Genomic DNA, 240,250 nt, shown 5'->3' with positions numbered 1-240,250 from the left:
CTCAGACCCAAAATGGATGCGCTGCAATTTTCATTTTGGCACACGTCCATTTTCGGCAAAAATTTTTAAAAGGCATTTTTTTACAGGTGTGCTGAAAAATGATTCTGCGCGCACCCACTACCACAGGCCATTTTTCAGCACAGCTTTGTAAAAGGGTCCCTTAAATAGGTGTCTTAACAGACTTGTAGATTCACTATAATCTTTGTTTTAGTTCTTATACTGAGTACACAGTGATACTGTGTTGTTGTTGTTATATTAAACTTTATATATTTTGGATCAACAATTGTTGCCTATTCTGATATTTGCTAATGTTTTATAACACCCATATTTGAAAAATTGTCAAGATTATAATCTAAATGTGTTTATATTTTGAATAAAAATATATAAAAAAAATAGGCCACATAAATAGCAGGCCTACCTTTAACCGCTAAAAAATTAACTGGTTAGCACTGAATATTGGCTTACCTGGTTAACTTTTTAGTGGTTAAATAAACCCTGGATATTCAGTGCCGGTTGCTGGAAACGGCCCAGCATTGAATAGCCCAGGTTTAACGCCAGTGGCAGAAAGCAAAAGCGCTGACTATTGAGCCCATAGACTTCACTGAGCTCTGGACTTTCTCATCTACCTCTTTGAATACTGTTATAGCCTTATCCTTGGTTCATATACATGGCCTGCTGTCCAGAGGATTGGGCTGGCTAGAGTCAAGTTCAGAAAAATAAAGCCAGCCTCTCCGAAGAGGAGCTGCTGTTTTTCTATGCACCAAACAATTTCCTGTGCCTCCCCTTGCTTCCCTTTCCTCTTCCCTCCTTTGCCTCTCCTCCTCCCAGCACCACATCAGTGAAGAGAGACATAAAAGATAAAAGATGAAAATGGAAGAAAGGAAGAGAGAAAGAGATGGGAGGATGACCAAGAAGAGGAGAGTGGAAGAGAGTCTGAGGGCAAATTAATAGCCCAGACAACAAAGGTAGCAAAAAATAATTTGTTTTCCGTTGTTACAGACCAGGATATAAGAGTAAAGAAATATATAACGCTTCTGTATTTTGAACATAAAGTACAAGAGGAAATGTCTTTCATTCTCTTTTTCCAACATTACACTGCTCACAGAGTCTAGCTTTTCAAAGTTATCATATGACTCATTTATTTTTTTCATGTCTCTGTTTCTAATTTGTGGTCCATTATCCTGGATCACATGACAGTCAGTCTGTATGTTGAGATATTGTGCTAGTATGTACTTTTTGTGTAGGGATCCAGTTCAGTACAGCTTATTTTGTTTTTCTAGTTGGAGGTGTTTTAGTGTTCTAGGGACCAGTGCTGTTAGCATAGGAGCCGGCTCTGGCACCCCCGATTTTGTGAAAATTCCTTGTGTGTGTGTCCAGGAAGGGGTTGTTTCCATTGGACTTAGCACCCTCAATAATTTTGAAAAGTTGGCTCTTATGGCTATTAGCAGTGTTGCCTTTTCATAGGCTCTCGTCTCTGGCTTGCTGCAGGGGAAAGTGTCTTGAGCGGTCACTCCATTCACTCCTCCCCCTCAAACTCCCAGTCTGCCTTGCATCTAAATACCGACTTCTTTTTTTCTGTTAAAAAAAAAACACTGGCTGGACAACTGACTCTGAATATCAACATGCTGGGTTATGTGCCTTACTACCTCCTGGATGTAACACTGCAAGTGCCATCCCATGATATTCAGCAACCCTTTAAAGTGATCTAGACTGCTACTTGGTGGCTTGTTGCTGGAGGTGACTCATCTAAGGCACAAGGGAAAGGTGAGCTGTCTTAAAGAGCCTCGTTGGGGGATGTATGAAGGGCCTGAGGTGGGTTTTGTATGATTGGTTATTAAGTCTTAATGAGGGTTATTTCATAAGGTTTTTTTTGCAGGTAAACTGTTTTACCCTCAGAAAATGACTTTTATAACATTACTAACAGGAAATTAATAAAGGCTAAACCCCCCGCACCAGTGTTATGTGCAAATAAAAAACAGAGGGATATAAAACCAACAAATTATGCAATGCAATGAACAAGCTAGGTAAAAACAACTTTAATCCAAATCAAATGCTAAAAATATAAAATATGTACTGCTTGTCACATAAAAAGCAACAACTTAAAAAAAACATAGGGTACATAATCGAAAATATCCCTACACAGTTCAATAGCCCAACATGTTTGTGTCAAGCCTGCCTCAGGGGACTTAATTTCAGGCCTCTTTTTAAACATTAGACTCATTCTGGCCAATATTCAAAGCATTTTAAGTGGGCAGGGACCACCTAACCCCTGATACTTAGCGACACTAAAGCAGGCAGTGCCGCTGAATATCGGCTCTGACTGGCTCCAGAAAAAGTGGGTGGGTCAAGGGCGTTACAGGGGCAGCATTGGGAAGGAGAGGGAGTTATGTGGGTGCCGGACATATTCAGTGTCTGTGCCCACACATGGCCCAGCACTGAATATCTGGGGCTAATTTAATTGGCCATGGTCAGCGTTTAAAATAACACTAACCGCTGTCGGATGAAGGGGAATTATGCCTATTGGTATATTTAAGGAGGGTCTTTTCTCCTTTTGTGGATTTGTTTTCTCTCTCTTCTTTCCATTCCTTTCTGTCGAGCTTTTCACCAAATCATATTTCCTTTTGTGGCCTCTCCTACTGTGTCAATTTTATGGAGACAGTACATGCAAATCGTTTCTTGCATGCTCATTGTGGATATCCTGAAACTCTGACTGGCTGGAGTATATTGAGGACTGGGTTGAGAACCCTGTATTAGAGGGTTTTGTTAGGTTTTGAGGTCAATTTTATTTTTCAGATCCCTGCTGTTAAAAGGAAGCTCTAATTTTTTTTTTCATTGTGTATTGTTAATGAATCTTTTAGGACTGGATGACTTCTTACCTCTTTTTGGTACTCTGTTGGACTCTGATTTACCAAGAAACCTTCATTGTGATGTTTCTGTGTGTGTGTTTTATCAGGTAGAGAATAACTTGGGGACAGAGCCTTCGGGGACAGGGGTAGAGCCCACAAGGACGGGGACAAACTTTGTCCCTGTGTCATTCTCTACATTGAAGGCTGTTAATAAATTGGACAGTTATTTATGTTTGAGTGATTCAAACGACAATGTTTTCATTTTTTGGAAAAACAAGCAAAAGTGCTGACCACAACTGGCAAAATTTGCACTGGGGATCCTGTGAATTCTTGCTACCAGCACATGTTCTGAGAAAGCGAATGCTACATACCTGTAGAAGGTATTCTCCGAGGACAGCAGGCTGATTGTTCTCACTGATGGGTTGACGTCCTCGGCAGCCCCCTCCATCGGAAAGTTTACTAGCAAAGGCCTTTGCTAGTCCTCGCGCGCCCATGCGCACCGCGCATGCGCGGCCGTCTTCCCGCCCGAAACCGGCTCGAGCCGGCCAGTCCAATATGTAGCAAGACAATACACTTCAAGGGAAGACTCAACTCCAAAGGGGAGGCGGGCGGGTTTGTGAGAACAATCAGCCTGCTGTCCTCGGAGAATACCTTCTACAGGTATGTAGCATTCGCTTTCTCCGAGGACAAGCAGGCTGCTTGTTCTCACTGATGGGGTATCCCTAGCCCCCAGGCTCACTCAAAACAACAACCATGGTCAATTGGGCCTCGCAACGGCGAGGACATTAATGAGATTGACCTAAAAAATTTACCAACTAACTGAGAGTGCAGCCTGGAACAGAACAAACAGGGCCCTCGGGGGGTGGAGTTGGATCCTAAAGCCCAAACAGGTTCTGAAGAACTGACTGCCCGAACCGACTGTCGCGTCGGGTGTCCTGCTGCAGGCAGTAATGAGATGTGAATGTGTGGACAGATGACCACGTCGCAGCTTTGCAAATTTCTTCAATGGAGGCTGACTTCAAGTGGGCTACCGACGCAGCCATGGCTCTAACATTATGAGCCGTGACATGACCCTCAAGAGCCAGCCCCGCCTGGGCGTAAGTGAAGGAAATGCAATCTGCTAGCCAATTGGATATGGTGCGTTTCCCTACAACCACTCCCCTCCTATTGGGGTCAAAAGAAACAAACAATTGGGCGGACTGTCTGGTGGGCTGTGTCCGCTCCAGGTAGAAGGCCAATGCTCTCTTGCAGTCCAATGTGTGCAGCTGACGTTCAGCAGGGCAGGAATGAGGACGGGGAAAAAATGTTGGCAAGACAATTGACTGGTTCAGATGGAACTCCGACACAACCTTTGGCAGGAACTTAGGGTGAGTGCGGAGGACTACTCTGTTATGATGAAATTTGGTGTACGGGGCCTGGGCTACCAGGGCCTGAAGCTCACTGACTCTACGAGCTGAAGTAACTGCCACCAAGAAAATGACCTTCCAGGTCAAGTACTTCAGATGGCAGGAATTCAGTGGCTCAAAAGGAGGTTTCATCAGCTGGGTGAGAACGACATTGAGATCCCATGACACTTTAGGAGGCTTGACAGGGGGCTTTGACAAAAGCAAACCTCTCATGAAGCGAACAACTAAAGGCTGTCCTGAGATCAGCTTACCTTCCACACGGTAATGGTATGCACTGATTGCACTAAGGTGAACCCTTACAGAGTTGGTCTTGAGACCAGACTCAGACAAGTGCAGAAGGTATTCAAGCAGGGTCTGTGTAGGACAAGAGCGAGGATCTAGGGCCTTGCTGTCACACCAGACGGCAAACCTCCTCCAATGGAAGAAGTAACTTCTCTTAGTGGAGTCTTTCCTGGAAGCAAGCAAGATGCGGGAGACACCCTCTGACAGACCCAAAGAGGCCAAAGTCTACGCCCTCAACATCCAGGCCGTGAGAGCCAGAGACTGGAGGTTGGGATGCAGAAGCGCCCCCTCGTCCTGTGTGATGAGGGTCGGAAAACACTCCAATCTCCACGGTTCTTCGGAGGATAACTCCAGAAGAAGGGGGAACCAGATCTGACGCGGCCAAAAAGGAGCAATCAGAATCATGGTGCCTCGGTCTTGCTTGAGTTTCAACAAAGTCTTCCCCACCAGAGGGATGGGAGGATAAGCATACAGCAGGCCCCCTCCCCCCAATCCAGAAGGAAGGCATCCGATGCTAGTCTGCCGGAGGCCTGAAGCCTAGAACAGAACTGAGGGACTTTGTGGTTGGCTCGAGATGCGAAGAGATCTACCAAGGGGGTGCCCCACACCTGGAAGATCTGCTGCACTACACGGGAATTGAGCGACCACTCGTGAGGTTGCATAATCCTGCTCAGCCTGTCGGCCAGACTGTTGTTTACGCCTGCCAGATATGTGGCTTGGAGCACCATGCCTTGACGGCGAGCCCAGAGCCACATGCTGACGGCTTCCTGACACAGGGGGCGAGATCCGGTGCCCCCTGCTTGTTGACATAGTACATGGTAACCTGGTTGTCTGTCTGAATTTGGATAATTTGGTGGGACAGCCGATCTCTGAAAGCCTTCAGAGCGTTCCAGATCGCTCGCAACTCCAGAAGATTGATCTGTAGATCGCGTTCCTGGAGGGACCAGCTTCCTTGGGTGTGAAGCCCATCGACATGAGCTCCCCATCCCAGGAGAGACGCATCCGTGGTCAGCACTTTTTGTGGCTGAGGAATTTGGAAGGGACGTCCCAGAGTCAAATTGGAGCAAATCGTCCACCAATACAGGGATTTGAGAAAACTCGTGGACAGGTGGATCACGTCCTCTAGACCCCCAGCGGCCCTGATACCACTGGGAGGCTAGGGTCCATTGAGCAGATCTCATGTGAAGGCGGGCCATGGGAGTCACATGAACTGTGGAGGCCATGTGGCCCAGCAATCTCAACATCTGCCGAGCTGTGATCTGCTGGGACGCACGCACCCGCGAGACGAGGGACAACAAGTTGTTGGCTCTCGCCTCTGGGAGATAGGCGCGAGCCGTCCGAGAATCCAGCAGGGCTCCTATCCATCCGTCGCTTCCTCGGGGCCGAGACCGAAGAGGGTCGATCCCGGGGGGGCTGTACCGCAGGAGCCCTCAGGGTAGGAGGAGACCCACCCGAAGGCTCACCGCCACCAGCAGGGGAATGGACAGCCCTCACCTGCACTCCTGACGATGCACCTCCGTCCGACGACATCAGCAGACGAAGTCTCGGTACCACCGACGTCGATACAGTCGCCCGATGCCTCGGCGCCGATGCAGAGGTCCGATGCCTCGATGCAGTCGATGGAGCGGCAGCCAAGGAAGATGGTCCGGACGCTGACGACGTCGATGCACTCGATGCCTCCGGTGCCGATGCCGACGAAGAGCCCGAGAACAAAACGTTCCACTGGGCTAATCTCGCTACCTGAGTCCGCCTTTGTAACAGGGAACACAGACTGCAGTTCTGAGGGCGGTGCTGGGCCCCTAGACACTGAAGACACGCAGAGTGCCTATCAGTGAGCGAGATTACCCGGGCGCACTGGGTGCACTTCTTGAAGCCGCTGGAAGGCTTCGATGTCATGGGCGGAAAAATCACGCCGGCGAAATCAAAAAGCCGAAATGGCGAAAATTGAAGCACCAAAATTTAGAGGGAGAAAAATCTCGACCGAGGCCAAAAGAGGCCTACCCCGACAACGAAAGAAAACTTACGGGGCAAAAACTGAGAAATACGGGAAGGGCAGAAACCCGAAAGGGTCTTCCGGAACACTACCGGAGCGCTTCCCGAACTTTTTCAAGGAAAAAAAAGGACAAAAACACGTCGAAAAGGACGCACGAGGTCGACTCTCTGGGGCACGAACGGCGTAACACGACCGTACCGAGTGCGGACGAAAGAAGACTGGCCGGCTCGAGCCGGTTTCGGGCGGGAAGACGGCCGCGCGAGGACTAGCAAAGGCCTTTGCTAGTAAACTTTCCGATGGAGGGGGCTGCCGAGGACGTCAACCCATCAGTGAGAACAAGCAGCCTGCTTGTCCTCGGAGAACAGATATTTTTATTGCAGGAAGGACTTTGGAAGACAGGAAAGCTAGATTGAATCCTGAGATTGTTTATGGCTTATTATTCATCCACAGATTTAAAAAATCATAAAAGTGTTTCCCCTGGCATATTTCTCCCCTGCTAAGGCATACAGAGTGGGTTGTATTTTGTACCCTTGGACTTCTTAACAGGGTGGATTATGGTTCCTTCAGGGAGTAGAAGTCGGTTATTCTTGAGGTTGGAAGGGTAGAGGGTGGTGGTGGTGGGAGATTATTTTAGTTGCTCATTGTTGTTATTTTGTATTTGTGGTTTATAAACAACAGCTGCACAGAATATTGTTTCTTTTTATACCTCTCTCTATGCAGACTAGCATCCTTCTGGCTTTGGCCACCATCTTGCTACACTGTTTTGCCTCTTTGAGATCCTCAGACACTGTCACCCCAACCCAAGGTCCTTCCTCCATTCTTCGAATTTGTCAATCAAGATTTAATTTTTTTTATTGTTTATTAGCTTTTGGATAGTTTTGTAATTCTTTTATGTTGTAATATAGAGTATGTTCTGTAGTTCAGTGAACCAGGCTCCTACTTTAATGCATTTTGGATTTTATTTTTTAGACAGCAGAATGTGAAAATGTACAAGGATATGAAAACTTTCACAAGGTACTTATATATATGTGAATACATGAATAAATAATGAACCATCACATCAAAATTTGCCAAACCCAAGTCTTTGCCTATATTTACAGTAGACATTTCATACTATAATGCCTTGTTATACAGGTTTATTTTAGTTAAGGGACACTGTAAAACACTTGCAGCACTAAAAGTTCTGTTTCAAGTAAACCTTTAGCATACCGTTGACTAACAAATGAAACATTGAATACATACATCTCCTGCTAATTGTGATATGGTGATAATTTTGTAAAAATCAAAAACATCAGTATAAGAAACAATTGCACTTGAAAACATTTGAAAAATTAAAAATAAAAAAGTACACTAACAAAAAAAAATCCCACAGGTTTTTTTTTTACACTGGTTTATAGCTTTTATTTTTTTATTTTTTTTACATAACTATTTAAGCATAGAGGTTGATCACACACAGCCTTTACTGCAAAAAATAGATTTTTATGCTTGTTACAGAAGGAAAGTGTATTTCTACTCAAGTCTTCATTCAGTTTTCAAATCAATTTTAATGACCCAAATAAATGTATCAGCTACACTTATGTTCTTTTTACAGAATTCTAATGATTTGTTGATCCAAAAATGATATAATAAAACTAGAGCAAAGAAACACTTTATTGGTATTAGTGCAAATATCACATTTTAGAGCACTTATTTTGCATGAAATGGTAAACAGTGGAGTTTGAATACTTGTTACGGATTATTCCAGACATATATATTCTCAGGATACCCACAACAGATTTCTCAGCCTTGTGGCAGATGTAGTTTTGAGTCAAAGCAACAGTAACAGGACTGTATTAAATTATAGCTGTGCCACTTACCCACTGGCACCCCCCCACCCCATCCACCTGCTTCAATGCCACCAAAGAGAGGAGATGGTGGGCTGAAAGCAGTTTTTGTGCCCATCTATATTTATACCCTGTGCAGCTGCATTGGTTGCATAGCCCTTGGTACGGTGCTGAGCAGTGATAAGTAAGGTATATGCATGTAATCAAACTGTGAATCCAATAAAACGTGGTTCTGTCTTTTAATAAACCATGAATTCAGTCTTTAAATAGAGAAATAGAGTACTATGTTAACTTGCCAAAGTTAAAATTACTCCAAACTTACCAACAAAATGACTACTTAGACAATATGACCCTTATTTTAGAAGCATCCCCATATTTAAATACTACAATTTACATGTGTAGATTGACATACACATATAAATGCTATTTTAAAAAGGATTTTTTTGCATGTGCAAATGCTCACCATGTTGACTTTGTCAGGAAGCATGGCAGGGACGGGGAGAGGTTTGGGCAGGCCTAACATATCGACATGGATTCCACATCTTGTAAGATGTGGAATCCATGTTGATAGAGGAACCCACGTTGATATGTTAGGCCCACCCAAATCACTTCACATTGACTCTAATCCTGTAGCATCAGTTGCCCCCCCCCCCAATCACCCCTGCCAGCCTTCCGATCTCCCCACCTCACAAAGGCATCGGATTTCCTCCCCAAAATGTACCTTGGATAGCTGATTCCCTCCAGGTACATGTCCCAGAAAGATAATTCCCCCATCTGAGTCTCGAGCCCTCCCCCCAGCATTATCAGGGTCTCTGGTGTTGAGCAGGAGCAGTTCCTACTTGCTCCTACTCTTAGCCCTAGGTTCCAAAATGCCTGTGGTGACCCGTAATGATAGTGATAAATCTTACTGGATTACTATTAGGAGTCAGGTTGCCAAATCAGAGCAGAGGGGTCTTTCTTTGGGAGGGCTTGTTCTTGGTTTTGGGGGGAGGATTCAGATAGAGGATTGTCTATCTGGGAGATGGGGGTGCACCTTGAGGGGATTGAATGCTTTGGTTGGTGGAGGAATTGGATGTATTGGAGTAGGCCCAATTGTTAGGGATGTTGGGGAGAGAATCAGATGCCTTTGAGGGATGGGAGGATCAGAAGACTGGCAGGGGTGATGGAGGGGGGGGGGGGGGCAAGAAGTGCTTCAAGATTGGAGTCAATGTGGAGAGTGTGAGCATTTTAAAAAGCTGCTCCCACCCACATCTTGGGAGGTGTGTTACATGTTTGTTGTCCCAGCATGCAGCTTTTTAAAATCACTGCTTCTGCTGGATGTGGGAAGCCATCAACGTGCAGTCCTGCCACTATTCTACAAGAGGCTCTATGTTTGGAATATTCTATTGTAAAAATACTGTAGGAATTCTCCATGTCTCTGCCTGGATGTCTGAATTCCCCTCTCCACGTCCTATCTAAAATCTGCCTTTACATATTGTGTAGTAGTTCACTGAAATATGCATTTATTTTCACCTTTTCTTTACACCCAATAAGTCTTATATCATGGCTTTCTTTTGGTCCTTCAAAATGTGTGGACTATAGTGTGATTGTACATGTTAAGTTTATTACTAATTTACTATTTGGTTTATCTATATTGTAATTTTAGTTTGCACAATCCAATGTCAAATGTATAAATACATTTAAGTTTCAGAACACAGGACCTTTGGGATTTCTCAGGCTCTTTTCCTTAAGCTTATTCTCCATGGGGAAGGGAGGGGATGGAGTGTGATGGCTGCACTATCAAGTGCAGATATAATTCAGCTGGTTCAAAATGATAAAGACCTCCGTTGTAGCTAGATGTGTTTTCCTTGCAGAAGGTCCCATCTCAGAGATATGAGAAATTAAAATATAATCATTAAAGTCACTCAAAGTGCTTATTGGCATACGAAGCAAACATAGAAATTCTTTATTTTATTTTTTTAATATGAAACTTGTCATAAAAGCAGATGCAAGCTCACGTAACACCCACCCACCCACCCACACAGTGCAAAACAAACTTACTTGAAAAATACAATCGCATAATTACAGTACTGTGATTACAGTGGGCTAGATTTACTAATGTGAGTTAATGCATTAAGGCATGTTATTTATTTTAATGGCATTATTGGCATTTATTTAATGCATGTTATTAGTAAATAAAGCCCCATGGACGATAATGGGATCTCTGTTAAATAACATGCATCAAAGTGCATTAATACAGGTTAGAAAATCTAATATTCTATTTTAACAGAAACAACAGCAGTGGTGCATGATTGCTTGTAGGGTGTGTTTTATTCAAGGCTCAATCAATAATAATATCATCCCTAATTTACCCTTCCGTTTTTATAGACCAGGGATGCAGGAGTTCCGGCCTCAGTGCTGCGGATATGAATATGCATGAAGAAGATTTGTATACAATGGAGGTAGTAAGCATGCAAATCTCATTCATATATTTTCATAATAGATATCCTGAAAACCTGACCTTTTTGTGGCTCTTGAGGCCTGAACTCTTGCATCCCTGCTATTGACTGTTATAATAACACAGGGCTACTAAAGTTTTCTGTAGTGCATTTGCAAATGTTCACAACAAGAACATATTTTATTCTGAGAGATGAGTGGCAGTGCTGTTTCTTTCTGTCTTTCTTTTGTTAGCTAAGAATTGATTTGCCTTCAATTCCAAAACATTACAGACACATGCCAACAAGTTAAAAATGGCAGTGAAAGACCATCAAAGTCCAACAGAAGCCTAACAGGGGAAAACAGTTTTAATTCATTTACTATGCAAAAGAATTCAACCTTTACTTTTTTTTTGCCCACATTTAAAGAAAAAGTAATAAAACTATTGTACAATTCTCAGCTTTACAGATGTGAAAGAGAAAAAAAGGATGGATACATGAAGCGGGAACACTTTTTGTTAAAATAAGAGCATATTTTGAGGCCCTTTTACTAAGTGGCGGTAACTAATACGTGCTTTACTGCACACTGAAAGGCACTACCGTAGTTTTGGAGTTGGTGCACGCTACTCATGAGCATGGGGGCAGAGAGTAGGCATGCCCTGTGCTAATCGGGTAGCATGGGTAAATTACCACACACTGCCTGATTAGCATGGGGATAGCACGGGAGCCCTTACCACCTAGTAAATAGCTGGTACTAATGGCCACGTGCGAATTGGGACTATTAATAGAATGTGGCTATTAATAGAAAAAAAAAAGAAATTGCAGCCATTGTATAGCCATGCTAAAAGTGGCTTCAGCGCACAGGAAAACCACACACTGAAAAGAGCGCAGGCCACTTTTCAGCACTGATTAGTAAAAGGACCCTGTGATGGAGTGAGTGGCGTAGGGGCAGGCATCCCTGGAAACACTCCCTCACTGAGGTTGCAGGTTAGCCATGGCAGATGGCGCTAAACCTGCTGGATCAGAGGCTGAACTTCAGAGCCAAGGTAGTATAGAGAGGTTAGGCTTCTTGGTCAGGAGGTCGGGGCTTCACAGTGAGCCAGACATAAAAGCCCTCTAGCAGGGCAGAATAGGGAGGCCCTTATACCGAGGCCTGGGAGGAGAGACGCCACCCTGGAGTGTGGGTCTCCACAGCTTGTATATAAGGTACCTGAACCTGATACAAGGTAGGCTAAGCTTGACTTTAAGCTTCATAAGGATCCTGTTCTTGAAGTCTGGATGGAGGCAGACTTGTGTGGTAAAACCTGGCAAGTAGATGTGTATGTACTGTGGATTTAAAGTTGGGAATCATAAGCCTGTGTAAAGTTGCCTCTGAAGTAAAGAGACTGTATTCTTATTCACTTGGGATAATAGGCCTCAGTAATTGTTTAATAAAGGAGTTTTGTTTCACTTTCCCCTTTGGCTGTACCTTTATGAAGGCTTCTTGCCCTAACTTGGTTCACGCAATCATTGGCCCCTTTATCTGTAGCACACCTATGTTTTCCTCTCTATGATCTTTTTGTTAAATTTATTAAATTACTTGTTATAGATTTGGAGCAAAACTGACAGCATTGTTCAAAGAAGAATAAGGTGTAGAGGCCTGACCCAGTGGCAGCGCAATGAACTATCATACATAAGGCCTCCAGTTCTTATCATTGGGTGGACTGGAGATGCTGCAGATGTGGCATTCAGAGCATCTTGAGGAGAGAGGAAGTCATGACTTTTGCTTAAGAGCCTACATATCCGTGGGTGCTCTCACTATATTGTGATGGGTAGCGGATTCTCTAACCAGAAATATAATTTTAAACAAGTGAAACCTCACGAGTCCAGGGTGCCTACAGAGATGGTCTCCCCTTTAATGGACTAATCACCATGGGTTTCACAGAAGCCTCTGAACCCAACCACAGAGTAAAAAACTCCAAAATGAAGAAAAAAACCCTGTAGCAAAAAAAACCCAGAGGGATAGAGAGAGTCCCCTATCCAAAACTTATTTCTCCAGTTTTTTTGCTACAGAGTTTTTTCTCCATTTTGGAGTTTTTTTTTACTCAGTAGTTGGTTTCGGAGGCTTCTATGAAACCCATGATGATGAGCCCATTAAAGGGGCGACCATCTCTGTAGACACCGTGGATTCGTGAGGTTTCACTTGTTTAAAATTATATTTCTGGTTAGAGAGTCCGCTACCCATCACAGTGGAATTGTGGCCAGTGGAGTGGCCTAGTGGTTAGGGTGGTGGACTTTGGTCCTGGGGAACTGAGGAACTGAGTTCAATTCCCACTTCAGGCACAAGCAGCTCCTTGTGACTCTGGGCAGGTCACTTAACCCTCCATTGCCCCAGGTACAAATAAGTACCTGTATACAATATGTAAGCCGCATTGAGCCTGCCGTGAGTGGGAAAGCGCAGGGTACAAATGTAACAAAAAAATATATAGTGAGAGCATCCATGGATGTGTAGTTTCTATTATTTTGCTGCTCTTGGCTCCAGATTTAATATTTTGCTTAAGAGTGACATGTGGGAGGCAATTTTATGAAGGGGTTTTCTGACTATAACAATGTTTTTACGCACACACACAATGGCTTTTATAAAATTACCTAGATATATATGCATATAAGTATGCAATCCAAGATGGCTTGTATTATATGCACGCCACATGTAGGTGTTCCTGGGGTACAGTTATGATGTACAAGCATGTTTTATAAAATATACGAGTAGTGGCCTAGAGTACATGCACACACTTACCCCTCCGAAGCTGTGTGTGCTGGCATTTGTGTTTTGTTGGGTCTAGATCTAGATGCCTATTTTATAAAGGCTTATAAGTGTCTATGTTGCCTTTTTGACCTTCTTGCATAGCTATCGTGTTATCTAATCAGGCCCACAGTGGCCAGATTCAGGCTCCACAGTTACAGGTTTCCAGAAGGCCCATGTCCATCACTATAGTGACCAGATTAGATATTTGGCTCTGGGGAAAAAGCTGTAAAATAAGGGGGAAATCCCTGGGAACTGCAAATAAAAGCTTTTGGCACCTGATCCCATATACAAAGAAGCAGGAGCAAACAGCTAGAACAAGAGCAGAGGGGTAGGATGAGTGATGAGTAATCCAAATATAAGGTTGTATAAAATTGTTAAGGTTTGGCCTGGCTGAGCTCCACTCCCATTCCTAGACTTTTCATATGGCGTAAGCTCTGAGCCTCAGTAGACCTACGTTTGCATGGAAAGCAAGAAAGCAAAGGCTATCTTAAGGTTAACTTCCAGTGGTCTGGGTCCCTCTGTGAGAAAAAGTAAAAGATCGTGGGCATGTCAGATCATACTATCACACTTATTCAATATGCTGCTTTAAAAATTCTCTTCCTTATGCTCTCGACTATTAGCTATAGAAAATAACCAATATATTGCTTGTTTCTTTTCTTAACAACCAGAAACTTCTTGTGTGCTGGTATCATTCACAAAGAATACAACCTGATGTTTATAAAAGAGCATATCATAATGTAACCTACCTTTTCCTTTCCATTGCTGCCTTGAGAAACTGGAACCTAGATGTTTAAACACCCAATTCACACATACAGCTGCTCAATCTCATTCTTCCCAAAGGAAGAATCCATGGATGGAACCTTTACAGATGCATATGAACTGGAACTGTGCTGCTCTCTTACTTAGTCCAATTAATCCAAAAACAGCAGCATTCTCAAGACAGGCATTTGTTTCAAGTTCGTTACATGTAAATAGCGTGAGATATTGAGCAGTCCAAAAGATTGTACCAGTGAAACATGAAATGAAATCTGTGAAGCAAACTGAGCATTTCGGTTAACACAAAGGTTTGTCCTCTTGGTCCTGCTGGGCATGCAGCAATTGTTTTGGTCAGTGTATCTGCCTGGAGTTAAGAAAAAAAAAGTGTAATGTAATATATAAATAAAAATGGGCAGGGTGACATAAGACCATTTAGAATAATGATATTTTTACTTAATAATTTGTGGGCAGTCACTCCAGGCTTTTGCTTTCCTTTTGGCTAAGGCTAGCCAGGCAGGCTCTGTTGACATAGGCGTAGTGTCAGGAGTGGAGAATCGCTTGGTGATCTCATTTGCCAGTGGAGTTGAAGAAATGCAATCCGAAATTTCCACTGTTTTTTTTTTCATTATAAGAACAAAAGAAACAAAAAATATCCATTACTTTTCTAATACAAATATCCATGCAACCAATAATACAGGAAATTTATATATATATATATATATATAGTTAAGTAATCTAATTACCCATGCAAATTCCATCATGGGTTTTGCAACAACTGTGAAAGCAAAAGTACCTGGGTGCTATTGCTTTCATTATTGACCCTGAAAATTACAATAAAAGCACAGCAGAGATGGCCAAAGAACTGCACTTATTGCTAAGATATAGTAGAAAAGCAGTTTAATGAAAAGTATGACCTGGTCCGTCCATGTATCAGAAATCCGCCTCCATCAGGTCCAAAATCTTTTAATCCAGTATCACTCATAAATGTACATTGAAAGTAAATGGCTTCTATAACCTTTAATACTGTTTGCTTTCAGTGTACATTTATGAGTTTTTATTCTCTGAATAAACTGCTTTTCTACTATGTCTTGGCAGTGTGTACATTTCTTTGACCATCTCCACTGTGCTTTTTTTTTTTTTTGTATTTGTTTTACGGAGTCACTTCCTTCTCTTTTTTTGGTGTGGCAAAGAATTGTGCTTACCTTCTCGGTGGGTTATACTGCTTGTAATTCTGATTCTAGAAAACTATGCATCTGTTATGACCCCACCTCCATAATGTGAGCAAATTGACCCACGCTGTAGAAAAACATGGGTAATTGTGCTGAGTGCAGGAAATAAAGCCCATATTTGTGTGGGTCAAACCCTACTTTACCTGTGTTTATATGTTATTAATTTGGTTCAAAGATGATAACTGGTTTTCCAAGAGAAGCTCTCTTTTTGCTGGCTAGTCCATAGCTCTCTGGGTCCTTGTTTGTCCCTTGCATCAAGAAAACTATTGTTTGTTCTTGTGATCTTGGGTATTTCCCCAGGTACAAACTTAAATTGTAAGCCTTTTGGGGACAGGTGACTACCTACTGTATCTCAATATAACTTGTCTTGAAACTACTAGATCAGAGTAAATCACCTTCCCCTTCACACTACCCTTTTCCAGTCCTACAGAATCTTACCAACCCTCCATGAGTGCTCAACAATAATCACTAGTTTCTATGTGATAAGTTCTACCAGTTTTTTTAAGTACCCTAAGATGTAGCTCATGTTCGTTAGTGAATTTGATATACTGTCTTTCGTAATCAAGCATCAAGGCAAAGTATAGCATTTCTATCAGGGTCTGCCAATTTGAAACCATCTAATGTAACATATAGTAACATAGTAGATGATGGCAGAAAAAGACCTGCATGGTCCATCCAGTCAATGTGTGAAAATAATGTTGAAGCTGCATGGTGGAATTTCCTTGTGAATGCGTATTTTGGCCCAGAACCTTGTGTGACTTTTTTTGAAAGTAAGATGAATTGACCTTGGTACCCTGAGGATTTAACACATGATCTCTTGCTCATTCATATTTGTTTATCCCTCTACTCAACCTTTTCCTTTGCTTTTCTTTGGGTGGAGAAGTTTTATTTGTTTTCCTTTGATTAGCTGGTTGGACTTTCCCCTATTCTTCACACTAAGGACTTAATGTGTTTGCTTGATTTTTCTTAACTGATCCATCTATATAAAGTGTCCAAAAATGCACCTGTTTTATGCTTGTTTCATAAAGGCATCATAGGTGTTTATGTGACATCTGCCCCAAAGGGAAACTATGTGTATGACTTCTCTTTGAAAATTAGTAAAAGATATTTATGTGGGTTCAAAATTACCTGCACCACATCAGACACCAAGAAAGTATACCTGGACAGATTGCCTATACACGTTACATCTTACAAACTCTAGAGGGAAACTCTCTTTGGTATGATGCAAATTCTGTGACAAGCGTTAGCAGCAAAATTGAGAGATTAAGATCATACTCCACATGCCCTGTCTTTGGAATGAGGTTCATTACTGTCACGGTATACAGAAAACTAACCCATTTGGAGATATTGTCCCTGAGACAAACCAAGTTGCCAACAGAGTATCCCTGAAATACTCCTCAATAAATAGCATTACAACAAAGCAGAAGAAATGAGTGAAAATCCACCTCTATGCACAGGGAAGGAATCAATAGAATATGCAAAGCGGGAGAAAAAGCTCTTTAAAGAAAAACAAGTGGCAAATGCACAAATGCAGTGGTAAATATAAATATTATTCGGGAACTGGACATATGAGTGGTTAAGGACAGGAGAACTGAAACCTAAGGATGAGAGATTGATGGTTGCTGCTCAGAACAGTGGATGATGGACAAGATGGTTCACGGCAAGCACAGAAAAAACTGATACAACAGACATTTGTAGGTTCTGTATAAAAAGAGCTGGAAATGGTTACTTATCTTGTAGTTGGTTGTGAAGTGCTGATTGTGGAAAGGCACAAGAAAGAGGCATATGTCATTCTTTGGAAACTTCGTAAAGCTTACAAAGCATTGGGATCACAACCCCGCCTAAGAGGGTTTTCAGTGACTGGTTTCATTAGTCGTTTCGGCGGTGTGGCGTGAAGCCCTGCCGAACTGTGACATCACTTGCCTGGTGACTCTCCCGCAGCGGGAGCATTTGAACAGATTCACCTTGAGGCTGTTTCTGTCACTCACCTTGCCAACCCTACCTGAGAGGAATGCTGTTTGTGTCCACCTAGCCAAGCTTTTTTCTGTGACTGGTTTCATCAGCAGTTTTGGCGGTGTGGTACGAATCCCCGCCCAACTGTGACATCACTTGCCAGGCAACTCTCCCTCAGTGGGAGTATTTGAACAGATTCAACTTGAGGTGCTCTACCTCTGGCGTGCTTCTGAAGGGGCACGCCTAAGGGAAGTTTCCTGCACCTTAGTGGGCACTTTGTGGGTAAATAAGGGGATATTCATGTTTAATTTGTCGTATGAGTTTACTATGCTCAGCCAGATAGGTTAAAATGTTTGTTTACTGTTGTTTTATTTTGTGGAGTATTTGAGGGGGGGGGTGAGGGAGGGTGTTTGTTAGAGACAAGGGGATACTTCCTTAGGCTTGACTATGCCTAGTATTCAGTCTTCTTGGGGCTATTGCCCATGTAAGAGTCATGGTAGATACGATAGGGGTGTGCATCCATTATTTTTGATTTTTTTTTTACAGTCTTATAGACAGATTGAAGCTAAATTAGGTTATAGGCCAAGGCATGGGAGGAATTATTGCCCTGTTAGACAAGATTGGGTGTTAGTTCAGGTTCCTATGGTGGTTGCTCCTGAGCATGACAATGATTTAACAACGGTTCCTGTATACTATGTGAATACATGCTTAGTGTCTAATTAATTTGACATTATTAGGGATGTGATAAAGGAGAAAGATTTGGGGATGGCTTTTATTACAGAAACGTGGCTGGAGAAGGAGTATGTTGTAGTTCAGAATTTTTTTGTCACCACAGGGTTATGTTCTTTATCCAGGATGGGAAAGTAGAGAGGGGGCATTGCTATAGTAAATAAAAATGTTTTGGAATTAGAAATGGTTGGTTCTCTTCTACTCTCTGGGTTGGAATGTATGTTTGTTCATATGGAATTTTTATCATCTTTAACAAATGTTGGATTTATTTTGGTTTATAAATCATCAGGTGTATGGTCGGTGGTGCTGGAAGAATTTTGTTTTGCGAGCATAATTGAAGGTGGGTTATTTGGTGCTTTTAGGTGATTTTAATCTTCATTTTGAATTGAGCTCTAATAGTGACATTATATTTGTAGGCAATTCTTTTGTGATTTGGGGCTTTATGTGATAAATCAAGGGGGAAATCATATAGTAGGACATATGCTAGATATAATTGTATCCCCTAGTTTTGAGTCGGGTAAATTGTTAGTAGGAGACTGGGTCTACCAAAGGGTTCCATGATCAGACCATAAGTTGCAAGAGTTTAACATCTATCGCATGACCATATTTGTACCAGTCTCAAAAAAGGAGAAATGTATTCCAGCAAGAGGATGCATTGATGCCCATTTATGGAGGGGTGTAGATTCCCAACTATCTTCTTTATCTTTGGAGGAATGTTCACCAACATTAAAATTTCAGACTTAGGATAATACTGTTTGGAGTGTATTAGAATATTAGATGCAATGCTCCTGTTAAGTTAAAGTGGACAAGAGAAGATTGAGAACCCTGTTTTTCCACAAAATTTAGCTATGTTGAAATGTAAATGTAGGCAATTAAAAAGATGGTTAAAATCTCAGGAGGAAGAGGAATATCTAACTTGGAAAGCCCGTCTTTATTCTTATAAAGGACAGATAAAGTTAGCTGAATTAACATTTTATTCAGAATATATCTGTAGAAGTGTGGATTCTAGTAGGGAACTTTTTCAATTGGTTTATTGTCTTACTCAAGCTCCATTTGAGTAGTTTTGTTAATACCCTTTCAGCTCAGGGCTTTGCAGGGTTTTTTTTTAAATCTTAAAATAAAAAAGATTTTGTCTTCTATCTCACAAGTGGATTTAGTGCTTGCTGTTTCTCCTTTTAATGTTGAAGTATCCTTGAGTGATGCGCCTGTTGATTGCGTATGGACTTCTTTTAGATTAGTGGATAAGGAGTATGTTAAACCATGGCAAATAGATTTGCTAAAGGATACTGTATTTTGGGTCCTTGTGCAGCTCATCTTTTGAGATTGCTGCCTGATGTATATTACTGGCTTACAGATTTAATTCTTTGCTTGCAGATGGTGATTATTTAGAGCAGGGGTGTAGCCAGACACCCAATTTTGGGTGGGCCTGGGCCCAAGATGGGTGGGCAGAAGAACCCCACCCAGTCCTACAGGTGATTTGGTCTCTCCTTCTATCGCTTGCATGCCATATGGTCTCAAACATCTCCCCTCTCCTGCATACCTTTTAAATAGCAGATTTTCACTGGCAGTGAGAAGCAACTAATACACACTGCTTGTGTTGGCCCTACAGCCTTCCCACTGCTGCAACGTCCTGTTTCTGCATAGGCGGGAATACATCAGAGGGAAGGCAATGGGGCCGGTGTGAGCAGTATGTACCAGTCGCTGCTTGCTGCAGGTGAAGATCTGCTATTTACAAGGTATGCAAGAGGGACAGTTGTTGGGAGTTTTCAGCTAGTGGGGCTTCGGAATCCCTGCCAACCACATTATAGATGTGCTGCTACTGGGTGGGCCTGAGTCCAAAGTGGGTGGGCCTAGGCCAACCCTTGGCTACGCCACTGATTTAGAGGATATTTATTTATTTATTTATTTAGTGCATTTATATCCCACATTTTCCCACCTAATTGCAGGCTCAATGTGGCTTACAATGTTCCGTCATGTCATTCGCCAATCCGAAGTAAAAAATATTGGTATTAAACCTTTGTTGAAAGGGGATAATTTGGACCCTAAGGATTGCAGTAACTATCATCCAATAGCAAATATTCCTATGCTGAGTAAAGTGATTGAAGCTATTGTTATATCTCAACTTCAGGAATATCTGGACCATTTTGACTTACTAGATCCATGCCAGTCGGGCTTTCGCCCACTATATAGTACAGATACAGTAATTTTGGTTTTAATGTTCACTCTTTTGAGGTTATCTTGATAGGCAGGTTGAAGTCATGAGGTGTTATTGTATAAATTAGAAGGATTTGAAGTGGGTGGGAGTGTATTAAAATGGTTCCAAGGCCATACTTCAGGGATCTTCTTTGTACCCTATTCTTTTTAATGTGTACATGAGTGAATTCGGTCTATTGTTAAGGAGGCAAAATAATGAATATTTTCATATGCAGATGATCTTTCCAGTACTGACAGATATTAACATAGTGAAGATTAAGATGAATGATGGTTTTCTGGAAATATGTGACTGGATGTCTTAGTATTAAAGATTAATCCAGATAAAACAAATGTTTTTAAGGCATCTTTTAATATAGCAATTAAGGTACAAGATATTGGACATCAGAAGGATAATTCTCTTGAGGTTGTACGGCTTCAAAATGCTGATATATTTAAGAAGTCAGAAATCAATTTTCTGGGTGTGTGGTTCGATACTAACTTGACTATGGAAGCACATTACCCATCTGGTTCAAAAGGTTATGTATAAGTTGAAATTTTTATGTAGGCTAAGATATTTTTTTGAAAGATGTGAGAACAACTGCCTGATCACCTGAAAATAAGAACTCCTGATTATTGTAATATTTGTTTATTAGAGATTTCTGCGAAGCAATTGCATAGATTGCAAGTACTGTAGAATGTGTTTGCTAAACTGCTAGTTGATATGATCATGCAAAACTGTGTTATGGGATTTGCCCTGGCTGCCTATTCGGGCCAGAATTAAACTCAAACGTTTTGCTTTTCAAAATCTTATATGGTTTGTACCCTGCATTTTTGACCAGATTGGCGAGTGTATATAAACCATCTAGATGTTTAAAATCTGCTAGCAAATTGTTGCTGGCATTACCTTCATTGGTGGTTTGTTGTTGAAGCCATACTAAAAAGAAAAAAAAAGTACTTTTTCAGGTGCTGCCCCAGAGTCCTGTAATAGCTTTCCTTCTGCTATTAGAAATATTGCTCATTATATGAGTTTAGAAGAGCTATTCTGTAAGGGAAATAATTTCTTATTAGAAATAATCCTTTTATTTGAGTTTTTAAAAGAGCCATTATGAATTGGTCATATCTTATGTTTTTGATAAGTTATTTTGTTTTAAAGATATTTTATATTTGTGACAATGTTAATGATATATAATGAATTACTCTGTACCATAGGTTGCTGTTTTGTATTGTAAATCTGTAACCTACTTTGAACTTTTAGGTTAAGTGAGATAGAAATGCTGCTATTAAATTAAGGGAACTGTAGAGAATGAAGCGGCTATGATAATCTGGACATCCCCATTCTGACCGATAAAAAGCTGGCTGCAAGGAAACCTGGACTTGGTAGTAAAAGAGAAAAATACCAGAATAGCACTGATCAGTGAGATGTCACTCCCAAGTAAGCACGATAAGAATCGTGGCACGAGAGAAATCCTCAAGGCTGAGACCAAAAAAATATGGCAGAAATAAACAGAAATATTTTCCATTGTATTGGGAGCCACAGGCTTGATTAAAAAGAATTTCCAAGAACACCTGTATAGTTTGCCTATACATGTTAGATCTTATGAAAACCAGAGAAAAGCTCTTTTTGTCATAATGCAAGTACTATGGCGAGCATCAGCAGCAAAATTGAGAGACTTGGAATCATACTGAATATACTGTGCCTTAAGAGTGAGTTCATTCTTGTCGCAGTATATGCAAAACTAACCCATTTGGACAAACCAAGGTGACACCTCTTTGGGTGAGCATAGTTCAGGACCATAATGCTGCCTTATGGTCAGAATTGAAGTATGACACAGGGATGGGGACCCATGGTAAATCCATGGTAAAAAAATAATTACCACATTTTACCATGTGTGTGGGAGCAAAACTGTGTACAGCCCTACAAGAGTGGTAAAACGCCTTGCTCCTGCGGTTTAAAAAATGTGATTACCATGGGTCTGATATCTCCTCCTTCCTGCCCTGCTGCATCTTCTTGCTACATACCTGTTGGCAAAGAAGATCCCCCCCCCCCAGGCCTGCTCTGGGCCTTTCTGCCTTACAATGTTATAGCGGAAGGCGGGAACTAGCAGAGGAAGGAAGGCCTCTGAGCAGCCCTGTAGGGGATGAGCTTTGCAGTGAAAATAAAATATCAGACCCACACAGGCACTGTCGGCAGGGTTGGGGTTAAGCCGCAGAATTGGGCGGCTTTTCGGGAACGGCTGCGGGGAATTTTCGAATCGCGTGGGTTGCGGGGATTTGGGCGGGTTTTCGATCGGCCGCGGTGTGGGATTGGGTGGGTTTTCGCGGCCGCTGATTGGCCGGTTTTCCCGCTGCCGGGGCTTCTATTGGTCCAATTTGGTCCAATAGAAGCTTTTCCGGGGCTTCTATTGGTCCAATTTGGTCCAATAGAAGCCTTTCAGGGGCGGGGTTGACGTCATGGGTGACGGGGGCGGGGCTAGTGATGCGGGAGGCGTGGTTAGTGACATGGGAGGCGGGGTTAGTGACGCAGGGGGCGGGGTTCGGTGACGCGGGGGGCGGGGGTTGGCTGCGGGTGGTTTTTGCATTTGTATCCCACATTTTCCCACCTATTTGCAGGCTCAATGTGGCTTACAGAGTTCTGTTATGGCATTGTCATTTCAGGATATCATATACATTTATTGATGAGAGCAGGTTAAGTAAAGGGAGAAGAAAGATTTAAGAGAATAGTAAAGAGGGTAGTGTAGGTTTTGTTTTGGTAATAAAATGGAAAATAGCCTTGTAAGTCATATACTCAATTCAAGCAATAAGGCTGCAATATAAAAGCAAATATTGTCATATTTAAAGGAACTAACAATCAGAATATCAAGAAAAGATGAACCAGTGTCAAAAAGATACAATTACAATGACAACAAAAGTTTTAGAGTGTGTGTGTATATATATATATATATATATATATATATGGAGATCCCACACAGGTAACTATCCAGGAAAAAAACGTTTATTGGCACCAGTATGGACCCAACACGATGAGACAAACCCGCCTGCCTCAGGGGTCATAGAAACACTAGTAGCTATTAGATATTGGTACAAACATATAATCCTGGAGCAAATAGCATATAAAACAATGCCCGACACAGGCTGTGTTTTGCCCAGCTGGGCTGCGTTGGGCTTCTTTTGCTGGGTCCTGAGGAGTGGGAGGGGGGGGGAAGAATTCTCTTCAACAAAACCCTGTTTCAGTGGATATTCACTTTAGGCTGTCCATGTCTCCCTCTTCTCTTTCTTCATCCACACTCACCTCTAGGCCTAGGGAAGGAAGACGTGAAGTCTCGGCATACACTTTTATTGAATGCTTCTAGTTGCTGTGACCTGGCTGAGGTGGAGTGGGCATTGGACACATGGGTGAGTGTGGATGAAGAAAGAAGAGTGAGACATGGACAGTCTAAAGTGAATATCCACTGAAACAGGGTTTTGTTGAAGAGAATTCTTCTCACCCCCACCCTTCGGGACCCAGTAAAAGACAAGAAGCCCCTGACGCAGCCTTGCTGGGCAAAACATGGCCTGTGTCGGGCATTGTTTTATATGTGAATTGATTAATAAAGTTTGTATACATCAATCACTGATCTGCTCTTTTTTTCCTTCCTTCTTGGATTTTGTGGATTGTCTGCCCTGTTTTTTTTTTTTTTTTTTTTTTTTGCGAGGTCCACCAGACCTCCAGCCTCCCCCCCCCCCCCCCCCCCCCGTCGCTCACTGGGTGGGAGAGGGTTTGGCCAGCGGCCACTTGACATTTTCTGGGGGTTTGGGGGGGCTGGAGACCCACCGGATCTCCAGGCCTCCCTGAACCTGGGGGGGGGGGGGGGGTGGGATCGTCGGGGGGACCGGAGGTCCGCTGGACCTCCAGCCCGGCATTTGCCTTGGGGAGGAATGGGCTCACCATTCCTCCCCAAGGATCGGCAAACCCTAACGCCAGCTTGGAGCTGGCGTAGGGTTTGCCGTGGCCAGCGACCCAAATTTTGGCGCGCTGGCCACTGATCATTGGGGAGGAATACCTAATGCCCTGTTTAGCATGCACTTGCATGCTACAGTAGCAAACACCAGCGCTAGTATGGCGGTAACAGCCACTAGCGCCGGCGTTTGCTTTTGATCATCTGGGCATAAGTTTACACTTAAAACATCTTTTCAGCAAATTAACCATTTGGATACAAATTGAACTGTTTTGATTTTGAATAAATTGTTTGTTACCAGAGAATATGAAGCTTGGATAAACTGCCTGCTGACGCATTTAAGTAAAGTTTGTATTTGTTTCATAAAACCTGGCGTGGAGGATTTCTTCGCAGTGTGAGTAAAGCTTATTTGTTTCCAGACTGATCAAGAAAATAGAGGCAAAAGAGGGGCTTTAAACCCCGGATCAAGCCCGGCCTCGGCCTGTGCCCAGCTCAGTAAGAAATAAAACTTTTGTAGTGACCCTGGGTCAGGTGCTGACCCAAAAAGCTAGCTGGTGTCTGGCCTAGTGGTTAGGGTGGTGGACTTTGGTGCTGGGGAACTAAGGAACTGAGTTCAATTCCCACTTCAGGCAAAGGCAGCTAGCTCCTTGTGACTCTGGGCAAAGTCACTTAACTCTCCATTGCCCCAGGTACAAATAAGTACCTGTATACAATATGTAAGCCGCATTGAGCCTGCCATGAGTGGGAAAGCACGGGGTACAAATGTAACAAAAAAAAAACTGTGCAGTGAAACCAGAGCTATAATTGTCAAGGAATTGAGGGCCAGGTGCTTCTCTGGGAAACTGCCATGTATTTGAGATTTTGTAACACTTGATCCTGGCCTGTGTTTTCAGTAAACAGTTGAAACACAAAAAGCAACCAACTTGATTTTTTTTCTCCTTTTCCCTGCTTTCTACCCCAGCCAAAGCTTGAACAGCTCTTAATGGATGTTACAGAAAGCAACAGGATAACAGCCTCCAGAAATTTGTATATATCGGTGATGGCGAACCTATGGCACGCGTGCCAGAGAGGGCACGCAGAGCCCTCTCCCTTGACACGCGCGCCGTCGCTGGTCCGCCCACGCTCCCTCCCTCCGAACACCAGTTTGCCGCCTCCCGCCCTCCCTCCAACCCAACAAGCATCAGGCCCCTCATAGGCGGGACCAGAGCTTGAGAGACAGAAAGGAAGGCCGAAGGCGCGCCGATTGAAGAACACGCGCTTCACTGCCGCTGCACGCTGCCTTAACCCCGAGGACGGTACGCTTTTTAAATTTCACAGGAGGGGGTTCCTGGTGCTGGGAGGGAGGGAGGGAGGGAGGACGGGCGGGCGTGCGTCCTGATGCTTGTTGGGTTGGAGGGAGGGCGGGAGGCAGGCCTGGTGCTGGCTGGGTGGGTGGGTGGGAGGCTGGGTGCTGCTGGGTGGGAGGGAGGCCTGATGTTGGGTGCTGGGTGGGAGGGAGGGAGGCCTGGTGCTGGGTGCTGGGAGGGAGGGCAGGGGGGAGAGGAGGGTGGCTGGACATGGGTGGCTGGAGGGGAGGGCAGGGAAAGAGGAGGGTGGCTGGAAGGGAGGGCAGGGGGGAGAGGAGGGTGGCTGGACATGGGTGGCTGGAGGGAAGAGGAGGGTGGCTGGACATGGGTGGCTGGAGGGGAGAGGAGGGTTGCTGGACATGGATGGAGGGCAAGAAATGAAGAAGAAAGGAGGAAAGTAAAGAAATAAATGGAAAGGAAGCCCTGGAAATGGAGTTAAGTGAACAGATAGCAGCAGAATCAGAGACTGGACCAATATGGATAGAAAAACAAAATCACCAGACAACAAAGATAGAAAAAAAATCATTTTATTTTCATTTTAGTGTTTGCAATATGTCCAATTTGAGAATTTACATCTGCTGTCTTATTTTGCACTGGGTATACTGTTATTGTTTTCCTCCTATACTAGTATAATATTTTCAATGATGTCTGTTTATATGCGCCATGGCTGGTGTAGGGGGTGTGGCTATCATAGGGGTGGAGTCATATGTGGTAACCCCGCCCATAATGAGTACCGGCACTTTGCAATAAATAATTTGATTTTGGGTTGCTGTTTGGGCACTCGGTCTCTGAAAGATTCGCCATCACTGGTATATATGTTCCCTGAGTGTGGCTGCTAAGTACCACCCACAGTGACAATATAAACACACTGACTGCTGTTTGTGTTCATGAATAGGTCTAATGCTGTGAGCATGAATAGTGATATCTGGGTGCATGTGTGTAGCATGGGTCCCATGCCAATCTACCGCCTGAGGAGAGGAATGAGATGCCACCCCCTGCCACAATCTGATATCTCCCCCCTTCCTTCCCCAACCTCTTCCTTGAAATTACATTTTCTTGTTTTTTTAAAAGGTGGAGGTGGCAGCAGTGATTCCCATAGGCTGCCTTGCTACCGGTCCTGGCCCCTTCTCTCTACTGCTGAGAAAACAGGAAGTTACATCAGAAAGGTGGGCTGCAGTAGAGAGAAGGGGCCAGGACTGGCGGCAGGGCAGCCTATGGAAATCATTGCTGCCACTGTCACCTTTTAAAAACAAGAAAAGGTAAGTTTGAGGAAAGGGGTTGAGGAAGGAAAGGCGGGGGGGTGATGCCACCTCAGAAGAGTGCCCCTGCCTCAGGTGGCCTAATTGTGGGGCTGCTACTGGTCCCTATAGTGTGCATGAGTTAATGTGGGAATATGCATATTCCATTTCACTTGGTATACCGCCTTTCTTCATGACAAAACAAAGTTTACAATATAAATACATAGAAAAGAACTTTTCATTTTTCAAATAATATCTTTAGATAATGTTGTGTTTGATATTGAACAGTAAAGTAACAAAGCTTAAGATAGAATAATATACTAGTCAAAGCGAATGCAGAGGCTGTCCATGTGTCTATGCACCACTGAAGGCCTGAGTACAAGTGAGTCTTCAGGGCCACCTTGAATTTAGGAAGTGATGATTCAAGTTTGAATGGAGGGTGGCAAAAAGTTCCATAGAGTAGATGCTAGAAAGAAAAAGGCTGAGTGTCTGTTGGTGTCTAGACCAGCCAGAGATGGAGGTGATATGAAAAGTCGAAGTGCATTGGATGAACGGAGAAGATGGGGAGATGAGTCATGTGGAATAAATGATGCCCAATAGGGAAGGCAACCTGTTTAACTAACTTGTATTTTAAACTAAATTTAAAACCTACTAGAGAGCCAATAGTGTTGACAGAGAAGCAGAGTATCATGGTCAATGGATTACTGTATTTTGAACTAACTGGAGGTGTTTGAAAAGACCCAATGAAAAGCCAGCATATACCATGTTGCAGTAATCCTGTCTTGAAGTGATATGTGCATGTAGCAACATGATTAGTATATAAATGCTGGCGGTGGGAAGGGGGAAGAGGAGAAGCTGTATTTGGTTAGGGCAGATTAAAATACTTGTCAGGTAGGCATATACGGTCAGAGCTCCTTGTCCACAGAGATCATGGTGCTGTCCCTAAAAGTAACAAAAAACAATTGCAAAATGGACTTCTGTTCCACTAGTTTCTAGCACGAAAAGAGTGGTGTAGGACAAGCTCCCATGGTTTCCATACAATAAAAAAAAAAGAAAGAAAAGAAAAATTACCTTTTTCCTCTCAGAGGAAATTACAGGAGCTATATGGGCAAAAGGGCAACTGCCTAAACTTAGCCCTGCTGTCAGGTGGAGTAAATATAGTGGGGTAGAGGCCCTGAGGAGGTGAATACAATACACATTTTTAGGTGGGGGGGGGGGGGGGCTGGAGGTAGACTGTAAGACCATAGGCAGCAGAATGGGGAGGTCCACTGTGGCCCAACCAATATTTTACCAAATACAGCATCTGCAAATAGAGAACCTGGGGGCAGGGCTCAAGATTGCTGTGTTTAGTACTCCAGCCCAAAAGGTGTTCCACTGTCCATGTGTAAGTGTGTAAGGCACTCATGAAGAGCACAGGCTGGTTCCTGTTTGCTGCAAATACAGTATCTTTTTTACATCCTTTCCAAATAACTTTGATTCAAAACATACTGAATAGCCGTTGAATATCTCCTTTCACAAAGGTTGACACTAGTGTAAACCTGACATTAGTCTGCTGTTTGCCTAGTGGCCATTCACACCTCAGGCAGTGATCAATGTCCTAAGTTTAGAGCAGGGGCATCCACTGTGCAGTGCACCTGACCCTTGGGATGGCTCGTTGGGAATGTTTAGCAAAATAAAATTTGAAGCATTGCTAGTTGCTGCATATGACGTCAAAATTTCAGAAAAGATTCACAGATTTTGATGAGTATAAACAATGCTACAACAGGCTAAAATGTTCATGTGGCCCATACACACCCGGATTTCTAATCATGTGGCCTGCTGATGAAAAAAATCTAGATACCCTAGTTTAGAGAATCTCTTATCTTGGTTATTCTACTCCAGAACATAGTAGATGACGGCAGAAAAGACCTGCACGGTCCATCCAGTCTGCCCAACAAGATAAATTCATATGTGCTACTTTTTGTGTATACCTTACCTTGATTTGTATCTGTAATTTTCAGGGCACAGACCGTATAAGTCTGCCCAGCACTATCCCCGCCTCCCAACCACCAGCCCCACCTCCCACCACCGGCTCTGCCACCCAATCTCCGCTAAGCTTCTGAGGATCCATTCCCTCGGAACAGGATTCCTTTGTTTATCCCATGAATGTTTGAATTCCGTTACCGTTTTCCTCTCCACCACCTCACGTGGGAGAGCATTCCAAGCATCCACCACTCTCTCCGTGAAAAAATACTTCCTGACATTTTTCTTGAGTCTGCCCCCCTTCAATCTCATATCATGCTCTCTAGTTCTACCGCCTTCCCATCTATGGAAAAGGTTCGTTTGCGGATTAATACCTTTCAGGTATTTGAACGTCTGTATCATATCACCCCTGTTTCTCCTTTCCTCCAGGGTATACATGTTCAGGTCCACAAGTCTCTTCTCATACGTCTTGTAACACAAATCCCATACCATTCTCGTAGCTTTTCTTTGCACCGCTTCAATTCTTTTTACATCCTTAGCAAGATACGGCCTCCAAAACTGAACACAATACTCCAGGTAGGGCCTCACCAACGACTTATACAGGGGCATTAAAACCTCTTTTCTTCTGCTGGTCACTCCCCTCTCTATACAGCCTAGCAACCTTCTACTTACAGCCACCGCCTTGTCACACTGTTTCGTCGCCTTCAGATCCTCAGCTACTATCACCCCAAGATCCCTCTCCCCGTCGGTACCTATCAGACTCTCACCGCCTAACACATACACAGAAGCAATTCACACTGCTGCTATACCAACAGCACAGGAGTAACAGAATGCCATTTTGTTTGAGGAGACCTAAGCTCCGTCCCCCAACCCCACCCACAGCTCCGCTCCCAACTCCAGCATCTACCCTTCCTTCCCTACCATCCCATTTTCTCCCCATTGTGTCCAGCATCTCTCTCATTCCCTATCTCTTAAACGTCCCCTCTCTCATGGTGTCTAGCACCTCTCTCTTTCCCTCCCTCCCACCCCCATAATCACCAGCATCTCTCTCTCCCTTCCACCCCCATAGTCTCCAGCATCTCTCTCTCCATCCCCCTTCAGTATCTCCCCCCCCCCCCCCATGGTCTCCAGCATCTCTCTTCTTCCTCCCACCTCCCCCTCCCTCACAAGGTGTTTATTTTCATATCTCCCTCTCCTGTGGCAGCAATACTACAATCAGCAAATAGAATAGGCATCACTGCTGGCTGGTGCTCAAGACCTTCTGGCTCCCCACCCCTGAACTGTTTTAGAGGAGGCAGAAGCTGGTAGGCCTGGGAGAATGTACAGATGCTGAAGGCCCTGTACTGATTGGCCATGATGCCTCTGCTTTTGTGCTAATTGTAGTGTCACCATCCCATGGGAGGGAGGTAAGGAAATAAACACCTTGCGGGGGAGAGAGGGAAGGAATATATTTTTTTGGGGGGGGGGGGGGTGCCATGGCACCTGTTGCTCCCCCCCATTCTGACACATATGCAACACATTTGACTCAAGAAAGTTTGGAGACCTATACGTAAAACCAATGAATCCAGATATCTTCAGCTGTTTATATATACTTTCAATACTTTGAGAGTCATTCTATATACATAATTAGCCTAGGTTTGAGAAAAGATGAATATATGGAAGCACCTGTAACAGATGTAGGAAGAGTGTTGGATTTCTTCAGCTGCTCTCTGCGTTCCAGCCATGACACGACCGTTTCAATTTTCTTGTCCTCCTTCAGAGCTACAGGTTTCTGTGGTGTACTAGCTGTGCAAGTCAGATTGCTGCTTCTATTATCAGAATGATTGGCAACCCCAACCTAGGATCAAAGAGTTTCAGAAGTAATTAGTTAAAGGTGGCTCATTATAAAGTGTCATTTCATTCTGTAACACTCTGAACAAGTATTTATTCAGTAATACACAAAGAATGAATTTTTACTGTATGCACTTCACTTGGGCCTTGAAATATGCATAAACAGAAATGACATAGGGTGAAACCAGAAATTTTATCTTAAAAAATGTCAAAGAATTTATTATCTGCCTGACTGATAGAAGGTTGTAAGCAACATGATCACATCACACCATTTCTGCAAAAACTTCACTGGCTACCAGTACAAGACAGGGCTAAATTTAAAACTCTGTGTCTGATCGTCAAGATCCTGTATTTGAAGAACAAGATCTTGCTCTACCTACCTCCAAGGTCACTAAGGTCCTCCCAAGGAGTATCCTTAACCACATTCTCTTGCAAGGACATCACACAATGTGACACCTGCCAATGAGCCTTCTCTAGAGTAGCCCCTACACTCCGGGATGCACTCTACACTTGTCTGACTACAAAGGACTTACACTAGCCCCAATTGATTCAGAATACCACAGCGTGACTGACAGAAAGTTGTAAAAAAATAGGATCACATCACACCATTTCTACAAAAGCTTCACTGGCTACCAGTTATAATACAGGGCTAAACTAAAACTCTGGTTCACGGTCCGTAAAGGAAATGGGCCAGAGTACTGGAAGAACAGGATCTCTCTCTATGTACCTCCAAGCCTGATGAAGGTCCTCCCAAGGAATATCCCTGACTGCAACCTCTCCAAAGGAAATCACAGAATGACCAGACAGGCTGACCAGTATCAAACTGGACAAACAAGCCCATGGATGGCTTCCTACAGGAAAAGTCCATAGACCATTATTAAAATGGACTTAGGGAAAATCCACTGCTTATTTCTAGGATAAACAGCATAAAATGTATTGTACTCTTCTGGGGTCTTGCCAGGTACTTGTAACCTGGATTGGCCACTGTTGGAAACAGGACGCTGGGCTTGATGGACTTTCGGTCTGTCCCAGTATGGCAATACTTATGTATTTATGTAAAGAATTGTGCTAAACAATGTAAATCTAGACCCTGATACTACATACTAAGGACCCAATGTGCATGGCCAAAAAATATTTGGTTCATGTTTGTTTTAACACATTGGGATCAATATTCAGCCTTTGGCAATAAGTGACCTGTAAGCTGCTCAGAGCCAAGGTCTGAGTTAACCCTGGATATTCAATCACAGGTGATGTCCGGCCTCCAGCAGTGAATAGCTGGGATAGCTCATGATATTTAGACCAATGCACAGTTAGTCTTTCAGGTGTCCTAACTCTATCTGCTCACTTAGCCTATAACACTACTAACAGGTTTGAATGATTTATGTTTGCATTGTGTACTTGATCTATAGGAATGTTGTAAGAATATGGTACCAATTGTGATTGTACTGCATGATCTTTTCTATTTTTATTATGGAGTTCCTTTCTTATTTTCATAAGATTTTAGTAAGTATAAACTGCCTTGATTTGCATGCAAGGCAGGTGATATATGAAATCAATAAATGATAACCAGTTACATGCTGGATCATCCCAACCTAACCAGTTAGTGCTTTGGCGGTCAGAGGGGATATTCAGAAGCACTATCCTGCCTAGTTAAACACTTGAATATCAACTTCATTTTTCCCAGTTTTGACTATTACTTTGGGGTTTTTTTTCATACTTTCATTTTCTGAGTATGCATCGTCCCCCTCAGTCTATAAACTTACGTGCCCAAATGTAGAATTAGCATGCAAATTTGTGCACACAATTTATAGAATAAGGTCAGTTGAATGCACAACTTAATTTAATAATTGTGTGCTCATTGGAATTAGCCAATTATTGTCTTTAATTGGTGCTAACTGGCTCCAATTAGCAGTTGTGCGCATCTGCCCTTAGTTGCTATTCTATAAGCTATCCGAGGGATTCTACATAGCACAACTTAAGTTGCGCATGCAGATCAAGTTGTATTCTGGATTTGCATGTGCAACTTAATTAGTAGAGAAGCCAATCAGTATCTAATTGCTAATTAACTAGCCATTATTAACACTAATTGGCATTAGAATTTACTTGCAGAACTGTAAATGTATTCTATAATATAATGCGTGTAAAGGGGGAGTGATCATGGATGGGTTGTGGGCGTTTCTAAAATCTGTGTGCATGGTTATAGAATACATCCGGTCCATGTGTAATTTAGGTGTGAACATTTGCACCAAGTTTTACTTGACGTAACTGCATGCAACTAAATTTAGTCGCAAGGATGGGCGATTGGCATATACTATAAACCGCTTGGAAATTTAGGCGTATTTCATTTTGGCACTGATTATTTTAGGCGTGATATACAGAATCTAGTCCTTGTGTTCAACTTCTAGGCAGGCATGGACATGGAATGGGCATGTGCGGGTCGGGGTGTGCCAAGGAGTCAGGCGCACAGGTTATAGCGGTGTTTTTCAACCGGTGTGCCGTTGGGAGTTGAGGATCATTTGCCTTTTAAAAGTTTTCTTGTCTCTAGCGGTTGGTGGCAGCGACTAGCGATTTATACAGCCAGGGCTGCCGAGCAGGGGTGTAGCCAGACCTCGCTGACAGCGGGGGCCACAGCCCGAGGTGGGGGGGCACTGTTTAGCCGCCACCGCTGCCACGATCCCCTTGAAACCCCCTTCCCGCCATCGCCGCCCGCCCCGCCGCCGCATTGGACACCCCCTGCCGATGATCCCCTTGAACCCTTCTCCTGCCACCAACCCTCCCCCGCCGTCGCCGCCCGCCCCGCCGCCGATACCTTGTTTGCTGGCCGGGCCAGCAGAAGAGAGTCTTTTCAGTGCCGGAGTAGCGCCTTCGTTCAAGGAACTTCCTGGTTATGATCAGCTATTTCTGATGCCCAGGGAATTTTGTCCCCCCTGCCTCCTCCTCTCAGCGGCTATGTATACAGCCTGTTCATGCCAACCCCAGAGCCTTCTCTCTGATGTAACTTCCTGCTTCCACATAGGCTCTGGGATTGGCATGAGCAGTCTGAATGAATTGCTGCTCACTGCTACCACTAAACGCTAGAGACAAGAAAACCTTTAAAAGGTACATGGGGGGCAAGAGAAACAAGGAGAGATGCCTGTTTTCCAGCTGGAGAGATGACAGGAGGGAGAGATGCTGGACTATTTGTGAGGGGGGGGGGGGGAAGGTAAAATACTGTTCTACGTGTGGGGAAGAGGAGAAAGTAAATGCTGGACTATTTGTATGTGGGGGGGGGGGAGGAGAAAGTAAATGCTGGACTATTTGTGTGTGTGTGTGGGGGGGGGGGGGAAGAAGGTAAATCCTGGACTATTTGTGTGTGGGGGACGGGGTGGAGAAGGTAAAATGCTGGACTATGGGTGGTGGTGGGGGAGAAGGTAAAATGCTAGACCATGTGTGCCTTTACAATGTTTGCACCGTGTAAGTGTGTCATGAGACAAAACAGGTTGAAAATCTCTGGGTGATAGAATACTAGGAGTTATGCACCTAACTGCCAACAGTTAACTGCCCTTATAGAATTCATACTTAGAACACATCATCCCAGTGCCTACATTTTTTTGGCTCTCTTTCTTGAATCTACCCCTGTATGTGCACAAGAAATTTTTTTTTCTCATCAATATATATTATATAATTGTCCACAATTGGGAGATCCAAGATCAGGAAAACAATCTCAAAGAAAATAAGAAAAACTCAAAATGGTTAATCTTACAATTCACATTTTCTGATGGAGGAAGGTTAATCGGTAATTGCAGCTGGTATAGTGGTAACTAAAGGAAGTTGCTGCAGAGAGTTCTTCATCTGTTCTTTCAACTCCACAAACTCTTGTAATTTCTTAGGTTCAACAAATAAGTAATAAGGAAATAAAACACTTACAAGGGAATCACACTAGGAAGGTCCTACCTAGGGCAATAATTCCTGGCTTAAAAGCCAAGAATTCACGCCTCCTAGTCTGCGATTCCCTTGATATGTCAGGGAATGTATTCATCTTTGAACCCAAAAAACTATCAGCCATGTGTCGGAAATACAATTTCAAAACATTGTTCCTATCTAAATCAAAGGCGAAAGTCACTAATAATATCTCTATCTGTAATTTCTGAATTTTCCAAAATGTCAGTTAAGTTCACATCTCTTTTCTCTGATAAAGAAAATTTTAAGGGAAATATAAATCACTTTAGACGCCAGAGGGTGGCTATCAAAAGGTATTTGCAAAATATCAGAGATATACTTCTTCAACAGTTCAGGAGCTGATATATAGGATGTTATAGGGAAGTGCACAAGAACTTTTATCAGAAGTGCAAATCAATTATACATGCACTAATTCATAGGTATACAAGCAATTAATGTGCTCTTAAAAGTTTTAGGCACCCAAATAAATCAAATGCATGCTCCCAAAGAGCTACTGGGTCTTCCTAGGTGAAACAATGGTTTCCATGCCTCTGCTTTCATTCAGATAATTAATTTTATAAATAGTGAAATAGAAAATTAGTATACACATTTTTCAATATTCCTAATTAAATGACATTTTTACTTTACATACAACTGAACACAACTGTAGTTAGCAACGTCACATAAATATCGGCATTTGTAATTGGTGTCGGTGATTGTAAAAAACATTCTTTTTCCTGAATCTATCAGTAATTACATTTATGTTTTCTTTTGCTAGTTTTTCAGCCTGCTTTGCTTCTCGGGCTTGCTTCCTCTCCTCCCTGGTTGCCTGCTGCTCCCGAAAGCCTTTCTGCTTTTGTAGTGCTAATGTAATCCACAGAGGTTGAGCTGACTCCACTTTTTCCATCAGCCGGGATCCATCTAAAGAATGCCTGCTTTGGAGAACTGGTTTTTCTAAAAGAGAAAAGAAAGAAATCAATTTCAGGTGAATACAGTACAATGCTTTTTTTGTGGGTGGGAAAAGCTCCTAATTCAAAAGGCATGTAGAAACCAGTATTCATACCGGTCCATGAGAACACTGGATTCTAAAATGTTTCCATAGGAGTTGCAGTCAGAATACCTAACCTTTTGTGGAGTGAGTGAATGTAAGATGTATTTAAGTTTTATATTTGTAAGATCATTGTTTCAGGATCCTTTCAGGTCCCCTCACTACTCTAGTACACTCCTAGTTTCAGGATTATACCAATTTAATATAAAACCCCTAGTGGTGGAGAAAAGGATTACTACAAATAAATCATTTGATAGAAATGTTACGTTTTCTGGTAGGGTTCCCAAATAAAATCCATGCAATCAAGGGATTTGTCAAGAAAAGTTTTTAGATATTTTATTACATAGTAATAAATGGAAATACTTAGATATGTTTCTTTAAGTTGGTACCAATTGTTAATGTTTATAAGTACATAAGCATTGCCATGCTGGGACAGACCAAGGGTCCATCGAGCCCAGCATCCTGTCACTGACAGTGGCCAAAAGAACAAGCAATTTGTCCCGCCCATCCTAGAAATACTCTATTCCCTTGTCCATTCAATAACATTCTATGGCTTTTTCCCCAAGGAAGCTGTCCAACCCTTTTTTGAAGTCCGCTAAGTTAACCACCTTAACCACCTTTTCCAGCAGTGAATTCCAGAGTTTAATTACGCGTTGAGTGATAAAACATTTCCTCCGATTTGTTTTAAATTTACCACACTGCAGCTTCATCGCATGCCCCCTTGTCCTAGTATTTTTGGAAAGCGTAAACAGACGCTCCACATCGACCCGTTCCATTCCACTCATTATCTTATAGACCTCTATCATATCTCCCCTCAGCCGCCTTTTCTCCAAGCTGAAGAGCCCCAGCCTCTTCAGCCTAACCTGATAGGGAAGCCGTCCCATCCCCTGTATCATCTTTGTTGCCCTTCTCTGCACCTTTTCCAATTCTACTATGTCTTTTTTGAGGAGTGACGACCAGAATTGAACACAATACACCATGGAGCGATACAACAGCAGAATAATATCCTTATTTTATTTTACATCCCTTTCCTAATGATACCCAACATTCTATTTGCTTTCCTAGCAGCAGCAGCACATTGAGCAGAAGTTTTCAACGTATCACCAACGACGACACCTAGATCCCTTTCTCGGTCCGTGACTCCCAATGCTGAACCTTGCATGACGTATTGATTGTATTAAAGAAAATGATACAAGGTGTTAAATAATTTGCAATAAATAAAAGCAATTCAAGTTTACAATTCAAGTTACCACAATTTCAATTTAACTTCTGTAATAACTAGGGCTGTACATTTAACACTTTTAACGCAATTAATGCATTAAAATCTTTAATGAGTTAATAATTTTAATCACGTCAAGCTGCTTGCTCCTGGTTCCACTACCTATCTTTTTCTCTTTCCTCCTCTCCCAGACTCTTCCTCCCTCTAGCATATTTATCTCTCTTACCCCCTTCCTCCCCGATGCTCCTGCAGCTTGTTCTCTCCTACCCCTGGCAGCCTTTTTTCTCCGACCACCCATTCTCTGGCATCTCATTCCCCTCCCCCACCACACGTGGCCCTCCGAACTTGCCTTGTACACATGGTGGCATTAAGCACACGTTGCTCCACTCCTCAGTAACCGAAGTCCTCCCTCTCTAGCTTCCCGCCTCCTCTGATGAAACTTCCTGTTTCCTGCTGCAGGAGTCAAATGCAAGAGAGAGAGGGGGGCGTGTCCAAGATGGCGGCGTAATCGGATGTTTTGTGAAACGCTCCTGAGAAGCTGGAGGCAAAAATTGAATTCTTCTTACTAAAATGCCACATTCTAAACGAAAAGGAATGCTGAGATTGGTGCCCCCGCCCTCCTCAACTTCCACGCTGACCCAGCCAAACATAGAGCGTTTCCTCACCGCGTCCTCGACGAAATCGAGGGAAACGGATCCCATAGCGGAGAAGACTGGAGAAGGGGAATTCCCGCTGGGAGAAGAAGTTTCCCTCTCACCACCATCAGTGTTGATACCTCCTTGTCCACTGTCGATAGCTGAGCTAGGGGCGAACCATCAAACCGCCGGAAGTGCAGCGAGAGGACTGCCAAGCGAGGGACTAACTCTGCAAAAAACGCCGTGCTCCGAGACAGAGCCTCATGAGAAATTATCGGAGGTTAACCTGGAGAAGATGTGGATGATGTTAAATATAATGGACGCAACATTACAAAAAACATCAGGTGAAGTAGCAACTTTAATCTTAAATTTGAGGAATTCAAGTTAACAGTTGATTCGGTAAAACAAGATTTGGTCTCTAAAGTTACAAATCTGCAACAAGAAGTTGAATCATTGCAAACATCTAGAGACACTGTAGTTAAAGATAATACAGACATGCGTCGAAAGATTGAACATTTGGAAAATTTTAATCGACGTTTGAATTTGCGCTTCTTAAACTTCCCTAAACTTCCTGGAGGCAGTGCAGTGGAACTGTTTAGAAGATACTTGAATGAAAGCTTGAAGTTTCCTTTAGAAGCAATTCCTCCTATAAATAAGTTATATTATATACCAAGTATCAGAAAGGAAGAAGGAGGGATAGGAGCAACAGCAAAAGCAAACCAAGATTTGACCAATATTTCAGATCTATTGGAACAATCTTTAGACGAAACAGCTGAAAGGCCTACACTTATTGTTTCTTTTGTATTCGAACAGGACCTTAATGCAGTCAAGAGACTTTATTTCAAACATGCTAAAACCCTCTTTGGTGGTCAGAAAGTGTGGATATTCCCTGATGTTACAAATCAAACCCAACTAAAAAGGAAATTATTCTTAGCCATGAGGAAAGAACTGTGGAGATAGGGGGTTCCTTCTTTTTAGCGTATCCATGTAAATGCATAGTAAAATTGGGTGAAACAAAATATATATTTTATTCACCGGAACAGCTTAAATCTTTTCTGGATTTGAAACAACTGTAAAATAACATCATTTAAAGTTAATTGAGGAATCACCGCATTACTAACTATTAATTGTTTTTCCTTTGTAACCTTCTCTATTCATTACGCCCCCCCCCCCCTTTATTGGGGTCTAAGGAAGCAAAAAAATTGAGCTTAAGGCTGCGTGGTTTCAGCCAAACCCCATATAAACTAGAGGCCCCTAGAGTGTGTTTTAGATTTCTGTTTGAATTTCTGTGTGGATTGTTTTGTTTTTGTTTTTTGTTACATTTGTACCCCGCGCTTTCCCACTCATGGCAGTCTCAATGCGGCTTACATGGGGCAATGGAGGGTTAAGTGACTTGCCCAGAGTCACAAGGAGCTGTGGTTGTTTGCTTAAGGCTGAGCCTTTGGGTCTAGTTTGTGTCTAGTGTGAAGCCTCACATGAATTTGAAGTTAGAGTCTTATGTGAAGTACATGTGAAATTCAGAGGTTTTGCCCACTGCTCTGCCTGACTGCTGAAGTAAGGAGTAAAGTGAACCCAGGATCTTATGCCACAAGTTAAAGGGTAGGGGGGAGGGGGAAAGGGGAGAGAAATATTAACCAGGAGCTTAACTACAGGATAGTGGGGAAAGAGTCTGTGTAGACAAGGGTTCCAAAGAGTAGAGACTGTGAAGTTCAATCAGAAGGGAAGCCACTGACCCAAAGAACTGATATGTAGAGACATCTATGGTTCTGCTCTAGGTGGATAGCAGAGACCTCGTGGGTCTACTAAAATATTTTACTTTGACTCATGAATGCCCCCATAGTTTCTAGAAGAAATGAAGGGATGTCCTGACCAGGGAGATAATAGTACGAGGAGACCCTAGTCCTGTTTGACATTGTTTGGCTCTAATATCCTGGCCACTGCATCAAGTTCTGCAGACCTGCCAAGTCTCCCACATTGAGTGGGAGACTCCTGCTTTGGCGGGTCATATCCCGCACTACCGCCAAAGTGGGAAAGTCTCCCACTGATAGGGGCGGTCCTGTGAGGCACTGAGTCTGCCGCACTCCTCTGGCATCTTTCCCTTCTCACTGCGACAACTCCCCAAATTTCAGTGGGGATAACTGTTGTTGTAATCTGCCTTGGGAAGCCTGGTGTTAAAGATGGAATATACTGACATTAAATGGAAGTAAAATTAAACTGTCCTTTTATTGGGGCACATGGAATCACATCTGCATCTGTTTTGTAGAAGTTTACATTTAGATTCACAAACTGATTATTCTGTTTTGAACATGTTTCAGGATAAGTAGTTTTAAAATAAAAATAAATATTTTGTTTCATGCAGATCTCTTATGTTTAAACATAACTAAAGGGGTTTTGGACACAGGTCCGAGGCTTTTGGGAGGAGCGACTGGGGCTTAGGATTTCAGGGACAGTTGAACAATTGCTTTTAGATATCCCGGGGTCCTTTAGAGGGCTGAATAAATTTGAAACAATATTGCTTAGAAAGATGAGTTTACTGGCCAGGAAATGTATATTACAGTACTGGACAATTAAAGATCCTCCAGCATATTGGCACTGGAGAAACCAATTGCACCAGCTGGCTTCTTGGGAGGCTAGAGAATCTCGGCTCTCAAAGAACAAGAGAGTCACGTTCTTGGCTGTTTGGGGTCCTTATTTGCGAAGTCTAAGCCATAGAGGTCGTAGTTTACTCTTAAATGAAGGATAATTCCATGGATTATACTGAATAGATCTCCAGGTCTGGGGGAGGGAGGGAGGGAGGGGGGAAGAAGAGGGGGGTTGGGGGGAGGGTGGGGGTTGGATAAGTTTAATCTGATGAGAGTAATATTAAACAGGTTGTATTTAAAAAAGCAAAAATGATACATGTTTATTGACTAATGATTGTATAATTAGTTTGAAGATTGATGAATGTTAAATGCAGAACCTTGTATGGCACCGTTTATGTTCTTGCAATTTCAATAAAAAAACGTTTAAATATAAAACATAACTAAAGGGGCTAACGCACTCCATTGGTTTTTTTTATCTTTTGTTTTTGTGATGACTTATACTGTACCAAAATTGAAAATTCTTATCTCTATGTGGTTGATAATAAACCAGTGCCACAATTTTGGAGTGGGCTTAAGCTCAAAGTGAGGGGGCCAAGGCTCCCTTGCGTTATGTCCCTGAGGGACTAGATGCTAGAATATTTTCTGGAATGGCAGTGGGACTGAGGTGTTTCAGGGGGCAGAGCTATGAAGTAGAGTGGGCAGAGCCAAGGAAGAATGGGGCATGGCTGGGGGGGGGGGGGGGGGGATGTACTTAAAATCTCCCTCTCAAAAATCAGGACCCCTTAGCAGCTCTGGCTCTATGAAGAGAAGGACTTTGGCTAGCCCAGCCATAGTATCAGGAGGATAGTAAGAAGTGACAGATTTGTTAAGGCTTTTGCTGGAAGGTGTAAGCTGGAATGGGGAACCAGCACACCACTGCTTCTAAGGAGAAGAGAGGACTTGTGCAGCTAGAGGAAAACTGAAGTGCATCAGAGGACACTAGTCCTGAGAAAACAGCAGAGGTCTATGAGAGAATAGCCAAATAATGAAAATAAATGACAGCAGTGATCATATCAAAATTTAAGCCAGCTCTGGAGATGTACAGGAGACAGGAGGAAAAAGGAATCCCTTAGCATTTGGGGAGTCCTGAAAGAGAACAAAGTGAATGCATTTGCTGTTATTTGTTTGCTTTATGTCTGATGATCTGATATTATTTGTGTGAATGTTGTCCTTTTTGCTTAAAGACTATCTTTGAGCAAACATTTGGTTCAGACCTCATTTATCACCTGGACTGAGTAGAGTGCCTTTGGAGAATGGAGAATGTGGACTGTTTTGCCAACAGTCCCCCAGTGATACTGATCCCAACCAGGACCCACCAACCAAAATGTATATATTATAAGTAAAGTAACCCTTCTAGGACTGATCTGGGCGAGAAGGGACTGCAGACACAAAAGGTGAATGGGATCACAGACACTGATGAAAGAAATGTATGGTGTATGACTACACAGCGTTTACCTAATGCTGCGCAATCTCAGGACAGAAATAGTATTGGCTGGATTCCATAAATTGTGCTAAAAAATGGATGCCAGAAAAGATCAGCATTGAGTATGCTTCTACAAAGAGCATGCACCCTTTATAGAATCATGCTTAGCGTTTATTTCTGCACCATAACTTTGGGTGCCAGACTTATGCCTGCTGAAACCTGATGTAAACGCTGGTGCCCAATTAGGCGCACTGATTCATCATTATTCAGTAACAACGTGTGAAACCTTTTGGAGCACCCCTGACATGCCCATGCCCCTCACATAGCAAACAACAGCAGAGGAGATCAAAGGAAGACCTCATATCAAAAATGTTCAAGGAAACTATATTTAAATCTTCTTAACGGCTCGACACGGCTTGTGTTTCGGCCCAAATGGCCTGCATCAGGAGTCTAGAAGATCTACACATAAATGGTATATGGCCTCAATAGTCTCTTATATGGACCAAGTGGACCTAAAATTGCTCAGATAATTTACAAATATAACTTATCTTCAGATAAGAAAGCAAAGGTCCCAGCATGCAGAACTTAGAAATGCATCTTGGAGCACCGCGTCTGTGTTCATGAGCTCCAAGACACATTTCTAAATTCTGCATGATGGGACCTTTGCTTTCTTATCTGAAGATGTTATATTTGTGAATTATCTATTTTACTCCACTTTATTCGAACTGCTGTGACCCCTAAGGAAGGCTGTGTGCCGAAACACGGCCCATATAGGGTCTTTATATCAGTATATTTGGCAAATAAACTCTTGGATACTCTTACTCCTTGTTTGACTCAGTCATTTGGAACTCTCCTCACTGTCACCCTTGTTGGCGCTGCATGACTGTTTGTGAAATTTGTGAGGACCCCCTTTTTTCTTGCTTGAATAGATTTTAAACTCTGTTGAGCAGAGACTGGCTCATACATGTTTTATGTTCAGCACTGCACATGTCTAGTAGTGCTATAGAAATGATAGTTATATACATTTACTATATTTACTTATCACTTGAGGAACTATGGAGAGAGACAGCATCCTGGGCCTCCACAGCCTCCATAAAGTAAAGACTTTTTGTTATTCCCTTCTGCCTTTGCACATGAGATTCCTGGCCACCATTCCCACCCTGATATTCAAAATCGGGTTCCTTGGTGTTTACAAATGGGAAGAGTGTTCTTGATGTTGTAGTGGGTGATCTTCTGGATGGTGTGGTTTAGTATAAGCTGTAAGGTGGATTCAAAAGTGAAGGACCTAAAGTTTAGGAAAATTAACTCTGCTAATATGAGGAAGTACCTCAAAGATTCATTAGTCTGATGGGAAATCAAGAGAAAGTAGAAGAGCAGTGGGCAAACCTGATATATTGTGCAAGCAATGAACTCTTTGTTAGAAAAGTAAATAAAGGCAAGAAGAAAAAGAGGCCAATATGGTTTTCTAAAGAATTAGCTAAGAAAGCAAGGGGGGGAAAAGGTTTAGCCATCATAAACTACACGAGTTTGCAGAAACAATGATATAAGAAACAATATCTGGAAAAGCTAAGAGAACCTGGAAAAGTAGTTAGGAAAACAAAGAAGCAAATAGAAAAAATATAGCTAATACAGTAAAACAGGGAAACAAGACTTTTTCCTAGATATATTAGTTTGCAGAGGAAGCGCAAAAGTGGTATTATCAGACTCAAAAATGAAGGGGAGGCTGGTAAGGGAAAGGTGGAATTGCTTAGGAAATATTTGTGCTTGATATTCACTGAGGAATGGCCAGGAGTAGGTTGGCAGCAAATGAACACAAACAGAAATGGTACTGAGGTAGATTTCCAGTCAAATTCAGAAGACTGTTTTCATGAGGAGCTAACTAAAATAAAAATAGACAAAGCAATGGGACCAGATGAGACATATTTGACAGTATTGAGGGAACTCTGACCCTTTCAGTGCCTCTTAGAGTCAGGAGTGATTCTGGAGGGCTTCACAAAACTGGAAGTATAGAAGAGGCTGGGATCAGTTTGTTTGACCATGGTAGTGAGTAAATTAATGGTATAGTGCAATTTCTGGAATCCAATGGAATACAGGATCCAAGGAGCATGGATTTACTAGAAATAGGTCTTGTCAGACAAATCTGATCAATTTTTCTGACTACTTGACCACAGAGTTAGAACAGGAGAGAGCTCTAGATGTGGTGAACTTGAATTTCAGCTTGGCCTCTGACACAGTTCCACATAGGTAACTTATAAATAAACACTGCACCCTTGGTATGGGCCCAAAAGTGACTGAGTGGGAGATGACAAAGGGTAGACAGATTTTATTTTATTATTTATTGCATTGGATGTATCACAATTGGTCTAAGAGCGGTTTATGCCATTCCACTTAAACAGATGGAAATATACAAAATATTAACACTAGCTGTTTATGTTTAGGCCCCATCCTTGGAATGTTTCCTTCTAAAAGGATATATTTTGGCTGCCCATTGATATCCAATCTATAGATATGTTTTTTTCTGGCCACAGATTAAAAATTAAAACATTTTGAATATGGACTTTGTTGTTTGTTTTTTAGTATAATCTCTTAGGCTTCTGCGGCTGGCGTTGTGATTGTTGCAATTGTCTTGATCTTGCCGCATCTGAGTAAGTAGAACTGACGTTTCAGCCATCATGCTGTGGCTTTCTTTGGAGGTTTTATTACATAGTCCATTAGTAAGTGGAAAGCATGATGGGAGTGCAGGAACATATTACTGCAAGCTCTGGGATGTTTGTGACTTTGCAGCTACCTGGAAAGCAGAATAAGAAAAGTCTTACCATATACTGGAGAGCAAACTAATGCACCTAAACAATGTCCAGTGTGAGTGAATAAAACCCTATATTGATTATATAAATAGTTGGGTGAACAGATCCTAGACGACCATGCAATAAGTGAAATTTTATTGCATGTAACTTCTTCCTAATCACAGAGCTCAGTTTTCTTGACTGTTTCATAAACCAAAGCAAACTATACAGCTAAAGTGAGACACTGAGGTTTGCCACTTATAATTTAGTATCTTGTAAATTGATTTTTTAAACTAGATGCTGTAATTGTCAACCTTTCTGGATTAGGAGACATCTAGACTTAGACTAGTGCTATTTTTGATCCCATGTGACTGTCCATTTGTATTGGCTTCAGTTCTTATTATCCCATTTTCAGTCTGCATCTTATAACCCACTTGGTAATCTAGTCCTTATTTTGTTGCTTTTATTTTCTATTTTAGCCACACAAGAAATCAGTACAGTGCTCTAGTTCCATAACAGCCCTGTATTGGATGCATGTGGAAGCTAGAAAAGATCATGATTAAGGGGGCAATTCTATAACTGGGTGTTCCATTTAGATGTCCCAATGCTGTATGGTGAGAGCCTATTCTATAACAATATCTGGGTGCCTAAATTCCATTGTAGAATTTAGGCATCAAATTAGTGTGATCCAGCATCCGTGCACCTTGCATTTAGGCACCAGCAGTTATGCCAGCCATAGAGCTAAGGACATGAAAAGACTTGAAGCAATTCAGAGAAAAGCAAAGAGAATGGTATGAGATTTGTGCCACAAGATATATGAGAAGAGACTTGAAGTCCTGAAGATGTATACCTTGAAGGAAAGGAGAGACAGGGGTGATATGATACAGACATTCCCATAGTTGAAAGGTATTAATCTACAAACAATCCTGGAGCCTACTCAGGAATAATGTCAGGAAGTACTTTTTCATGGAGAGGGTGGTAGATACCTGGAATGCCTCCTGCGGGAGGTGGTGGAGATGAAAATGGTAACAGAACTGAAAAATGCATAGGATAAACACAAAGGAATCCTGTATGGAAAGAGAATGGAACTAAACAACCTTAGCTGTGCTTAGATTGCAATTCTAGTATTTGGGAAACAAAGCCATTGCCAGGCAGACTTCTACAGTCTCTCTTGATATTCAAAAGCATTTAACCAGGCAGGACTGGCACCTGGCCAGTTAAATGTCCCATAACCGGCTATCTACAAATTTTCAGTACACAAGGCTGGCCATGATCCGTTGAAAATTTGCAGTTAGCAGCTAGCGACTTATACCGCACGATATAACCGGCTATCTGCCGATTTTCAGCATGAGTTTGGCAGCCATATTTGGCCATATCAATACCTGGAATATCTCTGGCTGGTTCAAACTTAACTAGCTAGTGCTGAATATCAGCTTGGCTGGTTAAGTTGAACCGGCCAAAAATAAACCAGATATTCAATGCTAGTCACCGGAAATGGCCTGGCATTGAATATTCAGGATCAGCGCCGACCACGGGGGTTAGCCAGGCTAATGCCTGTGATTTGATATTGGGCCTTCTGTGCCGTGATCATGGCTGGATGGATTGGAGTAGAACTTGACAGCTTCAGTAGTTTGGGAACAAGGCCAATGCTGGGCAGACTTCTTTGGTCTGTGCCATGAAAATGGGAAGACAAATCAAGTTTAAGTATGCATATGTGGTATCACATTATACATTATGCTATGAGTTTATCTCATTGAGCAGATTGGATGGACTGTACAGCTCTTTATCTGCCGTCATCTACTATGCCACTATCCTGCTTATTTTCGAAGGAGAAGGCTGGCCATCTTCCGACACAAATCGGGAGATGGCTGGCCATCTCCTAAACCCGGCCAAATCGGTATAATCGAAAGCTGCTTTCTGTCACAGGGCTGGCCAAAGTTTAAGGGGGGCATTTTGGCAGGGTACGGAAGGCGGGACAGGGCATGGTTAAGAGATGGCCGGCTTCGGCCGATAATGGAAAAAAGGCCGGCTCTGACGAGGACTTGGCCGGCTTCACTTGGTCCATTTATTTTTAGGACCAAGCCTCAAAAAAGTGTCCCAACTGACCAGATGACCACCGGAGGGAATTGGGGATCACCTCCCCTTACTCCCCCAGTGGTCACCAACCCCCTCCCCCCCCCCAAAAAAAAAATATTTTTTAAACATTTTTGTGCCAGCCTCTATGCCAGCCTCAAATGTCATACCCAGCTCCATCACAGCACTATGCAGGTCCCTGGAGCAGTTTTTAATGGTTACTGCAGTGCACTTCAGGCAGGCAGACCCAGGCCCATCCCCCCCCCCCTACCTGTTACACTTGTGGTGGTAAACGAGCCATCCAAAACCCACCACAAACCCACTATACCCACATGTAGGTGCCCCCCTTTACCCTTTAAGGCTTATGGTAGTGTTGTACAGTTGTGGGTAGTGAGTTTTTGGGGGGCTCAGCACCCAAGGTAAGAGAGCTGTGCACCTGGGAGCAATTTGTGAAGTCCACTGCAGCACCCCCTAGGGTGCCCGGTTGGTGTCCTGGCATTTGAGGGGGACCACTGCACTATAAGTGCTGGCTCCTCCCATGACCAAATGCATTGGATTTGGCCGGGTTTGAGATGGACGCCATTAGTTTCCATTATCGGCAAAAAAACAATGGCGGCGATCTCTAACGCCGGCCCAAATGTTGAGATTTGGCTGGCCCCAACCGCATTATCGAAACGAAAGATGGCTGGCCATCTTGTTTCGATAATATGGTCATGTGTGGCGCTTTCCGGGGCCGGCCTTAGAGATGGCCGCCCATATAGATGGCCGGCCCCGTTCGATTATGCCCCTCCACGTAAATACAGCAGGGATGCATGTAACTTACAATATTCTGTAAATTATGCATTTAATATCCTGCCTATGTAAACATCCCCTTGCATTTACATACTATGGCACTTATGCATGCCCTTACAGCACAGCGTGAAAGGGCACCAGTGCATCTAAATGCAGGCAGCAGTTTATAGAATTGCCTTTTAAGTGGCTACTTTGCTAATGCTTTAAAGACATCCCATTCGTCAGCCCTGAATGTACTGCAATGAAATAAAAGCAGACCATGCAATGCACCCAAAATTTAGTGTCGCAATAGATAACTGCTATCAAAACTGGATCATATAGTTCCACCAAATTAACCAGCTATTGTGGCCACTTTGGGATATTAAACTCCCCCCCCCCCCCAAAAATTACCACAACATCTGGTTATTTAGGTGGAACTTTAATTCAGGTTTCATTGCAAAAACAGATCAACATTCAAAGTACCTGACAACTACAAAAGCCTTTAGGCCTGCTTCGTGCGACATGCTTATTGTGACTGTAGGAACCTGTGATGTACCTTTTCTTATCAGCTCAGGTTTTCTATCGGATTTTTCTCTCCACGGAATGTTGAGGGATGGGAAAAAGGATTTCTTTTCTTTTATTTCTTCCTCTTCAGTCCTGACATTCTGGGGAGGTGGGGAGACGGAACTCACAGCATTGTCCTCTCTTTTCCTTTCTATCTCTGTATCAGTGCTTGCAACTTTGTGGGCTGCCACGTCGGCCAAATTTGATCTGTTGTGCCTAGCATGAGGAGAGGATGGTGGGGTGTGGCTGGGGGGTTTTGGAGCAACTACCGGTTTGGGCAGAAACTGTGGTTTTGATGCAGTCTTTTCATCGCTAATGGAAGAAAGACTACTGCTAGTAGGTGACGGAAAGGATGCAATAGTGGAATGAGAGCTACCACACACATTACTTGAAGAGATTTTAAAAAAGATGTTTGGCAGTTCTTTGTCTGTAGATGCCAGCTGCTTTCCAGACACATAACTAGGTTCCCTTTCACAGTCTGCGGTAATCCAAGAGCTAGGTACCCCGTCAAAACTGTCCCCAGCGCTATACCTTTTCTTTTTCTTTTGTTCACTCTGCTGATCAGAGTGAAAACGTAAGGAGTAGTTTGTCCTTCTTAACTTTATTCCAAAGGGAGGCATTTTCTCCTCTACATTTTGCACTGCCTTTTCTGGTTGCCTCACAGCAGCAGTCAGTTGAGTTTCAGATTTAGTTGGAGATTCGGACTGGAGCGATGCTTTGCATGGAGATTGAGGGAGGCTGGGAACAAGGAATGAAGGAAGATCTTTGGCAAACTTACAGCCTTCTGTACTATCCATTATCTTAACCTGCTTTGCAACTGTACTTGTGGACACCATAGATGTGTCTTCTGTACCTCCTAAAGTAGTATTGACAGTCACATCCTCAGTATGGCTGTCACATAGCGTTGTCTTGTCATCAGTACTGTCTTGTTCTGTTTGTTTGACTGTATCTGTGTGATCCTTATTGTCATTAGCTTTGACTGTTTCTGAAAATTTCTGCCATGCAGGTGTTATAGAGAATTTTGCACTTGCTGACAGGGTTTTCCTTAAGTTACTGTGGGAATTCCCTTTCCCTTTAGGTGTCCAATCATCACTGTATCTACTAAGACCCTTCTGGTCGTCTTCAAGGATTTTTCCATTTTCTGCATTTTTGAGGATCCTAGACCTAATAGAAACCAATTCATCCAATGTGGACTGAGTTTCCAGTGTTTCAGATGTTAACTTTGTCTTACTGGTGCGAGATACGCTTTCATGGGTCACTTTAGATACATTTTCCATGGTTGATATGTCCATTGTTTTCCTTTCTTCTGTCAACCCAAGTATAGATTTGCAAGCCATATCTTTAATCTGGTTCAGGTTTACTGCAGGACCACAAAGCTGAGCACCAGTGACCAAAATAGCTGTGTGAGGAACACATAAGGCAGATGGGAGAGCATGAGAAATCTTATTGGATTTAGTGGGTTCATTTACTTCTGAGGAAAGCAATAATTCTTTGACAGGTGTAACTGGGCTTAGATTCACTTTTTCAAATATAATTTGCTTTTCTCCTGATGACACTTTAAATGTGTATGATTTTGGCATTGTTTGCCTTTGGTCCAGCTCTTGCCACCTCATTTCTTCACCCATTTTTTCTTTTTCTTCCTGTTGTCTGAATACTTCCGATTGCTGCTGTTGCCATTGCATTTCCAGAAGTTTCTGTTCTTCTATGTTCTTTTGTTTCTGTTCTTCGATTTGTTGTCTCTGTGCCTCTTGTTTTCTCTTCTCTTCCTCCTGATGCTGTTGCTTTTCAATCTCAAGGCGCTTTTGTTCTTCCAGCTCGTGTTGTTTCTCTTCTTCCTTTTGTCTACGTTCTTCCATTTCATGTTGCATTTGTTCTTCTTTTCTCCTCTTCTCTTCAAACTGAATTCGTTTTTCTTCTTCTAATTCATGTTGTCTCTGTTCTTCTTGTTTCCTGTACTCCTCCAACTCTCGAAGTCTCTGTTCTTCCTGTCGCCTGCACTCTTCCAACTCTCGACATCTCTGTTCCTCCTGTTTCAGCCTCTCTTCTTCTTGTCGCTTCTGCTCTTCTATCTTGAAACGTTTTTCTTCTTCTATGAGCTGCTGCCTTTTTTCTTCCTCCAAGCGCCTTCTCTCTTGTTCTTTTCTTTGTTCCTCAAGCTCCTTACATCTTTGATTTTCTAGTCTATTTTTTTCTTCAGCTTCTGCCTGTTGTTTTTTCTCCTCATTGTCACAAAGTCTTTCATATTCTTCTGTCCTTCTTGTCTCTTCTTCTATATCAATCTTTTTTTGCCTTTTCATGTCATGATTTTGGTCTGCTGAAATATGTTCATTCTTTTCTTGTCCTGTCTCCTTGTATGGTAGGGTTTCTGTGTGGTTTTCTTCAGACTCCATATCTGTTACATTTTGTAGATCCTGAGGGAGTGAAACAAAAACACACCTTACAATCTTTATAACATGATCTGAACATGGCAATATTTACAAGGCTTTTACTAAATGGGTCAATGTGCAAACTTGCTGGCAAGTATATTTAAAAAAAATTCAGTTGGGCATTAAAAAAAATACATACATTCAGCACCGCTATTCAGATAGGTGGCAGCACTGAAAATATATGGAGAGTGTTTGCCGCTAGCAGCTATATGTATGGAGTGGCATTTTTAAAGCATGTACAAAGTGGAACTGAGACATCTTGGTAAGGTTCATCTCAAGTTATGCTAGTATTTTAGAACAGTATCTGTCGATGTAAAGCCTGTTCTAAAATATATCCAAGAATAGACTTGTATACATTGGTTACATGCAGCCAGAGCATCCATTTCACAAGCATCAACCTCTAAAATATCAACAAAAAAACAGTGCAACATAAATGTGTAAGTGCTGGTAGTTCAGAATCTATCTATCTATCTATCTATCTATCTATCTATCTATCTATCTATCTATCTATCTATCTATCTATCTATCTATCTATCATCACAGGCACGTGTATATATTAGCCATTTTACGAAGATACACATCTATGTTGCTGAAGCTCTCACAGACCTATGTATGCTTTACCAATATCATTTTTGGAAGGCAGCAAGAAACACTAGGGGAGTAAGGGGGCTACCATCCCGTATCCCTCCAGTGGAGCACTGCACAAAGGAAGCACTTTTCTGAAACCTACAGTAGATGTCCTGGGAAGCAGGGGTAAATCCCTCTCACAAGGCAACAGAAGGTTGCATCAGAGGGGGTTGGAACACAGAGGGAAGGAACCAGGGCAGATTACAGGTAGCAGTGATAAATCACTGCCACTGCTGGTGACCTCTAGTAGTAAAGTAACAGTAGGATGTACATGGTGAGGTGGGGGGGGGGGGGGGGGGGAGAAGATGAGAGAAAGAGAGGGCGGCCCTGGGCTCTTTTACAGGCTTGCTCAGTGGTAGTTACATCTCTTCTAACAATGTTGTTCTCATTGGTCATAAGTTGGGAGCTTATGACCCCAGTGGAGGAGTAGCCTAGTGGTTAGTGCAGTGGACTTTGATTCTGGGGAGCTGGGTTCAATTCCCACTGCAGCTCCTTGTGATTCTGGGCACTTGACCCTCCATTGCCCCAGGTACAAATAAGTACCTATATATACTACATAAACCACTTTGAATGTAGTTGCAAAAAAAACAATACAAAAAAGGTGGTATATCAAGTCCCATTCCCTTTCCCTTTCCCTATATATAACTCATGAATGAAGAAACTGAGAATTAGCTATGGAATATGTTTGATATATATGGATAGCATTTGTTTGAAAATATCCTACCTCATAGATTTACTACTACTACTACTTATCATTTCTAAAGCGCTACTAGACGTACGCAGCGCTGTACACTTGAACATGAAGAGACAGTCCCTGCTCGACAAAGCTTACAATCTAATTAGGACAGGATAAACAAGAGATAAGGGAATATTAAAGTGAGGATGATAAAATAAGAGTTCTGAACAAGTGAATACGGGTTTGGAGTTAAAAGCTGCATCAAAAAGGATGGCTTTTAGCTTAGATTTGAAGACGGTCAGAGATGGAGCTTGACATACCGGCTCAGGAAGTCTATTCCAGGCATATGGTGCAGCAAGATAAAAGCAATGGAGTCTGGAGTTAGCAGTGGAGGAGAAGGGTGCAGATAAGAGAGATTTACCCAGTGAACGGAGTTCACCGAGGAAGATTTGGGAGTGATACCGGTGCTGGAAATGGTATTCGAAGCTGACGAGTCGGAGCAACTTAATGAATTCTCTGTAAACCTGGAGGATGTAAAGGGGCAGTTCTACAAACTGAAGAGTAGCAAATCTCCTAGACCGGATGGTATTTATCCCAGAGTACTGATAGAACTAAAAAATGAGCTTGCAGAGCTATTGTTAGAAATATGTAATTTATCTTTAAAATCGAGTGTGGTACCGGAAGACTGGAGGGTGGCCAATGTAACACAGATTTTTTAAAAAGGTTCCAGAGGAGATCCGGGAAATTATAGACCGGTGAGTCTGACGTCGGTGCCAGGCAAAATGGTAGAGACTATTATTAAGAACAAAATTACAGAGCATATTCAAAAGCATGGATTAATGAGACAAAGTCAACATGGATTTAAGGAAGGGAAATCTTGCCTCACCAATCTACATTTCTTTGAAGGGGTGAACAAACGTGGATAAAGGTGGGCCGGTTGATATTGTGTATCTGGATTTTCAGAAGGCGTTTGACAAAGTACCTCATGAAAGACTCCAGAGGAAATTGGAGAGTCATGGGATAGGAGGTAGTGTTCTATTGTGGATTAAAAACTGGTTAAAAGATAGAAAACAGAAAGTAGGTTTAAATGGTCAGTATTCTCAATGGAGACGGGTGGTTAGTGGGGTTCCCCAGGGCTCTGTGCTGGGATCGCTGCTTTTTAACATATTTATAAATGACCTAGAGATGGGAGTAACTAGTGAGGTAATTAAATTTGCTGATGACACTAGTGAGCTTATTTTCGAAAGAGATTGTCGGCCATCTTCCAACAGAAATTGGGAGATGGCCGGCAATCACCTGATCCCGGCCAAATCGGTATAATCGAAAGCCGATTTTAGCCGTCCCCAACTTTTCATTGCGGAGCCAGCCAACCTTCAAGGGAGGGTACAGAAGGCGGGATGGGGGTGTGGGGGTGTGGTTACGAGATAGCCGGCTTCACCCCATACTGGAAAAAAGATGGCTGGCTCAGATGAGCATTTCGCCAGCTGCACTTAGTCCATTTATTTTTAGGTCCAAGTCACAAAAAAGTGCCCCAATTGACCAGATGACCACCGGAGGGAAATGAGGATGACCTCCCCTTACTCCCCCAGTGGTCACCAACCCGCTCCCACCCAAAATAAATTTTAAAAAAAAAAGTTTTTTTGCCAGCCAAATGTCATACCCAGCTCCCTTACAGCAGTATGCAGGTCCCTGGAGCAGTATTTAGTGGGTGCAGTGTACTTCAGGCAGGTGTACCCAGGCCCATCCCCCCCTACCTGTTCCACTTGTGGTGGCTAATGTTGAGCCCTCCAAAAAAAACCAAAACTCACTGTACCCACATGTAGGTGCCCCCCTTCACCCCTTAGGGCTATGGTAATGGTGTAGAGTTGTGGGGAGTGGGGTTTGGTGGGGATTTGGGGGGCTCAGTACCCAAGGTAAGGGAGCTATGCACCTGGGAGCTATTTGTGAAGTCCACTGCAGTGCCCCCTAGGGTGCCCGGTTGGTGTCCTGGCATGTGAGGGGGCCAGTGCACTACAAATGCTGGCTCCTCCCATGACCAAATGCCTTGCATTTCGCCGGGTTTGAGATGGCTGGGCCCGGTTTCCATTATGGCTGAAAAACAAAATACGGTTGGCTCCGCCCCCTTGCGGAGCCGACCCCGAAGATGGCTGGCGCCGTTCGATTATGCCCCTCAAAGTTATTCAAAGTTGTTAAATCACGGGAGGATTGTGAAGAATTACAAGAGGACCTTACGAGACTGGGCGTCTAAATGGCTGATGACATTTAATGTGAGCAAGTGCAAAGTGATGCATGTGGGAAAGAGGAACCCGAATTATAGTTACGTCCTGCAAGGTTCCACCTTAGGAGTCACAGACCAAGAAAGGGATCTAGATGTTGTCGTTGATGATACGTTGAAACATTCTGCTCAGTGTGCTGCTGCTGCTAAGAAAGCAAATAGAATGTTAGGTATTATTAGGAAAAGAATAGAAAACAAAAATGAGGATGTTATAATGCCTTTGTATCGCTCCATGGTGCAACCGCACCTCGAATATTGTGTTCATTTCTGGTTGCCGCATCTCGAAAATGATAAAGGAGATGGGACGACTTCCCTATGAAGGAAGGCTAAAGCGGCTAGGGCTCTTCAGCTTGGAGAAAAGACGGCTTAGGGGAGATATGACAGAGGTCTATAAAATAATGAGTGGAGTTGAACAGGTAGATGTGAAGCGTCTCTTCACGCTTTCCAAAAATACTAGGACTAGAGGGCATGCGATGAAGCTACAATGTAGTAAATTTAAAATGAATCGGAGAAAATGTTTCTTCACTCAACGTGTAATTAAACTCTGGAATTCGTTGCCAGAGAATGTGGTAAAGGCGGTTAGCTTGGCGGAGTTTAAAAAAGGTTTGGACGGTTTCCTAAAGGAAAAGTCCATAGACCATTGGTGGGAGGCGGGGCTGGTGGTTGGGAGGCGGGGATAGTGCTGAGCAGACTTACACGGTCTGTGCCAGAGCCGGTGATGGGAGGCGGGACTGGTGGTTTGGAGGCGGGGATAGTGGTGGGCAGACTTATACAGTCTGTGCCAGAGCCGGTGGTGGGAGGCGGGGCTGGTGGTTGGGAGGCGGGGATAGTGCTGGGCAGACTTATACGGTCTATGCCCTGAAGAGGACAGGTACAAATCAAAGTAGGGTATACACAAAAAGTAGCACATATGAGTTTATCTTGTTGGGCAGACTGGATGGACCATGCAGGTCTTTTTCTGCCGTCATCTACTATGTTACTATGTTATTAAATGGACTTGGGGAAACTCCACTATTTCTGGGATAAGCAGTATAAAATGTTTTGTACTTTTTTGGGATCTTGCCAGGTATTGTTTTTATCCCCCCTCTGTTAGACCTCTTTCTGACTCCGTCACACGGGGGACTAAAGGTACTTAGTTCATATATCAGGTTCTGTATAGTTTCTCTAACCTCCATTGTCACCCAATCATAAGGGGGTGGCATTAGGAGCCGTAATTGAAAACTAATTCCCATAACTACTGCTTTCTGTCCAAAACTGAGTATCACTTGTATGTGATCTACCTTGTAGGCTAAATGTTAGGTAAAGAGAAGATAGAATCAATAAAAATAGAGACAGAGATAGGTTTAGATAGATAGGTACATTTTATTTCTTACCCAAACACAAGTCTTCCAGTTGATACAAATACAGACATCAGATTCTGGGTTTATCTGCACAGCGCCCTGCCGTCTGAGAGAAGCGTTGGGGAGGAGACCAAAACTAAGGCAAAATCTCCCCTCTTTTATACACAAACCTCTCCATAGAAGTGAATGGTGAGAAACCTTGCTCCTAATCTTTCTCACTTTCTGAGATCATACTTTCCCACGCGGTCTTATCAGCATGTTTTGGGAAGCGTTGAGATAACAGTTTCACATCTCCCTGTTGCAATACTTTTCACACCATCTTAAGAACTCTGTATGACCTCTGTATCATTTTATACAAAATTAATAAGCTCCATTTTATTCATCTGATCCATCATTCTTTCATTACAGGTGCTGTATTTGATTTAAAAAGTTGTACCAGTTTGTGTCAGGACTCATTGTTCAGACCTGCTTTTTGCAGATTCTCAAATATTAAATCATTTACTTGTTGTTTGGCCTAGTCAGTACTTTTTCAGTTGTTTTAGGCTGCATAGCTTTGGCCATCACTATTCCAGTGGTAGCCTTAAAGCCAGGCCATATATTAACAGTATTTGTGATCTGGATTGGCCACTGTTGGAAACAGGATGCTGGGCTTGATGGACCTTTGGTCTTTCCCAGTATGGCAATACTTATGTACTTATAAAGTGCATCAGAGAGTCCACACAGGAGAGAAACCATTTGCATGTATAGAGTGTGGTAAAAGCTTTGGTCAGAAGGCAAACCTCACAATGCACCAGAGAATACACACAGGAGTAAAACCACATACATGTTCTGAGTGTGGTAAAAGCATTAGTTGGAAAGAAAACCTCACACGGCATCAGAGAATCCACACAGGGATGAAACCATTTACATGCACTGAGGAAGTAAAAGCTTCAGTTGCATTGGGATAGATAATTAGGAAATGTACACTCTTGCTATGAAGTATGGAAAAATAGCACTCTGGTATTTAGATATATGTAATGAGACCTCCTTTTTAACTATAGATCCGAATTCAAAGCCCAAATCTAATGATAAACAACAGACACAAGGCTCAGATTTTATTTAAAAAAATAGAAAGCTTGGCATCAGGTAGAATAGAGGAAAAGTGACATCCCAGGAAAGCAATAGAACATCCTTGGGAGCACTGCAGTGGACTTTATAAAATGCTCCCAGGTACACATCTCACTATTGCTCCCTTACCTTGGCTGCTGAGCCCCCCCCAAAAAAAAACCCACTACCCCCAACAGTACATCACTACCATAGCCCTTACAGGGGAAGAGAGCACCATTATGTAGGTACAGTGGGTTTCTGGTGTGTTTTGGAGGGCTCACAGTTTCCTCCACAAGTGTAATAGGTAGGGGGAGGTAAAAGCCTGGGTCCACCTGTCTGCAGTGCACTGCACCACTACTAGATTACTCCAGGGACCTGCATGCTATTCTAATGGACCTGAGTATAATATCTGAGGCTGGCAAGTAATATTTTTAATCACATTTTTGGGGGGTGGGAGGGAGTTAGTGACCACTGGGAGGGGGGGGGTAAGAGGAGGTGATCCCTAAAGGGCTTTGATCCTGGGGTAGTGGGTTCAATTCCCACTGCAGCTATTTGTTGTAAAAACAGGTCTAGCTCAAAACGTCAAAGTTTCAGTCCTGTTTTTGTTTTGTTCCATTTTGGCTGAAAAACGTCTAAGTCTTAGGAACGCCCAAGTCCCGCCTTGAACACGCCCCTGGCACACCCCATTGAGATTTAGACGCACTTCTGACGGACTTCAGAGGAAAAACATCTAAAAAGAGGTTTTGAAAATACCAAGTTGGACGTTTTTGTGAGAAAAATGTCCAAATGCAGACTTATGTCACTTTTTGGACATATTTCTCTTTTGAAAATTAGCCTGATAGTAACCTATGGAACTTTGTAAGTCCTGCTTTGAAAATGAGTCCCATGGTCATCATCTTACCCGGTATTTAGAAATGAGACAAAATGGACAACTTTATAACAGGTAATTCTTACTGAGATCAACAGCTATGCTTATAGATGCAGAAATATTTAGATAATTCCTCACATAGAGGCCCTTTTAATAAGCAGCAGTAAAAAGTGGCTTTACTGTGCTCTTACCAGTGGCATAGCTATGGGGGGGTCATGGGGGCCTGCCCCCCCCCAATTGGCTCTGAGCCCTCTGGTTTGGCTGGCAGGGGTCCCCAACCCCTGCCAGCTGAAGCATTTGTCCAGCGCTAGTCTCCACCGCATTGTCTGCCCTGCTCTTCCCCCTCATGTCGCGTGTATTCTCATTTTAGTGTCTCCTGAGGTTGCCAAGGAAGCGAAACATGGATTCATGTTGAGACTAAGACCCAAGCTGAGTTCAGCAGTGTTACTGGTCAGCAATTGAATCACTCATTCTTATCATTGGGGTGTTTCCTAGTCTGGTGATTTAATTACATCAACAGCATATAAGACTGTGCATTCTGTAATATGTTTGGGATATCTTTTGGAGGAATTGAGATATAACATCTACACTGTGATTTTTGGAGGAATTGGATGATCATATCTACACAGCATCAATTGTATTTTGCTCACAAAGTGGGGAGGATCAAGAAGGATCACAGCATAAATTAAGAGGGACGATGTCTCAATTGATGATATTATTGATTGTCAGCAAGTGTTGCTAGTTTTATCACTGGGATAGTTCACAGAAGTTGGCGGATTCAAGAGACTATGATTGCAGGTAAGTACATTCTTTAAATTAATTAATTCATTGGACTGCAATGGAATATGGTGGATGATGAAGAATCACTTGCCGATATCAATGTTGATGATCTCAGTTTGATGAATGGTTTTTTTAAGAATTAGTTTGTTAATTTAATAAGGGGTATGATTTTAATTTTCTATAAGTGACCTTTTGATTAATACCAATGAATATGTATGAGATAGATTTGCATATCAAGGAGGCAATGTATGCAAATTGATGCCATGAATATTCATTGTGGACATCCGGAAAATCTGACTGGGTGAATATTCATGGCATCAATTTGTATACACTGCCTCCTTGATATGCAAATCTATCTCATACATATACATTTTTATTTAGAGCTGTTTCTGTTTACTGTCATATTTTTGGAAAATCACATTTCAGACTCCAGTACTAAACTCTATTTCTCATAACAAGAATAAATACGGGGGACGAAATTCAGCCTTCGGCAATCAGCATTTATGAAGATGCTGGTTGCCGCTTCAGTGGGTGGTTAGTGGCAATATTCAAATCGCTAACCGATAGTTAACTAGTCAGTGCAGTACAGCCTTTGTCCTTATTTTAGCTAGCCAGCTATCTGGTCAGCGATTTTAATATCTCTATTAACGGGATATCTTCCAGCTCCTCCCAGGCTCCACCCATGGACTTCCCAGCACTGTCTGGATAGTGCCGAGGTGGTCGGTGAGAATATTCATTGGCACTGTGCCATTAGCATTGGTGAATATCCCACTCAGCATATACCTGGTTAGAGGTTAAGGGGCATATTATATAAGTAGCACCTAAAAATCAGCACCAAAAATTTTACGCACTTAGGGGCCCTTTTACTAAGACACATAGGTGTGTACGTGCATCCTAGGCGCGTCAGTTTTGAACTACCACCTGGCTACCGCGTGGCCCAGGTGGTAATTTCATTTTCTATGCACGCCCATTACCCGCGCCGGAAATTTCTGTCACACAGCGCTAACTGGGTGGTATTCAGCATTGTACGCGCGCTGACGATCACCGCCTGGTTAACGCGTGAGACGTTACTGCTAGGTTAATGGGTGGTGGTAGTCTCAGGTCCAAAATGGATGCATGGCAATTTTTAATTTGCTGCATGTCCATTTTCGGCTAAAAAAAACCAAAGGTCTTTTTTGTAGGTGCACTGAAAAACGCATGCGTCCAATACACGTGTCTACACCAGTGCAGGCCACTTTTCGGTGCAGCTTAGTAAAAGGACCCCTTACCATAATTCTATAAAGAGTATGCATCCTTTATAGAACCACATTTAGGCCTGCTGTGAGCAGTTAGGTGTAATTTGGCCATATTCTATATCAACATGCATAACCTTTGGGAACACCCCTATCCACGCCCCTAAATATGTTTGTGCATTAGGATTTACACACACATCTTTAAGAATACGATATATGCGTAAATCCTAAGTTATTGCCAATTAGTGCTGATAATTGGTAGTTATCACCTAATTGTCAGCGCTGATTGGCTTGTTAATTAAGTTACGCACATTAAATTGGGTGCATGCCCAGCTTAACGTGTGTAACTCGTAGCACCATATATAAAATCTGGCCTTATCTGCTTTTGAATATCGGCAAGACAACATTCTTGTTATCATGCAGAATGTAGAAATACTATAATTTTGTTAACATATTAGATACAATTTCGCTTGAGGAGCATAGTGCATTATGGAAGTACTATGGTTAAACTTTTAAGTGTCAGATCTAATCAGTGACCTGACAAAAGTCTAATATTAAAAAGAATAAAGTTAAATACCTTTGTAGATCGTCTGTGTTTCTTTGACAACCTCTGGTGTCGTGGCTTGACTAGGAGCTTATGTTTAGCAGCGCTGTTGTCTAAGCGAGCTCCTGCCTGAGGAACATCATCGAGATTAATAGATTCAATAGTGCCAGAAGAAGCCAGAGATCGCTTTGCATGAGATGATCTAAAAGGAGTGACCTACAGATAAAAAAAGAAAATGCACACATTAGAGACATTGAGCGCCAGCATTTAAAGATGAACATTATTGGTACTTTTATGTTAAAAAGATTAGAATAGCAAAGCATATCTTGTGTGCAAATTTTAAATAGATTATTCAAATTCTGTTTATTTCTTTATTTGCTGTTAGCATTATAGCAGAGTACAATAAAACATTGCAAAATGTAATGTGAATTATGGTAGCTTATAAATAGAGGTATTCAGTGATCGTATTTGATGATCTTAAGGTGGCCAAACAGGTCGAAAAGGTGATGGCAAAAGCAAGAAGGATGCTTGGGTGTATAGAGACATGAATGGCCAATAGGAAAAAGGAGGTTATGATGCCCCTGTATAAAGCTCTGGTGAGACCTCATTTAGAATATTTTGTACAATTCTGGAGACCACACCTTCAAAACGATATAAACATGGTGCAACCTCACCTTGAGTACTGCATTCAATTATGGTCGCAGTATCTCAAAAAAGATGTGGAGGGGCATAATCTAACGCGAACGCCTATCTCCATGGGTGTCTATCTCCGAAAACGGGTACGTGAAGAGGAGGGACAGACCGTATTTTTTAAAAAAAATGGACGTCTTTGTTTTGTTTCGAAAATATGGTTTGTACGGACCAAATACCATGGATTTGTTCGTTTCTGAGCTGGGCGGTTTTTTGTTGTTTTTTTTTTTGCGATAATGGAAACTAAAACCGGCCAGCTCAAAAACGTCCTAATCCGAGCCATTTGGTCGTGGGAGGGGCCAGGATTCGTAGTACACTGGCCCCCCTGACATGCCAGAACACCAACTGGGCACCCTAGAGGTCAGTGCGGTGGACTTTCGAAACAGCTCCCACATGCATAGATCCCTTACCACGGGTGCTGAGCCTCCAACCCCCTCCCCCAAAACCCACTACCCACAAATGTACAACACTACCATAGCTCTTAGGGGTGAAGGGGGCAACTACATGTGGGTACAGTGGGTTTTGGAGGCCTCCCATTTACCAGCACAAGTGTTACAGGTAGGGGGGATGGGCCTGGGTCCGCCTGCCTGAAGTGCACTGCGGTACCCACTAAAAGTGCTCCAGACCTCTAGGACTTATTGCTGCTGTAGAACCTTGGTACACCAGTTGACACCTGAAGACTAATGTCTCCGAAAACGTCCTGTATTCGAATAAGCACGTTTACTCACAGTTAACTGCAGATCTGATGATGTGCCCCACTGGCAAAGAGTCTCCCTGGTACTGAGATTAGCAGTAGGTCAGAGCTGGCAGAATGCTGTACAATCCCCACTTTCAGTAACGTGGGTAACAAATGAAAGAGAGCTAAAACTGGCTTACAAAAATGGCCACTACCTCATGGACTACCAGAAACAAAACAGGGCACAAGCACCATGGGAGTAGAGCCTACCAACTACCAACATCGTGAGCATTTAGCACAAGCTAGTGGAATCACGGAGCCCAATATCCTACACCCACCACAATGGATTGCTGATGTGACTCTGCAGTGTGCATAACAGAAAAGGTGTCACACTCACCCGAGAACCACATCAGAACCAGGGAAAGGCTGTCAGAGGATAGAACACATTCTGCTGTCATGGAGGTGGGTACGGCATTTGAGGATGGCATACAGGCTGGGAATAAAGTTTGTAAAATGGGTTTTTTTTTTGTGGGAAGGGGTTAGTGACCACTGGGGAAGTCAGGGGAGGTGATCCCTGATTTCCTCCAGTGGTCATCTGGTCAGTTGGGGCACTTTTTTGGGACTTGGACCTGAAAAAAAAGGGTCCAAATAAAGCGGACCAAATTCTCGTCCAAAACGCCCTTCTTGTTTCGATTATCAGCTAAAGACGCCCATCCCTCCTCGGCCGATAACCATGCCCCAGTCCCGCCTTCACCACGCCTCCGACACGCCCCCGTCTACTTTGTTCGTTCCTGCGACGGAGTGCAGTTGAAGACAACCAAAATCGGCTTTCGATTATACCGATTTGTTCGCCCACGGGAGATAGACGCCTATCTCCCGATTTGGGTCGAAATATGTTTTTTTTTTTATACCCCGCACTTTCCCACTCATGGCAGGCTCAATGCGGCTTTCTCTTTCGAAAATAAGCTGGATAGTAAATTAGAAAAGGTTCAAAGAAAAGCGAACAAAATGATAAAGGGGAAGGGGATGGAAGCACAGGAGACAGCTCTGTGGGTGCTGTGGGGTGCTTGAGGGGTCCTTTTACAAAGGCATGCTGAAAAGAGGCTTGCGGTAGTGTAGGCGCAGGTTTTGGACGCGCGCAGAATCATTTTTCAGTGTGCCTGTAAAAAAGGCCTTTTTTTTTGTCCCGAAAATGAACGTGCGGCAAAATCAAAATTGCCACGTGTCCATTTTGGGTCTCTGACCTTACCACCAGCCATAGACCTAGTGGTAAAGAATTTGGATGGTAAGAACTTACGCGTGTCAGATGCCACTTGGCACATGTGCGAAAATATTATTTTTCAGACGCACATCCGAAAATATTATTTTTCAGATATGCTTAGCGGACGCACACCAAAAATGAAATTACCTTAAAAGCCATGCAGTAGTCGGGTGGTAAGTCCATTTGGCGTGTGTTGGGCGCACATAGGCACCTACGTGGCTTAGTAAAAGGGGCCCTGAGCACCCTCAATATTGAGAAAATTCCTTGTATGTGTTCACTGCTGTAGCTTATATAGGTGCACATCTTAAAGCAGGAAATGGAAATCACTCTCTTGATGTCACAATAGTGAATCCACAAACAGGCAATTTGTTGCTGATCCTCGAAGCCAATTCAAACTGGCTGCTGAGAGTTGAAGTGACCTCGTGAGACTTCAACTCTCGGTGGCCATTTTGACGGCGCAAAGGATCAGCAACAGGAAGAATGCATGCAGGGCAGCGTTCTGGGCAGGAAAGAGGCTGCTCTTTCCTGCCCCGAAGAGGTCACTAGACCACCAGGGCAGTAGTAAGGGGAGGGGGTGACGGGGAGGGGGGGCGATGGGGCATGTGACGGGGGGAGGGGAAAATGTGACAGGGGGTGGGGCAAGGGTGTGACGGGGTGTGAAAGGGGGCAGGTGGGGTGTGTGGTGGGGGCGGTGCATGTGTCCTCCTTTTTTGGGGGACAAAATATGGTAACCCTAGTTAAGCACTATTAACAGCTCTTAACAAGCAGCAACTAGCACTAATTGGCAAAAATTAGAATTTACTCACATACATTGCTAAGCATACTCTGTAATGTGCTGCGCCTAAATTCTAATGTGCACATGTAAAAAGGGGCATGTTTAGGGGTATGGAAATGGGCGTTTTCTGGGCATTCCAAAATCTACACACATTGTTATAAAATATGGGCCAGTGCGCATACATCTACATGCAGGGATTTACACTAGCTTTTCATTGGCATAAATGGACGCACGTAGATTCAGTCGCATGAACTATGCTTAAGCGATTTACAAGTGGTATTTAGAATATGCTTAGGCGTAATTGACTAGTGTGTGTTCATTTTTGGTGCCATATATATGTGCGCCTAAATTCTAAAGTGCACATGCAAAAAGGGGCATGCTTAGGCGGAAGAGGTCACTAGACCACCAGGGCACTAGTAAGTAAGGGGAGGGGAGGCTAGCAATCTGCCCGTTTGTCCGGATTTCTGGACAAACGGGCAGGCTGGCCAGCCTGCCCATTTGTCCAGAAATCCAAACGGGCAGATTGGCAAAACTCGTCCGGTTGCCCGGACATGCCCTCAAAAAGAGGACATGTCCCGGTAAATCTGGACATATGGTAACCCTATGCTTAACAGGTCATTAAAACAATTAATCTACATGCATAGTTATAAAATACACTTAGCACGTAACTCTAGGTGCGCAATTTAGAATCCAGGGGTAAGTGTTCCTATATTAACTCAGCGTTAGCCAGTTAGTGCATGTTGAGAACATTTCCACACACATTCTCTGCTCATGACACACCCCCCTAAAAAATATTTTTTTTTAAATAGTAATGTGCGCTAGGAGCCCTTTTACTAATGTGAGGTGGACCTACTGCTCAGTTAAAGGGCATTACTGCGGGATGCACTGAGGTGTCCCATGGTAGTTTGGCCAGCAGTGTACGCTACTCCCGCACATTACCGCATGCTACTTGATTACTGCAGGAGTAGAGCAGGAGCCCTTACCGCCTGCTAAATAGGTGGTGGTAGGGGCTCCTGGCAGTAATGGCCACACGCTAATGGGGAAATTAGTGCATAGCCATTAAAAAAAACCCCAACCGTGGCCATTTTTCAGCCACACTAGAAAGAGGCTGGAGTGTGCGGCAACGCCAGCCACTTTCTAGCATGGCTTGATAAAAGGACCCCTTAACGCGCTAACAGGTAAAATACCACAAAATGTTTTAACGTGTTTTGTCATAGCTTGTTTTTCATGCGTTAGGCACACGTCAGAGCTCAATGCCCTTTAGTAAAAGGGCCCCAGAGACAGCAGAATTTAATTCTGTCAATATGCATTATTTATTTACTTATTTATTTTAAATGTTTATATATTGCTCCCCCAATTACATTCAATTGGATTACAATTTTAAAACATATATTAGAAGTTAAAGCAAATTAAAATACAATACAATTTGACAAATTTGATCACTCAACAGAGGCCCTAAACCCTAGTACTATTAGCATTAGAAGTTTTACATTTGCAATGCCATGAGATGACTTTCTGAGGACCTTCAAATTTCATGCTACTGGGAGTCTACTTGACTTCGCCAAAGAAGGAAAGAGAAGCCGACTCACAGAAAAAGAAATCCAGAGAGCCAAAAGAAACAAATTTTACACAGAAAAATATTCCAACATTCATTGTATAAAACTAATAAAATAATTAGGGGCTCGTGGAAAGTTCTCAGGCTTCTCAATCTCTTGTGTTGCGCAACTGCTAATCTCAGTTGCAAATTACCATCCCACCACGCAATATGTCGAAAATTATGAGAATATTCTGCTCATTACCGAAGCATTCAAGACCACTACAGGACATACTGAGAAATTAGTGCAAGGATAGATGAGACATAAGTATATTATTTGAATTTCATTACCTTTTCCTCTGCTTCTCTTCCCATCGCAGAATGAGTCAAGAAGTCTGAAGAATCCCTGGGCTGGAAAACAAATAGAAATTTCCAGGTTTGAAGAATACAAAAAAAAACCAAAGCAAGAGGGATATTATCTTTACATAAATCCCCCACCTTTTTAGCATAAAAGGATTCCCCTTGGCAAAATAATACTTGCTTCTATCAGAAGGGCACTGGCATGATTACACCAGTGGATTATCATATCAGTGACTCTGAGTTAGTGTGTCCCAGAAATTAGTAGCATTAGTCATTTTCACTTCCCTATCCTACTAATAATTATTCCTATAGCGCTACTAGATGTACACAGCACTGTACACATTATCCCCCAGATTCGGGTTGTATTCTGTATTGTGCGCACAACTTAATTATTTTAACAAGTTAATCAGCGCTGATAATTGCCAATTAACAAGTAATTATTGACACTAAATGGCTTGAATTAGAATTTACACGCAGAACTTGCTAAGCGTATTCTATACAGTGATGCGCGTAAATTCTGATGTGTGCTGCTGAAAAGGGGCATGGCCATGGGCGTGCAATGGACAGATTGTGTGGGCATTTCTATAAATTATGCACACTGTTATAGAATACACCTGCTCTGTGCTGTTAAATGTATACATTTTTGATCTTGTTTCATGGTAGTTCTATTATTAGGTTTTAATTTACTGTTTTCAAGTTTACCTCATTTATTGTACATATGTTTATTCTTGATTATTTTACTATTGTTATGCTGTTAACAAAATTATAAGTTTTATGTTAAACTGTACCTGCTGTACACCGCCTTGGGTGAATCTCTTCATAAAGGTGATTAAAAAATCCCAATAAATAACTTAGTCGCCGGCAAATTCCCACGACTAGATTTAGTCGCGTAGATGGGCCCTAGGCGTATTCTATAAACTGTGCCTAACTTTAGGTGTAGTTTATAGAATACACCTAGGTGTATTTTTTTCGGTGCTGATTTTTAAGGCACCATATATAAAATCTAACCCTATATGCAGATATTTTCTTTGTCCCTAGTTGAGCTCACAATCTAAGTTTTTGCACCTGAGGCAATGGAGAGTTAAGTGACTTGTTCAAGGTCACAAGAAGCTGCAGTGGGAACTGAACCCAATTTTCCAGGATTTCAGTCCACTGCACTAACCATTAGGCTACTCTTCACATTCCCCTGAAGACCTCACTTTCCCATTGTTTTTTCAGCTTCCTGATAGTAGCCCAGCTATTCTTACTGATCCAGGCTTCAGGTGACTGAACAAAAGATTTGCTCTTCCTTTTGATAGATGTTATGCACTTCACAGTAATTGAATTATGAGAAATGTATGATAGACAGTAGCTATGGTTGAAACAATTACTGCTTGCAAGTTTCAAACTTTTGTTAAATCAGCACCTTTGTGTGCATGTACCTTGTGTCACATAGTGGGGCATAATCAAACAGGGCGCCCAAGTTTTCCTGAGGACGTCCTCGCAGGATGTCCTGGCGAAGGGGCGGGGAAACCCGTATTATCGAAACAAGATGGGTGGCCATCTTTCATTTCGATAATACGGTCGGGGACGCCCAAATCTCAACATTTAGGTCGACCTTAGAGATGGTCGTCCCCGGTTTTCGGCAATAATGGAAACCGAGGACACCCATCTCAGAAATGACCAAATCCAAGCCATTTGGTCGTGAGAGGAGCCAGCATTTGTAGTGCACTGGTCCCCCTGACATGCCAGGACACCAACCGGGCACCCTAGGGACTTCACAAATTGCTCCTAGGTGCATAGCTCCCTTCCTTGAATCAAGCAGATGAATCCATTACGAGTGGGTTGTGTCCATCAACCAGCAGAGGGAGATAGAGAGCACTGAAAAACCATAGTGCCTCATGGCCAGCTAGCGCCATCTGCCTCTTCAGTATTCTCTATCTCCCCAGCAGGGTGGACGCAGCTTATTCAAGCTCCTTCAGAAATCTGCCTGTTGCTGTTGCTGTAGCAGGGGTGTTGTGGCTGATGGTGCCCACTTTAAAGGCACATAGGTATGCCCTTTCCCTGCCTTACCCGGCCCCCGATGTGGATGTAGACACATAGGCAAGCCCTGTCTCTGTCTTTGCCCATGATGGATGGAGGCACATAGGTTCGCCCTTTCACTGCCTTTCCCACGCTACTGATCCTCCAGAGTGGAAAACGTTGCCTCTTGCGCTGTTGCCTCTAACTTTCCTCACAGCGTCAACAACAACAACAACAAAAAAAAGTCGCTTCGCACTGTAGCGCTGCGATCCAATAAAAGAGGCTTTCCTTCAGTTTGTGCAGCAGATCGGAGCTCTGTCGACTCGATCCGGAGAGGTAAGAGCATTTTGAAGCTCCTCCGGGGTGGGCCCGTGTTCGGGGCGATTTTGGCGCGAATCCGCCATTTTGAATTTCCCGCCGTTTTCGGCGATGGCTGCGGAGGTTGTTAAGCCCTGTTCCCGTTGTGGCAAGCGCAGATCAGCAGCAGGGCTCTGTAAATCGTGCTCTTCTGACGTCAGAGCCGGCCCGAGCATGGCGAGCGAAGTTTCTTCCCGCTCCATGGAGCTGGCAGTGGGCGCCATTTTGGAACAGCATGGCGCAACCCCCGCTGAGGCGGAGGGATTTGAGCCTGGAGGGGAGCCTTGTATGGAGGCTAATTTGAGAGCCATTACCCCCGGACTGTAACTGGGAGGCCAGGGTGAGCCATTCTCCCCTGAATTTGTTTTACTGCTGCATAAAGCATTTATGTTAAAAAGAGCTCTCCTGCAGGGGTCTCAAATGGCCGGGCTGCCTGTGTCCCCTCCAGTGGAGCCCGGCCTGGAATTGCTGTCAGGTGCGTTTTCCCCTGACAGATGGCCGCAGGATAAGCACAGAAGGGTGGATTCCCCTTCAGAGTGTGGCGCACCCCCTTCCCCCCCCCCCCCCCCCCCCCCCCCCCCCCCGTGGTCGGGATGTGAGGAGTCTGAAGGGTCTGGCAGGCCCTCGTGGTCGGGAGAGCCAGAGGAAGGTGCAAGATTGCCACTGGATCCGAATGATCCTTCCGCGGTGAGGAAAATATGAGCTGCCAGCGCTTATTTCTAATGCATTGTAGGCCCTCTCTATTGAAGATCCTGCGAGTGCTGAGTCTCCTCTGCTAATCTGAGGATGACAAGTACTAAGAAGCCTGCTCAAGCCTTTCCTTTGCATGACTCCATCCAAAAGCTTATTTCGGCTCAATGGGCTGACCCCGAGGGGCCTTTGAAAGTTGCCAGGGCTATGGGGCAATTATACCCTCTAAGTGAGGAGCATTTGGCGCGCTTGGCTGTACCTAAAGTGGATGCCCTAGTCACTGCTGTGACAAAGAGAACTACCCTCCCAGTTGAAGGAGGAGTTGCCCTGAAGGACATGCAGGACCGATGCCTTGAATCAGCTATAAAGCGGTCCTTTGAGATTTCAGGCCTATCCTTACGGGCGGGCGTCTGTATGCAGCTGTTATGCTGCCCGAGTCTGCCTCGCTTGGTTACAACAGGCAGTGGAACAGCCCGGAGATGGAGTGGAGCCCCTTTCGGAGGTGGCACCGCGGATGGAGTCGACTTTCTTTTTTGGCTGACGCCCTTTATGATCTGGTCAGAGCTTCGGCTAAGCAGATGGCTGTAGCGGTGGCGGCTCACCGTCTTCTGTGGCTACGGCATTGGGCAGCTGACATGGCCTCTAAGCAAAGGTTGGTGAAGTTGCCCTTTCAAAGCCTTCTCCTGTTTGGTGAGGAGTTGGAGAAAATTGTGAAAGGCCTGGGGGATGCCAAACCCCAGTGCTTACCCGAGGATAGGCCGTGGCCTTCTTCCAAGGGTCAGGTGGTTCCCTCCTCTTACAGACCTCGCTTCCATGAAGCTAGAAGGTACCGCCCGGGGCGTTCTGCTGGGTTCACTTTGCGTGCCTGTTTTCAGCAGAGGAACTCTTTCGCTCGGACAAACGTTCCGCAGCAGCTGGCTCAAGGCCTGGAGTTCAAGGGCAACCCTCTCGATGATGGTGCGCCAGCCCCCTCCTCAATTCCTGTGATAGGAGGACGACTTTCCCTCTTTCTCGAGGAGTGGGCCAAGATTTCCTCAGATCAGTGGGTCTTGGACCTGATCAGAGATGGCTACAGAATAGAATTCAATGCCCCGATAAGAGACGTGTTTGTGGAGTCCCTATGCGGTTCTGCTGCCAAACGGGCAGCGGTAGAGGAGACCTTACAAGGCTTGATTCACCTAGGGGCGGTATGCCCGGTGCCTCCCGCCGAACTCAGCTCTGGCCGTTACTCTATTTACTTTGTGGTACCGCGAAAAGGAGGGTCTTTTCGGCCAATCCTAGACTTAAAAGAAGTCAACAAGTCTCTGAGAGTGCAGCATTTTCACATGGAAACCCTGTGCTCCATCATTGCGGCGGTACAGCCAGGAGAGTTAATCACGTCTCTGGACCTGAAAGAAGCTTACTTGCAAATACCAATTTGGCCCCCGCACCAGAGGTTTCTGCGTTTTGTGATGATGGGAAAACATTTCCAGTTTCGGGCCTTGCCTTTTGGCCTCGCCACAGCTCCCCGAACCTTTTCAAAGGTAATGGTGGTAGTAGCTGCCTTTCTCAGGCAAGAGGGTATCCGGGTTCACCCGTACCTAGACGACTGGCTCATCAGAGCGGACTCTGCAGAAGAGAGTCATCATGTTACAGCCAGAGTGGTCTCAGTACTGCAATCTCTGGGCTGGGTCGTCAATTTAGCCAAAAGTCACCTGACCCCCTCTCAATCTCTAGAATATTTGGGGGTCCGGTTCGACACAGCCTCGGGGTATGTCTTTCTACCCGAGCAAAGGCGGTGCAAGCTTCAGAACCAGGTCCGTCTGCTCCTGAGGATGCCTCGCCCGCGAGCTTGGGATATAGTCCAGCTACTGGAGTCGATGACAGCCACTTTCGAAGTGGTGCCATGGGCGAGAGCGCACTTGAGACCTCTGCTGTGTTCCCTGCTTCAACGATGGTCTCCCATATCTCAGGATTATCAATGCAGACTCACATGGCTCCCTGCGACCCGGCTCAGTATGGAGTGGTGGCTTTCAGACAGCATGCTGCGGTGAGGAATGCCGCTAGTGCTCCCCAATTGGTGCCTGGTGGTGACAGATGCCAGCCTGAAGCGCTGGGGTGCATATTGCCAGGGAAGGCATGCCCAGGATCTCTGGATACCCGAGGAGTCGGAGTGGTCCATCAATCGCTTGGAGTTGAAAGCGATTTTTTAGGCGCTTCTGGCCTTTCAGTTGACCCTGGAAGGATTGGCTGTCAGAGTTCTGTTGGACAACACGACAGCAGTGGCCTACATAAATCAACAAGGAGGCACTCAGTGCATTGCACTAGCCGCGCAGGCCATGCAGATTTGCCACTGGGCCGAGCTACATCTGCAGTTTCTGTCAGCAGCTCATATTGCAGGTCAGAACAACGTGCAAGCTGATTATCTGAGCAGGAATCAAATCGACCCAGCGGAGTGGGAACTTGCAGACGAAGTATTCCTGCAGATATGTGCCAAATGGGGGATGCACGTAGCGGATCTTATGGCCTCAAGCGCAAATGCCAAAGTCCCGTGCTTTTACAGCAGACGGAGAAATCCTCGCTCGGCGGGGTTGAATGCCTTGGCTCAACCCTAGCCTCAGGGCCTCCTGTATGTGTTCCCTCCATGGCCCTTGATAAGGCGAGTACTCCTGTGGATTCGGCTACACCAAAGAGAAGTGGTTCTCATTGCCCCGGATTGGCCCAGGAGGCCATGGTATGCAGACCTCCGGCGGATGCTGGTGGAGGCTCCCCTGCCATTACCTCTGGTACCGAATCTGTTGTCACAGGGACCGGTGACCATGGAGGACGCCTGCTGCTTTGGTCTTACGGCATGGCTATTGAGAGGGCACAATTGAGAGACAAAGGTTATTCCAGTAAAGTCATTTCCACTCTCCTTCAGGCCCACAAGCGTTCCACTTCCGTGGCTTATGCCAGGATTTGGCGCCAATTTGAGGCTTGGTGTGCTTCTAAAGCGATCACACCCATGCGGGCTTCTGTCTCGCCGATACTTGACTTTTTGCAGGTTGGTTTACAAAAAGGCTTGGCCTATAATTCCCTGCGTGTTCAAGTGGCAGCCTTTGCATGTTTTCGAGGGAAGGTCGCTGGCCTCTCTCTGGCTGCTTGCCCGGATGTTGCACAGTTTCTCAGAGGGGTGCTTTTGCTCCGTCCTCCCGTGCGGGCTCCCTGTCCGGCCTGGAACCTGGGGTTAGTTTTAAAGGCCTTCGAGCCACTTAGGCGAGCTTCGGAGAAGGATGTGACCTTAAAAACGGTCTTTTTGGTGGCCATTACATCAGCGAGACGGGTATCTGAGCTCCAGGTGCTGTCCTGTCGAGACCCATTTCTGCAATTCTCACAGTCCGGAGTTATGGTACGTACGGTGCCTTCCTTCATGCCTAAGGTGGTTTCAGCGTTTCACCTAAACCAGCCTATTTTCCTGCCTTCCTTTTCTAAAGAGGAATTTCCAGAATCATTTGGGCAGTTGCACCTTCTGGATGTGCGAAGGGCTCTGTTGCAATATCTGCGCATGTCAAATGCCTTCAGGACCTCTGACCATTTTTTGTTCTATTGTCAGGTCCGCACAGAGGGTCTCCAGCGTCTAAGGTCACTATAGCCCGTTGGCTCAAAGAAGCTATTTTTCAGCATATTTGCTGTCTGGCCGGCCTCCGCCTGAAGCCTTTAAGGCACATTCCACAAGAGCGATTTCCTCTTCCTGGGCTGAAACTGGAGCATTCTCTCTTTGAGAGATATGCAGTGCAGCGACATGGGCTACTGAGCTCTCTTTTGCCCGACATTACAGGCTGGATGTGGCTGCCAGGAGAGACGCGCATTTTGGAGCACAAGTGCTGGCGCGTGGTGTGGCTTGTTCCCACCCTATCTAGGGATTGCTTTGATACATCCCACTCGTAATGGATTCATCTGCTTGATGACAAGGAAGGGAAAATTAGGTTCTTACCTTGGTAATTTTCTTTCCTTTAGTCATAGCAGATGAATCCATGAGCCCTCCCTCAGTGGTTCATTATGTGATTGATGTTCATTTTATGTTCAGTTTTTCCTGTAGATATGTTCCCTCATTGGGAGAAGTTGGAAAACAGTCTTCAGGATTTCTGTTCTGTTACAGGAGGTTGAGTTTGTCCCTCCTTTGAATTACTGCTCCTGTTCTTGGGCGTTCATCCGCTGTGAGGAAAGTTCATGTTATTATGCTTTGCAGTGTAACACTGCTTTGGAAGCTTCAAATACTGAAGAGACAGATGGAGCTAGCTGGCCATGAGTCACTATGGTTTTTCAGTGCTCTCTATCTCCCCCTGCTGGTTGATGGACACAACCCACTCGTAATGGATTCATCTGCTATGACTACAGGAAAGAAAATTACCAAGGTAAGAACCTAATTTTCCCTTACCTCCGGTACTGAGCCCCCCAACCCCCACTCCCCACAACTGTACACCACTACCATAGCCCTAAGGGGTGAAGGGGGGCACCTACATGTGGGTACAGTGGGTTTCTGTGGGTTTTGAAGGGCTCACATTTACCACCACAAGTGTAACAGGTAGGGGGGATGGGTCTGGGTCCACCTGGCTGAAGTGCACTGCACCCACTAAAACTGTTGCAGGGACCTGCATATTGCTGTCAGGGAGCTGGGTATGACATTTGAGGCTGGCAAAAAATATATATTTTTTTAGGGTAGGAGGGGGTTAGTGACCACTGGGGGAGTAAGGGGAGGTCATCCCCGATTCCCTCCGGTGGTCATCTGGTCAGTTCGGGCACCTTTTTGAGGCTTGGTCATAAGAAAAAATGGACCAAGTAAAGTTGGCCAAGTGCTCGTCAGGGACACCCTTTTTTTTCCATTATTGGCCGAGGATGCCCATGTGTTAAGCACGCCCCAGTCCCGCCTTCGCTATGCTTCCGACATGCCCCCAGGAACTTTGGTTGTCCCCGCAACGGAAAGCAGTTGAGGGCGCCCAAAATCGGTTTTCGATTATGCCGATGTGGGCGACTCTGGGAGAAGGACGCCCATCTCCCAATTTGTGTCGAAAGATGGGTGCCCTTCTCTTTCGAAAATAAGACTGATAAGAAAAATAACGACTGTTGGGCATCAGCTGCTCTCATACTTTTGATTTTGGTATCTTTTAAAGTAGAGTGGAGAGTTCTGGTAGCCACATTGGTCTTAGAGAAAGCGGGAGACTTTGTCAATTGTGATAACTGATCATTACAGTTTATGGATGTTTTACGCATTTTGTTGGTATGAAACATTTCCAAATAGAGGTTTATCAAACTTGTACTCACCTTACTATCATTCTGCAACGCTGTGTCCAACTGATTCAAGACCTCCATAGGGCTACAAGATAATTCCTCTTTTTCTAAAGCACCCTCGGTATCCTGCACCTTCTTAGCAGAAATGGTTGTTGGTGGCTGCCCAAACTTTATATTTTTAGCCAGCTGTTGCTGAAAAATGATGGAGACATATGAAGCACGAAAGAAAACAGCATGGTGCTACTTTTACTGGTTGAATTTATGCCACAACCATTTTTACAGTTTGAGAAGCATGTGACAGTCTTCAAAACAATTTTACTTTTGAATACATGCAAAAGTCAGAGGTGAACATTAATACGAAAGCAAACAGATTCAGGGCTTTATTCAAAAATAATTTCCCCCTCCAATTCTGTACCTATGGAAAACATCTTCAGTGCTTAGAATCCTAAATTAACTCTATGGGGTGTTTTTATTAAAGGATATTAAGCCCCTTAACACTCAGTTAATACATGCTAACAGGCTACCTCAAAACATGTTAAAATGTTTTGTGGTAATTTCCCTGTTTGTGTGCATTAACCAGTATGTTGTCTATTTTGTGAAATATTTTTGGAAGACAGCATAGCATGGGTGTACAGTGGGCGTTCCTGCGTTATCCAGCTAGTATGCTTACATTAGCATGATAACCATAACCAGAAGTGTGACCATGTAAGCACTTAGCACCTCCTAAATAGGAGGAAGTATGTGCTCACATATGAATCCATTGCTGATACAGTGCAACTACACATTAAAGCAGTACCTGCAATTGAAACAAAGGAAAAAAGTCCTACAAATATGCCGTCTTCTATCTGGGCTTAGCACATGGGAAAGTCCTGCATTAAGCCTGATTGCACTGCAGTTTAATACCTTTCTTTACTCTCTCAGAAATTTCAGATGAATTGTAAAATTGAAATCTCAGACTGAGGGCGAGATGCACTAAACTTAACGAGCCCTTAACGAGCAAGTAGTAAACCCAGACATGCACTAAATACTTTTTTCCGACGACGGTAGCAGCTAACGAAAACGGAATGCAGATGAGCAAATTGTGTAGAAATCCCTATTGTGATGAGATGCACTAACCTTTTCCGATTGCCTTAACGCTGGAAAACGGTGGAAAATCTAACCAGAGGTCTGTACCTCTCGGTCTGCGCGGGATTGGAAAACTTCATAAAATGTTTTTAAAAATCGGGGGGGGGGGGGGGCAAAAACGGCCAAGTGCTCGTCATGGACGGCCATTATGGGAGTGCTCCACCCGAAAAACAACCCAAGTGCTCGTCAGGAGCATCCTATATATATATATATATATATATATATATATATATATATAAAGAAATCAAACAGGCTCCGATGCTGCAGGCTCTTTTTTGGACCCCAGAATATTAAAAACGTCTTTTTTGGCTGTGCTTCACTCAGCTGAGAGACCTGGAAGTCTCTGCGCCAATCACAGTGCGTCTAGCTCAGCTGAACGTGTTGTGATTGGCTCAGGGACTTCCAGGTCTCAGCTGAGTGAAGCACTGCCAAAAAAGACGTTTTTTATTATTAAGGGGGCCAAAAATAGATGTTTTTTTTGGATGGGCGCCCATTTTGGCCGCCTTCCCCCCCCCCCCCCCCTTGCAATAATAAAAACGTCTTTTTTGGCAGTGCCTCACTAAGCTGAGAGACCAGGAAGTCTCTGAGCCAATCACAGCGCATCTAGCTCGGCTGAACGCGTTGTGATTGGCTCAGGGACTTCCAGGTCTCAGTTGAGTGAAGCACTGCCAAAAAAGCCGTTTTTATTATTAAGGGGGCCAAAAATAGATGGTTTTTTTGGATGGGCGCCCATTTTGGCCGCCTTCCCCCTTTCCAATAATAAAAACGTCTTTTTTTGGCAGTGCTTCACTCAGCTGAGACCTGGAAGTCCCTGAGCCAATCACAACGCGTTCAGCTGAGCTAGACGTGCTGTGATTGGCTCAGAGACTTCCAGGTCTCTCAGCTGAGTGAAGCACTGCCAAAAAAGACGTTTGAGCTGCGAAGAAGTTGCAGGAGATGTTTCTTTTTTTTTCTTTGCAGCTCGTCCTGGCAGGCAGTCAGTCTGAGCACCTGCCTGGGGGGAGCTAACCATGCTTCTGGGACTTTTGAAAGGCTTTGAAACAGATCAGAGTTTTTTTTGTTGTTGTTTTTTGAGTGAAGGATGTCCATTAAGGATGTCCTTGGCATGCGCAGAGCAGCCAGCATAACGCTTGGTTGCTCTGCGCATGCTCGACCGGCCAACTGGCCAAGCGTTTACCGATAGAATAGAGAATGCAAGTGAGCTACAACGAGCAGCTCATTTGCATTCCCTTTCCTTAATGTATGCCTGTTCCTTACCGATTCGCTAAGGCAATCGTTAAAGGAAGGGCTTTAACGATTTTTTAGTGCATCTTCCACTAAGAGGTCACTAAGAGTGAAGGAGTAGGCCTAATGGTTAGTGCAGTGGACGCTGATCCTGGGGAACTGGGTCTGATTCCCACTGCGGATCCTTGTGACTCTGGGCAAGTCGCTTAACCCTCCATTGTCCCAGGTACAAATAAGTACCTGCATATACTATCAGGCTTATTTTCAAAACAGAAGGGCGCCCATCTTTCAACACAAATCGGGAGATGGGCGTCCTCTCAGGGTCGCCCAAATCGACATAATCAAAAGCCGATTTTGGGCATCCCCAACTGCTTCCTGTCGTGGGGACAATCAAAGTTCCCAGGGGCATGTCGGAGGCGTAGCAAAGGCGGGACTGAGACGTGCCTAATAGATGGGTGTCCTCGAGCAATAATGGAAAAAAGAAGGGCGTCCCTGACAAGCACTTGGCCAACTTTACTTGGTCCATTTTTCTTATGACCAAAGCCTCAAAAAGGTGCTCGAACTGACCAGATGACCACTGGAGGGAATCGGGGATGACCTCCCCTGACTCCCCCAATGGTCACTAACCCCCTCCCACCCTAAAAAAAACAACTTTAAAAACTTTTTTTGCCAGCCTGAAATGTTGTACTCAGGTCCATCGCAGCAGTATGCTCTGTGTGTGTCTCAGCGGAGGCATAGCGAAGGCGTGGACGTCCTTCTTTCAAACATTTTGGACGTCCTGAACTGCCCCCCCCCCCACAGGGATGGCCAAATTTCAAAGGAGTGGAGTGGAGGAGTGGCATAGTGGTTTGAGCACTGGTCTTGCAATCCAGAGATGGCCAGTTCAAATCCCACTGCTGCTACTTGTGATCCAAAATCCAAATAAAGGGGGTGTCAGAGGCATAACAAAGGCATGGACATCCTTCTCACAGAAACATCCAGGCATGGACATCCTTCTCACAGAAACAGCCACATTTTGGAAGTCCTCAACTGCCATCGCAGAAACGGACGCATAGTGAAGGCTTGGACGTCCTTGACCCATAATGGAGAAAAAATAAAAAAGACGTCCCTGATGAGCACTTGGACATCTTCACCTGGACTTGTGTTTTTTTAAGGTTGTAGACGGCTATTATACATGCAGCTTGTCTGCGTATATGAAGCCATCTTTGGCATGTGCAGAGCAGCCACGCATAACGCTTGGCTGCTCTGCACTGGCTTCCCCTCCTTAGGAAGGAAATCGTGTGCAAATGAGCTAACAGCGAGCAGCTCATTTGCATGCGATTTCCTTCATGCATGCCCGTTCCTTTCCGAATCGCTAAGGAATCGGTAAGGGAAGGGCTTTTTCCGTTCAGTTAGTGCATCAGTTAGTCCACTGCAGTGCCCCCTAGGGTGCCCGGTTGGTGTCCTGGCATGTCAGGGGGACCAGTGCACTACGAATGCTGGCTCCTCCCATGACCAAATGGCTTGGATTTGGTCGTTTCTGAGATGGGCGTCTTCGGTTTCCATTATCGCTGAAAACCGGGAACAACCATCTCTAAGGACGACCATCTCTAAGGTCGACCTAAATGTTGAGATTTGGGCGTCCACGACCGTATTATCAAAACGAAAGATGGACACCCATCTTGTTTCGATAATATGGGTTTCCCCGCCCCTTCGCAAGGACGTCCTGCGAGGACATCCTCAGGAAAACTTGGGCGCCCAGTTCGATTATGCCCCTCCACGTAAACGACCTTGAATGTAGTTGCGAAAAACATAGAAACATTCCCTTCCCCCTTCCATATCAGGAAAATCAATATAAGTCTACACTGAAAAATCCACTGAGCAGGTGAGATAAATGGTTAAGTTTCACTATTTATGTTTACAGAAAGGATGGGAAAGCTTCACAGTAGAGACAATGGAGACAAGGACTGTAAATGAATTCATGAAAGGATGACACAAACATAGTGGATTTCTGTTTGAAAGTTGGGGGCTGTAAAGGTAAGGAGAATGTGCATTTGGGCAGACTGAATGGGTCGTGCGGCCTTTATCTGCCATCATGTTCTCTGTTTGCAAAATACACGATTCTGACCTGTCTTTAATTAGCAGGCAGTGTTCTAAATCCAACCAATATACATTTACTCAATGTAAAATTTACGCACAATCAGAAAAAGAGGCGCATAAATGGGCATTACGTTCCTAAAGCTAAGATGCGTTGCTATAGAATAACGGGGATACACACCTAATGTAGATGCATACATTTGCATCACATTTCAGTCGGTGCAAATGACCACAGCTTAAGTTAAGCGCGAATCCTGGGCGTAAGCGCTATTCTATAAACTGCGCCTAACTTTAAGTACAGCCTATAGAACAGAATCAATTAAGTTGTGCATGGTCAAATTGTGTACATGATTTAATTAACAAGCTAATCAGCACTGATTGGTACTTAACAACCAATTAGTGTCACTAATTGACTTTTAATTAGAATTTACGCGCACAACTTTCTAGGCATATTCTATAATGCGGTGCGTGTAAATTCTAATGTGCACAGTCAAAAAGGGGGCATGGGCATGGAATGGGCAGGCTGGGCGTTTAAAAAAAAAAAAAAAAAATATGCGCGCTATGATAGAATACACCCGATCTGCACCTAACTTAGGCACAGGTACTTAGGTCTGGTTTTAGGCAGCCTAAATGGGTGCACATAAATTTTAGGAGCAAGAATGGCACATGAGCGTATTTTATAAACTATGCCTAACTTTAGGCGTAGTTTATAGAATCACTAGCCGTTGAGCCCGTAAAAACGGGCTAGTAAAGGAAGGGGGGGGTTTGAAAGGCCCCCCCCCCGGATAGGTCGCCGCCGCCCCCAACCCCCGGAGTCCCCTCTGCCACCCCTCCACCCGGGCCGGGTACCTGGCTTCACTATTCAAACCGCCAGAACACAGCACACAGCTCATTTGAGCTGCCATCGGCCTTCCTTCTTCTCTGCGTGTGTTCCGCCCTCGTGTGACGTAACGTCGGTGAGGGCGGGACACAGGCAGGTAAGGAAGGCCAACGGCAGCTCAGATGAGCTGTGTGCTGCGTTCCGGCGGTTTGAATAGTGAAGCCAGGTACTCGGGCTGGGTGGAGGGTGGGTGACGACGGCGACTCCGGGTGGGTGGGGGGAGCGGTAGCGGCAACCCTGGGGGGGGGGGAGCGATGGCGACGGCAGTTCCCTCACTCGCAGGTGCACAGGTTCCCTCTCTGTCATGCCCCCGTCATCACATATTGACGCGGGGGCGGGACAGAGGGTCTCTACTGCGCATTTGTGAGTGAGTACGCCTCTTGCCATTTATATGTTGTTTGTTAACTGCATGGTTTTACGACGCCAATATTTAAGGCGCCATATATAGAATTTCCCCCTATGTAAATTACATGCGCCATTGCAGGACAGCACTTAGGCACCACACTATGTACACCTAAGTAAATAAGGGCTACTATTCTATACATTTATACACACTTCCCTGGATTCTCTATGGTTCCAAATTTAGGCATTGAAATTTGTCGATCAAAGATGCATGTGCTAAATTAATTAGTTAATAGGTCATTAACTAGCAATAAACTGATGTCAACAATCAGTTATTGCAGTTAATTGACAGTACTTAGATTTTGTGCACAACTCTTCCTATGTTCTATTCTATAACCCTGCATGTCTAAATCCCACAGCATGCAACTCAAAAGGGGGCGGGTTAGGGGTGTTCTAAAAAATGGTGCTCAGAAATATTGAATACCACCATTCCTGTGACTAAATGCCAAGAATTGGTTTCACCTGGCATAAATACTGGTGCCCAAATTTGGGCGTGGGAATGGGCTCTAAGCGCTGTTCTATACAGAGTGCTTGACCCAGAGTGCTCTTTATAGAACAAAGCTCTGCACCGATTTTTTACGGCATCCAAATTTGGGCACAATTTACTGAATCTGCCTCACTAGGGCACATAGGTAAAGACAGGCACCTATCCATCGATATTCAGTGCTATTTAACCGAGCAGGAATGGCTCCTAGATGGTTAAATAGCACTTACAGAGCTATCCATGAATATTCAGCAGGAGGGAGCTGCCGCGGGGCTGTGGTTCCACCGGTTCCCTGATCCCTCTAATGTTACTTCCTGTTCTAGGGCAGGGAACTGGCAGAGCCGACAGCCGCATGGCTGCACCCAGCACCTCCAGGACGTAACAGCAATGCACCCGGGGGGGTTGGAGGTGATGTGCCGGGGGGAGGTGAGGCAATGCAATGCGCCGAGGGGAGGCAGGCAATGCGATGCGCTGAGGGGGCAGGCAATGTGATATGCCCCGGGGGGGGGGGGGGGGGGGGTGTACAGTGATGATCTGCCCCAGGTGGCGGCCGACTAAAGAACACTACTGATTCCCGGTCAGTGCTTAGGGCTAGATTTTATAAATGGTGCATGAAAATTCCGCATGGAAAAAAATACGCCTAGGTTTATTCTCTAAACTACACCTAAATGTTATAGAATAGACTTAAATTTCTGTGTGGTATATAGAATTATGCTGAGCGCCTCTCCATGTGGCCAAATTTAGTCAAGGTCATTTATGCCACGTTTTACTTGGTGCATATCCCAGTGTCTAAATTAGGCACAGAGCAGGCGTATTCTATAACAACGCACAAAGATTTTAGAAATGCCCATGCCCCACTCATGGCCACGCCCCCTTTTTAACTATGCGACTTTGCATTTACGTGCACCACATTATAGAATACGCTTAGCGAGTTCTGCGTGTAAATCTTACTGAAAATTAGTGCTGGTTATGTGCGTTGTTATAGAATTCACTTTGATTTCCACACGGACAGTAAGGCGTGATATGTAGAATCTGGCAGTTAGTGGTGCAATATAACCGGCTATCTACAAATATTCAGTGCATCACCGGCTAAATTTGACAGCCAAATCCGACCACCCAAATAGTAGGCCTATCTTTGGCTGCTAGAAACATAACTGGACAGTGCTGAATATTGGCTTGGCTGGTTAAACCAGCCAAAAAAAACTGGATATTTAATGCCAGTCACCGGAAACAGCCCAGCATTGAATATCTAGTTATACTGCTGACCGCGGGAGTTAGCCAGGCTGAATCCCACGATCTGAATATCGGCCCCCTAGTTTACTGAATTGCCCTTCACACATTTTTTCTCATGCACATATAATAGAAAAAAAAACCTTCAGTACATTTGACCTATAAGGAACTACTTAGTACTACCAGATGCATGCAGTAGACTGGCCACTGTTGGAAACAGGATGCTGGGCTAGATGCGGCCCAACTCCTATTTTTACAGGTCATTTATCAATAGGGTGCCTAACATCAAAAGTACACAAATACTTTTAAGTCTGCGTTTAAAAAAAGAAACATTTTGAAAATTGGTTTGCTAGTTGGTTGACAGCTCACACACAAGCTTATGCACTTTAAAACGAGTGTGATTTATGCCACATGCCTACAACATGTACTTTTTTTTTGTACTAGCATGTTTGTTTATTTTTATTGATTATTTTTCCTCACTTATAGCCTGCCTATAATCTGGGCAGGTCACAGTAATTAAAACATTCATAAACAGAATAAAACTGTAATCTCCCTTGAACTATTTTGGTTACAAATAACTTGCATTAAATTAAAGATTGTAGAAGAATTTTAGCAGAGCATAAGGGGCACAAGTTTTTTTAGGAAGACAGAAAACAAAAATAAGAACAGTTTATTGGACTGTGGTTATAATGAAGGGTTTTATTTATCTAATTTGTAACACACAGGCAACATACACTTGCTACTGAAAAGCAGAGAAAAAGAAAAAAAAGCTAAACAAGTATTCTAATTAGGCAAATCATCATCAATCTCTTTATTAGACCACAAAAAAGGGGAAAAAGACCTAAAAATTACAATGGGGGGAAAAAAAAGGAAGAAACAATAAACAAGGTATAAGCCATAACATGCGTGGAGAGGCATTTTCGATTTGACATCTTTGGATGTCTTGCATTAAACGTCCCACATCTGAATAGCAAATGTAACATTTTCAAAAAAGCAAAACTTCTTTGGTTTTTTTTTTCATAAATACTGTTTGTAACAAGGTTTTGTGGTCTGTGTGTTTATCTTTTCAGGCCATTTTTGAAAAAAAAAAAAAATGCACAATTGAAAAATGTAGAAAATCAAGCCATTGGGATGTAGGAGGGGCCAGCATTTTTATAAGACTGGCCCCCAGACATCCCAGGTACACATTTCACTGTTGCTTCCCTATCTTGTCTGCTGAGCCCTCCAAAACCCACCCAAAACCCACTACCCCAAAGATTGTAAGCTCCTTGAGCAGGGACTGTCCCTCTATGTCAAATTGTACAGCGCTGCGTAACCCTAGTAGTGCTTTAGAAATGTTAAGTAGTAGTAGTAGTAGTAGTACACCACTATAATTGCCCTTATGGGTGAAGGGGGCACCTATATGTGGGTATAGTCGGTTTCTGGTGAGTTTTGGAGGGCTCACCATTTCCACCACAAGTGTACAGGTAGGGGGAGGTATGGGCCTGGTGAAATTCACGTGGTGGCTAAAGCTTATTGCTTCCTATTAGAGTCTAAGCGTTTTTACATTTTAGTGTAGGTTCCTCATCCCAGAAGGCCCTGCAAGCTCTACTATTACCCGCAGGGCCGGTCTTAGGCAGAGGCGACCAAGGCGACCGCATAGAGCCTCGCGCCTAAGGGGGCCCCGCGGAGCGCCTCAACTCTGCCTCACTCGAGCCTCCGCTCTGACCTCCGCCGCTGCTCGCCTTAGTCGCCTGAGGTGATCCCCCATTCCCGCGGCTCGGCCACTCCGCTCCCGCCACCACCGGCGCGGCACCCACCCCCGGCTTGGGCCCGCTGAGCCCACCGTCATCTCCTGAGTCCCTGGACCCCGGCGACTAACTGAGCGATGCCAGCAAGCCAGCCCAGGCAGCAACGGCCCCACCCGACGGCGATGACAGAAAGTTGCAGCGCGATGGCTCACCTCCAGGCTCCAGCTTCCCGCTCTATGTCCCGCCTTCCGATGTATTTCCTGTTTCCGGACGCGAGGGCGGGAGTCACTGAGCGGGAAAAGCTGGAGCCTGGTCGGAGGTGGTGAGGACGTGAGGTGAGCCATCGTTGCTGACGCCAACAGTTGTGCACTTATGCCAAATCGAAATTGGATTCCATGCAGGCAGGAGATCAGGAGAAGTGTCTCTCTCATCTAACGACACTTGCGGACGGTGCAAGGTTTGGAAATGTCTGCCTCCCTGAGAGGGATTTGGCCCAACAACATTAGTTGCTAGAGAAGCTGAGCAAGTAAGATCTTCTGGCTTGGAAGAGGCTGTTTCTAACATATCTGGGTTATTTTCACATAGATCTGCAGATATTTCTCCTGATAAAAATTTGGATGGCAATAGCAGATTTAGCTAAAACACTGCTTCCAGTAATTAATGATATGACACCTCGAATTAATCATTTGGAAGCTAGACTGCAATCACAGGAAGAAAAGATTACTAAGCTAAAATCTGAGAATGGAAATCAAGAAGTAGCAAAATCTGATATAAAATAGGTACAATCAGTTCAAACTATTTAGTAACTGATGTGGCTACTTGCCTCTGGTTTGATGGGTTACAGAGTAATAGGGGAATTTGAAAGTACTGGATCTTTTCTTAATATTTTTCTTTTATTCTCCTTTGTTATGAGAATTGGAACTACTAATTGTAGTGGACTTGAACTGAATAATTTTTTGGGGAGCGGGGGTTTCATGATAGCATTGTGCGTCCGTTTTTTGTACAAGTTTAGCTTCATTTGTCTTTATTTGAAATTTAATAAATAAAAAAATGTTCTAAAATGGAATAAGCTTATCAATGGGGTGGAGCTAGGGTGGGGTGGAGCTAGGGCGGGGCTAGGGTAGGCAGGGCTAGGATGGGGCCCCACCAAATTGGTCTGCATAGGGCCCCGCACTTGCTAAGACCGGCCCTGATTACCCGTGGCCGAATACCTCAAGCCTGCAGTTCACCTCTGAGCTCGGAGACAATTAAACTAACCTCGCCTTCAAAGTCCTAGACCATGGAAGGGAAAGAAAACTAAAAGGATTTTAAGACCCAGTAACCAGACAGATGGTAAGTACAAGTTACCAGTTGTTTATTTAAACCCAATTTGGGGTATGGAAAAATTGATGTTCTTAACACATTAGGTTCTTTTGTAACATAAAAATACATTTATACATAAACTAATAGCATAATTTTTCTTACAGGTGCAGCAGTAGAACAACAACAGTGAAACCAACAGACAAGTATTAACCAAAGTATCTTATTTGTTCTCTCTCAATCTATAAATTTCCTTTATATTGTGTGTCTCAAGAATCAATTATTTTGAATTACTTTGTCTTTTAGGTGTGAACACCCAGATTCAGTCTCTACAACAGGTGAATCAGATTAAACTGTGACCTTTCAGTGTCCTTTTTCATAGGAGTGAAGACTTATCTTTGGCCCTTCTTGGAGCTTCTTTGTTCTTCCCCCTTGTATGTTGGAGCTACTACTACTACTACTACTACTACTACTTAACATTTCTAGAGCGCTACCAGGGTTACGCAGCGCTGTACAAATTAACAATTAAGGACGGTCCCTGCTCGGAAGAGCTTACAATCTAAGGGATCTTCTCTTTCAGTACAGGAACCTACTGCCTCACCCTTTAAATGAAATCAACAAAAAAAACCTTCCTTCCTGACTAACAGCAGGAACAGCACTAGCTGGGATTCAGGGATAACTGTGGCTTGCTAACTAACAAAATAAAGAATAATTGTATAACCTTAAATAGTTTCTCTGTTCTTGTACTGAGTTCCCTAACTAAGGAAGGGCACTCTTCATTGGATCTTGCAGTCACACTGCTCTCAGCATCTTTGTCTCTCCAAATTCATGCAATCTTCCACTCTAGTGCACCAGCATGTGAACACACATACTGCAAGCCCAACCTTAAGCTTGGAGACCAGTTTTCCTAGTGGCTTAACTGGGATACTTGCACAAATTTGTTTTACACAATCATGGTCTCTCTACCAGTCTTAACTTGCAAAACTTTTAAACAGCACACAAACAAACAAAAATCAGTTTTAGTTCTTTTTTTTCACTGTTCAAATCAGGGGCGTATGTGTGTGGGGCCACAGGGGCCTGGGCCCCCGCAGATTTTGCCCTGGACCCCCCTACCGCCGTCAACCCTCCCCCGCTGCATGGCTTACCTTTGCTGGCGGGGGACCCCAATCCCCGCCAGCCGAGGTCCGCTTCCACCTGCCCCCCTGCCTTTAAAAATATTTCTTCAGCTGGCGGGGGACCGCAACCCCCGCCAGCCGACCCGAGGTCTTTAAAGTTCTTCATCCTCCGTGGTCGTGCTGCTGTTGAATCCAGTTCGGAGTCTGACGTTGCAGCAGCAAGTACAACGTGCTGTGACGTCGGACTCCAAACTGGATTCAACAGCAGCACGGCCACGGAGGACGAAGAAGAATTTTAAAGACCTCGGGTCGGCTGGCGGGGGTTGGGGTCTCCCGCCAGCTGAAGAAATATTTTTAAAGGCAGCGGCAGGTGGAAGCGGACCTCGGCTGGCGGGGGTTGGGGTCCCCCGCCAGCAAAGGTAAGCAACGGCAGCGGGGGAGGTTTGGCGGCGTGAGGGGGTGGAAAGAGTCATTAGTGGCGGGGGGTCTGGCAATGGCGGGGGGGGTGGTCGGGGGGGCTAAAATATGCCCCATCCCTCTGGCTCTGGCCCCCCCCTACCGCCGGAGTCCAGATACGCCCCTGGTTCAACTTCAAATCCAACACTTTTCTCCTCTAGCTCACTTCAACTGCACTCAGAGCTCAAACACTTGCAGAGAAATTCCCTTTCATATACTTAAACAGCACACAGAAAAATCAGTTTTAGAACTTTCTTTCTCTGCTCAAATCCAACACTTTTCACTTTCAACTCTCTTCACCTGTATTCAGGAATTTAAAGCTCACAGAAAAACTTATTCACACACTTTTTCTGCCTAGAAATCCTGTCATGTACTCAGAGCTCTCCCAAACACACCTTTCAGCCCTTCCCCCCACTTCCTGCCAAGCTGTTGCCAAGGGACACTGGGTCTCTGAATCACCAGCTGACCTCTGCTGGCCAATAAGTTGTCAGAACACAGAGTGTTTGCCTCATGGACTCTAATTAACATTTTTTCACAATCTCTCCATTTTTGAAAATAACTTTCCATAGGAAATAATAGAAAAGCTATACTTTCAGACAAAACCCCATAAAATTTCTATACAATCAGATCAAAACATCCCACAATCATTGGTGCCATCAAACCACACAAACAGTGCACCTTTCACATGTTTAAACACACATCTAAATACATAAACAGACTTTTATCTAACACTCAGAGCATTGGGGCAAGTCGCAGACAGCACAGCTCCATGCAGGAAGTCCAGAACTGCTTCTGGAGTCACAGCACTGACCACCAACAATCTCTGGGAACCCAGGTAAAAATAAAAAAATAAATATAACCCACCGAGTTACATTAGGAAGCAGTAGGCATTAGACACCACGTGAATTTCACAAAGGCTAGCTAAGCATCATCTCATATCCAGCAAAAGACTCCTGAAGAAGGCCTTTTTAGGCTGAAACATGGCTCGTGTCGAGTCTTGGATGTCATAGTAATGTCAACTGTTTTTTTGGACATCGTCTACTGCTCCTTCTTTTGTTACCCTCGCTGTGATTGACTTGCTTGTATGACCGCAAGGGTTTCTGTCTGCTGAAATAAACCCATGCCATCCTGTTTAAACTTCTCAACAGCTTGTGATAACAAGTCAGCCTTACCAGCCAAACCCAAGGCTTTGCTAACCATAACATCTGCTCAGCTAAACTTCTGATCTGATAATCTGTGTTTCCTAACTAACTGCTTAGGGGCTATTTCTAATTGATATCTGTAATCTATCAAACATATAAATGAGACGTGACCGACTCACCTGCAAATGCGCAGTAGAGTCCGAACGTTCAGAGCAACAGTCTAGAGGTGCGGCGACTCCGCCCCGAACACCTGGCGAGTTCCACTCCCCCTCCCTCTGAAGTTTAGACGTCATCCAAATGCGGGGCAACTCCGCGAGGATGGTGCGAGGGGAGGAGCCATGGCGGCGCTGACGACTGACTGACGTTTCACCCCAAGAGGCTTGGCCCCGGACGCCCACGTGACTCGCCTTCCTCGCCTTTGATTTGCGGAGCCCTAAGGGGAGGAGCCGTGGCGGCAGTGACGACTGACGTTTCACCCCAAGAGGCGTGGCCCCAGACGCGGAAATCGAGTGCCGGCGGTTTGGGGAGAAGGACATGGGGGGGAGCAGGGTTGCTGGACATGGGGGGAGGGCAGAGGAGAAAGTAGGCTTGCTGGACATGGGGGGAGGGTAGGGGAGAGATCAGGGTTACTGGACATGGGGTGGAAGCCGGGGGGGAGGGGGGAGAGCAGAGTTGTTGGGGGTGGGGTGGGCCATAGGAAAACCAAAAACTAGCCCGTTGTTACGGGCTTAACGGCTAGTGTAACAGATTTTAAAACTGCTTATTGGCTATTTGTATTTGATAGTTGATCATCTGAGAACTGGATTTAACAAGTGCTTTAAAATCGGTATTAGTTCCTTTTTTTCTGTTTCCATTGTGTGTGGAGCCCCTCCCCTCCCCCACCTGCTTTTTGTTGTAAGTCATTTGTAATGCAGAGGTGTGGCTTCTCTCCACAAGGTTTTGTCTCTGCACAGAAACTGGAAGGATTTGGGAGCTCACAGATAAGACTATTTTCTGAGTACCCCTACCTTAAAGCTGTGGCTCTGGGCATTTCAATGCTGTACTAGAGAAAGCCCACCCACCCCAAGACTGACGCTTCCTAAATAGCTTTCCCAAATATACTATGTATCACAAATTAACTCCACCCTAATTACAACCCCATCATAGTACACCTGTTCATACCCATTTCAATCAATCAGGATGACTTTTATTCTCTGTAATAATTGTGGTGCTTTAGTTTCAAGGCCAAGCATCTGGAGACTTAAAGCTTGTCCTGTCTTCAGCTCGCTAGTTTAAAACAGGACCTCAGCAAAGTAAAGCAGGAATTGAATGCACTTAAAGCAACTTCTAGCACTGCACAAAATCATACTGCACAGAATCATACCAAATTCTCACCACTGCCTCAAAGGATAAAACCACCTAAGAATAGATGGTTCACAGTAGGCTCAGGCAGGCTTCGTTATGTGACACAGAAGCATCCGCCCTCACAAGTGTTGCCCCTACAGAATTCTTTTGCTCCATTACAGCACTGTGATGTTCCTGAAAATAGAACTGAGGTGGAAGAAAAAGAAAAAGCAATGAAGGTGGAACAAAAAGATATGAAGGTACCCAAAGAGAAAAGACACCCCCAAATCACTAAAATTGAAACACATACTAGGAAATGTAGATGGAAAGCGATGACCACAAATGCTCGCAGTCTAAGCAATAAAGTTCATGACCTTCAAGCCCTGATGTTGGAGGCAGACTTGGACATAGTTGCAGTCACGGAGACATGGCTCAATGGTATGCAAACATACCAGGCTATAATCTTTTTAGGAAGGATAGAGATGTTCGTAAAGGTGGAGGAGTAGCTCTGTATGTGAGAAATTATATCACAGCAACTGAAATGACAGGGAACGGGGGAAAGGAAGAAGCAATATGGATCTTCTTAAAAAGAGAGGCTAGAACCTCTGTCCACGTGGGTGTTGCCTACAGACCCCCGACACAATTGGAGGAACTAGATAAAGATCTGATCGCAGATATTCAAAAGTTGGGGAAGAAGAGAGAGGTGCTGTTGCTGGGAGATTTCAATCTGCCGGATGTAGATTGGAAGTTTCCGTCTGCGGAATCGGAAAGAACTAGAGAGATCGTGGATGCTTTTCAAAGTGCTCTGCTCAGACAAATGGTGACAGAACCCACGAGGGAGAGAGCGACGCTGGATCTGGTACTCACAAATGGGGATAGTGTGTCAAATGTCTGAGTGGGTGCCCACCTGGGCAACAGTGTCACATTTACAAAGCTGGACACTGGGTTTGTGAGCCCTTGGGCCACTGCCGAGGAGCGGCAGTGGCAGGCAAAACCACCCCACGCTAGAGACAGGGCAGATCTCTGACAAACAGTTAGGCTTCACCTGCACCTGGCCACTTTCCACCAAGAGTTGAGCTCAAGGCTTCAGGTGGCTGGCAGGACTTACTGGACAGGGCAGGACTGGCTAACAGCTAGGCAGCGCAGGGAAAGGATAGGCTAAAGGACAGGACTGAAAGCTGCGAGCAGCCACTGAAACAGGGAACAAACACAGCTAGACAGGAGACTGAACTGAAAGCTGCAAGCAGCCACTGAAGCCTCTTGGCTGGAGCTGGAACTTGGCTCGGACTCTGCATCTCGGCTGGAGCTGGAACTCAGCTTGGACTCTGCAGCTTGGCTAGGATTGGAACTCAGCATGGACTCAGCAGCTTGGCTGGCACTGGAACTCAGCATGGACTCAGCAGCTTGGCTGGAACAGGAACTCAGCATGGACTCAGCAACTTGGCTGGAACTGGAACTCCTCATGGACTCAGCAACTAGACTGGAACGGGAACTCAGCGTGGACTCAGCAACTTGACTGGAACTGGAACTCGGCGTGGACTCAGCAACTTGGCTGGAACCGTAGCTCGGCATGGACTCAGCAGCTTGGCTGGAACGGGAACTCAGCGTGGATTCCGCAGCTTGGCTGGAACTGGAACTCAGCGTGGACTCCGCAGCTTGGCTGGAACTGGAACTCAGCGTGGACTCCGCAGCTTGGCTGGAACTGGAACTCTGCGTGGACTCCGCAGCTTGGCTGGAACTGGAACTCTGCGTGGACTCAGAAGCTTGGCTGGAACCATAGCTCGGCATGGACTCAGCAGCTTGGCTGGAACTGGAACTCAGCGTGGACTCCGCAGCTTGGCTGGAACTGGAACTCTGCGTGGACTCAGAAGCTTGGCTGGAACCATAGCTCGGCATGGACTCAGCAGCTTGGCTGGAACTGTGAACAAGAGCTGAACCGGGACCCGGACTGGAATCAGGAACTGAACCGAGACTGGCCTTCAGAAGGCTCCACTGAAACTGCATATAAGCCTTGTACTCGGGACTTCCACAGCGCCTTCTTTCGGCATCAGCTTCTGGAGTATCCCGCAGGGCTGGATCCGAGAGAAGTTTGTAGCGGTAGTATGCCAACATGATAGAAGAATCAATCGCCAAAACTGGGTTTGCAGAAAACCCAAACCCACAGGCCCCCTTTCTCTCAGCTGCAGCTTCAGGAGTATTCCTCAAGGCTGGATCAAGAAAAAGTTTATCACGGTAATCTCGGAGCGTCATCAGTTCATCAAGAGCAGAAACTGGGTCCAGACCGAAATCCAACCTGGAACTAGACTCTGGACCTGGGCTTAGACCCGGATTACCAACAAAGGAAAAAGTCTTAGGCTGGAAACCCAGCTGGAAGGGTGATCTTGCCGAGCTCATGGCCTTTGCATTCTGTCACATTTACAAAGCTGGGTATAACAAAAGAGAGGGAACAAAGTACAAACTAAAGTCCAAACAAAAAAACAGCACCACGGGCCTTTAAAATGGAACAAAGTTCTTTAATGAATGAGCCTTGACCCGACACGGGCCGTGTTTCGGTGACTAGCACCTGCGTCAGGGGTCACAGTGATGACGTGGAAAACTTGGGGAATAACTCGAATATTTTCATCTACAATATTCCTTACCCCACGTCTCATGTAGTAAAAGCTACAAAGCACCAAGGCACTTTCACTTTCTGTATCAAAATGGATGAAAAAAGGAGCGGCAGTGGCAGACAAAACCACCCCACGCTAGAGACAGGGCAGATCTCTGACAAACAAACAGTTAGGCTTCACCTGCACCTGGCCACTTTCCACCAAGAGTTGAGCTCAAGGCTTCAGGTGGCCGGCAGGACTTACTGGACAGGGCAGGACTGGCTAACAGCTAGGCAGCACAGGGACAGCAAGGCAGGGAAAGGATAGGCTAAAGGACAGGACTGAAAGCTGTGAGCAGCCACTGAAGCAGGGAACAAACACAGATAAACCCAAAACTAGGCAAGACATACAAACAAGACATGAGACTGGGAAACAAGCAATACAGGAAACAAGCAATACTCTAAAGTAAACATAGACTAACTAGAACAGGCAAGACTTCAGGCAAGAACTAGAGCAAGGAAACAAACTCAGGCTGAAGTTCAAAAGCACCAACATACCAGGGCCTTAGATGCAATGGAAAGGCAAAGCAGCAAGGTTTCAGAATGGCTAATAAGCCCAGCAGCACCTGGAGCTCAGCTGCAACCATCACCAGGAAACTACGGGTGCTGTGTAGGTTCAATCCAAGCAAGCAAGTCTGGCAGCCCGGATGATCCAGACCGGACTGGGCTGAAATCTGGAACGGGTGACGGTCCACAGCAGCCACCGGTTCTGGCCACCAAAGGGCGAGGTGAGCACAGACGTAACAAGCAGTGACCATCAAACGGTTTGGTTTGATATGACGGCTGAAGTGGAGGGTGGCCACTCAAAACTCAAAGTCCTGGATTTCAAGCATGCTGACTTTAGTAAAATGGGGGAATACCTGAGGAAGGAGCTGATGGGTTGGGAGGACGTATGAGAAGTGGAAGGGCAGTGGTCCAGGCTGAAAGAAACTATAAATAGGGCCACAAACCTTTATGTAAGGAGAGTAAATAAAAGCAAGAGAAAAAGGAAACCGATATGGTTCTCCAACCAAGTGGCTGAGAAAATAAAGGCTAAAGAGTTGGCGTTCCAGAAATACAGAAAAACTCAAGAAGAGGAACACGGAGAGGAATACCAGATGAAACTGAAGGAAGCCAAGAGAGAGAGACATCTGGTGAAAACGGAAGAACAAATGGCTAGAAAGGTAAGGAGGGGTGACAAAAATTTCTTCAGGTATATTAGTGAAAGGAAAATGACTAAAAAGGGAATTGTGAGACTGAAAGATGCTGCAAACCGCTATGTAGATAATGATGAAGAAAAGGCAAATTTGCTAAATAAATTTGTTCTGTTTTCATAGAAGAAAATCCTGGAGAAGGACCGCGATTGACTGGCAAAAGTGCATATGAGAGTGGAGTGGATATAGCACCGTTCATGGAAGAGAGTGTGTATGAACAACTAGGAAACCTAAAGTGGACAAAGCCATGGGACTGGACGGGATCCACCCCAGGATATTGAGGGAGCTCAGACCTACTGCTAATCTCAGTACCAGTGAGACTCGTTGCCAGTGGGGCACAACCTCTGATCTGCAGTTAACTGTGAGTAAAGGTGCTTATTCAAATAAAGGACGTTTTGAGCGAGATTAGTCTTCAGGTGTGAACTGCTGTGCCAAGGTTATACAGCAGCAACAAGTCCTGTCCCTGGAGCACTTTTAGTGGGTACTGCAGTGCACTTCAGGCAGGCAGACCCAGGCCCATCCTCCCCCCCCCCACACCCGTAACACTTGTGGTGGTAAATGGGAGGCCTCTAAAACCCACTGTACCCACATGTAGTTGCCCCTTCACCCCTAAGAACTATGGTAGTGTTTTTTTTTTGTTGTTACATTTGTACACCGCGCCTTCCCACTCATGGCAGGCTCAATGCGGCTTACATGGGGCAATGGAGGGTTAAGTGACTTGCCCAGAGTCACAAGGAGCTGCCTGTGCCGGGAATCGAACTCAGTTCCTCAGTTCTGTACATTTGTCCCTCCCACGACCAAATGGCTTGGATTAGGACGTTTCTGAGCTAAAAAAAAAAACGCCCATCTCAGGACCAAATCCATGGCATTTGGTCCGTCCAAACCGTATTTTTGGAACGAAAGATGGACGCCCATCTTTTTCGAAAATACGGTCTGTCCAGCCTCTTCACATATCCGTTTTTGGACATAGACGCCCATAGACATGGGCGTTCGCGTTCGATTATGCCCCTCTATGTAACATGCAGCTTCGTCAGTGCCTTCCAGCTTGCCTCTAGAATCACCACTGTGATTTCAAGCGGCAAAACCGCATCCCCTAAAATCTCACTCATGGCTACTGCACCTAAATTTACGTGTGCATATTTCAATTAAATCTAATTAGTGCTAATATCGTTTATCATTTATTTATTTACTATACCATCACTTATTGTACAGCAAGTCAGAAAGGTTTACAAGTCCAAAAATTGTACAATAATTGGTTAACCACTAATTTGCTCGTTATTCAATTAAAGTGCACATGCAAATTAGGTGTGTGCCTAAATCTGCATGCACAATTTTTAGCGACTTTGGGGTTAAATGTGCACTAAGCTAGAATTCTATAATGGCTGTTCTGTATAGAATTTATGCTTAGTGTGGATCACCCTGCTGCCTAATTGTGAGTCAGGCTGCAACCCAAAATTAAACTCAGAAAGCTGGTTTCTTGATTTGAAGCTCTGCGTTCTAGCTTCCTTAAATTTCTTAGCTGTTTTTTACTCAAAATAACTTTTCATGCTTTAATAATGTAATCTAATTGAACAACTGGGTAAAAATGGAGCCTTGTTTTTAGAATGTACTTTACACAGACACGCTGTTTGTGAAAAGCCATGAAACTGCTGTGAGTGTTGAAATAAAATGGTGCCTATGAATGGAAGCATTGTTGAAACGGTTCTATAGCATAAAATGAACATTATTCAAATTTATGAACATTGCCATACAGTGGAATGCTCCAGGAATGTACTGTGAACCATTGTTTGCATCTAAGGCTTTCATTTATTGTGCTTTGGCTCCCAGGAAAACCAACTGTATTGCTTCAGAGGCCATACATGCCATTCAAATATTGCTCCCAAGCTTTAGTGATTTATTTAGTCACACTTACATTTATTTAAGGGTAAAGAAGATTTAAATTGCTAACATTTTTAAAAATAACATTTTATTTTCTGCACAGCAGGCATCCTGTCTGGATACTACTTGTATTATTACATGTACTGTTCCAAGTGTTAAAAAGTCTGTCATTCATTACCTTTTTTCTTCACTACCTATATAAATGCTTAGTTAATTATTCAGGGTTAAATATCTGTTTTTGGTGCTAGAAAAGTTGTGTTCTTTTTTAGGCATGAAAAAGGTGTCTATTTCCTCTCCATCACAAGGGATTATTGTATTGGCTAAGGGATAGAAGTATCCAAGTAGTATTAGTGCTGAGGGTTTGTTTTCTTTTTCTATTTTGTTCCTTTTGGATGCTCTGCTTTTACCTTAGAACATAAGAATAGCCATACTGGATCAGACCAATGAACCATCTAGCCCAGTATCCTGCTTCCAGCGGTGGCCAATCCAGGTCACAAGTACCTGGCAGAAACCCAATTAGTAGCAACATTCTATGCTACCAATCCCGGGGCAAGCAGTGGCTTCCCCCATGTCCATCCGCATTTACTTATTTGATTGTGGAGTAATGTGGAAGGGGGGCTAGTTTTAAATACCCCTCCCCCCCCTTTGGATTTGTTTCTTTGTTTAACTTAATTTCCTTTTCCTATCTCCTTCCAGTATTGCTCTAGCAAGTGAATACTTGTGTGTTTGTACTGCAAATTATCAATGTGTATATGTATGTATGTATATATACCTGTATATATGTGTGTGTGTGTATATATATATATATATATATATAGTCACTCACTTTTTATTGACCAATTCCTTGAGTTATTCCATGATTCCTGGTAATTCTGATATGTAATGGTTGACATAATAAAAATGATCAAAGTCAAATAAACTGTGTAAAATATATGTATATTATCTCAGGTTTATACTACCAAACATTGGGATGTACAATGTTTTTTGTTTCAGAGTTGGGACAAACAAATGTTTACCAGTTACACCTCTCGAGAATGCTACATAAAGTTGGGACATACCTAGCCAGTCAGGTTTTCATGATCTCCGCAAGAAGTGCATGGGTTGGATTTGCATACCAAGGAGGCAGTGCATGCAGATCTATTTCATGCATATTCATTGTGGATATCCTGAAAACCTGACTTGGCTGGGTGTGTCCTGAGGACTGGGCTGAGAAACAGTGCCCTAGGTTAATGCATGACATCCTAAGTGACAGTTCTTGAGTGTTATTTGATGAAGAATCAAAGAGAGAGAGAGTCTAAGGGCCAGTTTACTAAGCCGTACTGTAGGTGCACAAACCTTATAGCATGTGCTAATTTTTAGCGCACGCTAATGCTAGAGACACCCAAAGGAATATAATGGGTATCTCTATCATTAGCGCCCTCAGTTAGGTTTAGTAAACTGGGCCCTAAGTTCGAAGCCTCTAGCTCAGACAGAATGGGACATCTTGGGCTAGAAACTAATCTAGGACTTTTTTCTGGACAAAATGTCTTCTGCCATGTTGGTTTCATCAAAAAGCACAAATTATTATTGCTATCTATCTATATCTATATAGATATATCTTTTAAGCTACCATGGGGCTTGTGAAATAAGTATTTTTAAATAAAAATTTAATGTACCTATAAAGAGTTTTTGGGCACATTAAATGTTGACTACACTAGTCTGACCACAATAGAGATATGGATAGTAATCACCAAATTTTACTATGCATGCTAACTTGATTTGAAACCCCTATTGCTAGTCAGCACAAAGTGAGCAGCCCAGTGATCAGTAAAGATTTCCTCTCTCCCATTACAGTGTTCAGCCCTACTATACCTTTCCATCCCACCCTTCTACCTATAGCAAGAATAAATCCCTATGAAAAGCATCCGTCGTCTCTCTCAAGTCACAAGAGGTCTCTCCCTGATTGTCAAAATTCTTCCTTCCCCACACAGACCACCCTACAATCAAAAGCACATATTTATTTATTTTAACAATTGATATATTGCCTATAAACTGGGTGGTTTACACAAGAACATACATTATATAAACAAAACTTTAAAAAACAATCACATTACACATATCACAAACAAACTAAACTACATGTACTGCTCCTCATTAATAGACTAAGCACAGATTGCTCCTACATAAAAGCTTCCTCAAACAAACTATACAGTGCAGCCTCATTTTAGACAGAATGTAGAAATCAGCGGACAACGCTGTTTAACTGAGACACTGTCAACTTTCCTCAACCATACGGACCTTGAAGTAGCATTGCTCATTTGAGCTGGAGCGAAACACTGGCCAACGTGGGTCTGGGGATTGTTTAGAGTTGAAAATATGACTTCAGGATAGACTTCATTCGAGCTAAGTATTTAATCCTGGAGTGTTTGAGTCAAGTACTCTTTTGATTATAAAGTAATTGGACAAGATGTTTTGACAAAATGTGAGCAATTGATGCATTCACTCTGCAGCCCCTCACTACCTCTCCACCCTCATCTCTCCCTACACTCCTTTCCTAGAACTCCATTCACTAGGCAAATCTCTCCTAGTTGCACCCTTCTCCTCCATTGCTAACTCCAGACTGCGCTCCTTCTATCTCGCCGCACCTTATGCGGGGTTGGCAGACTGCAAACCGCAGGTGGTGTGGAGGCGGAGATTGATGTGGACACCCAGCTGAGAGTAGTCAGGATACCAGCAGAAGTCAGGGCAGGCGGTAAGCGAAGAGTAGTCAATATACCAGCAGAAGTCAGGGCAGGCAGAGAGTAGTCAGGATACCAGCAGAAGTCAGAACCAGGTAGCAATCAGAAGAAACATCAGAAGCACTGCCACTACTCAGAAAACCAAATAGAAGCCGAAGCAAGGAAGGACTGGTGGCAGGACTTTAAATAGTGCAGGAATTAGGCTCAAGCATGTGCAGCTGTCACAAGATGGCTGCCCCCATCAGAGGAGGATATAGTAAATGCTGGACAAGGAGGGAGAAAGACACAGAGTCAATACTGGACAGGGAGAGGGTAGGGTCATTGGAACGCAAAGAGGCAATGCTAGAAAAAGAAGAAATGGGGACACAGGGCACTATGGAATAGGGGGAGAGATAGGGGCTCTACTGAAATGGAGGGGGATAGGGACACAGAGGGGCACTACAGGAATGGGGGGGAAGGAGATAGGGACACAGAGATGGCACTACTGGAAAGGAGGGAGTAGGTAAGGACACAGAGAAGGCACTACTGGAAAGGGGAGGAGATAGGGACACTACTGAAAGGGGGAGGAGGAGATAGGGACACAGAGGGACACCACTGGAAGGGGGATATGGGGACAATGGTGAAAAAGGGATGAGATGGGGACAAAGAGGTAATGCTAGAAAAGGGGGAAGATGGTAACAGGGGTAATGCTGGGAAGATGGGGACACAGGACAATGTTACAAAAAGTGAGAGATGGGGACACCAGGACGGCAGGTGTCGTAATCTATTAAGTTACTGTGTTACAGATCTTTCACTGTTTACAGGAGTTTGGCTGAGAAGGAAACCCACTGACTTTCAACACATGCATTTTCAAAATCTGAAAAATGTCCTTGATCATTTCTCACACTTTAGGTTAAACAAGTGCCTGGAACAACCACCCTATTCTCTTCCCCCTGCAGTGAACTGGAAAATATTGACAGGACCCTTGTGTGTATGTGCGTGTGTTGGGGGGCATAGCCTTTAGAGCACCCCCCCCCCCCCCCATTTCTCTTCCTCCTGCAATCCCTTGGATAATACTGGTGAGACCCTTCTGTGTGTGTGGGGGGGGGGGGGGGGGGGGGAGGGGTAGTCTTTAAAGATCCACCTACTGAATGCAACTTGGAAGTGTAACTTCTTCCTCTCCTCAACTGCTTTCCATTGTAAGAATCATATAACAATGAGTAAGACCTGTAGGTTTTAAACACAGGGCCCCAGAATCCGGCACCGCTGTGTCTGACAACAAAACACACATCACAGAGCACTAGTTACATTAAGGCCACCATTTCTGATCTATTGATAACTTCCTGTTCAAGAAGGACCTCTCCAGGCTCTAAGAAACTGGGCAGGGGGAGTAACAATAAGCAGCTGGAGGGGCTGGGAGGGAGTGAGGTTAAGGTGATACACAGCCTATTGGTTTGTTCCTGATTAGTGCTTTAAAAAAAAAAAAAAAACAGCAAACAAGTTGTATCCAGCTCCTGCTTCATTTTAAATATCCTCAAACACAGCTACAGCTTCCCTTGTGCACAAGTCCTCTGCTCTGTTGGCTGAACTTCACTGCTGAACATGTGGGGCACAGAGTTTGTGCCACAGTTTGAGGTCTGGAAGGATTACCTAGGACTGGCAGCCTTGGTAAAAGAAATGCATGACAGTGACTGGAAAGAAGTGACCCCACTACCTGCAACAGCAGCTTCTGGGAAAAGGGATACCAAAAAGCCTGTGAGTACAAGACTCAGCTCCATATGCAACTTCTGCAAGCATAACGGGGAATCCAAGTCTGTCTACAGCGCACATGCTCTGAAGGATGAGGTGGGAAATGTGAGGTGCCCCGTCCTCCAACAATATGTGTGCCCACAATGTGGTGTCACAGGGGAAAATGCACACACAAAGCGCTTCTGCCCCTTAACCAAAAAGGGCTACTGCTCTGTGTACAGTTTCACTGCCAGGAACGCAACTGGGAAGAAATCTCATAGGCTCTCAAAAAGCCTTCCTGAAGGAATGAGAGCAAATCCCCAGCCCCTACCAAAGAAACACCCAGAGGAGTTATGGAAAAACATAATGAGTGCATCGAAGAGAAATGCAGTCCCACAGCCAGGGCACTTCTACTGTAATGCACTGAGGATCCCCTCCCCACCACCACAAGGAAAATGCCGCTATCCCTGAACTGAGAAGCTCTGACTGGAAATACAGATGCACTATGGCCCCCATCGTCTGCAGTACAATGTTCCTCCATACCTGCAGTACAATGTGCCATGGCTCCATGTCTCCACTAAAATGTGCCACGGTTCCTCCATGCCTTTAGTACCACCTGGCTACTCCATGACTGCAGTACAATGTCCTCTATGCCTGCAATCCAATGTGCCATGCCTTCTCCATGCCTACAACAGAATGTGCCATGGCTCCTTCATGCCTGCAGTTTTGTACAATGATTGGATACTGGGTTGAATGGGACTCTAAGAAAATGAATGATCTTTGATTTCCGAGTGTTAGGCCTTGTTCTGTCGTGTTATTGCTTTTACTGGCTTGCTCTTGCCCACAGCCACTGCACTTGTTAAAAGCCACATTGGGCACTTTGAGTTTTGTGTGTGTGTGTATCTGAAACCAGACTTATTGCTGTTGTATGCTTTTTAGAAATCACTTGGTTATCCTATTGGTTTGTTTGTTTGTTTGTTTTTTTGGTCACTATATAAATTTTGTTTTGTTAAGGATTAGAGTGTTTGGTGATTTTTATTTTTCAAATTGCATTTATGTGGCAGCCCTAATGAGAAAAGTGCTGGGTAGATCCAACTCATGCCTAACTATCAGCTTCTCTGCTCACTATGAGCCAAAGGGTTACAGGTAAACTACTACTATGACTATAAATCATTTCTATAGCGCTACCAGTCATACGCAGCGCTTCACAATTGAACATGAAGAAAAGACAGTCCCTGCTCAAAAAGAGCTTACAATCTAAATCAGGACAGACAGACAGACAGGACAAAGAAGGGATAAGGGTAGGACAGATAGATAGGACACATAGGGAAAAGGGAATATTGAAGAGAGGAAGACAAGATAAGGTTACGAGCAGGTGACGAGTTAGGAATTAAAAGCAGCATCAAACAGGTAGGCCTTTAGCCCGGATTTGAAGGCGGCCAGGGATGGAGCTTGACGTAATGGCTCAGTAAAGTTCTTAACAGTGAATGTGACTGCATAGTGAGCTGAAAGGGAGGACAAGAAAGTCTGTGCTGACCCCAACTCAGACTCTAATGCTCAGATGCACTAAACTTAACGAGCCATTAACGTGGGTTTTAAACTGGTTCTAGCCAGTTTAACGTGCAAGTAGTAAACCAGGACATGCACAAAAGGGCATTGTCTGATCACGGTAGCAGCTAACGAAAATGGAATGCAGATGAGCAAATTAGTATTATAATGTGTCTAAATTGTATTACAATGAGATGCATTACCGTTTCCCGATCCCCTCACTGTGGAAAACCTAACGGGAGGTCTGCATCTCTCGTTGGGACTGCTGTGAGGGAATCGAAGGGGAAAAAAATGTCCAAGTGCTCATCAGGGATGTCCTTCTAAAGTGCCTAACATGGACGTCCTTCACTAAAATAAAAAAGGACATCCCTGACGAGCACTTGGACGTTTCCCCCCCAGATATTTTTTATGATGGGTGTCCTTCTTGGACATGTTTTCCTTACCTGCCTGAACTGACCACAACCACAGTTCTCTCAACAGCCCCTCCAAGGTTGTTTTCAGCTTGCGCCCCCCCCCCCCCCCCCCCCAAGATCGTGACGTGCGAGGACGGCCAAATCAAAACTTTTTGGACGGCCCTCCCTCCAGGTCTCTCTCAGCCAATCACAGCGCGTTTAGCTGATACCGGATACTTAAGCTCCGATGTGTCTCTTTCCTGCTTCTCATTCTCTCTCCCCCTCCCCGCAGGCTCTGGAACAGCGTGTGTGTGTGTGTCGCTGCCTCCCTCTTGGGCTATCCAAAAGCCCTGCCTCTCTGTATATGCATGTGTTGTAGCTGTCTCGCTACTCGGCCAAAGGGATTCCCGGGAAGTTGTTTTAGTGAAGGATGTCCATAAAGGACGTCCTTGGCATGCGCAGAGCAGCCAGCATAACGCTTGGCTGCTCTGCGCATGCTCGACTGGCCGACTGGCTTCTGAGGGAATAGAGAATGCAAGTGAGCTACAATGAGCAGCTCATTTGCATTCCATTTCCTTGATGCATGGCCGTTGCCTACCGATTCGCTATAGAATCGGTAAGGGAAGGCCTCTTCTGAGGACCTTAGTGCATCTGGCCCTAAGAGGATGGGGAATCTGTGGTGACCCTGAGTCAGTGAATATACCCTGCAATGGAGGGGGGGGGGATGTCAGATAGGGAGATGGGGGAAGAGTTTGAGGCATTTGTGCAGATAACCAGGGAAGCCCTGTTCAAATCCTGCAGCACCTAATGCTTATGATCATGCTCAAATCACTTAACCCAACATTGCCTCAGGTACAAACTCAGGGGCCCTCCCCCCATTTACTAGAGCTTAGCAAGAAATAACAGGCATTAGCATACACTAAGTATCACGTGACCCACGGGTATAAAATAGGACACAGTATTTAGCGCATGCTAAGCCCCAGTAAAAAGGCTCCTTAGATCGTTAGATCTCCAAGGACAGGGAAATACCTAGTGTACCAGTATCTGAAATAAACTCTGAGCTACTACTGAAAATGGCCTGAGCCAAATCCAAAAGAACAAAATAAATTATTTTAGTGCTTAACCCAAGTCAGCATGTGAGCTACAGGGGGGTCTGTGCTTAGGTGCTTTACACTAACCACACTTACATTCATCTTGCTTTCTCCATCTGATTTTTAAGCTCTTCCTAAGGAGACATTAGGGTTTAAAATGCCTGACATGTTCATTCACCTAACTAAGTTGTGGGATCTGATTGGTGCTTGCCCTAGACATTATAAATAATGGCGAACGTTAGGCAGTGATTAGATCAGCGCTGAGCCCCCATTGTATAAAAGACATCTGACCTGCATAGCGCGCAGGTCATGCCTAACTTTGGACGTCAGACATACGCCTGATAGGCACAGGTATAAAGTTAGTGCAGATCAGCACTTTTCCGTAACTTGGTGCCTAACTTTTGGGAACGTCCATAATCCACCTATGCCCCTCCCACAGCCATGTCCCCTTTTTAGCTGCACACGGGAAGAGTTAGACGCAAAGTTATGGAAACGTGTGCAGGGGAGATCTGCACACAAATTCAATTTAGCACCAATGATCACCAATGCAGTGGCCAATTTCCTCGTTAAGCTGTGTACGACTCTTGGATCTTTGTACAAATTCCAGCGCCTAATGTTCTACAACCTATGTAGAATCCAGGGGTAAGTGATTTTGTGACACTAGCACCGATATGGACTGACCGGATCCATCTAGCAGGGTTTAACCCAGTGGCGTAGCTAGGAGGCAAAGGGGGAGCTGTTTAGAAAAAATGGCGCCTATGCGCCTCAACCCAATAAATATTATTTTTCTCCTCCCTCCCGAGTCTTTAATCTTTTCCTATCTCTTCTGCCCGCGCTCTCCCGTCCGCGAGGTCACTTTTACTTTCCGAAGCGTTCTCCCTCCGGCACCGGCGATTCACAGTCAGCCTTCTGCCAGCGTCGGGGCCTCTTCTCAGGCGCGTCCCACTTCTGCAGAAAACAGGAAGTTGCTTAGAGTAGGCGGGAGACGCCTGAGGAGAGGCCCCAATTCTGGCAGAAGGCTGACTGTGAATCGATTCGCCGGTGCAGGAGGGACAAGGCTTCAGGGAAGTAAAACGTGAGCATGCAGATGGGAGAGAAGGGCAGAAGAGAGGGTGAAGCCAATTTGGGTAATCTATTCCCCCCCCCCCCCCCCCCGCGCAGCTGTTGTTGCCGTTCAGTTCAAAACAAGCAAACATGATCTGCTGCATACATGTTGTCGTTCTTTATTGTAATCTGCCTTGGGAAGCCTCATGTTAGTTATAAAGATGATAGAATATACTGAAATTAAATGGAAGTAGAAATAAACTCTCCTTTCATTGGGGCACATGGAATCACATCTTCATCTGTGTTGTAGACGTTTACCTTTTAGATACACAAATGGATTGTTCTGCTTTGAACATGTTTCAGGGGCAAGCGGTTTTATAAGTCGAAATTAAATATTTTGTTTCATGCAGATCTCTTTTGTTTAAACATAAATGGGCTATAAGCCCCTAATGCAGTCCATTTGTTTTCTTATATTTTGTTCTTATGATGACATACTGTGCCAAAACTGAAAACTCTTATCTCTGGTCATTAATAAAAGGAACACTGTCCACCCTAAAAAAGTTGTTTTGTGGCTGTACATGAGGAATTGTGATATTGAATAAATAAGCGTATTTTTGTGTCCCTAGTCATGCATCCTACGTTTATATAATCCTTTCAAGAAATCCAGTTAATTCTTTAACATTAGTGGAACATAGCCACAGAGGCATGGTCTGGTTGCATTTTTAATATGGTAATACTAGGGCCCAGCTAAGGAACAAGTTATTTTGAGTTAGCCTTCACTGGACCAAACTTGCTTTCCTTGTGCCATCACTATCCAGCAGGATAGGCTGTGTCTTGAAACGTGGAGGATAAAGGATTTCTTTTTTTACATTTATATCACACATTATCCCAAGCAAAGTCGGATTCAGTGTGGCTTACATATAACACACGCTAGAGTGTCCGTATAACCAGCCCCTCCAAATTACACACTGATTACGATTTATAACAAATTAGTACTCTTCCTATGAAAAGTTATTGTTATTATACTTTTTCTGTGTACATCTGTATACTGCACAAATTGACATGTTTGAAAATATAAGTGAGGTTAAATACAAATGCTACCAATAATAAAGAGTGACAACGTGGATGAAGCAACTCATAGGTTTGCTTTCTTTTTTTTGAGAGTACGGCAATGACAGCTGCGCGTGGAAGGGGAAACTGAGACTGGCCTAATTGGTTTTAACATTTTGACATCACTTGGTCTCCTCCTGTCTATTAAAACCTCCTTGGAGCTGCCAGAGGATGGACTGTGGGAGCAGGCCAGGGAGATATGTGGCCCAAAGGAGGGTGGGGGTCGCTGAAGGAGACGGGGAAGAAGGTTAACATGTTGAGAGAGAAGGATATAGTAAATGCTGGACAAGGAGGGAGAAAGACACAGAGTCAATACTGGACAGGGAGAGGGTAGGGTCATTGGAACGCAAAGAGGCAATGCTAGAAAAAGAAGAAATGGGGACACAGGGCACTATGGAAAAGGGGGAGAGATAGGGGCTCTACTGAAATGGAGGGGATAGGGACACAGAGGGGCACTACAGGAAAGTGGGGGAGGAGATAGGGACACAAAGAGGGCACTACTGGAAAGGGGAGGAAGAGATAGGGACACAGAGATGGCACTACTGGAAAGGGGAAGAGATAGGGACACTACTGAAAGGGGGAGGAGGAGATAGGGACACAGAGGGACACCACTGGAAGGGGGATATGGGGACAATGGTGAAAAGGGGTGAGATGGGGACAAAGAGGTAATGCTAGAAAAGGGGGAAGATGGTAACAGGGGTAATGCTGGGAAGATGGGGACACAGGACGAATGTTACAAAAAGTGAGAGATGGGGACACCAGGACGGCAGGTGTCGTAATCTATTATGTTACTGTGTTACAGATCTTTCACTGTTTACAGGAGTTTGGCTGAGAAGGAAACCCACTGACTTTCAACACATGCATTTTCAAAATCTGAAAAATGTCCTTGATCATTTCTCACACTTTGGGTTAAACAAGTGCCTGGAACAACCACCCTATTCTCTTCCCCCTGCAGTGAACTGGAAAATATTGACAGGACCCTTGTGTGTATGTGCGTGTGTTGGGGGGCATAGCCTTTAGAGCACCCCCCCCCCCCATTTCTCTTCCTCCTGCAATCCCTTGGATAATACTGGTGAGACCCTTCTGTGTGTGTGGGGGGGGGGGGGGGGGGGAGGAGTAGTCTATAAAGATCCACCTACTGAATGCAACTTGGAAGTGTAACTTCTTCCTCTCCTCAACTGCTTTCCATTGTAAGAATCATATAACAATGAGTAAGACCTGTAGGTTTTAAACACAGGGCCCCAGAATCCGGCACCGCTGTGTCTGACAACAAAGAACACATCACAGAGCACTAGTTACATTAAGGCCACCATTTCTGATCTATTGATAACTTCCTGTTCAAGAAGGACCTCTCCAGGCTCTAAGAAACTGGGCAGTGGGAGTAACAATAAGCAGCTGCAGGGGCTGGGAGGGAGTGAGGTTAAAGTGATACACAGCCTATTGGTTTGTTCCTGACTAGTGCTTAAAAAAAAAAAAAAACAGCAAACAAGTTGTATCCAGCCCCTGCTTCATTTTAAATATCCTCAAACACAGCTACAGCTTCCCTTGTGCACAAGTCCTCTGTCTGCTCTGTTGGCTGAACTTCACTGCTGAACATGTGGGGCACAGAGTTTGTGCCACAGTTTGAGGTCTGGAAGGATTACCTAGGACTGGCAGCCTTGGTAAAAGAAATGCATGACAGTGACTGGAAAGAAGTGACCCCACTACCTGCAACAGCAGCTTCTGGGAAAAGGAATACCAAAAAGCCTGTGAGTACAAGACTCAGCTCCATATGCAACTTCTGCAAGCATAACGGGGAACCCAAATCTGTCTACAGCGCACATGCTCTGAAGGATGAGGTGGGAAATGTGAGGTGCCCCGTCCTCCAACAATATGTGTGCCCACAATGTGGTGTCACAGGGGAAAATGCACACACAAAGCGCTTCTGCCCCTTAACCAAAAAGGGCTACTGCTCTGTGTACAGTTTCACTGCCAGGAACGCAACTGGGAAGAAATCTCATAGGCTCTCAAAAAGCCTTCCTGAAGGAATGAGAGCAAATCCCCAGCCCCTACGAAAGAAACGTCCAGAGAAGTTATGGAAAAACATAATCAGTGCATCGAAGAGAAATGCAATCCCACAGCCAGGGCACTTCTACTGTAATGCACTGAGGATCTTCTCCCCACCACCACAAGGAAAATGCCGCTATCCCTGAACTGAGAAGCTCTGACTGGAAATACAGATGCACTATGGCCCCCATCGTCTGCAGTACAATGTCCTCTATGCCTGCAATATGTGCCATGGCTCCTCGATACCTGCAATACAATGTACCATGGTTCCTCACCTGCAATACAATGTGCCATGCCTTCTCCATGCCTACAACAGAATGTGCCATGGCTCCTTCATGCCTGCAGTTTTGTGCAATGACTGGATACTGGGTTGAATGGGACTCTAAGAAAATGAATGATCTTTGATTTCCGAGTGTTAGGCCTTGTTCTGTCATGTTATTGCTTTTACTGGCTTGCTCTTGCCCACAGCCACTGCACTTGTTAAAAGCCACATTGGGCACTTTGAGTTTTGTGTGTTTGTGTATCTGAAACCAGACTTATTGCTGTTGTTTGCTTTTTAGAAATCACTTGGTTATTCTATTGGTTTGTTTGTTTGTTTTTTAGTCACTATATAAATTTTGTTTTGTTAAGGATTAGAGTGTTTGGTGACTTTTTTTTTCCAAATTGCATTTATGTGGCAGCCCTAATGAGAAAAGTGCTGGGTAGATCCAGCTCATGCCTAACTATCAGCTTCTCTGCTCACTATGAGCCAAAGGGTTACAGGTAAACTACTACTATGACTATAAATCATTTCTATAGTGCTACCAGTCGTACGCAGCGCTTCACAATTGAACATGAAGAAAATACAGTCCCCGCTCAAAAAGAGCTTACAATCTAAATCAGGACAGACAGACAGACAGGACAAATAAGGGATAAGGGTAGGACAGACAGATAAGACACATAGGGAAAAGGGACTATTGAAGAGAGGAAGACAAGATAAGGTTACGAGCAGGTGATGAGTTAGGAATTAAAAGCAGCATCAAACAGGTAGGCCTTTAGCCCGGATTTGAAGGCGGCCAGGGATGGAGCTTGACGTAATGGCTCAGTAAAGTTCTTAATAGTGAATGTGACTGCATAGTGAGCTGAAAGGGAGGACAAGAAAGTCTGTGCTGACAGCAACTCAGACTCTAATGCTCAGATGCACTAAACTTAACGAGCCATTAACGTGGGTTTTAAACTGGTTCTAGCCAGTTTAACGTGCAAGTAGTAAACCAGGACATGCACAAAAGGGCACTGTCTGATCACGGTAGCAGCTAACGAAAACGGAATGCAGATGAGCAAATTAGTATTATAATGTGTCTAAACTGTATTACAATGAGATGCACTACCGTTTCCCGATCCCCTCACTGTGGAAAACCTAACGGGAGGTCTGCACCTCTCGTTGGGGCTGCTGTGAGGGAATCGAAGGGAAAAAAAATGTCCAAGTGCTCATCAGGGATGTCCTTCTAAAGTGCCTAACATGGGCGTCCTTCACTAAAATAAAAAAGGACGTCCCTGACGAGCACTTGGACGTTTCCCCCCCAGATTTTTTTTTGTGATGGGTGTCCTTCTTGGACGTGTTTTCCTTACCTGCCTGAACTGACCACAACCACAGTTCTCTCAACAGCCCCTCCAAGGTTGTTTTCAGCTTGCGCCCCCCCCCCCCCCCCCAAGATCGTGACGTGCGAGGACGGGCAAATCAAAACTTTTTGGACGTCCCTCCCTGCAGGTCTCTCTCAGCCAATCACAGCGCGTTTAGCTGATACTGGATACGTAAGCTCCGATGTGTCTCTTTCCTGCTTCTCATTCTCTCTCCCCCTCCCCGCAGGCTCTGGAACAGCGTGTGTGTGTGTCACTGCCTCCCTCTTGGGCTATCCAAAAGCCCTGCCTCTCTGTATATGCATGTGTTGTAGCTGTCTCGCTACTTGGCCAAAGGGATTCCCGGGAAGTTGTTTTAGTGAAGGACATCCATAAAGGACGTCCTTGGCGTGCGCAGAGCAGCCAGCATAATGCTTGGCTGCTCTGGGCATGCTCGACTGGCCGACTGGCTTCTGAGGGAATAGAGAATGCAAGTGAGCTACAAGGAGCAGCTCATTTGCATTCCATTTCCTTGATGCATGGCCGTTGCCTACCGATTCGCTATAGAATCGGTAAGGGAAGGGCTCTTCTGAGGGCCTTAGTGCATCTGGCCCTAAGAGGATGGGGAATCTGTGGTGACCCTGAGTCAGTGAATATACACTGCAATGGAGGGGGGGGGGGATGTCAGATAGGGAGATGGGGGGAGGGGTGGAGGCATTTGTGCAGATAACCAGGGAAGCCCTGTTCAAATCCTGCAGCACCTAATTTTTATTTATTTATTTATTTATTACATTTGTACCCCGCACTTTCCCACACATAGCAAGTTCAATGCGGCTTACATAATAAATAGAATTACAAGTTTTGAATAAGAATATTACAAGTTGTAGTAAACAAAGCATAGTGGGGTTTTAAGGATATGTAAATTGAGTGATTTACGAAAGTTTGGTAGGTCGTGCGTTGTTTTCAAGGTGTTTGGTAATGCTTATGATCATGCTCAAATCACTTAACCCAACATTGCCTCAGGTACAAACTCAGGGGCCCTCCGCCCTTTTACTAGAGCTTAGCAAGAAATAACAGGCATTAGCATACACTAAGTATCACGTGACCCACGGGTATAAAATGGGACACACAGCATTTAGCACATGCTAAGCCCCAGTAAAAAGGCTCCTTAGATCTCCAAGGACAGGGAAATACCTAGTGTACCAGTATCTGAAATTAACTCTGAGCTACTACTGAAATGGCCTGAGCCAAATCCAAAAGAACAAAATAAATTATTTTAGTGCTTAACCCAAGTCAGCGTGTGAGCTACAGGGGGATCTGTGCTTAGGTGCTTTACACTAACCACACTTACATTCATCTTGCTTTCTCCATCTGATTTTTAAGCTCTTCCTAAGGAGAAATTAGGGTTTAAAATGCCTGACATGTTCATTCACCTAACTAAGTTGTGGGATCTGATTGGTGCTTGCCCTAGACATTATAAATAATGGCAAACGTTAGGCAGTGATTAGATCAGCACTGAGCCCCCATTGTATAAAAGACATCTGACCTGCATAGCGCGCAGGTCATGCCTAACTTTGGACGTCAGACATACGCCTGATGGGGACAGGTATAAAGTTAGTGCAGATCAGCACTTTTCCATAACTTGGTGCCTAACTTTTGGGAACGCCCATAATCCACCTATGCCCCTCCCACAGCCATGTCCCCTTTTTAGTTGCACGCGGGAAAGTTAGACGCAAAGTTATGGAAACGTGTGCAGGGGAGATCTGCACACAAATTCAAATTAACACCAATGATCACCAATGCAGTGGCCAATTTCCTCGTTAAGCTGTGTACGACTCTTGGATCTTTGTACAAATTCCAGCGCCTAATGTTCTACAACCTATGTAGAATCCAGGGGTAAGTGATTTTGTGACACTAGCACCGATATGGACTGACCGGATCCATCTAGCAGGGTTTAACCCAGTGGCGTAGCTAGGGGGCAAAGGGGGAGCTGTTTAGAAAAAATGGCGCCTATGCGCCTCAACCCAATAAATATTTTTTTTCTGCTCCCTCCCGAGTCTTTTATCTTTTCCTATCTCTTCTGCCCACGGTCTCCGTCCGCGAGGTCACTTTTACTTTACGAAGCATTCTCCCTCCGGCACCGGCGATTCACAGTCAGCCTTCTGTCAGCGTCGGGGCCTCTCCTGAGGCGCGTCCCACCTCTGCGGAAAACAGGAAGTTGCTTAGAGTAGGCGGGACACGCCTGAGGAGAGGCCCCAATTCTGGCAGAAGGCTGACTGAATCGATTTGCCGGTGCAGGAGGGACAAGGCTTCAGGGAAATAAAAAGTGACCATGCAGATGGGAGAGACGGACACAGGACAATGTTACAGGAGCTTGGCTGAGAAGGAAACCCACTGACTTTCAACACATGCATTTTCAAAATCTGAAAATTTTCCTTGATCATTTCTCACACTTTGGGTTAAACAAGTGCCTGGAACAACCACCCTATTCTCTTTCCCCTGCAGTGAACTGGAAAATATTGACAGGACCCTTGTGTGTATGTGCGTGAGTTGGGGGGCGTAGCCTTTAGAGCACCCTCCCCCTATTTCTCTTCCTCCTGCAATCCCTTGGATAATACTGGCAAGACCCTTGTGTGTGCCTTTAAAGACCCACTTATTGAATGCAACTTGGAAGTGTAACTTCTTCTTCTCCTCAACTGCTTTCCATTGTAAGGATCACATAACAAAGAGCAAGACCTGTAGGTTTGAAACACAGGGCCCCAGGATCGGGCACCACTGTGTATGACAACAAAGAAGACATCCCAGAGCACTCATCACATTAAGGCTACCATTTCTGATCTATTTATAACTTCCTGTTCAAGAAGATTAAGGGGGACTAACAATAAGCAGCTGAAGGGGCAGGGAGGGAGTGAGATTAAAGTCAGATAAGGTGATACACAGCCCATTGGTTTGTTCCTGATTAGTGCTTTAAAAAAAAAAAACACACCCCAGCAAACAAGTTGTATCCAGCCCCTGCTTCTTTTTAAATATCCCCAGACACAGCTACAGCTTCCCTTGTGCACAAGTCCTCTGTCTGCTCTGTTGGCTAAACTTCACTGCTGAACATGTGGGGCACAGAGTTTGTGCCACAGTTTGAGGTCTGGAAGGATTACCTGGGACTGGCGGCCTTGGTAAAAGAAATGCATGACAGTGACTGGAAAGAAGTGACCCCACTACCTGCAACAGCAGCTTCTGGGAAAAGGAATACCAAAAAGCCTGTGAGTACAAGACTCAGCTCTATATTCAGCTTCTGCAAGCATAACGGGGGATCCAAGTCTGTCTACAGCGCACATGCTCTGAAGGATGAGGCGGGGAATGTGAGGGAAGAAGGTTAACATGGGGAGAGAGAAGGATATAGTAAATGCTGGACAAGGAGGGAGAAAGACACAGAGTCAATACTGGACAGGGAGTGGGTAGGGTCATTGGAATGCAAAGAGGCAATGCTAGAAAAAGAAGAAATGGGGACACAGGGCACTATGGAAAGGGGCAGAGATAGGGACTCTACTGAAATGGAGGGGGATAGGGACAAAGAAGGGCACTACTGGAAGGAGGGGAAGGAGATAGGGACACAAAGACGGCACTACTGGAAAGGGGAGGAGGAGATAGGGACACAAAGAGGGCACTACTGGAAAAGGGAGGAGGAGATAGGGACACAGAGAAGGCACTACTGGAAAGGGTAGGAGATAGGGACACTACTGAAAAGGGGAGGAGGAGATAGGGACACAAAGAGGGCACTACTGGAAAAGGGAGGAGGAGATAGGGACACAAAGACGGCACTACTGAAAAGGGGAGGAGGAGATAGGGACACAGAAGGGCACCACTGGAAGGGGGATATGGGGACAATGGTGAAAAAGGGGTGAGATGGGGACAAAGAGGTAATGCTGGAAAAGGGGGAAGATGGTAACAGGGGTAATGCTGGGAAGATGGGGACACAGGACAATATTAGAAAAAGGGAGAGGTGGGGGCACCAGGATGGCAGATGCTAGAAAGGGGGAGATGAGGAGACCAGGTAGGGTTGCTGAAAAGGGCGGGAGATTGGGACACAGAAAGGGCAGATGCTGAACTTGGGGGCAGGATAGGGATAAGGGACATAGAAGGGAGATGCTGGAGAGGACAAATAGTGATGCTGTTGCAGGAATTGAGATAGGAATTTGTGATACTTCAGGAGTCAGACAGCACACACCAGTATGAGAGAGAAATCTTCTTTATTTGCCAGCAAACAAAGCAAGACATCAGTTCTAGCTCTCTTCTCTTTCTCTCAGCTCTCTGTGTCTTTCTCTCAGCTCTCTGGGTCTTTCTCTCAGCTCTCTGTGTCTTTGTCTCAGCTGCTTCTCTTCTTATGCTGTCTTCTCCTTCTTCTGTCTGTTCCTTCTGTCCTTCTCTTTCTTCTGAGCTCCTTCTGTCCTTCTCTTTCTTCTGAGCTCCTTCTGACGTAAACTGCTTCTGCTCCTACTTAAATAGGGTCCTAAGCCCTCCTCCTAGCCTAGCCCCCTTTACTCCCAATTGGTTAAGGAATAGATTGGTCACCTTGCCTCAACCAATCATTACTTTAAAAATATCAGTTACATAGGTTCCAGACATCCTAAACTGACCTGTGACCTGGGGCCCCTCATGCCAGACATTTGGTCTCCAGTCTCTTACATTTCTCATTATGATTGATGTCTCATCTATAGCTTAAACTGGATTCCCTTAGAGACTAAGAGGCCCCATCTAACATTGGTTATTCTCATATTCCTAATCAGCTTCATACTACCTACTAACTAAACTCTGGCATTCATTAAAGAGGTCAAAAGTCAGTCTTACTTAATAGCATACATATCAGGCTATTACTTCCAGGAGGCCAGTCCTACACTTAGCTATAATTAATCAAGGAGAAGAGAGCTGACTAGCCCTGACCTTTTTCACCTTTCAGCTTCCTTCACAAAACTAGCTAAGACCACAGAAAACTCAAAACATATGTTGGTCTCCTCACTGCAGCCTTAAACAGCAGACAAAGGATCATTTTAAAAGTAACACAGAGTTGAACAAACATCCTACACAGAATTATTAATTTACACAGAATACAACATATTCTAAAGTAAGCATTCTTATAAGACATATTCTAAATATCAAAAACTTGTAAATACTAATCTATTGCCTCTCTCTCTCTAAATAGTATTTTCTATCTTGTAAACTACAATATATCTGGCTCATTCCTTTATTCATTCATAATAGTTTACAGCTGTGCCAGCTAGCATTGGCAATTCACAAGGGACAGAGTTTCATTTCTCACTGACCTTTCCTAACCTTAGCTCGGCAGCTAGACATTGAAATAATATGAAACATCTGGCATACCTTCACTTCAGTTGCAAAGTAAAAAGTTAGAATTCTAACTTCAAGCTTTTAACAGAATTAACCCTTCATATGATTTCTTATATATATAATTATTCTTTGCTCATGGCTGCCTCAATGCAGAGGAAAAAAGGATGGTGCACTTGGAGACAGATGTAGATAAGGAAATAAAGAAGACAAGAGGCGAGAGAAGAAATGGAAAGGCCAACCTGAAAAAGAATTTGTAAGGCTGACTCATGGAACATGGAAAAAAAGACTGGGATCAGCCAAATTCCCAGACAACAAAGGTAGAAAAAATTATTTTTATTTAATACTTTGTAAGCACCGAGATGTACCTGCTTTGTAAAATGTAGATTTTTTTTCTATTTTTATTTTGCAAAGTACAGGAGAAATGCATTTCTGTCTCTTTTGTTACCAGTATTGCACTATTTAGTCTGGCTTCCTTGGGCAGGGTGGGTCTCTATTTCAATTGTTGTTGTTGTTTTTCTGTGGCTCCCTATTTTGCATTAGATTGGTAGCATGGAATGTTGTCACAATTTGGGTTTCTGCCAGGTGCTTGTGATCTGGATTGGCCACATTGGAAACAGGATACTGGGCTAGATGGACCATTGGTCTGACCCAGTATGGCTACTCTTATGTTATATAGATGAGGGTCTGTCCATGTTCTGCATGTGTGACTGAGGTGAAGGATTCTGCTAGCGTGTAGTATCTGTGTAGGAATGTGTAACAGTGCAGTTTGTTCCAGTTTCCCAATAGTAGGTATATTGGTGCTCCAGAGTCCAGTGTAATATCTATAGATAGATAGATAGATAGATAGATAGATAGATAGATAGATAGATAGGATACTGGGCTAGATGGACCATGGTCTGACCCAGTATGGCTACTCTTATGTCATATAGATGAGGGTCTGTCCATCTGTGTAGGAATGTGTAACAGTGCAGCTTGATAGGTGGGTTAGGGCTGTTATGGTGTGGTAAGTTTTGTGTTCTAGGGCAGTCCTGGAGTACCCCCTTGCCAGTCAGGTTTTCAGGATATCCACAATAAATATGCATGACATTGATTTGCATATACTGTCTCCATTACATGCAAATCTTTTTCATGTAGATTCATTGTGGATAGCCTGAAAACCTGAATGGCAAGAGGGTACTCCAGGACCACCTAGGGTGGTGATGGCGAACCTATGGCACGCGTGCCAGAGAGAGCACACAGAGCCCTCTCCCTTGGCACGCGCGCCGTCGCTGGTCCGCCCACGCTCCCTCCCTCCGAACACCAGTTCGCCACCTCCCGCCCTCCCTCCAACCCAACAAGCATCAGGCCGCCCGCCCGTCCTCCCTCCCTCCCAGCACCAGGAACCCCCCTCCTCCTGTGAAATTTAAAAAGCGTACCGTCCTCGGGTTTAAGGCAGCGTGCAGCGGCAGCAAAGTGCATGTTCTTCGATCGGCACGCCTTCGGCCTTCCCTTCTGTCTCTCAAGCTTTGGTCCCGCCCCTCATAGGCAGGACCAGAGCTTGAGAGACAGAAAGGCCAAAGGCGCGCCGAGCGAAGAACACGCGCTTTGCTGCCGCTGCATGCTGCCTTAACCCCGAGGACGGTACGCTTTTTAAATTTCACAGGAGGAGGGGGGTTCCTGGTGCTGGGAGGGAGGGAGGACGGGCGGGCGGCCTGATGCTTGTTGGGTTGGAGGGAGGGCGGGAGGCAGGCCTGGTGCTGGGTGGGAGGGAGGCTTGGTGCTGTGTGCTGCTGGGTGGGAGGGAGGCCTGCTGCTGGGTGGGAGGGAGGCCTGATGTTGGGTGGGAGGGCGGCAGGCCTGGTGCTGGGTGGGTGGGAGGGAGGGAGGCTGGGTGCTGCTGGGTGTTGGGAGGGAGGGCTGCCTGGTGCTGGGTGGGTGGGAGGAAGGGAGGCTGGGTGCTGCTGGGTGCTGGGAGGGAGGGCTGCCTGGTGCTGGGAGGGCGGCAGGCCTGGTGCTGGGTGGTGCTGGGTGGGAGGTAGGCCTGCTACTTGGTGCTGTGTGGGAGGGAGGCCTGATGTTGGGTGCTGGGTGGGAGGGCGGCAGGCCTGGTGCTGGGTGGGAGGGAGGGAGGCTGGGTGCTGGGAGGGAGGGCTGCCTGGTGCTGGGAGGGCGGCAGGCCTGGTGCTGGGTGGTGCTGGGTGGGAGGGAGGCCTGCAACTGGGTGCTGGGTGGGTGGGAGGCCTGATGTTGGGTGCTGGGTGGGAGGGAGGGAGGGAGGGCGGCAGGCCTGGTGCTGGGTGGGAGGGAGGCCTGCTACTGGGTGCTGGGTGGGAGGGAGGCCTGATGTTGGGTGCTGGGTGGGAGGGCGGCAGGCCTGGTGCTGGGTGGGAGGGAGGCAGGCCTGATACTGGGTGCTGCTGGGTGCTGAGAGGGAGGGCTGCCTGGTGCTGGGAGGGAGGGTAGGGGGAGAGGAGGGTGGCTGGAGGGGAGAGGAGGGTTGCTGGACATGGATGGAGGGCAAGAAATTAAGAAGAAAGGAGGAAAGTAAAGAAATAAATGGAAAGGAAGCCCTGGAAACGGAGTTAAGAGAACAGATAGCAGCAGAATCAGAGACTGGACCAATATGGATAGAAAAACAAAATCACCAGACAACAAAGGTAGAAAAAAATCATTTTATTTTCATTTTAGTGTTTGGAATATGTCCAATTTGAGAATTTACATCTGCTGTCTTATTTTGCACTGGGTATACTGGAGCTGTAACAGCTTACAGAAATGATTTATAATGAAAAAAAATCATGTTATTTTTTCCTCCTATACTAGTATAATATTTTCAATGATGTCTGTTTATATGCGCCATGGCTGGTGTAGGGGGTGTGGCTATCATAGGGGTGGAGTCATATGTGGTAACCCCGCCCATAATGAGTACCGGCACTTTGCGATAAATAATTCAATTTTGGGTTGCTGTTTGGGCACTCGGTCTCTGAAAAGTTTGCCATCACTGACCTAGGGAAACACTTCTCTAGGTCCCACTGTAATATTTCTAGCACTGTCTTTTCATAGATGGGTTTAGGGCTGTTATGGTGTGGTAAGTTTTCAGTATAGGTTTTGGGTGTCTTTTTGCAGGGGTTTTTGTTATTTCACAGTGTCTAGCCCTATTTGAAAGTAGGCTCTGGGGCAAAAATGCTCAAGACTAGTGTTCTTCACATCCTGTAGAGTCACCACACAAACAAAAGCCCATTTTGATTTAAACAAGGTGTCTAGCAGTGGAAGGACTGGGTGTGCTATTCCTGAAGTGATGGTCACGATTTGAATATTTTTATTTGAAGGTAAGAAGACAGGTTGCCTGCTCTGGCCAGTCCAAGGACCTCTTCTGTGTCCTGCCTCCTGATGTAACTTACTGTTTCCTTGTAGGAAGGACTTAACAGAGACAGCCTATATTGATCGTTGCCCGCCACAGCCCCTGAGCAACAACACAGACGCTGCTGTCTAGCTGACACCAACCGGCGCCTATTTTATAAAAGTCTGCTCCCCCTGAGATCAAAACCTGGCTACGCCTCTGGGCATTCTTGAGACAGGCTCTCATCCAATTAATCAGCACAGATTTTTAGTGCTGACTGGCTAAATTTAACTAGACAGCTGTGGTCACATAAACTGCTGGGCTAAATCTAGCTGGACAAATGTTGTCTACCTAGAATAAAACTATTTTCTGCTGCAACCCTAGCCACTTAGATTTGGCTGAAAATTTGTCTCAAAGTAACTGGGTACAATAACATAGTAAATGACAGCAGATAAAGATTTGAATGGTCCATCCAGTCTGCCCAACGGTCACATTCATTATCAATTGAAGATTAAATCAACAATGAGCGTGATATTATATACTTGATCATGGTCTTTCTTTGGTGTTTCTGGGATATAGTCCATAGAAGTCTGCCCAGCTCTGTCCTTATGTTCCAACTACTGGAGTTGCCTTCAAAGCCCACTCCAACCTATCTGAATCTGTCATCTCATTTGCTGGACACAGACTGTAAAAGTCTGCCTGGCACTGTCCTAACGTTTCAAATTATTGGAGTTTCCATTGAACTTCTCTCCAGCCCACCCTACAATCGGATTGCTATATTCAGTTGTATTATCTGCTCAGTAGAGTTTTGAGAATTCACCCATTTGAGGTTGATGTGCTAAAAGCCAATGTCAGTCCAGATTTAAACAAATGAATTTTCACACCTAACTTATTATTGTCTAATTCAGTAAAGCAAAAAAAAATTCATATTTAAAATATGGGTTCTTTTTGCATATATGGACTTTCTGAAATTGATGAAAATAAATATTTAAACAATAAAGTTTTGCAAAAGTAAGTATTCCCTAGCTATTCTTGAAACCTTAATATAGCAGGTTGCAAAAAACCACAATCTTAGCATCGGGGTGTTCTGGAGCATTGGCTTCTGCGCTCTTTTTTTCTCCACTTTTTTTTTTTAAGCAATCATCTGATGCAGATAAGCCATAACATGCTCCTTCCTAGCTGAGTTTTGTTTTGATTTTCTGAATTTGATTCGGCTTATAGTCTGTCATAATCCCCCCTCATCTTTGGCCACTTCCTCTTACCATGGGGGAATGTAACCCGGTGGGTTATATTTATTTTTTTTATTTTTACCTGGGTTCCCAGAGATTGTTGGTGGTCAGTGCTGTGACTCCAGAAGCAGTTCTGGACTTCCTGCATGGAGCTGTGCTGTCTGCGGCTTGCCCCGATGCTCTGAGTGTTGGAGAAAAGTCTGTAAATGTATTTAGATATGTGTTTAAACATTTGAAAGGTGCACTGTATGTATAGTTTGATGGCACCAATAATTGTGAGATGGGACAATGGGGAGCCGGTTGATATTGTATATCTGGATTTTCAGAAGGCGTTTGACAAAGTGCCGCACGAAAGACTCCTGAAGAAATTGCAGAGTCATGGAATCGGAGGTAGGGTATTATTATGGATTAAGAACTGGTTGAAAGATAGGAAGCAGAGAGTAGGATTGCGTGGCCAGTATTCTCAGTGGAGGAGGGTAGTTAGTGGGGTCCCGCAGGGGTCTGTGCTGGGTCCGTTGCTTTTTAATGTATTTATAAATGACCTAGAGATGGGAATAACTAGTGAGGTAATTAAATTTGCCAATGACACAAAATTATTCAGGGTCGTCAAGTCGCAGGAGGAATGTGAACGATTACAGGAGGACCTTGCGAGACTGGGAGAATGGGCGTGCAAGTGGCAGATGAAGTTCAATGTTGACAAGTGCAAAGTGATGCATGTGGGTAAGAGGAACCCGAATTATAGCTACGTCTTGCAAGGTTCCGCGTTAGGAGTTACGGATCAAGAAAGGGATCTGGGTGTCGTCGTCGATGATACGCTGAAACCTTCTGCTCAGTGTGCTGCTGCGGCTAGGAAAGCGAATAGAATGTTGGGTGTTATTAGGAAGGGTATGGAGTCCAGGTGTGCGGATGTTATAATGCCGTTGTATCGCTCCATGGTGCGACCGCACCTGGAGTATTGTGTTCAGTACTGGTCTCCGTATCTCAAAAAAGATATAGTAGAATTGGAAAAGGTACAGCGAAGGGCGACGAAAATGATAGTGGGGATGGGACGACTTTCCTATGAAGAGAGGCTGAGAAGGCTAGGGCTTTTCAGCTTGGAGAAGAGACGGCTGAGGGGAGATATGATAGAAGTGTATAAAATAATGAGTGGAATGGATCGGGTGGATGTGAAGCGACTGTTCACGCTATCCAAAAATACTAGGACTAGAGGGCATGAGTTGAAGCTACAGTGTGGTAAATTTAAAACGAATCGGAGAAAATTTTTCTTCACCCAACGTGTAATTAGACTCTGGAATTCGTTGCCGGAGAACGTGGTACGGGCGGTTAGCTTGACGGAGTTTAAAAAGGGGTTAGATAGATTCCTAAAGGACAAGTCCATAGACCGCTATTAAATGGACTTGGAAAAATTCCGCATTTTTAGGTATAACTTGTCTGGAATGTTTTTACGTTTGGGGAGCGTGCCAGGTGCCCTTGACCTGGATTGGCCACTGTCGGTGACAGGATGCTGGGCTAGATGGACCTTTGGTCTTTCCCAGTATGGCACTACTTATGTACTTATGTACTTTTGATCTGATTGTATAGAAATTGTATGGGGTTTTGTCTGAAAGTATAGCTTTTCTATTATTTCCTATGGAAAGTTATTTTCCAAAATGGAGATTGTGAAAAAATGTTAATTAGTGTCCATGAGGCAAACACCCTGTGTTCTGCACCTTATTGGCCAGCTGAGGTCAGCAGGTGATTCAGAGACCCAGTGTCCCTTGGCAACAGCTTGGCAGGAAGTGGGGGGAAGGGCTGAAGACACTGGAGAGGAAAGATGTTTTTGGGAGAGCTCTGTGTGCATGACAGGATTTCTAGGCAGAAAAAGTGTGTGAAAGTAAGTTTTTCTGTGAGCTTTAAATTCCTGAATATAGGTGAAGAGAGTTGAAAGTGAAAAGTTGTGAAAAGTTGTGTACTGTTTAAGTATCTGAAAGGGAATTTCTCTGCCAGTGTTTAGGGCTGAAACACTGGCTGGATGCAGGTGACGTGTGCTGAAGGTGAATTGCACAAGAGAAAGAAAGAACTAAACTGTTTTTTGTTTGTGTGCTATTTAAAAGTTTTACAATTAAGACTGGTAGAGAGACCATGATTGTGTAAAACAAATTTGTGCAAGTATCCCAGTTAAGCCACTAGGAAAACTGGTCTCCAAGCTTAAGGTTGGGCTTGCAGTATGTGTGTTCACATGCTGGTGCACTAGAGTGGATGCTTGCATGAATTTGGAGAGACAAAGATGCTGAGAGCTGTGTGACTGCAAGATCCAATGAAGAGTGCCCTTCCTTAGTTAGGGAACTCAGTACAAGAACAGAGAAACTATTTAAGGTTATACAATTATTCTTTATTTTGTTAGTTAGCAAGCCACAGTTATCCCTGAATCCCAGCTAGTGCTGTTCCTGCTGTTAGTCAGGAAGGAAGGTTTTTTTGTTGATTTCATTTAAAGGGTGAGGCAGTAGGTTCCTGTACTGAAAGAGAAGATCCTGAGCTCCAACATACAAGGGGGAAGAACAAAGAAGCTCCAAGAAGGGCCAAAGATAAGTCTTCACTCCTATGCAAAAGGACACTGAAAGGTCACAGTTTAATCTGATTCACCTGTTGTAGAGACTGAATCTGAGTGTTCACACCTAAAAGACAAAGTAATTCAAAATAATTGATTCTTGAGACACACAATATAAAGGAAATTTATAGATTAAGAGAGAACAAATAAGATACTTTGGTTAATACTTGTCTGTTGGTTTCACTGTTGTTCTACTGCTTCACCTGTAAGAAGAAAATTATGCTATTAGTTTATGTACAAATGTATTTTTATGCTACAAAAGAACCTAATGTGTTAAGAACATCATTTTTCCCATACCCCAAATTGGGTTTAAATAAACAACTAGTAACTTGTACTTACCATCTGTCTGGTTACTGGGTCTTAAAATCCTTTTAGTTTTCTTTCCCTTCCATGGTCTAGGACTTTGGAGGTGAGATTAGTTTGATTGTCTCCTCACTCAGAGGTGAACTGCAGGCTTGAGGTATTCGGCCACAGGTAATAGTAGAGCTTGCAGGGCCTTCTGGGACGAGGAAGCTACAGGAAGCAAGGATCTAATGAACTCTCATGGCCCTCTTTCTTCATACAGTGGAGGAGGAGGGAAGACCTCACAGACCCCATCCATACCTTCTACTGTGTGGAGAAGGACAATGAAGGGAGAGGCCATATAGGAAGATTTAGTGTTCCATGGTCTCCTGATCAGTTTGCTAGTATACCACCAACAGGACTGCACGGACCACTGGTCCATAACCAGTCTACCAGTAAGCTATTGGCAGGAGAACCAGGAGGAAGGGAGGGTTGCTGTAATTCTCCTAATCAGCCTGGCATACTACTGACAGGGGAGAGAGATGAGGACAAAAGCTAGACTAATTCCCTTTGTCTATCCTGTCACTTCTCCTCAACCTCAGCTTCTACAGTTATTTCCTAGCTGTGGATGAGACAAAAGTAATAGATGATACATGTTATCATATTTCCCTTCCTTTTTGTACAAATTTTCAATGCAAATGTACCCTTGTACACTCAATTTTTAATAAATAGGAAAAAAGCCCATTGATTTCAGTTCTGCCACATAAGTGTGGACTGGCTCAAATGATCACCCTTTAGTTTGTCCCGTTGTCAGATCACATGCTGTCATTTGCAGATCACCTTTCTATATCAGTACTCAAGGCAGAAGATTCAGATTACAGAACAGGAAACCTCATTCCTTTGAACCTCATTAAAATGGTATTTAAATTGATTCAGTAACAATTTCACCTGTACATTTCAACTGCCTTGCAATCTGTGGTGGGCCCACGTTGTGGAAGCAGATTGCTCTGGCTTCAGAGAAGTCATTTCTTGGTTACTATAGCAACTCTCAGCAAAGCGGTAGGATGGAGCAGATTGCCACAGTCAATATTATAGATTTGCAGTGATTCCAAAACTTTATGGTGTGTATTTTTCTGATACAGTCCCACATTCCGTACTGTTAATGGCAGTTAACAATGCTGTTCTGTGTTTTTGCACCCATGAATATAGAATTAGAGAAGCTGCAGTAATGGTGCTACATGCTTGCAAACTATGAACATCCATGGAACACTGAGACAGAAATATACATTCAGAGTTAGTGCTGTGTTACTTCACGAGGATGAAATTACTAGCCAAGTCTCAAAGTCCATTCAGGAAAGAACGATCCACGTACATTTAAAACATACAAAGAATTTAAAGTAATTGGTTGGTGCTGAACATGCCCATATATTATATTAATCAATACAGATCACCATAATTTATTGCCATTGAATGGGCTGAGCCTAGAATTACAAATCCACATACCCAGTGGGGTAAAACCAGGACTGGATCAGCCTGTACAAACAAAGTAGAGCCAGATGGTAACTCTAACAATGTATATCGGGCTGCCAAAATAATCTGTCATGATCCAGAAAAAAGGTGTCAACTGAAGTGTAATGGTAGGAGGTCTATTCAGAGAGGTAGGGGGAGCCTGGGAGAATCAAACAAGGGATCCCACAAAAGGGGTGGCATCTCTCTTAAAGTGGCTTATCAATTTATTACTATTACTGAAAAACATTATTGTTTTAAGCAGTCCAATATGCTCTTAAGTGTAAAAACATGTACCAAACCTCTCTAATGCACTACAGGAAAAGGATGTTACCAATAGTGTGCTGCAGGGATCAATCCTTGGTCTGACTCCTTTTTTAATATTTTCGTAAGCGATATTGCAGTAGGGCTGTCTAGTAAGGGTTGCCTCTTTGCAGATAATACCAAAATCTGCAATAGGATAGACACTCCTGATGGTGTAGATAGCATGAAGAGGAATCTATTAAAGCTTGAAGGATGGTCTAGAATTTGGTAGCTAATATTTAATATTAAAAAATGAAGGGTCATGTATTTGGGCTGCATAAACTCCAGTCCAGGAAGCAGTACAGTGTAGGAGGTGAAGTCCTCTTTACACTAAAGAAGAGTGGGACTTGGAGGTGATTTTATCATGTAGGGCTAAAACACTGCATAAGGCACTACATTTCAGCACTAGCCTGCATCATGAACCTGACTTTTACAGACTTGACCATTTGCAGACCTAATGCAGAGGCCTCGAGGTACATGAGGAGTCATCCAGTCTGCTAAAAGCAAAACAACTTGGACAATATGTAATATTGTTATGAGCATGGACGTCATTGCAGAGACTTCAGGTCTTCATGGTCCAGGACATCTGGCCACAAGACTTGGGGAGAAAGGTATAAAGACACCATCCTTGAAGGTGTTATCCATTAGCTGGCACGCGAGCTGTTATTTGTCGGACCCTCGGTAACAGCCATCAGCTGGCCCCGAGCCTGCCACCAGAACGAAGGCTCGTTAATCTGTGGCATTGCCTGCCTGTAGACTTTCCCGGCTGGGGAGTCCACCTGTTGCCTGCGTTACTGAGTCTTGATTCATCATCATAATGCTATGTTCCTGATCCTGAGAAATTCTGAGAGAAGAGGACATTTCTGTGGACTCTTCTTTAATGTTTTTTTGCATTGAAAAAGATACTGCACTGGAGATTTTCTCATCTAGTTGTCATCAACAGACATCTGAGGCAGGCCATAGGCCAGAACACAGTGCTGTGTCGAGTCTTTTTATCAATAAATCTTCTTTAAAGTATCAAGGTTGTCCCTTTTGTTTTTGGAGTCCACAGTTGATTTCCCACTTGTTTTCTTCTGTTGTCCTGATTCAGTATCATTAGCTCCTCTGCTGTCTCCAGACCCAGTGTTATGAGTGATGTGGAGGAGCATTTTCGAAAGGAACGTCCAAGTTCTGATTTGGACGTCCTTGCAAAACGGCGAAATCCAGAGGTATGGAAACCCATATTTTCGAAACAAGATGGACGTCCATCTTTCATTTCAAAAATGTCGTCAGGAACGTCCAAATCTAGGGACATCCAAATTTAAGGATTTGGACGTCCCTAGACATGGACGTTTCTGACTTTCGTTGATTTTCAAAACCAAAGACGTCCATGTCAAAAACGTCCTAATGCAAGGCATTTGGGCATAGGGGGAGCCAGCATTTGTAGTGCCCTGGTCCCTCTGACATGCCAGGACACCAACCAGGCACCCTAGGGGGCACTGCAGTGGACTTCATAAAATGCTCCCAGGTACATAGCTCCCTTAACTTGTGTGCTGAGCCCCCCAAAACCCACTACCCACAACTGTACACCACTACGATAGCCCTTATGGGTGAAGGTGGGCACCTAGATGTGGGTACAGTGAGTTTGTGGTGGGTTTTGGAGAGCTCGCTGTTTTCTCCACAAATGTAACAGGTAGGGGGGTATGGGCCTGGATCCGCTTGTCTGAAGTGCACTGCAGTACCCATTAAAACTGCTCCAGGGACCTGCATGCACTGTCATGGACCTGACAGTCTAAGGCTGGCACGACATATTTTTAAAGATGATTTTTGAGTGTGGGAGGGTGTTAGTGACCACTGGGGGAGTAACGGGAGGTCATCTCCGATTCTCTCCGGTGGTCATCTGGTCATTTTGGGCACCTTTTTGTGCCTTAGTCGAAAGAAAAACAGGTCCGGGTGAAAACATCCAAGTGTTCGTCAGGGACATCCTTGTTCTAAGAGGCGTAGTGAGGGTGGGACTTGGGCATGCCTAAGTGTTAGGCACGCCCAAGTCCCGCCCTCACTATGCCTCTTAGACGCCCCCTTGAACTTTGGCCGTTCTTGCGACGGAGTGCAGTTGAAGACGTCCTAAATCGGGTTTCGATTATACCGATTTGGACGTCCCTGGGAGAAGGACGTCCATCTTCCGATTTATGGTGAAAGATGGACGTCCTTCTCTTTCGAAAATGAGCCCAATAATCTGTCAGGTCTGAACTGTTATCTCCTTAGTGTCTATGAGTGCCTGAGGGTGCTAGGTATCCTAATATTTCAGGATTAGCTGAGTGTGCGCTATCTTACACCTAGACCCTTTACCATCATTCTGAGTTAGCATAATTCATTGTCTCTGATTACATCTATTATTGCCTGCTGCCTACAGTATAATAAACAGCTTTCCTGTATAATTAACATCTGAGCATTGTGCCTATTACTCTCAGTATAAAGTATAAGTGTATCAAACATATAAACTGCAAGTGACCGACTCACCTGCAAATGCGCAGTAGAGTCGGAACGCTGAGAGTGTAGAAGTCCAAGCCCCACCTCCACCAGCAGTACAGCCCAATAGGGAGGAGGGCTTGGACGGGTTTGGAAATCAGAGGAGGAGGAAGCAGGGAGGGAAGGAGGGGGCGGAACTGAGGGAAACAGACGCTGGGGGGAGGGTAGGGGAGAGAGCAGGGTTGGTGGATGGGGGGGGGAGGGGGAGAGGAGGAGGAGGACGCCATAGGAAAACAAAAAACTAGCCCGTTGTTACGGGCTTAACGGCTAGTATAAGCATAAAATGGACTGTGAATTAGGATCGCAAGTGAGAGATTGTTGTAAGATTGGTTTGTTTATTTTTCCAGAGTGCTAAAGATAAATTATTCCTCTCACTCCTTACCAACTCCGTTTTGGATTTGTTAGTTTGTGCTTAGTCCCCACAATCATCAGATGATCTTAAGGTGGCCCAACAAATAGAAAAGGCAACAGTAAAAGCCAGAAGGATGCTTGAGTGCATAGGGAGAGGAATGGTCAGTAGGAAAAAAAGAAGTGATAGTACCTCTATAAAAGACTCTGGTGAGACCCCATTTAGAGTACTGTGTGTAATATGGAGAATGCACCTTCAAAAGGATATCAACAGGATGGAATTGGTCTAGAGGATGGTTACCAAAATGGTCAGTGGTCTTCATCATAAAGTGTATGGTGACAGACTTAAAGATCTCAATATTTATATTACATGTATAGTGGGAGCAGCCATTTTACCAAACACACCATTGAAAACCTAAACAGAGAATCCACAATGATTTGCACACGTAAAATCTACATGTGTAAATGTTGGTCCTTTTTTTTATTCAGGTACAATAAGTATTTTTCTGTCCACAGAGGGCTTGCAATCTCAGCTTACACCTGAGGCAATGAAGGTGTTAGAGAGTCTATGGATGCTGCCCCTCTTCCTTAATCGTACTCCCTCACAGTGTCAGAGCCACCTTATAGCTCATAGTCTCGCTTAAGGGGGAAGTGACACAAGAGGGGTGGAGTCAGGAGAGCATGGTTCAGGAAGTATATGAGCACTAACTGGCAATAATTTGTAGTTATGTGTGTAACTAACATGATCCTATTCTATAAACCGAGCACCTAATTTCTATGGCACACAACTCCAAATGGAGCATGAATCTGGCAGAGCATGGGCGGGTGAGGGGCATGCCAAGCAATTAGGCACGCAGGGGCAGCCCAACCATTAGGCTATCTGAGGCGGGGGCCTCAGGAGGCACTCTTCAGGAGCAGCATCTCGGGGAGTGGCATCTCCCCCTTCGTGGCGTTTTACCTCGTCATGTTCCAAACCTGGCAGTGGCAGCAATTCCTATACACTGCCCTGCTGCCAGCACCTGCCTCTCCCCTTTACTGTGGCCATCTCTCTGATGTAACTTCTTGTTTCGTCAGAGATTCAGGCAGCCGCAGTAAAGGGAAGAGGCGGGTACCGGTGGCAGGGCAGTATATGTGAATCGCTGCTGGGTTTGGAACATGACAAGGTAAATGCCGCCCGGGGGGGGGGGGGGGGGGGGGGTGACATCTTGACCCAGGGGGGTGGCAGCATGTTAGCTCCACCTCAGGCGGAATCTTGCCTTGGGCCGGCTCTATAGGCACGATGTTATAGAATATTGCTGTTTATGCACCTAACAGCTGGTGCTTAGGCATGAGCATTTACACCAGCCTTTGAGCATTTCTGCACGCATTATAGAATTTGTAGAGAATAAAGTGCAAAGAGGGGTACGATTGTGCATTTCTTCTGTCAATAAAAATATTATAAAAAAAATAATTCGCACTTAATATGCATGATTTTGGTGCCAAACTTTTGGCGCTATTTCTTGAATTTGCTCCATAATATGTAAATACAAGCTTTCTAGAATCAAATATTAAAGGTGATTGCAATATCCATGTGCAAATGCAGGTATTTACAATACAAGCGTAAATCGTGAATAGGGCTTCCATAATAAGGGCCATAGCATCAAATAAAATGAGGCAGTGGTTTCTTTGGAATAGTACTGTACATGTGATCATTCCATCATTGTCAAGCCTTACCTGAAGGGTTTTAACTTTGCCCAAGATGTTGTCTTGTGACATTGTTTGGGCTACCTGCTCATCATCTTCTTGGTCATCTGGCATGAAAATACTGTCATGAGAAAATGCCCTTGTGCCCATAGTACAGTCGGGAGCCCTGCAATGCAATATGAAAGCCAACATCAGAATTAATGTCTAGCTACAAGTACAATCCAATTTGATGGGTTACAATCAGTGTTTCGATAAAATACTGAATGCTAATGAGCCAAGTTTGAATGTGGGTTAAAATAAGGCAGTGGAAATATGTAGTGGGCTGACGTTTGTGCTCTATATGTAAGCTGGACAATCAAAGCTTTGCCTCCTTGCTGACAAGAGAGGAAAACCTCAACTCTGGGCGTAGCCAGACCTCAGTTGTTTGGGGGGGGGGGGGGGGGGCTTGTGTCCAAAGTGGGGGGACACATTTTTCCACATCTCCTTGCTGCTCTCCACCCCAACCGCAATCCCACACACCTGGTCTGGTGGGGGTCCCCCCAGCCCCACCAGCAGGAGCCTTTCTGTAGCCACACTGCCTGCCCTGCTTTCCCACCCTGACACGCATGCTCGGTTTTAGTGAAATTGAGCATGTGCAAAGCTCGCACACACTCAATTTCATTAAAACCAAGAATGCGTGTGAGGGAGATGAAAGCAGGTAACACAACGGCGAATATTGCCGCAGGAAAGCTTCTGTTGTGGGGCTTGCGGATCCCCACCAGCCAAACCAGCAAATTTTGGGGGCCTGAATCCAAATTAGGGGGCCCAGGCCCCCAAGCCCCCCTTAACCATGCCACTGTGCTTATATTACATGGTACATAATGAATCAACCGCAGCAAACTAGCCAGCTCAGAAATAGAGCAGTCCATATGACCAATCTCTGATGCTATGAAAGCATTTGTCTGTTCTGTAAAAGATCACAAGCCTCTAGGACTCCCCACTACACACTTAACCCAGTCCTCGGGACACATCCAGTCACACAGGTTTTCAGGATCTCAACAATTAATATACATGAGATATATTTGCATACAATGGAAGCAAACATGCAGATTTGTCTCATGCATATTTATTGTAGATATCCTGAAAAACTGGCTGGGTGTGTCCTAAGGTCTGGGCTGTGAACCACTGCTTTAGGATAATAATATCTGCAGACTGGATTAATCAGAATACTGATGATTCTATAATAGTTCTCTTTTTTATTGTTTAACAAGTTGTCTAATTTGGTATCCACTTCCAACTAAGATGATAGAATTGATTTAAACAAAAGCTGTAAAACAAATTCACAAATTCCTAAGAATTTAACAAATTCACCTACATTCCTTACCACCAATTCTGTCACATCTATTAAGCGTGTTTTGTATTTCTTCTAATCGCCCTAAAGGGCTCATTTTCAAAGCACTTAGATTTACAAAGTTCCATAGGTTACTCTGTAATACAATAGTACATTTCTCATCCATCTGCAGACACAGGCATGTCTGCATGGAGGACTCGGTGGTATGTCTCAGAACACCCAGGACTGGTGGGTTAGTGTGGATGGGATGTATATGATATCTGTGTTCTGACTGACAGTGTATATGAATTGTATATATCAGTGAGTAGTACTTCTATAGAAAGAGTATATGTATATATATCCAGGGATGCCTGGCAGCTCTGTGGGGTGTGCAGGAGATGTTGGGGAGAGTTGGTGAGTTGTGTGGAGTGAGATGCCTGCACACAAAGGCATCGTCCTGTCTCTCTCTCTCTCTCTCTCTCTCTCTCTCTCCCTCCATCCAGCATCACCCTATCTCTCCCTTTCTTTCTCTGTCATGCTCCCTCTTCATCCAGCATCTTCCCATCTCTCTATCCCTCTTCCCTCCCATCTAGCAGCGCTCCATTGCCATCTTTCTTCCACCATCCATAATCACCCTGTCTTTCTCTCTCTTCTCCCCATCCAGCATCACCCCATCTTTCTCTGTCTCTTTCTCTCTTCCCCCCACCCATCCAGCATAGCACTATGACACCCTCTCTCTTTTTCCCCTCCCCAGCATCACCCCTTTTTTCTCTTTCTTCCTGTCTGCTACCCTCTTACTGCCATTCTAGGTCAAAGGTGGCAGTGTTAGCACCATTTTCCCCCTTTACACAACATGTAACTGCCAGTTCCACCCCTCAAGTGCATGAAGTTTACATCAAAGGGGGCAGGACTGGCAAAGATAGAAACATATTTAAAGTGAAGCTAAATTGCAACGGCATATTTAAAGTGAAGCTAAATTGCAACGGCAAAGACAACACTAAAAGATAAGTGTTGCCATAATGTTTCAGTGTGTTGATTAAAAATTATAGAAGGTTTTTTGAGCCAATGAAGATTTTATCCCAGTAAACAGGCATTCATATGCACTGATAACGGGAATACAGAGGCTTTTTCCTTCGAAAAAAGTTATAAACAGTTAAACACAGTTTAAACAATAAGTTGTATGAGCAAATGTTTATTGATTGAGCCACTACAGTTGGTAAAATTTCATTTGTTTCAAAAACAGTGGTATTGTCCTAATTTGTTTAGTAAAGATAGAAACAGAACATGCAGGGAAATGGCTCCACACATCTTCCTGTTGTTTTAACCACTGCCAGTGTCTTGGAATGATGTCTATGATGATATTTTGGAGGGGGAGTCAGAGTTTTGTGATGAAGTGTGACGAGAGGGGAAGAGGGTCAATTTGGCACCAAAATTATGTCATTTATGGATGACCCCCTTATACTTTTTTTTATCTCCCCTCCCCGTCCTTCTCCTTTATACTGCCTCTCTGCCCCCACTTCCCTTTCCCCTCTAATCACTCTTTCCCTTCCCTCTTCCCTAAGCTTTTTTAAAAAACCTTTTCCAGGGCTCAGTTCTAATCTTCATAGCATTGCTTCCTGCAGTCTACAGCCTGCTTTCCACAGTCCCTTGGTCCAGGGCTAGTGTTAAATGTAGTAGGTCTCATGGCAGAAATGTGAGAGGAGATCCCAAAGCCAACCCCCCCCCCCCCCCCCCAAGCTGGCTTTGTCTCTTTCAGTTCCAGCAGGCTTGAGGCCCCCTGTAACATGCAGGCCAAGAGCAATCTTTCTGTTTGCACCCACCCATAATGCTGGCCCTGCCTCAGCTTTTAGGCAGCTGGAGATTTGGTATGCTGCCTCTAGTGTTGTACAGCTTAGATTCCCCATTCCACACTTCCTTCATCTTTGTCATGCCTGGAGTCACATTAGACTACATTATTCAGTTCCATGGGACTTGGGATTCCCATAACCACACTTCCTGCATCTTCACCAGGTCCTGTGCTCCTTGATGCATAGGTTTCTTTGCACAAGTGCAAATATACCTATTTGTACAGACACCGGACGGACAGACAGAGAGACAGGCAAACAAACAGACAGACAGACAGACAGACAGACCAGTCGTCTCCAATAGGCTCTATGACTAAAGCAAAACATTCCTGAAAAGGGTAAATTTGAGCTTACTCCTCTCCTTTAATCTGCTTGTGGCTCTGGTTTAGTTTATATGCCTTGGTCACATTATTCTGTCCTGACTGGTCTAACTCTTTCCAACCCCATGCAAGGCTTGCCAGATTGGGGTCAACAGTGAGGCCACCAAACTAAACCAGGTTAGGTGCATTCTGGGCCACACAGCCATTGGCTATTTTGTGCCTTCAGCCAGGTATCAGGTGCAGCCTCAGGATTTTATCCTGAAGCCACAGCAGAGGGAGAGATAAGAATGGTCTCAAACAGAATATGCCAGAAAAAAAACAGTTAACTTTAACAGAAATTATTTCATTTTCGTTACAAACATCAACCATTGCAAACAGCATCACCTGTTTAATGACTATAAATTATTTATCGTTACTTGACCAAACTAAGTAAAATGTACAACTTTCCCAGTGTTCGTTTAATATAATTTAGAATTCTTGTTTCCAGCTTGGAAATAAATTTGTCCTCAGTCTTATTAATTATGCTTATTATTTATTTGGATATAGCTCAAACCTTTTCATTACCAGTTTAATTTGTCTTCAAACGAAAACAAAGAAAAAATTTAACTTTGAAATCTCAAAATTGTGTGTGCAATTACCCTTTGGCCAATAAAATCCTTTATCTGCGAGTAAACAAGCTAATTACTAATTGAGGAAATATTTTACCAGTTCTTTCTGGGGAGACAGTTATCAAAGCAAGGCAAAAATTATGTAAGAACTGAAGACTCCTTCAAATAATTCCAATGTTATTTTGCTGTTTGTGTTGCGATGTTTAATTAATACAACATGTGGAGGGGCATAATCGAACGGGGTGCCCAGGTTTTCCTGAGGACGTCCCCGCGAAGGGGCAGGGAAACCTGTATTATCGAAACAAGGTGGGCGTCCATCTTTCGTTTCGATAATACGGTCGGGGACGCCCAAATCTCAACATTTAGGTCGAGCTTAGAGATGGTCGTCCCCGGTTTTCGGTGATAATGGAAACTGAGGACGACCCTCTCAGAAACGATCAAATCCAAGCCATTTGGTCATGGGAGGAGCCAGCATTCGTAGTGCACTGGTCCCCCTGACATGCCAGGACACCAGCTGGGCACCCTAGGGGGCACTGCAGTGGACTTCAGAAATTGCTCCCAGGTGCATAGCTCCCTTACCTTGTGTGCTGAGCCCCCAAACCCCCCTCCAAACCCCACTCCCCACAACTGTACACCACTACCATAGCCCTTAAGGATGAAGGGGGGCACCTAGATGTGGGTACAGTGGGTTTCTGGTGGGTTTTTGAGGGCTTGTTGTTTCTTCCACAAGTGTAACATGTGGGGGGGATGGGCCTGGGTCCGCCTGCCTGAAGTGCACTGCAGTACCCACTAAAACTGCTCCAGGGACCTGCATACTGCTGTCATGGAGATCGGTATGATATTTGAGGCTAGTATAGAGGCTGGAAAAAATATTTAAAAAAATGTTTTTAGGGTGGGAGGGGGTTAGTGACCACTGGGAATAAGGGGAGGTCATCCCCGATTCCCTCTGGTAGTCATCTGCAGGCTTATTTTCGAAAGATCGCCGGCCGTCTTCCGACACAAAACCGGCCAAATCGGTATAATCGAAAGCCGATTTTTGGACACACCGGCATTCCGTCGCGGAGGTAGCCAAACTTCAAGGGGGCGTGTTGGCAGAGTAGCAAAGGCGGGACGTGGGCGTGCTTACAAGATAGCCGGCTTCAGCTGATAATGGAAAAAAGGAAACCGGTAATGACGAGCATTTGGCCGGTTTTACTTGGTCTATTTATTTTCACTACCAAGTCTCAAAAAGGTGCCCAAACTGACCAGATGACCACCGGAAGGAATAGGGGATGACCTCCCCATACTCCCCCAGTGGTCACCAACCCCCCCCCCCCCCCCCAAAAAAAAAACAACTTGAAAACATTTTTTTTCCAGCCTCTATGCCAGCCAGCTCCATGACAGCAGTATGCAGGTCCCTGGAGCAGATTTAAAGCCAGGTGCACTAAACTGCACAGAAGAGTCCTTCCTTTACCGATCTCTTAGCGAATCGGTAAGGGAAGGGCATGCATGAAGGAAATCGCATGCAAATGAGCTGCTCATTTGCACGCGAATTTCCTTCCCTAGGAGGGGAAGCCAGTCGGCCAGCTCGTCAAAAAAAAAAGGATCTTGCTGATCAGTTAAGTTATGACTTACTTGTTCTGGAGTGCTGAATTTTGTGATACTGTTTTGAGAAATGTTCAATAAAGACTTCATACAAATTAAAAAAGTCCCTGATGTGCATTTTCCCTTGATTGCTGTCCCTGACGTGCACTTTCTCTTAATGGCCGTCTTTCCCTTAATGGCTGTCGTTCTCCCCGAACTGTGAAATCAAAAATGTTTTTGCTCACAGCTTTTTTAGTAGAAACAGTGGGATTTGAACTGGCCACCGCTGACTGTTACTACTTGGCCACAGCTCCACTTACTTGGATGCCCCTCCCTTTTGATTATACCCCTTTAGGTCTCACTCAGCCAATCCTGGAGGGGCATAATCAAAAGGGAGGGACATCCAAGTAAGTGGAGCTGTGGCCAAGTGGTTATAGCACTTGTCTTGTAATACAGAGGTGGCTGGTTCAAATCCCACTGTTACTACTAAAAAAAGCTGTGAGCAAAAACAGTTTTGATTTCCCCATTCGGGGAGAACAATGGCCATTAAGGGAAAGTGCACGTCAGGGACAGCCATCAAGGGAAAATGCACATCAGGGACTTTTTTAAATTTGTATGAAGTCTTTATTGAACATTTCTCAAAACAGTATCACAAAATACAGCCCTCCAGAACAAGTAAGTCACAGGATAACTGATCAGCAAGATCTAAACATCCAGAAGTACCAGTGCACTATGAATGCTGGCCCCTCCCATGGCCAAATGCCTTGGATTTGACCGGGTTTGAGATGGCCGGTTCCAGTTTCCATTATTGCTGAAAAACTAAGTCAGCCATCTCAAACCCGGTGATCTATGGCATTTGGCCGGCCCCAACCGTATTATCGAAACAAAAGATGGCCGGCCATCTTTTTCGATAATACGTTTCCAGACAGCTCTTTGCAGCGGCGCCAAAATAGATGGCCGGCCATCTAGTTGGCCGGCGCCGTTCGATTATGCCCCTTTGCGTCATTTAGGGCCAAGTAAAGTCGCCCAAGTGTTCATCAGGGACATCCTTCTTTTTTCCATTATCAGCCGAGGACGCCCATGTGTTAAGCACTCCCCAGTCCCACCTTCGCTATGCTTCCGACACGTGAACTTTGGTCGTCCCAGTGACGGAAAGCAGTTGAGGACGCCCAAATTTGGCTTTCGATTATGCCGATTTGGGCGACCCTGTGAGAAGGACGCCCATCTTCCGATTTGTGTCGAAAGATGGGTGCCCTTTTCTTTCGAAAATAAGCCTGATAGTCATTTCTTCATTATTCCAGTACAGAGTGTGCTATTGAGAAAGATCATGCTGCAAATTATGACATCTAGATGTTTTGTGTATGCCCAGGCAGTGAACTGACAGCTTGACATCTGTCAAAAGTAATTTCTTCTCCTCAGTTATATTAGTGTGTAAAAGCCAGTCTGTGCTCTGAATTTAAATGGTCAGTGTAGACATTAGCAGTCAGCCATGCATGATGTGCAACTCATTTCTGTATATCACGTGTCTGCTTTGGTTGTTCAGAAAACCTGAATAGCTCATTGGACTAACCAGGGTAGACTGTTGGAATTTATCATACAAGTGGATACTAGTAGTTATTTCCATCCAGTGGATATTTATTTATCTATCTATTTAGGGCACGGTGTAGCTAGAAGGCATTTTGTTTGGTGGGCCAACAGGTTGACTGAGTGGGCACTAGGGTTGCCAAGTTTTTGAATGATAAAAGAAAAACACAACCTGATGCAGCCATTCCAGGCCTCTGCCCCACGCCATTCTCCATTCCTATCCTACACCCCATAACTTCAATGAGGGTAACAGTGCAGGCTTCAGTGGCTGCAGGCCACATTAAAGGCTTGGGGAAGTACAACAGACTGCACTTCAGTCCCACACTGAGCCACAGTCTCCCATTAAGCATTTCTTTCTCCCAGGGGCGTAGCTACGGGTGGGCCTGGGTGGGCCCAGGCCCTCCCACCCAAGTGCACGCACACTGCAGCAGCAGCAGCCTAGCGTACCACCTTTTTGTTTGCCCTAGGCAGTGAAGAACCCACCCCCACCCAGAAGCCCACCGCCAGCCAGCTTTTGATTACTCTTGTAAGTAATCAAAATGATGGCTCTGCTTTTTCTTTCATATTAAGTATATATATGGTTTATGTTGATGCAGGGCAGCTGTTGGGCAGGCTACTTAGAAATCCATCATCAAGTGCACTCTAAGGCATTATTTTGTAGTATCCCAAGAAACACTACTCATACATAGTGCCCACCCATATTAGCTCTGGGCCCACCCAAAATGTCAGGTCTGGCTACGCCACTGCTTTCTCCCATATGGTATTGAAGCCAAATATATTCTGCATCTACAGAACCCTAGGCCTTCCCCCCAACAATGGCTGCAGAACATACAAGTTTCTAGCTCTATCAGTATTTTAAATAATTTCTAGTTTCAAATGAAGACTATGAAAGTCTTTCATTACTGACACTGAAATTGCCTGTAGATTAGCTACTTGAGTTTCAACTCCCTGTAAATGTGTGTCCAGAACAGAAATATTTGAGTCCACATTCACAAATTTATCAACCACCTCCTTTGAAAATTTAGAGTTCTGAGAAACAACTATTTTCAACATCTCCTCCATATGTTGTTTCAAGTCCCACAAATCTTTTAAAGTATTTTCTTGTGAGTTCTCTTTCAAGCTTGAAGTAGACTGAGAATCCTCAGATTGAACAATTTGAGGTATCTTAGAAATTCTTCTGTAATTTCTGACATTTACTTTCAGATGAATTAGAGCCCAACAGTTTAGGCCCTGAATTGCAAGAAGTGTTTGTGGTGGTGGTGGGGGAGCTAAGTGAAGCTCCAGTTGGGGACAAAACTTGATTTTAAATTTCTCCTGTCCTACTAATAGCAGTCACATGTCTGTCCATTGGGCCTGTGGCAAATGTAAATGACACCTTAAATTTAGCTTTATGTTTCCCCATGTCCAAGTAGATGATGTTGTCTTAATTATCTTACCACCTTGGCACTCCTCAGTACTCCCAAGGGGCAGGGCCATGCCCCTTTGGGCTTCAATTTACTTGCTTTCACCTGAGATCTTATTGAGGAAGTACTTCAGGGAGGTCCTGGGTTTAGCATCTATATCTCTTTCAAATTGTTATTATCTGCCTAATAAGAATAATGAACAGAGGGTGGACCAATTAGTGTTGTCTGAGGTTAATTTGACTAGCTTTCTTGAAGATACTCAGGATATGATTCAAACATGTTCTACCCTCTTGGTAACTTTTACAAATGAGAGTGATAAGGCGTTGATTATGAAACTTTGTTTTAAGAAAAAAGAGGATCATTTTTGTGGTGCTAAAATTATAATATTTCCGGATGGCTACGCAACTCAGATAGAAAACTTTTTTGGCTTTGAAATCTAGAGTGCTGGCCCTAGGTGCCACTTTTTTCCTTAAATTTCTATGCGAGTGTTTGCTTTCTTTTCAAAATAAAGATTGTTATTGGGATCCGCTTCAATCAGAGCAATTTGTTAAGAGTCATGAGAAATAATCTGCTGAGGATTAGGGAGTTATTAAGTGAGAAAACGCTGTTTAATATGGTAGGGAAGTCATAACAAATATAGAACCCTGTCTACTAAGGTGTGCTAGCATTTTTAGCGCATGCTAAATGCTAGAGACACCCATATATTCCTATGGGCATCTCTAGCGTTAGCACATGCTAAAAATGCTAGCACGCCTATAGTGCAGTTTAGTAAACAGGGCCCATAATTTTGTTTTCCATTACTTTGTAACATCAGTTCTTGTGATGAGGGCTAGTTGGATTTCTTGTTTGTGATTTCTTGTTTTTTTGATAATATGCTTGTAATTCTATTTTCTTGTCCTTTGTTGGATTGTAATATTAAAAAATGAGATTTAAAAACAACTCTCCATACAAAGACATTTTTGTTTCTAGTGTAATCTCAAAAATAAGCATATTGTAGACTAATACAAAAAAGTCACTCAGAATCTAGAGTAAATCTACCATGTACTAACATCTGGCTTCCCCTCCTTCCCTTTCTCCATCCCACTGTGGGTTCAGCATTTGACCCCTTTTTCCTTCATCCCCTTAGTCTGGCATCTCTCTTTCCTTGAGGGCCACCACCCAGTCAGGTTTTTAGGATTTCCCCAATGAATATGCATGAGATCTATTTGCATGTACTGCCTCTTTCAGACGTGACATTAGAGATATCAAGAATAAGACATTTAAAAGGGATGAGATGGACTACAAAAGGGGATCCATTTACCCCCATTCCCATGCAAAATCTTACACTAAATCTAAGAGAATAGACAGTGGCCAAAACAGTCCTCGTGAGAAAACACACAAGGAAAGCCACAGTGTACCCACAGCTGCCCGCCCCACTCCAACAAGCATAGTTTCTCCAGAAACAAGCAGGAAACGAGTTAGGAGTGACTCGGGAATCTTACACATTGCCCCTTACCAGCCCCGTTTCTTCTTCTCCACTTCCAGGACTATCTTGATCTTTTTTTAGAGAGGGTCTTGGGCAGAGGTCCACCATACACCACACATGACCAGGCATCCCCTCCTAATCACAAGTTTTCCACCAATATCCATCCAGAGGGAGAGGGAAAGGCTATTCCAGAGGCCCTTGAGGCAGAGTTCCATAGTATCCCAATTGTCAATATCAGAGCTATGCTTGCGGCTGCTGCGCGGTAATGCCAACATTCACTTTGAATGGGCTGTGTTGGTATTACTACACTGGCAACCATTAGCATGGTTTTGTAAAAGGGGGTGGGGAATATATTTTTATACTTGCAACTTTCAAGTACTTATGTTTCTTTTTACTTCTTTTTAGTCTTTCAGGCATTCTGGTCCATTATTTTTGACGCCTTTTTTCACTGCCGGAAAAGAACATATAACTTTTATGTTTTCAGACCAGCTTCTAATTTCACCGGTTTATTTTAACCGGTTTTTCATAACTGGTTATCTTAATTGGTTTACAGCCAATCCTTTAGACGGTTTTCAATGTATTATTATTTATTCACCTATTTATTTATTTATCTATTACTAATATTTTTTAGCAGGGTTTTAATGTTTTTGCCCCTTTTTTAAAATCCTTTTTATGAACCATATCCCTACTTTTATTCCTCAGTACAATGAGTGCAGTTTGTTACCTTGAAGTGTTTATTCATCTGATGCACCAGGTTCAAACATCACCATATGAACGTAGAGGTAGGAGCTCCCTCTTTTTTAGTATATAATTTTACAAATGTATACATATATATGTCTTGATTACAATCCCTTTAAAATTGAACATTTTCATACAACATCTCCTTTTAATCGAATCACGAGAGACACAGATTCCACAGAGGACAAAGTTATGATTAATAATACCTTTTCTCCTTCTGTCCAGTTTTGGGATACTTGTCATCTACTTCATTTTTTATTTAATTTATTTCATACAGGTGACTCTCTTTGTTAATCTTACCATATTCTATATTTGTTTATTGCAGTCGCCATTTTATTCCTCTATATATGGACATTTATCCAGTTTTGTGTTTTTAATGAATCATGTTTTTAATATGTGTATATACATTTTATGTTATTGTTTACATAGGGGTCCTTTTACAAAGGCGTGCTGAAAAATGGCTTGCGGTAGTGTAGGTGCGGGTTTTGGGCACGCGTGATCCATTTTTTAGCGCGCCTGTACAAAAGGCCGTTTTAAAATTTTTGCCAAAAATGGACGTGTGGCAAAATGAAAATTGCTGCATGTCTATTTTGGGTCTGAGACCTTACCGCCAGCCATTGACCTAGCGGTAAAGACTCATGCCATAACCGGGCGGTATTGACCTACTCGCACCAAATGCCACTTGGGGCGCGTCCATTACATGCACCCGAAAATAAAAAAATATTTTTCAGGTGTGCGTATTGGATGCGCACCAAAAATGACATTACTGCAAGAGCCACACGGTAGTCGGCCAGTAACTCCATTTTGGCATGCATTGGGCAAGCGTACATAGCTTTGTAAAAGGACCCCATAATTATTTACTCTTTGTACACAGTGTTTCTTGTGACCCCTGAGGCAGGCAGCTGCAGCTGCATCCGCCAAAATACGGACCCATGTTGGGTCATTCTACTGGTGCTTTGTAAATAAAGAACTTACGAATATCTCCTCCCAGCCTGGAAGTCAGTTTGTCCCCCTCTGTTCCAGTATATCAAGTTTCTCTTTGATATCTTGTCAGGAAGTATTTTTTCACGGAGAGAGTGGTGGATGCTTGGAATGCCCTCCCGCGAGAGGTGGTGGAGATGAAAACGGTAACGGAATTCAAACATGCGTGGGATAAACATAAAGGAATCCTGTTCAGAAGAAATGGATCCTCTGGAGCTTAGCCGAGATTGGATAACAGAACCGGTAGTGGAAGGCGGGGCTGGTGGTTGGGAGGCAGGGATAGTGCTGGGCAGACTTATACGGTCTGTGCCAGAGCCGATGGTGGGAGGTGGGGATAGTGCTGGGCAGACTTGTACGGTCTGTGCCCTGAAAAAGATAGGTACAAATCAAGGTAAGGTATACACAAAAAAGTGGCACATTTCTTGGGCAGACTGGATGGACCGTGCAGGTCTTTTTCTGCCATCATCTACTATGTTATGTTACTATGTTGTAGAGGCTGTGTCCTGCTTCTGCTTTCTTATACCTATGTGTGTATGGATCCATTTCAGTTAGAATGATTTATTATAGAAAAACAGTCCTCTGGCAATAGAACTTAGGTTAAGGCTAGATATAATTAAGCAGCATTGAGTATACTGTATTAGTATTTTCACTTCTTTTTGTTTCATTGCTTAGAACTGGGCAGACTGGATAGACCATGAGGCATATTTTCAAAGCACTTAGCCTCCCAAAGTTCCATAGAAACCTATGGAACTTAGCCTCCCAAAGTGCTTTGAAAATATGCCTCCATATGGTCTTATCTGCTTACATGTTCTAGTTTCTATTTGTAAGATTCTTTTGTTTCTTTTCAAGCACATTGTGAGGGGGGTTTACAGAACACTGCTCCTCACCCTTAAGAATAGTCCCTCAGATAGCCTGAGCCACCTTAAGAACACTAGTTCTGCCCCAGAAGGAAGTGATCTGGGAAGGGTGGAGTCAGAACCAGGAAGTATAAAGGACAGGGCCAGAGTCAGACTGAGGTTAGAGGGGCCCAAGGAAGGAAGAATCGAAGCCCTAGCATATGCCAGTACAACAGAAGTTTATTGATTGTGACCTGGCTGAGGTAAGCCACTTTTGTTTCCTGTTTGAAACTTGCAAGCCCTGCTCTGAGGTCCTAGAACTCAGAGAAGAACTGTGAAAGACTTACAGGCCGTGTTTGGGGCATGGCAGCCCACCAGTCACAAATAGTGTTTTGAGCCTGCCAGCCAGAGACCTGCTTAAGACTATGCTTATTGAACTACAGAGGCATTTTTCCTTGTGTTCATGGCCCTGTGATGTAACAGGCCTCAGGATTCAATTAAATAAACACTTGTTTTCATTTATATCTCTTTGTTCGGCTGTTATTTCACAGGCCCTTCCTCAACCCTTACTTGGGATGTCACATATTGTAGCGGTGGTAGGATCCTGGAGCTTATCCTGCCCGAGGAAGCCATATCCATGACCTCCAAAGCTCTGGGCCTATCAATGACACTACATTGGGACATTGGGCAAAAGGGGTTAGCCTTGCCCTAGTTAGAGGGGGATGTATAGTTAGTGCCAGACAGGAAGTTTCATTTTTGTTTACTGGTATAATGCACGGTTCTAGCTGCTAACAATACAGCACAAAAACATGGAAAGGCTACTCCAGGCCTTGGTGGCCAGCAGCAACAGCAAGAGATCCAGCAAAAACAACAATAGCAACAATTTATGCAGGCACATTCTGAGCAATGGCAACAGAAACAACAGATGCAGCAGCAGGTGTCGCAGAAGCTGGTAGAGCTACAACAGAACTCTTAGGGCCAAGCAGGAATGGCTGCCCAGGCACCCAACCTCAAGCGACCCCTCCGGTTTCAGTATTAAAAAAATGGTGCTGGAAGAAGACCCGGACTATATCCTAACCAATTTTGAGAGCATCGCCTGCCTTCTGGTTGGCCAGAAGCATCATGGAATTTACTGATCGGTAGCAGTCGGATGGCATTCCAGATTGGCCACCTATGCGGAAGTAAAAGCTGCCATTTTGGAGAGGGTGGGCTGCAACCCAGAGGCCTATCGACAGCGGTTCTGGAAGGAGTCCCTATAAGTTTTTTTTAAACCCGGAGTTTCTTCTACTGACTCAAGGAGGTCACCCGGAGATGACAGCAAAGGGAAGGCAAGACAGGCCAAGAGATTGCAACAGTTATCCTGGAACAGTTCCTTGAAGGATTACCCCCAATTATGAAGCAGTGGGTGAGGCGGCACTCTAAACTGACCCCCAAGAGTGCTTTAGAAGCAGCTGAGACTGAAAGTCCTGTGAGGAAAAGAGAAAAAGCTGGAAAGGACAACCAGAGGGATCAGAAACCACCCTCCAGCTCGCGGTCTCTAAGAAAGGGGTCAGAGCGATGGAAGCCCTCATCCCCATGAACATAGTGCGGTCCTTTACCCCAGTCATGGGGTCCATACTCACCCACCTGTCTCGTGTGAAGGAAGAGGTCATATAGCCAGAGACTGCCAGAATATAGCTGATTCCATGGATGTGAATGTGGTAGCCACTCATAACTGCAATTTTGTGGAAGCTTCCCATCCAGGAAGTAGAAATTGTGTACTACAAGTTGAGTTGGAAGGACACCCATACCAAGCACTAGTGGACTCTGTCACTGTCAAGACCCTTGTCAAGAGAGAGGTACTCAATTGACTGCAATTGAATTATGAGCAAACTGTCACCTTGGCCTGTGTACATGGTGACCAGAGACAGTACCAAACAGCTCAAGTGTCCTTTAAAATACCTTTAGGGCAAGCTCATCTGGAAGTAGCAGTCTTGCTTTGGCTACCTTACCCAGTAGTTTTGGGCCAGATTTGTCCCACTTTTGGCACCAGTTGGGCCCAGCTAATCGGAGGCCCAAAGAGGGAGGAGGAGACTTTTTCTGAGAGTTTGTTGGAGGACCCTGATTTGTATACTGAAAACCCAATGTTGCCCAAACCTTGCCACCAGCGGTGGTTAGAGAAACTGCAGTATTCTCTGAATTTAGGAGCTGCAGTAGATAGAGATTCGGAGCCGAGGGAAGATGATGGGACGGATAACCCCAACCCTTTGGACAGTCTATCTGAATGGAATAGCGAGGGAGCTACAGAGAATTTTAAAAGGGCAAAGTCAGAGGATGAGTCCCTTAGAGCAGCCCAAGCTAGGGTTGCTTCATTAGACGGGAATCTCATGGGCAACCAGGATCCCTCTAAGGTAGCACTTCCGTGTTTTGTAATAAAGAATGACTTATTATATAAGGTGGCCAAAGGAACCCTGGAGGGGAAGAGGTATAACAACTGTTAGTCCCTCAGCCTTACAGTAGACAGGTCATACAATTAGCTCTCCCAGGTGACCTTTTAGGAGGTCACCTGGGGGAGGAGAAGACCCAGGAGCGGATTTTGGCCCTGTTCTTCAGGCTGGGTGTATTCAAGCAAGGTGAGCTCTTTTGTCAGTCCTGCCCAACGTGCTAGCTCAGTAGTCCTGCGAGGGTTCCACCTGCCCCTCTTGTGCCCATACCCCTTGTCAATACCCATTCGAAAGAATAGCGATGTTCTTCATTGGACCCCTGGAACACACCACTCATTGTAACAAGTATATTCTTGTCATTTTGGATTATGCCACTCACTACCCATAGACCATTGCCTTGCATAATATGAAAATTACAACAGTGACTAATGCTCTGTGGGAAGTCTCCTCCCGGATGGGGATACCGGTAGAAATATTGACTGACCAAGGTACTACCTTTATGTCCAAGTTATGAAGCAAGTGTGCACCTTGCTAGAAGTAAAGACCTTGTGGACATCAGTTATCATTCACAAACAGATGGTCTGGTGGAATACTTTAATAAGACTCTGAAACAGATGCTGAAAAAGTTTGTGGCTGAAGACGGTAAAAACTGGGATTCTCTACTCCCATACATACTGCTTGCAATCCGGGAGGTGCCCCAGTGTTCGACAGGATTCTCTCCATTTGAACTGTTGTATGGGAAGAGACCTAGGGGAATCCTGCATGTGGTTTGAGAGGCTTGTGAAGAGGAACCCGGTTCAGGAAGGAACTTGGCTGAATATGTGCTCACCATGCAGGAGAGGCCAAAGAAAGCTGGTGAGGCCACCAAGCTCTGCTTAGAAAAGGCTCAAGTGGATCAAGCCCAAACCTACAACAAGAAGGTAGTACAATGAACCTTCTAGCCAGGGGGTAAGGTCCTAGTATTTTTACCATTCTCTGAGAGTAAACTATTATGCAAGCGGCAAGGTCCTTATGAAGTCGTAGAAAACACAGTAGCTGTTGATTATAAGGTGGCCCAGCCTGACAAGAGGGACAAGGTGAAAATCTTCCACATTAATTTGTTGAAGAAGTGGGTCCCCATGACCTTAGCCCTGGTCCAAAGAGACTACTTTGGGCCGGAAACCCCAACAGAATCCAGACCCTTGAAAGTTCCATTTGGTGACCAGTTCTCTGCCTCACAGAAAACTGACCTAGAGCAGTTGGTATGCCAGAATGTAGATGTGCTCTCTGGAGTGCCAAGAGGACCCCTTGAATCTCATGATGATATCACCAAGCCAGGAATGGTAGTCCGGCAAAGTCCCTGTCAAATCCCAGAAGCCTGGCAGGAAGCTGTGGCGAAAGAGGTTGCTGAAATGCCAGAACTGGGTGTCATCAAGGAGTCAACCAGTAATTGGTCATCTCCCATTGTGCTGGTACCAAAGCCGGACAAGAGCATCCAGTTTTGTATTGATTTTTGGAAAGTGAATGCCGTCTCTAACTAGAGGCCTACCCGAGTGTGGATGAACTCATTGAGTTGCAAGGAGGGGCCTGATTCATTTCAACCTTAGACCTGACTAAGGGATATTGGCAGGTACCTCTCACCCCAGCTGCCAAGGAGAAGACAGCCTTCTCAACACCCCAAGGTTTGTTGCAGTTCACGGTTTGGCTTCATGGAGCTCCAGCTACCTTTCAGTGCCTTGTGGATTGCCTATTAAACTCCATGGCAACTACGCAGCTGCCTACTTAGACAACATTGTTATCTATGGTAAAGATTGGAGGACCCATCTCATCCAGGTACAATCAATCCCGGATAGTCTACAGACCACTGAGTTAATAGCAAATCCCAAAAAGTGATTCTTGGGAGGACAAGAAGTCCAGTACCTGGGGTACTCGATCAGAAAAGGACAAGTGAGACCCCAGATCTGGAAGATAGAGGCAATCACCTGGGTGCCAGTACCCAGACGAAGAAGCAAGTTAGAGCCTTCCTCAGGCTTGTTGGTTAGTACTGCTGGTTTATTCCAGGGTTTGCTGAGAAAGCAGAACCACTAACTTGCCTCCTGCAGAAGAAGGCTCCAAAAAGAAATAATGGACTAAAGAGCTGGATGGTGCTTTCGAAGCCCTGAACAGAGATATTTGTTCAGAGCCAGTGCTGGTCAGCCTGACTTTAACTGGCCCATTATCGTGCAGACCGATGCCTCAGAGGTAGGACTCGGGGCTATTCTGGCCCAGGAGACAGATGGAGAAGCCTAGTCAGTGGCATACATTAGCCAGAATCTGTTCCTGAGAGAGAAAAATGATGCAGTAATTGAGAAGGAAGCTCTAGCTGTAAATACTGGCACCTCCCTGTCAGACCCACCAAGTCTCCTGCTTTCACTTGGAGGCTCCCACTTGTGTGGGTCATTTCCTGCAGAGAAATTGGGATCTCCCACTGAGTGGCCTCCCGTCCAGCGACAGCAGGAAATGCCTTCATAAAGCACCATCTCCTGCTACCGCTGGACAGGGAGACCACTGTAGCTGCTGGCCATGAATCAGCTGTGCTGGGTGCAAAGAAATGAGTGGAGCAATGGACAGAGCTGGGTGGAGCAATGGGTGGGGCAAGGCAGAGCTGGGGTGGGCTGGGAGCAGACCCTAAATTTCCCGCTGAGTGGACTGGCCCCCTTGCAGTTCTGCCATGTGTAGGTTGTGAACACCACTGAGGTGTGTAAGTTGCTGGCATTTACCTGTGCAGAGCCTTGAGTTCTGTCACTTAGAGGGTCTATCCCCAGCACAGCTTGGGTCAGCCTGCACCTACCGCTTGTGCTCTACACTACAAACTCCTCTCAGCGACTGGGTCACAACCGCTTCTGGGCAAGTCTCCCGCTCTCAAATTATCCCCAGTGATTTCTAGGTTACTCGAACCACACTCTCTGTAGTCCCACAGTTCCCAGAAAGCACTCACAGACCCAACACACAAACCACTAGGATTCTTTATCAGTCCAGACAGGCAGAGGCAATAAACAATTATTTATTGTCTTAAAATTGAACAATGAACAAAAAAATGTGCAATCAGCAAAATAGAGAGGTGTATGTGTTAGGCGGTGAGAGTCTGCTAGGTACGGATGGGGAGAGGGATCTTGGGGTGATAGTATCTGAGGATCTGAAGGCGATGAAACAGTGTGACAAGTGGTGGCAGTAGCTAGAAGGTTACTAGGCTGTATAGAGAGAGGTGTGACCAGCAGAAGAAAAGAGGTGTTGATGCCCCTGTACAAATCATTGGTGAGGCCCCACCTGGAGTATTGTGTTCAGTTTTGGAGGCCGTATCTTGCTAAGGATGTAAAATAATTGAAGCAGTGCAAAGAAAAGCTACGAGGATGGTATGGGATTTGCGTTACAAGACGTATGAGGAGAGACTTGCGGACCTGAACATGTATACCCTGGAGGAAAGGAGGAACAGGGGTGATATGATACAGACGTTCAAATATTTGAAAGGTATTAATCCGCAAACAAACCTTTTCCGGAGATGTGAAGGCGGTAGAACGAGAGGGCATGAAATGAGATTGAAGGGGGGCAGACTCAAGAAGGATGTCAGGAAGTATTTTTTCACGGAGAGGGTGGTGGATGCTTGGAATGCCCTCCTGCGGGAGGTGGTGGAGATGAAAACGGTAACGGAATTCAAACATGCGTGGGATAAACATAAAGGAATCCTGTGCAGAAGGAAGGGATCCTCAGGAGCTTAGCCTAGAATGGGTGGCAGAGCTGGTGGTTAGGAGGCAGGGCTAGTGCTAGGCAGACATATACGGTCTGTGCTGGGGCTGGTGGTTGGGAGTCGGGACTAGTGCTGGGCAGACTTATACGGTCTGTGCCGGGGCTGGTGGTTGGACGGCGGGGATAGTGCTGGGCAGACTTTTAGGGTCTGTGCCAGAGATGGTGTTGGGAGGCGGGGTTGGTGGTTGGGAGGCAGGGATAGGGCTGGCCAGACTTATACGGTCTGTGCACTGAAGAGGACAGTACAAATAAAAAAGTAGCACATATGAATTTATCTTCTTGGGCAGACTGGATGGACCGTGCAGGTCTTTTTCTGCCGTCATCTACTATGTTTACTATGTATAGGGTTACCATATGGCTCCAGAAAAAGGAGGACGGATTGAGCCAGCCGGGTTTTACTTCCATTGCTTTCAATGGAAAGCAATTGCTTTCAATGGAAGTAATTGCTTTCAATCGAAGTAATTGCCCATTGCTTTCAATGGAAAGCAATGGAAGTAAAACCCGGCTGGCTCAATCCGTCCTCCTTTTTCTGGAGCCATATGGTAACCCTAACTATGTAGGTAACTGAAATATGGATCAATTATAAAACTAACTAAATGTTTGGTTACTTCCTAGAAAGTACCTGGAGAGATCAGGGCATAAATCTGTTCACAGAACTTCAGCAAAGAGATCTCTCTGTCTTTTCTCCCATGCTGAAACTGAAGCAATAGCCAGCATCTGCTGGGTAACTTTTCAAACTCCAGGCCAATCAGAGCTCAGAACAGTCAAGTTTCATCACTACAGGCACTTCCTACGTAAGTACATAAGTAGTGCATCAGTGGCGTTCCTAGGGGGCTGACACCCGGGGCGGATCGCCGATGCACCCCCGCCCCCCCGGGTGCAGCGTGACCCCCCCTCGGCGAAAGGACACCCCCCGGGTGCACGCCGCTGGGGGGGGGAGGGTGCCGCGCACCTGTCCGCTTTGTTCATTTCCATGCTCCCTCTGCCCCGGAACAGGAAGTAACCTGTTCCGGGGCAGAGGGAGCACAGAACGAACGTAGCGGACAGGCGCGCGGCACCCCCCAGCGGCGTGAACCCGGGGCGGACCGCACCCACTGCCCCCCCCATAGGAATGCCACTGAGTGCCATACTGGGACAGACCAAAGGTCTATCAAGCCCAGCACCCTGTGTCACGACTGTGTACTTTTATTCCATGCCTACACTCACCTTGCCTCGGGTGACCGGGTCCTGTGGTTGCTGTGGACTGTTTTTTCCTGTTTCCAGATGTCTTCCCGGTTCTATTCCGGTCCTGATGTTCCAGCTCTCCAGACTTGCCCCGGGGTTCTGCTGTCAAGCCTCACCAAGCAGTGACATAATCTGTAATTGCCTTATTAAGCCCTGGGAACTTCAGGCTTTGGCTTTGCAACAGAGGTCTTCAGAGTGCTTTTGTCTGAGAGTGTTTTGTGGCTGCTCTAGCTCTGCTAGTATCTGCTTTATATGTCCTTAGCTGTAGTTTCTTCTGTTTGTTCTTGCCTTGGGTGTCTTAAGTTTAGTTTCTTGCTGCTGTATCTGCTCTGCCTAGCTTCAGTTCCTTACTGTTTGTTGCTGTTTTGCTCAATGTCAGTTCTAGTTCCCTCCTGCTGTTTCCAGCCCTGTGTGTCTAACTTAGTTCCATGCTGCTGTATCTGCTCTGCTAGCTCCAGTTCCTTATGTTCTCCCTGATCTGTCTGTCTTCTGCTGATCTTCCCTGCCTGCTTGTTCCACCCTGGTTGTCCTTTAGCTTTAGCCCTTCCCCGTCATGTCTGCCTTGCCCGAGTACTTCAATCTGGTTCCAGTCCAGCCAAGCCAAGTCCGCTCCAGCTTGTGGTTTCCAGTCCAGTCAAGCCAAGTCTGCTCCAGCTTGTGGTTCCAGTCCAGCCTGTTGATGTTTGTCTGCGCTTCCTGTTGGGTGGTCTTCCAGCTGTTGCCGGTCTCTGGCAGCAGCCCAAGGGCTCACTACTCCAGATCGCTTGCAGCGACGTGACACCCTGTTCCAACAGTGGCCAATCCAGGTCTCAAGTACCTGGCAAGATCCCAAAAAAGTACATACATTTATGCTACTTATCCTAGAAATAAGCAGTGGCTTTTTCCCCAAGTCCATTTTAATAATGGTCTATGGACTTTTCGCTTAGGAAGCCATCCAAACCTTTTAAGCTAACTGCTTTTACTACATTCTCTGGCAAAAAGTTCTAGAGTTTAATTACACATTGAGTGAAGAAAATTTTCTCCGATTCGTTTTATATTACTACTTTGTAGTTTCATTGCGTGCCCCTAGTTCTAGTATTTTTGGAAAGAGTAAACAAGCAATTCACATCTACCCATTCCACTCCACTCATTATTTTATAGACCTCTATCATATCTCCCTCAGCCGTCTTTTCTCCAAGCTGAAGAGCCCTAGCCGCTTCAGCTTTTCCTCATAGGGAAGTCATTCCATCCCCTTTATCATTTCGTTGCCCTTCTCTGTACCTTTTCTAATTCCACTATATATTTTTTGAGATGCTGGTGACCAGAATTGAAACACAATATTCGAGGTGCGGTCACACCATGGAACAATAGAAAGGCATTATAATGTCCTCATAAGTACATAAGTAATGCCATACTGGGAAAAGACCAAGGGTCCATCGAGCCCAGCATCCTGTCCACGACAGCGGCCAATCCAGGCCAAGGGCACCTGGCAAGCTTCCCAAACGTACAAACATTCTATACATGTTATTCCTGGAATTGTGGATTTTTCCCAAGTCCATTTAGTAGCGGTTTATGGACTTGTCCTTTAGGAAACCGTCCAACCCCTTTTTAAACTCTGCTAAGCTAAACGCCTTCACCACTTTCTCTGGCAAGAATTCCAGAGTTAATTATACGTTGGGTGAAGAAACATTTTCTCCGATTTGTTTTAAATTTACTACACTGTAGTTCATTGCATGCCCCCTAGTCCTAGTATTTTTGGAAAGCTGTGAACAGATGCTTCACATCCACGTGTTCCACTCCACTCATTATTTTATATACCTCTATCATGTCTCCCCTCAGCCGTCTCTTCTCCAAGCTGAATAGCCCTAGCTCCCCTTAATCTTTCTTCATAGGGAAGTTGTACCATCCCCGCTATCATTTTAGTTGCCCTTCGCTGCACCTTTTCCAATTCTACTATATCTTTCTTGAGATGCGGCGACCAGAATTGAACACAATACTCAAGGTGCGGTCGCACCATGGAGCGATACAACGGCATTATAACATCCTCACACCTGTTTTCCATACTTTTTTAAATAATACCCAACATTCTATTCGCTTTCCTAGCCGCAGCAGCACACTGAGCAGAAGGTTTCAGTGTATTATCGACGACGACACCTAGATCCCTTTCTTGGTCCGTAACTCCTAACGTGTTTTTCATTCCTTTCCTAATAATACCTAACATTCTATTTGCTTTCTTAGCTGCTGCCGCACACTGAGTATGCCAACTAAAAGAAAGAGAAGTCAGTCCTTTGTAACAGCTATAAGTATAAACATACACCATCTGCTGGCCAAACAGGATAAATACACTTCAGACATATTTAAGACAGGAAAATATTGAATACATTTTAAAGACTTAAAGCACACTGTTTCTTTACAACCCCCATTTGATTCGATTATTAGGCATGTAGATAGCTGGGTGGCTGGTGGACTTGAGGATCTCCTGGTCACTTGCCTGCCTGGTGCGAAGGTGGCGGACCTCACGCGGTCACTAAGATAGGATTTTAGCAGCTGGCAGCGATTAAGACACTGCTCTGGCCGGCGTTGGGGGCCTTCCCTCTTCCAGGTCTGCCCTCGGTGAGGTAACTACCTGCTTCCACAAAAAGCGGGACCTGTCAGAGGGAAGGCCCCAACCTACCAGCCAGAGTTACGTGCCTTAATCAATGCCGATGTCGCCGGCTATTGAGACAGGTTAGTTAGAGAACCCGGGAGGAGGGGGTTATGGGTGGTGAGGGAGAGATGCTGGATTCGGGAGTATGGAGGTGAAGAGAGGGAGAGAGACGCTGGCTGGACTCGAGCAGAGGGGAGAGGACTGCAGACAAGAGACCTTCATGGTGCAAATCCTAGGCACCAGGTCTGATTTTTTAGGTGCCATGGCGACCTGGCGCCTGGGTTTGTTGAGCCTGCGCTAAATATTCTGCATTAGTTTTACCATCTGCATGTGCTAAGCGCAAGGATTCTTTTTTTTTTTTTTTTTGGTCAGGGTATTTCAGAGATGGAGAATGGGCGTGGATTCACTAATCAGCTAGTGTACTGACATTACCGCCATGCTAACTGTACATCCATAACACAGAAGCCCTTAGTTTCTCCTAAATAGGAAACAATAAGTGCTCCCATGTTAATATTTGTAAAATGGCCGCATGATATTGTTAACATTAGCACACTGCTTAGTGGGCTTAGCGTGTCCTTATGCAGGCCTTTCCCGCTCACTAAGCCCATTTCTGAAGCAGCCGTCAAAATGGGCTTTTTTTCTATTTTTTTTAAATGTATTAAAAAAAAAAAATAGAAAAAGCCCTTTTGAAAGCTGCTTCAGAAATGGGCTTAGTGAGCGGGAAAGGCCTGCATAACAACACACTAATCCCATTTGCTTAGTGCAGCTTAATAAAAGGACCCTTAAGTTATTAAAAGTTTGCAGAAGGTTAATAGTTTTGTTCTGATCCAAGGGTTAATGCTAAGGAATTCCATAGTAATTGTGGTGATCCCTGTAATAATCTTTATGTGCACACACTAATTTAAAAGCTGTGTTAACAGAAGTGCCGCTCCATTGAATGCAAATCTCGTAAACAGGTGAATCTGACTTTAGTTGAATGTAAACAGCAAGATAAATTGGAGTCAAACTGTTTACCATAATATTTTGAATATAAACAACATAAAGCTTTAAATTCCATCTGGTTACTACAGGGAGCCAATGTAGGTTTGTAATAAAAGGGTGACTCATCAGATTTAGTTTTAGATAAAATATGTTTGCAGTAACATTTTAAAGTAACTGCAGCCTCATCAAGGATCTTTTTGGCAGCCCTAAATACAACATGTTACAATAGTCAAGATGTAACGTGGAGGGGCATTTGTCGAACGGGGAGCCCATCTTAAGGGCGTCCCGGCGAAGGGACGGAGGAAACTCATATTATCGAAACAAGATGGGCGTCAATCTTTCGTTTCACGATAAAACGTTGGGGATGCCCAAATCTCAACATTTAGGTTGACCTTAGAGATGGTCGATCTTAGAGATGGTCATCCCGGGTTTTACAGCCATAATGAAAACTGAGGACGCCCATCTCAAAACGACCAAATCCAAGCCCTTTGGTCGTGGGAGGAGCCAGCATTCGTAGTGCACTGGTCCCACCTCACATGCCAGGACACCAACCAGGCACCCTGGGGGCACTGCAGTGGACTCAGAAATTGCTCCCAGGTACATAGCTCCCTTACCTTGTGTGCTGAGCCCCGCCAACCCCCCCCCCAAACCCACTCCCCACAACTGTACACCACTACCATAGCCCAAGGGGTGAAGGGGGCACCTACATATGGGTACAGTGGGTTTCTGGTGGGTTTTGAAGAGCTCACATTTACCACCACAAGTGTAACAGGTAGGGGGGGGATGGGCCTGGGTCCGCCTGCCTGAAGTGCACTGCACCCACTAAAAACTGCTCCAGGGACCTGCATACTGCTGTGATGGAGCTGGGTATGACATTTGAGGCTGGCATAGAGTCTGGTAAAAAATGTTTTTACATTTTGTTTTGGGTGGGAGGAGGTTGGTGACCACTGGGGAGTAAGGGGAGGTCATCCCCAATTCCCCTCTGGTGGTCATCTGGTCATTTTGGGCACCCTTTTCGAGGCTTGGTCATGAAAAAAAATGGACCAAGTTAAAGTCGGCCAAATGCTCATCAGGGACGCCCTTCTTTTTTCCATTATCAGCCAAGGATGCCCATCTCTTAATCACGCCCCAGCCCCGCCTTCGCTACGGTGCCGACACGCCCCCGTGAACTTTGGTCGTCCCCACGACGGAAAGCAGTGAGGACGCCCAAAATCGGCTTTCAATTATGCTGATTTGGGCGACTCTGAGAGGAGGACACCCATCTCCCGATTTGTGTTAGAAGATGGGCGCCCTTCTCTTTCGAAAATTCCCCTGATAGTAACATAGTAAGTGACAGCAGATAAAGACCTGAACAGTCCATCCAGTCTGCCCAACAATCACATTCATTATCAATTCGAGATTTAAATCAACATGAACATGATATTATATACTTGATCATGGTCTTTCTTTGGTGTTTCTGGGACATGGACCATAGAAGTCTGCCCAGCTTTATCCTTGTGTTCCAACTACTAGAGTTGCTGTCAAAGCCCATTCCAGCCTATCCGAATCCGTCTTGTCATTTGTGAGACAAAGACTGTAAAAGTCTACCGTGATAATATGAGTTCTTGCACAATCATTTGAAGATCATTAATGGAAAAATAATTTCTTATTTAATGAAGTAACTAAAGTTTATCAGAAACCCTTTAAACAATTGTATGGGTATGTTTACTAAATGGCATTAACCCCTTAATGCGTGCTAACAGAGGTACCACATGATGGTGTTAAGGTGTTCTGCAGTAATATGCTAACACGTGTGTTAGGGAATGTTTCTGGGAGAAGGCATGGCAGGTTGTGGAAATATTATGTAACACATGCTAACTGAATAACAGCTGAGTTAATGTTGGATCTCTTAGCACCTCCTATATAGGAGTCATTAAGTTACTGCGTGCTAATGACTACATTAGCGCATGAGCTGCATAAAACATTCCATCAAAAAGAAAAGCATTAGATTTGCAGTTAACACACACTAGAATCTGTGTTAACTCCAAATCCTAATGCCCTTTAGTAAACATACCCCTTAGGCTGTTGTTGGGAAGTGTTGGTGAAGGGGTGAGGCAATATGTTTTGCTGTTCTGTCCTCTGGAGAGGAGCCAGACAGGAAGAGATTCCCTTTTCTCTCGGAGTGGGAGAACAAGAAATGCAACAATTTCTTCAGTGACTGAACAGAACTTGGTGCATTGGGTTGGGTGAAGTATTTGTAACTGTATCCAGAAGAGAGTGTCCATCCTAGGTTAAAGGATAGGAGAGGCAGTCCTAGAAGCTGTATTGTTGCAGGTGCCACACTGTAAATCTATAAAAGTAGCAGAGGACCCCAAATTGTGCTCTTGAGGGAGAGGACTTTAGAAGAATTAAGAGCTAAATGCTTTCATTTTTAAAAATATTTTGTGAATGACTGTAAAATTCTGACTTTTGGCTATTGTTTCCCGAAAAGGAAGTCAACCATTATCACTTCTGCAACAGTAGACTTTTCTGTGATTGAAGCAACAGTCCGTGCTATGAGAATTTTTATTTGAATAACTGATCCCTTTATTTGAATAAATGATCCCTTTAGGCCTTGAAGTAGGTGATCCCTCCTTCACAAAGAGAAGACCCTGAAAAAGCGGGGTTGCACTTGTAAAGCAAGCATCATTACTGTAATCCAGTTTATAGGCTTTTAAATGTGCCTGAAGATGCTCAAAAAATGGAAGGGTTTGAAAGCCAAAAGCCAATCATTTCAGAGACTGTAGGACAAAAAGAAGAGTTAGGTAAGGAGAAAGGTAACATGAAAAAAAACCCCCAATAAATATATTAAGTCCAAAGATTCTCCTTGGAAGTGCTGGGTTTTATTTAGTCCCGGGAAGTAAGTCTGTGGGTGAAAATGGAGCATTGATGGTACCTCTTCCTGCTGTAAGGGCCAGAGGTTTTCAGATGTTTGATGATTACTCTGTTTTGTAACCAAATATATCTAATTATTAAGACAGTCAGGCTGTTAGAAAGGGAGGACGGCATGAGTGACAAACCAGGCCCAGGAAGCACCAGTGTGTCTACTTGGGAAACAGTCTGTTGGGATTCTATGTCAGCACTGGCAGTAGGAGTTCTTCTGATCTCTCATGCTACTTCTAGTTTGTGGCTGGGTCATGGAAGGGAGACTACCAGTCAGCTGTTTGCATTATCTGACAGGAATCTAAGCCCCACCCCTAACCCAGCCCATATATCACCTATTTGATCTATTAAGGCCAAACATATTTTAAGTGATTTGATGTATAATAATACAGGGTGTGCAGCTCTTAAAATATATGTATGCAATGCTGAGCTGCATAATTTAGAGTGTAATGTTCCAAGTATCAAACATTTAATTATACTTTGAAATATACCAAATATTTGCTTTGGGCAAAACTGTTTTAATCTGGGTAATTAACGAAAACATTAACTATGGACATGCAGTTCTTAGAATTTTGTTTAAATGACATTACAAATTTATTCAAAAAAAATTTGTGTGGCTGCCTGCTCCCTGTCTATGTGAGTGCTGAAGCAGAATCATGATTTCTGATCTGTTTCTCTCCTCTAAAAAAATAAAAATAAATGTAATTATTACGTAACTAAAACTTTAGCTATACATTTTTAGAAATCTAATTTTATAGAGCAAATGGTATGAATCTACTAGAAATGCTATGACTTACAAATTCAACTGCTATGCTCCAACCAATTATTTCGTTCTGAAAAATGTTGTGGAAAAAAATTAAAAGCCCTAAAACAAAACAGGTTTTGTCCTAGCATGAACCTTCTCCAGGTAAAATTAGCAGCTTTATAACTTTAATTGTTAGTTATATTACATCATGTCTTGTATTCCGCCGGTACCTACTTAGTTCAGGGTGGATCACAACTAAGAAGAGACCAGAACAAAATGTCTGGGAATTATAATATAGGTAAATAATTTAATCTACTACACAAGATTCACTTAATACAGGAGTCGCATGCAATCCAATTAGTCAGAATCTGAAGACCTAAGACCAATTCTATAATAAAGTTTTTTTCTAGTAGTGTCTGCAGCATCTCAAAAATAGAGGTAAACAATTCCAAATTGTATCCATTTGATAATGTAGTGATAAGGAAAAATGTTGTAACTGATTTTAACTTAGCTGCATCTGGGAACTATAGGAGGAACTGATTCTCCTTAATTTTATCCCTCCTTACCCTTTCTCCCAAAATACACTATCGTATCCTGTCTACCCTCTTTTATCCTAGTCATATATTATCTAGCTCAACCTATCATATACTACTAAGCCCAACTTTACATTGTTTTACTACTGTTTTATTAAAATTCTATTAACTTTGTATTTCAAATTACTATGTAAGCCGCATTGAGCCTGCATTATGTGAGAAAGCACGGGGTACAAATGTAATAATAATAATAATTCCGTGTGCTATATTTAGAAAAGGCGCCTTGTAACAACACAACTAGGTCCATGAAATAGAAAGGAACATCACCAGATAAAAGTTTAAATACCATTATGCTCAACTTGAAGTGAAAATGGGCTATGATCGGTAACCAGTGTAACTTTAAATAGTAATTCCTAACAGAGTCATATAGAGGGGCGTTTTCGATATGACGTTTAAGTCCAACTTTGGACATTTTGCTCAAAATGTCCAGAATCCGAATAGCAAATATAGTGATTTTTTTTTTTTCCGAAAATGGCCACTTACTAGATGTTTTTTGTGCTCTGTGCATTTATCTTTTTGGTCTATTTACAGAAAAAAAATGTCCAAGTGAAAAACACACAAAATCAAGCCATTGGGTTGTAGGAGGAGCCAGCATTCTTAGTAGACTGGCCACACAGACATCCCAGCAGAGCAATGGGGTACCCAAGGAGACACTGCAGTGGACTTCACCTAAAAGCTTCTAGGTACACATCTCACTGTTGCACCCTTATATTGTATAGTGAGCCCTCCAAAACCCACCAAAAACCTACTGTAACCCAACTGTACACCACTACAATAGCTCTTATGGCTGCAGGTGTCACCTATATGTGAGCACAGTAGGTTTTTGGAGGGCTCACACTTTTCATCACAAGTGTAACAGTTAGAGTGGATTGTGGGCCTGGGTCCCCTTTTCCACAGTGCACTGTACTGACCACTAGGCAACTCCAGGGACCTGCTTTCTGCTCTAATAGGACTGGCTATAACATCTGAGGCTGTCATAGAGGCTGGTATGTACTGTTTCTTTCACTTCCTTGGGGGTGGGTGGGGGTCTGTGACCACTGGGAGAGTAAGGGGAGGGGTCATTACTTGTTCCTCTAGTGGTCATCTGGTCATTTAGAGCACTTTTTTGTGGCTCAGTCGTTATTAAAACAGGTCTAGCTCAAAACGTTTTTGTTTTGTTCCATTATGGCTAAAAACTTCCAGGTCTTAGGAACACCCAAATCCCACCCTTAACATGCCCCCAACACACCCCCTAGAGATTTGGATGCGCTGCAGACGAAATGCATAGAAAAACGTCTGGAAAATGGGTTTCGAGAATACCGATTTGGAAGTTTTAGTGAGAAAAACCTCTTTTTAAATGTTTCTCTCTTTCAAAAATGAGCCCCATGGTATGTTATCTTTGTTCACTGCTTTGAATAGTTTTGGAAAGCAGTATGTATTAAATAAAACTAGTCAATAACACCTACATCTGGGTTATTTCTTAATAAATATGTTCATTAAATTAAACAAAACTACTGCCAAAACAAGTATTAAACCTCATCCTTGTATCAGAAACTGACATTCCCAGCTGGCACTGCTGGGCTCCATTAATGCAAGCATCGTCAGTTTGCTGTTTGTATCAGTACTTTGTGTTTTGAAACCTGTCAAAATCTCTTGTGATGATTCCTCTGCTTCTGACTTGTTTATCAACCAAGAAAATGTTTTCCTGGAAAGCTAGCCCTGCGCCTGAGCTTCTATTATTGTGTGTGTGTGTGTGTGTGTGTGTGTGTGTGTGTGTATGTGTGTATGTTGTTTAGCAGTACACCCCAGATGCATAGAACCTACTAAGAAATTGTTGAAATACCTAAAAACAATAACAAGGTGAAAAGCTCCAAGCAAAAAAGTGTATTGCTTTTATGTTTTTCTGTGATGTTGACACTTCAAGATTACCACTGGCTGTATTTTTGGAGGTGGTGAAGGAACGTTGATGATTTGAATAAGCTACTTTCCTTACTAAGAATTATTTTGTTCAAATATCTTTATTGAATTTGAATAATAATAACAGGAAACAACAAAACATAACATTGTGCTGCATCCTGAATCAGTACCTAGGTGGACAAATTATACACATACAGAATTAACTATAGAGCAAGCCAGCAGATTCCATTTCTTACTCCATATCACATAATGATTGCTACATTCAACAGCTACTCTTTCATATATATGAGTCAAACGCAATTCTACTATTCCTGAAAGCAAGGAATAGCATTGTCCTTCCAATGCATGAGAATCATCAATCTGATGGCTAGTGAAAGGAGATGAATTAACAATTGGCTTGGAGCCAACTGAGTTTGCATACCCACATGCTGCAATACAACAATTTTATATGAAAGTTGTTCCTGGATATCTAAAATTGCCTAAGTGCAAGTCCATACCTCTGACCAGAAACCCTCCAACTTAGAACTTCAAAATAATATATAAGACATAGTACCTACCAAATGTTGCCAACTTAACTGACATCCAAATAGCCTTAAAGTCCAAGAAATACATAGACTGGGATGGACACTGATAGAAAAAAACACGAGTAACTTGACACCAGAACTTCCTCCACTGCAGAGAATGGTTTTTTTTTACTAATAGAACAACTTGACAAACTAAGAATTATCAAATCATCAGGACCTGATGGTATTCACTCAAGAATTCAAAATGAACACAAATATAAAAATTGTAGGCCTGTTATTAGTAATTTCTAACCTATCATTAAAATCTGCTACAATGCCTGTAGACTAGAGAGTAGCCAGGGCAATACCAGGTTTGACAATGGGCTCCTGGCACAATCTGGAACACTATAGACCACTGAGCCTGTGTGGTGCCAGGCAACATAGCAAAAGCAATTCTGAAAACCAAAATTATTGGGCATATGGATACATATAACTTCATGGGAAGAGCCAACATAGATTTAACAAAGGAAAATTTTCCTTTGCCCACTGGCAGATAAAATGTAATATGGACAAATGCAAAGTGATGCACATAGGGTAAACAAAACCTAGCAGCACGCTATGGAGTGTGGGTGCAGGGAGGGGGGCTGGAAAAAAGGTGGATGAGGTGTGTGTGTGTGTGTGAGTGATGGGAAAGGGGTGGAGGTCTGCATGAAAGTGCAGGGGAAAATGCAGTGGGGGTGGGGTATGTCATGTCTGGGGGAGATGCCAACCTTTTATAACGGGGACTTTGGTCCTGGGGAACTGAGGAACTGAGTTTGATTCCCACTTCAGGCACAGGCAGCTCCTTGTGACTCTGGGCAAGTCACTTAACCCTCCATTGCCCCATGTAAGCCGCATTGAGCCTGCCATGAGTAGGAAAGCACAGGGTACAAATGCAACAAAAATGTACAAAAAAAAAATTCTGCACAAAAAATTTACAAATAAAGTGTGCAGAATTTTGCAGAACTTTCAAAACTTTTACACAGAATTCTCCATGGAGTATACAGTGGTGGAAATAAGTATTTGATCCCTTGCTGATTTTGTAAGTTTGCCCACTGACAAAGACATGAGCAGCCCATAATTGAAGGGTAGGTTATTGGTAACAGTGAGAGATAGCACATCACAAATTAAATCCGGAAAATCACATTGTGGAAAGTATATGAATTTATTTGCATTCTGCAGAGGGAAATAAGTATTTGATCCCCCACCAACCAGTAAGAGATCTGGCCCCTACAGACCAGGTAGATGCTCCAAATCAACTCGTTACCTGCATGACAGACAGCTGTCGGCAATAGTCACCTGTATGAAAGACACCTGTCCACAGACTCAGTGAATCAGTCAGACTCTAACCTCTACAAAATGGCCAAGAGCAAGGAGCTGTCTAAGGATGTCAGGGACAAGATCATACACCTGCACAAGGCTGGAATGGGCTACAAAACCATCAGTAAGACGCTGGGCGAGAAGGAGACAACTGTTGGTGCCATAGTAAGAAAATGGAAGAAGTACAAAATGACTGTCAATCGACAAAGATCTGGGGCTCCACGCAAAATCTCACCTCGTGGGGTATCCTTGATCATGAGGAAGGTTAGAAATCAGCCTACAACTACAAGGGGGGAACTTGTCAATGATCTCAAGGCAGCTGGGACCACTGTCACCACGAAACCATTGGTAACACATTATGACATAACGGATTGCAATCCTGCAGTGCCCGCAAGGTCCCCCTGCTCCGGAAGGCACATGTGACGGCCCGTCTGAAGTTTGCCAGTGAACACCTGGATGATGCCGAGAGTGATTGGGAGAAGGTGCTGTGGTCAGATGAGACAAAAATTGAGCTCTTTGGCATGAACTCAACTCGCCGTGTTTGGAGGAAGAGAAATGCTGCCTATGACCCAAAGAACACCGTCCCCACTGTCAAGCATGGAGGTGGAAATGTTATGATTGGGGGTGTTTCTCTGCTAAGGGCACAGGACTACTTCACCGCATCAATGGGAGAATGGATGGGGCCATGTACCGTACAATTCTGAGTGACAACCTCCTTCCCTCCGCCAGGGCCTTAAAAATGGGTCGTGGCTGGGTCTTCCAGCACGACAATGACCCAAAACATACAGCCAAGGCAACAAAGGAGTGGCTCAGGAAAGAAGCACATTAGGGTCATGGAGTGGCCTAGCCAGTCACCAGACCTTAATCCCATTGAAAACTTATGGAGGGAGCTGAAGCTGTGAGTTGCCAAGCGACAGCCCAGAACTCTTAATGATTTAGAGATGATCTGCAAAGAGGAGTGGACCAAAATTCCTCCTGACATGTGTGCAAACCTCATCATCAACTACAGAAGACGTCTGACCGCTGTGCTTGCCAACAAGGGTTTTGCCACCAGGTATTAGGTCTTGTTTGCCAGAGGGATTAAATACTTATTTCCCTCTGCAGAATGCAAATAAATTCATATACTTTCCACAATGTGATTTTCCGGATTTAATTTGTGATGTGCTATCTCTCACTGTTACCAATAACCTACCCTTCAATTATGGGCTGCTCATGTCTTTGTCAGTGGGCAAACTTACAAAATCAGCAAGGGATCAAATACTTATTTCCACCACTGTATGCTGAATTCCATATTAGGAATAACTATTCAGGAAAATAATTTCAGATATATTGTGAATAATATGCTGAAATCCTTAGTTCAGAGTGTAGTGGCATTAAATGTCAGGGTATTCCCAACATTTTGCCCTGCAGCTGATGCAGAAGGAAGTTTAAATGTAAGCACCATTTACATGCTAAGGGTTATGTTTACTAAGCAGTGCTAAGGGCGCGTTAGCATTTTTAGCATGTGCTAAATGCTAAGTCGCCCATAGGAATCTATGGGTGACTCTAGCATTTAGTGCATGTTAAAAACGCTAGCATGGTTTAGTAAACAGGGCTTCTTTTACAAAGCTACACTAGCGATTCCCACGTGGCAAATGAGAGGAAGCCCATAGGAATTGAATGGGCTTCCTCTCATTTACCTCACCGAGAATCGGTAGCACAACTTTGAAAAATAAGCCCTAAGTTTCTAGAATGTTAGCACTTAATGAGCTAGATTCTGTATATGGCACCTGAAAATCCACACGGAAAAATATTATGCCTAGGCATATTCTCTAAAATATGCCTAAATTTTATAGAATAGACAAATTTCCATACGGTATATAGAATACTCTGTGTGGCTCACCACGCGACTAAATTTGGTCGAGTCCATTCAGGTCACGTTTTACTTGGTGTAAATCCCGACACCTAATTTAGGCACAGATTGGGTTATTCTATAATATTACACATTGATTTTAGAAGCACCCACTCCCCACCCCAGTCCTAGTCATGCCCCCTTTTCAACTATGCGACTTAGAATTTAGGTGCACCACGTTACAGAATACACTCAGCGAGTTGTGTGTGTAAATCTCACTTAATGCCAATTAGTGCTGATAATTTCTTGTTACCATCCAATTAATGGCGCTGATTAGCTAGTTAAACAAATAACTTATGCGCATTGTTATAGAATACGCTTCGGTTTCCACGTGGATTTTTAGGTGTCATATATAGAATCTAGGGGAATGTGCGTAAATGCTAGTTGGGAGCTCAGTACTATTCTATAACTCACATGCGTGATTTGCTTAGTATGTACATAAGTACGTACAGTGGTGGAAATAAGTATTTGATCCCTTGCTGATTTTGTAAGTTTGCCCACTGACAAAGACATGAGCAGCCCATAATTGAAGGGTAGGTTATTGGTAACAGTGAGAGATAGCACATCACAAATTAAATCCGGAAAATCACATTGTGGAAAGTATATGAATTTATTTGCATTCTGCAGAGGGAAATAAGTATTTAATCCCTCTGGCAAACAAGACCTAATACTTGGTGGCAAAACCCTTGTTGGCAAGCACAGCGGTCAGACGTCTTCTGTAGTTGATGATGAGGTTTGCACACATGTCAGGAGGAATTTTGGTCCACTCCTCTTTGCAGATCATCTCTAAATCATTAAGAGTTCTGGGCTGTCGCTTGGCAACTCGCAGCTTCAGCTCCCTCCATAAGTTTTCAATGGGATTAAGGTCTGGTGACTGGCTAGGCCACTCCATGACCCTAATGTGCTTCTTCCTGAGCCACTCCTTTGTTGCCTTGGCTGTATGTTTGGGTCATTGTCGTGCTGGAAGACCCAGCCACGACCCATTTTTAAGGCCCTGGCGGAGGGAAGGAGGTTGTCACTCAGAATTGTACGGTACATGGCCCCATCCATTCTCCCATTGATGCGGTGAAGTAGTCCTGTGCCCTTAGCAGAGAAACACCCCCAAAACATAACATTTCCACCTCCATGCTTGACAGTGGGGACGGTGTTCTTTGGGTCATAGGCAGCATTTCTCTTCCTCCAAACACGGCGAGTTGAGTTCATGCCAAAGAGCTCAATTTTTGTCTCATCTGACCACAGCACCTTCTCCCAATCACTCTCGGCATCATCCAGGTGTTCACTGGCAAACTTCAGACGGGCCGTCACATGTGCCTTCCGGAGCAGGGGGACCTTGCGGGCACTGCAGGATTGCAATCCGTTATGTCGTAATGTGTTACCAATGGTTTTCGTGGTGACAGTGGTCCCAGCTGCCTTGAGATCATTGACAAGTTCCCCCCTTGTAGTTGTAGGCTGATTTCTAACCTTCCTCATGATCAAGGATACCCCACGAGGTGAGATTTTGCGTGGAGCCCCAGATCTTTGTCGATTGACAGTCATTTTGTACTTCTTCCATTTTCTTACTATGGCACCAACAGTTGTCTCCTTCTCGCCCAGCGTCTTACTGATGGTTTTGTAGCCCATTCCAGCCTTGTGCAGGTGTATGATCTTGTCCCTGACATCCTTAGACAGCTCCTTGCTCTTGGCCATTTTGTAGAGGTTAGAGTCTGACTGATTCACTGAGTCTGTGGACAGGTGTCTTTCATACAGGTGACCATTGCCGACAGCTGTCTGTCATGCAGGTAACGAGTTGATTTGGAGCATCTACCTGGTCTGTAGGGGCCAGATCTCTTACTGGTTGGTGGGGGATCAAATACTTATTTCCCTCTGCAGAATGCAAATAAATTCATATACTTTCCACAATGTGATTTTCCGGATTTAATTTGTGATGTGCTATCTCTCACTGTTACCAATAACCTACCCTTCAATTATGGGCTGCTCATGTCTTTGTCAGTGGGCAAACTTACAAAATCAGCAAGGGATCAAATACTTATTTCCACCACTGTAAGTATTGCCATACTGGGAAAGACCAAAAGTCCATCGAGCCCAGAATCCTGTTTCCAACAGTATCAATCCAGGTCACAAATACCCGGCAAGATACTACTACTACTACTATTTAGCATTTCTATAGCGCTACAAGGCATACACAGCGCTGCACAAACATAGAAGAAAGACAGTCCCTGCTCAAAGAGCTTACAATCTAATAGACAAAAAAGATTCCAAAAATGTACAAAACATTTTATACTGCTTATCCCAGAAATTGTGGATTTTCCCCCAAGTCCAATTTAATAACGGTGTATGGACTTTTCCTTTAGGATGCCGTCCAAACCTTTTTTAAACTCCGCTAAGCTAACCGACTTTACCACAATCTCTGGCAACGAATTCCAGAGTTTAATTACACGTTGAGTGAAGAAAAATTTTCTCCGATTCGTTTTAAATTTACTACATTGTAGCTTCATCGCATGCCCCATAGTCCTAGTATTTTTGGAAAGCATGAACTGACGCTTCACATCTACCTGTTCAACTCCACTCATTATTTTATAGACCTCTATCATATCTCCCCTCAGCTGCCTTTTCTCCAAGCTGAAGAGCCCTAGCCGCTTTAGCCTTTCCTCATAGGGAAGTCGTCCCATCCCCTTTATCATTTCCGTCGCCTTTCTTTGCACCTTTTCTAATTCCACTATATCTTTTTTGAGATGCGGCGACGTAAATATAAGGGGGTGTATATATGAGGGAGCATGGGTAGGGCATAGGCAGGCTCCCACATACGTACATATCTTACCGAATACAGTAAGTTATGTGCTAAAGTTCCAAATTTAGGCATGCACATTTATGTCTGCTCTTGACATGGCATAAGTGGGTGCACCTAAATGCAGGCGCATAGATGCCAACTTTTGCTAGTATTTTATAATAGAATCTAGATGCCCAGATGGTGTTATTGAATTAGTGTGCGGCATCTAGGTACCTACTTGTTGCACCCAATTATAACCTAGTGGTTAGTGCAGTGGACTTTGATTCTGGGGAACTGGGTTCGATTTCCACTACAGCTTCTTGTGGCTCTGGGTAAGTCACTTAACCCTCCATTACCCCGGGTACAAATAAGTACCTGTATATACCGCTTTGAATGTAGTTGCAAAAACCACAGAAAGGCGGTATATCAAGTCCCATTCCCCTTTCCCCCTAATGCACAACTACCTGCACATTGAAGGAGGAATTGTATAAATTGCACTCAAAGCTCAGCCCTGGGAAAAATCATCACCAAGAGCTATTTTATAAAGGGCACTCTGAACTGAGCACTTTTCGCTAGAACAGCACTGAGAGCCAATTCTTGCACCAGGTGAGCGCCAGTATTTATACCAGCTGAAACCTGGTGTAGATGCTAACATGCTGCCCCACCTGGGCCAAGATGCCCCCCGGGTGTTTTATCTCGTCAAGGTGATGTTCCAAACCTGGCAGCGGCAGCGATTCCCATATGCTGCCCTGCCACTGCTGGCACTCGCCTCTTCCCTTTACTGCGGCTGCCTGAGCGAAACAGGAAGTTATTTCAGATGGCCGCTGCCGGGTTTGGAACATCACCGTGACGAAGTAAAACACCGCAAAGCCGCCCCCACCTCTAGATGCCACTCCTGAAGAGTGCCACCTGATGCCCCCACCTCAGGTGGCCTAATGGTCAGGCCGCCTCTGTACTTGATGGCTCATTAATTAATTTAGCTGTGGGCGCATCTTGGATCCATGCCGATATTTTGGCACCGTATATAGAATCCGGGGGTAACTGTGAAACATACTTCCCACCCATACCATGCCCCCTCCCATGCTAGGTGTTTAAATACAGGAATTCTCTATGCTAACTTTTAATAACTATGAGGTCCTTTTACTAAGCTGCGGTAAAATGTGGCCTGCGGTAGTTTGGGCACGTGAAATTGGTGCATGCTGGACCATTTTTTACCATGGCTGGGGAAAAGGGGCTTTTTTAAAAATGGGGCAGTAAATGGCCATTCACTAACATCAAAAGTAGTGCATGACTATTTACTGCCTGAGTCCTTACCACCGCCCATTGACCTAGCAGTAAGGGTTCACGTGTTACTTGCGCTGTAATCATGCAGCGCACGCCAATGTGACCGCATTGCTGATTGCCGCCGGGAACGCCCCCATGGTAGAAAATGGAAAAATATTTTCTACTGCGGGAAATAGTGTGCGTCAATTTCAAAATTACCGCCAGGCGCCCCCACTACCCCGGCATTAGTGTCGATTTCCTGCACGTTACCCACATGTTAGCTCTACATCTGCTTAGTAAAAGCAGTGGTGTTCCTTGGTTGGCAGCACCCTCCCACCCCCGGGCACATCACTTCCCTCCCCGGCACATCACCTCCCCTCAGTGCATCACCTCCAACCCCCACCCCCCCCCCCCCCCTCCAGGGTGCATTGCTCTTACCTCCTGCACCCGCCCCTGCCCTGCCTCTGAGTAAAAGGGTCCCATGTTAGCTATTATTAGTTAACTGTTAGCGCACATTAATTGCAGATTGATAAGTACTACAGTTTTGCAAATATAGGTCTGTTTATCATTCTAAGAAAATGTAAGCATACTATGTACTGTTATCTGAATATTTTTCTGTTGATATTGTCTGTTGCTTATGTTCAGACTCATTTTGTACATGAATTTCTTCAAAAAGGCGCTAAATAAATCCTAATAAATAAAATAAATAAATAAATAAGAGAGAAAATGTGTTTGGTAAATAAACAGAAGGTATGTGGGATTAAACAATTCAAAATAATATATGCAACAGAGAGTTTGGATAATCTAGCTGCTTGTGATTTTTTTTTTTCAAAAAGACAAGCTAGTAAATTGCATATGATTATTTCCATTAATTCTGTGACAGAAATTTAGATTTAAAAATCAAACCTGAACATCAGATGTTCAATATACTGAGGTCCAGGCTTGTTAGGAAAGAAAACTGCACAAACACATAGTTACCTTGGAAGTGAAGATGGAAGTTTGGGAACTTGAGGACAGAGGGCTGGTGGTGTCCAGTGGTAGCACAAAGACATTACTACTTGCTATTCATTTGCTCTCCCTCTCTTCAACAAAATACCCTCCAATTTTTTTTCACGTAGGCATTTACTAATTACCACGGTACAGATAAAAAAAAAAATGAATTTGTTTTAGGAATGAAGGCGATGTAATTACACTTGCTGTTTGTAAGGTCTGTTTCTATGACAACAAGAAGAGTGATTGCATTAATTAGCAGAGTGCATCCAAGGTAAGCTCTGACACATGTTACCAATGTGGCTTGGAACAGAAATCAAACTGAGCAGAAACACCGAACAGGGGATGAAATCGAGTGGTGGCCTCCTTTTTGCCTTTGCTTTGCACATCATCATGTAACATCTAAAACGTGTTCCTTTTTTTCTTATCCCCAGATGTACTTCCTTTCATATTTTCTGAGTGATTTTAATGTACTATTGTAAACTGGCCAAACATAAGCGGTCAGTGATTCAGCTATTTGGGGAGGATAAGGTGGGTGGGGCTAGGGTGAGGTTATGGGACAGGGCTACGGTGGGGTATGAGGCAGAGTGCGTCGGAAAGGAGCAAGTTAAAATCTTTGGGGGGGGGGGGGGCAACACCTGTGGGTCACTTTTGAACACAGTAAGAAAGGAGTCCTTCACTTTGTGGCTTTGGTGCAGCTTTTATCAGCCCAGTACCTTTGTTACTGATGGTAATATACACACTGAATACATTCCAGGAATTATGTGTAAAAAAATCAAAATAATGTACCAAAATAATACAACATATTAAACAAAACAATATTTGCAGTATTCTAGCTGTTTGTTGGTCCTATGCCTGTTATGTATATGCTTTATTGGTGGCCATTCTTAATGAATGGATTTCTCATTATTTATCTTGCACTCTAAGGGGTCCTTTTACTAAGGTGTGCTGAAAAATGACCTGCGGTAGTATAGATGCGTGTTTTGGGTGCGTGCAGAATTATTTATTAGTGCACCTACAAAAAAAATGCCTTTTTAATTTTTGCCGAAAATGGACGTGCGGCAAAATGAAAACTGCCGCATGTCCGTTTTGGGTCTGAGACCTTACCACAAGCCATTGACCTAGTAGTAAGGTCTCATTCGGTAACTGGCCAGTAATTCCACTTGACATGCGTACCTGAAGCGCGTCAGAAAATACAAAATATTTTTCAGATGCACGGCAAAATTGAAATTACCACAAGGGCCACGCGGTAGCTGGGTGGTAACTCCTATTTGGTGCACATTGGGTGCGCATAGGTGCCTACGCAGCTTAGTTAAAGGGCCCCTAAGTTACTAAAATATGTTTTAGTTATTCCCCCCCGCCGTTTACTAAGCTGCGCGCTAATGCCGACATAGCCCATGCACTGCACCCACTAAAACTGCTCCAGGGACCTGCATACTGCTATCAGGGAGCTGGGTATGACATTTGAGGCTGGCATAGAATCTGGCAAAAAATGTTTTTACATTTTTTTTTAGGTGGGAGGAGGTTGGTGCTGGCATACAGGCTGGGAAAAAATTAAAAAAAACTTTTTTTTTAGGTTGGGAGGGGGTTAGTGACCACTGGGGGAATAAGGGGAGGTCATCCCCGATTCCCTCCGGGGGTCTTCTGGTCAGTTTAGGCACCTTTTTGAGACTTGGTCATGAAAAAAAATGGACCAAGTAAAGTCAACCAAATGCTCGTCAGGGACGCCCTTCTTTTTTTCCATTATCAGCTGAGGACGCCCATCTCTGAAGCATGCCCCAGTACCGCCTTTGCTACACCTCCGACATGCCCCCGGGAACTTTGGTCGTCCCCGCAACGGACCGCAGTTGAGGGCGCCCAAAATTGGCTTTCCTTTATGCTGATTTGGGCGACCCTGAGAGAAGGATGCCCATCTCACGATTTGTGTCGAAAGATGGGCGCCCTTCTCTTTCGATAATGCCCCTGATAGTAAAACTATGTACTTGGCAGCTGCGGTCGGGAGGGGGAGGGGGCCTTATGTGCTAGTTGGCCCAGGGGTCCACAAACTTGTCATCCATCCCAGTGCAGACCACCACTATTCTCTTAGTTGTCCAGTCTCATTCCAGTGGAGTCATATTTGATACCATGGACCAAATAAATCAGTGCCAAAAAATAACGCGTTAAGTGCTATTCTATGAACGGTATTAAAAGTTAGGCGCTGTTTATAGAATATGCTTAATGCCTAACTTTAGATATGACTATTTACGCCAAGTAAACCCTGTTGTAAATCCTGGTGTCTAAATTAGGCATGGAGCCCCCTTATGGACCATGTTTCGCATATGTATCATCAGGGAACCTTCTTACATGTCAGTGCTCTTCAAAAGACCGTTGCACCATCATCAACTTAAGGAAATCACTCCCTCTTGAAATACTCTAGGTTTCCTCTCCATCTTCCAGTCCCACATGAAAATTTACCTCTTTAGACAGAAATTCTATAAAATCCACTGCCCCCACCAACGCCCACATGATCCACCACCTCACCATTTCTGCACCTGCCCTTGTGTGTGTGTGTGTGTGTGTGTGTATGGCTTGTCTCTTTCCTTTTCCACTTAAATTATAAACCTTTGGAAGAGGGAGCCCTACCCCAGCCTTGTGTTAATCATTCATTATTTCCCTGTAATGGTTTATCAATGTTTATGTCTTATAGTGCTGCTATGTAAAAATAAAATAATAAACACTGTATTCATTACAGTAGTTTAAGTGTAACAAAGAAGCATAGAGAATGACAGCAAATAAAGACTATACAGCCTATCCAGTCTGCCATCCATTCCATCTGCTATCTCCTCTTCTCTCTTACATATTAGCCTAGTCCATGCTTTCTTGAAATCAGATACAGTATTTATCTCCATCACCTCCAGCAGGAGACTTTTCCATACATCCACCACCCTTTCTGTAAAGATGTTTTTCCTTAGATTACTCCTCAGTCTATTCCCTTTCAACTTAATCCTATGCCCCCTCATTCCAGAGCATCCTTTTATGCATTTATGCCACTGAGGTATCTTATATAAGAATAGCCATGGGGTCAGACCAATGGTCCATCTAGCTCAATATCCTGCTTCCAACGGTGGTAAGTCCAGGTCACAAGTACCTGGCAGAAACCCAATTAGTAGCAACATTCCATGCTACCAATCCCATGGCAAGCAGTGGCTTCCCACACGTCCATCTCAATAACACACTATTGACTTTTCCTGTAGGAACTTGTCCAAACCTTTTTTAAAACCTAATATGCTAACCGCTGTTACCACATCCTTCAGCAATGAGTTCCAGAGCTCAACAATTCTTTGAGTGAAAAAATATTTCCTTCTATTTATTTTAAAAGCATTTCCATGATTGGAGTCTGCGGCTGGAAGGTCAAACGCTGTTGGAGTCACCTGCGAGTAGGTCCACCCTGAAGTCAGCAGGTAGGGGGCATACCAGAACATCTAAAAGTGCACCAGCATCTGTGGCATGTGGCTGCAGGGGCATGGACTGAAGAGGCATGACCTAAGAGACACAACCCTTTGGAGGCCAGAGGGGCCAGGAGTGCTGTTCCTGCATTTCTTCTTAACTGTGAGTACTTTTTGTTTGCTTTGTTTGATAATTATGGGTAGGAAACGTAAGGTTAAGGAGACTGTGCTCACTTCTATATGAGGTCCTTTTCTCCTAATATAAAAGTATTTGAAAATCTTGGTTTATTCCATACACATTAGTGAGTAGTGATACTTGTTGTTTTGGAATTGAAATACCATCTTTTTTGAGTTGTAATTTTTAAACAATGTCCATGCCAGATTTAAAGTCCTAAACTTTGCAGATGATCCTTTTAGCTTCTTTTTAACCATTTTCCTCATTTTATCATAGTCGTCTTTACGAAAATTAAATGCTGCTACAATAGATTTCCTTGTGTCTTCACTCCAGATGTTAGCTCAAACTTGATCATGTTATGACCACTGTTTCTCAGTGGATCCAACACCATTATCTATGCCCCATATTCCACTAAGGACTAGGTTTAAAATGGCTCCCCTTCTAGTCGGTTTCTGGACCAGTTGCTCCAAGAAGCAGTCATCTATTATGTCTAGGAATTTTACCTCCCTAGCGCTCCCTGATGTAACATTTATCTAGTCAATATTGGGGTAATTCAAATCACCCATTATTCTACTGTTGCCCAATTTGCCTGCTTTCCTAATTTCTGTAAACATTTCTTCATCTCAGTGGCATAGCTACGTGGGGCCTGAGGGAGCCTGGGCCCCTGTAGATTTCATCCTGGACCCCCCTCCCGACGACCCGCTGCCTACCTTCGCTTTTACTGGCGGGGGACCCCAATCCCCGCCAGCTGGACGTCGGCTGACAGGGATTGGAGTCCCCTGCCAGCAAAAGCAAAGGTAGGCGGTGGCGGGGGAGGGTTCGCGGCAGGGGGGGGGGGTTGAGGCTAAAATGTGCCCCCTCACCTCGGGCTCTGGACCCCCCTCCCACCGAAGTCTGGCTACGCCCCTGCTTCATCTGTCTGTTTGTTCTGTCCTGGTGGATGGTAGTACAGCCCTACAAGAATACTCCTTCCCTTCACACATGGAATTTCTATCCATAATGATTCCACATTGCTATCTGTTTTATATTTATTTTGTTTGATTCAATTCCATCTTTAACATATAGCACAACCCCACCCCCCCTCCAACTTGATCCACTCTATCATTACGATATCATTTTTACCCTGTTGACGTGGAGGGGCATAATTGACCGTCGCTGGCAAAATAGATCGCCGACGATCTATTTTGGCGGCGGCGCAACAGCTGTCCGGAACCGTATTATCGAAAAAGATGGCTGGCATACTGCTGTCAGGGAGCTGGGTATGACATTTGAGGCTGGCATACAGGCTGGTAAAAAAAGGTTTTTATTTTTATTTTTTTAGTGTGGGAGGGGGTTGGTGACCACTGGCGGACTACGGGGTTATCCCCCATTCCTTCCAGTGGTCATCTGATGAGTTGGGGCACCTTTTTGAGGCTTGGTTGTGAAAATAAAAGGACCAAGTAAACCCGACAAAATACTGCTTAACACCGCTTTTATTTTTTCCATTATCTGCGAAAGCCAGCCATCTGGTAACCACGCCCATGCCCGCCCATGTCCCGCCTTCGCTACGCCGCTGACACGCCCCCTTGAACTTTCGCCGGTGCAACGACAGGAAAGCGGTGATGGTGTCAAAAAAGCCGCTTTCGATTATACCGATTTTGCCACTTTTGAGAGATCGCCAGCCATCTCCTGATTTATGTCGGCAATCACTTTCGAAAAAAAGCCTGACAGTGTCCTAATGATTTTCCTCCTTCCACAAGGTCTCTGAGATGCCTATTATATCTAACTCATCACTTACTGCTCTATACTCTAACTCTCCCATCTTATTTTTTAGGCTTCTATAATTTGTATACAGACACTTCAAAAAAAATTTCCTTCCACCTACAAGCTGCTTAGAAGTTGGTGGGGATAATGTGCATTCTTTACCCTTCTCTCTCCTTTAACACTCCTGGCTTTCTTTCACCATGTCTCTCCTACATCTCCCCCTATTTGCCTTTCTTCCAAAGTAAATATATAGAGATCTTTAAATCTGTCCTCATATGCTTTATGACCAAGACCACTGACCATTTTAGTAGCTGACGTCTGGAATAAATCCATCTTGTTTATATCTTTTTAAAGGTGAGGTTTCTAAAATTGTACAAAATATTCTAAATGAGGTCTCATCAGAGACTTATATAGAGACACTATCACCTCCTTTATCCTGTTGGCCATTCCTCTCCCATGCACCCAACATCCTTCTGGTTTTTCTTGTCATCTTCTCTACTTGTTTGGCCACCTTAAGATCATCACATACCATCACCCCTAAGTCCCACTCCTTTTCCATGCCTAGAACTACTTCCCCCATATACTGTACTGCTCAGCCCAAATAAATAACCCTGCATTTTTTAGCATTAAATTGTAGCTGCCAAATTCTAGACCACTCTTCAAGCTTCACAAGATTCCTCTTCACGTTATTCACACCATTATTATTATTATTAGCATTTGTATAGCGCTACCAGACACATGCAGCACTGAACACCTGACACAGAGAGACAGTCCCTGCTCAATAGAGCATGCTATCTATAAAAAAACAGACAGACAGGACAATTAAGGGCGAGGGAAGTACTGGGTGAGAAGGAATAAGGGGAGGGCAATTGAGTAGTAGCTAGGAGCCAAAAGCAGTGGTGAAAAGGTGGGTTTTCAGCATAGATTTGAAAACAGGTAGAGATGGAGCTAGATGTACAGGCTCAGGAAGTCCATCAAGGATTTCTACCCTATTGCAGATTTTGATATCATTCACAAAGTGGTAAACCTTACAAAACAGCTCTTCCGCACTTTCTCTTACAAAAATGTTACCAATCCTTGCAGCACACCACTAGTAATATCCCTGTCCTCAGAGTGAGCTCCATTTACCACGACCCTCTTGTTTCCTTCCACTCAACTAGTTTCTAACCCAGTCAGCCAGTTTAGAGCCCATACCAAGGGCACTCGGTTTATTTATAAGACCCTCTGTCACAGGCTTTGCTAAAATCTAAGTACACCACATCTAGTGCTCTCCCTCGATCCAACTCTAGTCACTCAGTCAAAGAAAATTAATCAGCTTTGAGAAATAAGACCTACATTTAGTAAAATTTGCCACTTTGGGTCCTGTAATGCATTGGATTCCAAAAACCTCACTATCCTCTTTATTTTTGTTACATTTGTACCCCACGGTTTCCCACTCACAGCAGGCTCAATGTGGCAGGCAATGGAGGGTTAAGTGACTTGCCCAGAGTCACAAGGAGCTGCCTGTGCTGGGAATCGAACTCAGTTCCTCAGTTCCCCAGGACCAAAGTCCACCACCCTAACCACTAGGCCACTCCTCCACTCTGTTTTAAAAGCATTTTCATTAATTTTTCTCTTGTGCTACTATTGAAAAATATGTTTCCCTATCATCAAGCCGATCAATCCATAGACTGGTGGGTTGTGTCTATCTACCAGCAGGTGGAGATAGAGAGCAATCTTTTGCCTCCCTATATGTGGTCATGTGCTGCCGGAAATTCCCCAGTATGTTCTCTATCTCAGCAGGTGTGTGGTCACACAGCAGCAGCTCTGGCTAGGTCTCCAAGCCTAATTGTTTAGGTTTTGTTGAGTACCTGGGGTTGAGGGCTCTTCGTGAGCAAGTGCAAACCTGGTGGTGCCAGGTCCCTCCTTTTCTCCCCCTCCTGCTGGCTCCGTTAAAAAAAAAAAAAAAATTTTTTAAACGTTCAAAAAGGACGTCCATTTGCAGCTGCTCACTGGAACAAGTCGTCGCTGCTCGGAGCAAGAAGCAGGTAATTTTTACCTTTTACTAGCGGGCAGGAGGTTCCCCAAACGGTCTCCACGTGGCTATGGCCTCGGATGGCAAGGGCGCGAAAAGACGCTCCCCGGAACGCGTTCGCGCACCTAGCGGGGAAGCGGGGGGGATCGAAGGTAGAGTCGCCCTTTTTGGGTGCCCTTTCGGAACCGGGAGAGTTCACCGGTTTTTCCTCCAGCGCGGCGGCCTTTCCCGCCTTAGGCGCCCATCCCCCGCTGGCCGCCCTCCCGGTCGTGACCGGCCACGCGGCTCGGTCGGCTTCTTCTTGGGCCGCCCTCGAGATGGGAGACGTTAACAGCTTGGTCGCCCTGGAATCGGGTGACAATAAGAAGTCGGCGAAATTAAAACGCCCTTCTTCCCGCGCGGCTCCTTCTCGGAGTTTCATGCCGGACGCCATTTTGGACGCGCAACACGCCTCTCTCCCGCTACTGGGGGCGCAGATGGAGGGCGCCTCTAGGGCCGCGGCACAGGCTGCAGAAATGCACAGACTGGGGGGTTTCTTCCCTGAGTTCATTTTGCTGCTACATCAAGCCTTTCTTTTGCAGAACACTGCCCCTGCCCACCAATCTGATCGGGGTGATGAGGCCTCTATGCTTAAGCGCCCTCAGGTGGATCTTCCACCCTCGGGGGACTCGGTCTCCTCTGATGTGGATGACGGCAGCGTATCTGAGTTCTCCCAGAGATCCTTAGCGGAATCGATGGAAGAGACTGATCCTCGCTCAGATGGAGCGGATGACCCCTCTGCAGCGCGGCTTTTTCGCTCAGAGGATTTGCCCAACCTGCTTGTGCAGGCCATGAGCATTTTGAAGATTGCCTCTCCGGAGGAAGGCTCTCTCTCAGCCTCTACTGGCTCCGCCATTATGCTGGGAACTAAGCGCGCGCCTAGAACCTTCCACGTTCATGAAACCATGCAGACCTTAATTTCAGCGCAATGGGATGCCCCTGAGGCGAGCCTGAAAGTAGCCAGGGCTATGTCCCGTCTGTACCCCTTTCCTGAGGGGGAATGGGAAGCCTTTGTCTGGCCCATGGTAGATTCCTTAATCACTGCCGTGACTAAGAAAACGGCGCTGCCGGTGGAAGGTGGCACTGCCCTGAAGGACGCCCAAGACAGGAGAATGGAGGCGGCCTTGAAGTCGTCCTTTGAGGCGGCCGCTCTGAATTTGCAAGCCTCGGTTTGCAGCTCCTACGTGGCTAGGGCGTGCCTGACTGTTTTGCAGCGGGCTTCCCCCTCGGCCCCTTCCTGGAGGGCGGAATGGCCGACCCTGGAGTCGGGTTTGGCCTACTTGGCAGACTTGCTGTATGATGTTTTGAGAGCCTCGGCCAAGGGCATGGCTCAGACAGTCTCTGCGCAGCGGTGGCTCTGGCTTAAGCACTGGTCTGCTGACCATGCCTCTAAATCTCGCCTAGCCAAGTTGCCTTTTAAAGGCAAGCTGCTCTTTGGGGACGAGCTGGACAAGATCATGACGGAGCTCGGCACGTCCAAGGGCAAGAGGTTGCCGGAGGTCAGGACTCGGGCCGGCAGTGCCCGTCCTGGTTCCTCTAAGGGCCGATTCCAGGAAGCCCGTCGGTATCGCCTGGGCAAGTCGGCCTCCTCTGCCTCCGCTTCCTTCAAACGGAACTTCCCCCCCAAGCAGCATTCCTTTCGTAGGGACCGCCGTCCCGGAGGTTCGTCCTCCGGCCCGCTCCCAGGGTCGCATACCCAATGACGGGGACCTGGTCCATAGCCCAGTGCAGATAGGAGGAAGGTTGTCCTCGTTTCTGGGCAAGTGGACCAGGGTAACTTCAGACGCTTGGGTTCTGGAAGTCATCAGAGACGGCTACAAGCTAGAGTTCTGCTGACCCCTAAGAGACGGGTTTGTAAACTCTCCTTGCAAGTCTCAGGTCAAAGCAGCTACCGTGCAGCAGACTTTGAGCAACCTGATCCGCCTGGGCGCGCTGGTCCCGGTGCCAGTAGATAAGCTTGGCAAGGGGCGCTACTCCATTTACTTTGTGGTGCCAAAGAAAGAAGGATCTGCTCGGCCTATTCTCGACCTCAAGAGAGTCAATCAGGCCTTGAAAGTTCGGCACTTCCGGATGGAGACCCTCCGCTCCGTAATAGCTGCGGTGAAAAAGGGAGAATTCCTGGCCTCCCTGGTCATCAAGGAAGCTTACCTACATATTCCCATCTGGCCGCCTCATCAGCGCTTTCTGCGCTTTGCAGTGCTGGGCCGACACTTCCAGTTCAGAGCCCTCCCGTTCGGGTTGGCTATGGCTCCGCGGACCTTCTCCAAAGTAATGGTGGTCATCTCGGCCTTCCTCCGCAAGGAGGGAGTGCAAGTCCATCCCTATCTGGACGACTGGCTGATCCGAGCCCCTTCCTATGCGGAGTGCAGGAGAGCTACAGACAGGGTCATTGCTCTTCTGAGCTTCCTGGGATGGATCATCAACTGGGAGAAAAGCCAGCTGCACCCGACTCAGTCCCTGGAGTATCTGGGAGTTCGATTCGACATCCAAGTGGGAAGAGTGTTCCTGCCGGACAACCGGAGCGTCAAGCGTCAGACCCAGGTGGGCCAGTTCCTAGCCTCCTCTACTCTTCAGGCTTGGGACTATGTGCAGCTGTTGGGCTCCATGACGGCCACGATGGAGATAGTGCCCTGGGCCAGGGCTCATATGAGACCTCTACAGCACTATCTTCTGCGGCGGTGGACTCCAGTCTCGGAGGATTACGCCGTACGCCTTCCTTTGGATCCAGCGGTGCGAAAGGCACTGAGCTGGTGGCTGAGGCCAGGCAAGCTGTCCGCAGGAATGCCTCTTACGACCCCGGAGTGGGTTGTCGTCACAACGGACGTCTGCTTGACGGGCTGGGGAGCCCACTGCCTGGGACGGACAGCGCAGGGGCTCTGGTCTCCGGCAGAGACGAAATGGTCCATCAACCTCCTGGAGCTCCGAGCCATTTGGTTGGCGCTTCTAGAGTTTCTCCCGGTACTGGTGCTGAGGCCTGTACGGGTCCTGTCGGACAATGCCACGGCTGTGGCCTATGTCAATCGCCAGGGAGGTACCAGGAGCACCCCTCTAGCCAAGGAGGCCATGAAGCTATGCCTGTGGGCGAAAGCAAATCTGGAACAGCTGTCGGCGGCCCACATTGCGGGAGTCATGAATGTCAAGGCGGACTTCCTCAGTCGCCATACCTTGGATCCCGGAGAGTGGCAACTGTCTGCTCGGGCGTTCTTGGACATCACAAAACGCTGGGGCCGGCCGAGCCTGGATCTGATGGCGTCCTCGGCCAATTGCCAAGTGCCGCGTTTTTTCAGCAGAAGACGGGACCCTCGATCTCTGGGAGTCGATGCTCTTCTCCAGCAGTGGCCGGCACAGGAGCTTCTCTACGTGTTCCCGCCCTGGCCCATGATGGGCAGGGTGCGAGGCCAGGTGGCAAAGCATCTGGGCCGGGTGATCCTGGTGGGTCCGGATTGGCCCAGACGTCCCTGGTATGCGGATTTAGTCAGACTCTCGGTGGACGGCCCTCTGCGGCTGCCAGCGGAGCGGGGCCTGTTACATCAGGGTCCTGTGGTGATGGAGGATCCCTCCCCCTTTGGTCTTACGGCCTGGCTCTTAAGCGGAAGCGACTGAGGAAGAAGGGTTTCTCAGACAAGGTCATCGCCACTATGCTGAGAGCGAGGAAGCGCTCTACTTCCACCACTTACGCCAGGGTTTGGCGTACCTTTGCATCGTGGTGCAAGGCAGGCTCTATATCGCCCTTCACTGCTCCAATATCTTCAGTGTTGGCGTTCCTGCAAGAGGGGCTGGAGAAAGGCCTGTCGCTCAGCTCGCTGAAAGTCCAGGTGGCGGCTCTAGCTTGCTTCAGGGGTCGTCTGAAGGGTGCTTCCCTGGCTTCACAGCCGGATGTGGTACGCTTTCTCAAAGGAGTTAATTACCTGCGCCCCCCTCTGCACTCGATAGTGCCTACGTGGAATCTCAATCTGGTACTACGGACCTTGCAGAAGCCGCCCTTCGAGCCCTTGCCAAGGGCATCGCTTAAGGACCTGACGTTGAAAGCAGTCTTCCTGGTGGCTATCACATCAGCCAGAAGAGTTTCCGAGCTCCAGGCGCTCTCGTGTAGAGAACCGTTCCTGCGATTCACTGAGGCAGGAGTATCGATTCGCCCAGTGCCTTCCTTCCTGCCCAAGATTGTTTCTCGATTCCATGTGAATCAGCAGCTTTACCTACCCTCCTTTCGTAGGGAGGATTACCCAGAGGAGTACCCTGCGCTCAAATACCTGGATGTTAGACGGGTCATCATCAGATACTTGGAAGTGACCAATGATTTCCGGAAGTCGGATCATCTGTTCGTGCTGTTCGCAGGCCCTCGTAAGGGTCTGCAGGCATCTAAGCCTACGGTGGCACGTTGGGTCAAGGAGACGATCGCGTCAGCTTATGTGGCGGCAGGGAAGATTCCGCCTATTCAGCTGAAGGCATACTCTACTAGTGCACAAGCAGCCTCGATGGCGGAGTCCAGATCTGTCTCCTTGGAAGAGATTTGCAGAGCGGCTACTTGGTCGTCGGCTCATACCTTCTCACGACATTACCGCTTGGATGTGGCTGCTCGGGCCAAGGCCCAGTTTGGGGCTTCAGTTTTGCGTTCAGGGATTTCCATGTCCCGCCCTGGGTGAGTACTGCTTCAGTACATCCCACCAGTCTATGGATTGATCGGCTGGATGATAGGGAAGGTAAAATTATGTATCATACCTGATAATTTTCTTTCCCTTAATCATAGCCGATCAATCCATAGCCCCTCCCAGATATCTGTATTGTTTGGGTTCTGGTTATATTTCAGGTTCAAGTTCAGTCTTCATTTCTTGTTCACGAGGACTTCGTGTTCAAGTTCTTCCAATTGAAGTCTCTTCGAGTTGAGACGATTTTGTGTTACAGTGAGCTGCTGCTTCCTCTCCCCCCGTTTCGGCGGTGGCTGGATTGATAACTAAATTATGCCGGCGCTCCCTCCCGCTTCCTGTGGCTATAGGGTAGCTTTGTATCCCGCTTCGGCGGTGTTAGGGTAAGCCAGCTCCTCCCGCGGTTGCGGTAGCAGGATAAGCCAGTTCCCCCCACGTTGGCGGGTGTGGTTTCCCGCCCACCGCCCCGGCGGTGGTGCGCTGGAATATTTCCCCTCCCCCGCTTCGGCGGTGGTGAGCTGGGCAGAGTGTCCCTTTGTGGGTGTAATTCTCTAAGTGCTGAGTCCTGCGGATGGAGCTTTGATATCGACATACTGGGGAATTTCCGGCAGCACATTACCACATATAGGGAGGCAAAAGATTGCTCTCTATCTCCACCTGCTGGTAGATGGACACAACCCACCAGTCTATGGATTGATCGGCTATGATTAAGGGAAAGAAAATTATCAGGTATGATACATAATTTTACCGTGCTAAGTCCAAAGAAATACCAATTACATAGTACAATACTTAAAGGCAAACAAGTACCAGAGGCGACTGCTGTGCTGGGCTGTGCATGACTAATTCTGAACTAAAACTGCTCCAGCTTTATATTTTTATCTGCTCCTAGTTTGTATCCCACAGCACGTTTTGAGAAATGGCATCTTTAAAAAATTATGTGTACCTATCATTCAAATCCTTAATTCTATTTAAAAGTCCTCCATGTGCCATGTATTTTGTTTTTAACTTCTCTTTGCTAAGAATTAAATGGAGCCCTCAGGAGTAAGTGATTGCCACCCAGATGAGGCTATTGTGTGACTTACAAGACAAATCTACTTTGCTGGTTACTATCTAATAAAAATGCATTAGGTCTCGGAGAAACTTTTCTAGGAATGTACACTATTAGAGTCACATCATGTGGCCTGTCAATGTTCGATGTCTGCTCCTGAAGGAATCAAGCTGCGTTTTTTACCTGAGTCACTTTTTAAAGCTAAAAGCCCTCAAGTCTTCAATCAGCTTAACCACTTAAATGGATTTGAGGCTTGCTTCGGATGCATGTCACAGTACCTTGCACAAGGTCTGTGCTTTATATAAATCCAAGTGAATCGATTCACGGCATTTTTGCTCATATGGTCTCACTGAACCCTTCATTTCCTTTCCTTTCCTTAGTTATAATGCCTAGTTCAGCCCTTAATAAATAGAAATAAAATAAGATGATACCTTTTTTATTGGATTAATAATACATTTATTTAGTCCAATAAATAGGTATCATCATTCTTTTTATATTTTTTGTTATGCTTTCTTTCTATTTAATAACCTTTAAAATGGACTAACCCAGCAACAGCGCTACTTTATCCATAGTTTAATCCTGGAGAAGGTGGAACATTGAGACATTGTAGTAATGTGATCAAATCATTCCGGGACCATTAACTTCTCTAAGCCAAGACAGTGTTTGGGGGAAGGGAGGGGGGTGACCAGGGAAGATGGCGCAGGGGGCTTGATTTTGCTGCTGGCAATGAAAATTCATTTGCAGTGACAAAACATTTATGGTACTTGACGCTGAAATAAAGTGCAACAACCTTTCCTATCATTCCAACAAGAGGTTTGTGCGCCTCTGAGACAAGTCTCACTGCTAAGGAATAATAAACATAAATTAAGTCTGCATTTTACCTCAGATTATCATTGGTTTCTTCATCAGAGGAGAGAACGCCATCGGAGAGATTTCCAATGGAATGACTTGCTTTCACCTTACTTCCTTCCAGCGCCAACACTCTATCTTTCTTCTTCTTTTTCCCAAAAAGCTTTCTGAAAGGTTGGAACTTGCCCGTCTTTTTCTTCTCTAAAGATTCAAAGACAAACATAAACTGTAGCTTATCAACACACACAGCCACTGCACACACATGCTAATGAATCACCCTATAGGTACTGTTTGCCAAGAAAGGAGAGGGTTAAAGGGCAGACACTGCACTTAGTAAACCTTATGTTTTACTGCCCTTACCCTGGCTCTGACTCCTTAAGCACTAAAAGCTCATTTAAAAACAACCGTTAACAAAGTCTCTTTCTGAATCAGGTTTTTATTTCATTTAGCCATGCACAGACGCAGGGTATGTTGTTTTGGAACACTCCTCCTTTGAGCCACATCTAGCATTCTCTAATCGATTAGGGGGTAATTCTTTAAGGAGGCACCAAGATTCAGGTGCCAAGAATGCGCATAAATATCATGAATACAGGCACTTACACATGTATATATACACATATAGAAATAAATGCCTACATTCTGCAGAATGGTGCCTAAATGCGACAGTACGGCGTTTGCATTTGGGTGCAGTTTGGGCAGACAATGGGTGGGGTGGGGTGCGCACTTACAAACATAGAAAACAGAATCCTATAATCTACTGGATGAGGCAAAGAAAAGTAACCCCCTAGAGTTTTTTTGCTGTTTTCTCAGCAATGACTTGGAATTTCAATGTGAAATTTGACAGCTTTTATTTGTTGTTGTTACTATCTATGTTTATGCGCTGAGTGGATTGACATTTATCTTTAACCATGGTGAAGTTACAGACTTTTTGAGTGACCATAATGTTTGCATTGTAAACATTATTTGAAAAAAAAAAAAGGGTATCAGCTTACTGTTAATGACGTCACAGTGATGTAGACTTTTGCCTGGTGAGCAATGTTGGAGGCCTATTACAAGCTCCACCCAAAGCTGCAAACAATCGCCAAACCCAAGGAAGCGCTGCAGCTGATCTGGGACAGCCTGCCACAGGGACCGATTGACAAGACCACCAAAAGACTAAGCTAGGCCCGGGCAGGGCTGCTGTCCCCCCCCCCCCCCCCCCCCCCAGGATTGTCATTGCCGTTGCTACCACCCTCTCCCGATCGTCACTGCCGTCGCTGCTCCCCCCCGGATTGTTGCCGCCCCCCCCCCCCAACTGCAGCTACCTTGGATCCCAAGGCACCACCAGTAGAAGAAGTCTTCCTCCAGCGCCGCTCTTCTTCACTCTGCTGCATGGCCTGCCCTGCAGCTGCTTTTTCCCTCAAATTGCGCACGCTTGGTTTCAAAACTGAGCATGCGTGTCCTGAGGGGAAAAGCTGCTGCTTGGCCAGCAAGGCAGCAGAGTGAAGAAGAGCAGTGCTGAAGGAAGACCTCTTCTGCTGGCGGGGCTTGGGGTGCCCCGTCAGCAGAAGTCCAGCCTCCAAGGGAGGCCCGGCACCGGAGTTTTCTCTCTCCTGTGCCTATTGAGACATGATCACCCGGGTTCCGTCAGGAGCAGGAGAGAGAGAGAGACCCCGACACCAGGCCCCCCTTGGAGGCCCAGGCCCAAGGAATTTTGGCCCCTTGCCCCCCTTCTCGATGGCCCTGTCAATCGACAAGGCTGTTAAGAACATCCCAAAGTGACTGAAGGCCTGCGTTAAAGCTGGCGGTGGACACTATCTGCCCGATATTCAGTGCTATTTAACCGGTCAGGAACAGCGCCTGGCCTGAATAGCCTTAAGTGGGCTAAGCGCTAATATTCAGTGCAAGATAACCTGCTATTTTCACTGAATATTAGTGCTTAGCAGCTAGTCCGGTCACTGGTTATATTGCTTGACATTGCCGGTTAGCGCCAATATTCATCAAATGATTGGCTGAGTTTAGTGGCCAGATTGACTCGTATAAATGGCAAGTCTATCTTTGGCTGCTATAACTTAGCTAGTCTGCTGATGAATATCGGCTTAACCAGCTATGTTCATAACGGCCAAAACAAAAACGGGAATTCAATGCCGGTCACCAGATATGGCCCTGTATTGAATTTCTGGGTTTGCCACTGACCGCAAGAGTTAGCTGTGTTGCCTCCCGCAGTCTGAATATCGGACTCTTTGAGCATTCACAGTGACTGCAAATTTCTGACACATTGTTAATTTTTTTCATATGAATGACGTTATGGATTTAGCTTCATTTTTAATGCGCAAGAATCGATAGGTAGTAATGCTAAAAAGTCAGTAACATCAACATAGCTTAAGATAATTAAAGGTTATTTAATAGTAATATGTAAGTATGATGACTAAATAAATACATATGCCCAGTCTAAACTGAACTGCAGTGATTTTGCTGCATACTTTGCCAATGAAATTAAAAGTCTTCATCAGGATTTACAGGCAATTCCACCCAGTCTCCAATCAGTTAGCCAGGAGTGCACAAACGCGCCCCCTCCTGACAGAGACAGATGGGACGCTTTTAACCCAATGACAGAGGAGAGCCTTGACAAAATCCTAAGAGACCTTCAACCAATTACCTGCTCCCTTGAATCATGCCCATCAAAGATAATGCAGCAGGCAAGCATGGGCCTCATAGAAGGCGCCACAAAAATTGTGAACATCTCTCTTTCTAATGGACAACCACCAACAGCATTAAAAGTGGCAGTGATTCACCCTTTGCTAAAGAAAAACATCCTTGACCAGGACAAACTTGAAAGTTACCAGCCAGTATCCAACATCCCATTTCTAAGGAAACTTATAGAACAAACAGTCTGTGTTCAACTCAATGATTGGCTAAGAGAGAAACTGGCTAGATCCATGTCAATCTGGTTTCATACTCAGTTACGGAGCAGAAACGGTCCTTGTACCTCTACTAGATGATGTTCACAGAAACTGAGACAGGGGATTCGCCTCAGTGTTAGTACTGCTAGATTTCTCAGCAGTTTTTGACACTGTGGATCATGATATCATGCTAGTACGACTGACAGAAACAGGTATCAATGGAACAGTACTTGATTGGTTCAGATCCTACCTATCAGACAGGCAACAATCCATAATATTTGGCAGCAACTCATCATCACTGTGGGCACTGACCTGTGGGTAGAGAATGGCACAGGGATGGGTACCCGCAGTAACTGTGGGAATGGGGACAGAGCTTGTGGGGAGGGGGTGGGGACAGATCTCACGGGGACGGGGTGGGGATGGTGACAGAGCCCATGAGGACGGGGACAAACTTTGTCCCTGTGTTATTTTCTACTTTGAAGCCTGTTAATGAACTGGACTGTTATTTATGTTTGAGTGATGCAGATAACGATATTTTGATTTTCTGGAAAAACAAGCAAACATGCTGGCCAAAATTAGCAAAATCTGAATGGGGGATCCTGTACATCCTGCTACCAGCACATCTTCTAAGAAGACATCTTCTATTGCAGGAAGGACTGTGGAAGACAGGAGAGCTAGACTGAATCCTGATATTGTTGATGACTTCTTATTCGGCCACAGATTAAAAGATCATAATAATGCTTCATAGCAGGGGTGTAGCTAGGTGGGGCCACAGGGGCATGGGCCCCCACAGATTAAGCCCTGGCCTCCTCTACTCTGGACCCCCCCCCCCCGCTGCCTCCGCCGACCCTCCCCTGCCTCCGCCAGGTACCTTTGCTGGCGGGGGTCCCCAACCCCCGCCAGCTGAAGTCTTCTTCAGCACTGGTCGACTCCGGCGCCTTTGCTGTTGATCTGTTTCTGACTCCTGACTTCTGCGTGCAGTTCCTGCACGAGGCTACATATAGGACATTCACGCAGGAGTCAGGACGTCAGAAACAGATCATCAGCGAAGGCACCGGAGTCGACTGGCTCTGAAGAAGACTTCGGCTGGTGGGGGTTGGGGACCCCCGCTAGGAAAGGTACCTGGTGGCAGCGATGGGGGAGGCGCGGGGGGGGGGTCCAAAGTGGCTGGCGGGTGGGCGGGGAGTTGGCGGGCTAAACTGTGCCCTCCACCTTGGGCTCTGGACCCCCCTCCCGCCAAGGTCTGGCTACACCCCTGCTTCATAGGGCATATTTTAACAGGGTGGATTATGATTCCTTGGGGTAGTAGAAATCAGCTATTGTTGGGGTTGGAAGGGTAGAGGGTGGTGGGGACAGGGTAGGGACAGAGCCCAAGGGGATGGGGCGGGGATGGAGACAGAACCCATGGGGATGGGGACAAACTTTCTCCCCGTGTCATCTTCTACCTGTGGGGTATCACAAGGATCAATACTGTCACCTATTCTGTTCAATATCTACCTCAAGCCACTAGCTGAGTTGATTCGGTCAATGGACACTCAGTTCTACATCTACACAGATGATGTGCAGCTATTCATACCCATTGAACCTGACTTACCTACAACCCTGAATAAACTGATTGCCTGTCTAACACCAATTCAAGAATGGGCAAAACACAACAAACTTTGCCTGAACCCAAGCAAACCGAAACCGAGCTTCTCTGGGTCCCTACCACAAGTGGATACCTACCTGACATCAAAATCTCTTTTGGGAAGTATGAACTCCCGCTTAAATCACAAACCAGGAACCTTGGAATACAGTTAGATTCAGCACTTACTCTGATTCCCCAAATCCAAGCAACCATCAAGAGCTGCTTCTGCTATTTGCGACAGCTATGCTGCCTCTCTCCTTACATCGAGAAGGTAAATCTTATCCCAGTTGTACATGCCATGATAACATCAAGACTGGATTACTGTAATGCACTCTACAACTATCTGACTACAAAGGGCCTGCACCAGCTTCAATTGATTCAGAATGCTGCAGCAAAACTAATAGAAGGTTGAAAGCGACATGACCACATCACACCATTTTTGCAAAAACTTCATTGGCTACCAGTACAATACAGGGCTAAATTTAAAACTGTATGTCTTATCTTCAAGGCCCTTAAAGGAAATGGCCCGAGTACCTGAAGAATAGGATGATCCTCTACACACCTCCAATAACACTAAGGTCCTCTCAAGGACTATCACTAACCACACCCTCTTCAAAAGACATTACATGATGTGATACCCGCAAGCAAGCCTTCTCCAGAGTTGCCCCCCACACTCTGGAATGCACTGTCTGAAAGATTCCGCTTAACACAAGACTATCTCTACTTCAGGAAGCAGGTGAAAGCTTGGCTCTTCAACCAGGCCTTTAATGGAAGTCTTACACACACACACACACACACACACACACACACACACGGAGTGACATGGGCTGCAGTTACTGCAGCAAGACATGTTTATCCACTCCTACTCTAGCTGAGATAATATTTAGCCATCGCTTTGACCTCATGTGCACCTTTCTTTAGTCACCTTACTTTCTAACTCCTCTTACTCTCTTCCCTATCTATATGTTCCATCTTTGCTTATACCCTACACTGTCAATTAAAATGTTCTATTACATATTATGTTGACATTGTAAGTAGTATACTATGCCATGCTTTGTATTGTTATTTGAATACTTTTAATGCTGTAATTGTCTATTGCTCATTATTTAATTTATTCTTATTGTATACCGCCTTGAGTGAATTCCTTCAAAAAGGCAGTAAATAAATCTAAATAAATAAAATAAATAAAATATTATTTTGAATTGAAATTCAAAGCAGCTACAGAGAAAATGAACAACTCTAAGGGGTTACTTTTTTTTTTGCCTCACCCTGTACATGTGGTCTTTAGCGATCTAGGCTTTGTAGGTACCTAAACGCAGGTGTGTAAATTAGCGTGCAGGAACTGGTAAACCATTACCAAACTGCCATGACAGTGCGTGCTAATTCATGTGCTAACTGCATATTCTGTTATGGGGTGGGAATGGGTGAGTTATTGGCAGGAAAAAGGTGTGGACTGCGTGTTGGTTAGTGTAGGGGTGTGCTGGTCTAGGGTTACCATATGGCTCCAGGTAAAGGAGGACACATTGATCCAGTCCGGGTTTTGCTTCCATTGTTTAAATTGCCGGTTCGGGACTCACCAGGCTTTTTCAATGGCACTTAACCAGATAGTGCTGAGCGAAGGAGTCTCATTTCTAGCGGAAGGCTGCCAGTGCTCAGAACTTTGATCCGGGATGGGCTAGAGATAAATGGGTTATTATTTGAATTTTACTTATGGCCTCTATATGCACTTGAACTGTTTTCATGAACTGGTTCTCAGTTTGCTGTTCAGTTAAAGGAAAGTTGAAGTTACCAAGATTGCTGTTTTTTGTTTTAGAGCGAACTATTGTTTTTCCCAGGGTGAGAGAACCCTTCAGCCTACTGGAATTTAGCCCGGCCCTGGCCTGCACTCAACTCATCTGAAGTACCAATCTGTTTTGTGAATCCTGGTCTCGGGTACCTAACCCATACAGCTTAGCCAGTGGCCCTGACTGAAGGGGTAAACCAGGGTTATACTTAGAGTCCTTTTAACTAAAATGCAGTAAACTCTGCAGTTACTACCGCTTGACACAGGACTTTACTGTACGGTAGCTGCCAATTTTACACAGCAACCAGTGGAGATGGTACCTGGCTACACTTAGCTCTTCCTATTTAGGAGGTGGTACGTGGTTTCACATTAACTGTGACTTACCCAGTTAGCGCCCAGTAACTGTAGCGTGTTACCTAGCTAATGCTTTCACACCCACACCCCACCCATGCCATGTCCCCTAATATGAAAAGCACTTACTGCTAGATTCTATATATCGCGTCTAGCGTTCCACACTGAAATCTAAGTGTATTCTACAGTGCTTTTTTTGTAGAAAAAAAGGTGCCAGTACTCATTAAGGGCGGGGTCACCACATATGGCTCCACCCCTATGATAGCCACACCCACATTAGCTACACCCCTTATACCAGCCATGGCGCATATAAACAGACATCATTGAAAATATACTAGTATAGGAGAAAAACAATAACTTGTGATTTTTTTCATTATAAATCATTTCTGTAAGATGTTACAGCTCCAGTATACCCAGTGCAAAATAAGACAGCAAAAGTAAATTCTCAAATTGGACAAATTCCAAACACTAAAATGAAAATAAAATGATTTTTTCTAACTTTGTTGTCTGGTGACTGTTTTCTATCCATACTGGTCCAAGTGTCTGATTCTGCTGCTCTCTATCTGTTCTCTTAACTCCGTTTCCAGGGCTTCCTTTCTATTTATTTCTTTACTTTCCTCCTTTCTTCTTCCATGTCCAGCATTTCTCCTCTCTCCCCGCCAACCCCTCCATCCATCCATGTCCAGCAATTCTCCTCTATCTCCTGCTCTGCTCTCCTCTCCATCCATTTCCAGCATTTCTCCTTCCTCCCCTGCCATCCCATCCATGTGCATCTCCCTAACTTCCCTCCCCTCCATCCATGTCCAGCATGTCTTCTCTCTCCCCTGCCCTCCCCTCCTATGTCCAGTGATTCTCCTCTCTCCCTTGCCCTCCCCTCCTCTCCTCTCCAAGTCCAGCAATTCTCTCTTCCCTGCCTTCTCCTTCCATCCATGTCCAGCAATTCTCCAGTCTCCTCTCTCCTCTGCCCAGCAATTCACCATTCTCCTCTCTCCCCTGCCCAGCAATTCTCCTCTCTCCCCTGCCCTGCCATCCCATCCAATCCATGTCCAGAATGATTCTCCTCTCTCCCCTCCATGTCCAGCGATTCTCCTCTCTCCCCTGCCCTCCTCTCCTATCCCCTCCTATCCCCTCCTATCCAAGTCCAGCAATTCTCCATTCTCCTCTCTCCCCTGCGCTCCCATCCAATCTATGTCCAGCATAATTCTCCTCCCTCCCCTCCCCTCCATGTCCAGCGATTCTCTTTTGCCCCCTATCCTCCCCCTCCCTTCCATGTCCAGTGACTCGCCCCAGCCTCCACCTGCCCCCGAGATCATTCAAACCCCAGCCCCATTTGCCCAGCCCCCCAGCCCCACTTGCCCACACACACACCCAGCCCCACTTGCCCACACACACACACACCCCAGCCCCAGTTGCCCACACACACACCTCCAGCCCTACTTGCCCACACACACCCCCAGCCCCACTTGCCCACCCTCCCCTGCCCGCTCCCTTCCGTTTGCTCCTGGCTGTGTTCCCTGCCTTACAAAACTTTTCTTTTTTCTGAAGTCGCGAACCGGCAGCCTGAAGACTGAAGAAAGCAAACAGCAGGCAGGCTCGCCTCCTTGCATCGCGTCGCTTCGTTTCCCTGCATTCTCAGCGCGTCCCACCCTCGAGGAAAGGAAATGACATCAGAGGAGGGCGGGACGTGCTGAGAATGCAGGGAAACGAAGCGACGCAATGCAAGGAGGCGAGCCTTCCTGCTGTTTGCTTTTTTCAGTCTTCAGGCTGCCGGTTCGCGACTTCGGTAAAAAAGAAAAGTTTTACAAGGCAGGGATCACGGCCAGGTGCAAACAGCAGGGAGCAGGCAGGTGAGCCCCCGGACCCAGAAAAAAGGTGCCGGTACGCTGTACCAGCGCATACCGGCACAAAAAAAGCACTGGTATTCTATAACAACATGTATAACTTAATTGGCTTAACAAGCCAAGCAGTGTTTTTAACAGCACTTAACAAGCAACAAAGGGCACTAATTGGCAATAATTAGAATTTACACACATAACTCTCTAAGCATATTCTGTAACGAACCTCACCTAAATTCTAAAATGTGCAGTTAAAGGCCAAGGACGGGGAAATGGGTGCTTCATGGGCATTCTCAAATTTACGCGCTTTGTTATAGAATATGACTCAGTCTGCGTAAATGTACGTGCAGGGATTTATGCCACATTTTCATTGGTGTAAATGGAGGCGCATAGTTTTAGGTGTAAGGAAATCAACTAAGCGTATTCTATATACTGTGCTTAAATCTTATGTTTTCTGCATGGATTTTTTAAGCGCCATATATAGAATCTGGCCCTTAATGCGCATGAGGTAACTGTTAAACTATTTCAAAACCCTTTAATGTGGTTGTATGCTAGCAGTTACTGCATGTTGACTCTTAACGCCCTTTAGTAAAAGGGACCCTTAGTCTTCAAAGCATGCAGATTTCTCCCTTGCATATTCATTCTGGATGTCTTGAAAACCAGACTGGCTATGATGTCCTTGGGATAGTTTTAGGAAGCTCTACTTTAGTACATTGCTTGGTTCCATAGTCGAATACGCCATCTAAGGTAGCAGTGATATTCTCTAGTTCTCTAGAGTCTAGGTGACCATCTTGCACCTTGAAGAACGAGTCTCAGGGGGCATAGAAGTGCTTTGTTCTCCCAATCAAATTTGCAAGTATCTGGTATATGCTGCACTACAAGCCATACCATTCAGGAAACACATATCCCTTACTAATACTACTACTACTACTTAGCATTTCTATAGCGCTACTAGACGTACGCATCTAGCCCAAAGAATTATTATCAATATTTCTCATCAGTTTCTTCTTGTACCTCCAAACCAATAATACCCATGCAAACTTTAAGGCCCCTGCTGTACTTCTTGTGAATTCTACAGAGTTAAAAACTTACCCCCATAGAATTGCTACACCTGGGGAGTAGCCTAATGGTTAGTGAAGCAGGCTTTGATCCTGGCAACCTGGATTCAGTTCCCACTGCAGCTCCTTGTGACCTTGGGCAAGTCACTTAGTCGTCCATTGCCCCAGGTACAAATAACTTTAGACTATGAGCCTCCTGTATATAATGTGTACAGCACTGCATACATCTAGTAGCACGATAGAAATGATTATTAGTAGTATAAGTTGCTACCTGGGTGCATCTGTACCAGTAGGATTTGGAGATGGATGCAAATTTCACTGTCTCTAGCATAGGACACCCAATGACTCAACAAGTCCTTCCAAAGTATTGATTTGTTTTAAATTTTATATGCACTCTCTTCTGAACTTTGACTGAACTGTGAATCAGCGTTAAGACAGGACTTCTGCTGGTTTTGATTTTAAGAAATCCATTAGCTACTACAATTTAATGGAAGCTCCTTTTTTTAAACCTGAAATAATATTAATATTTGGAGTAAATGAATGTGCAACCTCCTTTATATTTTACCTTTCAATATGTTCCATGTAGCCTCTTTCCATCTCTTGGTAGCTACCTGAGAACCAGACTTTTGTAAGCCTATTATGTCTCTGGGTTTGAGCAGGAGACTCCCACCTTGGAGGACCAGCTCCCATCCAAAATCACGACTCACCCATAGAACTTGAGAGACTCAGGAGTCACTGTCAGCTTTTTCTCTGCCTGCACTCGACCAAAAACAGCTTCAAATCTCACTGTCAGCATTTCTTGCTGTGAGATTAAACCTGCTGGAAAGTTTGGCTGCAAAATTTGAAGCTGGTGGGGGTCTCATTACTAGCAGAAAATTATTACAAAGGGGATGGAGGGGGCGGGACATGGACAGAATGGAGAGCATGAGTTAGGTTGGGAGACGGAGTCAAAATCTATGCTTCCCCTTGGCATCTCTGTTTATGTGCTGCTTGTGTAGCTCACACAGTAGCTGTAACCCATCTGCCCTCTGCTATGACTGCTGCTCATGTGTCAGCCCAACACACTACACAGGCTTACGTTAGTATCACACAAAGCAGTGCAACAGAAGCTGATAGTAAAAGCAGACCCAGGCCTGAGCCAGGGTTCAGAGGTCATTTCTGGAGTGGCTTCATCCATGCACACTCTTATCTTTTATTGAGCAGCAGTAGCTGAAAAATGTGGCTTCCATATGAAATAAGAAAATGTCGATTTTTGTGAGAATGAAGAAATTGCTCATTATGATCAGGATTATTGGGCTGAGCTAACAATCAGGTGCAGATAAGGTGGAGAAAATTACCATAAACCACGCTGGATAGTAAGAAACAAGCAATCAGGACTCTGCAGCTCTGTCTAGAATATAATCTTGGCACAGATTAGAAACCTGACAAAGTCCACTGTATGCACACCTGTCTCTTGTTATCTCATTTGTCTCACTGCCTCTTGGAGCCGAACCCAGGACCAAACATTGAATCCCTCCTTCACGTAGGAGCCTGAGAGAGGAAAGTATGAAGATCTCTAGGGATCCAGATTCTGCCAGGTTAATTTAAAAATAAAGCCTATGGCATTACTCTAGGAGAGATTAAATTTCACAAAGTTTAGCTTATAACTTTTTCATAGAATTCACCATGTATTTGTACTGAGAACAAAATTGATCTGGATTGGTGGTCCTGCACCGTGCATGTAGCCCCGTGCAGGACGTAAGGCATCAGAAACAGCTGATCACACCAGGAACTTCGTTGAATGAAGGCGCTACTCCGGTGCTGAAGAAGACTCTCTTCGGCTGGCGGGGTTTGGGGACCCCCGCCAGCAAACAAGGTATCTGATGCGGCGGCGGCAGCGGGGCGGGCGGCGACAGCGGGGGAGGGTTGGTGGTGGGAGGGGGGTTCAAGGGGGTCATCAGCAGGCTGGCAGGGGGGTCCAATGTGGCGGCGGCGGCTCGGGGGGGCTAAACAGTGCCCCCCCATCTCGGGCTCTGGCCCCCCTCCCGGCGAGGTCTGGCTACGCCTCTGCTGTGCACATCTTTAGTGAACACCCATGACCCATCCACACCCCCTTTTGACTTGTGCACTATCAAATTCGTGAGTGGATCTTTGTAGAATAACGCCTAGCAAGAAGTGCACACAAATTCTAATTGGAGCTAATTAATTGCAATAATTGGTTGTTAGCACCCAATCATTGCTAGTTAATGACTCATTACTCAATAAAATTGTGTGCATAAATTGGGAATGTGCCCAAATATGGGTACCGTACATAGAATCTTGGGGATTCAATTAAATTCAATTCAATTCTTGTATACCACTAATATTCCCTTTCCCGGGTTCAGTGTGGTTAGCATTCTAGGTGAGACAAAAGCAGATAGTGTTAGTGTGAGGTATGAGAAAATTAGATATCATTGATGTAATGTATGAGATCAAAAATATTATAAGAAAGGATACTAGGTGGTACTAGGATGTAGAAGTCATAATGGATTGTTATGAAGCAGTCTTTGGGAAGAGAAAAGTTTTTAGCCTCTTCCTGAAGTTAAGGTAGCTGTTTTCTGTTCTGATGGTAATAGGTAGAGAGTTCCATATTTTAACTCCAAGTACTGGGAATAGAGAGCTGAAAATCTTCTGATTTCGAATTGTCTTTTGAAACGGTGACACTAGCATCAGTTGTCCTTTCAGTCTGTTAGACTGGACCAGATGTAACAAAGTGGTCTTAGTCAGACGTTCAGAGGTGAATCCCTGTAGGTTTTGAAAAACTAAACAAGCAGCTTTGAACCTGAGTCTTTCTGCTATGGGTAGCCAGTGCAGTTTGTTGAGATGAGTTGAAACACTGGTATATCTATTTAATCTGTATATTAGTCTAGCAGTTGTATTTTATTTTATTTGCAGTTTTTTCTGATAGTGACAATAGCAAGAAATAGACCGTTACAGTAATCCAATTGAGGTAGGACTAATATTTAGACTAGTAGTGTGAAGACTTTTTGACTGAAGAATGATCTGACTAGACATAGCTGTCTCATTTTGAATAGTGTTTTTTTCCATAGCGGGTTATTATGGGATGAGAAAGTGAGTGAAGAATCGAACAAGACCCCTCGTATTCTGGTTTCAGATGCCTACATTTAGGAAACCTGTTGAAGAATGAGGAGGTAAGTACATATCATCTCCTGCTGGGGGCCAGATCTCATAATAAGACCCATGAGACCACGTGGTAAGTACAGAATCCTCCATATTCACCTCTTCCCAGTGACATGGCCCAGCATTGAATATCCAGGAATAAAGCCGGTGGCGGCTAAAAAGCACTCACTACCATGGGCTGAATATCTTCACTTAAGTGACAAACTGATTGAGTTGCACAGAGATGACTTTTTCTACAATTTTAGAAAGAAAAGAGAGATTAGACTAAAGCTGGATCTCGAGTATATCTTTTTAAAAGTGGCTTAATCAATCCTTGGGTACAAATTGGTGGAATCTAACCTGTTTGGAGGCTTGTGTGCACCATATAGGTTTTAGTTGGTAAAAGAATAGATAATAATTTGCTTTACACATCTTGAAGGAAGGGGATCAAGAAGAGAAATAGTAACTCGCACGGAAGAAATTATTTTTTTCCATCATTAGCTGTGATCGGAGAGTGATTGCACACTGCGATGCAGAGAGGGCACTGGAAGAGTTGATGAAAATAGATCTAGTGTAGTCACTGCAATTGTTGTCACCAAATTTCCATGAGTCCACCACCCTGTTCCATACTCTAATATAATCAGGATACCAAAGGCATAATCTGTAGCCCATTTTTAAAACTGGGCCCAATTTGCAGCTGACTGGTGCTTTCTCAGTATTTAAAAACCTTTGCTGTCAGACATGCCTGTGAGGCAGTCGGACTGCAGAGCATAGAGCCTTCAGGGAAATGATAGGATCTGTGATGTATGCTTACACTATCCTATTACACTCCGATATACAGATTTATTGACATACAGCTATGAAAAACATGTCACTTTATTGTGATTACCATTCCAGAAGGATGCTTCTGCACCTGTGACATGAAACCTTCAGTCCCCTTGCAACAACACTTAAGACACAAAATGAGGTCTGTGTTGGGGAAGATTTTCTGAGACACTATAAACCTCACAATACAGCTCATTTAGATCATTAGACCTTCTGCAGCTTTTGGGAATCACTAGTTTTACATTGCAAATAGTCACACTATGACCATAGAAATTAGTCTGTGAATGATTAAGCTGCTAAGGTTTGTATGAAGGCAAAGTTGTGCTGAAAAGTCTCTTTATGTATGAAAATATCCACACTGACTCAGAAATTTTCCTTTCTATAGACAGGAACATTGCTATTTAGCTACACACACATTATTTTCTCTACAGCACTGGAGGCTATAACACTTCTCCTGGGCCCAATTCAATCCACAGTAACACAAGTAATACAAGAATTAGCAAAAATCACAAACTTCAAAAAACAAAACCACAGTCTCTATATACTCCATTGAAAATGAATAAGGAAAAGATTGATTCAAGTAACAATGAATGAAGTTAGAGTTGTTTCCAGTCTCTCTTAGGCAGAGTGAACGAATAGAAATGCTCTATTTATATCATGGCCTTGCTACTTTTTCCCAGCCCAAGATGTCAAGTCAATAGGAGGGTTACCTGGATATCCATGCAACACTTCCATTTCAGGTTCTTGTTCCCGGGTAGGAACTGCTGGTGGTTGATTACGATTTTTGGACTCAGATGAAAGGCACCCCATGGATTCCATAACCTGCTGATACTTCATAAATCATACGGGCTTATTCTGACAACTTGCAGATCAGACATCACAGATGGGGCAAGTGAAGTAACAAGAAGCTGAATTACAGCTGATAGAAGACTCTGCATTTTACTTTCAACAACATATCCAAATGGTAGCAAGAACTGCTTTCCTGCAATTCCGGTTGATGAGGCAGCTACACCCTTCTCTTGGACTGGATGCTTTTAAATCAGTGATAGTTTCTCTTGCAAAGTCCTTTAATGTTCTATTAATGGGATTAACTACCAAACTGCTTTACAAAGCTCCAATTAATGCAAAACATGGTAATAAGGGCAGTGCTGGCAGATCTAGGACAGAAAGGGTAACACCTTTATCACACACATTGCACTAGTTACTTGTTTCAGCCAGAGTTTGGCACACACTTCTACGAATTGCCTTCTAGATCTTAAAGAGACATGGCCCTGTTTATCTATATGAGAGCTTGAACTCTGGTTATCCCAGGAGGTATTTTTAAGGGTACACCTAGTTTATCAGATTCCCTTCAGGGCTTAGGATAAGTGGAGTTATAGTCCCTACTTTATAGGACTGTGTTCTTTCAGAGTTCAGATTGGAGAGTATTTTTTGGTCATTTGACATTAACTTAAGACCTGATCCCCTCTCCATTTGGTATTCCTATTCAAGCCACTAATTCATTTCGATATTTAGGAATTATTTTCGACCCAGCATTGGTCTTCCACAAACAGATATCACAACTGCTAAAAATGGGCTTTTACGCTCTTCACCAATTTCGATCCTTTTGTGGTCTTCTTGCCCCTTCTATCCTCCATACACTAGTGCAGGCATTTCTAAAATCACGAATCAATTACTGCAATCTTGTTTATGATGGTATTGTGGGCCATTAACTTTGTGAATTACAAATGCTTCAAAATACAGCAGTTCGCTTTTTGTGTCGGGCTCGTGGATCAGATCACGTTACCCTGCTCCTTCTTTCCTTCCATTGGCTATCCATCTCTTTTCATATACAGTTTAAAATCCTATGCCTAACATTCAAAGCTTATCACTGGGGTACTCCATCCTATCTTTCCTCTTTAGTCATTCCATATACACCATATTGGTCCCAATGTTCTCTTGATGCTCAAGAGAATTAGCTCATTACCAATCGACCCAACTCAGCCTTCTTTTTTCATGCTCCAAAGCTATGGTGCACCCTCCCACCATAAATTCATTTGGAATCATTATTCAGTAGATTTGAAAACCAACTTAAAACCCATTTTTAACAAATTTGCTTTTGGTTTATCAAATCCGGATGCTAGTGCGCAGGGGCCTAGCTACCTGAAAGATGGAAAGGAACCTATTCCATTCTCTCTCTGTATCTCGAGTATGAAGTGTTCTGTCCTTTTGTTTCATGGCATTCTTTTCATTTTATTTTGTTTGAATTATGTAAATTGCTTTGACCTGGTTCACAGAAATGGCAGTATAGCAAGAACTAATAAACATAAATATAAACAGCTCCATCTCTACCTGTTTTCAAATCTGTGCTGAAAACCCACCTTTTCACTGCTGCTTTTTAGCTCCCATTAATTCCCTCACCCGTAACTGTCTTGTCTGTCTGTATTATTATTTAGATTGTAAGCTCTTTTGAGCAGGGACTGTCTCTTTGTATCAGGTGTTCAGCGCTGCGTGCGTCTGGTAGCGCTATACAAATGCTAATAATAATAATAAACATAAACCTGGCTACGCCTGCCCTTGCAGAAGTGCAGTTACTGCTACTACTACTACTACTACTACTTAACATTTCTAGAGCACTACTAGGGTTATGCAGCACTGAACAGTTTAACAAAGAAGGACGGTCCCTGCTTGAAGGAGCTTACAATCTAAAGGACGAAATGTCAAGTTGGGGCAGTCAAGATTTCCTGAATAGAGGTGTAGTGGTTAGGTGCCGAAGGCGACATTGAAGAGGTGGGCTTTGAGCAAGGATTTGAAGATGGGCAGGGAGGGGGCCTGGCGTATGGGCTCAGGGAGTTTAATCCAAGCATGGGGTGAGGCGAGGCAGAAAGGGCGGAGCCTGGAGTTAGCGGTGGTGGAGAAAGGTACTGAGAGGAGGGATTTGTCTTGAGAGCGGAGGTTACGGGTAGGAACGTAAGTTACTGCTGCAATGCTCCTTTAAGGAAAGGATACTGTAGGCAGGAGACATAAACCAGTCATACCCTAATTTACAAAAGTGCGTCAGGGTTTATGCTCTTGCAGCGTGCGTCAAATCAGCATTACTGCCTGACTAGTTTGTGCACTTGGAGGTAATTCTGAGTTTGGCACGTGCCAAAAACACATGGTAGAAAATAGTTTTCTATTTTCTACCGCGGGGGCATTCCTGGCTGAAATCGGCAGTTGGTGTGTATTGGACGTTCACCTTGCGGTTAATGCGTGAGCCCTTACTACTAAGTCAATGGGTGGTGTTAAGGGCTCAGGCCAAAAACAGACACACCCTGATTTTCATTTTGCCACATGTCCTGGCCCAAACCCCCCCTTTTTTCCAGACGCACTGGAGAAATGGTCCAGCGTGCGTCCAATACACACGACCACACTACCGCAACCCACTTTTTGGCAAGCCTTTGTAAAAGGGCCCAATGATGAGGTATGCATGTTTATGACTCTGAATTTGTAAGCTGACAATGGTTTGCTTGTTTTTTTGCTTTTGCTTACTGGGAAACGGAGTGTTTATACTTTTATCATAATTACTGATCTGCTGCTTTGTTATTGATTTATAGTTGATTTTAGTTTCGCTCCATTATTGTGCACTGCTTTTGGGAGACTGTTTATATTTCGAAAATCAGTTTTTTTGTGTTTTATTTAAATTTCTCATTATCAAATAATTTTACAAGTCAAACCACTTGTTACAGAAAAATGGAAAGAAACAATCATCAAGAAACAATACCATATATCAAGAAAATAAAATAAAAAATAAAAACATTCCTTCTCAGACCACAATATCTTGGGGGAGTAGCTATAAGACAAGGAGGTCAATGAAAGGGGAAAAAAAACAAAACTAAAGAAAGGCTAATAACGTGAGATAACCCTGTCATTATTACTATAGCTAGGACAATCCGTTTACCCCTTCAACCCAGAGACAACTTTTTTCCCTCATGTGAAAAAAGTACACTAACATGGATGCACAGAACTAGAGCAATATTGTCTACTAGTAAAACATGCCCGTTTCTGGAGCAAATGAAACGGGCGCTAGCAAGGTTTTCCTCCCGAACCCCCCCTCCCTTCCCACCCCTTTGGCTTGTGAAGCCACTGACCGCCATTGTTCCGGACCTCGTCAATGCACGCCACCTTCATCTCCCGAGTCCTTGTTGGTTGTATAGCCACTGACGCCATTGCTCCGCCCTCGACGTCATCACGTTTGACGCGAGGGCGGGGCCCAGACACAGCGATTTCGGTGGCTTCACCACCACGAACCCTTCGAACCAGAAGGAAGTGCCCGCAGGTACTGACAGTGACGTCAGTGTCCTCAGAACGTTGAGGGTGAGTTTTATTATATAGGATAATTTCAAGTATGTGCAAAACTGGCAGTGTCAGAGAAAGATATCTAATCTCTACTAGGTTAAGAATAGAAGATGGATTAACCCATTTTCTTTTTAATTACAAGGTAGAACAAGTGATTTGTGAAGTAGTCCACAGAGGAGAGTACATGTGACGAATAAAAGAAATGAAAGAACTATGAGAATAAGAGTTATGGAGAAAGCCATGAAGTTTTCTAACTTTGCAGAGCTGCCATGAAATCCTAAAATGGTGGTGGGCAGCTAGGAATGCTCTGACCTGCTCTCTGCTTTTTGCTTTTGACGCTAATTTTCTTGTGTCTGAACTGCAATGGTTAAGAGGAAGGGCAGACTGAGAGCAAACCCTCTACCAACCCAGTTATCAGCTCAGGCTCCGTCTGCAGTTATATCATTTCCTCCGACAGCAATACTGCTCTGCAGTGGCAGAAGGAAGTAAGTCTACTTATGCTAAAAAATAAGTTAAAATACTTATCTGTAATCCAGGAAGTATGTCCCACCATAGTGTATACTGGACTCCTGCATAGTCCCTTCAGGATCCTCAATATTTCAGAGGCAAAACATGTCCCCCCCCCATTTTCCCACAAATCAGCCAGTTGTTGCAGGGTACAAAGGGGGCTCCATCTATGGGGCACTAGCAGCCACAAGTGCAAGGGCAGCAGAGCAACATGACCCAGAAATAAGTCAAAGCCCCCAATTCATGACTTACATTGGCATCCGATTCTGGCGTTTTCTCTGGAGCTTGTGGATAATGTGCAACTTGCAGGGAGCAATGCTTGCAAGTATGCTGAATGGAAAGGCAAAGAGTGGAACTGAAGAGGTATCAGCCCCTGCTTTAATGTTTAATAAAAACTTTCTGTACTGCCTTTTCTGATGAACAGGTCAAGGCAGTTTACAATTTAAATAAAACTATTAATAAAAGAAGAAAGGGACTCCATTAAAATAGGACAGACACAATCAAAAGATGAATTCATGTCAAGAAAATATGTAGGGTCTTGACCATGACCACAGGCCAACAAACTAGGCAGCAAAAGCCAGATTTAAAAAAAAATGTGTCTTCAACAAGATTTTGAATTTAATTAAGGAAGGCTGTCTCTGCAAAGTTGAATGTATTATTGAACACTTGGTTACTTGCCTGCCTGGTGCAAAGGTGGCAGACCTCATATGTCAGCTAGGTAAGATTTTAGACAGTGCTGGGTAGGAGCCGGCTGTCTTGGTACATGTGGGTACCAATGACATAGGAAAATGTGGAAGAGAGGTTCTGGAAGCCAAATTTAGGCTCTTAGGTAGAAAGCTAAAATCCAGAACCTACAGGGTAGCATTTTCAGACGTGCTTCCTGTTCCATGGGCAGGACCCCAGAGACAGGCAGAGCTCCAAAATAAGTACCTAAGTATTGCCATAGTGGCATAGGAGCCAACTTTTCAAAATTATTGGCGGTGCTAAGCCCAGTGGAAATAATCCTTCCTTGGACACATACAAGGAATTTTCTCAATATTGGGGGTGCTCAAGCACCCACAGCACCCACAGAGTCGGCTCCTATGCGATACTGGGACAGACCAAATGTCCATGAAGCCCAGCATCCTGTTTCCAACAGTGGCCAATCCAGGTCACAAATACCTGACAAGATCCCAAAAACTACAAAACATTTTATGCTGCTTATCCCAGAAATAAGAAGTAGATTTTCCCCAAGTCCATTTTAATAATGGTCTATGGGCTTTTCCTTTAGGAAGCCGTCCAAACCTTTCTTAAACCCCATTAAGCTAACCACCTTTAGCACATTCTCTGGCAACGAATTCCAGAGTTTAATTACACGTTGAGTGAAGAAATATTTTCTCCGATTCGTTTTAAATTTACTACTTTGTAGCTTCATTGAATGCCCCCTAGTCCTAGCATTTTTGGAAAGAGTAAACAAACGCTTCACGTCTACCCTTTCCACTCCACTCAATGCGTGGATGAGATAATGGTGCAGGGAGGAGGGATTTAGTTTTCTTAGGAACTGGGCAACATTCTGGAGAAGGAGATAGAACCAGGCTGTTGGCACTAACATTTTAAAAGGAGATACAGCAGCTTTTAAATTAGAATGGGGGGGGGGGGGGGGAGAGAGGAGAAAAGGTTGCAAAATTATCCCTGTTAACTTCTAAGCAGCTTGTAGATGCAAGGAAAAAACACATTTTGAAGTGTCTGTATATAAATGTATATAAATGCTAGAAACCTAAAAAAATAAGATAGGAGAGTGTGAGGGTTTACTGAGAAGACGGTCTCAAGGACAGCGAGAGCAGCCCCAGATGGTTTCTAATCAGGGAGATGAGGACCAGCTGGGGGAGCTCTGGGAGGAGGAAGAAGAGATGGAATGGGATAAAAAGGAGGATATAGAGGAGAGTCAGGAGGAGAGTATGGAGGTGGCTGCATTTACACAAACTGCTGGTACTAAGGTGAGAGGTTTCCTGGCTGCTGTATTTCCTAAACTGTCTGGAATTGGAAAGACAGAATTGATGCAGCTAGGAAGAAACCTGTGGCAGCAGGTAGCTCAAAAGGTTAAGAATATGGGAAGTTAAATACCGTGTGTTGTAAGAAATTGATGATTAACCTGAGAAGAGAAAGTGATGTTAAAGGACTGAACTATAAGCAGCAAGCTAGTGGATATAACCCTGTGTGACATTGTGAATGTGAACAAATGTCAAGGAACCTAGGATAATGCAGTATGCTGTGCTGTTGAAGTTGCTACAATTGAACTGTTATAAATAAATGAGAAACCTTTATTATAAGAATGTTGGAGTACCTGTCCGTTTATTGGGTTATCATGGAAGTATAAGTCAAAGGAACAATGAATCCAGAAGGTCCTGGCTGTGGGAGAGAGGAGAACAGGAGTTCACCGGTGTCAAGAGAGATAGAAGCTGACATTGAAGCATATCTGCTAAGCAGGGTTGACCCAGGCCAAGGAGTGGAAGGGGGACCTGCTGACAAGAGTTAGAGTATATAGCACTAAATGAAGAGGTAGATATAATAGGTATCTCAGAGATCTGGAGAAAGGAGGATAATCAGTGAGACACTGTGTTACCAGGGTATAAATTATATCACAATGATAGGATGAATCAAATTGGAAGGGGGGGGGGGGTTGTTAAAAAGGGCATTGAGTCAAACAAAATAGAAATCCTGCAGAAAACAGACAGCAATATGGAATCCTTATAAATAGAGATTCCATGTGTGAAGGGGAAGAATATACGCATATGGCTACACTACCATCCTCCAGACCAGAATGATCAGACAGATGAAGACATAAAAACAGAAATTAGAAAAGCCAGCAAATTTGGGAACAGTATAATAATGGGTGATTTTAAATACCAATCATAATTAAGAGACAGATGGGTATAATCAAGCATACACCAAACCTAATTATTTTCCCACCGCCAACTCCAGGCTCCGCCCTTTCTGCCTCGCCTCACCCCATGCCTGGAATAAACTCCCTGAGCCCATACGCCAGGCCCCCTCCCTGCCCATCTTCAAAGCCTTGCTCAAAGCCCACCTCTTCAATGTCGCCTTCGGCACCTAACCACCATACTTCTATTCAGGAAATCTAGACTGCTCCAACTTGACATTTCGCCCATTAGATTGTAAGCTCTTTTGAGCAGGGACTGTCCTTTTTTGTTAAACTGTACAGCGCTGCATAACCCTAGTAGCGCTCTAGAAATGTTAAGTAGTAGTAGTAATATGTGGAGCAGGAGGACACCTGAATTCAAGAAAAGTTATAGAAAAATGATGGAGAACAAAGACCTCAGTTAAAAAGGCTTGGCAATGATTTATATGTATAAATTACCAAGCCTTTTTTACTGAGGTCTTTTTTCTCCATCATTTTTCTATAACTTTTATTGAATTCAGATATCCTCCTGCTCCACATATTATATTGATGGGAAATATTTAGGGTTTGGTATATGATTGATTTCAATTACCCCAAAATTGATTGGTTAAATGCCACATCAGGGAACGATAGGGAGGTAAGATTCCTAGACGTAATAAATGACTGCTTCTTGAAACATCTGGTCCAGGAACCAACATGAGGGGGAACTATTTTAGATCTAGTCCTTAGTGGAATGCAAGACTTAGTACAAGAAGTAATGATGTTGGGTCCACTGGGAAACAGTGTTCAAACATGATCAAATTTGACTCAATAACTGGAGAGCAATCACTAAGGAAATCTACTGTAGCAGCATTTAATTTTTGAAAGGGTAACTGATGAAATGAGGAAAATGGTTTAAAAAAGGCTCAACTGCAAAGGTTAGGATTTTAAATCAGGCATGGATGTTGTTTGTAAATACCATATAGAAATCCAAGACCAGATGTAATCCACATATTAATAAAGGTGAAAATAAGAGCAAACAGCCAGCGTGCTTAAAGGGAGAAGTGAAAGAGGCTATTAGAGCCAAAAGAACATCTTTCAGAATATGGAAAAAAAAGATCCGAATGAAGAAAACAAGAAGCAACCTAAGCACTAGCAAGTTAGATACAAAGCATTGATAAACAAGGCCAAAAGAGCATACAAAGAGAAACTTACCTTAGAGGCAAAAACACATAGTAATAACTTTTTCAGGTATATCAGAAGCAGAATGCCTGTGAGGAACTCCATGGGACCATTAGATCATCAAGGAGTACAAGGGGCATTCAGAGAGGACAGGGTCATAGCAAAGAGGCTGAATGAATTCTTTCCCTTGGTCTTTACTGAAGACGATGTAAGAGATCTACCTGTACCAGAGATGGTTTTCAAGGGTGACGTTGCAGAGGAACTGAAAGAAATCTCAGTGAACATGGAAATTATACTGAGTCAAATCTACAAATTAAAGAGTAGTAAATCACCTGGACTGGATGGTATACACCCCAGGGTACTGAAAGAACTCAAATATGAAATTGCACATATAAAATTGAAAGATCATATTCATTTTAGGCTGCTAAATATTGGAGATCTCTTCCAACTAATCTGAGATTCGAAAATTCGTACATGATTTTTTGTAAAAATCTCAAGACTTTTCTGTTTGATGAATATTTCATTGTAAACTTAGGTTAAAAGTGATTCTGTTTGCTTAAGCTTTGTGATGTTCTGTTTTTTTTTATGGATCTATACTATTTTATGTTTTTCTTGTATTTTGTCTGCTGTAAACTGCTCTGAACCTTTTGTAGGAATTCAGCAGTATAAAAATACTAGATTAGATTAGATTAGAAGTGCTGCTGAATATCAGAAGCCGGGACACTGAGTACGATCATTTTGAAAATTGAGTCCTCTATTTCTAAGTAAATGCTTTTAGACTAGAACCCCAAATTCTGACATGGACTGAATGATTGTGTGCTACTGGAGTATAGAGAATGTGGACCGTTTTGCTAACGGCCCCCAGTGAATACTGGTCCCAACCTGTAACCACCAACAAATATATTTTATATAATTACCCGCCTAACACTGATCTGAGCAGGAAGGGATTACACTTGTAAATGTGTATTGAAAGTTGCTAATGAGACATTTATTTTTGTGGATCCCTGAATGCCAGTTGGGTTAATGTCTGAGGGTGATTCTATAGATATGATAGATAAGTACATAAGTACATAAGCATCGCTATGCTGGGACAGACCAAGGGTCCATCGAGCCCAGCACCCTGTCACCGACAGCGGCCAAAAGAACAAGCAATTTGTCCCGCCCATCCTAGAAATACTGTATTATTCCCTCGTCCATTCAATTCTATGGCTTTTTCCTCCAGGAAGCCGTCCAACCCTTTTTTGAAGTCCGCTAAGTTTACCGCCTTAACCACCTTTTCCAGCAGCGAATTCCAGAGTTTAACTACACGTTGAGTGAAGAAAGATTTCCTCCGAATCGTTTTAAATTTACCACACTGCAGCTTCATCGCATGCCCCCTTGTCCTAGTATTTTTGGAAAGTGTAAACAGACGCTCCACATCGACCCGTTCCATTCCACTCATTATCTTATAGACCTCTATCATATCTCCCCTCAGCTGCCTTTTCTCCAAGCTGAAGAGCCCCAGCCTCTTCAGCCTATCCTGAGAGGGAAGTTGTCCCATCCCCTGTATCATCTTTGTCGCCCTTCTCTGCACCTTTTCCAATTCCACTATGTCTTTTTTGAGGTGCGGCGACCAGAACTGAATGCAATACTCGAGATGCGGTTGCACCATGGAGCGATACAATGGCAGAATAATATCCTTAGTTTTGTTTTAAATCCCTTTCCTAATGATAGCCAACATTCTATTTGCTTTCCTAGCCGCAGCAGCACATTGAGCAGAAGTTTTCAATGTATCATCAATGATGACACCTAGATCCCTTTCTCTGTCTTTGACTCCCAATGCTGAACCTTGCATGACATAGTTATAGTTTGGGGTTTCTCTTTCCCACATGCATCACTCTGCACTTGTTCACATTAAACGTCATCTGCCATTTAGATGCCCAGGCCCCCAGTCTCGTAAGGTCCTCTTGTAGTTTTTCACAATCTTCCCCCGATTTGACTACTTTGAATAACTTTGTGTCATCGGCAAATTTGATTACCTCACTAGTTACACCCATCTCTAGGTCATTTATGAATATGTTAAAAAGCAGAGGTCCCAGCACTGATCCCTGAGGGACCCCGCTATCTACCCTTCTCCATTGCGAATATTGACCTTTTAATCCTAATCTCTGTTTCCTATCTTTCAACCAGTTTTTAATCCACAGTAAGACACTACCTCCGATCCCATGTCCCTCTAATTTCTTCTGTAGTCTTTCATGAGGGAGCTTATCAAATGCCTTCTGAAAACCTAGATACACAATATCAACCGGCTCACCTTTGTCCACATGTTTGTTTACCCCATCAAAGAAATGCAGCAGATTGGTGAGGCAAGACTTCCCTTCACTAAATCCATGTTGACTTTGTCCCATTAGTCCATGCTTTTGAATGTGCCCTGGAATTTTGTTCTTGATAATAGTCTCTACCATTTTGCCCAGCACCGATGTCAGTCTCACCGGTCTATAATTTCCCAGGTCTCCTCTGGAACCTTTTTAAAATATCGGCGTTACATTGGCCACCCTCTAATCTTCCGGTACCACGCTCGATTTTAAGGATAAATTACAAATCACTAACAGTAGCTCTGCCAGCTCATTTTTTAGTTCTATCAGTACCCTAGGGTGAATACCATCCAGTCCAGGAGATTTGCTACTCTTCAGTTTGCAGAGCTGCTCCATTACGTCTTCCAGATTTACAGATATTTCAATAAGTTTTTCCGACTTAACCCCGGGATTCTATATATGGCGCCTTAATTTCCATACAGAAATTGAAATGTATTCTATCACAATGTGCGTAACTTAGGGGCCGTTTTACTAAGCCACGTAGGCGCCTACGTACGTTAAATGTGCATCAATTTGGAATTACCACCCAGCTACTGCATGGCCCAGGTGGTAATTTCATTTTTAAGCGCATCCACTACGTGCAATAGAAAATAATTTTTATTTTCTGGTGCGCGGTGCACTAACTGAGCGGTAAAAGGCATTCAACACGCGTAGATCATTACCGCCCAGTTAACGCATGAGTCATTACCGCTAAGTCAATGGCTAATGGTAAGGTCTCAGACCCAAAATGGATGCGCACCAATTTTCATTTTGCCGCACATCCAAAACACATGCTTACACTTGTGCAGGCCATTTTCAGCACACCTTAGTAAAAGGATCCCTTAAATTGTAAACTAGCTAATCAGCACTGTTAATTGGATGTTAACAAACAATTATCAGCACTAATTGCCATTAATTAAGATTTACTTGCACAACTTGCTAAGCATATTCTGTAACATGGTGCACTTAAATTCTAAGTCACATTGTTGTAAAGGAGGCATGGCCATGGGCGGGGCATAAGCATTTCTAAAATCTATGCACATTGTTATAAAATACATCCACTCTTGGCCAGATTCTATATGTGGCGCCAAAAACATCTGTGTGGATTTAAGCGTATTCTATGATTTAGACATGGTTTATAGAATATAATTAGTCAATACTGTAGAGCCTAATTTATGGCAATAAAAATTTAGTGTAAATCTATGCATGTATATTTAGGCGCACTGACCCGTATTCTGTAATTACATGTGGAAATTTTGGCACGACCACAAAATGACCATAAACAGGCCCCTTTTAAACAATGCGCATTTATTTTGAACTGTGCATTTTTCAATTTAGGCACAGTTCTTTATAGAATACGCTTAGTGATTTCCACGCATAAATTCTGATAATTGCCAATTAGTGTTATTTATTTATTTATGAACATTTATACCCCACTTTTTTCCACAATAAGCAGCAATTATTGCTTGTTAAGTGCTGTTAAAAACACTGATTGGCTTGTTACACCAGTTAAGTTATACGTATATTTCTGCATGGAAATCTAGGTGCCATATATAGAATCTGGCCCTCTGCGCCTAATTTAGGCATCAGGATTTACGCCAAGTAAAACATGGCAGAAATGGCTGCAACTAGATTTGGTCACGTGGAAAGGCACTTGGCGTATTAAATACATAAGTACATAAGTATTGCCATACTGGGTCAGACCGAAGGTCTATGAAGCCCAGCATCCTGTTTCCAACAGTGACCAATCCAGGTTACAAGTACCTGGCAAATGTCACATGGAAAACATTTGTGCTAGAAAAACACTGTTTAGTCACGCCTTGAGACAGCTTTGCAGCAAAATGTTGGCCACAATCAGTGTGATAAATCAAAGCTGAAGAGCACTCTGCACTTTTAAAGCTAAGTTGCTAATTTTTTTTCCTTTTATCATGCTTAAGTCTGTTTTGACCCTGAAATTATATTGAAGTAAATTTTTTTTATGTTTTATGTTTTGTATACCTATGATGAGTGTTTGCACTGGTTAAAATCCTTTTCACCCTATATAAGCTGTTTGCAATGGGTGGAGGTGTGGGCACTGAGGCCTTTTCCCTTTCAAGATTTAAAAACTCCACAAGGTTGGGAAAGTACTTTGGTTTTTTAACTCGTTCCAAAAGTACAAAGACTAGGGAACACTCAAGGAAGTTACATGGAAATACTTTTAAAACAAATAGAAGGGTATATTTTTTCACTCAACGAATAGTTAAGCTCTGGAACTCTTTGCTGGAGGATGTAGTAACAGCAGTTAGTGTATCTGGGTTTAAAAAATGTTTGGACAAGTTCTTGGAGGAAAAGTCCATAGTTTGCTATTGAGACAGACATGAGGAAGCAACTGTTTGCCCTAAGATTAGTAGCATGGAATGTTGCTACCAATTGGGTTTCTGCCAGGTACTTGTGACCTGGCTTGGCCACTGTTTGGAAACAGAATACTGGGCTAGCTAGACCATTGGTCTGACCCAGTATGACTACTCTTATGTTCTTACGTTCATATGAGTTAATGTTGAAGTAGTTCGTTATATCATTGCTTTGAATGGGATGGTTTTTGCTCATGATTTATTTTCAAGGGATTTCAGACGATCTGGGTTATATCGTCCAGATGGAGTGAATTTATCTAACATAGGGCTGGACGTATTTTTGAGTGATATTCAAGATTTGTTGTAAGTTTATTTTAAAGGCAAACTGGCTGCAGCTGTGGGGGAGCGGTGACAAGCAAAGGCTGTCACCACTTATGGTGGGAAAACTTTTGTGCATATGGAAAATGTTTTGGAATAATTTTCAAAGTGGGCTGATTGAGGCCTTATCAAGGTTAGTCTCGTGTGGTACTGTCATGAGGCAGTGCCTGACCCTGTAGTGCCGTGGGTCGTGGAGGGGAGGGATGAGGAAGTTATTAATGTGTAAAGTAAATAGGACAGATATCATCTAGCTGTGGGATTTGGGGAAGTCTGTTGTGTTCTCTTTAATAATAAAGCTGCAGCCAACATTTTGCCAACTGGAAGCAACTGTGTTTTGGGTTTATTTAGAGTATTTAGTGAATTATAGTGATGAATGGGCATGCGAATGCCAATGTTAAATGCTTGGTTTGATATACAAATATGTATTTATGTTTTTATTGTTTTTGCTTTATTTTTGCAGACTCCTGAGGCAGGCGCACAGAGCGCCAAAGCGTAGGGCTGCATCAAGTGTTGGAACTTCTTTGGTCATTCCCTCATTTTTGTGTATTTTTGGCTCAAGTCACTTAACCCTTCATTGCCCCAGGCACAATATTTAGAGTGTGAGATCACTAGGGACCTGGAAAGTACCTGCATATAATTAAATGTAAACAGCTTTAATTGTACCACAGAAAGATGGCATATCAAAGTCCATTACCCTTAGCCTGATCTTGGAATTGAGAAAGAACTCTGAGCCAGTGAGTTCATCAGTTTTGTTCAACACCTACTTTTTTAGAGACCCGTCCCAATGTAGACTGTCCATTCATCACTAACTTCCCACCCTCTTTGATTTCTTCTTTCATGTAGATGCCCAAATTCCATCCATGCCAACACCCACTTGTAAAGTATGTGCTATTGAATATTGGTGCATATTTACAGAAGAGTGTAGTCAGAAACCACTCAGTTACATACAGGGCTGCCAAGAGTCAAAGCCAGGCCCAGGGCAAACAATGCACACTCCCCCCCCCCCCCCCCCACACCTACCCGCTGCTGCCGCCTGCCCGTCACCGGTGCCGCCTCCTCGTTTGGTTCAATATCTTTCTCTCCTCTCCTCGGCAGTGTTCCTGCGGGCTGCCAGCAGCATAAAAAAAGAAGCAACTTGCCCCTGGTTGGCCTCCAAAGTGTTTCCTCTGCTGTGTTCCGCTTGTGCGGACACAGGAAGTTGTGTCAGAGGAGGCAGGGCAAAGCAGAGGAAACACTTCCAAGGCAAGCCATAGGCAGGTTACTTTCTTTTTTGATGCTGCCAGTAGCCTGCAGGAACACTGCCAAGGGGAAGAGGGAAAGAAGACAGCTATACTGAACAGGGCAGGGGGGGGGGGGGGGGGGGAAGAAACTTCAATGCTGGTTTGCATGTAAAACTGGGGTGGCAAAACAATTTGTGCCACCCTATAGTGACATTTATGACCAGACCCCCATTGGAGGCTGGGCCCGGAGGAATCTTCCCCCCCCCCCCCGCCCCCCTCTGCCCTGATTACATGCAGATGATTTCACATAGGGTATGTGAGCTTTGGACACTACTGTATGGGCGTCGCCATTGGGCATCCATGACTTTTGGGCACCGCTGTTTGGAGTATGTTTTGAGTGCCCAAATAGTAGCATCTTCTCCCCCTCCCCCCATGCACTAACCTCTGGTACTTATCAGGACCTATGCCTGCTTGCTGCAGCCAGGGGTCCTTGGGTAGAAGGTTAGATTGTAAGCTCTTTGAGCAGGGACCGTCCTTCTATGTCTAAATTGTACAGCGCTGCGTAACCCTAGTAGCGCTTTAGAAATGCTAGTTAGTAGTAGTAGTAGTAGTAGTAGTAGTTAATGTGGGCTGCCCCAAGTGGTGTCTGTGAGGGAGGACGGTTCTTCATGAAGGCTGTTCTGTCCTCCCTCACTGGCATTGCATGGTGCAGCCCATATTTACCTTCTGCTCATGGACCCCCATACGGCACTGCTCTCGATGAGTCAGTGCATGGTTGGGGGGGGGGGGGGAGGAATATGTAGAGGACTTTTAGATGCCGCCATCTGGGCATCTAAAATTCCTGCAGCCAAAAAGTCTAGCAGCCTTACAGCAGCACCAAAATGGCAATGCCCAAAAGTCCTGCTTCAATTCATATATTCTCGTACATGGCTAGAATTCTGGTACTTATGCATATACTTACCAACTAAATATAAAAAGCTCCTTATAGAATTACCCCCAAAATACACAATAAACTAGCAACTTGCAGCTGGAGGAAAGGAACCAGCTAAGTGGTGACAGTATTTCACAGTAACAACTTTAAGCCATGTGTAAATAACATCAGCTTTCAGGTAGCATTTAAAAGCCACGCACTGCAGCAAACACATGAACTCCACAAGCTGCACAGAAGTACTTCTCTGGACAAGAATACTTTATCATCACAACGAAAGAGGTAAACGGGGTATGCAAACTTATTGCTCACAAGTGCACAGGAGACAGGCAATAAAAATGAAAGCCATACATTCTTTCTTGGCTGACAGGAAGTAAGTTTAAAGAGGAAGCCTTAGTGGATTTGCTGCTCTGGGCAAGAACAAAAGGTCCTATTTACTGACAAAGTAAAGTTTCAGAGTCAGTGTTTTATATTTGGGAAATAAGGATACAGATAGAATTAGTCTTCTTTATGGTTTCACATGGTGCTTGGGTATTATTATGGGTCTAGGAGTTTTAAAGAGTAGAAAACTAACATGTCACCTGCGCACGTACAACAAAACACTCGCCACTTTTAGGTGCGCCTTAGTAAAAGGGCCCCCTGAGTAATGAGGAGTACTACATAGCACAGTAACAAAATTAAACAACTTCTGTATGCTGTCAGTCATAACAATAATAAAAACTCACTGCTTGCTTCCCATTTCCTGCCTGCAGGGCCACAGCAAAAAGATAAGCATCAGAATTTTACCAGATTTTAATTTCAGTAATCACTGCATCACTGGTTTAGTCACACCAGCTACTAAAGTAATCTTGGTCTGAACAGTTTCACATGCAATTCACAGATAGAAACTTTATACAGGAAATAGGTTCTATCAGGTGAAAAGAAAACTGCATCTATGTAGGAAAACAAAATCACATGAGAAATTGTATTCTGATGGAACTTAGCAAAAGTAATTGCTAAAGGCACTGAGGTGTGAAATTTGTAACTTTAGACACCACCGCTGAGCTGAGTCAACATTGCAGAAATTCTTGCACATGACTCTTGTGTGCTGAAGACCTTAAAACGTTCAGACTGAGCGGCAGCACTTGGTTCTTCTCAGTATTTGCAGGGTGTCTATTCTCAATCTCATGCCCTAGGACCTAGGATGACACCAGGGCTCTGATTTCAATGTCTTGCTTAATGTAAATGCTGAGCAAAGTTCTAGCTGTCTCCACTCTAATTTGACTGTCACAGTGAGCGACTAATGCTTAGTTTCACTGCAGATTACACTGGCTTAGCCAGACGGCCAATTTTGGGTGGGCCTGAGCCCAAAGTGGGTGGGCACAAAATTTTCTCTCTGTCCCTGCCCCTTTCCTCCCCGCACTCTCCACATCTCCCCCGGCACCTCCCAATTCAAAATATACTTTAGCTCATAAAGATCCCCAAGCTCTGTCAGCTGAAAACTTCCTCTGAAGACAGCCAGAAATCCCTTTTACCAAGCTTGGCAGGCAGCAGTAGCAACAATGCTTTGAGACACCGATGCTGGCACCCCATGCATGCTTAGTTATCGGTGGCTCAAGGATGTTGCCGCCATCTGCCAAGCTTAGTAGAAGGGAGTTTTGGCTGCTTTTAGAGGAGGTCCTCAGCTGATGTAAGTTGGGGATCCCCACCAACTACAGCAAGGGTCAGGACTAGTGTTAGACATGCTAGGGCCCAGACTCTCACCAAATACAGAACAAGGGATCACAAATTAGAAATAAAAATATGTAGACAAAAATTGAACTTGGAACCTCGGCATGTTACAGTGGAGAAATAAAATCAGAAATGTATTTCTTTTTTCTACTGAACACAATAAAATGCTATCCGCTATTCACATTTCTCAAGCTAACAAATTTCAGTTTGTTTGTTTTTTTTGTTACATTTGTACCCCGCGCTTTCCCACTCATGGCAGGCTCAATGTGGCTTACATATACAGGTACTTATTTGTACCTGGGGCAATGGAGGGTTAAGTGACTTGCCCAGAGTCACAAGGAGCTGCCTGTGCCTGAAGTGGGAACTAAACTCAGTTCCCCAGGACCAGAGTCCACCACCCTAACCACTAGGCCACTCCTCCACTCTAATAAATTCAAAATAAAATGTCTTTTCTACCTTTGTTGTCTGGTCATTTTATTTTTCCATTATGTTGGTTCAAGTTTCTCTTTTCCACTTTCCTGTCTTTCTGTTAATTCTCCTTCAAGCAGCTGCTATTCATTTGTCTTTTCTCCACTCTCATTCCATTCCCTCACTACACTGACATATTGATGTTTGTTTCATTTTAGCTCTTTCCTATCTTTTTTTTTTTTTTCTTTCCTGCTCTCTGTCCACTCAAATTTCATCTTCTAATCCTTTTCCTTTTTACTTTTCAGATATCTATCAGATTTCCATCTCCTTCTTTCACCCACTAGCTCTCCTATTCCCCATCTCATTCCTTCTCCAGCCTTCCATCTTCACAATCTACTCCCCATAATCACTATCATCCTCTCGTTCATTTCCTTACCACCCCCCTTGGCCTTCCACATGGTTCCACCATCCCAGTGTCTGCCTCCTTCCAACCCTTCTAGCCCAGCATCTGCTCCCTCTTTCTCCTCTCTCCACCCTCTATCCCCTCCTAGCATCTTCCTGTCCTTTCTCTCTTTCCTCTTGCCCCTTCCCCCAGGGGCCAGCATTTCTCCCCCTCTTCCCTCCCACCCGCATTCCAGCATTTCTCCCTCACTGTCTTCTACCCCTGGATCCTACATCTCCCTCCTTCTTCCCCCTCCTCCACCCTCATGTTCAACATTGTTCCCTCTTTTCCTCTTCTCTCTCACCCTTGCATCCCAAGTCTAACATGTTTCCCCCTTGCAGCATCTCTCCCACCACCATGTAAAATTTCTCCTTCATCCCTCTCTCCCCTGTGCATTACCTTTTCCTCCCCTCCCTCCCAGGTCCAACATTTCTCTTTCTTTTGTCATTCACTCCTCCTTCCCTCCCCACCCTACCCTACATCCAGCAATTATCCCTCTCTCTCCCCCCCATATCCCAATAATGATCCCCTTTCTTCTACTCTCCCATGCATGTCTCCCTCTCCTACACCCCCCTGCATCTCTCCCTCCCCTCCCTAACAATTTCCCTCACTCCTACACCCCCTGTGTAGCATCTCTTTTCTTTCCCTCCCCTCCACTCTACTCCCATGCCCAAGCAGCCCAACAATTTTATCTTCTCTCCACCCCCACCCCATATGCAGCATCACCGGCTTTCCCACTCGCTAGTCACCAAACAACTGAACGCCCCGCTCCTCTCTTGGCCCCTTCTGAGTCAGCTGGCAGCAGCGATTTTCTTCTAGCTTCGGTCCCTGCATTCTTTCCTTCGATCGTCGCCGGCAGTGCTGCCATTCACACAGGCAGCTCTGCTCCCCTCTGCCGCGTCTATCCGGCCCTCCTACGTAAACAGGAAGTGCATCAGAGAGGGCCGGATGGACGCGGCAGAGGGTGGCAGAGCTGCCTGTGTGAATGGCAGCGCTGCCGGCGACGATCAAAGAAAAGAATGCAGGGACCGAGGCAGCGCCGGCGGGGAGAACAAGAATTTTTGTTGCAGCCGGATGCCGGAGAAAAGGCAGCGAGCGAGCGACATGGGCGGGCCTGGAGGGAAAGTGGGTGGGCCTGGGCCCACCCGTGGCTACACCCCTGCTGCAGAACAACAAAGAGGATCAATAATGTATGTTCTGTGACATACTGTATAAGAGGATATTCATAATGCAGTTCACTGCTGTCAGCGGTATACAGAGACAGCTTTTACTAACTAATGCAATACAAGATCAGATGCAATACTGGTTTAGAAAGACCAACAACAGCAACAACAAAAATGGAATTTTCTCATGGAGGTGATTTTCCAGGCATCCATTACCATGCTAGAAATATCAGACTCTACTCTATATGACTCTAAGAGCAAAGATGCATGTCTATATAATTGTACCTTGGTCAACTGAGAGAAGGGGTTAGCTCATGTCTGCCTTCAATCGGCTTTACGCCAAACTTAATTTCTCTGGAAAATATTACAGGCCCAATATTCAAAAGACTGAGGGAGGAAATTATCGAGGTGCAATAAAAGGTGTACTTTTACTGCATCTTGATTTACCACAAGAGTCAGCAAATTGCGGTATCTCAGTACTGCAGATTGCTGACTCCCGTGGTAAATGAATAATCCTGCTTGCGAGCCACCTCACAAGCAATATTATTCCATCTGATCAAGAGCATCGTGCCTCAAAGCTGCTGCCCAATGCTCCTGGGCCCGACCTTAAAGGAGCCACAAGGCTGCTCAGAACTCCTCCACACCAGCCTTTCCCCCACTACCACCACTGATCAAGACTCCCCTAGATGAAGACCCTCCACCCCCAATCGATTCTTCCCTAGATGAAGACCTCTGCATTCCTTGATTACACTCTCACCCCTCCAAATGAAGACCCCCCCCCCCCCACCTCCATCAGTGGGGACCTAAGAGTCCTGTACCTGGTGGTCCAGTGGTTCAAGGGCAGGAGCAATCCCAAGTTACTCCTGCCTTGCCAAGCCATCTCCAAAACGATGCCCAGTAGACCACCACCACAGAAATTTTTGGTAGGCGTTCTAAGATGGTGGGGGCCTTTTGAGAGTGGGGGCAGGGAGTGATTGGGGTTGGGGGGTTTAAATGTGGTGGGGGAATGGCTATGATGCCTAATGCTCATGTGACCACTGGAATAATGCTGCTTGCTAGGTGGCTCGCAAATAGCATTATTCATTTACCACGGTAGTCAATAAACTGTGGGACTGTTATACCACAGGTTACTGACTCTTGTGATAAATCAAAATTAGTTAAAAGCTCACCTCTTACTGGAACTTGATAACTTCCCCCTTAGTCCTCAATCTCCCTTTATTACTGCATCTACTTACAGCTTTTCATTTCCCATTCTCTCACAAATTTCCTCCTCTGTCCATCTCCCCCATGTCCTGTGTCCAGCATCCCTCCCTCTCGTCCCTTTACCTGCCTTGTGCCAAGGATATCCCTTTCTCTTCTCTTCCCTTCCCCTGTTCCATGTTCAGTGTTTTCTTTTCCCTTCCTTGGTCCACGTATCCAGCTGTTCTCTTCCCTCATCCCTGCTCGATGTCCAGCATTTCCCCTTTCCTGTACTTCCAGTATCTTCACTTCTTTACCCCCCTCCCCAATAGTTCACCATATGCACTTCTATTCCTTACCTCTCCAAGTGCCCAGTAACTCCCTTTTCCTTTCTTATGCTCCCAGCTGTCCAGCATCTCCCCTTCCCTAACTTCATCCCCCAGTATATCCAGCATCTCTTTGATCGTTCCTTCTGCTTGCCAGACCTGCATCCTCACCTCATCTACTGTCACTGATGCCAGCCTACCTCTACCTGAGTCACCATGCAGCAGGGCATGTAGTACAGGGCCCTTGAGTACTGGTGTGCATCAAAGGTGTCCCATCCTACACAAACTTTCTGACAGAGGGGGTGGGACATGGCAGGCCTTGAGCATGTGCCAATGCTTAAAGGCCAAGCAATTCACATGCTGTTTTTTTATGTTCATAAAACTTTATTAAGTTTTGTATTAATGACAGTAAACATTGCAAGAGCAAAACAAAACAAAACTTAAACAATATGTAAGCCTAATTTAGTACAGATGTCCAATAATATTGAACATTAAAGTTAAACAGGAGTTACGTGAGTGTCATCAGGTAAACTGATTGAGTAATATTGTCATCATGCTGTTTAAAAGTGCCACTGTTCTGCCCCTGACTGCAATGGGGACAAGGCAACTGTTGTTGAGTTAGTCCTTCACAAAAGGCATTGAATTGGAACTAGAACTGATATTCATGAGGTAGCTTCTTTCCATTCAATGTTGGATACTCTTCTACAGCCTTTACACCTCTGATATATGGCCTTCTGAGACAGCTGCTCTATGTGGCATGGTTGGAGTGGATGCCATGGAAACTGTGAAAGTACCTTCAAGGGCTAGGGCACACAGTTGTGTTATTAATCACCTGAATTCGCTTCGCTGATATGCAATGCCTATTGTTGTCATTGGTTAGCCTATCCAAAGATTTTAACCTTGAGTACAAACAATTATCAGAGAATCTATGAATTCTTTGATGTCAACTGTTCTTTGGGTTTGAGCCTGGAATGTTTTTAAATAGCAAAGGATTTTAAAATGTAAAATATACATCCTGGAAAGGGAACAGAATCAAACAGTAATCCTTGATGAATAGCCACACACATTGCCTCCTTCACGTTGTTATTTAAGTTAACAAGTACATACAAAAGCCTAGTTGATATTCAGCTGGCAGTGGTAAGCGTTTTTTAAAACACTCACTGCCACAGGCCATCTTAGACCCAGATATTTAATGCCAGCCTGTGTCCGGGCACTGGCACTGAACATCTAGAAGAGCAGTGCTAATACTACTACTACTATAAATCATTTCTATAGCGCTACCAGTCGTACGCAGCGCTTCACAATTGAACATGAAGAAAAGACAGTCCCTGCTCAAAAGAGCTTACAATCTAAATCAGGACAGACAGACAGGACCAATAAGGATAAGGGTAGGACAGATAGAAGGACACATAGGGAAGGGACTATTGAAGAGAGGAAGACAAGATAAAGGTTACGAGCAAGTGACAAGTTAGGAATTAAAAGCAGCATCAAACAGGTAGGCCTTTAGCCCGGATTTGAAGGCGGCCAGGGATGGAGCTAGACGTAACGGCGGGTGAGTGTTACTTGAAAGTTATGCAGATAAGGCCAATATTTAGTGCCACATTTGCACACCTTAACTGGGCAAAGTTAGGAGTGCTATTTAATCAGCCCTATATGCCTGGTTAGCTATGTGGGCACTGGCATAACTTCCAGGACCATCCCAGCTCCAGCCCTAGACCATCTTGGTACTGCCCAGACAGTGCTGCATCGGACAGCGGAGATATTCAGTTGCATTGCTTGGTTAAGTGCCACTGAATATCCCTTTCCTGCCCCATTAAACCCATTTGAATATGAGGCCCAGCATGTATTATTTTCCCATTATACCATTTGTAAGGATTCTTTTGCTAAAAAAAATAAGAGAAATCATGGATATCTGAAAACTTGAGATAAATACAAAACATCATTATGGAACGTACATACAATTTAGCCACACATTTAACAAATGAGCAAACCTGAGTCTACACCCAAAATCAACATTTTTGTAAGTGCAAAACATCAAAACTGCTAGTTAGTCCTTAGTGAGAGTAATGATTCTCAAAAGATTTCAGACAAAACAGCTTCATAATTCCACAGAAAAATGAAGTTGCATGAGCACTTTGTCAAAACTGTCTACATAGAACACTGAGGAGCAGCAAGTGAAAGGGACAGAGTTTGTTCTTAAGTGCCCTCAGGTTTTATCTTTCTGCTCTTCTCCTGGCAGCTGATATGCCCTCACTTTATTCTTACTTAATAACCAACCAGCTATGTTTATGAGCTTGTTTTGTACTGTGTCCCTCCTCCCTTTTAAAGATTTCTATTCTTCCTGTTCTATTATTTAAACATGGGGGTAGTTAAACCGGCCGATATTCAGCCCATTTTTCAGGCTGGCTAAGTCCCGCAATCAGCGCTGAGCCTGGATATTCAATGCCGGGCCTTTTCCGGCGGCGGTAACTGGCATTGAATATCTGGATTTATTTGGCCAGTTTAAACTTAACCAGCCAAGTCAATATTCAGGACTGGCTAGTTAAGTTTATAGCGGCCAAAGATAAACCTGCTATCTGGTCGGTCTGATTTGGCCACCAAATATAGCCGGCAATGCGTTGAATATGCGCAGCTAGCCAGTTATATCATGTGATATAGCCGGGTAGCCGCTATCCTGGGGATCCTATATAGCGCACCTAAAGATCCACGCCCAAATCCAAGCAGATTCTATAACAATGTGCATAACTTAACAAGTTTAATAAGTTAAGGTGCACTGATAACAGCACTTAACAAGCAATAATGAGCACTAATTGGCACTGATTAGAATTTAGGTGCAAAACTCACTAAAGTGTATTCTGAAATGAAGTGTGCCGAACTTCTAATGTATGCAGGCAAAAAGGGGCATGGTTATGAGTGGGGAAATGGGTGTTCTGAAATTTATGTCCATAGTTATAGAATATGGCCCTCTGCACCTAAATCTGTGCACTGGGATTTACTCCACATTTTCATTGGTGTAAGTGGATGCACGTAGTTTTAGGTGCTGAAATATCACCTAATCATATTCTAAAATTGACACCTAAATCTAGGCACCGATTATAGAATACGCTTAGCCACCACTGATTTCAGCGCCGATTTTTTAGGCACCATATATAGAATCTCCCCCTATGCACTAGTTGCTAATATTCAGTGGAGATAACCCATTGTCTCGCGCTGATTATTGGCGCTTAGCCGGTTAAGAACTATGGAATGTTGCTGCTAATTGGGTTTGTGCCAGGTACTTGTGACCTGGCTTGGCCACTGTTTGGAAAACAGGATACTGGGCTAGATGGAACATTGGTCTAACTCAGTATGGCTACTCTTACGTTCTTATGTTATGTTCATATAGGTTTTCAGGATATCCATCATGAATATGCATGAGATAGATTTGCATACCAACAAGGCAGAATATGCAAAGCAATTTCATAAATATTCATTGCAGATATCCTGAAAACCTGACAGGCTGGAGTTCCTCCAGGACAGGTTTCAAAATCACTGGTCTTGGTCCAAGATAATGAATACTAAAATCCAACAGCTAAGCAAAATACTCCATCTATGCTGATTTCATTTCATTTATTAAAATGTATATACTGCCATTATGAACCCCAGTTCGCAGATCTTGTTAATTTATCTTATATAATAGAGTGAACTCTCGTATACTGGGAATGAGAGTTACCCTAGAGGCAGATATCTAACAATTCTGGTAAGATATATGGCCAAAATTGTACTGCAATGCTCCCAACTTTCACAGCAAACAGATCAGCAAAGGTGTGGCCTGCTAGTGAGCTTAGTATATAGGCAGAATAGTAACTAGGTACAATATATTAGCCCGACTAAGTTAAAGGAGGGCGCTATAACTTGGCTGAGCCCTTCCAGAAAAAGAAGTGCTTCTGAGAACTAGCAATGGATGTTGGGCAGATGAGGAGGTTTTAAGTGTGGAGGAAGGTGATTGGATGAAGTAGGAGTACAGAAGTTTGAGCGGGAAAGGAGCTGAAGGGAGTAGTTAGCTGAAGAGAGGAGAATCTTGTGAAATTTTCTATTTAAATTAAGTATTAAAATTGCACACCCACCCACCATGTAGGTTTTGGATGGTTAGAGAGTTTTAGCGTCTTGTATTATTGTAGGTTTTGTCGCAGCTTAAGTGTTTGTAGTTAGAAGTGTGTGGTGATTGTTAGAAGTGTAGGCGGTAAGGAAGGTACGATACCGCCATGCTTTTAGGTTAAAAGAAAGGGGGTTTGAAAAACAATTTAAATTATTTGCAGTCTTTCGTTACTGCAGGCTGTGAAGAGATGAGTTATGTATTGAATGTATGGACTAGTATGACACCGTCTGGTCCTATTCAGTTATTTATGTTCATTTATTCTTAAAAGTTTTATTTATAATAATAAAGCTGCGGCCAAGATTTGCCACCTAATAGTTGTCAAGTATGAGTTATTGTGACTCATTTATGCTTTCTGAATTATGGTCTGAATGGGGAAGGTGCGAATGACTAAATTAATCCAAAAAGGTAAAAAAGGAACTGGAGACCATTCTGGTGCTACAAAAATAGGCTCGCTAGTAATGTCTAAGAATAGACAAAAGAAGAATTATGAAAACCAGAAGACAAATACTCAACAAGGTAAGAGTTGTAAAAGGAATCAGACACCTTCATTAGACCGACAGCTCTTGGTGTTCTCTGAACGGTATTATCCTCCTCGATCTCCAATATTACTCACACTTCTTCACAGACTGAGTAGCTGTAAAAGCTCCTTACTCCCTTTTATGGTACTTTTAAGCTTCTTAATGCTACTCTTTAGCCCTTACCTCCTTTGTAAGTTGGTATATGTCTATGGACAAGGGTTAAGCCCAGTCTATCACTTAGACTTCTCTGTCTCTCTCTCTCTCCTCCCAGATGACCAGACCTCTCTTCCTTCTGTGGTCTCTGTGCTTCAGGAGACAGCCGTGGATCATCAGACTGACAATCCATGTGCTCCTAACTAGACCCCATCTAGGTAATGAATGACCTCCTAGCTGAACCCCTTCTGGGGAAGGAAGACAAGGCTCCTTAACTCCAGTTTTATTCTTCTCTCCAAAAGCTTAAGCGTCCATTCTTTTGGACCACTTTTATTCACTTTGGGGTCCTTTTACTAAGACGCTGTAAAAAGTGGCCTGCAGTAGTGCGAGCGTGTCTTTTAGACACGCGCGGGCCATTTTTTACCACATCTAGGAAAAAGGGCCTTTTTAAGGGGCTGGAAAATGGATGTGCACTAAAATTGAAACCAGTGCAAGTCCATTTTCAGCCTGAGACCTTACCGCCACCCATTGACCTAGCACTAAGGTCTCACGCACTACCTGTGCACCAATTGCTGTTTACTGCCGGGTAAGTGGCCCACGGTAGAAAATAGAAAATTATTTTCTACTGCAGGATTCGGTGTATGCCACCGCCTGGCTCACACGCTAGCCAGGCAGTAGTGTTGATTTGGTGAGCGCTGTATATGTGTAGGTCTTCCTGCACCTTTGTAAAAGGGTCCCTTAATCTGAAAGGATATCATAGCCTAAATCTATTTGATCTGATGATATATACCACTGAAAGAAGAAATTAGAAAGGACCAGTAGGTTGATCTAGTAAGGAGGCCATGGGTGCAATCAGGTTCTTCCACTTATCAGCTACATTGAACTTGGATTCTAATTGCAGCAAAGGCAAACAAAACACCTGGTACTGCTGTGGTGGATCTATCATTTTCAGGAATAATTTGAAACATGTAGATGTTTCAAATTATTTGTGTATTCAGCTGCACATGTTTAGGCTTCTCCTCCGTATGCAGTGCAGGAGTAGCTTAATGGTTAGTGCAGTGAGCTGAGATCCTGGGGAACTGGATTCAACTCCCACTGCAGCTCCTTGTTACCCTGGGCAAGTCATTTAACCCTCTATTGCCCCATGTACAAAATATACCTCATGTTGTGAGCCCACTAGGGACAGAGAAAGTATCTGCATATACAGTGGAACCAGAGTTGCACGCACAACTTAATTAACTAGCCAATCAGCACTGATAATTATCACTTCACAGGCAATTATTGACACAAATTGGCATTAATTAGAATTTACATGCAGGTCTTGCTAAGCATATTCTGTAAAGTTCTGCGCGTAAATTCTAAGACGTATCACCAAAACGAGGGCATGGCCATGGGCTCGGAAAGGGCAGGCTGTGGGCGTTTCTAAAATCTCTGTGCGCTGATGTAGAATACACCCGCTCTGCACCTAACTTAGTCACCAGCATTGACACCGTTTTACTTGGTGTAAGTATGTGCAACTAAATTTAGACACTAAACGGGCGCCAGGTGTATTCTATAAACCATGCCTATAGAACCTAGTCCATAATGTGTACAGTACTGCATAGATCTAGTTTCACTATAGAAATGATTAATAGTAGTAGTAATGCATTCACAGATATGCATATATTACTACTACTATTAAAACAGTATTTTATTTATTTATTTATTTGCTGCATTTGTATCCCACATTTTCCCACCTATTTGCAATGGCGATCATCATTAACGGAATGATAAGTACAGAGTGGTGTTACAATTAAGGTATATAAAAATATCTAGTGAATTAGAAGTAAATAAATAAAATATCAAGCGAATTAGAAGTAAATAAATAAATAAATAGTTCATAGCAGGTATATAAGAACAAGGACAAGGTATAACGTTCAATAATATCAATGTGATTAAAGTAACCAGATTAAAGGGTTCAATGTTGGTTTGTTGTGATGCATTTTTGATGTCAAATCTTTTATGAAGGATTCTTGTTATAAGTCTCTTTGAATAGGTTTGTCTTCAGTAACTTCCGGAAGGTTATCAGATCGTGCGTTGTCTTTATGGCATTCGGTAGTATGGGGATAATACTGGATTCAAAGCTGTTCTTTGAATATCAAAATTGATAGAAGTGGCCTAATAGTTAGTGCAGCGGGCTGTGATCCTGGCAACCTGGGTTCAATTTCTACTGCAGCTCCTTGTGAGCTTGGGCAAGTCACTTAACCCTCCAGGAACAAAAAGCTCAGATTGTGAGCCCTCTAGGGACAGAGAAAATACCTGCATATAATGTGTACAGTGCTGCATATGTCTAGTAGCGCTATAGAAACAATTAGTAGTAGCTTGATAAAAAAGTTTTTCTTTACTCTGCGTAAATTGAGAGTAATTAGAGCCTTGTTAGTTAAATCCGGGTCCAGGCAGTTCTTTTACCATTTTTAGATTACTGTAATTCATTATACTGTGCTATGAATAAACAGCAACAGAGGAGACTACAACTCCTACAATATACCGCCACCAGGTAGATTTTTAGAATGAGTAAATATAGCGAGATAACTCCTCTTTTTAAAGAATTACATCGGTTGAAAACAGAATCTTGTATTTACTTTAAAATCGCCTGATTGATTTATAAATGCTTCCATGGATTAAATTCAGGCATGATTGGAGATCTACGATTTCCAAAAAATAGATTAGGCTTGAGAAGTTTCATGACATTGCTGCTTGATCTTCCTTCAGTCAAAGGGATGAATCAGAAAACATTATGGGAGCATTCTTTTTCATTGCAGGGTACAAGAATGTAGAATACTTTACCTGCTAAGATTCATTTAATCAGGTCCTACTTTCAGTTTAGAAAAGCTCTTAAAACTTACTTATTTTCACTTTATAGTATTTTTTAAGTGATTATTAAGAAATATGCAATTAAGATGTTTTTCTACTCTGATATAATTTCTTCCAAATAGGAATCTGTTGTCTTTTTGTAATCTGCTTTGAATCATTAAGATAAAAGTGGCATATAAGTCACAGAATAGAAAGGAATCAAACAAATAATTTATATGGATGCCATGTATAGGCTGTGCATTTAACGATGTCACTCCATTTATTCCTTGCTTTTTGTACATTATAGCTGAATGCTTAATCTATACATGTAGGTTTTTTTTGTGTGGTTTTTTTTGTTACATTTGTACCCTGCGCTTTCCCACTCATGGCAGGCTCAATGTGGCTTACATGGGGCAATGGAGGGTTAAGTGACTTGCCCAGAGTCACAAGGAGCTGCCTGTGCCTGAAATGGTGGGAATTGAACTCAGTTCCTCAGGACCAAAGTCCACCACCCTAACCACTAGGCCACTCTTCCAAATATCACTGTTTATACTCTGGAATTCTTTTGACACACCCCTTTCACTTATATATAATGAATTACGCATTCAGTGAGATGGGGTGGAGGAGTAGCCTAGTGGTTAGTGCAGTGGACTTTGATCCTGGGGAACTGAGTTTGATTCCCACTGCAGCTCCTTGTGACTCTGGGTAAGTCACTTAACCCTCCATTGCCCCTGGTGCAAAATAAGTACCTGAATATATGTAAACCACTTTGAATGTAGTTGCAAAAACCTCAGAAAGGTGGTATATCAAGTCTCATTTCCCTTGTATAAAGAAAACACCAAGATTTAGGCAACAGAAACACATGTAATTAACCAGAATATTGTCATGTATGTGTGCACATAAATGCCAATATTCTGGAAATGTGCTATTCTATAAAAAGCCACCTATATGCATAAAGATAAGGCAGAATTGCTTTACAAATATTTCTGTTCTGTGTTCACAATTGAAGGGCTGGGAGCAGGACCACAGAAGACAAACACAAATAAGAATGGAGGGGTGGTAGTCCCTGAACGATTTTCAGAGGACTGTGTTCATGAGGAGCTGGCTAAACTAAAGGTGGACAAAGCAATGGGGCCGGATGGCATACATCCGACGGGAGTGGTCCCGGAGGACTGGTCCCTCTTCACAAAAGTGGAAGTAAAGAAGAGGTTGGGAACTACAGGCTGGTAAGTCTAACTTCTATGGTAAGTAAATTAAATGGAAATGCTTTTTAAAACAGAGAATAGTAAAGTTTTTGGAGTCCAATGGATTACAGGACCTGAGGCAATATGGTTTCACTAGAGGCAGGTCCTGTCAGACAAATCTGATTAATTTCTTTGACTGGGTGACCAGAGAGTTGGATCAAGGGAGAGTGGTATGGGTCCTAAAGTGACTGACTGGGTAAGGAACTGGTTGAGTGGAACGAGACAGACGGTAGTGGTAAATGGAGCTCATTCTGAGGAAAAGGATTTTACCAATGGTGTGTCGCAAGATTCAGTTCTTGGGCAGGTTCTTTTCAACATTTTTATAAGCAATATTGCTGAAGGGCTGTCTGGCAAGGTCTTTGTGGATAATGCCAAAATCTGCAATAGGGTAGACACCCCTGATGGCGTGAATAACACGAGGAAGGACTTAGCAAAGCTAGAGGAATGATCTGGAATTTGACAGAGGATTTAATGCAGTGTCATGTATTTGGGCTGCAAAACTTGAAGGAATGGTACAGTTTAGGGCAAGGGAAATGGGACTTGATATACTGCCTTTCTGTGGTATTTTGCAACTACATTCAAGGTGGTTTACATATATACAGGTACTTATTTTGTACCTGAGGCAATGGAGGGTTAAGTGATTTGCCCACAGTCACAAGGAGCTGCAGTGGGAATTGAACCCAGTTCCCCAGGATCAAAGTCTGCTGCACTAACCACTAGGATACTCCTCCTCTTTTATGTACAAAAACTCCAAAAGAGGAGAAGCTGTACTTGGGCGTGATCGTATGTGATGATCTTAAGATGACCAAACAGGTAGAAAAGGTGAGGTGAAAGCTAGAAGGATGCTAGGGTGCATAGGGAGAAGAAATGCCAGTAGAAAAAAGGAGGTAATGATGCCCCTGTATAAGGCTCTGGTGAGACTTCATTTAGGAGCCCTTTTACTACCCCCAGTTGTAGCACTGGTGCTTACCCAGCAGTAATCGGGCAGCGCCACACACATTGACCAGTTACCACTGGGTTAGCACGGGAGCCCTGCCACCTCAGTGGGTGTCAGTAAGTGCTCCCCCGAAATGGCCGTGCGGCAGTGGTTCACTTACCGCATGGCCATTTATTTTTCAGCAAAAAAGACAGCCTTTTACCCACTGCGGTAAAAGGGGGCCTCAACGCACATCAAAAGCGCATGCTGATGCTAGCGCAGGCCCCCTTTTATCGCAGCTTGGTAAAAGGACCTCTTAGAATATTGTGCACAATTCTGGAGTCCGCACCTTCAAAAAGATATAAACAGGATGGCGGGCGGCTACTAACATGGCTAATGGCCTTCATCATAAAGCATATGGGGACAGACTCAAAGATCTCAACATGTATACTTTGGAATAAAAGCGGGAGAGGGTAGATATAATAGAAACATTTAAATACCTATACAGCATAAATGCAGAGGAAGTGAGTCTCTTTCAAGTGAAAGAAAGCTCTGAAACGAGGAGGCATAGGATGAAGGTGAAAGGGAATAGACTCAGAAGTAAGCTGAGGAAATACTTCTTTACGGAAAGGGTGGTAAATTCATGGAGCAGCCACCTGGTGGAAGTGGTGGAGACAAAAACAGTATCTGAATTCAAGAGAGCTTGGAACAACTACATAGGATCTCTAAGGGAGTGATAGGGAGAGTAGAAGGCATGGATGGGCAGACTGGATAGGCCATATGGTCTTTATATGCCTACATGTTTCTATGTTTAATAGGATGTAGTTTACAGCTGGGTTATACATGGATGGAGTTTGTATAGTAACCCCGCCTATGACCTGTCCATTGTCCACTCCTGTGGATGCCCCCTTGCAAACACATGCTACGCAAGTTAAGAAAGTATTTACAACAGCGGTGTAGCCAGCTCACCGATTTTAAGGGGGCCTGAACCCAAAGGGGGGAGAAATGTAGCTCCACCCATCCTACTTTCTATGCCCCCTCCCCGCAACCCCAGATACCTTCATTTGCTAGCAGGATCCCCAAACCCCACCAGCTGAAGAAGTCATCCACCTGTAGGACTTTTTATTGGCCACAGTAGCTGATAGAATGTGCCTTATCAGCTGGTGGGGCTTGGGGATCCCCACCAACCATAGCAACAGATGCCAGGGGCTGAAATTTTATGGGGCCTGAACACGAGGCACCCTCATGGCTATGCCACAGATTTATAGAATAGTGCCTATGTGCCTGCTAGCATTTACATGGATATGTGCACAAATGTCTGTTTTAAGATGTTTTAATATGCATTGTGTTGACTTTATAAGTAGCATACTTTATATAAAGTACCTGTTCAAAGAGACTTACAAAAAGAATCCTCCTTAATGACTTGTTTCCTAATCTATACCAGAACCAATTAATATTGATCCCTTCTGATTTGATTATTTTATCATATTATCATTATTGAACATTACATTTTTTCCTACTCTCACTTGTATGTTATGTATTATCATTTTATTTACCCTACCTACCTGTTATTCTTGTACATTAATTGTAACAATATGCTGAACCTCTTACTCTGTTAATGGTGATGCCATTGCTATATAATGTAAGCCATATTGAGCCTGCAAATAGGTGGGAAAATGTGGGATACAAATGCAGCAAATAAATAAATAAAGCGTATTGTTATTTGAATATTTTTATTACTGTCTATTACCTATGCTCAGCTTATTTTTTCCATACTCCGCCTTGGGTGAATTTCTCCAAAAAAGCAGTAAATAAATACTAAGTATATACATAAGGACCAGTCTTCTAGACATTTACATGTGTAACACGTGTAAATATGGCTGCTTTGATTATAGAATTTTCCTTCAGACGTATAATGCTGCAGGATTTTTAAAGTCCCACTTCTATGATTGTCACCAGCACCAGAAATGATTTTGATTATCAGGTCCAATGATTTTCTTCTTAAAACAACCCATATTTGAACATGTAACTAACCCTTAGGGCTTCATTTACAAAGCTGCACTAGCGATTCCCACACAGCAAATGAGAAGAAGCCCATAGGAATTGAATGGTTTCCTCTCATTTGCCGCACCGAGAATCGATATTGAGGCTTTGTAAAAGACCCCCTTAATTTGCTAAACTTAAATGCGTATTAATCAAAACTTTTGGGTACATTTCATTAGGATTACAAGTTGGACAAAAATGATTTAAATCAAAACCAGTGGAATGAATCATAAATACTTGATCTTCATCCAAGCTGGAAGCCCTTTGTTTACCTTTCATATTACTAAAACTAAATTTAATTTTCAGTTTCTTTTAACATCTCAGAATTCAGTGCTTGCTAATGCAGCTTGATTTGACTTAAGTATCTCTGTAATTCACCACTGCTCTATCTGCTATTGGCAGGTTGCAAAAGTAGCCTTTGGCATCTGATCTCTAATACAATATCCACCTTATAATTGAAAGAGAAAAACGCCTAGATTTCGACCCAAATCGGGAGATAGACGTTTATCTCACAAAAACGAATAAATCGGTATAATGGAAAGCCGATTTTGGACGTTTTCAACTGCACTCCATCGCGGAAGTGTACAAAGTTGATGGGGGCGTGTTGGAGGCGTGGCAAAGGTGGAACTGGGGCGTGGTTATCGGCCGAGGAGAGATGGGCGCCTTTCGCCGATAATGGAAAAAAAGTATGCGTTTGTAGCTAGAATTTAGGGCACTTTTCCTGGACCCTGTTTTTTCACGAATAAGGCCCCAAAAAGTGCCCTAAATGACCAGATTACCACCAGAGGGAATCGGGGATGACCTCCCCTGACTCCCCCAGTGGTCACTAACCCCCTCCCACCACAAAACATGATGTTTCACAACTTTTTATTTTCACCCTCAAATGTCATACCCACCTCCCTGGCAGCAGTATGCAGGTCCCTGGAGCAGTTGTTAGGGGGTGCAGTGGACTTCAGGCCCATCCCCCCCTACCTGTTACAATTGTGCTGCTTAATGCTTAGTCGTCCAACCCCCCCCCAAACCCACTGTACCCACATGTAGGTGCCCCCCTTCACCCCTTAGGGCTATAGTAATGGTGTAGACTTGTGGGCAGTGGGTTTTGAGGGGGATTTGGGGGGCTCAACACACAAGGGAAGGGTGCTATGCACCTGGGAGCTCTTTTACCTTTTTTTTTGTTTTTGTAAAAGTGCCCCCTAGGGTGCCCGGTTGGTGTCCTGGCATGTGAGGGGGACCAGTGCACTACGAATCCTGGCCCCTCCCACGAACAAATGCCTTGGATTTATTCGTTTTTGAGCTGGGTGCTTTCATTTTCCATTATCACTGAAAAACAAAAACGCCCAGCTCACAAATTGTCGAATAAAACATGGACGTCTATTTTTTTCGAAAATACGGTTCGGTCCGCCCCTTCACGGACCCGTTCTCAGAGATAAACGCCCATGGAGATAGACGTTTTCGTTCAATTATGCCCCTCCACGTCATGTTGTTAGACAACTCATACTGTCTTTCTTTGCTCTTTTTTGCATGTAGAATCTCAGATCCCAGCTTATATTACTTTGCAACAGGTCCTTCTTGACTGATTTAGGGATTCTTTTACTAAGCCGTGCTAGAGTTAGCACATGGGGTTGCTACACGCTCTGGCCACTTTCTGGCACGACTGAAAAATGGCCGCATTTGTTTGTTTGTTTGTTTTTTTAAATGGCCACACGCTAATTTCCCTATTAGCAGGTGGCCATTACCGTTGGGAGCCCTAATTAGGAGACAGTAAGGGCTCCTTTGCTACTCCTGTGCTAATCGGGTAACGTATGGTAATGTGCCAACACTACCCGATTAGAGCAGGGCACGCCTACTTTACACTCCACACACAAGAAAATAATTTCTATTTTCTACCGCAGGGATTGGCGTACGCTGATCACAGCAATACCGTGGGATGTCTTGGCGCACTCCACAGTGGTGCTGTTTTGGCGCTTGCTACCCGCGCAGTAACCCGGCTGCCACCCTTCAGTAAAAGGGCCTATAATCTTCATGTACTTTGATTTAGGAATTCAGAAAGTGCACAGCCATGCAAGAAAACCCAAAACTCAGAATGATCAAACACTGTCAAGGAAGAAGCTAATATATAAAAGAGAAAGAATTTAAAGTTTAGCAGGTCAAATCACACATCGTCATGCCATGAAGTTATTCTATTCACCTGAATAATTCATGTTCCCCCAGTGCTTTCCGGAGTACTGCACACAGCACTTTATTAGCAATCAGAAAGAGACAGAATCCATTCACAAAAAAAAAATAGATTTCACTGATTTGGCCAGTCACTTAAAAGCGCTTCATTGTAAAACCAATTCACTTTGAGGTTTTGTAGACCAGAATGATAAAAATAATGTAAAAAATATTACAACGTATTCTATTAACAGCTTGTTAACATTTCCTGGCATTTCCTTCTGGGGACTCCTACCCTTCTGTGTCTTATGTATGTTGATTTTGATTCATTTTTGTAAGATTTCTCAGTGCTAAATAATTGTGGGGGTGGTTTGGACAGTAATTATATACAACAACACAGTTACAAAAGCAAATATTTGACGGTTTATTGGCTTCTTTGTGGGATTCATTCAGTCCTACTTTATGAATTTCCCCCAGTCCTTGCATAGTTCTTCCATGAAATACCTTTCCAGCTATCTCATTAGCATGGCCTTTCTATATAAGCATTTTTAGCATTGCCTATAAATATTCTACTGCAGAACTGTGGACCTGAAAACATTATACTGAAGAACAACTCTAGCTGGTTATATGGGGGTAGATTCAGTAAATGGCATCCAATAGTTTTCTTCTTCAGACAATACATATTATAAAATGACATCTAGGTTTCACCTGATGCTGTGAGCACCTCGGACGTGTCTTTTGGGAGCTGCTCGGGTCACCATCCCTAATTGCCTTTTTTTAAGAGCTTTTCAAAGCAACTGTGCTTAGTGTTGTCTTAGGAACATTATAAATAGTTTATGGACAAATTCCTGACTCACTCGGCAATGGCAACATTTTCTAAACCACCATGGAAGAAGGAAGAACGGACCAGAGTGACTGAGGTCAATATGGTGTCCTCATCCCCATCATCGTCACAGATGCAGCCCCGCTCTGACTCTCTGATTACAGAGCTCACCGAATCGGAGGTACAAGCCTTAGACCCTCGGTTTGCCCAACTATCGGACAATTAACAGGACTTGTGGTGCTCACCTCGGAGCTTACCAGGAGCACCAGAGAGCTGGAGACGTGGGTCTTGGAGGTGGAGAAAATTCAGCAGGCCCAAGCCACAGATCTGACGAGATTGGACCGGCTCACCCAGAAACATCAACAGAAATTAGATGATTTGGAAAACCGTTCGAGGAGGAATAACATCTGGTTTGTGGGTTTTCCTGAGTCCATCCTGGATCACAAATTAAAGCAATCCTTGGAAACTTGGCTTTTGGCAAATTTCCCTGAAGCAGGAGAGGGTGTCGCCATTCATCTTGATTAGTCCCTTTGCATAGGACAGTGACGTCCATGGCATCTGCACCCATGGATTGTGCTGGCAAAATTTCACCACAACTCATAGAAAGCAATGGTGCTCCAACTTTACAAAATAAATTATGACAGAGAACTGATCAGGCTTTTTCAAGACTAATCAGCTGCTCTTGCTGCGCGCCAGCGGGTTTTTTCCACAGCATATGTGATACTGGTAGAAAAGCACCAGTGGTTTATTTTGCAGTATCCAGCAACATAGAAATGCTTATGGAAGGCCAATGGATCGCCTATACATCACCCAAGGCCATTCTTGACTGGCTCAATCGTTTGACATCAACTTGATGAACAAGCAGGGGCATGTTTCCTATGTTTGTTTGGTGGGTTAGGCTGTGGCTTGGATTTGAGAGGTGGACTGTAAAAGCTTTTCCATTTTACTAGATCGCTTGAGTGCCTGCTAGATCGTTACTACCTGACGTTTATTGAGAAGCAAAAGACACTGTTTTGTTTTGGTTTACTTTGTGTGTTTGTGGATGGGGTACCATCTAGCTCTAAAGTGGCTCACTGTTCCTGCCTATCCTGGATGGGTGAGGTCCAGTCGTGCCCTGCTGCTGACCAGTTTGCCTATTTACAACTCCAACATTATGTTGTCACCCTTTCTAGGGCTTCTATATTCAATAATGTGTGGGAGGTCCTGGTGAAAACACTAGTCTTAGCTGCACAATTGTTAATACCCCTTAAATATTATCACAACCACTTGCAAGAGAATTTGCCTGCCTTTGACTATGATGGGTTGGCACAGAAGTGGTCACAGAATTTGTTTTTCTTGTTTTTTTTTTTTTGTTACAGGGTACCCAGGTAAAGACTTGTTTATTGAGTGTATATAAATTTGCAAGGTGTGTAACGTTATGGGAATTACAGTTTAAGTTTGTTATGCGTCTTTACATTTTCCCTCATAGAGCATTTCAAGCCACACTGTGTCTCAATGATGATTGCCCCAAATGCGCAGGAACTGGAGCACACCTGGGACACGTTTTGGTTGTGCCCGTCTGTTCTACGTTTTTGGGTTCAGCTATGTGCCCATGTGTCATAATTTTGGCACACTACTTGGAAGCCCACCCCATTTCTTTTATTTGAAGTATTCCAGTTACAAGGGCCGGTGCAGGCCAGCATGAAGGCCTTTTTAAAGTATGCATCCCTTTTGGGAAAAAAGACTATTCTAGGCATGTGGCTTTCACCAGACCGTCCCTCAATTCAGCACTGGAGGGTTTCAATGATCGCACTGAGTGCACTGGAACGTAGAGACATTCAAGACCTTTCTTCTGCCAAGGATGATCGTTACCTTCAACTTTGGGCGCAATTTTGGACCACCGTAACACCCTTGGCTCAGAGCCAAATACTGAATGGTTAACTCACTAGCAAAGTTTGTAATGTGGTAGTTTCTGTGTGGGGGGAGGGATAGGTAGAGAGCAGAGTTTGAACCGATATATATGACATGTCCTATCTACATTCTTATTTACTTGTTGTAGTGTTTTTCTACCTTTTCAATAAAAATGATTTGGGGAAAAAAATAAAATGACATCTAACCATTAAAATTTGCTAAATTCAAAGCGCAAATTCTATAAAGACAGTTCTGTATGGAACTGTCTTTTGAGAATAATAGCTTAAGTCATTTTCGCACCTAGTGCCCCCTCCCTCCCAAAGTAAAGGAAATACCTGTGCTGGCTGGGATCACCAAGCTCTGCCAGCCGAAGACCTCCTTCCCACCAAACAAGCTTAATTCTTGGGCGGCTGCCAACACTGTCCCTGAACCGCTGCTGCTAGATGCCAGCCTCCGCCTATGCTCAATCTGCACATGCATGAAAACTGAGCATGCACATGATGGAGGAGCCTGCAGCTGGCGGCAGCAGCAGATCGAGGCCAGTGCTGGTGACAGCCCAAGAAGTAAGCTTGCTTGCAAGATAGAAATCTTCGGCTGGCGGGGCTTGGGGTTCCCCACCAGCCACACTAAGGGAGATGAAATTTTGGGTGGGCCTGAGCTATGCCACTGCACCTAACTACTGTCAGGTGCAGAAATGGAAGTACTCTATACTTTGTGCCTAAATCCTGGGAACACCCATGATCCACCCATGCCCTTCCCTTGGTCACGCCCCTTTTGACGTTGCGCAGGTTGTAGAATAGAGATACAGAGAAGATACAAACATAACCAGTAATCAGTGCCAATTAGTGCTTGTTAAGGCCAATTATAGATAATCAGAGGGGTGATGCTCAGTCCAGGAGGTGGTTAAGTGCCCTGGAGCAGAGTGGATTAGACAGGTTCCAAGGGAAGAGGTCTCCAGGAGGAGCCCCGAGGAAGGATCCTCCCTAAGAAAGAGTTCCAGGGCAGAAGAGTGGCCCTAGCTCAGACCCTTGCTTTCCTGTATGATAAGAAGTCTTAAGTCTGTGATTCCAGGCAGTGGTGTAGCTGTGTAGGGCCAAGGAGGGCTGGACCCCCCAAATTTCCTGTGGGCCCCTGGTTTTGCTAGCGGGGGTCCTCCACCCCTGCCAGCTGAAATGTTGTCTAGCACCGGTCTCCGGCGCCGCAGCATTGTCTGCCCTACTCTGTCTTCCCCTCACGTCTGGCATGCTCCTTTTAGTGAAATTGAGCATGCTCAAATTCACTAAAAGGAGCGTGCAGGATGTGAGGGAAAGACAGAGCAGGGCAGGCAATGCGGCGGCGCCGGAGACCAGCCCTGGACAACACTTCAACTGATGGGGGTTGGGGACCCCCGCCAGCCAAGGTATTTGCTGAGGCAGTGGGTGGGGAGCGGCAGGGTGATGGAGGGGAGCTATGGGGAGGCAGCGGTGGGGCAGCAGACCAAAATGTGCCCCCCACCTCGGGCTCTGGCCCCCTGGCTACTCCCCTGATTCCAGGGTTGTGTGATCACAAGTGAGGTAGCTGAAGACTGCCAAGGTAGGCTAATTATCCCATGGTTATTGGAACTGTGGTTGTGGTTCATATGGAAGAGTGTAGCCAAGTCAGGGGTAGGCTACTGGAATTGGGACTGAGTTTGAGAGACTTTATGGGACGTATCAATCCTGTGAGGAAACAGGGCTGATTATTCTCTTGTTTGTACATAAATAAAAGTATTTTGATTTCCTACTTGCAATCTGTGTGCGACTTTATCAAATTTATGTGAGGTCCTGCAGCAAGCCATAAGCCACGCTGGCACAGGCCCCTTACATTGTTGCCCTGGAGAGAAAGGGAAAGAATGACAGGAAGTGCAGAGGAGCGTGAAATATACCAAAGGGGGAAAACCAAAGCTGTAGCTTACAGGCAGTGAATGCTGAATTTTTTTAACTACATCAGAATTAAAGGAGCATATGTAATCATTGCTTTTTGGATGATCTGCTTTGTAAATACACTGCCCATTTAATATCCACCAGCCCTCTTGTTTCGAGGCTGTGCTGGAATCCTTGGCTAGATTCCCACAGTGCTTAGCTATGCTTCAAGGCTTTTTCAGAAAAACTAGGCATTGCTGGCTACAGTAAATGCTTCTTTACAGCATCTCTGTGAATTTAAATTTCAATGAGCGCAAAAGCAGCTCTAGTTAAATTGTTTAATGAATATCTCACAATGCCCTCCTACAGGAAGACAAGAATAGCATGAACATGCACAGTCCATTCTCGCTATGAAACCATTGATCCTATGGGGAGAAGGGGGTTAGGTTCCTGTGCGACCCTGTTCACTGTACATGTTTGCTACCTAACACCATAAACTCATCATTTCACGTACCTTTCTTGTAAAGAACAGTCTATTTATATTGTGCATTTTATAAATGTATTTTATAAACTGTTTTACTAAGTATAGTACATTATAGTCACACACAGCTCCATAAATATGTTCATCCTCCTGGGAGCACACTTTCATTTGCACTTGCACTACACTGTGCATGGCCGTGAATAGGTGAAAATACCCGTGAATAGTGAAAATGGGTTACACTTTATTTTGCGTGAATAAGCGAATCCGTGAATACCAAACACGTAGATAGCAAGAACAGACTGTATGGATAAGGACACCTGAGGGAATGATTAATGCTGGATTAGGGAGTCTTTCACCTTGCAATTGTAGTGCGAATGTAGCCAGTATGCAAGTTAAAGGGGCAGAAAACAAAGGTTGCATTTGTGCATGTTCAAAGATGCAACCAGACTTACGAGGTCTTTTACTACAGATTAGTGATTGTTATCTGCAGCAGGGCTCATAGGAATAAAATGAGTCCTGTGGAAGATAACCAGAGCTTTTTTTGAGGGGGTACTGAGTACCAGCACCTTTTCCATTGTTTGCTAAAATTGACCCATGGACCCCAAGTTTTAATGAAAGATCTCAGGCTCTACACACCAATTTTGCCTTGTCATAGATTCTGTGACTGCTTGCAGGGGGCCTGGCTATTGTGGAGTGAGTCCCTCAGTGATCACCCCACCCTTGAAGGGTGGCTTAGCATTTGAGTACCGTCACCTTTTTTGCTAGAAAAAAATGCACTGCAGATAACATGCGCTAATATTTAGTAAAAGATCTCCTTAGCTGCTGGAGGAGGTTTTGGAAGCTGCATCACATCACATCATAGTTATGCTTCCAGGGCGGCCCAAACATTAGGCCACCTGAGGCAGGGGACTCATGCGACACTCATCCGGAGCAGCACCTCGGAGGAGCAGCATCTCCCCCTTTGTGGTGTTTTACCTCATGGTGATGTTCCAAAGCCAGCAGCGGCAGCGATTCCCATATGCTGCCCTGCTGCTGCCGGCACCCACCTCTTCCCTTTACTGTGGCCGCCTCTCTGATGTAACTTCCTGATCTGTCAGAGCCTCAGGCAACCACAGTAAAAGGAAGAGACGGGTTGCCAGCTGCAGGAGGGCAGCATATGGGAATCGCTGCCTTTGCCAGGTTTAGAACGTCACTGTGAGGTAAAAACGCCACAAAGGTGGGGCAGAATCTCAGCCTGGTGGGGGGTGGCATGTTATCTCTGGCTCAGGCGGCATCTTGCACTGGGCCGGCCCTGTACGCATCCATTTGTTTTAAGGGTCATTTTACTAAGCTGTGGTAAGTGCTAGAGTGCATTTGCCACATATTATAATGGCTTACTGTGGGACGTGCTCAGGCACCCTGTGGTAAGCTGTGGATCTGCGTACACAAACCACCATCTAAAATTTTTTTTCTGGAAAGGGGTGTGTGTCTGGGGGGATGGACAGTGGGCATTTCTGCACTAATCAGTTACTAAATCTACTATAGTTATTATATGCAGGGGGAAGTTTTTTTCCTCTCAGTGGAATGAGACACCCTTAAACTAACCTGGCATGTATGACAAACTCCTCTTATGAGGTTTAATTTATTTATGACATATCCCATATTATCATGAGCAAGCTCAAGTTCAGTGTGGCTTACAGTTGAAAAAAAACATCAAAAATAGGATAGATAATTATAACATTTTAATATATTAGGAATAATTGTGTGTTTGTCATGAAGCTAGGTGAGAGTATTGCTTATGTTGAAACACATAAGACAGCAACAATTTTTTTTTGTTACATTTGTACCCCACACTTTCCCACTCATGGCAGGCTCAATGTGGCTTACATGGGGCAATAGAGTGTTAAGTGACTTGCCCATAGTCACAAGGAGCTGCCTGTGCCTGAAGTGGGAATCAAACTCAGTTCCTCAGGACCAAAGTCCACCACCCTAACCACTAGGCCACTCCTCCACTCAAAAGACATTAGTTTATTGTCTTTTGATAAGGCGCATTGCCTTTAAACTCTGCTCCTTGACCCATAAAATTATCTATGGGTTTGCCCCGGAGTATATATGCACCCCTTGATCGACCTCCCGCCCAGGAATGCCAACCCTGCTGCTCGTTCCTTCCTCCACCTTCACTTCCCAAACTGTAAGGGTGTCAAGTACAAGAGGATCTTCGCCTCGTCTTTCTGCTATTGGAGACCTAAGCACTGGAATGCTCTCCCGCAACACCTTAAAACTCAAGCGGATCACGCCCTCTTCAAGAAGTTGTTGAAGACCTACTTCTTTGCCAAGACCTACTCCTCACTTTATACCGTTGCTTGATGTACCCTCCCTGGCTCCTACCCTGCTAGTTCACCCTGTTAGATGCTTCTCCCCCTGCATACTCCTTGTATACTCTTCTAAGTTTTCCTATTCTGTATTTTATTTAATGTTTGTAAGCCACATTGTGCCTGCATGAGTGGGAAAATGTGGGATATAAGTGAACAATAAATAAATAAAAATAAATACTACATCTCCTCTACTGCTAATTCTAGACTCTGTTCCTTTTGTCTTGCTGCACCTCACGCCTGGAATAGACTTCCCGAGCCTGTGCATCTAGCCCCGTCCTTGGCCGTTTTCAAGTCCAAACTTAAAGCCCACCTCTTTACCACTGCTTTTGACCCATAACCACTACTCACTTGCCCTGCCCTTTATCCTCACCTATTTATTCCCTTACCCTTAACCGTTCTGTCTGTTTACCTGTCTTTTCTAGACTGTAAGCTCTTTGAGCAGGGACTGACTTTTTGTGTATGGTGTACAGCGCTGCATATGCCTTGTAGCGCTATAGAAATGATAAATAGTAGTAGTAGTACTTTTACTAAGCAGCGATAGGGCTAATGCGCAGGTAGTGCATGCCAAATCGGCACTACTGTTGGGGTAGCATGGATGCCGGCAGTAATTCCAAAGTTGGCGTGCGCTGAGCCCGCGGTAGAAAAATAATGTTCTATTTTCTACCACAGAGGCATTCTTGGTGATAATCAGCAGCATGCCCACATTGGCATGCACTGCATGATTACCATGCAAATAGCGCGTGAGTCCTTACCACTTGGTCAATGGGCGGCAATAAGGGCTCAGGCAGTAAATAGCCGCGCGCTACTTTAAATTTTACCTTTATTTACTGCCCCGTAGAAAAACTCTGTTGTAAAATGGCAAATTTCACGTGTCCACTTTTTACCGTAGCTTAGTAAAAGGGCCCCTTAGTGCATGAGCCCTTACTACTTAAAAAAATAGTTGTCAGTAAGTGCTCACCTTCAAATTGTTTTTAATGGCCAAATGCTAATGACAAGATTAGCGCATGGCCATTAAATCAGAAAATCGGCCATGTTCTGGCTGCAGTAAAAATTACCTTAGTGTGCAGGAAAGATCCACATAAGACTACTTTTTCTGGATAGTGAAAGGAACCCTGAGGGCCCTATTTACTATGCCGCGCTATAAGCACACTATCATTTTTAGTGTACATTAAAAATTAGCATGTGTTAATACTAGAGACACCCATAAGAATATATACTATACTACTACTACTTAACATTTCTAGAGCACTACTAGGGTTACGCAGTGCTGTACAGATTAACATAAATTGACATAAAGGACAGTCCCTGCTCCAAGGAGCTTACAATCTAAAGGGCGAAATGTCAAGTAGGGGCAGTCCAGGTTTCCTGAATAGAGGTATGATGATTAGGTGCCGAAGGCGACATTGAAGAGGTGGGTTTTGAGCAAGGCTTTGAAGATGGGCATGGAGGGGGCCTGTCGTATGGGCTCAGGGAGATTATTCCAGGCATGGGGTGAGGCGAGGCAGAAAGGGCGTCGCTAGCATTTAGAGCACACTAAAAATGCTAACACACCTTAGCAAACAGGGCCCTTAATTTGTTAACTGCTTTAGATGGTTCCTGATTGGAAAGGTGACACAGACATTCTGTTAAAATAAATAATTTTGAAATGCAGAAACCAAAAGGCATAAAAAAAAGGACGGGGAAGCTGGAAAGCAGTATCTGTCCCAAAGCTAGATCTCACCATCACTTTTCTGTACTTTTTACTCAAAACAAAAGGAAGCTATTTTGCAGTTTACCCCAATACCTTTAGCCTGTGTAGCTGGCAGCAAATATTCAAAGGAAAGCCACACAAATAGCTTCTCTTTGAAAACTAGAAGCCAAAAATTGTCGCCCACATACTTTGTTCATGTCATTTGTGTGGGTGGCCAGGAGCGGGGCACAGAGGGAACAAAATAGTGCAGGCACATTTGAGTATTTCAAGTGCATGCACTGTTTTATTCCCACACTCACGGAAATGCTTCTTTTTAACCCAGCAAAAAATATGCTCAATATGGAAAAGCACATGTATTTTCAACCAGTGAGATCAGAGCAATTTCTAAAATCCTACAAAACTTGGTTTATTTTCCTCAGCAAGTGCATTGTGCAGTCATAGGTAGACAGGCTTGCTAAGTGCTTTTTCTAGCATCTGTATATACAGTAGTTAAAGAATGGCACCGAGAGGAAGTGACATAAGCTGCTGAGATGGCAGCCTAAACTGTGACCTCCAGTTCCAACTCCTGTATCCCACTCCATTGGCAGAGTTTTTTGGCTTCAGGAGCTGTGCTGTCAGTCAGGTTGCTCCTTATCATTGAAACAGGCCGATATTAAAGACTCTTTGTGGCAATTTTGTCAGGCTGGTAGTGAGGAGGTATCAGAGCCTACCATACGCCTTCCTATGCCACCTTGTTATCATGTGCAGCCCTCGTCTGAGATTTCCGCTCATAAGGAACACGTGGAGGAAATTACTTTGATTGGCTTGAGCAGAGAGTTTCGGTGTTGTTTTACTGATCTCCATGCCAAGTTAAAGGAGATGCATGATGAACTGGCCTCCTGGATTGATACCCTGCATCATGATGTCCACGACCTTTGGTCTTGCCTTGAGGATATGGAGACCCAGATAGAAGATCAGGGTGAGGCCTTGCTGGACTTGCAAGCTAAGTATTCTTCCCTGACTACCCAACATGAAGAGCTATTTTATAAATTGGATGACATTGAAAATAGGGGGCGCTGGAATAACTTACGTTTTCAGGGCATTCCTGAAAACAACAATCAGGAAAATGTTCCCCTTACTGTACAGACTTTTTGTTGGCAGCATGAGGCCATTAGGGAACAATATCTGACTCCGGTCTGGGATTTTGAGCTTCAGCATAAACATACAGGGAGTAGGCAAGCCTTGAGCTCTCTGTGTCAGGCCCACTTGTTCCTTGAGGGGTTATCAAACAATTTTAAACCCACGAGGGTTAAATTTACTCAAAATAATAATACACACATCCTCATACGAAATTTGAAAAAATAAACCCAAATTATCCAAACATGCATGTAGTAAGCTCATACAACCAGGGCTGGCTGGAAAATAACATTTCTTGAACAGGTATGTTTTTAGTTCTTTTCTGAATTGGAGATAGTTCGTGATGCTTCTTATAACCTTGGGAATTCAGTTCCACCATTTGGAACCCAGATAGCTAAATCTAGCTGTCTAAATGGATTTGTAAATTATGTTTCTGAAGTTGGGTAGGTGAAGGAGTAAGTAGCCTCTGGTTCCCGGGCTTCCATTTCTTGATAATAACAGGACTACTACATTGATCAGTGGTCTTCATCACAGAGCACATGAGAAAAGGGGGAAATAGGAGATATGATAGAAACATTTAAAGACTTCCAAGATATAAATGCATAGGAGGCAGGCTCTTTTAGGAGGACCTGAAATGGGGGTAGATGCACGGAACAGCTTGCCCGTGGAGACAGCTTGTACAAAAAGCTTTTACAGACTCTTTGTCAGCAGCTGGGGAAAAATGTGCCGGCCCTGGAATTGAGCGGGCACATCGTGCACTGGACACCCCTCTGGAAAACAGACCGAGGGTTATTGTGGTTTGCTTTTCCCGATTCATGAACAAAGATCCTATTCTGCAGAAGGTCAGGTCAGGTGTGGCTTTAACTTACCAGGATGCAAGTGTCACTGTTTACCAGAACTTATCAGCTTTTACATTGGGGAAGCATCGTGATTTCAAGCCTGTTCTGCAAATGTTGAGGCAGGAGCAAATCAAGTATCGCTGGGCATTTCCTTTTGCACTCAGTGGACGCCAATTTGGTGGGTGATTCATCTCCAGCTCCCAACTCTGTTGGCCCATCTTCAGCTAAGCCCAAGCACTGGGTCTGTCCTTCTAATAAGGAAAAGCAATTGACCAGGCATTCGCAGGATGGCCCAGTGTGACTGTTGGGTTTTTGACTAGCTTTTTGTTCCTGTTTCTCCATTTGCTCTTCCAGAACCTTGCCTAGGTTGCCTATTGTAGGTTTTGGTTGCTGGGGTTTATATTGCTTCTGTGCCTGGCATATTGGGGAGTGTGATGCCAGTATTTGAATATTTCTGTAAGAGTGGCTTTGAGTGTTTAGCTATGGAGTTTTGTGTGTTTAGTGTCATCTGGGGTGTGATTGGGGTTTCTTGAGCTGTTTAGTTTGTTTGTATGGCAGAGTGAGTACACTTTGTGGGCATGTGAGTTGAGTTTTGGGCTGGCTGACTGGTGTTTGACTTCCTTCCTCTTCTTGGTTTCCCTTTGCAGATCCTCTGGTCTGTCCTGGTTGGGAATTCTGCTGTGGGGTTGGGTGGGTTTGGGTGGGGGGAGGAGGGTCTAAGTGGCATCTTAAGAACATAAGAATATCCATCCTGGGTCAGACCTATGGTCCATCTAGCCCAGTATCCTGCTTCCTACAGTGGCCAATCCAGGTCACAAGTACCTGGTAGAAACCCAATTAGTAGCACCATCCCATGCTACCGTTACTACATCCTCCAGCAACGAGTTCCAGAGCTTAACTATTCTTTGAGTGACAAAATATTTCCTTCTATTTGTTTTAAAAGTATTTCCATGCAATTTCTTTGAGTGTCTCTTGGTCTTTGTACTTTTTAAATATGTGAAAAATTGATTCACTTCCAACCGCTCCACACCACCCCGGATTTTGTAGACCTCAATCATATCTCCCCTCATCCGTCTCTTTTCCAAGCAGAAGAGCCCTAACCTCTTTAGCCTTTCCTCATATGAGAGGAATTCCATCCTCCTTATCATTTTGGTTTCTCTTCTTTGAACCTTTCCTAATTCCACTATATCTGTTTGAGATACAGCAATCAGAATTAAACACAATACTCAAGGTAAGGTTGCACCATGGACCAATACAGGATCATTATAATATTCTTGGTCTGATTTTGCATTCCTTTCCTAATAATTCATAGCATCCTGTTTGCTTTTTTGGCCGCCACTGCACACTGGGCAGAAGATTTCAGCGTATTGTCTACAGTAACACCTAGGTCTTTTTCTTGAGTGCTGACTCCTAAAGTGGGCCCTATCATCAGATAACTATGATTCAGATTATTCTTCCCAATGTGCATCACTTTGCATTTGCTACATTAAATTTCATCTGCCATTTGGATGCCCAGTCTTCCAGATTCCTAAGGCCTTCCTGCAATTTTTCACAATCCGCATACATTTTGACAACTTTGAATAGTTTCGTGTCATCTGAAAATGTAATCACCTCACTCGTCGTTCTGATATCCAGATCATTTATAAATATGCTAAATAGCACAGGTCCCAGTACAGATCCCTGCGATACTCCACTATTCACCCTCCTCCATTGAGAAAAATGGCTATTTAACCCAACTCCTTGTTTTCTGTCCAATAACCAATTCTTAATCCACAGAAAGACATTGACTCCTATCACATAGCTCCTTAATTTTCTCAGGAGTCTCTCATGAGGAACTTTATTGAAAGCTTTCTGAAAATCTAGATACACTACATCAACCGGCTCACCTTTATCCACATGTTTATTCATGCCTTCAAATAAATGAAGCAAACTGGTGAGGCAAGACCTCCCTTGGCTGAATCCATGCTGACTCTGTCCCATTATACCATGTTTGTCTACATGCTCTGTAATTTTATTCTTTATAATAGTTTCCACTATTTTGTCCGGGACTGAAGTCAGGTTTACCAGTCTATAATTTCCCAGATCACCCCT

General features: G+C 44.3%; 1 protein-coding gene across 2 annotated transcripts; it reads right to left on the bottom strand.

The window, feature by feature from the left end:
• Positions 1-13,176: 13,176 nt before the first annotated feature.
• Positions 13,177-192,701, bottom strand: KIAA1211 (KIAA1211 ortholog). 2 transcript variants are annotated; one of them, XM_030191407.1, is made up of 11 exons: positions 192,498-192,701; positions 178,321-178,489; positions 125,808-125,943; positions 73,254-73,412; positions 64,917-64,976; positions 59,663-59,845; positions 47,768-50,186; positions 35,396-35,592; positions 30,556-30,727; positions 14,759-14,915; positions 13,177-14,669 (listed from the first exon to the last, which is right to left on the bottom strand). In XM_030191407.1, exons 1-11 carry the CDS (start codon positions 192,622-192,624, stop codon positions 14,657-14,659), a joined length of 3,792 nt encoding a protein of 1,263 aa, XP_030047267.1. In that variant the 5' UTR covers positions 192,625-192,701; the 3' UTR covers positions 13,177-14,656. The 2 variants fall into 2 exon arrangements, with proteins under 2 accessions (XP_030047267.1, XP_030047268.1); XM_030191408.1 differs by lacking the exon at positions 73,254-73,412 and adding an exon at positions 21,314-21,343.
• Between the last annotated feature and the right edge of the window lie 47,549 nt (positions 192,702-240,250).

This window comes from Microcaecilia unicolor, chromosome 2, assembly GCF_901765095.1.
Source record: "Microcaecilia unicolor chromosome 2, aMicUni1.1, whole genome shotgun sequence".
NCBI lineage: Eukaryota > Metazoa > Chordata > Amphibia > Gymnophiona > Siphonopidae > Microcaecilia > Microcaecilia unicolor.
The sequence above is the reverse complement of the archived record's forward strand: the minus strand, read 5'-3'. Positions and strand labels throughout refer to the sequence as shown.

Bases quoted from the DNA above. Each gene is read 5' to 3' on its own strand.
- KIAA1211 (XM_030191407.1), bottom strand. From the start codon at position 192,624: ATGAAGTATCAGCAGGTTATGGAATCCATGGGGTGCCTTTCATCTGAG. The intron at 73,413-125,807 runs GTAAGGCTTGAC...ATCATTTTTCAG, and splicing joins GCAAAGTTAAAACCCTTCAG to CAACAGCTGGCTAAAAATAT. The intron at 35,593-47,767 runs GTACATCACAGG...TTTCTCTTTTAG, and splicing joins ACCTGAGCTGATAAGAAAAG to AAAAACCAGTTCTCCAAAGC.